The sequence below is a fragment of the Leptosomus discolor genome, chromosome 2 (genome assembly GCF_034619465.1).
Source record: "Leptosomus discolor isolate bLepDis1 chromosome 2, bLepDis1.hap2, whole genome shotgun sequence".
Taxonomy (NCBI): domain Eukaryota; kingdom Metazoa; phylum Chordata; class Aves; order Leptosomiformes; family Leptosomidae; genus Leptosomus; species Leptosomus discolor.
The window spans coordinates 10,229,098-10,516,401 of NC_141392.1; the positions used below are offsets into that span (position 1 = coordinate 10,229,098).

Consider the following 287,304-nt stretch of genomic DNA (forward strand, 5'->3'; position numbering starts at 1 on the left):
TGCCCAGAAGCAGTTCTTTCTCAGAGTACGCTGAAAACCTCTGTCACCGCAAGTCAGGCGCACCCTTGATACTTTTCATAAGGCTCCAGAGGAAATTAATGTTGGTTCTTCCAGGTTATAGCTTTTGTATGATAAACAATCCTACACCAGCTGTATCGTATGGAAAACAGAAAGAGATCAGAACAGAGACAGGTAACATAGTCCACATGCAACTGATAATTCAAGTACAGGTCTGATGTTCAGCATTTGACAGAATGATAGATGAGTCCAGGGTTTACCTCCTTAAAACATCCAATATCAGTGGGAGAAATAAAAGCAACACAAAAATGTGCAGCCTGATCGTGACTGAAGGTGAGCTGTAAAAAGGGAATAATTGTTATTGAAGGTGACCTTTGAGTCTGTAGTAAAGTCCCTAGTTATTTCAGTGTGTTTATGCCAGGACATATGTCACCAATCTGCAGGTATCAAGAAATTTTCTGTATACCACCAAGCTCTGAATGATTTGGCCCTGAAGATGTAGTGGATACACCACAGCAATGCACGCTCTACCCTTGTCAGAGTTGCCAGCCTCACGCACAGGATTGAAGGGCACCCAGTTAATAAGGTGACTGGATGCTTAGTAAATGCCTCAGTGAGACAGAGATAAAAATTTTGGAGGTTACTCCCATGGTGTTACATCAACATAAAACTGGAGTAATGCAGCTGTGAGTCAAACTGAGGACACACCAATCATATAACGTGAGGCCTCATTTCTTGACACACTGCACGTGAGACTGGTGAGAGCATCAAAGTGAACCCTGCAGACAGCATTTTGGGTGAATCATCCTTTCTACCTTTTAGTAACTCATTTGCAGAGCCTTTTTGTGGAATAAGGCAAGACAGAATATACATAGAGACAGACTGTGTTTATGGGAACGGAGGAGGTGTGTTGATAGTGAAAACCATCCTGTGCCCAAAATTCAGCACCAAGTTTTTCAGTAATTATCTGTACCAGTAGCTTGTAAATGCACCCCTTAGATCTTAACTCAAATGTTAAAAATATTCAAGCATAGCTGTAAAGAATTTGTCATTGTCCATACAAAAATTCCTCTTTAAGATCCATCATTTCCCCTGTATCCTAATTTGCTATTTTCACTATCTCTGTGTTTGTCTCATCAGATGAATTCCTCTTTTAACCTGGTTTCTTATCAAAGCACGTTCTATCTTCATTAACACACAATTTATCACAGAGAGAATGAAGAGTTACGACATCTTGTCTGCCCAAACCAGGAAATATTCTACTAATACAGCTCAGCATGTCTGCAACTGCAAAGTGTCTGTAACTGCAGTTACAGAGAAGGTCCCATACTTTGCCAAATCTATAAATCTCAGGAGTCTAATTTTTGCATGGCTGAACTAATTTGCCAATACAAAACAAAGGCCTTGAACCGGGGCTCCGCTATTTCAAACAAGAAATGAATTGTTGTTCTCAGCTACTACAGCAACAAGCATGGTGGATACACCTGGCTTGGTACATAGAAGTCAGGTAACAAAATTTAAACCCCCATTCTTTTGATTTTTGGCTGTTTACTGTCACCCAGTGCATTACAGCTTGAACCTTCTCACACACACATGATGCAAGTAACCCAGCTTGGCGATAAGGAGACCAGGGCAAACGGCATTTACCTTTCACAAGCTACCGAAGTGCCACGCAGACTGGTCCTTGGTGCCAAAGCAGAAATTTCCCATTCCCTTCTCTGCTGAGCACAGGAAAGGGAAGGGTAGAAACACTCACAAGGAAGACTAACATGTCATTGACTCCATCTTCCCTTTCTTTTCCTGACTAGCTGTGTCCTCCCATCACAGCCTGCGGGGTGGATGAGAGATCGGGTCTGTGGCAGGAGCTCCAGCATCGTATGGTGGGAACTCCAGGGAAGCTGTTCACCACCTGTTTTGCCAAAACTGGCATCGTCTGTGGAAATGAGTCCACTGAGTTAAAGGTGAAATAAAGCAATTTGAAGTGATCAAGGCTCTCTATATCCACATTTTTTTGAATGGGATCTTTAGACTTTTCATTCCTAATTATATTTTGAAAAAAATCTTGTACAAAGTGAAAAGATAAGAAAAATCTTCCCCCCCCTCAAATCCTAGAGGAGGACCTTTTGAACCTGCTGACAGCCTCAGAAACAGACTATTGATTCAGAGGAGTGACAAAGCAAGTCAGACTCCAGAATTCAAACTAAAACCAATTCATCAGATTTATGCCTGGCCTGATGCATGCTTTCCTAGCTCGTAAATGCATTACATGTGGCATCTAGGACTAAAGCGGTCAGCCTCAAAAAGGAAGAGGAAATACATACAAATGAAACCTTGTGTGGGAACAGCCAGTGCTGTTCTTCCCTGCTTAGCAGTCTGAAAATGCTGCTTCAGCGTCCGCTGCGTTTTCTCAACTTTAGCTGCACTATGACCTCAGATGACCCAGACTGCTACGAATCTGGCCACTGTACATTTGATCCAGAATACTAAACAACTGGTGTAATTTTCAGTCAGTGCTAAATCCAATCTGACTTAGATAGAAAAGCCCTTATATCCCATTGCTAATCCCTTCAGTTCCATCCAAGCAGCGAAGCCTGTAAGCAAACACAGCACACAGACTTTAAGAAAAGCAGGCAAACAAATTGAGTTTCACAGAAACCTGAAAACTCAGGCTTCAGATTGACCCAAGAAATACTAGTCTCCTTATTCTCTAGAAGCATTATTTCTCTGCTTTGCCCAAACACTTTCAGACCATTCTGTGACGGTAAATAGATTTTATCTTTCTTCAGTGTCTATCTCTCTAGGACCAGACCAGAGCAACAATGTATTCATTATAATTCATTCAAAAATTCATTAAGTTAGAAGAGGTGGTCTTGAACCTTGCAAGAAGTTTAAAAAAAAAAAAGTTACAATTTTAAAATATTTTGCTTCAACATGCCGGACATTCCATTTTGCATTTTTTCCCTTAAAATCATGATTCTCAGCCACAGCCACTTCATCAGTATAGAAATAACTGATTTTCCCACAGTCTCTCCAACAGTCAGACAACAAACCTGCACCAAGATGGTTCAATTTCATTGGAGTCAGCACCTACTGAGCAATGTGGTTTAGGTTTCTTTTAAGCATTCAAGAACGTTTTTCATAATAAAGCCAGACAGCCTTGCAATCAAAACCTTCACATTCAGCCCTTTACCTCCAAATTCGCTGCTGATCGCATATGGATTTGAATACACAATACAGAAGCTGTTTCAGATTTTCTCAAAAAAAATAAAACAAGTTACCTCTGTAGTGACAAATTTTCCAACTGCATTAACTGTTCTCTGGCTTCCACATACCATTCCAAATATTATGTGAAGAAAAGAGAAAGAGAGAAAAAAAAGAAAAATTCCTTGACTACCATCACAGAAGAAATTGTTCTTTAATTACAAACAGGACACCCTTAAGCTGAGAACTGAAGAGAAGGGCAATCTATACGACCTTTCCCCATCATCTTGCTTTGAAATACGGGGTAGGCAGAACCAATTGATGTGGATAGATTTAGTAACATAAACACCAGTGGCAAATTTTTATATTTAACAACACTAGGCCTTCTCCAGGACAAAGAATAGGAATGAGAATACTTGTTACATACTCTTACAAAATGTACCATGTATTTAAAAAGAAAATATTTGATTATCAGTTGTGGCTGTATAATGTCAAACATACGGTAGCTACATGATATTTTAACCTTACCCCCATGCTACAAGGAAATTGAGTAGGTAGCTAGTTTTCTAGTGTCTTTAAAGTAACTAAACATGAAAGGTCAGACTTAGTGAGAACAGTAGATAAGCTGCCCAACAAGGCTGGCAGAGCTGAGGAAACATTCTCATGTGCAATGGATATTCCACTGTTTGCTTAGAAACGTGTCATAAATGTAACATTTAGTGATGGTTTAAAGTACCCCACGGGAATAAGTAGTGGAATTTACACAGGAAAGAAAAGGATATGAAAGACTGATTCAGAGAGCAGAAAGGGCTGAGTTAACACTTTTAGACCAATTGTAATTAACTTTATGATATAGTACCATAGCTACTGGTCTTGTGGTCATGCATCGCAGTTAGTGTAATCATATATCCCATAGATGGTCTGCACTGAGACACACAGCCTCAGAACAACGTCCTGTACATATTTTAGTCACAGTGCATGAGCCCTTTGTGATGACAAAGTGATGAAATGGGGAAAATGTGCCTGGATCTGCCTGGGCTGGACCCAGTGTCCTCTGAAGTCAACTAAAATAAGTTTTCCAGAGACTTTGACATAAAACTCAAGAAGAAACATAAGCACAAGTTGAGGTGCTCGCTATTAGAATTTGATAAAACTTGTAATAACTGTTGGAGGGGAATTGTAAGTGTTGCAAATTTGTTTCATGCCAATACAGAATAGTTCAAAGTTTTGGAGAAAGAGACATAGGGCTTGTTCCTATACATAGGATTTAAAACTCCAGTATTCAGTGATGGTGCCCAACAGGTCTGGAAGGCAGGATGTCTCAGAGTAATGAGTCCTACCACAGTCACCCACCACCAATGCATAGGTAGGACGTTGCAGCGAAAAGGCACCATTCTTCAAGCAGGTGGGTATCTCACAACAGCAGAAATGTCAACAGTGTTGTCTAGTCATAACCTCTAGAAAATTTTTGTCTGTTCCAGTGGAGGTTTGGTAGGGTAGAATTCAAAAAGAATGTCTTCCCCTTATTAGATTTGGTTTAGTGCTGGATCCCATGCTGGAAATCACACAGCAGAGAGGTTGAAATATTTCCACTGAAAAAGGTAAATATTTGCTTTTTTTTTTTCTTTGCAAGTATATAGATATGTGGGGAAAGGCCTGTTAGAAAGTTTCCTTGCAGCTAATTACATAACTTTGTTTTTAATCCCATATTATCACTGACAGCTATACATTTGACTGCTTTGTTCTGAGACCAGCTGAAGCAGTAGTCACTAACAGTTTCAGAGTTTAGAAACTGGCAGCGGACAAGACAACTAACACTGCGATTCAAAATTTACAGCTTTCATTCAAACAAGCCACTCACAGATACTGCTGTTTTCTTTCTGTGGTTCATGGAATCAAAAAACACATCCCTCACCCAGCTACAGAAAACACTCCCCAAACAACACTGTTCATCAAATAAACTCAGCAGGACTGCATCCACAATTTCCAGGTCCCTCTGTAGCTGTGCTTCAGCAGCACAGGAGCTCGGCAGGACTGCAGGGCTACCACTCAGCAGTGAAGCAGTCCCTGTCCCCAGCCATGCTCCAAAGCTGTCCTGAGACCTCTCCCGTGTGCCATCTCAGTGGAGCAACGTTCATGGAGACACAGGAATGGGATTCATGGGACAGAAAAATCACGTGCTTCCTTCCACCATTTTCCTGAGCCAAAGTCTGTGCTATACTTCCAACAAACAATGGTGAATGGATCTTGGAAAATCACTGATTTAATGGAGGTGCAAGTGCCAATTTGAGCTCTGTTTAATCTGATATTCCCCCACTGCAGACTTGTGATACTGTACTTCGCCTTAATTTTTATGAAATTTTATTTAACTGAAATTTTGAGTGTTCCCCCTGACTTCCATAAGTTTGGGGTTTATGGTACACCAGTCAGTTCTCTCACATTCAGCATACAGTGCCCATAAATTTCAGGTTAATTAACTTACATCTGGATTTGCACAGGCAGAAACACCACGTTCTGCAGCCAACCACTATTACTAGCTAAAGTGCTTTGCACTCTCACTTGTCTGGGGATGAAACTAGTGCATCTTTGATTTTTAAATCTATATTCTTAAAGTCTGATGCCTTGTTAGAAGGCCAAGGGTTATTAATTTCAAAAACAGAAGGTAGAGTTTAATGACTAATGAATAGCAGCTGTTGGAAACAAATCTTTGTAGCCCTGGGACCATCCTTCCCTATGTTACAATTACACTTTGATTGACCTCAACAATAACTAACAAGCATGCCCAGCTGGATCATAAACCAAGTATATACTATGTCCAGATACGGTGTAAAATTTCACATCAATGAAACACTCACTGTCAGTCTAACTTTGTCCCATCATATGTCAATCAGACTTACAAATAAACTTATTAGAACTGGGACATGTGTTTTCCTAGGGAAAAATAGTTCTTCACTGGAAATGAAAACACAGTTTAGAAAAATCATGAGTACGTAGGGATGGCTCTACCTCTAAAGAAAAGCCTTTTGTCATGACAGACATGTGGGGTTTGTTCACTGTGTGAGTACGTAAGGGCTTTAAGCAAAGGCAGTTTTCCAGGCTGCCTAAACCAGCTATATCCCCACAGCTGGGAGGCTGAAAGCAGAAAAAGATTAAGTTTGGGATGGTCGAGTATCTGACGCATTTTCCCTATGAATGAATGTGCTGCACTGGGACGTGGTGCTTTTGGGGGTCTGTGGGTGGGAGGCTCATGGAGGTCACTGGGGGTTCAGTGCCTCTCCTGTGGGCAAACACATAGCGCAACACCTAAATTTGGGATCTGTCTAAACAAACCGGAACAAAAATGGAGGGACAAGCTGTTTATACACACAAAACCAGAAAAATCTGTCTTGTGCTCTTTGGTGGATGGATTACTCACGGTTTTACATCCTGTCTTATCAGATAGAAACTTTGGTCTATAGCCAAACAATATTAGGGATGAGCCACTGGTGAATAAAATACTCCAGCCTTGGGATTTATATATATTCTCAGCTTTCTAACGCCTTATCCTCCCTCTCCTGACAGTTCCAGGCGAAACACAGAGAAGCAACAGATCTTTCTCTCATCAAGTCATTGGACTTCTCCTAGCCTTAATATTTAAAACAGCTATGTATTAATTATTTGTATTATTATTTCTTCTGCTAAACATGACAAATTCACTCACCACCATTTCTTCCTGTTGATGGACTACGCTATTACAAACCCAAAAATATTTTTACAGGCACTTTCTTGAAGGGCACAGCACAGCCACACAAAATTATTTAGATGCCCAAACATCCCAGGTTAAGTTTTCCAGTTTTAATTTCCTTGATGTGTCATGTGAGACCACATCATGGCACCTCATACAATCTGCACTGAATAAGAGTCGTCTCAGCTTGCAAGTTGTGTGTTCAGCACCACACAACTGTAACTGCACATCCTACCTCTCTCCATCAGAAATCAAGGGCAAGCACATACCATCCTTTTGCAGCTTCCCCTCTTCTGCACCTCTTTGAATGAGCGGAGAATAAAACAGATTGCATGATGAACATCAACATGAATGTCACCTCCTCTTATACTACAGTTTGTCTTTGCTTTATTTTCTCCAGCTGACATTTCTGCTCTATAATGGCGTGTCACTGATCTCAGTCTTAAAGAGAAGTCCTGTTATCAGGTTTTCCCGATCTCATCTGTCTTTATGTAGAATTTCTTTATAGATTCTTATCTAATCTCAAAAGTTTTGCGGAGAGAATAAATACTAGTACCATGGAATGAGTTGTATACTCCCACCAATTTCAATGGAATAAGAAATGTAACTAATTAAAATGCAATTGGCTCCAGCCAAACGATTGCAGGTATAAACTGCAGCTACGGTATCATTTGAAAAACAGTATACTGTTCTTTCTAGCATAAAGAGAAAGGGAAAAAAAAAATAAAATCCACTCACTAGTAGGTAAAATGACACACCACCACCAACATAAAGCAAACCCCCAGTACCTCTACCAGGTCATCAGGCAGACAAGCTGTGCTTACAGCACACACCAACTTTTGACAGACCCCAGCCCAGGTGGATCAATTTGGGAAGCGAATTCCAAAACCAAGGTCAAGCATCTCTGGCTGATCCCAGTTACAAGCGCTGCGGTGCAGGAAGGGAAGCGGCCTCCTGGGGAACCATTTGAGGCTTTATAGGTTCAAACTAACACCTTGAATTCTGCCCAGGAACCTATTAACAATCAGCAGAGCCGATCTAAAGTGTTCTTGGCATGAAGCTCCGCATTGTACACCAGCTCCAGTTTCTCAGCACACAGCCCCGTACGGAGTGCATGGTGATAACACAATACAGCGTCAAGGTGTCAAAGGCATGGATAACTGTGACCAGGTTTCTCCACCGGATAGAAAAGGCCCATTTTTCTTAATAATAACATAGCGGGGGAAAACACATGGATATTTTGTCAAAGATTTTTCTCAAAGCGTTTTTATGCCCTGGACACCACTAATATTGAAGCCTTTAATAAAAGTTTAGTTATGGACCTGCTCTGTGCTTTGAGAATTTCCTGACCTCACCCTGACAAAATTAATAAAGTTACCTAGGTGTGAAAGCAGCGTGGGAGGTCACATCAGCCCAAAACTCCTCATGTATGAAGATCAGCTAGGATATACTGGAGAAATTTTAGTGGATAAACTGTCTGTCTTTGTTCTCCACAGAGCTTATTTCTGTCATGCCCCATCGAAGGTTTATGGAGATCAGTTAATTTATCCCCATTCTCAATTCAGGACTAAGCTGTATCAAGCAGTATTTTTTGGAAAACCTATTTGAAAATCATATATAGTTGAGTTTATTTTCTCCACATTTCTTTTGAGACTTCCTTTCTGACTGTAATTACATACACAATTCAAATTACTTTAGGACTGGAGAAGAACCTAAAGTAATACTTCACTTTGGTCTAACAGACTTACTGGACCAAAAGCAGAAACAAATACTGTACGTTCCTACATACATAAAGGCAACTTGAGTCTCAGATTGTCCAGGTACAAAAGTCCAGGACAAATTTGTGGACACAAGCTCCGGCACACACAGACTGACTGTGCTGCTGATGTATGAGCAATAATATGCAGTAGGAATGCAAATAATTCTAGACCGAACTAGCCAATGAACTAAAGTTACTAGATATGCAAAGCAAGGTATTATTTTAGTTTCTTGTCCAGTCTGGAAAATCATATGAATTTCCTCCATGATTGAAATGAACTATGTAAATAGGAGGCTACACGTTGAAGTATCAAGAATGCACCAACAGGTTTGCAGTTAAGTATCTTCTCAGTAAGTGAAGAGTCAACAACACAAGGCTCCTGGCCAAAGTAACAAAGCTGGCTAAAATACTAGACATCAAAAGACCACTTCAGTTAAAAAGCTTTCTAAGAGAAAGGGGTCACAGAAGCTATCTAGGGAGACAGAGTGACAGAGTGAGTGAGTGAAAGATTATGGAGTGGGAAAGCTTCCGCCTCCATATTACGAACATTAAGCATTAAGGAAAATTCAAAAAGGACTTGTTTCTGAAGCAAAAGAATTTTAAAGTAAACATATCTTCAAAAATGCATCTTTACTTTAAAATCCATTTACTCCACACTACTTAGCTAGAAGAGAACTTCAGGTCATTCTCCTCCTCTTGGAAGGAAGAAAAATGAAGGACCAGAGCTGGGAATCGTTCCCAGAGAAATGGTTGCACTTAGAGCTGGATACACATCAAGGAGACGATCTGAAAGTCAGAAAATCATGTGATTAGGGGCTTCTTCCATGTTTTTTCCCTTACCTGGGAAGTATACAAATTTGGAGTCCATCTTCAAGCCCTGGTTTCCTCTGAATTTTCAATCCAAAAGGAGAAATTCTAGAATACAGAGAACTGTGAAACGAGCATGTGCAATGCAAACCCTGAACGATACCAGTTGTTGCTATGCAAGGGCTCAAGAAAATGCCCACATGTTCATTCAGAACTGGTGATTTCAAACCTTATCCATCACATTCACAAGTTCTCATGGCCTCAACTCAGAGTCTGGTGGAACGAGAACAGGAACAGAGACCCTCCTACAAACCAGCATGATTCCAGATTTTAGCAATGGTTCGTGCTTTGTATGGTATAAACATGGCTGCAGGCAGCTTGCCTGCAGACAGAAGTTCCTCAAAAAGGTGAATGCTCAGGTTTTACTAAAGTGAGCTCCAACTACTCTGAAGATTATGGCTAAACCATTGAAGAATTTAACAGAGTCCACCCCTATCCACTCTCAAATACCCCTGCACAGAGGTGACCATTCCTTTAGGGCTTCACTCTAATAGAGACAAAACACTTTAGACATTATCTGAAGGCCCTGAGAATATAAAAAGGCAAAGTCTTTCTGACAGTGCTGTTCATCACCTGAGCAGAACAGCCACAGACATTAGGAAAGAAGAGGTGCCTACATACATCACAACCAAACCCTACAAAACACCCACGGAATTTACATGAAACATCTACAAATACGAACATCCCTACCTTAAGAGTTATCTCGCTCTTACTGTGACACGCAGGTACTTGGTCCTAAGTCTATTATTTAACAAAACCAAAAGTAGTTGATCTATACCTTCATCAACAAATGTTGAGACAATCCAAACATAAAACTGCTATACATCCTAGTGTGTCTTGTATGCTGTTATCAATTCTACCAGCACATACTCTACGTCCACTGCAGGAAGAAAACGTACAACTATTTGGATTGGATTTGGCAGAACTGAAAACAAACTGTAAAAATATTATGTAGATTAACCAGTCACAAAGCACTGGAATCCAGAAACAAACCAGACAAACAGAAAAGTTTCCATTTGGTGAAGAAGAATTCCCTGTATCAAAGCCTGTTGAGATTGCACCTTATAGATACAAGCACAGTAAAAATGCACATGATATTCATTTTGTAATTACAGCTCCACTTCAGAAGGACCCTGATTTTAATTGTGACTGACACAAGCCCAAAACAGCAAGGTGTGAGAAATACTTACCATAAAGCTGAAATCTTTCCTCTACTGACAGCAGCAAATATTTTCACACTAAGTCACCAGTTCAGATTTAGCTGACTGTTTGGGCACCAAACCAAAACAGAATCTTCTTTTGCTGAGACATTAAATAGCCTATCTTGAAAGTATCAGAAGACAACATACAGAATTTGAGGAAGGGTTTTTCCAGTATTCATGGACTTATCTAAGATAAGGTCTATTTACTCTGGTCATTAGGAAAAAAAAAAAAAAAAAACAAAACAACAACAACAAATAAATGCAGGAAATGCTACATTGTACTATAGAAGTATCTTGAAATTGTTCTTTAAAGAAAAAAAATAAATCACAAATTCCTACCAACTACCTCCACATTAAAAGAAAACAGGCAGATGTGAATCTAAAGAATAGCAAGTTAATAAAGTATCCTCCTCCGAGCTTCCAGGAGAAGAAAAACAGAAAGGGGTGTTAAATCTTTGAATAAATCTCCAGTAAAGACAGCCAGAAATTATGCTGCCTTTAGCCACATGAAAAAGAATAGAAGGATTTCTCTTTTAAAATTAGTCTTTATTGTCTGCTTCATAAATAGTGACCACATGTGGCATTCATTATAATGAAATTTTATTGTTACTATAGCCCTCTTGCTTGTATTTGGTACTTTCTGCTTTTTTAAAAAAGAAAAAAGTCCAGAATTCCTTCAGTTCTGTGACTGAAATGTTATGGCTATGCACATGGCAGAGGGTCATGGTGACAACCAAGGAGCCCACGTAAAACATAATATACGCATTTTTAAGTTCAGATTCAACACAGTAGAAAGGAGTCTAGGCCGTGTTATCCCATCTCTCCATTTCATCCTCACACAGACACCTTCTTATACACAGGATGGGAATTGAAGTCTAACGAGATTTTTCTGTGCCTGTGTAACTTCAGGGCTCACACTCCTGACTCTAAAGCCCACCAGAACCATCCCATTAGGCACAATTATTTAAGCCCTTCTACAACTGACCAACCCCTTTACAAACTTGCCAAACAAGCAAAGCCAATTCACAGATTGACACAAATTCACCTCCCCACTGAGGCCATGAATCACCACATATATAAAACTAAGGAGAGACACTGATATGACCGCGGATAAACACATTCCTTGCATTTTCTTTTCTAGTTGGAAATTGACCCACGTTTGGTTTGAATTAAAGATTCATCGCACTGAAACAAATAACTAAATGGAAAGATATGAGTCCCTTTGAAGAGCGTGCAAATCAAATTTGGGTGATAATTAGCAGCAGACAATTGAAACCCACTGTTTATTTGCACAGAACCTGATGTTTCTGAAACGCGGCTTGAATTCAGACACACTGAGAACTGAGTGACTGACTTTTCAGGAATTAATTTAACAGTTTAATATCTGAGGTACAAACAACCGTGCTTTTAACAAAATGAGACAGATGAACATGTGCTCAGACCCTTCATTCCAGCTACTGTCCCCTGCTGTATAGTCACTGTGCTTTCAAGACTTTATATGCCATAAATTTTTTTCCCCAGAACAGTCCCCTCTTGGGAAAGTGATGCACAGAGATGCCATAATTGGAAAGGAGAATAAGCTGCTCATAGTCGAGCTATAATGAAGTATTACCTCCTATAACGTCTGCCCAACTTAGTCCCTGTTTGTTTAACTTAGTTTGCCAGGGAGCATAAATACATGTGTCATCAGCTGCATGTTTGGCAAACCAAGCAGTTTTTTCTTGGGATGTGTTTGGCCTCAGCATAAGAGGAAGTACAGTTTTGCAGCCTAAGTGAAGATGAGAAAAATAGCTCTCCAGCACAGAGCAGGCTAGAGTAGCAACTCCCATAAGACAGATTTGGCCAGACCACTGAAGTGAAATTTTGGTATGTTTTTCACTTCACCACATGTTTTATAGATTACTTCTTTTCAGTCAGCCTGAGCCACCAGCAAATAAAAGAAGGCCTGATAAAGATTTTAAAAAGATTAGAAATGATAGCATCTTTGTGATGAAGGGGACTAACAATCAGGATAATGAATTACACAGGAAAAAAACTCCTCTATCAGGAGACTGGACCCAGTTTGAGCTACTAAACCATCCCTTCAAAAGAAGGCGGCAGCATTCATTTCACACTTGCTTTTATCTGCTGGAGTCCTGAACTACACCAATAAAATTTGATTCCTAAAGCTTGTTATTGCCTCATTTTACATCAATCGTGGATGATGACAGGGATGGCGTGACGGTCATTAGGGCAGTAGAGAAGGTAATACTTCTGCCAGCACGAGAAAGAGAGCAGCATCCCAGGTTGTGCGTGCCGGAGGCTGCTGGGCAGTTTGAAGAAGCACCGAGGGCACCTACTGAGAGGCATTGCTGGTGTTCCCAGCCCTGGGCATGGATCAGCAAGGAGCCAACAGGCTGGTCCTCACTCCAGCCCGACCCTGTAGGGAAGCACTCGGAGCTTTCTCTGCAGCTCCCCATTGGTTTTTGCTCTGAACCTGCTGTGGCAGAAGAATTTGAGGCAGTCCCTCCCCTTCTCACCCAGATAGAATACAGAGCAATGCTTTCAGGCAACTACTGTCCCGTCTTGCTAAATGTGACCTACCTCCCATGTAGGTATTGCCCAACTTGAGTCCTGTATCAATAACAAAATAGCAAAGCCATCATATTCTTTCAGGTCTCTGGAGGTAAGTTTTGCCTCTTCCGGGACAGATAACTCACATAATTTAGCAGAGCTCCAGCCATCAGGTACCTCCGGTCAGCATTCTTCAGGATAAATACTTTTTTCTTCAAGTACTTCGGAGGTTGTTCCCCTATATTTACCCCTCCACCCAGAGAAAGCTTATTACTCTTAAATTTCCATATTGCTGAAGCAGAATGATTTCTGTTAAAGCTAAGATTCTATTAATCATAACTATGGTCACCTGAATTTTAAGCTTCTAGAGAGGAATTGGGGCTGACTGATTTACCGCACTAACAGATTGCCACTATTAACTGAGACTTCAGTAATGAAACATATTCTTTTAACTGTCACAGAAGCTAGCAAAACTTGACTTCTGTAAACCTCTTTCGGTAAAATTTATGTTAACATTCTTTAGTTTGTCACAAGCTAACATACATAAAAGAGCAAGACCAAACCTCACCTGGAGTACAGATCACATATCGAAGGTGTTAGAAATTTCCAAGTCCTGCCTAAGGGCTAGATGAGTTGTTATCACAGGTGTATCAGTCAGAAACAAAAAGAAATTATGGCCCGAACTGGAGAAGCTTTACTGGAAGAAGTCCTCATGTATTTTGGCAAAAATAAATATTGCTGTTTATTTCCTTTAAGGGACTGGCACAAATAATACTAGTAAAGAAAAAAAAAAAAAGGGGGGGGGGGGGGGAAGAAAAAGAAAGCATCAACTGAACCAACCAACCATCTGCCCTTGCCCCCAGAAAATAAAACCTTTGGGACATCGTAGAATTTACACTGTACATTTAAGAACAGGTTCATGGACATTTTTCCTGATGGCAACACTGTTAGTCATGTCTGCACCTTCCTCATCTCCCACTACAACCCACAGATGCTTCATTTATGGCAACACAATGCTTGTGGGAAGACAGAAACAAGTGGCTCCCAGAAAACGTTTGGGCTAAAGGCAAGCAAAATGACCTTTTGTGTAAGCTCGTAACTGCAACCTTAAGACAATTCTGCTGAGAATGGTATAGGTACAGAGGATCGCGTATCGAGGATGAAATGGCTCCTCAAGACCCCTTTCCAATTTACTATTTCAGTCTTCAGTTCTACTCCTGTGTTCGCTTATTGTAAATCACCTTAATAACATCCCATTCCAGTGGCTTTTTATCTTGATACAATCAAGTTAGCCCTGTGCAACTCAGAAACAACCTCAGCACCACTGCAAACACACTTTAATGCCTTGAAAAGTAACTCACAGGATCTGCCATAAGATGACCAGCTAAAACAGAAGCAGTGTTGTGTCATGCATATGTGAGTATTAACAGAAATATTTTTTTTTAACTAACAGAAATTAACTCAATTGAATTTTAAAACTAACCAATATTTTCTATTTGGGGGTGACGTGTTTCATCACAGGCAAAAATAAAAATCAATCAGATGATAGGATTTAAGACAAGAAAAGGAAATTGCAAATTACATGGGGTTTGATTTTTAGGAGCTGCAAAGACTGAAAACACAGGGCTCTGAGACACACAAGCTTGGGGCTAATGGTGCAAGGGAAGTCCTTCCAAATCCTACCAGTCAACAGGAAACCTGAAACACTGTTCACAAAATCAGAGCCCTGAGCAGAAACCTAGTATAAATTACAATATTTTCACTACAGACTAGCTGTTATTTTTCCTACTTGTAAGTTACCCATAAAGAACACTGATTTGACAGTGAAATTGGCCTCCAGGAGTGAGCACTACTGCTGGCTGGAACAAAAGGAGGGGGCTGGAGCCCCGCAGCCCGGCGCACGCCGGAGCATGAGCGGCTTCCCCCACCTCGCGGGGAATCATGAAACTGATGTGCAAAGGCAGTCACCAGGAACTGATAAAACACAGAAGTTTCAAACTCAGAGAAATATCCCTTCCCCAGCCCAGAAAGCTCCAGCATTTTTGGGAATAGTTTCCTGCTCTACTCGATCTATCCTAAGTGGTTAAAAACCTTGGTTTGTTTTTTTAGTATAGAACATCATTAAATTTATGAGAGATTCAAAGAAGCAACTGCTGAGAAGGAATGGTCAGATCTTAAACTACCTTGAAAGTTGTAACTCTTGCAAATCGTTTTCTCATTAAAAAGTCCAGAGAGTCTCCTCAATCAGGGTGCGTTTGTTTCATCTCACTGAGCTCTAGGTTTCAAAACCTTGTACCAGTAAATACCATTGCTGTTATAACTACTACTCTGTCATTATTCTGGAACAGTTATATTCTTATTAAAATGTTTTGGACCTCACTTGATGCTTATCTTTGTTTCATTAGCTGTCCTGCTCTCCTGTATTTCAAGTTTACATGGAGGTATCTGACTCACCTTCTCTGCATCAGCCACTATTTCATCAGCTTCCCTTTTACTTGATACCTTTGTAAACCCACAAAAACATTTTTTAATTTCCTGTCTCTCAACTCTTTTTGCTGTGTTCTTTTTGACATAATAGAAATAAACACTTTATTCAAATTAATACTAATAGAATTGTAATATTAACAGCTTTCCTGGCTTATTCCTGCTTCCACAGCCTCAGATTTTGTTTGGTCTTTGACTACTCACTTATCTTAAAAGGATGTTTTGGTTGAAGTGTCCATATTGACACCCATCCCAACACAAAGTATGGTAGCACACAGCTGAACTAACCAAATGTATTAACTGGGTGTTAATTGCATAGCAAGCAGCAGTGAAATTAGGTTTTAAAATCAACACTCCATTAAGACAGCTGGGAGAAATTCACACTTTGCAGTTCTATTGTGTCCCTTTGAATCCATACACGTTATTTCTTTCTGAAAAGTAGTCAAAATGCAGACAAAATGGGTCTGCAGAGAAAATTTTAGCTTTTATCCAGATTCTGGTGTTGACCTGCCCCCAATTCCTTCTTCCTTCTCTTGTGAGAAATAGAAAAAAAAAATACCCATTCCTAAAAATTCGTTATCCTGAGGTACAAGTGATTTAAGCCTAAATCCACTCACCTGGCTGAGGGTAAAGGAGGCCAGACCCTTTCATCAGGCTCAGAGCAGTCAGGCATCCCAACAGCTAAGGCAGGCTCTAACATCTGCACCAGCTCGCACCGCACACCCCTGGTTTGTGAGGACCCTGACCCTGGAAGGTCTATATATTCCTACATGCAGCAGAGGAAACAGGAGTGCAGAGTCTTGAACACATTTTTTTGCAAGAATCCGTACCAAAACTTCACACAACTGCAAATAGCTGTTACCAATTATCAGGGCTTGCTAACGATTCCACTACCACCTTTACAGGCAGCAGTTCACTGATTGAGTTTGCCTTTTTCCCTGCTGTGGCTGTTAAGTGCCCAGCCAGCTGGATGGCAGATTGCTCTTTGGCTGGATCCATTACAGCACAATGGCACTAAATAAATAATAAATTTTTATCACAAAGACTGATTTCAAGGTGCAGAACAAGCACAGGCTCAAATATCTGAATAAAGACCTTTTAAGTTTGCCATCTGTGCTCAGAGAGCAGTTGCCAGCGCCGCTTCCACCATGGCCTGAAGGAAGAGATGAAGGGTGTTCTCAAGGGGGAAGCTGGCAGCTACTGCAGTAGTGGATAACAGGCTAGATAACAGAGAGAGACCGTGGATGAGGATGGACACTGAGTATTTTTAACAGTGAAAACAGGCAAGGCCTGTTAAAACGAAGAGCATTCACGCCATCCAGTGAACACTTTATGAATGACTGCCTGCAGTTACAAGCTATAGCACACAGCAGACTCCCCCACAGAGGATCAGTAGCTGTGGCATTCAGTAAACACTCAAGAGCCATCTCTGCTAAAGAGGACACCTACTTTACGGCCAGTTGCTATTGTGGCTTCACAGAGACTGGTACTGGGAGTACCCAGGCATCTGGGAGATCAGTGGTCTCGTCCCACCAGAGTCAATCAGAGGAGGAAACCTGGCTCTCAAATAAGGCTGAGGAAGTGCGAATTGAGGCCAAGCATTTTACTAGGGGACAGGCTCTTACTTAGGAAATGGAGATGCTGTTCAGACAGGGCTCTGGCCTCATTAGGCTTGGTGTAACTGTTACATAGCACACGGACAAGCCTTTAGACAGACCCAACTACAGTATGAGGGACCTGTACTGTCCTGTGCACTGAGACAGGCATCCTTGGAAGAAGAGCAGGCAGTCATGTAATCAAAAAGCTGTCTGACAGCCAAGGATAATTGCAGGTCCAAAAGGTCAGCGTGTGGTGAGTGTGTGTAACCACATGACTGCACTGTGTGACAGATGCACAGGGCAGTGCTAACGTGTTCTTAGTACTTAGTCTATGAGAGCATAAAGATTAAAGATATGCTCCCTTAAGCAGGATAAGCAGTCATACAGGCACCTGTAATTCTGTTTTTTCTAAGATACTATGCATTTGACTGGTAACAATCCTTTAACATGTTTCTAACAATACGCTCTCTTTCTAGGTCATGAAGAACTGAAAGCAATGTATTTTTCAATACACCCCATCACCTGTGTGACCCCAAAAATTTCAATTCAAAACTGCAGTCAGTGAAACTGCACACTTGAACGTTCTTCACAATTTTAGCTAAATATTATTGGCAAAGAATCACAGAATGGTTGAGGCTGAAAGGGACCATTGGAGTTCATCTTGTCCAATGCCCCTGTTCAAGCAGGGAGACCTAGAGCTGGTTTCCCACAACAACGTCCAGATGACACAGCACTACAAGATTCCTAAGGCAGTGTTCGACATCTACTTAGTCCACCACTGCATCAGACCTTTCTTAAATTGCCTTAGTTTCTCATCATAGGCCTGTAGTTTGTAGTTGATGCTTTTGGTGGAGGAAAGGCATGCAACCACTATTTCAATGCCCTCAGAGACTGTAGGCTGCATCACTACAGACAGAGGAGAAAATACCGTGCCTGTAAAGATTAAAAAGAAAATTACTGAGGTAGATAAAATATGCATGCAAAGGACCAACTGGCCCAACGTTGCATAAATGAAATAATATCTGGGGGAAAAAACGTACTTGCAATGAGATTTCGTTACATCTCCATAACTTTAAAACTTCCCCTTGTTACCCAAAACCCACCAGAACCATCCCATTAGGCACAATTATTTAAGCCCTTCTACAACTGACCAACCCCTTTACAAACTTGCCAAACAAGCAAAGCCAATTCACAGATTGACACAAATTCACCTCCCCACTGAGGCCATGAATCACCACATATATAAAACTAAGGAGAGACACTGATATGACCACGGATAAACACATTCCTTGCATTTTCTTTTCTAGTTGGAAATTGACCCACGTTTGGTTTGAATTAAAGATTCATCACACTGAAACAAATAACTAAATGGAAAGATATGAGTCCCTTTGAAGAGCGTGCAAATCAAATTTGGGTGATAATTAGCAGCAGACAATTGAAACCCACTGTTTATTTGCACAGAACCTGATGTTACTGAACTACCTCTGGAATGGACATACACACAGAGAGAGCAGAGCATTCTGCTTTCCACCCTCCCTTTTCTTTTTTTAAACCTTTTACAGAAGACATTAGCTCACCTATGCCAAAGCTCCTGCAGTCTTGTTAAGTCATGGAGGGGGAAGCAAGATGCAAGCAAAACTCATTTTTTGGCAGTGCTAAAAACAACAGACCTTTAACAATTTACTGCTACTCCTTCTCCTCTTCGGCTCCATACACACAACAAACTTGGATTTCAAGTCAAACACTGCCTTTGGATGGCAGTACACAGAAACAGATCTGTATTTGCCTGTAACATTTGGACGCTCCTCTGGTCTCACCATTCATGGCATGGTTAACTCCAACACTCAGTCTTGCATTCTTTCAATGCCTGGACCCTGATATCAGAGTTGTAGCCATAAAACTGCTATTAGCACCTTCAGGTCTGAAAGATCATGGCAGATCAAAAAACAAAAATTTAAATCGAATTCCCAGTTTTCACTGTCACTGAGTATCTTGCACTTATATGTATCTAGATCAGTATTTATTTCTACTAAGCTAACCAGGTAAGAAAGAAAATACTTTACCCTGCTTGGGGCAGATGCTAAACGCATCTGCGTGTAAACAGCAAAGGGGGTCTCTTAGCTAGAGTTCACAAATTGAAGACAAACTTAAAATTCCCCAAAACTTATTACAGCTCACTTAAGGAAAATGGGAGCACAGATAAACTGTGATTATTTGTATGATGCTGCTTGATCACAACGGCTCTGAAACAAACCAGGCAGCCTCTGACAGAACACTGCTGCAGGAACAGGTCAAAGTGACTGAAGGCTAGGACTATCTGAGAATGCTTATTTAGGGGCTTCAAACTGGATTGCCAAAGGATAAAACAACAACAAAAAATCAGAGCGGGGTAGCACCTCTCTTTTGGCTTTGAGAAATCAAACGTGGTGTAATTCAACTTTAAAAAAAGCAGGTCTTCAACTTCCTGGGAAATACGTTTCAACTCTCAGACTGGCTGTCACAGAATTAAAATTGCCCTCCTTCACAGATGAGAGCAACATAATGCATTCTCATAAATCAAATATAATTATTACAGGTGTCATAAGGTTGTATAGGGTTTCATTAAAAACTCATAATCTCCTATCAGGGGGGAAAAATTAACCTCAGAAAAACACAGTGTGGTTGCAACAGCGTGTGCAAGATTCCACACCTTTCTTACCTCTTGGTAAGGAATATGTTGCCAATGCTGCTTATTCAGGATCATGAAAACACTTCCCCAATTCCACGATATTTTGGAGTTTACTCACGATTTTTAGTAATGTTCTTGCTCAATTCAAAACCAGACCTTGCCCATTAGGTATGCTCTTTCACAACCAGCTTTCAAACACTGTGTTGAGCCCATCCTTGCAACAGTAAGACATACAAATGTATACCTGAATAGAATATTCACTATGTTAAATCCATTCTTCACCCAGTACCATCCAGGTATTTTCATAGAGGTCCAAGGGGAAAAAAACCCAGTATGGTTCATTCTTTAAAAATATGTTAATGACATGATCTAATACAGAAAAGGGCCCAATCCTGTATACCTTCCTGCATGTACAATACATCCTTGTGTTTTTAAAATCAAGTTTAGTGATTCAAATCTCAAAGGTCCCCACAAAATCCGTCCCACGCACGCCTACCTACCTTCCTGCTCCTCTCTCCCAAACCCTGGAGCCTAGTCTCCCTCAGCTTCATCTGAATTTCCTTCTTGGTACACCAAGGTTTCCGAGTCCCTGTTCCTGAGCACTCACTATCCAACCTTTCACAGACACAGCAGACTAGCCCGTTATTTGCCCTTGCTAATAGGGGCCTTGCAAATCCCTGATTAATTTTACCTTGAAAACAAGGTGAAATTGAACTGTTCAACCTCAGTAATATTAACCACATGCATTTTTATTGTTTGCCATTTGTCAGCCTCAGGCACATCTAGCAATATCAAGCTGTGCATTGAATTACATACAGCAGGTTTCCAGCAGTCTTATTCTCTGCTGCTGCTCACTCAAAGGATACACACCACGCAAGAGCCTAAAAGATCTATCAGGAAATTTAAAAACAAATACATAGTTCCTGTGTATTACTGCATTTTGGAATTAGACTCCAGAAGAAGTTTTCATCTGAAATGAAATCGACTTCAAATTGAACTGAGTTTTAAAAAATATTCAAATTTAGTGTAAATATGACTTCAAGTACTCTACAGCAAACAAAACAGACACTTATAGATGTCTTTTGCTGCTGCTGGCCCAGCAGCTGAATGCCACAATATAAGAAAAGCATCTACCCATACTTGTAATACCAGCCCCTTGGCTTCCAACAACAATCACTGAAGCCAGATGCGGACAAATTTTCTTTAACAGAGTTTTTCTGTATGCAAACAAGTACATGCTGCATACAGCTCTCTTGAAGCCTATTAGCTGCCCAATTCCTCAGCAAATAGAATTCACTCACAAAAATAATAGCGTAATTTGCAAGTACAACTTTAGAAGTTGATATATCAAGTTCAAAACACAAGCACCTTTTCCCAGTGTTGTTTATGTGCCATCTGCTAATTTCAGAGAGCTGTCAGTTTTGAGTATCTCTGACGTGATTCCTGAAGCTTGAAGTCTAGGAGATTTCAATTGCTGAGATGCAGCTCAGGAATGACATGTGTTATTTTAATGATTTCAACCTTGTACTTCTCCAATTAAACTTCACCATCCATAATCTCTGAATTTAATTCCAGCGGCTGAACTTTAGTTTTGATCACAATAATCCAGAGAGGATTTTAGCCTCATGTAACTATTTTAGCTTACCAATTCCAGCCACTGTACCACTTACTAACGTGAACTACTTCCAACAATTTCTCACCATGACTTTGCACAGTGTCACACTTCAGTATGAACATTCGCAGTCAAAGTTCACAGGACAGAGCAAAGCTTTGTACTTTCAGAACTGTGCAGTAATTATGAAAAGTGTACAATGTAATTATTAAAACTGCATAATGTTTAGAGAAAAAAAATAGCAGCCTGCTTATATGAAAACACTTTATTCAATCAGCACCCCAAATAACCCCATTAATGATACCATGGTACCTACCTAAGTGCTGAGATGGTCATCGCTGTAGAATCTGAGAATCCTTGCATCGCCTTCCACCCAAGGACATTATAGCAATTACATTTCATGCTTTTTTAGTTTTTATTTTTTAAAGGTAAGTATTGCCACCATAATCCTTAATTGAAAATCATCTTTCCGCTCATTCAAGAGACTGTGGATCAGGCCCTACATGCCAGGTGTCTAGAAAGGAATGTCAGACTTAGGTCTACGTTACTCCCTCCTCAGCGGCACACAGAGATGACGAAGCTCCACCACGATGAGCCTGGTTTGGTACGTTAATTAGAATGAAACACCCCTATCTTTACAAGTTGTAATAAAAGCGTAACAGTAAGGAACTTGTATAGCCAGGAGTTCAGGAGAATCTTGAAAACTTGGCCTCTGGTATGACTGCACTATGTAACAAAAAGCTACATAGACATAAAAGCTAACCGAAACATTAAAAGCTGTCTAGATGTACCAGCATGGACTAACTAACCTTGCTTCCCCTTCAAAGCCCTGAATTCTAAAATAGCTGTCATTTCATTAATATAGTTGCAACAATTTACCTCAAATGAGAACACCTCATTTGACTTGGCAGTGTTAGGCTAACGGTTGGACTCGATGATCTTAAGGGTCTTCGCCAACCTAAATGATTCTACGATTTCAAGAAAAACAAAAAAAAAATAATAAATTCCTTCAAAAAATCCTGCAGCAGAAAAGCAGCCGTGAAGACTGAGCACTGCATTCCAGAAGGCTAATAATCTGCAGAAACAATGGCACCCACCTAGACAGCTAGCGTATGAGGCCAAGCAAAGAGCATACTGCAGAAGAGCCTTAATCCTGATTCAGCTTGTTCCTCCATTTGTAAAACATTTTTCCCCACAAAACTGTATAATGTCAAGTCTAGAAGAAAAATAAACCAGGGTTTTACGCTCAGCACAGAACAGGGCAACTTTTAGAGGTTTTTGCTTTTACACCAAAAATACTGGTTCAGCCGGAGACTTTGTGTCCTTTCATCTTTTTCTTCCCTAGTACAGGAAGCTTCCTCAAACTTGCTTGGTATTTACCTATTGCAACTCTACCGGGGAGACATTTTCTTCCATTTCCACTACAATGACGACTTGCAAGACAAGGAGGACAGAAGACAAACGCCAATCCATAAATCATGAACAAATAATTCAGTATACCCACCACTACTGCAATTTGAAATCTGTGCACAGTGTATTGTATCTGTGCACCACAGCTGCTGCTGTTCAGATCTTCACTTATTTTCTGTGAACAAAGTGACTGCTGACCCCCAAGTCATGAAGACAGTTTCTTGCATTTCTTGAGGCTGACAAACACATCGTTGTGAAAACTCCAAGAAAAAGTGTGTACAGTTCTAAAGGAAAAATTCAAAGGCTTATAAAGAAAACACTTCCTGAAGTACCGAGGAATTTCTCTAAGGTTTAAAATTACTTACATACCTTTCCTTGTGTCATGCTTATTCCAGCTTTTTTTTTTTTTCTTTGTATGGATCCTCAAAATGGAAGATGTTCTGACTTTCTTAAATAAGCTACGTATTATCACGCATGCCTAAATCTTCAGAAACTCTGCCCCGAACGTTGGAATAAATGTAACAAACCCCACCATAAAAATGTCACTGAAAGACAATTAGAAAATACACCACATTCTTGTAATGAAAAGATATTCTAAAGCGAAGACAGCTGCACGGTAAACTGTATAACAAATATTCCCCGGCCCAGACAGTTTGCCTGGTAATTCTACAGGAATACGACAAAGAGAGGGAAAAAGAATTAAAAATATCCAAGACGCTTAGCCATCCTATCCCAAACAGAGCTTATAGTAACATGCAACTGATTTTATTCATTTTGTTACTGTCTGAATCCAAGTGGGAAGCATTCAAAAGCCATATTTATTTTGTCTCACTGACAAAATAATGAATACTAACCATAAAAGATTTCTACCTTTCAACACTGCAGGCCCTCCAAGCCGAGAGGCAGTGCACTTCACCAATCCTTCATTTTCATAGCCTCCAAAAATAAAGCGTTGACGTTCCCAAGCATAAGAGCTCTACTAGATCAGAATCTCAGCGTACTTTCTGAAAAAATCAATCACAGTAAGAAAAGGTTCATCACCCCTCTAAAAGCAGAAAGCAGCATAACATCACCAGCAACTGTAGTATCCTCTCACAGCCAAAAGGAAGGAACGGGAATCACTGCACACACAGGCACCTATAACCAAACAATCAGCACAGCTCCAATACCTGAGGCGTGGATGAGGTGACCAGCTGACTAACAAAACCTCTTTCATTTTCTTCTAGCTCCCTGAGGTATCAGGAAAACGATGCCTCTATCTTGTGAAAACATGCTGGGGAAGGACAGCGTGTCTCAGCACCCTCACCATGGCAAGATTTCGAATGACAACAGAGCAGGACCACTGGCAACCTTGTTATCTGGAGATCAACAGTACTGTATGTAGTTATAATGCCACGTGAACCAAAGCCTAACAGCATTATGTTCAGAAAGATTCATAAAGAGCTGCCCTATCGAGCATTTTGTAACAGGGCTGCATTATAAAAAGCACGGGAGTAAGAATATTTTTGCAACCATATTATTTGAAACTGAGAAGAACCCTCTTTTGGAAATGTAAATATTCAACTTGGTTAAATCAAGACAATCACAGATAGACAGTTTTTCCCAAATCTTTGGCTGTATTGCAATGGTTGTTTCAATTTGTAATCTCCAACTAAACATTTCCTATCCACGGATTAACAATATATTTACTGACTTGTGTCTTTTAACAGTATTTATCCAACATAACAAAATAAACTGCAATTTGTTATACTTTTTTTTTTACAAAACATTTTATAAATATTTTTACAAAATGTATACAAAGCAATTTCAAGTGAGACATACTTTACAAATGAAGGTATTTAAGCAAATAAAGTCCATACCACACTGACAATAAGTGACACATCCTCTTTTAAGTGAAGTCAGTCTGTAAGGCCTCCCTAATCTAACAGATAAATTATACTAAAATCTTCAAAATGAACATAGTTTCCTTAATTGCCAGTTTAAAATTTGTTTTAACATTAGGCAGTATTAAATAACATTGAAATCACAATGCTGATCCAGCAAAATAATGAAAACATGGTTAAAGTCATGCACATTCACAATACTTTGCTGGACTTGAGCCCATATGATTAATAAATGCATACTCTTTTTTTTTTTTTAAGCACAACAAAAATACAATTCTTTCATTTACTGCTTCACCACGTACCAGAATTCCTTTAGAATTGAATTCAAAGGAGTAAACAACAGAACGTTAACAATCTAAGATTAATCTTGCTAGGACTGTTCAACGGGTTCCTCTCAGAAGTAGTTCAGAGAAATGTGTCTGACCAAATCAACCACAATCACCTTTTGACATCTGTCATTTTTCATATGCCATTGTCCCCCATCCCCAAATGGGATCCAATAGAAGACACATAGCCTGATACTTCAATTATGTATTTGCTGTAGAGAGGCTGGCAACCCCATACGTATTTTGAGGCGGTACAAAAAGCAAGGGGATCAATGAATGTGCAACTTTACTTCTTTTTCCCTATAAAAGAAAAATGTAACTAGTTAACGTACAGCTGTGTAACTTACTGCTTTCCTTCCTCGATAGTTTAGAATGGTTACGTTTCCAAAATGATACAATAAAATATGCATCATGAGCATATTATTAAATCTAAAAAGGCAATAGGTGAAGACTATATTGTCAGTTTTGCCAACAAGAAAACAACTAATGGCCTGAGAGTCTATTCTATGGACACCTAACTAAAAATTTAAAACTGGCAATACTTATTATTATCTTGAATATTTTATACAACACTTGGGAATGTTGGGTTTTTACAAACACGTACTTTAAAATTGGCACAATTTTTTTAAATGGCAATTAGTAACATACAAAACCAGTATTTCTATTCATGTTGAAGGGGAAATGAATTTTAAGGAAGTTCATCTTTCTCACATTGCTTTCTACATTTGGTTTCCTTTAGCGGTCAGACAGCGGACTGCAGCTCAATACTGAGTTGCACTGTAATCTTCTACTATCACAAGGATCTAATTCTGCTTTCTCTTGTGCTATTCAGATGCACTGAATTACGTGACAGCAAAACCTTTTGTTTTCTTTCCTGGCAATCTGACTGACAACCACAGCTTGTCACAATGAGCCTCTACATCATGAAAACTGTAATCAGCAATTACAATTGGAAACTGGAAAATGGCTGGGAATTTTTCCAAGAAGTTGTGGAGAAGGTCTGGGGGAGAACATGAGCATACCTTAGAAACCACAAAAGCTATATCCTCCTGAGCAGACATATGTACTACACGCACATGACGAATGTCAGCGCACTTATGTGCACAAAAGCACTCATGACCAAAGTAAACTAGGAAAAAGCAGCATGGGCAGAAAAAAAAAAAAAAAAAAAAAGTCATAGATTAAAATAAATAAATAAAATAATAAGATACTATCTTAACAACATGACAGCAAGCCAAATACAAACCATGCAATGGTTTCACTTGGCTCTACAATATGAATTAATAATTACACACTTTTTGATATGTTTAAACAATGGGATTGCTGATCGACTTTGGTCTGTACATATCTTGATAATTATGACTGCTACGGTGGATGATTTAACATTCTCAAGACAGCAAAAAGCAAAAAAAAAAATCAAAAATAAACACTGGCCTTTAAATTTAATCAGAATAAGGCTAATGTCCTCTTAAAATATAAGCTACAAATATCATAACAGTTTCTGAATAAAAGTGCTTTTGACACTTGGTCTAAAAAAACCAAACAACAAAATAAAAACATTTATACCACTTCAGAAAGACTCAAGGCTGACTACATCCAATTATAAAATGCAAAATCTTTTCCTCAAGAGTTAACATATATATGTATTATATATATAAATTCATGGCTCTATCATGGCCTCATCCTGTACACTTTGCCTTTTACCGGCTTCCATTCTACCTTCCTTAGTCAAGCATTTATTACTTCATATCATGCCACTGTGACTAAGATCATATAATACCATCCCACAGACTAAAGTTACCCACTACAAATATATCATCAAGTACTAGTTTCTGCTCAGAAAGCAATAGAAAAGCACTTTAAGTTTAAATTATGAAGCCTTGTAAACACATCGATGATCTCCTTCCAACTTAAGAATCCTAGAACACAGATTCATTAACAAAGCATATAATCACTTCTGAATAGAGGTACAGTGGGTCTTCCAGAAAAACTAAAAATCTGATGATTTGTGGAAGAGAAGGGTAGGGGAGAATTGTTGCTTCCATTACTTTTTAAAAACATTTTCTTAATAAATATATCCTTTCAAATGACTGTGATTGTCAGTATATTACCGTATTACATAGGGCCTAACGACCTGCAACCTTGTTATGTTGCAGTACTGCACAATTATCAAAAGCACTATCGTAATAATACTTGAAAGAGTAAGGCCCTAACAGACTGCATTCTAACAAGGATTAACTTTACTTGGCTATCTCACTGTAACCACAATGAGTATTGCTCTCGAACACAGAACAGAATCTAGTTTAGAAAGGTTAACCTTAATGCATGTCAGGCTGTACTTGTGGTGTCATTCACATTTGCTTCTGCTAAGAGAAACAGAACTTGTCCATGGTACTGTAACTATTAACACTCTAAGATACTATTTACAGCTGCTTCTAAAATAGAGTCAGTTTCTACAACACCTTCACTGTGGTCTGGAATAAATTTTTCCAGGCAGTTTTCCTGTGAAGCAATAGGTGAAAAATTCGGAAATTCTAATTCAACCGAGCCGCTACTTGTCGCCTCGTTTTGTGGCTGTCTCCCAGCTTTTTTAAGTTCCAAGATGTTTTTAAATGTAGTTTCTAAACTCTTACTGAGCAGTAAGTCTTGCTGGGGTTCACCAGAGCCTTTCCTGTTATCAGGATGTAAAACCTCATTCTTTGGAGAGCTCCTCAGAGTTTTGTCTTGGAGGGAATTGTTACACGTTACTTTTGAGAAAGACTGACTTGTGTTCCTTGATATTTTATTGTGTGTTCCATGACCGCCTCTTGACACAGTTTTTGACAAGTCTTCAGAACTCAAAGAATTCTCAGTGGACTTGGCAAGATCTTTCCCAGCCATCTTTTCTTCAGAAAGGGCCGCATATTGGCTCTCAGAAGAACAATTAGCTTTTTCAAATTTTAAAGCTTTAGAGAGGCTCTCCGATTTTTTAGTAGAAGCTATTCCTTCTTGTGGTGTCAGAACGTTGTTAGGCACTAGAGGAAGTTTACTGTGATTTGTGGACTCTGCTGAGCTGGATTTTGGTCGGTCTCTGGCTTGGGTTTTGGTAGTCTGACTTCGAGAAGGTAATGTTTTGCTAGACTGATGGTCACTTTTGCTGGACTGTGCTTCTTCAGCTGCTTTATCAAATTGTTTGGCAGAACAACAAAAATCGGCCTGATAACCATCTGAAAATTAAGTAGCAACATTTTACTTAAATTATCTATACACTCCAACGTAGCTTCTGAGTAATAAAATCCGAACAACATCTGCAGCCTACAGATTCATGTCTTGAAGAGACGTACACGTGCTTAAGTGCTCTCCTGCATCCAGTCTAGGAGATTATTAATCAGCATACTACGCACGTGTGTGCACTGTAAAACGGGACTAAGGGCACTTGCCAGCATTCTAAATGTGCAAACACGGTATCTGGAAGACTAATACCTTCTTCAATACATCCTCTGAATATCTTTTAAAATATGCAGAATATGCAGAACATTTAAGCAAACAGCAACTGTTATCTTACATAAATAATGTGATTCTAGTTGCTATGTTCAACAACAGTCTGGTTAAAAATGCTGCCATTTCAGCGGCCGTGACATTCCAAAAGCAGTACTTCATGAAGATGAACAAGGGTATTCATGCTTCTTACCGCATACCTTCTGACTGGCAGCAAACTCACAGATTCTTCCCTGCTAGAACTGAGACTATGTCGGAGTCCTGACTATTGTCAAAAAACACTTCTCTGCTGAACAGGCCAAATATATTTTTTTCCCCAAATAACTGTCTTCAACCTTACTATGTCTCTAAATTGTTGAATTTGGGAGTTATTAAAATTTAACTTACAACTGCTTATTCAGTATTTTGACTACTGGAGTCCCTAGCAATCAGTGCTCACTGTGGCCACAACTATTCTTAAGCACACTGTACTTACGCTGCTTTTGTAAGATTCAGAAGTCAATCGTTACTTACCAGGATCCACAAGTGCAAGGCGCTTATCCCGGGTCAGAGATGCCCTTTCTTCCTGGTTAAACATCCTATCAATCATAACCATTTCTGCAGAGGGATTTATCCGCTGCAGGAAAAAGAAAAAAACAACCATCACTCATATGTTGGTACCAAATCAAAACATTTATCGTTTAGTTACTCTTCAGAGAAAAAGAATGTCTTTCATCAGGTATTTGCAGAGACTGTTCACAATTCCACAGCATCTTCAGCGATCTTAACTGTGACCACTACCGAAACTCAACCATAAAATATTATGTACATTTTATGGTACATTTTATTTGTTAATGATTTTTAAATGCGGAATTACTATTCCAGTTGTAAGAACTGTACCTTTTCAGGACTGAGTATGTTCACCACAATTTTTTACATCATACAGTATCTTTCTCTTTCAGAGAGAAAAACAGTAAAAATCTTGCAATGAGACCATCCTATCACGTTGTTTCTTCCCTGCACTTCTCTCCCATCCTTCTAACTAGTTGGTGCCGAGTTGCATTTTGCTGATGATGCCTTCAAGCCAGGTGGATTCATCCATCACAGAAGAAAGTTCACTGGCTACTAAGTTACAACATAGGCAACTAGTTCCAAACCTGAACACTACGCGAAATTACCTCTTCAAAATGACAGAATAGGATCTACCATACAACGTACCAGATATGCTAAACCAACAGATTTTAACATCCATCCCCTCTTCGCACCTGCAGTTACTTGCAAGTATTTAACGGTTAGTATCTTTTTTAATGGAACTGCTAGAATCTAAAACCGTATTAACTCTAACACTCATATTACATATTCCTGTCTCTAAAGCAGAGTGATTTCGATGTTATGACACTCAAATTCAGAACTTTTCCAGGCTTGAAAACTAGCATGTCTGAAGCCACAATGACATTTCCTGATCTTTGTAAAATACATTCTTAAACTAACTTTTACCTCATGCCTGGGATTGCAAAAGCACTTAAATCAGAAGCATTTCTGACAAAAACCTGAGGTCTCACCTAGCTTCTAAGGAGAAGCAATGATTTCCTAAATCATACTATGATGTGGCTCCAATTACACTATGGCTGGAGGCCTCTGAATTGAGATTTTCAACATTCTTTCAGGCTCTATCACCCACATAAATATACAGAAATCACCTGCCTGACTACCACAGCCTGTTCAGCGCAAGAGCAAAGTACAAGCAGAGAGCAGAAGTTCACGTGTCTTCAACGTCTATGGAACTCACACAGAACAGTACCCTTACTTAGGCATACGTGAAATACAAACTCAACCCATTTCACTGATTTTAAGATGTGTGCCTACACTTAAAAAAAGCAGGCTGGCCACTGAGATTGCTGGTGCAATAACAAGTATGCTGGTGATATAAATGTACCTCTAAAACAGTCACGTATATATTCATCACCTTCGTAAGGTGATAAATATTATCAACACAATTAATTGTAACGCTAGCTCTCGCCTTCCTGTAGCTGTACTTTTTTTTAAACAAACTGAATCACATCCTGTAAACACAAATGCACCCGGGTTATACACCTTACCATTGCATCTTCTATAAGCAAACATCTGTATTTGTTCAGCATAGCCTGTGTCCTCTTCAGAAGCTGTGTAGCTACAGATTCAAATTCACTGTCCACTAGAAAGACAAGAATATACTTTCAAATACTGTTCTTCAGTAACTTGCACAAATTTTAAAATGTTGCCTGCCTTATTGCTCCAATCTACACGAAGAATTCTCTCAATACATTGATTACAAACTTATTGTCAATTTTTTAAAAGAAAATCACCTTTTCTTAAGTCTTCCTCTGTTGGCAGTGAACCCTGGCACACATGGTATGAAAGGAGTCTCTGAACCGCATCATTTAATGATCTAAACCGACTTTTATCTGGTGTCACAGCATGAACCTGATCCTTCTGTAATTGCTGTAAAATGCTACAAGGAAAATTAATGATATGTAATTAACACAGAAGTTTATACATTGACAAAAACTAAAAAGAAACTAAGGTCAGAGGAAACATCTGCAACAAAATTACTGAAGAAGAATGACTTACAAAGCTCCTTTAGTTAACTGTTTAGCAGCAGGCCTTTTCTGTCCAACCAAATGACCATCCACCTGAATCCAAAGTAAAAGACAAATTACAATACATCCCCTCCTTTGCAAAGCCTAAGTCTCAGCATCTATTTCTGCCCATTAAGTATATCACCAATACCAAGCCTAACCACCACATAAGCATAGACACTTTCAACTATCTCCTATTTTCACAGGGCACTGTGTCAACAAAATAGAGAAGTCACTTCTCTTACATAAACCAAAGGTCTGAAACATTGTTTGCAGGCAAATTCCACTGTAGTGCATACAGATGCTTCACCAGAAAAAAGGCTGGTTATCAAATTTAGCAGGTGAAAAGAAGAAAAGGTACAACTACAAACTTTTCCAAAGAATCCTGCTCTCAAGAACTCTTTGTATTTCTCAGCTGATGTCAGCTTGCTTGATTTCAATGTATCACAGTATCTGCAGGAAAGCAGGCTAAGGTTGCATACTTAAATTCTCAACAGTCATGGTGGCTGGGTTGGGGCTGAAAGTGTTCCTAGGAATTTTGTTTCAATGTCAATGCCATAGAGATACCCATCAGGCAGATCTACATCATCATCTGCTTCCCTTAAACATTTATGAAGCCAAGGTTTTTCAAGGGAACACTGACCTAAGATGTGATGCTCCCTGAGTGGTAAAGGCTCATGTTCCTACTGTACAAAAGGCATTACTGCAATCCAAGTACTCTCCCAAAGAAGCCATTCTGGATCAAAGAGTCTTTGTTCAATCCGAAGTTGCTGGGGTCTTTTTAGCCAACTAGTCTTACTCATGAAACTGGCCACAGAGCAAAAGTTACTTATGATTTACAAAAAGATTGCACAAAAGCTGTTCTGAACTATACCATGGTATGAAGGAACAAAAAACCATGCGGTACGGAGCATCCTTCTTAGCAAAGTAGGAGCAGCATAAAGTGGGAACATTATAAGGGCACTTGCTGGCAAAAAAGCCTCTAGCTTCAGAGCACAAACAGTATTCACTACCACAGGAGAATGAACACCTGACCACAATTACAAAACCTGGCTGAACTCATTGAGCACTACTGTGAGTTATCTTCTGCTCCTCTTGTACATCAGTAAGATGGGGGAAAACACTCATGTCACACTAAACTGACAAATACATTTACAGTGAAGAACAAAAATTCTAAAACCCCTCACTTCTTGCCCTCAGCTACTCAGACCATGAATGAAATAAATGTCTCCTCCCTCCAGCAGTTCTTGTAGTCTCACTCCAAAAAAAGCTGGCCTACCCTTGCAGCCCCAAACCCTGGATGCAGTGTTACATTTTTGTACATAGTTGCCATACGTAGGAGAACTTTTGGTGGTTAAAAAAGACAACAATGCAGTACAGAATAAAATAGACTAAGAGCAGATGGAATTTTCCTACTAATTCTCACAAACCGTCCCCTCCCCATCAGCTAGAGAACAGCTGTTTGTAAGAAGTAATGAAGAGTATAGGTCTACCTCATGTCCAACTCAACGAAGAATTGCTATGTCACACAAAATTATCTTCAGGGATCAGTAGAGTCAGACGCCCCTAACTGCATCAAATCTCAAAGCAGCACTCAGAATACCAATATGCAAAATACTCAATGTATTATTATATCAAGATAGAATTTGACAAGCTTGAATGACTTCATATATGCTACAAAAACCTGCAAGAACTGCTAGATTACCAATATGGAGTTGAAACATCCCTAATTTCACTATAATTTTAAGGGAAAGGGAAACATATAAATAAAAGTATTCCCTACCTGTATACTCTGTTGAACTGATGATGATCCTATTACTTTCTCTTGTGGCTGTGCTGTTCCTAGAGACTGCTGTATGATTTTTCCTCCAGAGTCCTGTCCTATAAAAAAGTATGTTAAAAAGACTCTGTCACCCTAAGCAAGAACCGAGTAACTCCATGTACCTATCCTGATCATTTTACCTGAGTTTTTAGCTTTTAGGAGAAAGATACATATCTCATATGCTCAAAAGCATTAGTGCAACTACCCCGTGGAGAAACTGGCTCAAAAATGAAACAGAACTGATATTTTGTGCTGCAAACTACAAAAAAAAACCTCAGATATAATCTCCTACCATAGTACTGCAATGTAAGAAGAAATTGAAGTACCGTATGTACAGTGTCCCAACAACTGACTGAAAATCATACAGTACATTTTATCAAGCTTTTCAATACTAATACTCCCTTCAGCATATAAACCCATTTTTTTCTAGAGCTCCTGAAAGTATTTAGACAGCAGGCATCATAGGTTTTTTTCTACATTTCCTAGATGGACAGACTTCCTCGAATTGCCTCGCTCAGGAATTCAAACAGCACCATTTCAGCCATGCTACATCACAACAAATAAGAAATTACCTTTTTTTCCCCAAAAAAATCATACTGTGCTTATTGTAGAGAATTGCCTGGATCGCCTGTACATAACAGTGCACAAGAGGAAAAAAAAAGGGCAGGTAGATTATGGGACCTTATTCAAAAGGGTTACTTATGTACAAAGAGAACGTGAGGGTTACTGCATTTTTCTGTTTGCTTTGAATATACTGGTTTTGTTCTTTTAGTAGCATGGTGCTGCTTGAAAAGCCCCGTCTTTTGCCATGAACAATGCATTAACTATTCTAACTGGAAGTGACACATTCAGAAGCGAATCAAGTGACGACAGCTTGCACATAACCTTGTAATCGCGATTTTTCTTTCCTCTGTATCTAAAGCAGCCACCACAAGAGAGGGTCTAGAGCTTCCACAAAATTTTTACCAGATGTCCATATTTTGAAAATGACTGACTTCTACTTTCCTAAGCTGAAAAAACTAAGAAAAATGAAAGAATGTACAATTTTGGATGTTATAGAGGGGAGAAATAATTGCTTATTGTAGAGATTCAACTCTTCACTCTACAAAATGAAGTGCCGCAGTTGGCAAAATAAAAGCAAACATTCAACACTGAAAAATTTAGTTTGCCGCCTTCTAAAAACAGAATTCTGATGACCTTTAGGACCCTATCAGCATGACCCATCAATGCAAGTCTGACACATCAAAGCAATTTCTGTTGCCAGAGAAAATTAATAATATTATTTTAAAAAGACCTTAGTTGACCTGATAGTGTGTTGCTCAGAAGACTCGTTAGCTGAGGCTGTCTCAAACTATCCTGTGTCTTCGATGCAGAAACTGGTGATGTCTGGTTCATAGCTTTTTTCTGTGCCACACACATTTAAAAAAAAATTAGAAATACAGTCAATATTTACTGAAAGCTTTTTAAGAGGAAAAAAGTGAAAAGGCAACTAAAATTTTCTATGCATCCTTTTCCCACCTCAAACTCCTAAGTGGTGAAATTTCAGACATCTCAATTCCCCCTAAATTGAAGAATTTTATAAAGTAAATCAGAGAGGAATACAAATTACTCTACAAATACACACCAGTTAGATTCGAGAAGACCCATGACTTAACACTAAGTGGCCCTCAAAAAGCTCAGCTTTTAAGAGTCTCAAAACTGCAAGGTGACTAAATAAGCTGTCTCCACAACAACAAAAAATACACAGTGGAACAAAATGTGCAGTGTTTAGCAACTAAATGATACATGGTTTACAAATCAGTACAATATTTAAAATGCAAGTACAAGCAAACTAAAAAGATTCATGTAAACAGTAGAATTTGTTCTCTGTAGTTCTCATTTTCAGCTCTGAAATTTCAGCACAAAACCAAAATGGATCTTTTACAGCAGTAAGAAATATGCTTTTATAACTGCTGAAAGTCACTGACCCAGCACATACCCTACAAACAGGAAGACGTAAACACATGAAGAGAAAGTCAGGCAGGCCTCAAATTACCCATCTGCAAACAAAATGTTACAACCTGCACTAGTAGTTTTGGCAAAGACTAAAAATGTGGTTTTTCAACATGTTCATCCTTGTTTTCTAAACACACATTATTTTCTAAAGACATGTTATTTCATTGCCCATTTTGGCCTTGGTTGAAAAAAAATCCATTAGACCTTTGGGAAAAGAGAAAGATCTAAGACAATGAGTGCAAATGCATTCTAAGACAGTTATTATCAGTATTTTATAATGACCAAAGGGCGGGGGGGGAGAAAACAAGTACAAAAGTAGAATAATAGCTTGTTGCTAATCATGTGACAAGTCACTGAGCTAAATACTGGCAGAATTTGGAAGTTCACTTATGAAAACAGGTAACTTCAGTTGAATATATATTACAGCTGCATGAACTGGGCCAAAAAAAACCCCAAGAAACAACAGTTCTAACTTAAAAGCATACAAATTTTTTTTTATTTATTATTAGGTAGACCTGTTCTTAGAGAAAGTATTTTTTAAATGTTATGCTTTTACAACCTGATTTAAAAGCTATTTGCTTTTAAGGTTTCTAAGAAACACCTCTTGCCTTGTCTTTGTTTCAAATTTGAAAGCTTCTAACTGCTCCAGATACACAGAACTACAGTGAGCAAAATGACAGCATGCTAAGCAACAAAGAGAAAACCAAGAAACCTTTTCATCTCTAATTTGAATAGGTCAAACCTTGAAAACACATGCATAGTTTTTAGTGAGGTCAAAAGACTTGTAACTGCTAAGAATGTACCTGAGCCTTCACATCTAGCTCTACGGTAAGATTTTCAGGAGAGCTCCCAGTTGTATAATCTTACAACAGCCTTTCCTTTAAATGGGAGCAGAAATACATCAGTGCTAAGCACTTCTGAAAACGTTAAGTCACCAACAAAATCTTCTGAATTAATGAAAGTGACAGATTCATTCACTCAGTGACAGACTTTAGAAAATACTGAGTGAAATGATGCCTCTGAGTTACAGTAATTTTCAGCAGTTCCACAGTATTTGTAACAATACACACTACCAAAATTAACATCCTCTCTATTAACATCAGCTTTAATACTTTGTTAACCACGTTTCAGCACACCTTAGAAGCATTTCTTTCACTACATTCTCAAGCAGCTTTCTTACCTGACCAAAGGCAAACTGTTGTTGTGTTACTCCAACTGACGTGTGACTAAAGGTGCTGACAGATTTGGAAGAGGATGCTGGAAGACGATGGGATGCACTGACAGGAACTTGAGTTCTGTTCTGTGTGAGCTGATCTCCAGTGAAGTTTCCTCCCGATGCGACGGACTGAACCGATGGTCCCAAGCTAGCATGTACTGAACCAGAAGAACTTGCAACAGCAAATCGATTAGAAGCTGACATATTTGAGACTGTAGACTGCCCAGGTGACATTGTAGTAAAACTCGATCTACCTTGAGAAACATTAGCTTGACTGGGTGACAAATGCAACACCGTTGGTGACGCCTGCTGCAGTGGCACCTGTCCACCGACAATTTGTGAAGTTCCGTGATTTACTATAACTTGGTTTCCAGGAGCTGCGAAGGTCTGGCCAGAAACAAGCTGAACAGCTGTGTTCTGATTATTCAGCATCTGTCCTGAATATGACTGGTTGGCTCTTAGCATGTTCGTGGAGTTCCTGTTGAGCATTACGTGCTCAGCAGACACTTGGCTAGGAACGAGCTGGGAAGGCTGAGTCTGAAGAAGCTGCCCATTTATGGCCTGGACATGATGGACTGAATTAGAATTAACAGACAAACTTGTAGGTATGAGAAACTGGTTCTGAGGTGCATGAGGCTGTCCCATCGGAGAATGGATAACAATACTACCTCCAGCATTGCTAACTGTCTGAGGTGTAACTGATTTTCTTGTATTTTGTTGATTAACAATATTAACAGACATATGAGGACCAACTACTGAACTCTGAGGTGAGTTTGCAGAAGCAAAAGGAATCCCTTGCTGTACGTGATGCTGCTGTATTCCCAAGTTATTCACATTGTAAGCAGTCTGCTGACCCATCTGGATAGGCTTTGGTTGGATATTAATGGGAACTTTGTTGGAGTTTGGTGCCAAACCCCTTTGAATGATAATATTATGGACAGGCAATGACGTCTGAAAATTTGTGCTGTTAAATGGAACCGTTACGGGTTGTGCTACTGGACTTGAATTTGAGTTACCAAACAGTGAGTTACCATTTGGAGTTTGTCTATGAACCAAGAGGCCACTACTCATGTTTGCAGGTGTTTGTTGACCATTGCCTTTCAGTATTATCTGAGATCCATCAAGGTTATTAATGGTCATCATGGAAGGTTGATTACTAAATGAACCAATCAGCTGTATCTGCCCAGAACCACTGATCTGGCTGCTATTAGACAAATGCTGGCTGGGAACACTAATTCCGACATGTTGCATAAAGCCATGTTGCACACCGACTGTATTGCTTGCAAAAGATGCTCCAACAGGTTGCTGTACCACTTGAGTAACTCCTATAGGTTGCAACGTCTGACCTGAGTAATTAGAAACATTAGAAGCCTGAGTAAAGGATGCTGATGAAGAAGGATGAAGCTGAGCTTGTGCAAACTGTTGGCTAGAACCTACGCTGGCATCCAAATATGCCTCTTCTGCCAAAGTCTGTTCGGTAATATTGGCCTCCTGCAAGGACTTCTGAAGAATATCAAAAGGCTGATCCTCAGTAAGATCAGGTAAAGGAGAAGATACAAGTTCATCTTCAAGGAACTGAAGGCTACTGGACAGCTGCAGTCCATCACTAGGCCCCTCTCCAAGCTGACCACTTACACCTTTTACAGACGACTTAGGATCAGTGTTCTGAAATGCAAAACAAGAAATCAATCATGTTCAGAAATTCCAAGCTCCACCCTGTTTCCCCATTAAGCCTTTCATGCAAGCCAACTTTCTTTACAAAATCATATTCTTTGCATAGCACATACACTAGGTGACGTTCATCCCATACAGCGGGCCAGCATGAACATGTGTGTCACATCCCACTCGTCCCCTCATAACAGACTGCTGGAGACACTACTCTCACTTCAAAAACCTCCCGATTCTACAGCACTCAGCTCTGCAGCTGCATGTTCCAAGAGCATGTAACATGCTCTTGAAGTACCACTGTCCCTTTCTCAAGCTGAGCACCGTATGGACAAAAGGAAAAAGGAAGGAGGAGTGAAAAGATCTCCACTGTAACTCAATTTGGGGCAAGGTTTCAGCAGCAACAGTAGCAGCAGGGACAAGGCAGGAGAAAGCTGCTCTTTCACTGACTTCCTCCACAAAAAGAAATCCATCTCCAAAATCCCACCAATATTTCTATAGTCACACAGTACAAACTAGTGACCATTCCAGCAACTTAAGGAATTACACTAACTCTTTGTTTAGAGAAGTTTTAGAAACAAAGCAGTAAGAAAAACACCGCTACAGACTTCCATTGTTTATGCTCCTAAGAAGATTATGGAGAACTATAAACATTGAAACTACAGCAAATATTAAGCAGCATCTTGGATGAAAAAATCCTTCAAATCTACATCCATAAATGCTGTGATAAGGAAAATCAGAACCTACTTTCACTCCGGCCTACTGTCAACAAGGTTTTCTTAAAATGAAATCATGTCCAGAAACTCCAGAAAACACAAGTATCACATTTCTACACGTGGAATGATGAATCTAAATGCATACTAGCAAATTCCCAAATTGCAAAATCCTATCTCAAATATTCACAAACAACATCCAGCTTCTTTTTAGGGCAGGATAAATGCAAAATGTGGGTGTGAAATTATCAGTCACATTCGTACTCTGAGCCTTCACTCCTTGAAGGTCATAGACACTTGTTTTTACCTCATATAAACAGTGTGAAGATGCTGCAAGCCGTAATTATCACATGCAGTAATGTTCCCACCCTAATTTCAGTTCACCAAGCATATTTATTCAGAATTTTACCCCAATCAATTTCCGAATCAGCCTGTGTATGTTACAAAACTTAGGTCATGTTTTAAAATAGTGAAAGATTGTTCTCAGAATTCAGTAAAATATTTTCAAAATACAATTATAAAATTACAGTAAAATTTTTACATATGTTAACAGAAGGAATTAAACTAGTACTTAAATGTCTCAATGTTTGCACCTCATGAACACCTCCAATTACAAATCAGGTTCTCAACTGTACCTTGCGGTACCTGGCAGAGCAAAAAGGAGTCACTAACTACAGCATTATGAGGACTCACAACTGTCAGGTTCTTGTGGAGAATTCCCAACTACAGCTGTAATCTGTCTCCAGTGACAAGGACCAATCTGAAATCTTTCACAACTGTCTAACTTAGAAGGCTCCAGTTAATGCTATTCCAGTTAGTACTAACAATGCAACTATTACTACTAGTAATAATACAACAGTAATAATAAATACCGCATGCAGTCAAGATTAATAGCTTGAAACGCTCCCACTGGAATGAAGAATCCCTAGTTTCATTCCCTGCTCCCAAGACTGTTTAACATCCAATACCAATTTTATGTGCATAAACTGGGACCTTCGAAGTTAACATCCAAATTGCTGTGCAGACTCGGAACAGTCTCGCACAACACCGTGCTAATTTCAACACGAAATTAGTGCCTCTGCAACGTCACGAATCTGCTTACCAACAAGAGTCTTATTCTTGCTGGCTCCATGAATATTCTGCTCTCTTATACTGTTCTACTACACTGCAACAGGAAAGTGGAAGTAGTCATTGAGTACAACCCAGGTAATGGGGCTACAGTTAAGGAACTCTCATGAGGGTTCTAACAGAGACTGAGGTCCACCCAAGGAAAACAACCTGGAATCAGTAGAGGTGGTATGCAATCGTTCAACTCAGGATGGGGGGGTTGGGACGGGGGGAGAGAATGGACAGTGCTTTCTCATCCTTCAGTCAGCAGGAACTAAATCTTGTTTGTGTTAGGTGTTGGCTGAGCACGCTTACCAGCTGAGACACTGAACCCTTGACAATGAATTTGTAAATTCTGTCACTGAAAGGCATGAGATGGGCATCAAGACAGTCAATCCTACTTTACTGTAGCAATTCTGAATACATACAAAGACATAACTTTGAGTATCTGCAAAAATTTTAATGACAAAAAACTCAGAAGCCTTTAACTTTTCAGGTATCTTACATTATAAGCAGGGACTGCGAAACCACCTATTTATATTTTAGATAACCCTTTTCCTTCATAATGCACTGTAAGAATCTATCTTTGCAATCAAGTTATTCTTCACTTAGGTCAGCACAGGGGTCTCACACGAGGGAGGGAGAGAAGAGAAGATGGCATTGGTATTCATTATGAAGGTACAAAAGGATGTGAACAGAGGATGAGAAGAACAAATGCTGAAGAATGAAAATACAGTAAGCCATCCCAGGAACACAGACTAGAAATCCCTGTTCCTCTCATCACCTAACACCCCCACCCCCCCCAGCCCAAATATACCAGAAAGCTCTTTTGGCATTCACCAAATATTTTTGTCTCTTCCAACTGTTACTTCCTATGCAACAATCCCACCTTGCCCAGAATCTCCTACTCCCTCTCAAAATTACTTCACAAACTGACTTTCTGAAAATACACCATGAACACACCCCTACCTCCTGCCCACCTACTCATGCTTATCAGAAGACTCTCTACAAAGAACAACTAGGAAGTCTAGGCTATGACAAACAGATGTCATATGTCACACTTTGCCCCCCACCATAACCTCATTTTTCTTAGGATGAGTCCTCAAAACCCACCTCTGCCATGCTGCATACAGGAAGCTGCTGTCCAGTAATGGCTAGCCTGGTACCAAGTTGAAACTACTGTTCCAAATTATTCCTGAAAATTGGGCATACCCTATTACTGTTGGCAGCACACTCCCCCACCACTATCTCAACCAGCTTATCTGCATAAAGAACTGTCACGCAGCGTATGTTTCTTCTACAGAATTTAATAATGATATGAAAGGGGAAGGACAGGGCAAACGCTTCATATCACATTACTGTGGCTACAGAAAAGTCACTAGTTCTCTATGTACAGACAAACAGTTTTCGGGATTTGTTTATGCCAATTATTTAAGGTTCCTACACACCTGCAAGTATATCCACATATCTGTTAGGCCACGGGACAAACAGCCAGAGTCGAAATAACAGTACAACAGAAGAAGGAATTACCAAGGAAACCCTACTCTCTGTATCCAAGTAACTGAATTGCTGGATGAAGAATTCAGTCTTTTTAAAAAAATACACCAATGAAATTAAAGAAACATGGGTCAAAAAGGATCTCTGGAAGTCATCTAGTCCAACCTTCTACTCAAAGCAGGACTACTGTCAGCACTAGAGCAGATCAGCCTTGGCTTTATCTCCAAGGATGAAGACTCCACAACCTCATTGGGTAAAACTTCGTCCAGGGCTGCAACACATTCCTGGTGAAAAAAGAATACTGAAGACTACTTACAACACCTAATGAATTTAAAGTGACTTCCCTAACACTGAAGTTACAGGAAGGAAACATCCCAAGCTAGCTATTCAGTCTAAAGAATACAAAAACCCCATTCACTAATTTAAAAAAATTTCTAGCTCAGATTCTACCTAGAAATAAGAAAAAAAAACATCCTAACACATGCAGGAAAAGTATGAATGACTAACTTTTAAGCTCTACATTTGAGCACTACTACCTCCACAATCACTGAAATTACAAGTCCAGTTTACTGGAGAGAGTTACACCAGAACATATTTTCACTGCTCAGGAAGATGTTTTACGATTTACAAAACACGGCCCAGCAGTGCAGCATCTTCTGATTCATTCCCCATTGAAAACCCAAAGAAATACTTAAAATATTAACAGCATCAGGTAGGTTCTATGTTAGCATTCAGAATTTTCATATGAAAAAGGTGAAAACCCACATCTACTTATCTGGGTTTATAAAAGCCAAGTAAAGCCATAACAGAAGCATGAAATCTCAATATAAATATAATTTATCCCCTGACCACTTACATTGGAGTTGGCGAAAATTGAATTTGAGTTGGCTACAGAGTACTCTGCATTAGTCAAGTCTTCATTGCTCTGGTAAAAAAAAAAAAATCATGTTTAGAAATAACACAGGCAATGAAGTATATGTATGTCTAATACACAGGAATGCTACTTACAGATTTACTACTAGGTCCATGTAGAAAATAATTCAGTGCCTGCGGGTCCCTTAAGGAGGGGGGGAGAAGAAAAAAAAAAAATGTTACCACTTTTAGGAAGCTCTTTCTACTAACAAAGTTAATTGAACCACACCAGATACTGTATTCATATGAATCAGGTTTATAGTCAAAACACATTTCTTTCACTGACTCCAATGAAAAGCTGAAAGTTTATACCATCTGAGGATCTACGTTTCTGTATCAGCACAATTTCCAGATGTTGATCGTATTTGCTGTCACTGTACCAAGGGCATTTCAAGCAATAAACTATGTTCATCACAAACTTTTAGTTACATTCTACTTTACTTTCCTCTCTGAGGGTATTACACATATTCTTTTAAAACACACAGTATTTTACAACAGCACATAGTACAGTAAGGAAAACACTACCACCAAATAACAGGAGAACTAAACCAGGTACCATCTCTTCTACAGAGATTAACTATAGTGCCTGTTCAGCTAGTGTCTAAGTCAACAGGATATTTACAAACCTGAATCTTTAACATGTTTTCTGCCACCCTTAACGTAAGTTAACAAAAAATACCCTACTGACAAACCTGAATCTTTAACATGTTTTCTTAACAAAAACTTATGCTTCCCAGAGTAACAGTCCCTTCACTTGGAAAAAAAAAAGTAGCACCTCTTCCAAGTGAAATCAACCACAGAAATAACTGATTAAATATTATTAAATACAATTTCAGTGTATTTCAATAATTTAGCACTATCACTGAATAAAACTCAGATTAAAAATGTGGTCTGATAGAATGAGTGTTGGAAACTCAAATAAATAAAAAAAAAATCAATGTAACTGCACATTTAGACCAAGTAAAAAACACTAAAAGGTGGTATTACATGGAATTATTTTAATACAATTATACAGCATTTCCCAACACGTCCATTAGCATGCAGAGTAAAATGAATGGAGTTTTTGATTCTAAAACATCTTTATTGATTAACAAGTAATAATAAAACATTTTTGAGAAGCAGGAGACTCTCACATTAAAAAAAAAATTTAATTCAAAACATCTCTCCTTGTCTCTTGATCATCCTAGAAAATAAAGAGAGAACATGTTAAAAGATCTTTCAGGTTTACAACTACTCTTCTAAAAGCAGAAACGCAGCTCTATTCCTCTTTTTTTCATTTAAAAAACAAACTGTTCATATGTTAACAAAAGACGTGTTAGCCAGTACTTGGCAGGGACTTTGTGGTAAAATTATGCTTACAACATAGAAGTGGTTACATATATTTCCAAATGAAAATGTCATTTCCATAGATTACACTAAATTTCAAGAATTACGGAGAATAGAACTCATTCCCTCATATAGGACTCTATCATGCTTATGAGTTTTATCAATAAAATAACCAGGCTGTTTAATCCTAATGACACACACTGGCTTTAAATCATGAAAAATGCAATTAAAAATGAAGAACACTTCATGACCTTAAATATTGTCTTTAGTAAGGAAGGAATTTTAGAAAGCACTTACCAAAATCAAAGATCAGGTCAGGAAAAGAAAAAAAAAAAAAGCTGTTTTCCATTCTTCTAGATGCTTAAGACAGTAATTGCTGCCAGCAGCAGGAAGAACACTGTAGTTTTTCCACACAAACATTCATCTGTACAGAGCGCAATTCATTTTCTGGACCACCTGCGAACTTGTACCAGGATCCTCGTGACTCATGCTCATGACAGAGCACTTAATTGTCCCATGCAGTCAATTATCATCATTATGTTCCAAGCAGGATGTGTTTTCATAGAGCTACAATCAGTAATCTTGCACAGTATACGTCACAGAATGTAACTGTGAGCCCTTACGGGCAATGCTTTTGCTATATAGCACCCACAGAGTAACCTCTAGATCACAGCAGCCACTGGGGTGATACTTTGTTTTTTCTGAAGTCAAAGCTCTCACTGCTTCCTCTGGAAGCTTCAACTGAGTGTGTGAGAAAAGTAAAAGGTCCATTTATTTACTGCATTTAGGACAATAAAAAAAAAAAAAAGTCTTGTATGAAGCGGCGACAATCTTCTAGTACCTGCTACAATACTGATGTACCCATTTCTGGCAGAGTTTGAACAAGGTTATCATACGAAATGTTCCATTTTCTTCTTATGTTGTAAATGCATTATAGCGTATTATCTGTTCTAGAATATTGACATGAATGTCAGCCAAAGGAAGTAACTTGTCACATATACAAACCACAAAAATCTCTCATGCTTCAGCTGTCCTAATTATTTTTTTTAACTCCCATACGGAACTATAAACCTCCACATAAATCTGTTACGGAAATAAAGAAAAGAAAAAAAAAAAACCCAAAACCAGGACCATTTAAAATCCCCAATTTTATTGAAATCAAGTATCTGTGAGCAAAATACCAATAAATTCTTGTTTGTTGTGAACACTTAACTGTACTGGGTAGCAATTCTATTTTTCTAACATTTTTATGCAAATGCAAGTTATTAGTGGAAATTAAGTTTATAATTAAGAAAAGAACCATTTTAGTTTTCCCTTTTAAAAACAAGCACAGCGTTAACATTGGTTCCACTACCCAAAAAATTGAGATCTTTATTTTTTTTAATCCGGAAAAATAGTTCTTCACAATGAAGTTTGAAACAATATCCCTAGTAACATGCTTCAACACTGACCTGATATTACCACTAGCTGAGAAGAGAAATTCAACCTCTATGCACACTCATTCCTTAGCCTCTCTTGAGAAGAATGCCAGCAACTGGACTGTCAACTAGTACACATTGGGACTGAAGGCTCTGTGATATTCACAGCTCCACAAGGAGGAAGGGAAGCATAGCTACTCATTCATTTGCAAACCACCTAGTCTTGAGACAATACTGAGACAGAATCGCCTTCTAGGAGATTATTTTGCAAAATTGTTTTTCCCAACTTTTCTGAAAGAATTGCTTAAGGAAAACTTACCCAATAAGATCAAGGAGACAGGATTCATCATCGTCATCATCCATGACAACTAGAACAAAAGAAGAGAGGATGGTTATTTGACATGTATCAGAAAAAACATTGCTTTTAATAATTAAACCAATTTAGAATATCTTGGTATTTTTTATCAAACAATTTATGAAGTTGACAGATGTCTACTATTGGCAAAGCTCTAAAATAAACCTGCATCCTCTACAGAGGTCCATTGATTTATCTCAAAATCCAATACAGTCACACGTAATGATATACAAAAATCTCACACAATCTTCGACCAACCACTTAGAAGGGTTTTTTTAGAATTTTGAATTGGAGAAAGACAAATCATAAACCAAACTGATTAAACAGAACTTCAACGACTCTAAAAAAAGCAGTAAAACATAGCCACTGAATGCAATCTCAAGACTCCAATTAAAATGCTTCCATAGGAATGTACTCCCACCTAATCCTAGGGAGGGAATAACTGAACACTATGGAACCTACAAAGACTGTTACAAATCAGTAGATGTAATACTGACCAGCCAAAAAGGTAAACAAATCTAGGTTGGTATCCAACGGTGCTGTTAGAGGCTAGAGCCAAAACCACAGCCAAGACATTACGAAGCACTAAAAAGAACACTCCTTTCTCGCAGACCTTACTTAGCTGTTCTAGTGACTATATAGGCACTTTCAGTTTCTTCTCCTCAGCAACACTCAGAAGTGTACTTAAACTTGTGATTAATAGTACAGCGTTCTGACTATCCTTTTAACAATGGGTGGGGAATCCCTTTGCATTAGCCAAACTGAAGGTAAGCATCCATTCATGGGGTGCAGAGCATTTTTAACCTCACAGTATCATGACCACCAGCTCTATTGCACACTGCCTACTTGGTCAGGTGCTGCCTGTACCAAACACGTTCCATCACTCTCTGCTCCAATCGCTGTTCCTTCGACGCTTCTGTCCGCATATCCTGGTTCTCCTGTTCACCATAACTCTCAGAGTGTCATCTGAGACTCTACATTCTCCCTTTGCCCTGTCAGGAGTTCTCAGGACCACTTTATTCTCCCTTATTCTCTCTCTAAAGATCCCATCTAACCCACCAGTTCACTTATCAACTGATGCTAGCATTTCCTAAACCTTCTGGTACCCTGGCTTCCATTTAGTTATCCAATCTCATCTTCACAGCATCTTCTAATCACACCAAATTGATCACTGTGCATTCTATGCTTGGTTTTTTCTCAGCTTCCCTTGAGTCTATCATACTTATCACTCAAATTTATTAATGTAGTTCTGGGTTTAATTCATTTTACTCTCTCTCTTACTTCTTGCCAAATAGAAACTTAACTCTCCCTGTCCAGATCCACGTGAATCATTCTTCTGGCTCTCCCTCATACAGATGTCCATAATGACTGAGACAATGAAGGGACTGAAGCATCTGTTACAGAAGAGTCTGAGAGCACCACAACTGTTCCACGTGGGGAACAGAAGGCTACGAGAGGAATCTTACCCATGTGTACAAATACATGGTGGGAGGGTGTAAAGACAACTGAGCCAAACTCTGCTCAGTGGTATCCAGTGAATGAACAAGAGGTAAGGGGCACAAATACAAACAAACAAGATCTATTTAAACCTAAGAAAAAAATTTAAAAAAAAATAATTCTGAGGGTAGTCAAATACCAGCACAGGTTTTCCAGCAAGGTTACAGAGTCTCTGTCCTTGGAGATAACCAGAACCCAGTGAGCAGCCTGCTCTGGCTGAGCCTGCTGTGAGCAGGACGGTGGATGAGGCAATCTCCAGACACCCCACCTCAGCTGCACTGTCCTTCTGTAACCTCTTTCTTGAAATTTTTCTATACTCCACTGATTCTGAAACTTGTTTATACTTTAGACTAGCAGAGGGTACCCTACCCTGTCCTCTACAACGCATAGCCTCATTCAGATTTTTTTCTTCAATCTCCTGTGCTTTAGCTTACAGTGAGGGTGAAGCAGAATCAGAGCATATTTCACTATAAGGATCCCTCAGCATCACTTCTCTAGGAAAACAGAGAACCACCTCAAATGTCGACAAAAATCGGCATTCATGAGGTGATTATGCATCTTAAGAAAAATAATTTCTCCCATGATTCAATATTAGATCTGCTCACTGTTGCATACAGCCACAACATGAGCGCTGATCTCGCAATTTAATGCTAAGTAAATAACATAACATTTTATGTCACAAATTTAAATGAAGATGTGCATTAGTAAGAACAAATTAATAAGTGATTAGCATTCTGCTTTAACTGCACTGTTAGTACTACTTAGAGAAAATAACAGCTTTCTGTAAAAGCTAAACAGCATACCCACCTTTCAAGAGCAAGGTTTCAAAGACTTCTAACTAATCAAAAGTAAAAATCAGACCTATCAAAAGTCAACATGATCTTTGTTCTCACACTGCATGCCTACTTTTTAAAATCCCACCCCACGCATCTACGGCAATACTAACACGGTTATTTAAATAAAATAAAATGTCTTTGCTTTACCAAACCAAATGTTCTTTGTGATTATCTCACAATAAGGGTTCAACATTGTCAAAAGTGACCACACAGAACTTTGTCCAATCAGTACTCCTGTGGGTATTAAAACTGCTAACTCAAATTATACAAATTAAGTTCACTAAATTCTTGAAAACTTGCATATAATGATCAGAAGGAAAATAAATTGCATGAAAACACCAATGAGATGAAATCTTAATGGTAACACACTCTTCACTATTCAGCCCTTTACCTGAACATGCAGTTTGGCTTTATTACAAGAGTTTGTTGGTTTTCCCCAATTCACAAACATGATGCAAGAAAAACCTACCCAACACATTGTAAATTCCCACCAGTTCATGACAGACAATAAAACCCACAGAAAAAGGCTACATTTTTTATAAACACCAAGAATCACAACCAGTCCCCTCCAGAAATGCATCTACCTAACAAGCTTTAACAACATTCTCATCACTAGCAGAATTCCACGCACACATGAAAAAGTATTATTATGTCACCTGGTTTTTCTAATGCTGCTTTACCAAAGAGCTAATCTGTATAAAACCGTTACCAGGTTTTTATACAGCTTATCAATGTACCATCACAAAGCCACGAACACACCTACCATACACAGATCTCGGTACGTTCAAAACTTGTTGTGATCAGCATTTGCAGCCTAAGGGCCTACCTGCTCCCGCACCTTGAAACCTGCAAATAAACCACAGACAGATCGCTACCATCTCAGTACCCCCGCAAATGACTGCCAGGTAACACTACACTAACATGACGCTGCACAGCGGTGCTTTAAATACCACAGGACCAACACACAATTTAAATAGCACACAAGTGTTCTGTGAAAAAACAATCAAGATCACAACCAGGCCACAAACCTACCTATTTATGCTAAATTCTGTTCCTATTTCGCCACACATACCCTAGATCTACATAAAAAGATTTAAACCTGCAGTTACACGGTTAACAGATGCAGATTTTCAAAAAGGATTAGCGTCCTGTTAACTTCAGGACAGCAACAGAGGAGGTGCACAATCAGTCTGAGCCCTTGCACACCCACACGGACCTACTCGTTCAGTTTATCTAGAAAAGAGCGCAACTTTGTTGACACAGATGACCCTTTAAAAGTGTGTTAATAAAAGCAAGCCTCTCCTGTGAAATTTTCCTAACACATTTTCTACAGCACAAATGGTAGAAAAGTTTGCTGCTTCTTGCCAACTCTCTTTTCAGGTTTGCTATATAAGTTACACAAATTCTGTCCTCCTCGCTGTTTGTTAACATATAGTGGGCCACAATAATGACTGAAGTATGAAATGGATATAAACTATATCAAGCCAAGACAGTTTGAAAATAAAACTCGGCACAATGAGTGGAATTAAAGGATTAGAGTTATGTAGCCTAGACCAGTGGTCTCCAAAGTGTGGCGTGTGCAAGACAACCCACTGGGGTGCAGGAAGAAAATACCAGGACTTCAGCAGTACACACACATAATTTGTACTTAAATATACATATATTGGGGGTGCACACCCAAAACACTTTTACCAACAGGAGTGTGCAATCAAAACCATTTGGAGATCAGTGGCCTGTGGCCTAGACTCTTAAAGACTGACTCACTTCTGTATTTGCATGAGTTGACAGGGGCTTCAGCCTGCGGCCAAGGGGTGTGGGTAGAGGCTCCAGGTGACGCTTGTCTGGGCTGTCGAGGCCCATCAGCGCACCCAGGGCCCTGAGAAGAGCCCACACTAGAGACAGCTGGGGAAAATACACATTGGGGAAGATTCACACAACCTGCTGGAGAATTATCACAATGTAGCCTAACAAATACCTAGTTATCATCAATACTGTTCTATAGCGTCTTTTTTAAAGAAATTAACAAAAACACACACACCCCAAAAAAAAAAATCTGTTTATCATAGCATCATAGAAGGTATCGGGTTGGAAGGGACCTCTAAAGGTCATCTAGTCCAAGCCCCCTACAATAAGCAGGGACACCTCTAACTAGGTCAGGCTGCTCAGAGCCCCATCAAGCCTGACTTTGAATGTCTCCAGGGATGCGGCTTCCACTACCTCTCTGGGCAACCTGTTCCAGTGATCCACCATCCTCATATTAAAGAACTTTTTCCTCATGTCCAACCTAAATCTACACTTTTCTAGCTTAAAACCATTACCCCTCGTCCTATCGCTACAAACCCTTGTGAACAGCTCTTCCCCTGCCTTCTTATAGGCCCCTTTCAGGTATTGGAAGGTCACTATAAGGTCCCCCTAGAATGATAAAATCATTCAGGTTGGAAAAAACCTTTGAGATTATCAGAGTCCAACCATCAACCCTACTCTATCAAGTACACCCCTAAAACATACCTCCAAGCACCACATCTAAATGACCTTTCAATACATTAAGGGATGGTGATTCATCCACCTCCCTGGGCAGCCTATTCCAATGTCTGACAACCCTTTCAGTGAAAATTTTTTTCCCAATGTCAAACCTATACGTACCCTGGTGCAGCTTGAGTCCATTCCTTCTTGTTCTATCATTTATTACTGTGAGAAGAGACCAGCACCTACCTCTCTACAATGTCCGCTAAGGTAGTTGTAGAGAGCAGTAAGGTCTCCCCTCAGCCTCCTTTTCTTAAGACTAAATAGTCCCAGTTCCCTCAGCCGCTCCTCCTAAGACTTAATTCTCTAGGCCTTTCACCATCTTTGTTGCCCTTCTCTGCGCTCTCTCCAGAACCTCAATGTCTTTCTTGTATTGAGGTGCCCAGAACTGAATACAGCACTCGAGGTGTGGCCTCATCAATGCCAAGTACAGGAGGATGATCACCTCCCTACTCCTGCTGGCCACACTATTCCCAATACAAGCCAGGATGCCATGGGCTTTTTTGGCCACCTGGGCACACCACGGACTCATATTCAGACACTTATCAATCAGTCCTTTTCTGCCAGAGAGCTTTCCAGCCAAGCCTGTAGTGCTGCATGGGCTTGTTGTGACCCAAGTGCACAACCTGGCACTTGGCCTTGTTGAAGCTCATACAGCTGGCCTTGGCCCATTGATCCAGCCTGTCCAAGCCCCTCTGTAGACCCTCCCTACCCTCAAGCAGATCAACACTCACACCTAACTTGGTGTGGTCTGCAAAGTTACTAAGGGGGCATTCTATCCCTTCATCAAGATCACTGGTAAATGTGATTAACAGAAGTGGCCCAAGTACTGACCCCTGCAGAACATCACTTGTGACCGTCCGCCAGCTGGATTTAACTCCATTGATCACCACCACTCTCCAGGCCTGGCTGTCCAGCCAGTGTTTTACCCGGCAGAGCATATGCTCACCCATGCCACAAGCAGCCTGTTTCTTCACTAGAATTCCGTGGGAAACAGTGTTGAAGGCTTTACAGAGGTGTAAGTAAACAATATCCACAGCCTTTTCCTCATCCTTCAGGCCCATCATCTTGTCATACAAGAAGATCACGTTCATTAAGCAGGATCTGCCTTTCATAAACTCATGCTAACTGGGCCTGATCACCTGATTGTTCTGCAAATGACTCGTGATGGCACTCAAGATGATCCGCTCCATGATCTTCCCTGGCACCGAGGTCAGACTGACAGGTCTGTAGTTTCCCAGATCCTCCTTTTGGCCTTTCTTGTAGATGCGTGTCACATTTGCTATTCTCCAGTCCACTGAGACCTCCCCAGTTAGCCAGGACTTCTGGTAGATGATGCAAAGAGGCTTGGTGAGCACATTCATCAACTCTTTCAGTACTCTTGGATATAGCCCATCCGGCCCCACAGACTTGTGTGCATCTAAGTGGTGTAGCAGGTCACTGACTACTTCCTCTTTAATCGTGAAGGCCACATTCTGCCCCGTGCCGTGCTCCCTCACCCTCCCACCTTCCAGCTCAAGGGGCTGGTTGTCTAGGGAACAACTAGTTCTACTACTAAAAACTGAGGCAAAGAAGGCATTAAGCAACTCAGCCTTTTCCTCATCCTTTTGTCACTGTGTTTCCCCCTCTATCTAGTAAAGGAGGAAGATTGTTCCTAGCCCTCCTTTTGTTGTTGATGTATTTATAGAAACATTTTTTACTGGCCTTAACAGTTGTAGCTAGTTTAAGTTCTAATCGGGCTTTGATTCCCCTCATTTTCTCCCTCACTACTTCTCACTACAGTCCTCATGAGACCTGCCCCCTCGTCCAAAGGCCATAAACTCTCCTTTTGCTCCTAAGGTCATGACAAAGGTCCCTATTCAGCCAGGCTGGTCTTCTTCCCCACTGACTCGTTTCTTGGCACACGATGACAGCCTGCTCCTACGCCTTTAGGACTTCCTTCTTGAAGTACGTCCAGCCCTCCTGGGCACCTTTACCCTTCAGGGCTGCCTCCCAAGGGACTCTGTCCATCAGTCTCCTGAACAGGCCAAAGTCTGCCCTCTGGAAGTCCAAGATAGCAGTTTTGCTGACCCCCCTCCTTACTTCCCCAAGGATTGAAAACTCTATCATTCCATGATGACTATGCCCTAGACAGCCTCCAACCTTTACTTCCTCCATAAGATCCCATCTGTTCACAAGGAGCCTGGTTGGCTCCCTTACCAGTTGTGTCAGGAAGTTATCTTCCACACACTCCAGGAACCTCTTGGACTGTTCCCTCTCTGCTATATTGTATTTCCAGCAGATACCTGGAAAATTAAAGTCTCCCAAGAGAACAAGGGGGAGCTATCATGAACCTTCTCCCAACTGCTTGTAAAATATTCCATCCACCTCTTCATCCTGGTTGGCTGGTCTGTAACAGATTCCCACCACAGTATCAGCCTTGTTTGTCTTTCCTCTGATTCTTACCCATAGTGACTCGACTCTATCATCACTGTTATTAATTTGTGTGCATTCATGCGTCTCCTTAATATAGAGGGCGACCCCACAACCTCTTCTTTCTCACCTATCCCTTCTGAAAAGTTGGTAGCCATTGATTGCAGTGCTCCAGTTGTGTGGGAGTCATCCCACCAGGTTTCCATGACAGCAGCTATATCATAGTTTTCTTGCTGCAGAACAGTCTCCAACTCCTCCCGTTCACTGCCCATGCTGCCTGCATTAGTATAGTTGCACTTCAGCTGAGCTAATGATCCCGCCACCGTTTTGGGAGGAGAAGCTCCAACTCCTACCTGACCATTCTAAGTCTCTTCCACCGTTACTAAGTTATCAACAAGCCTAGCGTTTTTGCTGCTGCATGTGTCACCACCTCCCACCTCAACTGAGATGTCAAGACTGAAAGAACACACCAGCGCACTGACCCAGGAGCACCAATATGCCGCATCCAGTCTCCTCTCTGGCAAGCCTGGTTTCCCTGGAGCCTTCTCTTCTCCAGGCTGAACAACCCCAACTCTCTCAGCCTGTCCTCATAGGAGAGGTGCTCCAGCCCTCTGATCAATTTCGTGGCCTTCCTCTGAACATGTTCCAACAGGTCCACATCCTTCTTGTGTTGGGGGCTCCAGAGCTGGATGCAGCACGTCAGGTGAGGTCTCACCAGGGCAGAGTAGAGGGGCAGAATTACCTCTCTTGATCTGCTGGCCATATTTCTTTTGATGCAGCAGGCCAAACTCAGCCCTGCTGGTGCATCCAACTATTCTTAGAATTTACAAAGGGCAGTCCTTACTAGTTAGTCACAACCCAGCACAGATATTCCCTGTAACTTATTATTAGCAAAGCCTCTACTATTTTATTTCATAACCCTGCTACTGCACTGGTGAACTAGTATATACCTCAACTTGGGTCACATGTACTTGTGGAAGCAGCGCTGCCTATCCCTTTTGGGAAATAACCAGAATGCCCTTTATTGCACGCTCCCAAACAGAGTATGAGAAAAGGTGAAAGTAATAAAACTGACAAGGAAATCCCAGCTAAGCAGGCCAGTCCTCTGGGGGACTGTTATTACTTGGCCTTAAAGCCTCTGCCTCCCTTTCAACACTCTCACCTACTACAGAGCAAAGACCAACAAAAGAGGAAGAGAGCAGTCCTGCACCTCTCTCATCCACCTTCCCAGAGTCAGCTCAAGGCTTTGAACAGTCGTCTGGAACAGAAAATTGATCTGACAAAATACACTGATCTGTTCCAACTTGGATTAGCTTCTTGATTTGGTTCTGACTTGCCACAGGGCTACAAGAGTGCTAGTGCCAGCACAAGGGAGGGAATAGGAATGAAGGAGCTGGGTAGTTAAGCACAGAGAAAGGCAGCAGTGCTCCAGCCAGCTTAAAGCAATCGTCAGACTGCAGCCCCACATGTACAGTTACTACAGCCACCACTCTCACGGTAGCTGCAGTGCAGGCAGCAGGTTGATGGAAGCCATTATTCTGCTCCACTCTGCACTTGTGAGTTCCCATCTGAAATACTGTGTCCAGTTTTGCCACACGCACACACACAGCCACCCCCCTTTCTTTAAAAGAAATACGGCAAAACTTGAAAGAGTCCAGTAGAGTGCCAATCAAATCCTGCAGGCACATGATCCCAAGAAAGTTGGAGGGAACTGTACCTCTTCAGCCTCAACAACAGAACGTTAACCAGAGCTCTACCTGCAGTCTGCCACTAGCTAAAAGGGGTGCTAGGAGGAGCAGAGCCAGCCCCTTCCCATCAATGCACAGCAAAGACACGAGGCAACAGCCAAAGCAAAAACACATAAAACCCCAACTAGATATAAGGAAAAAAAGTTCACAAATAAGAACACTCAAGCAAGAGGGTGGAATCACCCTCTTTGGAAATTTTCAAATGGCCCTGACCAACCTGTCCTAACTTTAACGCTAGTTCTGCTTACAGAGGGGGTAGGGCCAGATAAGCTCTAGTGGTCCTTACTGGCCCGAGTTTTTAATCACCATGCTATATGATCACACAACACATGTAGGGTCTACAACCTGCAGAGTCATTAAAACTGGATTCGTCCAGAAACAGTCCAGCTATTCATACATGCTTCACATACTGCACATTATTTTTATAACTTAAAAAATGGCAGTATTCAAAACCCCTGTAAATACTGGATTTTAAATTCACTCGATTTATATTGAAGCTTGTCACAAGAGAATTATTTTCCTTTCTCAGTCATTTATAATTTCATACGACCTTAACATTACTTCAAAGACAAAGCTGTAAAGTATTATTTTACATTTTGTAAAAAACCTAAGAAAGTGGCTAGTTTAGAAAAGCAACATTTAGAGCAGTAATTCCCAAAAGTGTGATACGATCAACATCAAAACTTGGTAAGCCAGAAGTAAATAAATTTACCTGCAGAACTGTTGTAAAAATACAGACTCGTAATTTCGTGCAACTACATGTGATCAATTCCTGACTGGCAGCATGCTGGGCCATGGCTTCTGAGAGTGAACAGTGACCTTTGGAAAGCAATGCTTTAAAGCAAGGAAATGACTGCTGTAGTTACAGCTTTATAGGTGGAGATAATCAAACTTGCATACAGTAACATACGTAGCACCTGAAGCAGCTACTGTTTGAGTTACGAGATATGCCCGCTGATCCGCACAAGTTCCTAAGACTTTGTACACATCCAGTCAGCAGAAACTCTGACGACACCTCCATCATGCTTTATAATGTATCTGAGCCATTCTTCAGTCTTCTGTACTGTGGTGCTGCTCTACATCATTCTCCAGAATTTTAATCTACAATCCCAAAATTAACAGTAACTTCACCATGGAATATCTGAAGAAATGCATTGTCACTATAATCATCAGAACAACAAAAACAGAAGACATCAAAGTTACTGTAATAGTTACTGTAGAGAATGGTATTGTACTGAACTGAGTGTGCTACATCTAATTCATGACGTTTTTATCCTTCATATCCTTTTTGAATACAGATGTAAGATAACTCCATTAATCAAATACAAGCACCCAGCCCTTCTTAAACTACATCAAAGGATCACAGCAGCACTAAGTGATTCCACAGTGACTGCAAAGGCCAAACGCCTGGAGTTGAAGTCCTTCCCTCACACAAACTTCCACCGCGACTCCCATTAATTTTCACAGTGCTAGCGTTTTGCTCAGTGTGCTTCTGAACTGGGAGGGGGAGGGAAGATGCCATTTTACCACATATTAGGCGACAGGTACCATTGAAGCAGTACGCACTTCAGGTTGCTAAGGTGCCCTAACTACTGCCTGCCTTACACTGTCAGTTCTCTCTCAGGTTCCTAATGAACAGGCAGCCTTGGATTCGTTGAAGGAAACTAACCTAACTCACTCAGGGACAACCAGGCCTCATTTGCATTCTCTGCAACGCAGGAGTGCAAGAAAGGAGTATAAACTCAAACCCTTATTACCATGTCTTTTACTCTTAAAACTCCAAATCCATGCTACTTTTGAACAATCTAGTGTCTTGCAAACTGGACAAGTTGAGATGTTTGTAACTAACCAAGCATGTGTTTTATGATCAACTTAAGAGCCGCTCACCACATCAAGGCCTTCTTTTCAAGAAACTGATTTTTACACAGATGGAATACAAAAAATGAACATTAAGAGGTATTTCCACTCCCCCCCTTTACTGTAAAAAAACTATGTGCAGTGGAATAATGACACAATATTCAACGGAAAAGAAGTAAATATTGAAAAACATGACTGCAAATTAAAATCTCACTCTCAATTTTACTTAAAGAAAAATACAGAAGGCATAATTACCAAAAAGTTGTCATTTCAGGGCAACGGTAGTAAGGAAACAGAAATAATTTTGAAAAAGTACTTTGTAAGACACAAGGATTTAACTACTCATTTGTAAACTATGGTGTGCTTATATTCTACAGTATGTAATTACTCCTTAGGAATATTTTCTCTTCCAGAGTAAATCAACAAAAAGCAACTACTATACCATTGCAAAATCTACCAGGAATTGCGCTCTAAAAAAGAGCCACCAAAGTGAGAAATGTGGGATTCTAATCTAGCACCACAGTGCAACATGCAAGTGTGAACTTTAGATATATCTGAAAATATGTTCCCATTCCAAGATTCCGAGTGGTGCTTTTAACATGAACTTACAATGTTTGAAATTAGCTGTGGAACTGAATTTAATCATCAGTATTTCAAAGACATCTGTATGCAACGGAATATGAGAAGAAATTTGTAATTTTAAATATTCAGAAGAACGATGCAAAACCTCTCTACAAAAAACTACTCCAAAAAATGGCAACTATTCAGGAGTCAGAAAAATTGCAACAAGAAACGAAACATGAAAGTGCTACCTCTCGTGAATCGCCAGGTATGACTTCATGCATCTTCAGGGTTTCTAAGATCTGGCACTTACAAGGACAGGCAACATCTTTACACAGTTGTGAAGTAGCAGCTTCGCTTACAGAAGGGCAAATAAAACCCACACACTAAAGCACAGACAACCCACAATAGGTTGTTTATCCAACTCTTAAAATCTTATTTCCATTTAGTATACCACAAAAAAAACAATCTTGGTTTGATTTTGGCAAATGTAGTAACTTACCAAGTTTCCAAAAACTATAATGATATTTTAATATATTAAGAAAAGCATGGAAAAGTGCAGTTCAATTGTTAACAGTATGTATGATAGTAAAGGTTAATCCACAGTCAAGCACACCGAACACACACGTGACTCCGCAGTGCAGCTGCCTAAAACCTGGTTTCCCTCAGACACACATGTTCAGCATCGAATTTCTAATTTATTCAATACAATTTTTTCCTACTGCACCCAGAACTGCTCTTGGCAACACCAAAATCTTGATCAGGCTTTCATCTGGAAACAGATGTGTTTCAACCACACAGAGAAAACCCAGAGTGACTCGCAGCCTGGCAGTCAGGATGCTTGCCTATCCCACGGGATTCACCAGGTTGAGCACTCGGCTCAGCCCACTTCCCCAGCAATGACTACCCTCATCACTATGCTACGGCCTGTTGTGGGCTCTGTCTTCTAAGCTGCTCCATCACATACACAATTCTTCAGGAATCTCAATATTCATAAAGCATTTTGAACGGTCCTGGTTTCATCCCAAGAGGAAAAGAAGGAGGTGTAATCGCAGCAGTTCCTTAGGAAAGAAACGTTCACCTGCCCAAATGAAGTTAGATGCTCTTTAAGTATTTCTAGAAACTACTGCATGCAGTAACACAGGCCATACGTTATTTGTACAACATAGTACTTCAAGAAATGTCAACTCAGTTCTTCAGATGATTCTACCTTGTTTCTACTAGAGAATACCACTACTTCTGATTCTGTGCATATAATTTCCAGAGTCTGAAAAAATACTTATGCACTCACAGAATGTAACTTCCTTTACCACTGATCACTTCTCAATTACTTTATAAAGCAATGCTCAATTAATACCTTTTCATTGCCACTCTATTCCATACTAGTTTAAAAAAAAAAACCAAGCAACTGGTTATCTTGTCACAGGCATGGTTCGCACAAGCTAGCATCAGCTAACAACTGCCAATAATTAAAGCTGAGCGGAGATTTATACTCCTTTTTGTTATTATGTTTGGAAAATCAACTGAAATTTGAATGTGACGAATTGACAGATAGGTTACTAATTCAGCAGCGCAGTCCATACCAACACCCCCAAAACCAGATTGAAAATCCTTCACACCGCCAATCTTGTCCTTGTTGAAGCCAATGCCTTGCTGAAGCCAGTGGAGATTTTGCCAGCTATTTCAGTGGGGCTAAGATATTTTCTGTAGTTGACACATCTCAAATTCAAGCTTCAACACCAGAGCTTGAAATTCCTCACTCAGATCAAGTTCACAGTAAAACTACCGCAAGTTCCACCCGAGACAAGGCATAGGATCAGCTCTTACAAACGTGATCAGTCTCCTGCAATAAAGCTGAAACTTTCTCCCTGGACTCCCCTCTCTTCACTTTACCACCTTTTCTTAGTATTTTCAATGAAAGAAACGCTACTGTACTAAGTTTTGACAGCAATCTGCCTGCTTGCTGTCTTTTCATTTTGGTAAGCATTCCCTTACCCAAAGTCACATTGAAGTAGCTCTAGAACATTTTAAAACTAGTGCAAGAAAATAAAGGCAATTAAAAAACTTGGTAGTCTATTTGTGCTAGTTAATCATGTTAATTTTTATTTTGTCTAATACCTCAGCCATTCTCAAAGAAAAATAATACAGACACAGTAGTTGTTTTTTCAACAATGAAAGCAGGGACAAATGAATATTTGAAAATAAAGATACACATACTCATTTAACTATGTGATGATCTTCAAAAAACATCGGTTCAGGCCGGTGTTCATGCATTCATATTGGTGCAACAAGGGCTTTACCAATACTGCTTGTTCCCACTTTCAAACTAGAACAGTTGCAGGTCACAACGAACGTTAGAACAGTTTATTAATCTTGCCACTTTACTGTAAGAAAGCAAAACACGCTTGGTTTTGTGGACAATCCCCGTGTCTATGCTGGACCGGGCACGTCACCACAAAAAAACCTTTCAAGCACAGATGCAGTTTATTCCAGCAGAACAACCAGAAGAAATTATGCCAACTCTCTGAACACAATGAACTACATTATCAAAGAGACTCTTATGCCTGGTCTACATCTATTCTTAGCCAGGGATAACACTCACACAGCTACATCTACGCTACATAGTGCCAGCCATTAGACTTATCACAAGCCTAATGCAGCACGAAAAGCCATGATCACTGTCCATCAGAGCCACATTTCAAGACATAACTGCACACTTCTGCAGATAGAACTTTCCTGGAACCGACAGGAAGTATACCAGCAAAATGCTAGAGTACAATGAATGCCCGAGCAGCACAGCAATGCAGCCATGCCCGCAAAGCTCTTCAACTCTAGACTACGGACTTACCTCTGTTGCAAAACTTTATGGACATGGAAAAGTGTCCTTGGAGGACTAGAAAAGCAGCTTAGACTTTGGGGTTTTTCTCTCACTACAATTAAACTAAATATATCAACTCTACTAGAAAAGCACACACTGGGGGCAGAAAGCCCACCCATCTATAAGATGCCTAAATATTTAGCTACAGTAGAACCATCTCTGTCAAGGGCACAACTACGTAGCACTGACCTCACCTAAGGCCGCACATCTACTGAGGGTACTATCAACTCAACAATACAGGCATACATACAAGACATACAGGTATAGAAGGTATCATTTAGAAGCAAGTGCTCAATCTACAAACAAAGTAAGAACACACTTAAAATACGTGAGTATCATACCAGTGAACAAGCCAAGAAGCACCAGTGAAAGCACAACTGGGCTAGTGTTACCCACACAGTGAGCTTCCGCACTCCTCCATCAACGCGAACAAGCTATGCGAAGTAAAAAGCACCGCTTGCAACAACCACAGAAAGAAAAAACTTTTAAGCTCAGACAGAGGCAAAGAAATACATCTAAAAAGAAGACATCTAGTATATTTAAATACTATCCACCAAAGATCTCGAGACAAGAATACATTTTGCTTTAACACAAGCAGGTCAGAGCAGAGAATATATGCAGTCATTTGGCAAGTATTACACCCTGAGCGAATATAAACTGGGCAGGTTTACCCCATTTTTGCCATTTCTTCATTATTTTCACAAATGAATGAAAAAATCCACACACAATTTGCCAGACATTAATGCATAATAGAGAAATTTTATTGTATAAAAATATACTACCACTAAAAAAAAAAATCACCATCTTGATTCCAAGACTACTGTTAACAAAAATGCAAAGTAATCACTTCAAGAAAGTCTTTCATGTAATAGTAAAATTTCTGAAATATGTGAACAAACACTGTAGTCCACACTCAGCAGATTTTTAAACAACTAAAATTTTAGCAGGTGTATTGTTGAAAAAGCTGAAATGTTAACAAGGTTGTCCCCATGAAAGTCTAGAAAAAGTGTTTAGATCCAGACGATTTTTTTAGCATATTCCAAGCAATAAAAATGTGTATTTCACAAGAAATGTCATGCAAAACCCTTCAACACCATCAGGCAAAGAATTTAAACAGCCTTAAAATTAATCCTGAATTCTAAACAAAATCTCCTAGTTCCTTCAGGAGCCAGCAAGAGACAAGCATTAAAAAAGGCACAAAATGAAGAACTCAACAAGCATTCCACACTCCTTAGTTGGCGCAGCATGAGTTGGTCTGGCAGCACACTTGCTGTTCCTGAATACAGATGTTGCTGGTATTAAACTCAAACCTCATGAGCACTGATCAGATTACACAGAAATGTGGAAAAAGAAAAAAGTTTTGATTAAAAAATAGGAGATCATTTTCAACACTCTCTACAAAAAAAACAGCACCAAAATAAAGCTTAAAAAAGAATATTAAAGTGGAGCTGCCAAATTTGAATAATTTGGAAAAGGCACTGCTTCCTGTGAGACATAAAGGGGTGATAAAAACTTGGAAAGATGCTAGTTGTCCGTCCCTGTAACATCACACACACCCCCCCAAAAAAAAAAAAAAAAACACCAAAAAAAACAGGAGAGTAACAGCAACAAAATGAGTTACCTGCCCACCCACCAAAAAGTTACTTGCCCTTAAATTTTTGCAAGCACTTTTCAAGGTATGGAAGGCTCTTAATGACGATTACTTTGCCCTATGTGCTGCACTAGAGCGTTTTATAAAGTTGGATTTCTTTTATAATGACGTGTTGCATTTTTTGGTCGTGGTTCAACAGAAAAGGATGATGTTCTTCCAAAATCTTTGTCCCTTCTACACTCCGAATGCACCTCATGTCAAGAAAACGCCTGTGCTAGAGGCAGGCACACGAGCTCTGTAGGGACGTGCACAGGCTGTACGCTGGGGGCAGGGGCCCCTCCGAACCAAACCAGTCCAACACCCCACAGGACCGCAGCCCAGACCGCTCCGGAGATGGGGGAAGCCTGAGAAGGCGGCGATTCAGACCCACGACTGACACGGGCCTTCCCGAAAAGACCCGCGCCCCAACCAAGCCACCCTGCTGGCTCCCCTGCACACGCAGAGCCAAGAATCCTTCCCCTCTCTCCCCAAAGCACACACAGGAGAAACCCCTTACAGCGATTTATTAAAGAAGTAAAGAGATGGGGCGAAAAAGAACAAAAAAAAAAAAAAAAAGGCAAGCAGCTTCTGGGACTTCGCGGAGAAGATCTCAAGGCCCAAGACAGTAACGCTTCTGAGACAGAAAGAGAAACGGCCCGAGCACGGCGCGACGGCAACGCCCCACTCGGCGCGGCGACACAGCAGAAAGGACCTTAAAATGGCGCCCGTGGGGGAGGAGAGTCTGAGTGAAACTGCGCAACAAACGCTGGCAGGAAGCCAGGCAGCGCCATCTTCCCCGCGCTCTCCCACTCCCACTCGCCCCGAGAGCTGCACGGCAGAAGCTGGCCGCTGAGCCCCGGTACGGCCGGGGCCACCCCCGGAGGACCTCTGCTTCAAACCCGGCTTCGTTCCGTCCTGCCGAGCCCCGAGGAGCGAGGAGCGGGTGCGGGGACAAGCGAAGGCCTGCACATCTCTTTCCTTCCCCCAGTGATTATTTAGGAACAGCTCTAAGACAACATATACATCAATACATCGTTTAATTTTGCCCGGGTTTTAACATTACTACGTCTGCTTGCTGCCATAATCTATACGTGAATTTTGCAATTAAGAACAAAAACAAGTATAACCTAACTACTGAAACACACACCCTCCCCCCCATAACGCAATAAATGTGAACTGCGAGGATTTCAAAAGAAACCCTCCACAAACCAACTACTGTTTCAAGCCACAAGTAAAAACTATTTATAAAACATTGTTTCTTTTACGGAAAACAATCGCAGCAGCACAAAGGATCAGACTGACATCCACTACAGCAAAGCCAAACGGGTTACTCCAGAAAGAGACGGTTTATTGTTATGTTTTAAAAAGAGCCGTTACAGTTAAATACTCTCTCTTCAAAAGGGAAAAAAAAAAAATAGCAAAACACAGCGGCAAACTTGGTCCCGAAAAGGAGAAAAAAAGCGCATTAGCCCAAACCTACCGCCCGAGCATTTCGCGCACCCACAAAAAGCAGCACCGTCTCCATTCCTTGGTTAAAAGCAGGAGGCACAGAACAATTCAGAGGAAATTGCGAATAAAGAACCAAACAAATCAAATCAAATCTAGTGGCGACACCGAAAACGAGGAAACGAGTGAAAAATAAATCCCCAGAAGGCACAAATCTGAGACACAAACTCAAAGAAATGACCAGATTAGGGTGGTGGCGAGTGGACGGGGGAAAGGAAAAAATCAAGCCAGGAGTGAAAAAGGAAAAAAGAAAAGAAAAATCCTTCCCAGCTCCACAGCCAGGAGAGAGACGAAGTGTCTCCATTTTCCCGACGAGGAGGAAGAAAGAGTGTTTCACAGACCACAGAGCTTTAGAGAAAAGCAAAGAAACGAGGGGGGAAAAAAAAGAGGGAGGAGATTTGAAAAGATTATTTTTCTTTCTCCCTCACACACTCTCTCTATCCCCCTCTCTCCCTCTCACTCTCTCTCTCACACTCACACATACACACACACTCTCTCCCTCCTCTCCTCTTTCCATCCCTCTCTTGATGGCCATCAAGGGGGCGGAAAATAAAAAAAAAAAAAAAAGACAACAACAACAACTAATTTTAAACCGGCTCAATCAATGAGTCATTAAAAGAGATTTTTCTTCCCTCCTCTCCTGAATTTGCATGGCATCAGCAAGAAAAAAAAAAACCCACCCCAAACCTCTCCCCTCTCTGCAGCTATCAGCCTGGACCTGAAACCTTATCTCTCCCTTCTACACACATATCCCCCCCCCCCCCCCCCCCCCGCGCCTTTATTTTAAGAAACAACTTTTTTTTTTTTTTTTTTAAGTGCCCTCAGCAGCCACCACCACCAGCCTCGCGGAAAAAAAAAAAATATAGTTCATTTCCATGTGAATCCACATCTGCCCAAACAACAGCCACCCACAAAATATCCCTCTTCTTCCTCCTCGTCTCCCCTCTCGCTCGCTCTCTCTAGATATATATTTATATACATAGCCCCAGAGCCAATAGCTCTCTGGGCTGAAACCTAATATCCTGGTTTTGGCAACTCCTGGTTGTTAATTTGCTCCTCTTTCTTTTCTGTCTGTCTGGAGATAGATTTCCCCCCTCTCTTTTCCCTCCCCGAAGGAAGGGAGGAAGGAGGTTGTGTGTTTTTTTTTTCCTTGAAATTTTTATCACAAAATTATAATACACTCAAAGGGAAACTCACCGTCATGAAAAAGCAGTGCCTTGTCAACGGGGTTTCTTCGCCATCACATCAGGGGCTGGCAGTGTAAGAGAGAGAGAGGGAGAGCGAGAGAGCGAGGGAGGGAGGGGGGAGAGAGCGAGCGAGCGAGCGAGGGGGAAAGAGAAAGAGAGCGAGCGCGGAGCGGAGCGGCGCGGAGCTGGGCACCGCACCGCGCACCGCCGCGCCGCACCGCACCGCCGCGCCGCGCCGGCGGGGCCCGGCCGCGCAGCTCCGCCGGGAGACAATGCCGCAGCCCGGCGGCCGGGCACACGCACCGCCGCCCTGACATGATGAGTCCCCAGCTCCAACGCCATCCTTCGCCTCGCGTTTTTACAGTCAGTCCCTTTAAAAAGTTTAGCTGCCTTTTTTTTTTTTTTTTTTTTTTTTTTAATTTTGAGAAAGCCGTAGATGTGGCAACCTATACGTGCCTGAGCTGTTGACTTTCGGTTAAAAGTTGGAGGTGTGTTTCGGGTTACAGAAAAGTAAAAAAAAAAAAAACAAACAGGTTTTACCCACTGATTAATTTTAACAGCTCAGTTGATTTCCGTCATATTAAAGTTGTAAACCACTACACGCTCGGGGTGGGCGGGGGCGTCCCCAGAAAAGTAAGTGCAAGGTCACCTTGAAAAAGATAAGATTTGATCCTCTTACAAGTTGCAATATTTCGAGTATTTTTAGATACGCTACCATCCTTGGTGGAAACAAATGACATGAATTTCAGCTGCTTAAAAAAAAGTTTTGGGTAACCTAAAAATGCTAATTTGGAGCCAAAGCGTATAGCACTGAGAGTTCATTGATAAAATTCTACAGTTTAGTTCAGCTGAAAGCATTAATAACAATTTTGTTCAATGATTTTTGGTTCTACGAAATTAATTTGACTTCAAATATTAATTTTATTAATTAAAAATAGAATTTAAAAAATCTTCATTCAGATGATTTGAAAAAGCCTAGTAAAACAAAAACGTGCCTGAAAACAGATTCTTAGCATGTAGAGATATGTATGGTACTGCTTTTAAAACAAGGAATGTCTTTAAGACCCCTTTTCTGCTAGTAATTATAATTCCCAAGGACTTGCACACAGCAAGCCTTTCTGGTTTTTTCCTAATAAAAAGTAACTTTGTAAAAACCCCTTAGAGACAAAGATTTGAAGACTTCAGTAGCGCTGCCTTCTTTACTAGCTTTACAGCTCAAAAAAACACCTAAAGGGTTTTAGTTTTTAAATACAATTACATGAAAACAGTTATGGGCAGTGTCCTATGAGGACCTTCTCAAAGAAGTTGGACAGCTTTTTTAGGTTTTAAAAAAAAGGCAGCACCTCCGCATTGTTTTCATTGGTAATCAACCAATGCATATTATAATATGGGAAACAAAGGTTAAGCCTGATTCCAAACCTTTGCCACAGCCAAGACTCACCTGCAGTTCTTGTTTACATGCATGCCCACGGCAGAAAATTTAGGTGGAGTTTCCTAAATGGAAAGGTTGGGCCCTAGCAAACAGGCCTTAGCATGAATCCAACAGACCCTTTATGCAGTCCAGACACCCTGAACAGAAGCATGGCACTGTCTGGTCCATCAGCCAGTGCATTAACTTCACTTTTCACAAATGCAGCGTGGACCTGAATAGCCAACAATACGGACGTAAACACCACGTGTGAAAGAGCTCATCGTCCTAGTTGCTCTTACAGCAAATACTCCTGACACTAGCATTAGAAAATCGGAAAGGCCAAACTTCAAGGTCCGTAACTGCAGCAAATGCTTCAAGAGGCCAAACTCTGCCTGGAATTCATGCCTACTCAGCACCACTGGCTTTAGATAACATTGCTCAAGTAAGAACTTGTGAGCTGGAGCGACACCACAGGCGTTCTTCTGATTTCGTCAACAGGAAGGAACTCTGCTTCAGAGGTTATGAGGCAGAACGTCTGATCGGTATATTATTACTCTCCCAGTCCTACAGAAGCCACAAATAGGAAGTAGGCAATACCAAGAAGGAATAGGAGGAAGGCGGACAAATTTTTTTTAATAGATTTCCTTATCGTAGGAAGCCTACGTACATTGTCCACGATGGTACCATAATTCACGCTTACTTTCCCTGAAGGATGTTTCAAAGCAGCACTGGCAATAACCTTGCTAAGCAGGGACGGTACAAAAAGGGAAGGAGAGCCATACAGTGAAGCACCCTGAAGTAACTAGGTATCTCCAGATCTGCACAAGTCAGTGAGTTCAAGAATTAAAACCCTTTACATTGCCGCTGAGTGGACAATGCCAAACCAGAGCACGCTGTACCCTCTGCAGAAGTGAATTTGCATATACTTCTATATTTGCTATATCTGTTCAGAAAGAAAACTGGCTCAGGTAAAAACTAAAAAAATCAAGGGTTGGATGTGACTTCATAGGTCAGGTTGAAGAACACACTTAACATTACCTTCAATAGCAAGTCGTCTGAATGCAGCCTTCAGCTGTAGCGTTACCACCTTCTACAGAATTTTCCAGACTGTGTTTGTAAAGAAATACTGCTTTTTGCCGTGAGGTACTCATGCTTTTTTAAGAGGATCACATAGTGTTTCTGAACTGAGTGTCATTGCCCCGGGTTGTCCCTCTTCTCACTGCCTTACTGCATTAACACAAAGGACCCTAATATGTCAAAATTCTTCTACCCCAAGGTCAGCTGCCCAGAGTCGTTGTCCTCAACCCCAGGGTCCTATTCTCCAAATGACGTACAATGCACACTCAGTTGCTGTCTCTCCTTAGCTTCCTCAATCACATGCATTCATTTTCTCATTCGTTTTCCTGTGGCAGCTTCAGAAGGAGTAAGGGGAAATAAGCATGAGAAGAAAGGCAAGACCAGTGTCGAAAAGGAATAGGAGAAATCTTAGAAGACAGATGTTGGCGCAATAATTCTATAGTACAGCTACCGGGAACATCATGTGCGCCCATCACACCACATACTACTTAGCTATATTTTGACATCAGCTGTCAAACTGTGACCATGCTATTTAACAACTACCACTCTCATAGGTGCGCAAAGACACCAAATGACATTTGGAGTGAGCTGAGATACATAGCCCTGAAGTGACAGACTGTGCAGAAGTGAAAACTAGGCTTAGATATTGAAAGGGAGAAAATAAGGGGATATAAAACACCCTCCCCATTCATTCTGTCTCCAGGTTTCTCCTAGATCAAGTCTATTATTCAGCCTGTTTTTCCATGTCTGCACCACAAGCATTCCGGTTCTAGTAGAATCATAAATTAGTACCCCAAAAGAAGATTTGTAAGAAAGAATTTAAGGACTAAGCTATTTGCATTAGAGGAATGAATTCCACAGTCATCCCAAGATACCTGCATGAATAGTTGTCCTGTAACCTCAACTCACTACATCCTCTCTGAGGTACATTGGATGGAAAACGATGCGACTTACTCCAGCCTTGCTTCCTCAGACTGAGTGCTTCAGCTCTACTGATGACACTTCTTCCTCGCATGCTTCTGTATCTCTCCATCCCTTAACATGTTTCTCATGTCGGCTCACCACCAGACACACCATTTCTCCAACTACATACTGCTTTATCAATTACTAATTTAGATAAGAATAAATAACTCTAAGCTTGAAGGCACAGAAACAAATAGGTCATCATTAAAAGGTACAAGCAATAGAAAGGTAGAGGTCACAACACTTGAAAAGTAGGGCACTCAAGTACAGTGGCATGAAGGGAGACAAGGACTTTAACCTGGAATAGGAATGCAACATACCACATGAAAAATTCAGTTCGATCCGTAACAACCGCCACATTTTGAACAGTTGCCACCAATATTTTGATGACCCATCAGAAAAATTTCCTAAATGTAACAAGTTTCAGCTTGATACCATGCCTTACACAAAACAGTACATACAAAACCAGGGTCACAATTGCGTGATGTAACTTATAAAGCTGTATGACTCCAGGATCTGTCATCACACCAAACACAGGACTATCTAACCGGTATGTATCTTGAGGGGTAATTGGTTAGGACATAGGCAGTAAGAGGAGGCAACAGAGTGAACCTCAGAACAAGAGATTTAGACCGATACCAGAAGACAGGACAAGGTTTCTATGACTGGAGATTGTGTGAAGGCCAACAGGGCCGTCCTGGGATAAAGCCAAGAAACAGATTTTGGAGAACGGTGCTCCTCCAAGATGTGGATCTGACATACGGAACACAACGAAGTAAAACCAGAGAAAATGTGATGACTGGACCTCTCAATGAAACAAATGACAATGCAAAATTACTACTGGAGCAGATCAAGAATAACTATACCATGCTCTAGGTTATTTAAATAGAGTCTCACATTCTTCAGCTTAGAGTACCTTAAAAAGGAGAATTAGTTTGAAAGATTAATAGCTCTCACTTCCAATTTAGAATAATCTTAAGAAATTCAGCCACTGAAATATATTGGGAAAAACACCTCTGGAGGCAGAACTTTACTACAGTATCTGGAGAAAGAATCTTCAGCAACTACCACCACCAAAATTTACAGAAGAAATTTAAACTAAAAATGACGGCAGAAATTGGGAGAAGCTCCTATAACATTCACAGTTCATTTGGTTAGCATAGACGAATGGGAAAAAAAAGGATATAGAAATAGCCAAGAGTATGTTAATGAGTAGACGGTCACAAGGGTTTTTTTAAAAAAAAGTAGTAGTAATTAAAAACAGCAGCCAGGCAATGAAGGACCATTCCTAATACAGCTGAGGTGCTGTGGATGATTAAAAAAATAAATCAAATAAATATTAATAGAAGGAACCTAAGCAAAAAATGAAGGCCTAAAACATGAAACGAGGCGTTACAGGGATAACAGAAACACGGTGGAATAGTAAGTTATACCAGAAGCATTCATGTTCAGGAAAGAAACACAAACATGCTAAGCTATACTTGTATAAAGACAAGACAAAATGGAGGAACAGAAGGGACATTATGAATAAAGCACCCTCTAAGTCACAACTTTTGAGAAAAAATGGTTCTACCTGGGTATTTCTGGGACCCTACTAGAAACCATCTGCATAAGATTCAGAGATGAATAAAGATTTCTGTAAGATAAGTCTTAATGTTACCACTAGAAAGTGTATCAATATGAATGGAATTTATTCTCTCAGATTTAGACTGAAGAACAATTGCTAATCATAGAAGGAGGCAGTCCTCCTTCAAAATGACAGCTGACAGATTTTTTCCTAAGATGAATAACAGGCAAAAAGAACGCAAGTTTAGTCTTGTTAACTAATGAATATAGTAAAGGAGAGTTAACAGAAAATCAGTAAACGAGGACACAATGACCTCAGCTTAATTCTATTTAAATTATTCAGGACAAATACATGGAACATGTTTGCAATTAAGATTCACAATGCCAAAATGGAAAACTTTGATACCCTATTGAACCTAGGTGGTCCATTGAACTGGCCAGTCCAATAACCAAAAATAGTTTTCTGAAATGCCTTAAAATTAAAAAAAGTAGAAGCATCTTAAGTCCAAAGTAAGGCAGTGAAAAACATCTCTTAGGAACTCTAGAACTACTAGAAGAAGACTCTGCCTCTCAAAAAGAGAGTCCATGAGACAGCATCTGTAGCTTACATACTTGGTCTTTGGAATTTAACTAATGTCAATTAGCAAGTTAGAATTCTAAATACCAGTTAGCAGCTAGGCCTGGGCCAAACTTCAGTGCTCTTCTGCTCTTGAGCTTTTGGGTTTAGCATATTTAGGCCTTGCTTTGTTAATTTTGAAGTGCCTCTTGTCATAAAATGTTATGCTTTGAAGCCTGTCCCTGGTTTTGCAGGATGACTCACTTTCATAGAAATGAATTTGTTTCTCCACCTTTGGCACTGGGAATACCAGGTTCTCAGAAGGGACCAGCTCAGACTTGTTTCAAAACAAGTGCACCTTGACTGGTCAGCATATCATTAAGCGTTCCCAAGGATTACATTTCAAAGCTTTTCCATTACTCACAGCAATTAAGATGCACCAAGTAAGTTTTATAGTTTTAGTTCTAACTCTCTAATTGATGATTTAAAAACACACATATTTTATACTGTCTTGCCTTTCCATATGGCCAAATTTATAAAGCACAACATTTTAGTCCAAACAAAAGCTTTTTTAAAAACGATCAGTATGCCAAACGCAATGTTAAAGGAATTTCTTTTTTTCCAAAAGAACACAGAGATGCAGTGACTTGACAGTCACTTTTACTGAAGCCCCAGTCCACCGTGAAAAAAGTACAGTCTGCAGTATCTTAAATGAATCATAACATAGCTTAGATCTTTAATGCCTGATCACACTGCCGGAGGAGCTCAAAGGGTCCTTACTAAAACCAGCAGTAGACAACGATGGTGGCGCAAGCCACTGAAGTACCTACTTTGTAGCCAGAAGTAATTACGTTCATCTGCTAATCTCTTCTGGAGAAACTCACTCTAACAGGCGGAGATCACATCTATCAGATAAGAGCTCCGTGCAAGGCACAGGGGCTGCTGCTTTTCTTGAAAACACAGCTAAAAGACAAAATAGCATTTTTTGTGTGTGATGCTGCAACGCACATGCATTACACCCTTTGGAATAAGAAAATGTCTGTTGGGAATACATACTGATGATAAGGAATAACTGTGTTTACTTCCTTCCTTTGCTTGAGAGAGTGCAAACCTACATCTCGAGATCACACCACAACTGTGAGGTTCCTGACTTTCACGAGCTCAGGAACCTGAGGTTTAAGAATCCATCATTATGAGGCCAGACACCCAGTTGCCTCTTGCTTTTACTCCCCACTCTTCTTAAAATAATGGTGGAATGAGAGAGGATCTTGAACCTTCACCTGAAACGTGCAATACATCTCACTCCAAAAGGCTATGAGTTAATGCTGTTGACCTAGTTTAAATTAGTATAAAATATTTCAGGTAGATACCATTAAAAAGCGACAACCGTGGGATACAGATTTAAACCTGGAAGTATGCGTAACAGAGTTTCACAGCGCTAGATCCAAGCAAGCAGCCTGCAACTTCACATAAAACAAATGACAATGTACAGTCCAAGCAACGGCAAGAGGTCTTACTGAAATGACTACTATCTGCTTTCAAACCAAAGAAGAATTAAAGCACAGGAGTAGGAAAAAATTATAACACAGACAGAACTATATACCTTACTTTTACCTAATATCCTCAAACAGCTAAACTGCCTGTTGCAGCTTACCAAAATGAGTCCAAGCCTGAGCCAGGCGGCTTACATTTCATTCAGGTGGTTACTGTTCTGGAAATTGTAAATCTTCTGTTCTCTATGGCTTATAATGGAGCACACTAAGCAGCCCTAAAACATAAAAGTTGCTGCCAGCAGCATCGTGAAGAAAATTGTCAGTCCTAGTGTTACCACAAAAAATAAATATATATATACACCAATATCAATTATACCAAAACCGCAAATTGTAAGTGTGGAAAGTAATTTTAGAACATCAACATGATATAGTTGGAAGAATTTTACTGTTCCCTTTTTAATTTTTCATTATGGTCATACACTTCATCTTCTTGTAGCTGGGGTTATTTCGCTTCTAACCCAAAAATCATTTGTGTGCATTAGCAAGGTACAAAGATTCCGATCTCTCCCAGAAGCTCCTATTCACAAGTGTATTTGGTCCTCATTAATTTAAACCTCCACCTCTGAAAAAAACTATTTAGAATATCTAGCTTTCCAAGTGCCCAAATGTAATAAAAAGTAATCGTTACACTGCAGCGTGAAATACTTAACATTTATTTTGCGCTGTGTACACTAGTGTTTTCTTGCAATGTTTCCATATACAAAGTTGTTTTACCCACTGCAGTTCATCTGCTGGGTCACATCTGTGTAACAACACGGCAGCTGTACTCCAGTAACATTTGTACATACTGAAAAACAGCAGAAGCCTTTTTCTGTCAATATTCTCATGTATGGGATAAGCATTTACATGACTATTACCATCTGTATTACCTACACTCATGGGAGCATAAGGCAAAAAGGTCTGCTATCTAAAATGAAACTTAACACTTTTATGAAATAAGATGGAAGTAAGGATTTTTTTTTTTTTTTTTTTTTACAGTGAATTAATTGCACCATATTCCTGCCTAACATAAAATTACTACAGGAGTGGATTTGACTCTTTATTAGCAAAAATGCCTAAGACTCACTAAATGCATCACTTAAACACACTGGTAGGTAAAAAAAAAAAATCAAGCGAGACCACTTTAAGATAGCCTTCCTTTTTCATGACTGAGCATTCTCCCTTTCTACAAGGGTTTTAATTTTTAAGACTAAAAAACAAATTTTTCAGAATCAAAATTCTGGACACATTAACAGTGCAGTGTTGTGACAGTTAAGAGCTGTAATGCATTAACCATGATCTTACCCATCCTGCTGCCCCCCATCCAACCTGCTCAAAAGTACTACTGTTATACAACGATCCCCATATTTTATATTGTAACAACAATAAGGAAATAATATTCTTTCTTTTAGTGACAGTCCTTCAGGCATTACAAGGATTAGAGGCATCTCACTGCCTTTCTTCTGTCATTCTAACTGGGCTGACGTGATTAGACGTAAGGTCCAAGTACTCCCTACCCTCTAATGATCTTATATCACTTCTAAAACAGAAATTAAACCGTATTTCTCAGAAAACAATGCCTACTTCTTTCAAATGCTAACCTGAAGTAGCATAACAATCTACACTTCCAAACAGGAGTATTAGAAAAAAACCCTCACGCTATCACCAAACAGAGGACAGTAAATGCAGAATACCTACTTTGGGTTTACCACCTTTTGTTTCAATGGACAGTTTTAGATCCTATGTTAATTTATTATAGGCAACTTTGAGATGGCAAGGGAAGGGAGATGGTATTTGTAGAACTGGACAAGAGTTAAATTTATTTTTATATGTTTGCAAGAGTGTGCTTTGTGTTAACTTTCTTTGCAAAAATCAACATTCCATCAAACAGAAGAGCAGTTCCCAAAGGAATACCTCAGAATGATGGTCACTTTTCTACTTTGTAGCCAGGTGTACTTCACTTCTGGTTCCTGGGACAAATTTACCTAAAACGCACCTCCTAACTATACAACCAAAAAAAATACAGGAAGTCTTCCTTGCCACGTTTCCATATAGGCCTCTCTGGATTTCTCACAGAGACCTCCCTCTCGGGCACAGCAATCCACAGGCACTGCTCCCACCTTTTCCTTAAAGAACGGAACTCTCTTCTGGAACAAAACACTCAAGAAATCAAATAAGCAGCTAAGAAGAAAAACAGCCCATTTGGCAACACCTCTGCATTTACCTGCAAGCATTAACAGCCTTTTTCCACAACTACTTCACCGCAGAATAGGAAGCAGAAGGGAAGGTTTACTGAAACACCGCATTTACGCAGCCTCCCGAAGGCAGCGGCCCTGCGCAGCAGCCAGCCGGCCCCAGGCCCACCTGGGCCCGGGGAACGCCGCCACAGGCACCACGCTCGGCCCTGGGGTAGCCCGACGGCTGCCAGAGCCGCACCGCCAGCTCGGACAAGAGCCGAGCAGCCAGCGCGGCCTGACTTCGCTCTTAACGGCAGGCGGACGGGAGCTGCCGCCGCCGCCGCCGCCCGCGGCCCTCAGCCGCCCTCCCCGCCGCGCCCGGGCCCGGGCCCCGCCACGGAGCCACCCGCCCCCGAGCCCCGCGGCGGGGAGCGGCCGGCCCCGGCCCCGCTCTGGCTCTGCCGCCCGCAGAAAGGGCGGCGGGTGGGGGGCGCCGGCAGCAGGAGCCGCCCCCGCGCCGAGGGCCGCCAGCCCAACGGCCGCCGCGACCGGGGAGGGGGAAGGGGAGGGGGAGGGAGGGAGGGAGAAGCGGGGACTTACGCGCGCATAGGGGGATGGGCAGGGGAGGGCGGGGGTTATTTATAGCCCGGCTGCTAATTTGGGAAGCGGGATAACGCGCCCCACGGAGCGCGGCACCTGCCGCCAGGACTCACCCCATCCCGCAGAGAGGCGCCGGCCCCTTTAAAACCACGGGAGACCCCACCCTCCGGCCCTCCTCCCCTCCCGCCGGGAGCCCCCAGCCCGCCAATCGGCGGCGGCGACGCAACCGGGACTGCCGACAGCCAATCGCTGGGCCGTTTAGTGACCGGAGGGGAGGCGAGGAGGCAAGATGGAGGCAGCGGGAGAGGCGGTGGTTCCCGCCGAGGAGTTGAGGGCGCCGGCCGCCTTCGTGGCTCCCCTGCAGCCTGACATGGCCGCCGGCGCCGTGGTGCTGCCGGAGCGGCTGCAGCGGCGGGAAGCGGAGCGGCAGCAGGGCGTGGAGCGGCACCGGCAGAAGAAGGAGGCGCAGGTGGTGAAGGAGGAACAGAGCGAGTTCTTCGTCGCCGCCTTCGCTCGGGAGCGAGAGGCCGTGGAGGCGCTTCTGGCGGCGGGGCCCCTGGAGGAGGCGGCCGCCCGCCTGCAAGGGCTGCAGAAGCTGCTGACCGAGAGCGTGCGGTTCCTGGCGCCCTACGAGGTGCGGCAGGGGCAGGAGGCCGTGGCGCGGCTGCAGGGGGACCTGGCGGCCCGGCGCCAGCAGCTGCAGCCCAAGAAGAAATTCGCCTTCAGGACCCTCAAGAAAGAAGCGGCTCCGGGCAGCGGGCCGCGCCCCGCGGAGCCCGCCCGGCCTGCAGCCGCCGCGCCGGCCCCCGGCCACGCTGCCGCCGAAGGGGAGCCGGGAGGGCCGCCGCTGTGCGGGTTCAGCGGCGCCGAGGACGAGGAGCTGGAGCTCGGCCCCGCTGAGCTGCTGCAGCGCGACGTGGTGCTGTCCGAGCTGCGCGGCTGCCGGGTGCGGCTCCGCGGCAACGCCAACACACTGCGGGTGCGGGACTGCCGGGGCTGCACCGTGCTCTGCGGGCCCGTTTCCACCTCCGTGCTGGTGGATGGCTGCAGCGATTGTCTCCTGGTGCTGGCCTGCCAGCAGCTCCGCACCCACCGCACCCGCGACAGCCGGTTCTACGTGCAGGTGACCAGCCGAGCCGTAATCGAGGACTGCACTAAGGTCTCCTTTGCCCCTTACGCCTGGAGCTACCCTGGTATCGAGGGAGACTTTGAGTCTTCTGGGCTGGACAGAAACAGAAACAACTGGAACCTGGTGGATGACTTCAACTGGCTGGTGACAGACAAGCCTTCGCCCAACTGGAGCCTGATCCCCGAGCAGGAAAGAATCAGCTGCTGGGACTGACTGACTGCAGAGGCAGCTCGGTGCTGAGCAAAAAAATCCTGGTGTAAATGCATGATTCATAAACTGTGGGACTTCATCCCCGATATGCCATTAAATGATTTCATTCGGTATTTAAATTGTGAATTTCAATGTATGACTGGATTTTTTTAAATTGAAGAATACCAGTCAAATATAGTTTACTACTCTTACACAAGTTGCTGCTACAATCTTTATGTATCACTGTGGAATTTGCCAACTACTGCAGTACCTTATTGCTGAGTTTTTCTAATTAAGGTGGGGCAAGGGGCACTGGTACACAAACAACAGTGATGCTCTGTAGAGCTGTTGTGCTGTGTTCGCTCACCCAGGGAGAATCTGAATTAGCTGCAAGAAGTACAAAGCTCAACCAAATTTTTCATATTTTAGTGCTTGTCAAGTTGCAGATGACAGTACACTGTATCTTGTGGGGACTATGGGAGAGGACTTCTGTGAGGTAATGGGTTCAAAAGCTTGATTTAAAGAAGTTTGTAACTGGAGAGTGCAGCAGACTGAGATGAATCCTAGGCTATGATATAATCATGAACCACGTTCTGTTGATGCGGGTGAAATCTGCAGTTGTCATTATTTAGGCTTTTATTTCTAGTAAGATAAGTCAAAAGGAAGAAAGTATCTTTTTTACATATTTTTCACAACTTTCAGTTTTGTTTACTTCTGTTAATGTATACTTTGACTGAATTGAATTTTGCATTTCACATATGTTTGTTTTGAATTGTTTTAGTTGTGCTTCTATTAATGATTCTTTGCATTAACAGCATCATAAAATGATTTAAAGAAAACACCCTTAGTCGTGCTTTAATATACATAATTTAGTATCTGTTGTTACAGGGATGTGATCAGATGAGGCTTTCAAGTATCTTAATTTTAACACATCCATCTCAGTACAAAACCTGATTTTGTAGTTAATCTTTCCTTGCCACAGATCCTGGTCATGACAGATCAATGCCCTCAGCATCCTCTAGTCCTGGGACTGCAAACTGTTCAGCCTGTCAGAACCACAGAAATGCCTTTGTTCTGCTGTAAACGTTTATGGTGACTTACTGTGTTGGTGGGCGCTGGGAAATCTAGAAATGGAGAGACTGTTGCTAGGCTGAGGCAGGTATTGGAGATGGGTGCTGCTTGATGCGCTTCAAACCAGTGTGTGAGTGCAGTCATGTGTTAGCTGTTGGTCCACAGCGTGCAGTAGTGCCTGAATAAGCAGAGCACAAGTCAAAACGAGGAAACTGAGCCTTCAATTTCAGTCTGAAAATGCTTCCTTAGTGATGTTTTTCAGAGGTCAGTTATGGACATCCCGGTTCCTAATGTTTTCTTTCCTCCAAGTACTGAACTTTTGTCAAATCAAAATCATTAGGTGATACTCTTCAGGAGCATGACTTCAAAGGAGGCTGCTAAAGATGATCCGGACAATTACTTTCCCTTAAAGATTTATCATTACCTTTGTAATACAAAACGGGTAACTGTATCTTGGTCTCCAGCATGAAAATTCAATTTGAGACCAGCAAGTCTGAAAAAGTTTGGTCAGGCAAATACTTCCATGTGATTTATAGTTCTAAATATGTCCCTTCACATACATATATACACACAGAGTTGCACATGTTACCCTGCAGCTTTTTTAAATGTTAATTTCCTAATGTAGAATCATTCTAGGAGAAATTAAAAACTATTTTGAAACAGAAGTATGTTAATAGTGAACACAAGTTATGCACTAGAAAAGGTTTGCTAGCCTATTCATAGGCTCTGTCAGTATAGAAATTGAAACTTTTTCAGGTCTGGAAGAAAAAACCTAAGCATGTCTATCTAGTTATTTTTACAACACTTTTTTTTTTTTTTTTAATTAAAAATACATATGGGAAAGGAAGTCACAATTGGTATAAGCACTAGCAGGCTGTTATCTGTGTGTCCCAGAACACTTCCCCCTGACACCACCAGTGCAGGCAGCTTGTGTGTTACTCACCTGTGCTATAACCCCCAGCATTCTGCAAGCCTTTGTAGGTGGGGAAAAAAGTAAAACACCATGTGAGTGAGAGAATATTAGCAGATATCCCAAAAGTACAGTTACTCATTTGAGAATCCATTTTCCAGTCAAACCTCGTGGAAAGTGATAACTTAGGTGTATTGAATATTACATACTCATTAAATTTTTACAAAAGTATTTAAAAGCATGGAAGGAGTATGTGTATATATAGGTATATAAATGTTTTACAGGATAGTTAGGTGTATATAATCTGTATTTAAAATTCCTTAGCTGTTTCTTAAACTAATGTCTTAGCATGTATTTTCTTAGATGGAAAAAGATTTTTATGTTGACACGAAGTAATGTTTTGGAAATAAGATGTTGGGGATACTTCAGCAGTCTAGACTATAGAGTTGTCTAGATTATTTCATTGGAACTACTTACAGAGTGAATGCTAAACATGGAAAGACTAAAAGTCTAGTCCATGCTATTTGTAGCTTCATCATAACTTCTTTACCTCTTGCCTCAACTGACCAGGCACCAGAAAAATTGCTTCCTGTCCGCAGGTGAGCCTTGAGCTGTTTGTTCAAGAGGTCAAAAGCGTATCTTAAATATGGAGCAATGAAACAGTTCTACTGAGAGTGTCTGGTTTCGACAAGTGAGGACCTTTGTGCCATCTTGTCTCTCGATGACTTGATGGAGCGTCTCGTACATCACCCTGAAGCAAACCTCCTTCAAAGAGAGTAAGGAGTGTGTCACAACGTGCCCTGAGCTGCCAGCGGCAAGTGGCCGGGCTCCTGAATGCCCCCTCCGAAGCCTGTGGCTAAGAAACATTCAGAGGGGAGGTTGGGCCGAGCTTGCGCAGCGGCTGGTTTGAGGAGCTGTGCCGGGCTGTCTCCGCTCTCCTGGGTCAAGGAGACTTGCAAGGCCAGCCTGGTCAGAGCCGCGTGGCCTCTCTGCTAGTCGCAGCTTGGAGAAAGGAGGGTGGCACATGCTTGGTTTCCTCCCTCGGAGCAACAGGCAATGCTGACAGGAAAACGCCTGGCAGCCGCTTCCAGGCCAGGAGCCAGGATTGCTTTGTGTCTAACCTGCTGGGGAGAGCTTGCAAAAATCCCCTTCCCCCAGACGGGGGAAGAGGTACGTTGTTCAGGAGGCTTTGTGCAAGGCTGTGTGCCGAGCGGGTTCCATGGCTGCGTGGGTACCACGGAACATCAGCTCACAGTTGGGCTACAGGAGGGCAGAAGCAGCAACAGTCAGAACTGCTGTGAAAACAAGCTGGTTTCTAGCTACCTTCCCTAGTAGCAAGATGGAGGACTGAAAACATGACGCAAGAGAGAAAACTATTCAAAGGAGCCCGTTGAATGAGCGCGTTCAGGGACAGTAATTCCCCAAGCAGTTCAGAGCACCACCAGCACCACTTTGCCTCCATCTGCAGCAGTTTGTCGGTGTGACCCGCATGGTGGCTAGAGTCATGTAACCTGCATAACGCAAGACTGAAGCAAAGTCTCCTCAAGCGCTCTAGCTCTGGTTTGCATCTCATTGCCACCAGAGTAACTTCTTTAAAAAACACATACCCTAAAGAAATTAATTCATCCTAGGCATCAGAAGGGGCTGAAAACCAAATGCCTGCCAGGGACGTAGTTGTGAAGACATTATGAGGCTAACAGAAACATCAGCACCATAACCTACGTGCAAATTGGCTCCAAATAGAGGGCTAACTGGCAGAAAGTTTATAAAAACAGTGCAGGTCACTGAGGTGTGGAACGGTTTTCCACAGTGAGTCAGGAGAGCGAGTGAACTCTTGGTTTAAACTCTTTTGAAAGACAGCCTGGTTGGACAACCCTCCTCCAGCTGACAGCCTTACTGAAATCTTTAAAGCCAGGGAAACGTTCTTAGTTCACCACAGCGCTGTTACTCAACTTTTTTAAGGCTCATATGTGTCTGTGAATGAATGGGAGAAAATAGTTCTATGCAAAAATGCACAACAAAAAACCCATAGAAGAAAAGAGACCATTCTTCAGCACCACACCGAGCTTTGAGTGTTAGCATGTGAGAGGTAGCACGGACCAAAGCTTGCCTCCCAAGAAGCAGCTGAGAGCTTTGCTGCTGCTTCCGGGAAGGTCACCATCTCCCTTGGAGGTCCATCCCGAAAGGGGCCTACCCCCTCCGTTCCCACTGGAGTCCAGGCACTTCCCTCTGTCTGCACCTGCTTCACTGAATACCAGGAATAAAAATGGAGTTGTTTGCATTCTTCTCTCTTCATCCAGCCCTCTCTCGTTTAAATAGATTCTGGTGTGGGCTCTAGCAAAATTGTTGTGTGAAAAACAGGTGGGAAATACATGCATAAGACAATTTCTAACACATTTTCATGCTTTATATTTTTGACAGCTTGGATTTTTTTTTAATTGTTTGTTTTGTTTTGTTTCTAAAGTTTCTTGCTATTTAAGCAATAGCTGTGTGTCAACAAGGGTCGAATCTTAGTGGCTTTACCTAGAATTGCTTCAGGGGTTACAAAATACTTAGAAATTCTTTAGTGGAAGGAGTTTTTGTGAATACATACAATCCTTCCCCTATTACCCACCCTTCATACACATCCTACTTCTTTCCGAGTGGATTTCTCCCAGCATGTAAGAGTGGTACCTGAGGGCAGACTTGTTTTGGATTTGAGAACTGTATGCAGACAAATATATTTCTTTACCTCCTTTATGCATCATCCTTTTGCTGCTCAGCTCTGCACCCTTAGCTCCTACTTTCCGTCAGGCACCCGCTACCTCTTGTGACTGTGGCCTTTTTTCTATGCAGCTTTCCTCTTGCTGCCATCAGATCTGCACAAGAGAGCTTGTAGCCTGTACAGTACTAAAAAGTCAATTTCTCATCACATACAAGGAAAGATATGACTAGCAAGAAAACGTATCTGTGCAACTTGTGGAATTTCAGCATTTCCATTCACATTGTGATCTGATTTATCTGACTCGATTGAGGATCCATCTGTTGTTCTGAGATGTTTTCCAGCAGTAATGACTACTGTGAGCCTTTTTAAAGCTTCTTTCAGTTCCCGACATATTTCTTTCCTGTTTCTGCAAGTACAAACATTGATTTATAACTCTTATTCTTTCAGCAGTGAACTACACCCTAGGCACCACAGTAATACAAATAAATAGTCATAAGGAGCATCTCTGGTGCCAAAGAAAAACTGTTTTCTGAACATGTTACCCACATTGTGGATAAGGATGGCTGAAATACTGGGAACTACCCAGAGGAAACCATGCGGAAATCCCCACAGCGTGCCCTGGCATAATTTAGGAGCCACAGGATCCAGCAGGTTGAATCACCTTTCCCAGGGTGTACAACAGCCCCAGCAGTGAATTTAGCAATTTGCAAAATCGCTATTTGCCTCTATTTTCAGCCTCAGGACCTGCAGGCACCTCACATGCCACAAAAATAGCAGCCTACAGAGTTACTTGTGTGCATAGGAGGGGAAAAAAAAAAAAAAGTCATAAATCAGACTTTTCTCTACCTGTTAATCATACAATGTGGTACAGCCATTTCATCACATTGTTCCTCAGGAGTCTCCCCTATACACACCACGCTGTTACAAATGCAAGCCAAACCATTAACAAACCACTGATCTCTACACAATAACTTCCTATCATAGGTAAAACCAGACATCTTCATCCTTTCAACGAAACCTAACCACTTCTAAGGAAAGGAAAGAGAAAAGAGCCCAACAAAGCCACGTATTTCATATCACAGAGCAGCATGAAAGAAAGATTGGGCCAGGAAATTTTTTATTTTTTATTTTTTTTACCAACTAAGAGCATTTTCATAGTTTAAGCACATAGGATATACCTATATAAAAGAAATTTGCCTCTTATATCTCATATTCCTGAAGATGGAAGGAGCATGGTTGGTCCAGGACTGGGCAGCAGACTGTGTAGCAAATACCAGATTGAACTGTTTGCATTAAACCCAACTTTTTCCTAGCCCCTAGCATTAACTGGTAAGTTTGTGGCTTGTATGTAGGTTAGCAGGCATAGCTTTTTGCAAAGGTGTCTATTGTATTGTTGTCTGTAGAAATTATAATTTTTAACATATTTTTGATTTGAACACATTCATGCTGAGTTCTAGTAGATCAATAATTTTTTTAATATTTTATTCTATCATTTTTTTCCTCCAGAATGGCATATGAATTATATATTTGAGTTAATATGCAATGTCTGAGGAGAACATTAAACATCCTGGCCGCAATTAGCTTTTATCTGCTATGGATCTGTTTCAGTATTTTCTATTTGAAGCAGAAAGCGGTAGTAAGTCTGCCCAATTAAAGATGAATCCCAGCCAAGATAAAAATTTGTAAGAAAAGCAGATGCCAGGCAAAACCAGTGTTCTTTTTCATGCTGTCCGCACCCCAAAACATTTCTCAACGATACCCCATAACCTTCCTCTTTCTTTGGCAACTCTGCTCGAGACAGCCCTCAGCCGATCAGTTTGTGCTGCAGCTTGCACAGGGCTCATCAGCAACGTGCCTGGGATAAGCTGGAAGCCTTAACTCCTCACTTCCAAAAGTGTTAACTTCATTATTTGAAGGAAGCCTCAGAGCATGGCATGTGATTTGACGTCACCAATCCCTTTTGAAGTTTCCAAGCATGGTGAGTTGACTTGATAGGTGGGTAGTTTTTGCCACTGTGAGTGCCCATCTGGTAGTGAACTATTGAAACTATTTAAATAAACACAGCAAATTTCTGGATCTGGGTTGGTTTGGTTGTGTTGATTGCCCTCTGTGACGACTTTAAAGGTATTACCTGAAGTCTTGATGGTCTAATTCGTACCTAAGTGTCCCTTCCTGAGCATCAGGTGAATCACTGATCATGTCCCAGAGAGCATAAAGTATTTAGGAATGGTTTATTAGGACCCAGCCTGTTGCCTTCATTTAAGGAGAGGAGTGGATCAGTGAGCCCTGAAGCATATGCTGCATGTTCCATTTCACTATTTTTATTCCCGATTTAACAGGAAACACCCTAGTGTGTACAATGACATTGTTTTGCTGCATCAGATTTATTGCAGACATCTGAATGTTAATTAAGGTAATGGGTACTCAGACCTGTACTCATGAATATAAGCTTCCCAATATCCAGGGCAGCATCAGGCTTACCTCTGCTGTGGGCAGGTTTACTATTTCTTGTCCTAGTAATTGCAGAATGTATTTTGCTGTATACCCTTGTGATCCACAGACATGATAGAAAATCCTTTTTCTCTTTAACTAGAGTTTTGCTCTGTCGTCACTGACAAGAAAGGAAATAGTTTCAGGTTCATTTGTCTAGAATTAACTACAGGCTGTCAGATAAATACGCCCTCCAAACTATCTTGCATTCGCTGGCTGAGCCTTGGAGGAGTCAGTAAAATGCAGTAATGTGGGCTGTGTGGTTACAGGATATTTTGCCAAGAAGCCAGGAGTGCTTCAGTGGTTTCAGTGCTGTGGCTTATTGCACAGAAATATTTAATAGGCTTTTCTAAGAAACAGCACTTTTCATCCACTTCATAGCAAGCAGAGAGAATAGCCCCTGATGAGTCATTGCCTTCCTCCTTTCCTCTTACATACTCACCCTTCACCTGCAAGAGCAGCAGCAGTGTGAACAACCGGGACTGCTTTAGGAAAATCTCAGTTACCAGCTGCTCTCCAGGTCACTGTGACAGTGCCCAGATGAGCTAGGAATGGTCCGTTGCAAAAACCTTCTTTTAACAGAGGAAAAAGTAGCAGCTTGATAGCCTTTGTCCTTGCTGAAGGGACCTCCAGCATCCCAGGATCTCAAACAGTAACTGAGCAGCATCCATGGTACCACACAGCAGCAGACTATCAAAGTGCTATTTTTCAGCACCTTTTTAAAAATTATTATTATTTTTTTCACACTTGCCTTCCTCTTGGGCAGGTCCCTCTGCCTTTCCCTTGGGGTTGGCGCACCATGCTGCTGGCAGCCGCTAGAGGATGCCCCCTGGGCACTCAGGGAGCAGCAGCAGCTCACGTTGGCTTGAATCAGGGCAGCACCTCCCAGTCCCTCTCCTGGGGCTGTTCCTTTCTCCCCAGTGGTGTTAGCACCCACGCCCTCACACACCTGCAGGCTAACTTTGCATTGCTGGAGGTTGCCTGAGGTTAATTTTGTGTTGCTGCAGTGGAAGGGCGGGGGGGGTGAGCCAGCGCAGGACTTGCCGCAATAGCTCTGAACCTCTGTGGGCCAAGAGGGGAGCAAGAGGTGATACTTCAAGATGAGTAAAACTCCTAAAGCCCTGGAAAGAGCAAAAGCCCAGCGTCCATGCTTGCCTGCCACAGCTGTGTGGCACAAGGAGGAAGGAAGGCCATCACCGAAGGAGGGGGTTGCATCCCTCCTTTTCTGACTGCTACAGTACGAGCGCAGAGCCAGGCTGCAGGTCCATCAGCAGGCCCCGAGGACCCCAGGGGTACCTCCCTTGCACTGGCTAGTGACAATGGCCTGAGGGTCCCTCCCCAGCGGCTGGGTCAAATTCCTCCCTGGTGTAAGCTCCCAGGTCTCCTAGGGCAGCCCTGCTCCCCTCCCTGGCCCAGTGATTATCCAGTAAGCTGCTCACGTCAGCTCACTTTTCATAAAAGCATCTCTAGATTTCAGCTGGGGGGTTATTTATTGAGTTTCTCTGAACTTTTCCTTTCTCCTTCCCTCGTGCCAAGGCCCAGAGATGGTACAAGCCCTAGAAGTAAATAGAAAATGCCAAGCTTAGGTTTTTTAGGTCACTGTAAACTACACGCTTATCTGCTTCCAGAACACATAAGCCACAGGATGTCATCTTGGGTCAACACAGAAGGATAAGGACTAGAAAGGTGGTTTTGGCTGTAGATATGAATAAATCATGATCACATAGGGGAAGTACATTTTTGTATTCAAGCAACCTTTTTTAATCTCTGTTCCCTCTTCTTTTTTCCTCAAGGGATCCATATTCTTCTTTTTATGTCTTTGGGTTTTCATATTCTGCCCAGCAGCCTATCATAGGAAAGCACAAATCTACTAAACAGTAAAATGAGGGATTATTTCCACTCATCTGTTGACAGACATTTCTCCAAATTGGATCAAATGATTAAAGGTATTAGAATGACGTCTTGCAGATCCAGATCAAACCATTTGAAACCTTGAGACCGTTTCTCCTTTGCTTGGAAGGAACCACCAGAAATAGTTCTAGGTGCTAATTGCCCATTATTCTCACTAATGTGAGATTCTTAATTGGGATCTTTGAATATTTTACTTGCTTGAATCCTAACCGGGGAAGCTCAAGATGGAAGGACCGCGCAGTGGCTCGCTTCCCACCATGCCGTTTGGGGTCTCTTCCAATGCCTGAATGGTTCTTCCTCGAGTTGCTTACGCCAAGAAGAGGGGTCCAGGCGGCGAAACCTTCCAACATCTCACATTACGAAGATGGCACTGCTGAAAGTCAAATTCAATCAGAAGAAACGAGTAAAACTAGCGCAGGGACTATGGCTCATGAACTGGTTTTCGGTGTTTGCTGGAATCCTTGTTTTTAGCATGGGATTGTTCCTCAAAATTGAACTCCGGAAGCGAAGCGAAGTGATGGACAATTCTGAAAGCCACTTTGTGCCCAATTCTTTGATATTGATGGGTATATTATCCTGCGCCTTCAATGGTTTTGCTGGCAAAATTTGTTACGATTCTCTGGATCCCGCTAAATTTGCCAAGTGGAAGCCTTTGCTGAAACCTTACCTGGCACTATGTTTCTTCTTTAACATACTCCTTTTCTTCGTTGCTCTGATTTGCTTTCTCATGCGGGGCTCTCTGGAGAGCACGCTGGCCCAGGGGCTCAAGAACGGCATGAAGTTCTACCGGGACACAGACACTCCTGGAAGATGCTTCATGAAGAAGACCATCGACATGCTCCAAATTGAGTTCAAATGCTGTGGGAACAGTGGCTTCAAAGATTGGTTTGAAATTCAGTGGATCAGCAACAGATATCTGGACTTCAGCTCCAAAGAAGTGAAAGAGTAAGTGACTTAGTGGGGTTTGTACCATGTAGTATCATTATTTGATCAGTATAGTACTAAAGAAATGTACGTCCCAACAGGTACTGACTGGAGGGGGATTTGTATAAAATGTGGTTTTTTCTCTGCTCTTGCTTAATAAGCATCCCAAATGATCAGCCAGATTGCTTCCTCCCCTGGCAAATTCCTCTAGTGGTATCCAGAACATGAGATATAAAGCACCAAAATGCAATTCTCACTCTTACTCAGTGCGGTGTAAACAGACTTAAAATAATATTTTTTACTGTCTTTTACCTCTTTATAAAACCATTATGTTGAGCCACACACACCTATTCCCAAAATTGACAGGAAAAGTATGAAAACTTCACTACTAAAGCAGATTTCAATGCAACTTTTCAAGTTCCAAAAAAAAGACTTTCCTGGATGTATACTGTTGATACCACTTTTAAAACTCCACTTTAGATACTGGCAATTAATCAGTCTCATGGAAACAAATAGAAACAGTAACAATTTTCATGTGTTTTAAATCCTTAAGATTTAGAATTTTATTTTTATATTCACTCAACGGATTGCTTCAGCATGGTGACAATAGTGAGCATCAACACCCGTTGACGTTCCTAGCTTTACACAGTGTCCCTTGTAGCCAAACGCATTTTAAGTTCTCTCCTGTATAAAAACATGTTCAATATATACACTTGTGCCTAATTCTTTTAAGCCTCACCTGCAAACAGCACTAGTGTTGTGCAAACGTCTATGCAAACCGGAACAGACTGTTGACCAGAAACACCTTAATGGCTCTGATGTCAGTGCCCAAAGAGGCAGTAATCTCAAAATCAGGTTAGGTGCAGTAAGCGCAAGTGGAACATAAACATGAGAACAAATGAACTCCTGAAGTTAAAAAAAAGGCATTGAGCACAGATACCCGCAACCTTTTTAAAAATTAAGTATTGGGGAAGAGATCTTTATTCAGAGTTCTTTGGGAACCTCATTTATTAACATTCATATTCTGTGGTTGCACAAAGGGTCTTGTAAACTGGAAGAAATCTGCCTTTTAAATATACTGCCTATATTAAAAATGTCTGAAGTAATTTTGAAAAAAGCTTTGTGTGTCTCTTGGGTTCCCTGCCTGACTGTGTAAATGGTATTTCACCTGTGTGTCTCTCTGCATATTGTTTTGACTTACTGGGTGGTCTGGTTGCTTTTGCAATTCTGGACTAGCACGTTGTAGTGAAAACTGTTACAGGCTTAACCTATTGCACTGCAGGGTTATCACAAATACATTCGCTATTTAATGAGGGAGTGTTTGCGTTGCAAAGGTATGCCCATGGGTATAAATAACGTCCTGAAAACATAATAAGTTCACCTTGCCAGCATTATATGGAGATTTGAGAGCTGTAACTTAATCCAGCAGCAGTGGAAGCGCAAAGCACAGAGGGAAAACAAGGTTATATCGTCCTTAATAAGTGATGTCTTCTTTGGGACTGAGACACAGGGCAATTTCTTTGTACGACTGAGGCAGGAAACAGGGCATTAAAAATCCACAAATGGATGTTAATGAGTGAATTCATGGTTTGAACTACATGTGGTGGTGCACAATCTCTGCTCACATTCCTGGTAGGATATTCTGGTCCCTTTGAAGTCAATAGCAAAGTTCTCCTTAATTCCAGGGAAGGTGGGAGTCCGTCCCCCGCAATGTGATTTTTATATTATTTATAGAGCAAAGGCCTGACCCAATCTCTCCAAGACTGGTGGGGCTTGTACACATCAATGAGAATTAGACCCAACTCAGAGCACACTTTACAGCTAGAGATAAAACCTCAATTGCAGTTCGTGCTTAAATATATTTAGGTCATGGCTGCAAAGTGGAATTTTGCTTCACCAGGCTGTTGCAACGATCGCTTTCTCTATGACACAACTTTAAAATATGCATATAGAAAGCTACAAGCGACTCTCAAGATTTTTTTCACCTGTCTAGATCACTGGTGCTCTCCATTCTGTCATTTTCTTAGCAAAATGGCATTTGTTAGAGTTGCAGTCCTCATATTACAGTCTTTTGTTGCAGTGCCAGTGGAACTATTTTGCCCTCATTTAAACATCTCATAAGGCACCAGACCAAATGGCTGTTTAGGGAGAGCAACCTCAGTCTCAAATGAACTGGGGAGCTCCTGCAAGAACTTCAGAGATTTTTCAACATCCTGTTGTTGAAGCACATTTCGTGTTTTGGATACTGACTACCTTCCCAAGCCAAGAACAAATGCGTAACAGCTTCCTGGAGCTATTATCATCAAAGAGATGCTGTTAGGTTTGCTGGATCAATGATCTACCTGGATATGGTGGATCTTAAGGTTGTTGTGGGTCCTTTCCCAAGCTCAGGTCACCTCCAGCATCTCCCTTCTACCCCAGCTATGCTGCAATCAGTCTTTTCTGACTACCCTTCCTGAAATTTCTCTCTGCTATTTAATTTTCTTAAAAATTAATTTATTTGAAAAAGCAACCCGAGAGGGCGTGTTTCCATCATGAAGAGTTGATTAGACTCAGTGTAGCCTTGACATAAAAAAGGGTTTCAGAGGGGAAAAACACCCAGGACAAATGCCACTATATGAACAGGGGATGCAGAGAAATAGCATGGTAAGGCGGCACAGTGGAAAATCTGTGTTGCCTTTGCTTTCCTTTCTTGGTCAAGTTCACTCCGGTGTATCTTTACGTGTGTCTGTGTGTGTATTCACGCTTCCTTCTGCCCTTGCCCGTAGTCGGATCAAAAGCAATGTGGACGGAAGGTATTTGGTGGACGGTGTCCCTTTCAGCTGCTGCAACCCCAGCTCCCCGAGACCCTGCATCCAGTACCAGGTCACCAACAACTCGGCTCACTACAGCTACGACTACCAAACGGAGGAGCTCAACCTCTGGCGCCGTGGCTGCCGGGAAGCCCTCCTGCACTACTACAGCAGCATGATGAGCTCCATGGGTGCCGTTGTCCTCCTCGTCTGGCTTTTTGAGGTAACCCTCTCCCCTCAGCCCCACTTTGCTGAAGCACCAGCTCCAGAAGGGCAGAGTGTTTTCCAATGTGGGCTTTCGAGTTAAAGATCAGATCTGTTTAAAATAAATTGTCTGTCACTGTTCTTTGGCTGAGGAAACATCTAATAGTGAACACCTGCGTAAGGCCTGAAAGGTCCCAGGTTGGAGACACAGCTGGGAAGCATGGGGAGGGGGTTAGATTACAGACATCCCCCTTTTCAGAGCAAGGGGCCAGAGCCTCGAGTGTCCCACAGCAAGAGGGGGAAAAAGGGACCGATTTTTCTGCCAAATACAGGATGCTGAGCAGAAAAGAGCATGCAAGGGCTCAGCTGTCCAGATGCATTAATTTTATGTGTGTCACCATTAGTGGGGAATGAAAAGCACACAAAGCAGCGCGTCAGGAAGAGATGGCAGCAATTTGTGGGACAGAAAGTGCAATTAAGAGGTTTAAGTGCTTATGAAAATGAAACCTAGAGCCATACGCAGTGTCCAGCTCCAAGGCAGCATTTGGTTTAAGGTCCTTCATCAGCTCCATCAATGTTTTTGGTCACAAGAAGTGGTTTAGGTGAAGCAGATGAATTAATTTTATTTTATTCTGCTTCCCAAAAGCACTGTGCATATGCAAACAGGTGCCAATAGTGCCAAAACTGCAGAAGTTTGTGGGCACCATAACCTGAAGTGAAGTTTTGCTGCCAAAGTACTGTTCGATTGATGTGAGGGAAACACGTCCTCCTGCCTCTGGGAGATGGCCAGTTTTCTAGCCAGGGTGTTTAATCAATACTAATACGCGGGGAGCGTGGGCAGGCAGTGGCACGAGGGCTGGCGCGTGAGGTACGGGATGTGGAGGTGGGGCAGGACCGGGTGGCAAACGGGGAGGGTGCAGCTCACTGTGCAACACAGAGCGCCGCAGACCCTTCCCAGCCCTTGAAATGGCTGCTGCGAGTGGCATTGCCTATTTTAAATGATTCGGCCATCTTTTTAAAAATTTAGATAAATGCAAATTAAAAAAAGATGCATTCTATTTTGATACAAGCACTGACCTACACCCTGCCAGGAATTAACATTTTTTTTATAAAATAAACACCTACCCAATTAATCTGTGAACTGAAAAAAAAAATGGTAAAGTTACTTCATGTTGTGGTATTTTAAACAAAACCTACTCAGCACGGCTGAGAAATGTACTACCTCCTTGTAGCACTGTTATTCCGGTAAGAAAAGAAAGAGAGGCTCGTGTCTCAGCCTAGATTCAAATGAAGAGTTCTTGAACAGGGGAATTTCAGCTATATATGAAAATCAGAAGGTAATTCAAAAACTTGGGGGAAAAATGTACAGAAATACTAATGCCAGCTGCAAAAAATCATGACTAGGAATGTGTAACATACCTCTGCTAACTTGTAGGAGATTAATGACAGTGATGCATTAACATTAATAGCAGTGATAAAAATGCAATATTTTATTTCTAACTCTTCAAAGTACACCCGGGTATTTTTTTCAACCTGTGGCTTAACGAGAATCACAATCTTATCTTTTTTTTTCTTTGTCCTTTTCAAAATATGAGATTTGTTTCAGGCAATCAGAAGACTCTCGGGCAAAGCTTTAAAGAAGTATCACAAACTGGGTTATATTAATAGGCCCTCCTGAATATTTATGACTTGCCTGATAATCTGCCATAACGGGTCCAAATTAGGGTCTCAAACTTCCTCAGCTTTTAAGGCAAACTTTGAAGGGAGGAAGCAAAGCGGGAAGCAGACATTAATTTAGTCCCCCTTGGGATAGAACCACTTCCTTTGAATTCCAGTCAGGGTAGGAAACAATTTTATACTGAGCAGGAGTGCAGCAGCGTCCCGACTCCTGGCCAAGGTAAGATGTCAGTCTGAGCCGGGTGCAACTCAGCAGGCAGTTAACGTGCTGGCTCTGTGCTTATTTTCTCATTGACTGGCTTGCCGAGAAGTTACAGAAAAGTGCAAAAGCGAAGGAGCATCCCGGTTTGCTTTGCACCCGGAGCCACTGTGAACTCAAGCCAGGCAGCACGGCCACAGCACCTTCCCAGCAAAGCCGTTCTGGGGGCTGGCGGAGGACTCCTCCAGCTGGGTTGGTGGTATCAAGGTGTGGGAAGGGGGACAGAGCACAGAACGAAACACTAGTTGCAGCCTTTACTTCGAGCCGTAGGAAAATGTAACGTACCAAACCGATGCAGGGACTCAGGGAGTGCTACTGAGCTTTAACATTTCTATATTAGGTGCAAGGAAGGATGAACCTATTTTGAAGTATCAAAATTTCTATTTGAAAAAAAATTGTAGCATATCATATTTTCTGGAAATATATTATTATCCACGTGCTGCTCTTACTAGCAAAAGCTGTAGGCTTCCCATAAGTGATAACCGGTCATGAGGGTGACAAAAAAAGATCACGCCCTGCTCTAGCTAAGCCGCCTCAGGCTAAACCCTAGCAAACAGATGGGCTGTGCTGCAGAAGGTCAAGCAGAGCAAGCCTTCTTGACCTGCCTCAGCCAGCAAAGAGGAAATGGGGTGTTCAAGGGTGCCCCAAATAGAGCATTTCAAAAGGAGGGGAGGGCAGTAGCTGGTTCCTGAAATGCTCCAGGTCCTTCACCTGTATAAACATGTGGTGCTCGGTAGGTCACAGCTACTGAAATTGCTGAGGCCCTGAGATTTGTCTCACATGTGGTGCCAGAGAGGGAGCTCAGCACTGAGCTGCAGGAGCTGGGAAGCTGGGAAAGCGATGAGACATGAGCGGGAGGTGCATTGCACATTGTGTCCTGGAGAGTAAACTCTCTGATGCGTTGAACACTAGGAGTAAACTCCTGGTAATCTTCAAAACCAGCCTGCAGGCAGCAGGGACCCTCCAGAAGGACTCAGTTTGCTTTGCGGGCACAGATCAAGGGGCTGAGCGTGCTGTGGTGCAGGGGGATTCACCAGCCCAGCCTGCCCATACCTATCCCTGGAGAAACACTGCGGCCTTGTGGTGTGGCCTTCCTGCCACTTCAAAGTTGCTGTAAAATGACAGGGGGTTTCATGGCAGTTTGTCTATGGGCAAGGGGAAACCATTGCTCAGCGAGACTGGGCTGGCTTTGGGACTCTGATGGCCAGCCCTTCTCTACTGGGTTGTGATTAAGAACAGGTCTACAACTCAGAGCTGCAGAAGATTGAAGGGGCTCTGAAGGTCATCTTGGCCACAAATCCCTGCTCAAGCAGGGCCACCTGGAGCCAGTTGCTCAGGACCATGTCTAGACGGCTTTTGAACATCTCCAAGGAGGAAGACTCTGGCAATTCTCTGGGCAACATGTGCCAGTTACTCCATCACACTCACAGTGAAAAGTGTTTCCTGACGTTCAAACAGAAGCTCCTGCATTTCAGTTTGCACCCATGGCCTCTTGTCCTGCCACTGGGCACCACTGAAAAGAGCCTGGCTCCATCTTGTTTGCACCCTCCCTTCAGGCATTTGTACACATTGATGAGATCCCTCCTGAACCTTCTCTTCCCCAGGCTCAACGTTCCCAGCTGTCTCAGCCTTTTCACACGGGAGAGGTGCTCCAGTCTCTTCATCATCTCAGTGGCCCTTTGTTGGACTCCCTCCAGCATGGCCACATCTCTCTTGTAGTGAGGAGCCCAGAGCTGGACACAGCACTCCAGCTGTGGCCTCTCTGGTGCTGAGTAGGGGGGAAGGATCACCCCCCTCAACCTGCTGACAATACTTTGTCTTACACAGCCCAGGACACCATTCGCTGCCTTTGCCACAAGGGCACATTGCTGGCTCATGTTCAACTTGGTGTCCACCAGGACCCCAAGGGCCTTTATTACCAAGCTGCTTTCAGCCAGTCATCCCCAGCATATACTGGTGCGTGGGGTTTTTCCTTCCCTGGTGCAGGACTTCAGCAAAACTGATGGTCCAAGGCTCTATGCTATCATATAGGAGACAGACTATTTCACCAGATATAGTTGTCTTCAGCTTCCTGGACTTCCTTCTCAGCCGGCAGAGAAGGCAGGCTCGGGTCAGTGGAGGTGACAAGCGCCCAACCATTTTGCACTGCTTTTAGGAATTCTCAGCCCCAGGCACCCAAAATCTTTCTGAGGAAGATTTTAAAGAAAATGAAGTCTTAAACTGAGAGAAAATATCACAGAACTTCATCCGAGGGCAGGTCAGCTGCTCCCTTCTGCACAAGCACCTTCCCTTTTTAAAGCATGACCATATTTAGTGACTTAGATGCATCCAGGAAGCCTGCAAATACAGCTAATTTTGCTGTCAAATAGTGGGACTTAGCAAGTCAATCACAAAAAAAGCTCCTGCTGTCATGTAGTGAGGTAGCATAAGTATAGAGCAATGTGGAGGCCATCTTTTGCATGCAGCCCTATTAATCTTTACTTGCAACAGCCACCAATATGAAAGAGATTAGTCCTATGATGGACAGCAGCAAAACTGGGGCTCAGATTGAAAGGAAGTTGTCAAAGGCTTTAAATCCCAAGACTAGTGTGATGTGATTGGTCACTTCTTGTGACTTTTATAGAACTGTTTCAACTGATTTAAGTCATCATAGTAGTGGGTAGATCAACAACAAAATGAGACTATTTCCAGATTCAGGGCCAGAAGAAACTTCTTTGAAGACCAAGGTGTTGCGAGTCATACATTCCTATGTTAAACAGGATGAAAGTTTGCCTTTGGGCATGGAAGTATTTGATGAAGCTTGTTTGACCAATATTTTTCCCTTTCTGGTCTTGAGTGAAGGCAGAGAAACATGAACAGCTGAAAATTTCTAGAGTAACCAATGGTAACTTAAGTCTTCCAAGAGACACTGGTCATACACAAGCAGGATGACCGGGGTAGATAGGCTAATGAATGGTCCACAGAAGCACACGCTTGAGCAGTCCCATGAGTCCAAAACCCAGATGTGAATTTTGCCATTGGCCACACCATGTGGCTGGATCTCAACCTCAAATCTGCCCAGCTACCTGATGCTGTAATCCTGCATGACAGTTTGCAAGCTTCCTCCATCTCTACTTCAAAAGCCTCAACAGAGAGCAGCACCTTGCAGGTCCAGGGCAGCTCTCTGAGGGCCTCAGCTCTGCCACCAGGTAAGCAACCACAGGGATGCCGGCCTCTTTAGCCATTAGGGTTTAGGAGGACCTGATGTAATTACTTCCTTGGGAGTCTGGATAGGACAACAGAGGCATTGTACTTCCCTTACAGAACAAATCCTATGAGGTTGTTAACAACAAGTGGTCTCAGCTTCACGTAGCTCACAAAAGACTAAACTAATCTTGCTGCTGCCCCACCCTGACCACCTCCTCTACCACCTCCTCAAGATGGCTCTTCTGGGCATTGCCTTTTCTTTCTTCCTCTACCTCACAGATCAATCACTTTTCTTAAGCACCAAAACGGTGGAATTCCAGTCAGAATGTTCTAAATGAACGGAAGGAGGCAGGAGACTGTCTGAAAACATTCTTTCTCTCTGGAGGCAGGTTTGGGGTGTTGCCAGCATCAGGGGTGTGACACCAGCATAATACAGTAGAAAAAGTCTCAGTCAGGGCTGCTGGGACTGGTAAATATTTTACCAGAAATAGAAATTGTTTCAGATGGAACCAGTGAGAGATACAGATCACCTGCTGCCTTGGTTTCCTTATTTGCACATACGTATGTAAAAACAAAACCAGAATCTGAAGTAGACAAGCTGATGGCTCAAATCCTAATGCTGCTCTGTTCTGCCCAGATGCTTATTCATGAATGTTTCCTTGATCAGTTTAATATACTTGCCAAACATATTAAGGTCAACATGAAGTAAAAGTATTCAGAGTTAAAATTCAGTGGATGGTGGCAGAGGATGTTGTTGCACATATAAACAGCTTTATGGACACCTAGTGCACAGGAGCAGAGGATTCGTTAAAATCTCCTGGGAAGCACCGACCCTGTGACAGGGTATGTGGAAAGGCCCCTTGCGCACACGTTCTGCAGCAGCCAGCACGTACTTCCTTCGTAAGTTGATGCATACACTCACTGCTTACCGGCTGTCACACTTTCCATGGCGCTCACTAATTTCAGACCTTCACCCTCTCCTTTCCTTCTTGTGAAGGGACATTCTCCTCCTGCCAGCTCCCCTTCACCCCTCCTGGTTATCCAAGGGGGGAAGGCTGCTCAAGATCTCCTCTCGTGTGGAGGATTCCCGCAGCCCTTAAGCTGTACCTGTTTGGTGCCTTTGGCATTTTGCTCATGCCACCAGCCTGGGCTGCTGGTAGTGGAGGATGGTGAAGATGCGGACAGGGGTATAAAAGTTTGCCTGACGCTCCCTGTCTTTTCCATTGCATGGCACAGATGTCCGTGATGGTTGGCTTGCGTCTTCTGCACACCTCTCTGGAAAGCATTGCAAATCCAGAAGACCCCGAATGTGAAAGCGAAGGGTGGATCTTGGAGAACAGCCTGAAGGACACTTTGAAGTCCGTGCTGGAGAGTTTGAAAAAGATGGGTAAGTTCAATCAGGTGGAAGCAGGCGCCGAAGCGGCTGAAGGAGAGGAAGGTGGGAAGACGCCAGCCATCACAACGGTCAGTTGAGCTCCTAATCGATGTGGACTTTTTATCAGAGGGGAATAAAAAAACTGAGAATTGTGAATATCTACATTTTAAAAGCTATGTATCAGCCATCAGAACACTCATTTCTACGTATGTTTTTTTTGTATATGGGAGTATACAACATAGTGCACCTTGGGATAATACACTTATCCACAATGTGAGTACACCATATTCATACCTTCTCGGGGAAATGACCCCCCCTAGGACTTGCAATATTCACATGTTCCCTTATTAGGGACAGTTAGTCAAAAAAAAAATAATTAAAAAAATTACTGGCATCACATGATGATCCATTCCATCTTATTTTGAAATTAAAAGTGGAATTTGAAACTTAACATTTTTTGCTCAAGTTGCTTTATCAGCGTATTTTATGTACGTCAACATTTAAAGACAAACAGATTGGTTTTCTGGGGAGTAACATGTTAGAAGTCAAAGGAAGAAAGATTTCCAGAATTGTATATAACTTAGTATACAGGTATTTTGTCAAACCTCTCATATAATGTGATTTTTGTTCATGTGCTAAGCAATGGTATTTTCTGCTGTATTCTTAAGATGTACATAGAACAAAATGCAAACTTATGCTGAGAATTTATGTTCTACGCAAAAATTGTAATTTAATGAAACAGCACAAGTATCATGAAAACAACATTAAGGTAAGATTTATGGTGGTCGTTTTTTTCTCAGGGTTTTTTCAGCCTGCATATCTTGAATGAGTGTGTTGTAGACTTACACTTCATCTTGTATTTAAACAAGCAGAAGCTTAGAAGATTCCTCTTGTAGTGGGTGGAATCAATGCTCTGAGCATGTGCCAGTCACCATTGTTCTGGGCATTTTAAAAAGTATGTAATCTCATAGCTTACCCCAGAATATTAAACCCCAACTATTTTTAAAACATGAGGAAAAACCAACAAACAAACAAAACACCAAAAAGGCTACTTAGAACTAACATTTCCAGGGTCCTAGCAAAGGAACACCATTCATCTGCAAGTATGTCAAGCCTCAAACTTTGAAGCCAGGGAAAAATAAGTTTAAATCAGTCCCCAGTGTGCAAGTTTTACAAGTTTTATTTACCAGTGATAGGGTACCCTTCATTATATCTTTTAAGTCAAATGGAAGGCACATTTTGCATATGCTACATCTCTCCAAACACACAGTCACAGCTGCAGGACCCTGTTCTCATGTATAAAGTTGGAATAAGACATGGAAAGAGTTTGCTGCGGAGCATGGCCTCTAGTAAGGGAACAGAGCATCATCTTACCAAATCATTTCAGCTAAAGGGAAAGAAACCCAAGAGGGCAAGCCCCAACTTTCTGCGCAAACAATTGCAGACATCTCAGTCCCTCAGATACAAGCTAGGTACCACACTCATTTTTACCCTGGCTGTGCAAGACCTCCACTTCTCTGCAGTGTACCTGGGAGAGTTTTCCCAGCGGGTCCCTTCCACCCGGCTGGTGGCCGGTCTTCAGCCGAAGCCATGTTTGCCGCTGCCTAATCATTGCACAGCCCGTTAGTTTTCATTCTTAAGCCCTTGTGCACTTGCCCCAGCAGCACTCAGCTCCTCCGGCTTTTGTTCACACTCCTTCTGGGATGGACAGACCAGTTCACAGCAGGACACGTAGGGACGCGTCCATACATCAAGCCATAGTCTACATCTCGGTGGCCAGGCTGTTTCAGGCCATCTGCAGGCAAGGTTTGATTTTGACAGGTAGTTGTGGCATCCTTCCACTTGTTCAAAGCTGGTCAAAGCTTTTAACTTCAGTTACAATAATGAATTAAAAAGTCAACTCTGTAAGACTGACTGGAACAAGGGCACTAACGTAAAAGCCAACTTACTACTCACCACAGCCTTTCGACTATTGCTTTGCTGAGGGACTCTCTGCGTGGCAGAACTGTACAAACCAGACCAACTCCTTCCTTCTCAGTAAGGCACCGCTACAGCCGACTTCTCCCTCTCAGCTGGTCCGTTAAAGAACAGGAGTGTGGATGGCGCGTGATGTGGCCACATATACCAGAGAAGAGCTTTTCAGAGGAGTCACATATGGATAGGAGCCGCATTACAAGGATTAAATAGAGTTTTTCCTTGTGAGGCTTCAGTGTGCTGTGACCTATGCTAGTTACTTGACTAGACATCTGATTTTTCAAAGAGATCTAGATTTATTGCTGCCCTAGAAATCTGGTTTAGACCAGGACTCTCCAATTATTTGTGGTCTCTATTTTTTTTTCTACAGTCTATTGCTAGAGCGACATAACAAATTGTCAAATTATTCTTTCAACGGCCCATTGGAGAGGCCAGTTCCCAGAGGCAAGGGTCTCATGGTTTTAGGTTGGTAGAGTGACTATCTGAGACAGGTTTATGAAGAATAGCACTGGAATCACGGTTTCATACAAATAAGAACAAATAGTGTATATGCTAATGCTGTTTAAAATAAAGCCTCCTGGTTAATGAAGATCTTTGTAACATCTTATGACTACTAAAAGATTGTAATATGACTGCTTTGTAAAATATTACATGTAAAATATCATTCGTCCAATCTTACATATACTTTCTTGTGACAACGCAAATGCTGTTCTAGATAAAGATATCTCTGCTGCCTGCAAATGTAAATTTAGGTATTTAAAATTATATTGCAAGTAAAGACCTCTTTAAAGAAAATATATACAATTTAATACAGATTTCTTTAATTTCCATTACTGCTGACTTCTGGCTTCTGAATTAATTTTTTGGACCCGTTTTATGCATTCCTATAGATGGGAAGCTTTTCTCCTCCTTTCTCTGAGAGAAAGCAAACCTTCCTCCTCTCATGTGCCCAGCTAAGTTCAGGATGTGAAAACAGACCCCTAAATCATTTGCCTCTTACTAGAAACAGAATTTGCTGGACCACTGTAGTAGTGTCCTCCTGTAGTACATGGGAATTAAAACATCTTCACAGGCCTTAACTTCTAGACGTGCTCAACAAGTGAAACCACTGGCATCCTCAGGATCTTTGATAATCAGCTACACTGGGTTTATAACCTCTTTTTTTTCCCATTTAAATCTAACTTGCAGCAGACCTTCAAAAGAAAGCATTGTTGTTATTTTAAATTTAAGTCTAAAGCTGAACACAGTCAAATCTGCCTGCAGCAATCCAACAACTCCCAGAGCCGTGCCCTGATTTTCAAACTAATAAACTTCAGAAGGATGTGAGCTTAATTCATACAAACCAGGCCACTTCTTTTTAGGTACTTCCATATGGATTATCGGCTTAAATCCAAGTACACAGATCTGAGAGCCAGCCCAAGGCCTTGAAGTGTCAACTTTAAAGAAATATGTATTTCTTTTTTAAAGAAATGACAAAAAGGGCACTATTTTACTGGTGACATTTATTTGAAGGGACACGGAACATTCGCTAAAGTGCTTTAAAGGAGGAAATATAAACAGCTTCCTTAAAGCTATTATTTCCTAAGTAGCCTTAATACAATTGATAAGATTAGCCTCCATGCATTACAAGAGCTTGGACATTTTATAATACCAGACAAATGCATGTGTGCAGCTTAGCAAAGAGCATGGGAATGCTATATTGGGCGCGTAGGCACCGCGCACTTCCCAGCTAATGGTCAGGGAAGATTTCCAAGGCTGATGGACAGAAAAAGAGATCCCAGCAAAACAGTTACTTGTTTGCACCCAACTTGCTTGTTTTGTAAAAAACCCAAACACCGCTCTTACCATAATCAACGTAAAATGGGGACAGATCACAAATGCTTATTCAAAAAAAAAAACCAACAACCCCATAAAGAGCATTATTAGAGATTAGTTAATTAAGAGATAAGGCCAGAAAAATAGAATGGTGCCATGTGATAACAGCCCCCTGCAGGGAGATGAAGCTTAGGCAAATGTATTTTTGGTAACAGCAATGCAGCAATCTGAAATCTGAAGTAATATGCAAACTTTTTTCTTTTTTTTCTTTTTCTTTTTTTTTTTTTTTAAATTATATCAGACCTATAGTGTTGTGTGACTGACTGAAACACTGATGTGGTAAAACACCTCTCTCAAAGTACCTGCATTTGCTGATCCCCTGTCATTTCGCAGGAATTAGTGAATTTTGATCCAAAGCACACTTGTGAGGCAGGAAAGCTGGAGGAAACCCTGGCCTGGAGCTCAGATTTGTGGGCTCTTCATCATGGGCACAACCTTTGCAGCACCCGTTTGGCAGCCTCCCCCTCACACACAGCCCCTCAGGGGCTGAGCAGGGCTCCCACCTCCCATCCCACCAGCCCCTTCCAAAGCAACACCCAGAGAACAAGTCTCGCCTGATCACCCTGGTTCTACTAAAAAGAAGGATCCTCCATAAACATGAGTCAACCGCTAAGTTCATTGTGAGGTGCATTTCCATAGTTTGTTCTCAAAGCCAATTTTCCCAGAGCAAAGGGCGGTGTGGGAATCAGAGGTACCAGGCAAGCTCAGCAAAACAAAGGGCAGGTCTGCAGCCTCTCGTCCGACTGAAGGCAGGCACGCCGCTTCACCAGGCAGCCAAGCCTTCACGCATTTTACATCACGTCCCCAGGTAAGACAGGGTCAAGCACCGCAATCAGAAATGGAGACGCTGGGGCATGTGAAACTCGGTATGGCACGACTGCAGCAGTGAAAGGGGGGGACCAAAGCAGAAAGTCCGAGGTGCACAATTCCCCAGACTGACAGCCTTGTTAAGAGGGTGAAAATGAAGCTCGATTCTCAAAAAAACCCCATAGAATTCACTTTGAAATAGGCTACAATACAGAATTTAAGAGCAGCATCAAAGAACCGCCGTCCCTCCCAGCTGTGCACCCCTCCCAGCTGGAGGCACACCAAGCCCACCCTCCAGACAGGCAGCAACGTCAGTGTACGCAACTGGGAGGAGACGGCTCGCCGTGTTCACCTGTTCCAAGACACACATCATACCCAAACGTAAAGCTTCCCTTTCAGGAATCGGGGTTTTTGCCTTCCCAGCTGCCCAAGTAACCTGGTCAGAGGGTAGCACAGCTCTGCCTTAGACAAATGCTTTTTCAAATGGGTATGAGTGTTCCCATTTACAGATGTGTTTTCTCTGACACAAATAACAGACTAAGGTTCAAGATGAAAAAAACACAGGTGGAAAACACAAACAAGGACAACCTGAGTTCACAAGTTCATACGAATGAATCTTTCACTAATTATATAAATTAATCAAGAGCAGAACTAATGTAAAAAATGTTGATTCTATCATGTTGCTGTGGGCATATTTTAAGTAAATTATGACAGCATTTTTTGTTTTCACCCTAGAATTTTAAATGTAATTAGGACCTAAAATTTAAATTTATTCTCTACTTGTCTAATTCTTTAAAAAAATTTTAGAATACTTCAGATTATTCTTGAGATGAGGTAAAATTAAAAATGGATTAAATCCATTTTAGGAAGCATTTTGTTCAGGGAAAGACTCCCAATGGTATCTCTAGGCTTTGAATAATAACTACCATAGCATGTCCCCTACTTTAGTGGGACAAAACGACTTTCTGTCCCCTCTCTCTTTGCAAGCTGGTGCTCAAGCAGGAGTGCTGCTCATGCAGGCACACATTCCCAGCGCTACATACCCTCCTCAAATATTTCACAGCTAGGTCTCTCTGCCTAGTGAAGACTTACGAGTGGATCCTGAAGCTCCAAGAGCAGGAAAGAAGCCCATCCTCCTTTCACCACAATCACTGCTACTGCAGCCCTGGGGAACCATGAACACCTCGTTAGCCATGCCTGGAGCAGGGTTTCCCACCCTCAGCACGTGTTACACTCCAGTGCAATGAAGCAACCACGTCGATTCTTGGGTTTGCTGTCTTAGATGAATGGGACACCTTTCAACACCTGCACAACTTTTACTCCACATCTGCACAGCCATTTGAGATGCTGAAAGTTTTACTTCAAATCTCACGTACATTAACAGCAGTTACCCACTAGCCTCCCAGCTGAACACTGTGTGCTTCTGCATGCTCCAAGTGCCACACATGTTGCCATCACATAGCGTTTACATCTCCATTAAAAGGAAAAATACCCACACTCAAAATTCCTTATTTTCAGTTCCATCCTGTTCAAGCTGACAGTAGAGGGGAGTTTAAAGCCTACATTGTGAAGCAGTACAGAGAAAAAGAAAATATAACATGAAGAACTTTGTTTCAGAGTTCACGCCACGTTCTGAACGTTCAGCTGCTACAGCACCTTATGAATTACCAAAGCTTGACACGGAAAGATTTATAATACACAGATGAGGTGCCCAACTAATTCAACAGAATTAAATAGATACCCAACAATTACTGCATTTTTTTTTTGTTTTTCTAGTGTACTTTGCGCTGAATTGCACACTCATTCCAAAAGACTCTGATACAACCACTGCAAGGAAATGTAGGGTCCTTGGAGCTGTCTTTATGGGGAGCAAACAATACCTTTCTAAAGCAGGCATCTCTGGTTAGAGGACACCAGTGAATTTTATCAGTGAACATACTGCTGATCTCCTTGCCCTCATTATTTTCATATAACCTTTTCTCCAATTCATTAACATGCTTTAGCACCCTATATGTTTAGAGTACTGCAAATACAGAAATATATTCCACGCATTATTCCTCAACTTCATGGTTGATTTCAAATCAACACCTCGGTTTTATAAGTCACTAAAACACCCCACCGTGGTCCACAGATGCTATCACTAACCTGAGCTCAGCTGTCCCACCCTGCCTGGGGCTGACTAGCCAGTCTGGCTTTCCTTCCAGGATCCTATGCAAAGGACAAGCTGGAAAACTTACCACCTCCAAGCTCATGCTGTCTGGAAAGAGACTGTGAAAATATATATCCACAAACTGACGAAAAAGTAACATTTAATCATTGCTGTCATGGAGACGAAGATCAGTACTTGCCATTTCTTAGCTCCTACACCTGGCGCACTGTGAAACTCCTCATACTCTCCCCTCTTCTCTTTCCTCCAAGAGAAGAGCATTTGACAAATCTCTCCATCAAGACACAAAGATGTAAGATTCGGGCATCCAATGTTTGCATGCCATCAGAGGGGGAAAGGTGGCAGAAAAGCAGGAAAAAAGAGAGGACAGCCTCAAGGTAAGAATATGCAAAGATAAAAAACATGCAACAGCCTCAAGATAAGAATATACAAAGCAGTTTTTATACTTGGTACAAGGATTCATAGAAGGAATGTTAAAACTGCCATGAATGAAGTATGAATTAAAATGTAGGTCTATGAAACAGCAGAAGAAATAATTGAGCAAGCCTTTAGATCAGCATATATAGATAAACAGGGATGTGACTGACAGCAAGAAAGTGGGTAGATGCTGAAAAATGTGTTGTTTACAGGCAGCCCAGGAAGCCTGAGCTCCAAATCGCCACCGTATAGTTGACTTCTCACAAGCAGACCTGCACTTTGGTAACAAGAGGGAGAAAGTGAAGTTATAGTGTGTTGTGTGTGACATTTCTCTCCACGTTATTGTATCCTAGCCAAGGCACCCCAAAACAAGATAAGACAATGGGCAGCCTTGCTTAAGAATGATGAAGGGTGAAGCAGGATAGTGAGGCAATGGCACCACAGTTACTGCTGAATCCCAATGGATATAAAACACCTTTCCAAAAGCCAGCTTGCCATCACCAACCAAGTGGTACGTAGGGTGGACTCAGCAGTTGTTGCTCCTGTCCTCTGTAGGACACAGGGCTGGCCAGACCACGTGGACACACACGTCTCGGTGCCTGTGGGCGTAGGTGTGTGGGTGGATACAGGGAACTTAAAAAGTTAAATAAGATAAAATCACCATGCCCTTCCACAGGGTCTCAAGTGGAAGGGAGAGGATGTTTTAGTACGAAGCTTCAACCTGTCACCGTAAATACTCAGCTACTTCAGGGCCAGGTGGTGGTAAGGTGTACTAAACAGCATGGAAACACTCCCTACACGATCAGAGGGCTACAACAAACATTCAGTGTGTGGTAGTCACAGGGCCCTGCTTTGTAAACGTCTAAACTATTTTACTGTAGCTTATGTTCCTGCATCAGCCTGTAACATGTTTAACAAAATATATATCAATATAAGGTAAAAATAATATTATTGACAAAATTAGCTCAATACAGTTGCATAAAAGTCACACCTGAATTAGTCATCAGACACTGAGCTGACTCTCCCAGAACAGAACTAGGAATTTCTATTTCTCCTGACCATCGTTAGCCTCAAAATAAAATAAATAATGAAGCCCCTTCTCCTTCTTACTGAAAAGAACTGCCTAATGGTCTGAAGAGCAGCTCTGTGAGGCTTTCAGTCAGGCCTCAGAGGGTTTTCCAGCAGATGAACTCCGAGTTTGATCTGGAGGCAAGCACAGGCTGGTCAAGAGCCTCAGTCAAGCCCGGGATCCCCAGCCACCCACCTGAGGTAAGTGGAGCTCCTCACTGTCCCTTAGCCATCGGTTCAAACTTCCATGACAGCGAACCCCCAGACTGCATGGGCACTGCTGGCTGGCAGCAAGGAGAGGGAGAGAGGCTCCAGCTCCTTCTGGGCACGTCTCCATGCTCTAGAGCTGCCCGAGGTGTGTGCTCTCGCTGCAGTCCCAGCAGCCAACTCTACTTAGTTATCCCAGGCTGACAGTAACGCCCTTCCATCAGTCACTGCTGGTTCCCCAAACCAGCAAATGACACTCCAACAAGGTGAAGCTGCTTACTGGTAACTTGAAGTTATCAGCAACTGGGGACTGAGATGTGCTATCCACACATACGACTTTCATCAGGCACTAAATGATGGAGAGTGTTTGGCCTCAGCAATACCTGTTTGCAGTGTTCTTACTCTGGGACTCTTCCCACCTTTGCTTGAACACAGGCCAAACGGAGAAGCCAACTCTACTCCTTCCCATTCTTCTAAACATTCAAATGCCATTAAAAAAGAAAAAAAAAAAAAAAAAAAAAAAAAAAAAGGAATTCATGGTAAGGAGAGACGTTTCCCTAAAGACAACTTGTCTGTAAAATTTCCCATCATTGGCAAGCAGCATTTCTGTGTGCCTGTCCCTGAGGATACGTTGAAGCACTACCATGCAACCTGAACCAGTTACCCAGAGAAAGGGGACACATGGTGACGCGTTAGCTACGTACACAGAGGTGTGGTTGGCAGGCTCCCTGGCTGTCGTCACCCCTTGAGCACCTGGAAGCATTCCTGCAGAAGGATAAGCTTTGATAACAACCAAACCCAGTGTTCCCATGAAGTCTCCAACCTTCTCCAGGCAGGGTCAAGTAGGACTCTGGGACACTCACCATAAGGAGCTGAGGAACAGCTAATGGCAGAGAAGTGGATGCCTCCCTAAGAAGGTTTTCCTTTAATTCCAGTTAAGAGATGAAGAGCGCCATCCCGCTCCCACTAAGATGGAGGATTGGCCTGGGAATGGTCCTGGCTCACCAAAAGCAGAGCAGATTGCAATACGAAAATAGAAAGATCAGAAACCCCATAGAAGCCTCACAAAGATCAACCCAATCTCTCTTGCCGTAATCAGAGATAGCCTCCCTATCCTGGCCTCACACAAAATCATTCAGCTGTTGGGTTAGTTTAAAGGCCTGTTCCTCTTTCGCCTCTGTGATTTTCAGTGTGATTTCAATGTGATTTCAATGTGATTTCAGACAACATCCTCATAACCAGCTGGGGAGACGCAGACTAGACAGACCGCACGGCGGACAGAAACCTGGCTGGATTTTCAGGCTCAGAGGGCAGCAGTGAACAGCTGGAAACCAGCCAGTTACAAGCAGCATCCCCCAGGGGCTCATATTCAGGCCAAAACTGTTTAATACTGTCGTATTTGACTTATATAATCAATAACCTCAACAGTGTAATGGAAATACAGAGCCACTACTTCTTGCCAAAGGCAATTGCTAGAAAGGAGCAGAGGAGAGTCCAGGGCAGAAGGGAGGCAGAATGCATACGCAGTTGATCAGGACAGGACTGAATTGTGAATAGATTTGAGATGCAACTCCCCTTGTGCCATTTAATCTTCCAGAAAGGAAAACAAATGGGATCTTGTGCCGAAGGTACTCGCACGGCAGGTTGAGCACCCAGCTTCTCCTCTACACAGCCAGGTCGTAAAGAACGTTATCACAACGACAGAGCTTCTGAACAAAAGGCCAAGTCATTTAGAGCAAAAGAAAAATGTGCTTAAAATGAGCTGCCAGGGCTGGAGCGCGAGAGCTGCCAGGGCTTTGTGCCAAACCTAAAAGGACAGAAAGGGATCTGTGCGGCTGGATGTGCCACGTCCCCTGTCCCCGTTACAGAAATGAACTGCATAGGGCAGCAACGCGCTGAGCCCTTCAGTCCGGGTGGGTCCCAGCGCTAGAGCAGGAGCTGAGGCCCGAATTGTACTTGCTTAGGCATCAGCTTGAAGACTTGTTTGAGGGAGACAGAAGCAAGCTGTAGGGAATGGGGGAGAGCCAAAGATAGAAGTGGGCTGAGAATCCACAAGCACTCCACCTCAGCCAACAAATTCCCAGTAATGTTACCGATGAAGTAGTTCGAGGGCTGTGGGGAGCACTGGCTCCGGCACAAGTCACAAGGCATCAGGTGTTAATTATGTACTTCCACCGGTAAGAAAGAGCCTCCTACGGCAGCCTGTGGGAAGTACAAAGTGCTATCTTGAAGTATGAACCGAGTAAAAAACCATCACTGATGTGAACCTCAACCTCATCCCTTTACAAAGAGCAATTTACAATCCTTTAAAAAGATGATTAGACTTTTTGGTAGAGGTCAAGAAAGGTTTAGCTGACTGAAGCAAGTGACACTAATAATATAATCATCTTACAGTTATAGCTGGGGAATTGCAGATGTTGCACATCCAGGTATTGCTGTTAGCTTGTGATTAACTAGGTGACACACTTGAAGGAACACGGTCAGCAAAATTCTAAAAACAATGTTTAAAATGTACTTATTGAATGTCAACACCAAAAGCATTTACTTGATGGTTTCAGTTTTGGTTTGTATTCTGTTATCATAGTTTCAGGTTTGGGCATTTTTTATTTTATTTTTGTTGTTGGGTTTTTTTCCTCCCCGAAACACATAATATGTTCTAGATTGTACACATAATCCATAAATTAAAGTTATAGCCAATTTATTACAGATATTATTTCCCTGAACTGAAACAATGTTATATATAAATATTTCTCCACTGATATAAATACATGCAAAACAAATCAGAAAATAGAAGTCTTGAATGACTAAATTGAAAAAAAGATAAATTGTGTACTTTGCAATGATTTGTGGTCGTAATTTCACCAACCTATTCCACCTCGCAGTCTCCAACTCTGATCTCAGAGGAAGAGAATCCTTCTTGCTGTCAACATTTTGCTTTGCACAGAGAAATCTGTCAGTATCATCAATTATCTTTTTAATATTATGCTTACAGGGAAAAAGTAGGTTTTTTCAATGCAGTTACACATTATTTGAAACTGTGGCACACAGCTTAAGAAGCAAGACTCTCTGCAAAGGAGTGGTAACATCACCAAAAAAAGTGTGATTTCTATGTACCATGCACAGAAAACTGTTGATATCAACCAGCTTAAGTAGGGGAAGGCAGAGATGAAGCATTAATGTCATTTTTTTTCTTGCAACTTCTGCATGTCTCTGTAAAAAAGTGACAGCAGTACATAAATGATTCAACCTACAACAGGTAGTAGAGACAAGAGCAGTCTGTACTGGTTTTAAGAAAAAGAAATCAACATTGGCCAAGTTTCTTTATTTCATACTTCACATCTTCACTCAATACTGTTACTGAATGTTTGAAAAATTGTCCTGTACACCATGAATATACAAAATTTATCTGAAGCATTAAATCTGTAAAAATAGAAACAATTCAGTCAGTCCAAGTGTAACTGAAGACATGGCAGACAGTAAAGGGATTGCTTATCTGGGCTGAAGACGTAGTCAGAAAGCAAGACTTAACTAAAAGAACCACAGGTTATTAAGGAAACAGAATTATGTAAATCGAGATTTTACTAATTTGTCAGAAGAGAGGAGAGATAAAGGTAATGGATTTTATTTTAAATCAGTGAGCATAGTATGTCACTTTTTAGAGACACCTTGGTGGTCTAATTACATACAACTAGAAAACTCACTGCCTTCAGGCACCCTCATATCAAGTGCAAATCTGCGCAGTTATAGAATATATTTATAAAATATACTATATGCAAACATCTTTACAGAGCTTTAAATCAAGCCAAAAAGTAAATATACTTGATGGGACAACAGAAAGAAGAAATGAATCGATGCAAAAATGTGGGTAGTGTGATTGTGGCCCTTCAGAGCCAGAGGAAACCATTCCATTTGTCTGCAACAAAAAGGAGGTGGAATTTACACCGTAAAAGTTGACCATTAACAAAAGTGAAGAAAATATCCTCTGTGCTTCTGCAAATTAACACAAAATTAGCTTTCATGACATTTTGCGTATTGTCATGATCTTAAAATATCTCCTGAAGCACAATGTCAACCCTTGAATACCAATAACCAATCACGTAACTGAAAGTGAAAGGATTTTCCAGCTAAATTCAAATTACTAACTACATAATTCTAAGGAGTGCAATGCTCTGGAAAAAGCTTTAAATTAAATTATTTTACTTGTAAAGCTAGTGTTAGGGGATTTTTTTTTTTTTTAGTTAAAAAACAATTGGAAGCAAGAAAGCTGCAAGAGTACAAATGACAAAATCCTTTTAGATACACCAAGTGAAAGAGTGAATTATCCACTGATGCAGACAGAAACATCCATTTGCTACATTATTTGCTTCCTTACTTCATTCCATTGCATGTACACACAGCTTAAGTCTTAAAATGCAGAATAATAAATAAAACGGCTCAGATTACTAGCAAGGGGCAAAACACAATCCGTAATTGTGCTCTATCTAGTTTCTGTTTCAGCAGTCTTTTTTTCTTGCAGTTTATAAGAAAAGTCACAGACTTCCAAAAAGAGTCATTCTTTTTTTTATCAGAAACTCAAGTTCATTTGCCCAGGTTTATAACCCAAGACATTTCTGTGAAGGAAGCACAGTGCAAATTATATGACTAATAAAACTTGCTTACATAGAAAGAAGTTTACTTGATTAATGTTAACTGGTATCTTTATGAAATACATTGTAAAACAAAGATTAAATAATAGGACTGGGTTTGGGGTTGGTTTTTTTTCCTCAGACTGTTTTTCCTAATCCCTCCTTTGAAAAGCTTACTGAGTTACAAAAATCTTAATAAAGTTCCAGTCTTCAGCAGATAACCATTATAAATGCTGCCAATCAATGCCAACAAGCGTTTGATTTGCTTCTTGTGCATGTCCAATTTCCTCTGTGATACTGTGCTGCTGCCAGAGTTTTTGAATCTTTTTAAATCGTTCTTTGCACAGATGTAAGGGATTCCCACGTCTGAAAAGGAGATAATACTTATCAGGAATGATAAAACACTGCAACTAAGCACAAACACTCAGGTGTGACATTAAATACTAGATAACCCTTTAAAATCCCAAAATATTTACATAACACTTTAACATTATTCTCTTGTCAGAACAAATCAAGAGATATTTGGGCTCGTAAACTGGAGTGCTGCCTTGTCTGGTCCCCCACCCTTACTGCTCAGTGGTTCCCTCCAGCCTTTGGGAATCCCATGTACAGCCCACAGAAGTCTGAACACAGGTTTTCAGCAATCTTTCCGTGCTGAACCAGCTCCTATGCTAAGATTTTGACCAGTTTCAGAAGTAGCAAGCATTAATATCAAGTCCTCAAAGTATTCTCATAGGAAGCAGAGATAGGAGTTAAGACAAAGAACTACCACAGTAAGTAAAATAATCTCATGTATTTTCACTAAGTATTAAATTAACACAGATTATACAAATTCACTACATACAAATAAAATTTTCAGCCCTAGTTTCTAGGGCTTCACAAGTGCTAAAAAGATTTAAGTTTTCACACCTCAAGATAACCTGTGAAAGATCTTCCATTAACTACTTTTAACCTAAAAAACACATATTAGCATTAAAATGTTTGAAGATACTACACGCAGCAGCAATGTCAAAATATAACATTACCTATATAGTTAAAATAAAAAGGTAACATAGAAAGTGTATTTTACAAACCAGACAGTTTTAGAATTTCTGTCTTTAAAAGACGTATTTTTTAAATATTCACCTGAGTCCCTGGTCTGTCTCTCCATAGTCATCGAGATAAGGAGGAGGATAAAAGCAGCCTTTTGTTTTTCCAGCTAAAAATAGCACCTGACATTCTCGTACTCTACAGAGAAACACAGAGAAGGTTTTAGGCATTGATTTTTAGGTGAATAGTTTCTCACATTTTCATAGACACTGCTTTTCCAATTCTCACCCACTTCCATTCTGTATAGTCTGCACCCATAAGTTTTTAAAGTTTGTGGGTTGTTTTTTTTTTTTTTTTTTTTGGGGGGGGGTGTTGTTGTTTTGTTTTGTTTTGTTTTTTTTTTAAAAAAAAAAAACGTAAAGAACTTATTCTCTTCCTGTTGTAACTCCTCAGTAGCAGTTGCAGGGGGGAATCTCCTCCCTCAACCTGCTGGCCACACTTCTTTTGATGCAGCCCAGGATGCCGTTGGCTTTCTGGGCTGCAAGCGCACATTGCTGACTCATGCCCAGCTTTTCATCCACCAGCACCCCCAAGTCCTTCTCCTCAGGGCTGCTCTCGATCCACTCATCCCCCAGCCTGTGTTTGTGCTCAGGATTGCCCTGACCCAGGTGCAGGACCTTGCACTTGGCCTTGTTGAACGTAAGAAATTCAGTTTAAAATAAAATTAAAGTTTTCTATAATACTTTTATCTTTAAAGAAACAACCTCTGAACCTTATACCAAAGTATAAGGAAGATGAATACAGTCTACAGGCAACCCTGTTATTAAAAAACCACTCCCTTTACAAACCACCCCTGCAATCATGTTTATAGAACTATTCATTTCATGTCTACACACACCATCTAACTTAGCAATGTAAGCAGAGGTGTTCAGCTCCTTACCTAAGGAATATGCCCACTCCAGAACCACAAGTGTACGTATGTGCAGTACAGGCTCCAACGTCCTCTCCTTCCAATTCAGTCTGACAACAGTAACTCTGAGAACACAGCATGGTCCCACACACAAGGCACAATGTTGGGGCTCTGCTTTTATCACCGCCTGATTTCGGACACCTTTTGTAAAGCAAAAAAAAAAAAAATATAATCCATCATATGTATTAACTCTAGATGGTAAAAACAAACCATAGGTGCCATTAACTTTATGATTCTATAAACAAATTCCTGAGGCTTTCAGGTTAGAGGTTTCCCAGGTCATCAAAAGGAGCAGAAGACTTTAGGGGTCCTCACTATAACTGCATGCAACTTACGAGAAATTGGATGCTTGGTTAATGAGGCAGCTGTAGTCGTCCGGAAGGTCTATCAATTTGTTGGATTCTCGTGCATAGCTAGAATAAAGCAATCAAATGAACCACTCACATTTCAATGCATAATACACAGTGATTTCAGACTCATGCATGTTTTGCTGATTCATCTAAACTGCATCTGCGCATCATGAAACTCTTAAAGTTTTCCTCTTCTCCGCCACTCATGGAGTAAAATGGTAGCACGTACAAAAGGGACCCACAACATCTCTCGGCTAGGCCACCTCCAGTTGTCTTAGTCATATTTTTCATGAATTTGAGAAAACGTACAGGCAGAAAGTCAGAAAAATACCTGTCTCATATATGCTTTCAGCAAAACCTCGTGATGAGGTCACTACGGGTTTACCTGAATATTTATTCTGCTGCCTTACCAGTTTGCTTTATACTTTCCTTTTGTCACTAATATTGAATGGAAAATAGTCTGACTCTCAAGTTCAGAGAACTTGTGTCCTGAAGAAAATGAAATATTCATGCAATGAAAAGGACCTATTTAATACCAAATGTTTACATCTTTAGAAATAACAGTCGAAAGGTTTTTGGTTTTGTTGTTTTGTTTGTTTGTGGGTTTTTTTGCAGATGCCATACAGTAAATTTTAATAATCTTCAACTCTAGGAATAATACAAATTAGACTGTGAAATGTAAGTAGAGGTTTGTAACAGAAGCGATGTACAAGAACATGCTGAGAGGGGTAAAAAAAAAATCCCTGTCAAATTAGATGTAATCTTGGGAAGAACATTTAATCAGCAAAAGGAACACATGGAAAAAAATCCCAGCAATCACACGTAACAGGAAATCAATTACGCAATCACAGTATTCTTACTGTGTAAGAAGTTCTATTAATAGCCTGGTATTTAACAGATGAAGTGATTAATTTTCATTTTTGTCACTTAGCCTTATCGTATGCACAATGTTGAAAGACTGACTTTAGGTGTTTAGCACAGGAGATTAAAATGCAGGGGTATGTTAATGACAGCACTGTGACCTCATTCATTTATAATTATTCGGATAACCGATAACCACTATTTTTACCCAGCCTTCATAAAGAGAAATACCCCAAATGCTTTTCTATATCCACTAAGTATTAAATGTGTTCTGAATTCAAAATAATTGCTTAGCAAGTAGAAATGTATGAAAAGCAAATTTTCTTTTTAGCAACTGAATCGACATTGATTTCACTGAAGAATTCAGATTCTTTAAAGAGATAATTTAAAAAGCTCTTCAATGCCTGGTATTTTTAAATAAAGGTTATATACATCTTTTAGCAACAGGATATATTTTGAATCAGAAGGTACAAATCTACTATAAGAAACATGAAAACAAATGCTATGGCCTCTGATTAATGCAGATCAGTTTAAGCAAAACTGTAACATTTAACTTTACCTTTAAAAATCTACTAATTTAAGCAACATTTCACTTTTCTTACAAAATTCCAAAAATCTCTTTGCTTATCCCCTAATATCTTTGTCATTCAATAAAGCAGAACTGACGCTATGTTATTATAAACACCCTTCAGGAAAAAATATTTGGAGAAAACTGCAACATTAAAGTTTCTCCCCTGTCTGTGCTTAAACATTCTCCATGTTTACCTGATAGCATGTCTCTTGCCTTCCAGGTATCTTTTTACTTCATTGTTACTGCACCAACTACAAGAAAGAAAAGAATCAGCTTTTGACTTCAATGGATGATACTTTCCACAAACAAATAAGCAAAAAATCCACAGTACATCTATTCGATAATCTCTACAACCAAAATGATTCCTTTCAAAACACTTCCTTCACAAATGCTTTTCAAAGTTTAAGATACACATCCGTATACGCACTCCCAGGATAATACTTATATTAGTATCTTGTGCAGGATTCTTTATTGTATTTAAACTAAGCATAAAACACAACTTACCTTTCTATTAATGTGTTCAGAATCTCACTATTTTCTTGAAAAAGGCAAGTGAGGTTGTTTGGCAAGGAAAGATAGCTACATAGGTGTTCAAACTGGTTTGTTCCATTTACTGTAAGAAAGAAAACATCTATGTCTCACAATTACATTTTTTTAAATGACATTATCTATAATAAATGAAAAATCAGCTCTAAATAATGGCACAGCTATCTTTTTTTTTTTTTAAACTGTATCCCCCCACACCCAAAATGCGGTATGAAGTATGAAAGTGCTAGTAAAGGCACCAGACAGCTATGTTGGAAAACTACCAGTAATGAAAACCAACTTTCCTCAAACTTCCCCCAAGCATGTTTCAAGCCTAGTCACATAAGAATCACAAAAGAGAGTTCAGTGGCCTTTACAACTCAGTACGTCTTTGTTTAATGTCATCCATTAAATGGCTGCTTTGTGCTCCCTGGAGTCCAACACACAACCGAGGCAGGTGGTCAGTGACAAGCAGTATACCACAGCCTCAGAACTACACAAATTCCAAAAGCCTGCAATGTCAAACTCTACTAAAATATGCAGGACACAACTGCCAGATTGCAGTATTCATACAATCACAGAACAGTTTCGGTTGGAAGAGACCTTCAAGATCATCGAGTCCAACCTTTGTCCTAGCTCTACCACCACCACTAAACCATGTCCCTCAGTACAACATCTACCCGTCTCTTAAACACCTCCAGGGATGGTGACTCCACCACCTCCCTGGGCAGCCTGTTCCAATGCCTGACAACCCTTTCAGTGAAGAAATCCTTCCTAATGTCCAGACTGAACCTCCCCTGGTGCAGCTTAAGGCCATTTCCCCTTGTTCTGTCTCTTGTTACTAGGGAGAACTGACCAACCCTCACCTCGACACAACCTCCTTTCAGGTGGTTGTAGAGAGCGATAAGGTCTCCCCTCAGCCTTCTCTTCTCCAGGCTAAACACCCCCAGATCCCTCAGCCGTTCCTCATACAAGACACGCTCCAAACCCTTCACTAGCTTGGCAGCCCGCCTCTGGGCCCTCTGCAGCACCTCAGTGTCCTTCTTGCAGAGAGGGGCCCACAACTGGACACAGCACTCGAGGTGCGGCCTCACCAAAGCCAAGTACAGGTGAATGGTCCTGCTGGCAGCACTGTTCCTGATCCAGGCCAGGATGCCGTTGGCCTTTTGGCCACCTGAGCACGCTGCTGGCTCATGATCAGCCGGCTGTCACGAGTGAAAACTGCTGTTCTTGTGTCAGCTCAGCACCAACCATCAGACTTTGCTTTAAACATGGGAATCCTGAAGCAGTGCGAACCTACTTATTAACAACATCTTCAGATTTACATTCTATCCCTACATACACCATATATGGAAGACAGTAAATTGTGTCACTAACATCGATTACTTGGGGTATAATCTAACAGTGTATTTATAGAGTGATACGAATTATCAGTGAATGCTGATTGAAATGAAATCAATGCAAGCAAAAGCAGGTCTCATTTGAAAACAGTAATCAATAGAAGATTTGAAATAATCAAAATTTCATTTTTTAACAGAACAGCATCGATTTCCATTTTAAGTAATCTAGAATTGGCATTCACTTCTATATTAAAAATAGATTTTTAAAAAGGAAACTTTTTTTTTGCCTTTTTCATTCTGCAGATGAGATTCTGCACTGGTAGGAAGCCTGCATTCATTCAATCAGCTTCTTCAGAAAAGAGAGTTTAAATGTAATTTCTTTTGTCCACAAATGTTTATGACTTGAAAAGCTGACTTAATACAAAACAATACCTTGAACTTCTGAGGGTGCTGGGACTCCATTTAAGTAATGGAAAAACAAAGCAGAACATCTGAGGAAAGGCATGATCCCAGCTTTTAGATTCCTCCACAGGTGCCAGCCTGAGGAAATTTCTTTCAAGGCACTTAAGAGAACAAAATACAAAAAGTTTGTTTTTATTTAATCATTTCAGTTTGAGAGCTATATTCAGTAAGTCTTCAGTCATTATTTCATGTTAAAGTACCAACTTCAGTGGAAACAAGCATTATGCAAAGTGTTTGTTTCAAAGCTAACACCCAGAAAAACAATGAAATACAGATTCATAAAAATGTAACCAACTGGGACAGTACATTAAGGAAAATTTTGCATGGACATCTCAGATCCTAACAAGTTTTCTGTACTCAGACACTGCCAATTCCAGATTCTACACATCTGCAAACTGCCTAAAAACATTGTTCCAGAGCATAATCTTCATGAGCAGGTATCTTCATGAGCACAGAGGAATTTATAGGAATAGTTACTTGAAAAGTGAATCTAGAAGTAGCAGATAAGAAACAAGATGCAGGAGTTCCCAAGTTAAAAGTCTCATCTTTGACAGCATTAGTATACAGAATTCAGTCAGTTAATACTGAGTCCAGGAGGGAAACAGTATTATAATTTTTTAGCAGAAGATCACACTTTTACCTTCCTGTACACTGGCAAAGAAATTTATACAGCACAAGCACAGCTACTTCCTCTTCACTGTTAGTGTTTTCTTGATCCATGCCATTCTCTTCTGAAAATAATAAGCAAGTTACTTCATATACATACATAATTACACAGCAAGAATGTAATTTTTCAAGTTTTGAGAAAAAGGCCAAAGCTAAGCAAAACCCTCCACTGTACTACCATATGACGTACTGGGAAAGTGTTTTTTGCTGCATATCTTACACGGTAAGTTTACACTATTGTCAGCTCCAGTGAGTGTTGGTTTACTTGTTCAGTTGGCTGGGTTTCTTAATATACTTGCTCAGAGTTCTTTGCTTTTGGCATACTACACCTTATCCAGCTCCTCTTGCCAGAAGATACATTGATTCCTTTACTAACTGCAACTTATTCATCATGCAATGCCTAAGCCAAGTCTCTGCAACAAACACTTCCAGGCAGTGCTGCACTAGCTGGAAAGCTAGGATCTATGACCAGCGATGCTCCACAAAACCTCCAGTGTTAAGCAATAAAGATAAAAGACTGAACTTTTATGGGTACAATTTATCAATACCTCCTATGGGCTGAAAGAGAGAGCACCAACAATTTTATTTTGCAACTGTAAACTGCATACATTTACCAACAGCACCTGAGTGTTTTCCAAGTACAGATTTGAGGAATCATTTCAACAAAAGTATGAAGTGGCATTACCTGTTGACGAGGTAAGTAAAATTTGTATTATGTGTGCCATAGTGACAAGATGAAACAGGTGAAGATCTCCAGTGCCAAGACTAACCCCTGAAAAATCCTGACAATGTATGGCAGGGAAAGAGAGCACCAAGCTTACCTGTAAAAGAAAACAAGAGAGCTGGTATATTCCTTTGTTTTTTTGGATCTTCCCATTTTCTCTGCTCACGCTGCAACTCTACCCTTTGAAGGCAGCATACTTCATAAAGTGAATGTTGAAGCGAGTTAGCCAGCCATTACTTAAGGGAACAATGACTAATTGTCAGGTTTTTGTGTTGGTTTTTGATTTGTTCGTTTGGTTTTTTTTTTTTTTCTGATTGTTGTTGGGTTTTTTTTAGTATTATTTGGTTTTGGCAGGGGGGGTGGGGGGTGGCTTGGTTTTGGGTTTTTTTGGTTCAGTTTGGTTTATTTAACATCCAAAGAATACACATTCTACTTCATTTTATCCCTTTTTTACTCATAGATAAGCATACTTTAAAGGAAAAAGTCTTTAACTTGTATTAAGTAGTGAAAAAATACTACAAATCCAAACATTTGGAAAGGTTCCTAACCCGAAGTAAAGAGAAAGTTTCCAATTCAGTTTTTACATAGTGGCTACTGGATCAAAACATTATTAATATATATTATGGAATACTTACCAATAAATGAAACATGTCAATATCAAGTATGCAAGGAAGATTTCCATGTTTTTCATTAGGCACCAGTGCTGATTATTTTGGAGAGAAAAATAAATTTATTAATTGAACATTTATATATTAAAAGATATTAGTGTACTTCAGTTACGAAAGGAGAGCCATCTTCTTGGTTTATACACTTAAAGTACTTAAAATACAAGTATACCTGTTTTGGCCAGAAAGGTGAGAGTTTGAGAGTTGCTGAACATTATCGGAAAAGACTCTGGCCTACCTGACTACACTGTACTGAAACGAAACAAACCCAAAGTCACTACAACAAAGTAAGTGTTGCCATTCACTACTCCCGTAGAGACTCTCCTTCACTGCCTAGGTTTCCAGGGGAGACAAAATGAGACAGCATCTCAATCTCTGACCCAGAAATAAGCTCAAACACCAGTGACTGAACGGAAACACTAGTGCTTGTCGCTGGACAGCTGTTCAAAGGCAACTTTTGCCATTTGCTGAACTAAATTTGCCTCACGTAACTCATTTGTCTTATGGACTAAAAATACATTGCTAAAGACTCTCAAATTTGTTATTGTGTCTCTAATTTAGAAAGAGCTAGGGAGTGGTCTCTCCATCTCTGTAGTATTCACATTCATAGTAACCACAAAGTATTAACCAAAGCACTCCAGCTGACAAGAAAAATTCATACACATAATAAATTCCAAGTACCTCCGCCTAAAAGCAAACATAAAGAGTCTTGAAGATGTTGCAACACATTTAAAATAACAATCAAGGAACAGTTGCAAACTTCTTTACTCCAAGCAGTAAAATCTGATATACAATAAAAGTTTCAACTGCAGCTATGAGAATATTTTTGCAATGTAGCAATAAGCATTAAGTTGCCACGTTTAAAAACACTACTACAGTAAAAAATAGTCATACCATAACAACTTAAAAATGCTTTAGCTGAAGACTGCTGCCTTGATGGCCAAAAAATTAACAGCTGAATCTGTGTCATATTTGGAAGCTATTTCTATGGGCAAACATTTCACCACCACTCAGATTTCAAATGCTTCTACTTTTGTAAGCACACAGCCACAGAACTCAACCCAAAAGTGTGAAAAATGCTTCTACCAAACACGTTACCAGAGCAAGGGACTTCCAAAACCAAACTTTTATTCACTAAGTTATCTTCATGTCTAGTTCACAGAATACTGACAGATCAAAGGCTAGTAATTTTCCTTATTCCTAGCCTTGAAAAATAAAATGGCAAACACCTCCTTCATAAAAATAAAAGCAGTACAGTTGCTTCTGTCAGCGGGAAGGAAGAATAATTTTGAAGAAACATTGATTCAAGCTTTCACGAAATCTCAAACCATGCAGAACACCATATACTACAAAGTACCTGTCACACAGCTAGCAGCATTGTCTCTTCTGCTTCACGTAGCAAATGGCTCAATCATTACTGCTACAAACCGATGTCAATTAAGTTCTTCCCCATAAAACTGCCAACTGTTTGATGAAGTAGGTGCTATCAATTCTAGCAATTTCAGTATATGAATGCATTTTAAAAGTTCCCCTGCTCTACTGACTGTAAATATTAAAGTTATCCCTGGTTAATAATTTAATTTTCATAATACCCTTTCAGAGTAGTCCTCTCATGGATAATTACTGCATTAGGCTGAACTTCAGGCTTTTCACCTGGGTCTACAAAGGCTTCAAGCTTGGAACATTTAGGCTGTTCTTATTAAAATTCTCGACTAATATATGCCATTACATAGTAAGTCCTGTCTTACCACAGATCTTACTTTTCAAAGACAGAGAAGTTTGCAGATATATTACAGACCTCTGCAAATATCATATTTCCTTTCAATACTACATTAATTTCCTCCTCTTTAAAGTCCCAGCTTATAACTTTTGTGAAGGATCATGCTTCCTTCTCTTTCACTCTAGGTATCTTTCTGAAAGCAGCAACATAAATGCTTGAAAAAAAATCAGCAGAACTCCTTCACAGCAAAATATCCATGCTTTTTCTTGAAACATATCTTGGAACTGCAGACCAAAAGAAATGTCTTTTTTTCCACAGAGTGACGAAAGATGTATAGGTACAGATGTGAACATACTGGCTCTTGGTCTATTACTTAAAACCACTACATAAAACAAATTTCCTGCAATCAAGGCTAATGATCATTCTGCAAGCATTTTTCTATATCTGTATCTTTGTAAAAAACAGCATAAGGTGGTAAACTTACATGCTAAGAGAGTACAAAAGTGACCCTGTACTGCTGAAAGAGATGAAACTGTCCAGTGAGCTGCTGCAAATCTTGTTAATGATGTAAGGCAGTCATCCTTTAAAAACAAAAAACAGACACTGCCACAGTTAACGAAGTTCCTCATTATGAAAAGGTCTTTTGACTTACAGCATTCTTTTCAGACCCCTCAACTGTACTTTATGGGAGCAGTCTGAGTGTACATGACAGATATCCAGGTTTATGCAAATATACAAGTTCCCTTCAGTATTTTTATTTTGACTGTTGCCAGGAGAAACCCCGGCCTTGCTAAACTCTTCATTTATAGAAAAAAAAACACAATATTTTTGCTAGATTGTATTTTTAAATAGATTAATAATCAGATACGGATTGAATAAACAGTGAGATCCAACAAATAAAACTATCAAATAACTACAACTTAAAATTTAGATATTCTGCATTAAAGAAGCACAATTACCTCTTTTTCCACTTATTAAGAAAGGAATTGCTACTTGATCCTTACCTGTCGACAAGGTAAATGACCAAATAACGGTTTATCTTCATCAGCTAAAATTCGTTCTGTAAAAAAAAAAACCAAACCCCAAAATATTTCAACACTGTGAATTTAACTAAATTCTGAAACTCACATATAAAGGAACAAAATGAATGCATTAGTACCTATCGTCTGTATCGTGTAAGCACAGCTTCCCCAGCACATTATAGGTACACGTGGATCTTCTTCATTTGGATGAACCTTCAAGCCTACTTTGTATGTTGCCGTACCAAAAGTTGTCAACATCTCTTTTATGCTCTCAGAATAAGGATTCCTGAAATAAAAATAAAACCCCCCAATATTACTAATTCACAGTATTTTCTCCACTGGCAGGACAGTACTTTTAACGATGAGCATTGAACACCTGGATTTTTAAATTTTAAGGGAGAACTCCAGTATCCTTTGCACATGGTATTCTGAAATCTCTTTTCCGTGACAGATACGCTCCCAGTTATTTTTTGATTATTTGGTTGGAACCAATCTCATTTTTTAGTGTTAAAAATATCCAGTTGTCAAAGATAATATAGTTAAGTTTTAATTTAAAGAATTGTGAGTGCCTGATAGTAAAACCTGTCATCAGCCGGGGTAGGTGTCTTGTGGCTTTGTGTGCAGCTGGCAACAAATGTCTGTACCATGCAATGAATTTTATTACTTTCTCAAGTGAAGAAAGGGTAGACTCAAATACAAATGCACCATAATAGCTGAAATTACATATTAACATACTCTCCATTTCATAGTCTTTCTTCTTGTTTTACTTTTAGTGTTGAGCTATAACAATGAACCCTTAATCCAGTTACAAGTAATAGGAAAGTAAAGTTTAATCCTGGTGTTGAAATTTATATAACTGCAGCATCTTCTCTGCACATCCACTTACCACTTCCATCTCTGAAATTCTACTGCATTATTTACTACTTGGGCGTTAGACTTCAACACCATCATAACAATAGGATCAACTTTTCTAATTAAAGCAAAATTCACGTATTTGCCTTAATTATTGAGACCTTATAGCACAGAAGTCACATTCTATTTTCATGTTACCATTTCATGATGAATTTTTCATCATTTATCAAGATGTAAATACATACTTCGGTTTGAAATCTGGTCTAAATCCTTCAGGTAATTGCAGCTGATCCATTTTTTCTGAATTACCAGAATTTCCTGTACAACAAGAAGTAATAAAACATTGATTATTCACCTATACATAATTTTTACTTTATAAAAAGGTGCACGAGCACACCACTAGAAACCAAAACTCCAAGCTATTCTCGCCACTTTTGCCACCATCTGTTAACTCCACTGTGGCCGAACCAAAATACTCTGTCTTTTCCATGAATATTATAACATTATCACACGAACAGACACATTTCTTCAGACTTACTTGCACCATCCTCATCTCGAAGTAAATACAGTGCTTTTATTTGCTGGGATATTGTTTTGATCCACTGAGTTAGGTTTGGTTGGCCTGAAAAGTCTAACCTGTCCAAAAACATACATAAACAGAAGACATACATCAGTTAAACACAAACTATATACAGAATTAGTATTTCATTGGCATTCCATGTTCTTCTGTTTCTCAACAGGCTCTTTCTCTGCTGTCCACACACTTCTCTATGCTCGGTTCCTTTCCTGCAGGTCCTACACCTTACTGTCCTTTCATACTCTAAATTCTGTACTACACAACAACCAAGGAAGGCTCATGAACCAAAATACCCAGGCAGACAATCCATTTGAGATTATCAAAACGGAAGATAAACATTTTGAAAGCGGTTCTTGTGGTGTGGCCTGTTTGGGATTTGGGTTTTTACATTTATTGAGGACATTTATAAAGCAAACAGACCTGTTAAACAAAACTCTTGGTGGAGGAAGCAGAGGAATAACAGTGTTGCTTAAGCATTCACAAAGTGGACAAAGGAATTCGCCATTTTCTACATCATAACTTGTGTGTACTCGTAATCTTTGTTGTCTCCGTTGCTCTTTTGCTTGGACAGCATCAAAATACCTTTAGAAAACAGAAAGATATTAGTGACAAATTATTAAAACTTTAACACATAAATTAATGAATTCTTACATAGAACTGTTTTGCCTTTTCCCAGATATACATAAAGAGTCATCTGAAGGAAAAATCTCTGCCCTCTGACTGCAGTATTACTAACTGCAGGCTATCCCCAGTTTTTGACAGCCAAAATCCCCTGAAGTGCTGAAGTACATTGGGCTGTTAAAAAACATTTAAGTCTGAATTTCAGCAATTTCCATTCAGGAAAAAGGGGTATGAGAGAAAACTGAAGGATCAAAAAAAAATTCTTGAGTTCTACATTAAATTTTAAGGGAGCAGCCATGAGCATTATCCATGTGTATATTCCATTACAGGTCACAAAGAGCAGTAACTGGAAAAACTGGTGGCTGATCTCCAAATCCTATATGAAAAGGAACTCAATTCACTGCTTTGCTAAACGTAACTGCTACCTCAGAAGCCTCTGAGATAGTTTAGAGTGTACCTGACGATGACCCAAAAATGGTCTGAACACAGGCAACTAAGCGCATTTCCGGGAGTTAACGGCAACCACACAGGACTGTACACGAGCTCCACAGGAAGATGCAGAACACCTCTTCAGTAAGCAGTGATACCAAAGACAGCAAATGAAACCTGACAGGTTACGGCCACAGAATCTCTGGGAGATCCTAACTATCTTCACACACACGGCAGAATTTGAAATCAGGCACTTCAGAAGCCGTGCCAAGGACCAAAGCAAGGGCCAGACAGAAGTCAGAGGCTTGAATGGTTTGCATTTGCCACATGGCATTGGCACCATGTAGCACTAAGCCTATCCCCCTCCAAAAATCGAAGAATAAAAGTAACTGAAAAAGGTTTTATAGAAAAAACTAAGAACAAAAGACAAAATTGAATTTATGTTGAAGATGAACTTGAACTAGGTTGCAAATGTTTCTACTTCAAATTAAACATGATGGAAGAATAAAGAGTGCGAGGGATGCACCATCATTTAAAACTTCAGTAGAGACCACGAGAAACAGCAGGAACATGTCTATTACTGAATTGCAAAAAAAAAAAACCCAAAATCTGAGCTTCCATGTTCAGATATACGCGCACCACAGGGGACTATGCGCAGGGATAAACAATCCAAGGGAATGAAAGCTGCCATGTGTGGCTTTGGATTCTCCTTCACCAAGTCAACCAATAGTAAATGAAAATTATTTTGAACATGTTTACAGTACTTATTATAATGATTTCTACTTTCCCCCCCCCCCCCCAACAGAAAGCTGTTTGAATTGCTTCATGAAATTCCTTTTTAAGTTTAGTACATGGTAGTAATTTTGTCATTAAAACTAGTGCCGTTAGGCAAACTGATGGCATGCCGTGCTATTTGGATGGAAAACTTAAATACAGCTTTTTACCTTTGCCAACAATGAGCATGCATAATATGTCCACAGCTACCCGTGTGTGTTCCACACGACAGATCTGGGTGCATGAATAATGGGTCATACTTTTCTGTATTTAAAATAAAACAAAACAACTTTGAACTAAGCATTTATCAAAAGACTTAACTGCAGATAAATGTTACCACATTTGTGTTATTATTAAACTTTATCACAGAATTATAACTCATTTGATGAAGCATAAAACGTATTACTGAACCACAATAACTGAAACTGTTTAGATAATTCACAAGTACCACGTCACTTTGTTTTGAACGCATGTACTGTACCTAGACTTCAAACCAAGCTGTCGGAGGTGCTGGGCCCTGGTAACAGTCCCCAAGATCTACCTGCCGTTTTGGTGGCTCAGTGCCATTAAACAATGTGTCTAAGAATATGAATCTTCAGAGCGAGCGTGAAAAATGATTCAGAGCAGACATTTTCTATGTGTTTATGTATACAGAATCCAGAGAAACCTTTGTAACAATGTCACTGATCATTCCAATCTGTTTCACAAAGTTAGCTAAATCCAAGCATTTTTTATCATCACTAAGAGGCATTTCAGATCATGTAACTGAGAGGAAGGAAATTTAGATCTTATGCTTTTACAGCACCACATCAACACCTCCTCTCTCTCTATAATGTTACGGGTGTAGTTTAAGAACAGCACTTCTGATTTCACAGGGTTTATTAACAGTTACAAATAATGTGTCATAAATTGCTGGCAGAACATTTAGATAATGCTTTGCAGTGATTGTACATTACTTGGAACACACACTTCTACCTCACTAAAAGTGTGGAAGTTTTGCCACTGATTACAATGAAGTCATTCACAATTATACAGTTAACACAAGAAGGCGATGCCACTGTCTCAAAAGAAAGCATGTGGTTGTTACAGTGACTCCAACATTCACTATTATCAAGGACAACCATGAACACTACTTACCAGGGTCTGGAGTAATTTTGTTTCTATTTTTAGACAACACAGTTGATCGCTGAATAAACGCTGCCAAGACCATAGCCCTGCTGTCCACTTTAACTTCTTGTTCCTCCTGACACAATATACACATAACAACCTGTCTGTGTTCAGCTACTCTAGTTTGCTCTGGTCCCAAGGCCGTGAGTTTTGCATCTGAAATTACAGGGCTAGAATATGCAAAGAACACTAGTGAGCAAATTATTCAAAAAACGTTACAAATCAGATCATGATTTAAGTGTGATTAGTGAGCTTTCTAGCTCTATGATAAATGGTCTCTGGCAAAAAATAGTTTTGGCTTTTATACAACAATTCCTATGTCCCCAGAAATAGAACGTATTTTCCAGAAAAAATTCATACCCTCCCAATAGTATTACCCACTCCAGTTTAACACAGGAACTGTATCTGTGACCTTCCATCATCACCATCCCTTAAGTGCCTGACATAAATCCTGAAAACACTCTCCACTTCTCCACAAAACCATTAGCATGCTTCAATTCATATTTCCAGCCACAAGCAGATTTCCTTCCAGATCCTCAACAGACATATAATCAGCTATTTCCAATTTACTATGTTTAATAGCAAAGTCTCTTCAGTATTATTAACAATTTACCAGATTATTTTACACAAAAAAATTATTTGCCTGTTTATGTTGAGCACTGTGAGGATGGGACAAGGGAGGAATCAATATTTATCTCACCATCTTGACAGAAAAGGGGAGGAAAGTATTTACTGCTGCTGTTTTGGTCTCAAAAACTTATGAATAGTTTTCCATCAAGACTAAAAAAGTCACTTTTTTAAGTAGTAACAATAGGACAATCTGATGTAAAAGGTAAACAAAAAAAAAAATTAAACGGCATGCCTTTACCTATTTTCATGTACTCCAGAGGTTGAAGTATCCAGCTCCTCCAAAGTTTGCTGAAAAAGTTCTTTGTTCTCATTAATGAAGTGCCGTTGCATTTCAGACATCTGGGCCATGATCTTTTCCCTGCGCAATCTGGCAATCTCAGCTTTTCGCTTCCTTTCAGCTTTGTCTTTATCACGTGAACTCTGAAATTGTATTGTTCACTCAGTCATTTTTAAAATCTTGTTGCAACATACAATTTATTTTAGCTACTCCTGTATTTAACTTGTACCAACCTCCAAACAATGAAAATCTCCAAGACAACACAAGAAAAGTCTACCAAAAAGCTACTTTATGCCCTCTTTTCTTTAGCTCATGTTCAGTGCCACATAGAACCACAGATCCAGAAGGGTACCTCTCCCCCTCAACCTTTAACTATATTTTGTATTTCTCTTCCCTTTGAGCATTCACAAGATAATAAGGTAAGTGACAGGTCTCATCTCTAGTGCTGCTCTTCCTCCGTACTAGCTGTATGCTTAAATGCACTAGTGTCCCAGGGTCTTTGTGTAGGACCTAGAACAGCATGTCGAGCTAAAGGAATTGGCAGAGCTTACGTGGAATGACCTGCATGGTAAAAATACACAGATACCATTTCTTTTAACAACTTTCCAAGGAGTCTGAAATTATGGGAAGAGCAGAACCACTAAGTGCTGTGATCAGTACTACAAACAGTTCCAAGGAGTAAACTCGCAAAAGATTTGGAGACTACAATATAAAAAGCAAAGAAAAATAGTCCAAGGACTCTCCCAATAGGTCTTTCAAACGCATGGGTTTGATCTATAAGCTGTGAGACTGAATTTCAGAAATCGCTGTTGTTTCCCATCTTTGAGTTAAGAGCTGTAATTAGAAATATAGACCTTTGCCAGTCACAACCCAGACCTGTTCCAGATCAGCTAACTGTTATGGCTTGCTTTTACCTCTTCCATAATATTTCCTTCTGTCTCAGCCACAGGACTTGTCGAGGAGCTTTCTCTTAGTTTCTTAATAGTATTAAAAGTCTGTAAGAAAAAAAACAACACTTCGTTTATTTGTGACACAGGAATATAACTGTGTATACTATAATGCTGGCCAGATAATGCATAGTGTTGGATTCCAGAAAAGGAAAGAAGTAGGTACAACAAATCAACATGGGAAACAAGGAAATCATCACAATAAAATTAGGAAAGTTTCAAAAAAAAAACCCCCTTATTTCCATGATTTTCAGCAGTTATATAAAATACATTTACCTTCAATATCCATCTGATCATGTCCTTGTGCACTTCCAGATGAGGTGCGTTTTGCAGTGTTTCTAGCATAGCTAGTATACTAGGGGAATTATTTGGTGCCTCTCCCGGTCCTGAGAAAAAATTATGATGACAATTGATTATACTGTTACCTGACAAACTAATCATTCACTAACATTAAAAATCAACAAAACCCCAAAACACCACTTGCATACGTTCAGCAGCTGAAGAATTCCTTCAACAAATAGGCACAATATGTAACTTTCCCCCCTCCACAACCATTTTCATGAATACCCTCTAAATCCTGAAAAGTTAGAGGAAATAGTCTTAAAAATCTTGCTCACTGACTATATTTTCTTACAAGACAAATGCACTGTATGTGCTCCCTGGCTGTTTTCACCTTGGGAGCTGCCATGTAGAACTTCCAATATTTTATTTCCCAGCTATTTTAAATGGAAGTGTCTTAGCAACTTTCATGTCTTAGCAAAACTAGAGGCACTAGTCAGAAGACACAAAGTAGAGTCAAGATTAAAAGACCATTTAAGAATGCAACTACAGTTTTTGCGATTGTAGCATCTGATCATGTACAGCAATCTTTGTTGAGACTCTACTTAAAAGATATTAAGAATCAGATTTACTGGGAATTACTCAACTTTTGGATTTCTCCTCTAGAAAAAGCTTTCGCTATTGCTACTATCATAGAATCTACACATATGTAAGGTACATATGTATAGTCAACTTGGTAAAATCTTGATGGATGAACAAATATACTCTTCTGGTAAATACTGTTTCAGAAGAATAAAATATGAGATACTGGCATTTTCAGTTATTTAAAATTTGCTATACATTTGAAAAGAAAGGCATACTTGATATTTTCTGAGTGAAGGTAAATGTTACAACATTCTCCTCACTGAGATTCTCCAGATGTTGTTTTTCTTCCTGTAGTGCCATCCCAAGCAAATGCAAAACCTAGGTAAAAATTATAAATTTTAGTTCTTTTCTTAAGTAATTCACATGTCTTTCCATAGTTCGGGTAAGTCATTAAGCGACACAGAAGTCATACAATAAAATTATATAGTAAGAATATATTTGAAGTTATTTCTATACACGTAATTCCAAAGCTACATTACACAGGAGTAACAGTGTTTGTTTACAAATCCTTGAAACTTTGCCAGATAAGAAACACATTATACCACTTGTATCTTCCTGTCTGCTGTCCTGTCTGCTGAGTGAGAAGTCAGTGCTGCTTAGCTATCTCCCTAGCAATCGCATGTTGTTATTGCAAGTCTCAGCACAGAAGCATGATGCATACTTTAAATCCTTTTTACATACAAAATTTAACTGTCAAAAAGTTAAAATTATTACATCTATTCTAACACTCTAGAAACACATTTAGAAATAATGTTAACACTTAGGTCAGTAAAAAGCTGTAATCTCCTTTAATTTAGAAACTGAAATTACCCTATTTGACACGAAAATAGTCTGAATGGCATTTTAAAGCTGAAACACTTCAATCCTGGTGGTGAACTCTGTCATGCTCAACCACTTTTTCCACTCCATACAAATTGGCAGGATGCTCTAGACAAAAAGCATTACTGATTGCCTGGAATCAACACTGAAACCCATGTAAGGAAAGGATAATCACCAGAAAATCTGTAGCAGAACTGGAATGCAACAGTTTCAGTATCTACAGAAAAAGGGGTAAAACCTGATTTGAGTTGTGAAGTTTCCTTTTATTTGTTTTAATAAGTAACAGTCCATCACATCTATCTAACAAGGTCTCATCAGATACAGACCACCTCTTCCAGGTGTCTCATATCAACCTTTGCATGGTGCTTCCAAGACAAGAGTGGGTGACTTGGGAAAGATGCAGTCCAGCTGCGTGGCACCGGTCAATATAAAGCGCCATGAGTTTTTGAGCAAGTGACAGGTCCCTAATGAATCACACATCCTGGAGAACAGAGAGGTACTCAAACGGCTGAGTATGGTTTTGTTCGGTTTCAGAAAAATAAAAATGAAGTCTTATTCTGCTCAAACAGTTACTCCAAAGCCTAGCATTCTCACGTTACCTAAATGTAACCACATTCTTCAATTTTTGTTGGGATTTATAATCCTGATATATTGTTCCATTTTCAACTTTTTTATGTTATACAGAATTCCTTATGTTAATTAAACTATCTATAAAAGGTAAGACATGCAATAAGACTGAATGTCAAAAAAATTAATACTCAGTTTCAAAGCTGGGGTTTCATCTCAAAACGTTATTTAAAACTCCATCAATATTTTTGAAAAGTTTGGGTTTGGTTACTAAACCAACAACCCTGACCAATACGAATAGCCCTTTGACGGCAGTTCACCACTTATCTCTGCACACCCCAGAAAATGACCATCACGGACAACAAAGTCTACAGTAACCCTCTAGATTTCCAAAGGTCATTATAAATAGTGAGGAACAAACAGCTCAGTTGAGTTTCCAAAAGCTGATATCTTTTCAAGTTAGAAAATTATTTTCTGTACTTTTACTTTTTTTTCTAAAGTGATTTAGCCTAAACTGAAAATAAGCAAAGGAACGTCAAGAAGTCAATGTGCTTTACTTAATATTCAACAACTCAGGTAAACTGTTTCTCTATCACAATAAACAGATTCAAGCAGAATTCTTCCTTCTCGTGTGCATCCCATTAGAAATTTACCTCGCTCTTCCATTCATTTTAAAAAATAAATTGCATCGGAGGCAGAGGGGTTTTCCTAGTCTTGTATATCAGAAAAAAAAAAATTATTTCTCATTCAGAGTATTCTGGATACATTAGATATCAAGTAAACAAACCCAAATCTATAAACCCATGTTAAAATGCTAAAATACATAGTATAAGCATAATTTTAAATAAGGACACATACCCTTTGCAGCATGGACTCTGACCAGGCATAGCCATTGTGTTCTACTGCCCATTGCAGTATAGTTCCCATAATGCACAGCATGACATCAGACTGCAGAATATTAACCAGACTTGCAAAAAGTGGGCAGAAAGGAGGAAGAGCTGGTGGTGGAAGTGCTGAAAGGGAAATTTGTCTGTTTGACACTTTAGCATCCTTAAAACTTGCAACACCTGTATAAAATGTCTGACTTTCAAACAGCTTAACAGCTTAACCCAAGACAGTATACAGCTGCTTGACAAACAGAATTACAGATAACAGGCTGCAACATTCCACCTGGCTTGCATGTAACAGGAAAGCCAAAAGAATAAGCTGTTCAGAAGGCTGGACCCAAAACAGATCTGATTCCTGTCCATAACCAGGGAGCCATAAGGGAAATTGTTACATTTTCAACCAATTTCTGGCTAGCCCAAGAACAGGATGTCTGTCTAAGGGTCAGGGCAATACACAGTTTGATAGGTGCTTCCCTCTCTTTCCATCTTCTCCCAAAGATAAATACCTGTATCTTCTCTGTTCTGCCTTTTCAGCTTTCTTTGTGCTTCCTCTGCCTGAAATAGAAGAATAATGCCAATATCATTCAAAACCCATCCAAATATAAAACCAATAAAAAAGCATTCATGCTTTATTACCTTGTTATTGTTTTTCCCCCTTTTTCCCAGCCTTAAATAAAATAAGAAAGCTTCCATGTCTTTTCAGTTTGTCTTACATTCTACTTGTAAAGTGGGGCATGCACCTTCAAAATTAATCTTTCATCTGGATTCTTTTTCTAGTATAAATTTCTAAGACAAGTCTGAGATAAAATGGTAATTTCCATAAAGCTACGCAAAAATACAGACTGTTTAAATACTTTTGGTAAAATAAGACATAAGAGAACCCACAGACAAGCTCCTGAAGGCCCACTGATTTCAGCAGCTCTGCATAGGGTACAGGATCCAGTGGTACAGAAATCACTGCAAAATCTTAGGCAAATTTTGGTAACATTCTCAAAGAAGTTAACTTTTAAAAGTTAACTTTTAACCAGCTGATAATACTTCACAGAATTAAGCTTTGGGAAAAAAAAGCAAACAAAAAGAGACACAAAATAAAAACCAGAAAGTTAAATTACTAGTTACCTTTGATTGCTCTGCCTTTGAAAAGTGATAGAAATACAGATTGAAGTTCCTGGCACATTCTGGTTTTAATTCATACAGTCCTCTGCCTGTTAATCCAGGTTTCCTACATTAAAAAAAAAACCACAAACAAACAAGATATGTAAAACCTTATGTTCATTGGTTAACGTCTGAGCATAAATGGTTAACCAGAACAGCTAAAACCCACTGCTCAACAGGCATTATAGAAACCAAGTAAGTAACAGTATTAAGAATGTTGCATATGAGTAAAGTCATAGGAAAACACCACGACTCAGCCCCCTTTCTTCTATTCTCTCATTTTCACTAACATAGAGAACCCATTTTTTAAAGTTGAAATATCAGAATAAAGGGAAACATACTTGAAACATGCCACTTCTTCAATCACACTTTCCATTCCAGTCTCTCTGTTCTCCTATATTGAGTGAAAAGGCAAGACAGTGTGTTACTGTAGTTCGCGGATTAGGCACATTCAGGTAACACAACACAAGATAAACATGCAAAACGAATGTGGTATGAAGCCATTTTACTGGAAAATGTGCTAAAGCATGTAACGTGAAAAAGAAAGCGCTAAAGCATGTAACGTGAAAATACATTCAAGAATACCATCTCTGCAAAAAGTATTTTTAAAAAAATCACGTCATTTTAAGTGCTTCACTTTTACTGGGTTTCCCTGTCATAATAAACTTGGATGTAACAGTAACGGAAGAGAAGTCCAAGTTGGCTTACTCAGTGGATCTTAGGAATATATACTCAGTATTTTTAGGCCTTTAAAATGAAACAAATATAGGGAAGCTAAAAAGACAATTCACTGAAAAATGGTAAAACCACCACAAAAGGCAGCAGGAAAAATCAGCTCAAATATGTAACTACTTCATACACAAATTATCCTTTAATATTCCCATCCCCTTCCTGCAATGCATATTCACAGCAGTTAACAGGTCAGGGAAAAAGTATTTAAGACTGACAATACAATTTATAACTCTAGTTTAAATCCCAGTTTGCTCTTTCATCCAACCTTATATTATTTAAAAAAAAAAAAAAAACCCACAACACTACCCTAAAATTCAACTTTTCAAATTGTTTAAGTTTAAAATATTTAGAACGATGAAAATATTTCAGAACTTATCATTAAAAGTACTACCAGTATAGTAAAAGATTTAATTTTAAAATTTTGACTGCCTTCATAAATCATGTTTAAAAGATTATTTCTAAAAAAGGAAAAAGCTTTGCTATGCTACAAAATCACTCATACCACATTTCAGATAAATGCTTCTGTCCATGCGAATGAAGCATTTATGTTACACAAGTCGTTATACCATGGCTGATTCCATGTCCTTTCAATTAGTGTTAGGTTTTAAAATATAACAGCCTGTATTTCTGGATAGCTCCAGCAACCCACTTCAGGGTTTACAAGCAGACTGCAGAGGCTGCCAGCCAGATGGCCTGATAAGAAACAGTATTAAAAAGAGAAAAGAGCTGAAGAAGCTCTCGGGCTCCTGCCTCACTCACATGTTGTCTCTTCTTCCGTAGCTTCTTCCTACCTTCTCCATGACAACTATTAATCTGTACTCACCCTAACCTTGCTCTTAGCATAATTATGCTGCTCCTATTCCACATTAAGTGACATAAACTTGCATAAGAAAAATTTTCAGCAATCAGCCTTATAAAGCTGAAGTTGCTTCCCAACCCTACGTTACTTACATCTTCAGGTAATGCCTTTACCAATTCACTGTGAGCCATTGGCCTGATGCTCAGCTGATGGATGATCTCTCGTTTGATTTCATCTGTTGCATTTACCTGTCCTATTCCAGGACTGAATCTTTCACCTATAAAAATAAAATACAACATTTTTTATGGATTTTAAACATTTATTTCTGTTCTTTTGCGACTTCGAGGAAAAGACTAGAAGATAAGTCTCTTCTGTGAAACCTTGTGTTCACCCAACAGTGTTCAAAAACTCATTACATTAATCCAAGCTAGTTTCAGGGCTCTTCTAGGAAAGAAGTCCGAACTACGGGAAGTTCAAAATAGATCTGAACTTGAGATGACAATGAAGAATGTTTAATCCAGTCCATTAAAGAGACTACATTTTAAAAATTAATCAAATGCATTCTGAACTTACCAACAATCATTATAATGAGGTATAGCATCTCTTCTATAAGAGTGTTATTTTGTTGAACAACATCCTGAATTAAAACAAAAAGAAAGAATTTACATTTTTCGATTAAGGGTAAAAGTATCATCCCACATGATGAAAATATTTTTTCAGTGCTTCAAAACATTGCCCATTTTCACCCTTAGCACTGCCAAATTAAGCTATGCTGAAATGCAATCACTGCCTTAAAGTTCTTGAACAACGCAAAAATTATGCATCAGTTTGACATGTAAAAATATTTCAAACTGGTCAAAATTAAAATAGAATAGGTTTTGCTTTTTTAATCAAGATATTGCACAGTCTTAGTACAACAGCATCTGATACACTTTTGAAAACAAAACTGCAGATTTTCTATTGCAGTAGTACATGAAATACCTTGTTAGTATTTTCTGTGCTAAATCTTTTGCCATAGTCTGGAGTACTAAATATCTGATAAAGTTCAAAGCGACTCAGCATTATCATCAAGAAGTGATTTGGATCCATCATAGACACACCTGTCTATTAAAGAAAAAAAACTATTATAAACAGAAAATAGACGGAGTGTTATTGTAGCATGTTTGTATATTTATATACAATGTTCACAGTATATTCTTTATGAAATCTATTTCTCTATCCTGAGCATGGAGATTTAATTACTTAAGTTTACTCTCTTAGGACTCAAATATCACAAGTGACAGCACAATTGACAAGCAGGATCCTATGCTTTATCAATAACTTCTGATGCCATTTTAGGTGTAAAACATTCAGGGTTATTCCTTCTATCTCAAATTCTCTAAATAAAATACAATGACAGATTTTTGGTAGGTTCCTGCTGGCTGAAACTTTAGAATCACTTAGTATATAGCACAAAAAGATTTTAAAAACAAATTCCAATCTTCAAAACAAAGGCTGAAGACTTTAAAAAGACTTCCCCAACTTTCCTGGAAAGAAGAATACTAATGTTTCAATGTAGCCAAACATTTACTTCTGTTTCTGAAAACTTGTGGCTAAAGTTTTTTCTGTTTATTAAATGACGTATCTAAGTTAGGCAATTATAGATATTTGTTGTTAGTTTACTATTGCTAATGTGACCATCTTTAAGGCAGAATAATTTCCAACAAAATTGAAGGGTAGCTACCCAAATGGGCAGCTGCAGATCATCATTAAAAATCAGGGTCACATCAAGCCTCAGAGAAGTATGTCTGAAAGCAGAAGTAACTGGGGACACGTGTATCATAATGTGTATTGTTAACTCTAGGTAAGATCTGAGGGCCTTCCTGAGAAAGGATTTGCTGTCTATGTGAACTACGCACCCTGAGCTGCATATTTTAGCTTTTGTCAATGCCAATGTACAAGTAATGCACTGGACCTTTCTGTGTCAGAGCTAAGTAGATGGGCAGATTTGTAAAACCTTCTGAAGGGGAAAAAAAATGAAAATCAAACTACTATATGGGGTTCCACTTTCTATCCAGCATTTCAGATGCCAGCGTTGAAGGGAGGGGGAAGAGGCAACACATACATTGAGTATATAATCCCAAAGACCTGCAGACTCACACAACTGCCAGTACAGCATGACCCACCAGTTAAAATGACATTTTTGAAGATGTAGCATTACATACACGTCATACAGAAAATTCTGCACTTTCCACAGTATTTAAAAAACGAGGATTACAACAACAGTATTTCCTGTACAAATTATTTCATAAAGACACAGATAATATAAAAAAATAGAAGCCCTTCCACAAAAATTCACTTTTTGCCTTGTCATTAAAAGCTTCTGATGGAGCTAAAAACAAATGCACACATATCCTGAAAATGCTTGATAAAAATGCAAACTGGTACATGTGGTTACCTGAAGCATTACTATATCCTTGTCAAACATCTCCCTCCTGCACTTCACATTATGATAGTAATAAATCTGAAACAAAAAACCCACCAAAAAATAAGAATTAACAAGTATCATTTTTAATCTCCACTTATTTTCATTCTGGAAAAACAAACTTTGTTATACAGTATTAGTAAGAAAATAAAAAAGAATCTGTGATTTGAAAAAAAAAATTATACAAATATATTTGTATGCAAAAAGCATTTTTATATAGCACAAAACAAGCATAGTTCCTGGGTGGGTTGTATTGATCTAATGTCCAGACTGCATCCACTTAGAAGAAAAAAATCTTGTGGACCTCTTTGGGCTATGTTTTAATATATCTACTTGTTTAGCAATTAACTGTTTGAAATTCACAGGAGAGAAAGCCCTTGCGGTTGGAGAAATGTTCCTTCTTTGCTCCATGAACTGCTCTTTCATTATTTGAGATACAATCTGTCAGGAATTGCCAATTTCAGCAAAATGTTAATATTTTGATAGAACCATACTTAACCCAAAACATCCTGGGAGTGAACTCAACAGTAGTGCACCAAGCAGCAGCAACACCACAATCACTGCATGGCACTGAAATGCGGGAAAGGTTGATTCTACCACAACTAAGAAAAATAAAGAGGGCTGTCAAGTTTCTACCTGGGACTGGGAACAACCTTCAGCATGCTAAACTTTCCTCTAGAGACACACCATTTCTCACCAGAACTACATGGAAGACAGCTAGGCATGCCTTCCCTCTCTTCCCCACGCTAATAATCCACATATTCCTATCTTCTGGGAAAACATCCAAAAGAAGTTGGCTGAACATGAGCTCTCCATAGCCAAAGGAAAAAGAAAGTACTTCCAGACTGTAGCAACCATATTACCCCAATTAAACCAGGCTCTTCACTTCAAGATGCTGACAACCAGGGAAAGTTAACACAGAGACTTAATTCTCCCTCAAAAGTTATGCTGAAATTTCAGATTTGACGTGCCTATAGTGATATGGGTGCTGCTGTAACTGTACATAACTACAGTTCCATTTCTTTTAATAGTTGCAATAAAGGACATCACCTTATTAAGATCCTTTAGGTGAAGAAGCAAGAAGTGTCAGAATGTAACATGTCTGAGCAGCTTAATTCAGGCTCCTACTACACACGCATTGCAATTACCTAGTGAAGATGGGGGCTTGTGGGAGGGAAAGAAGTTTCTTGCAAATAAATCAAATTAACACCTTGCAGAACTAAATCCTGTTTCTGCTGTAATCTGTGTCTTGCTGAGAAAGTCACTTTAGACAATCAGCCTGGTGGGTGGCAGTGACATTACAGTACTCATTTTACAGCTTTTATGCTCGAAACACCTAAAACCTAATTCATATAAACACAGAGAACTAAGTTTAGAGATGGATGGAGCTAGTCTCCAGAAGTATGAAAGAAGTATGAGAGAGAAAAGCCAAGAAGCAGTCAGTTCTACACTTGTTCCAATGCCTCTGTGTGGTCTTTGGATTTCAATTATTTTATAAACAAAAATAGTACTAATATCTTGATGGTGCATATTTTCATATTTGAGACACTTTTATGTGAAGGGGATAAATGCATTACTGCAGATGCACAGATCTAATTCTGCACTTCATGCTGCTGCTGCACAGTACATAGTAAAAAGGCTAGGAGCCGTTAAATGCATTAAACAAAAACTCCTTCAGGCACAGAGCACTAAGGTCACTGAGCACTGTAGCAGTCCTGACACAAAAAAGCAACTTCTAACTAAGAAAATAAAGACCAGTTTAAAAGCATAAATATTCAAGTGATGTGAGTGCTGATATAAACGCCTACCTCGCATTGCCTTCCTTAAGATTTACACAAGCGAAATTTGAAATCAATACAGAAAGTGGAGGTTTTGAGGTCCAATATTATCTTGGAAGAGTTACTAGAAAACAGTGATTCTACAGCTACTGTGTACTTACCTGATTAACAAGAGAGAATCCATTTCTTCTCCACATCCCTGCATGCACTTGGGCACATAGGACTAAGCATCGTAGAGGATGTTCTATTAACATAGGTGGGCTAAGTTCACTCTGCATTAAGAAAATGCAATATTTTGATATATAGAGAGAAAATAAAAGAATACAGGACTGAAATAAAGGAGCATGATATTTATGATCATTAAAATATTTTGGCAAGACAAACAGAAGCAAATCCAACACAAAGTTTGATAGCCTATTCACAATCCATCCAATCACTGTTTACCACCCTCACCTTCTGTCTTTGCTCTACAGAAGTACTCAACAAGGGCTTTAGTTTATTCTTAAAGACAGTAGGTTTTGTATTTTAAAACATCAACACTATCAATTTAATGACACTGTCAATTGCTTTCTTTCATTCAAAGGTTAATACTTCTTTGAAGAGACACGGAGATTTCTTCTCCCAGTTATGTTTTCTCTTCTTTTAATTTACCTTACCCTTTTTAACTTCCCCTTAAAGAAACAGCGTATCAACAAGAACACGCAGGAAGTAAGAATGAGCTGGGGAAGAAAATTAGAAGCTAGGCCAAGGGGAAGAAAATTAGAAGCTAGGCCAAGGGGAAGAAAATTAGAAGCTAGGCCAAGGGGAAGAAAATTAGAAGCTAGGCCAAGGGGAAGAAATCAGATCCTTCCAGGAGTTCCCAAAACCAGTTTCTACTACAGAAAGAGGGTAATTCATGAAGAACTGGATACAAACGTTAAACCTGAGTCTTAAGTTATTTAAGAGAGAAACACTGACTGCTTATGCTCCAGTCATGAATATCTAGATATCAATCTTTTAAATGATAATTTTATCTACTAAAGATAATCTCTCTGAACAGAATTCATCGTAAAAGGGTCCTTTGTTTTATTTAATAACATCCTACACTTACATGACCAATTTCACTTTCAGCATTAATTACATTTAATGAACATGCTACATTTTATTACATACCAGGGGTAGGAGCTCTGGAAACTTATATGCCACTTCAGTTTTACTCAGCAAAACATGTAAGCCTACATAAATACACGAAACAAATACATACATAATATTACATGCAATATTTATATAATTCAAATAGGACCAAAAAGGTCACCTAATTTACTATCGGACCATTTTCTGGACGCAGCTACAACTAAATCTGCAGATTTATAACCCTGGAGCTACTTAGTTATTTCCTGAAGAGACATATTACAAAGTATCCATCTTAGGAGAATTACAGTTTTTGCATTCCATCTGGATAAAACTTGCAGTACAAGTGAGATTTTTGCCTTTCTTTTAACTGTGTCATGTCCCCTCAGCGACAGTCAAGAGTCCTTGCTCTATCAGGACACATTATCAACAACATCTCACCTTTTCTATCAGTCCTTAGTGATTTACAAAATACCCCAGAAACTATAATGAAGCCCCTACAAAATACACAAGGCTTTTCTGGTTTGCTTTGTTTTAAAGCTACAAGGGTTTTGCTTAAAGATTCAAACATTCAAAGCTATTTGATGCTGAGCTGCATAGTATTTTACCTAAAAATTACCTTTTTCACTTCATTATTTTTATCATATGATTTTCTGATTCTGTAAACTAAAATTTCTCAACCTCTTTTCAAACACACCTGCTGAACAAGATAGGCACAATACAAGAAGATACAGCTTAATTATCTGGTGACACACTTGTTTGATAAATCTGTTCTCTAACAGAATGTTGATTAGCCTATTCAATCTGACAGCTAAACGTATTTCAAAACGGCCAACTACAGTCCATGCTTTGTTGCATTTCTTTTGCATCACTTACGTGGCAAAAGCAGCAGTAACTGCCTACAACACACCCCACTGACAAATCCAGAGACATAAGACAATCTCCCCCAAGCTTGAAATGATAGCAACTATCCCAATGCTTGGGAACATATTGCCTAGAGGCTATCAAACAGCTAGAAAATGGCCAAAATGCATCCTATTCAGGCTCTAAACAACTGTTGTGTAGTTCCTTATGTACAAACAAATACAAATCACATTTATACAACATTTTTCATTTCCCAAAACATTTTTAACCTACTTCATACCTGCAAGTAAGCGAGAAACTGGGAGATGAATGCTAACTTTTTCCTGAGAAACACAGTATCTGATGGTCTCAACTGAATGACCACACATACTGAGAACAATAGGCTGTTCTCCATCAGTAAAACCACTATGACACTGCATCAACACAGTCAGGCATTTCTTGTAAGCTTCAATTAACACTTTTTCCTAAAAGAAAGATTGCAAAATTAAGATAAGGAATCCAACAAAAGGAGCTGAATTAAGGAGGGCACAGATTGCAAAACTCATACTGGTATATCTGATTAGAAAAACACCCACTAGTGTTATTTTTTTTTAAACTGATACTATGGGAACTTTCTGAGCAACGATCATGCTAGGTTAGTGAAACCTGCACATTAACTAACAGTGACAGATTAAAGCCAGCTTGAATGTTCAAATATTCTAGGATCACTTGTTCCTCAGCCATATTTTACCATGCTGAAGTTCTATAGTCTTAAAACATGAAACACTTATGGAGTAGAAACCTGATTTATAATCAGGCAGCATTTGGTAGATCCAGGACCTACTCTATTCCCTCTTCTCCCAAAATTATAACCTGATAGTGTTGTGATGGTCATGACTGTCAGATGTGCGACAGAACTCTCTGCAATATTTTTTAGAAGGCTTAACCACGTTCTTATGAATTGGTCAGTTCAAGCCATAAAAAAGATGTGTTTAAATACAGAAAAGATCTGCACTTGCTCAGAGAAGCTGATCTTGGCTCATGGTGCAGTTACGTGTTCAGCTCAATCGTTACACAAATTAATGTTTAGGTTTTTCCCCCTTTCACATATTCACATGGAAAAACAGTTCAGAAGGAACTTACATCCAATGCACACCAGTCCTGCATCATTGAAATAACAAGTGTTAATTTCATCTGCAATGTAAATGCTGCCTCCCATTCCGGTTCCATTTCTATGTGTTGGCCTACTTGACGAGTTATTGGATCCATACCCTAGAGCAAAAAGAATTATGCATTTCAACAACAGTCACTGAAATATGTTGCTAACGTTAGCATAAACGTGATACCGTGGCCACCTGTCCTTATAAAATATTGTTGCTACAACAGGGAAAAAGAAGCTTGGGTCCATCTGAACAGGAATTATACATATTGAAATAATAAAAAGAAAATGAAACAGAAATTGGAAGAGAAGAATACTGGGACAACAAAGGTTCTGGATTCAAGCTCCATTTATTATTAACATTTGTGGAGATTTCAGTATTATGAGCAATACAACAACGTTTGCATACATACATTATCTTACATTTTGGTTTTTAAATATATTTTCTAGGGATGTGCTATTAAATGCAGTTAAGTACTAACTAAAGACTGGGTACTACAGTACCTAATCAGCTCTTGGCATAAGAAGGAAAAAAACCCAGCATGATCTGAGGATTACAACATATTCAAGAGAACATGGTAAACAGACTACTGAAAGCTAAGTGCTGAGAAAGGTGTGCTACTGAAGTTCTGAAAAGTGGGAGTGATTCTGACATATACCTTACGGATCACACAGTCAATTTGCCCTTGTAAAAGCTACACTGCTTTTAGAATAGTCCTCTTAAGGTAACACAACACATGAAAGGGCTGGGGAAAAAAACAAAACAGTGAAGAGATCTATTTGTATGTCAGGAACTACATATTCCTCAATACAAGGAGCAACTCTGCTGACACTTAAGGAGTAACTGGAGCTCTCGCTATCAGGGAAAGTTGGTTAAGATGGACCAAGATTTCGGTCACACAATTAATTGTCTTGTCTGACTCTACGACTGCAAAATATGCCCAAAATGACAATTTTCTTTTTGAACCGCCCTTCCTTTTTATTGCCCTCTACAACAAACTAAATTTTAAAAAGTTAGGTGAGGCGTTATGTTTCAGGAAAACATGACAAGTCCAAAAGTTATACTGCACTGAAGTTACAAAATGAACAGTACATTAATTTTCTTCCATTTTTATACCATGATAGCTAACTTCCTGCTTTAATTTTGCAAAATTTTGTAATTCACAGATTTACATACCTGCATACATTTGAGTAATTCTAAGAAGGCATCAAAACCCTCTAGGAACTTGTGCCTCAAGTCATCTGACCACTCAGTTGGCTTACTTATCAACACATACCTGGGTACATTAGAAAGATGCAAGTGTTAAGTTTATTTCATTTTCTTCCTCCTCAACTGATCAAATCAGCACATATTTGATATACTTACTTGAGATCCAAAATAAGGCTCTGAACACGCCTGAATTTGAAAGCCTGCAGAGCAGTGTAACGTTCAAACTGAAACCTGCCTTGGATGTCACGGTGCCTTAAGTGGTCCATGAAAGTTCTGATGATAGTGGTCATGAGATTTTCTTCTGTAATTAGCATTCGAGCCTATGCCAAAGTACATTGAAATTTGCTGTAACTAACAGACACAGCTAACAAGAGTTTCACACTGCACCGTGAAGTTCATGAAATACATGAATTTTTATCAAAAATAGTTACATCAATAATGGAAAGAACATATTGAAAGCAAATCTTCCAGACATTCACAGAAGAAAAAAGTAATCTAGGCAGAAATTATCAAAATCCAGATCTCTTTCTTCAGATCCCTTCCATACAGAAGTTGGACTGTGGTTAGGCTCCTGCTAACGTGTATAATTATGACACAAGATCTATGTTGTTAAGGGTCTTATAATTAACCTACACCTCCCTTTAAGTACGTGTTGTCTCCTCTCATATAATTTACGTATGAGCCCTTTAGGGGAGCGACAGCTCTTCCGTCTTCTGCTTACAAACTGTCAAGCGCTGTGGTGAACAGAGTGTCTTCTGAACTGCTAAGCAACTGTATAGTGCAATTTCCACATGGAAATTAAGTGATTTATGATTGCCCTCAAGGGCTACAGCATCTATCCACATGTTGTAGGAAACAAACCAACAGGCATCGCAAAGCCTGACAGTCTTCCACACCCAACCTAACCTAACCCAACCCCACAACAGAGTAGGAGGCACCAAGAAGTTACTGACATCTCCTACTTATGAGCTCTTCCACAGCCCCCCCATTCTGCTGGTTCTCCAAGGTAAATGGGATCAATCTTGCAGTTCTCAAACCCCATGAGGATTTTATTACATGGCTGGTAGATTCAAGAAGACTGCCCACTCTGATCTACTTCAACAACCCTGTGGTTGTTGACTAGAGCTTCTGGGTTCTACAGCTGCTAACAAAACTCTAAATTAGAGTTTCTAAAATGCTGCTGCAAGGGAAAAATAATAAAAATCTAATGGTTCACATTTTCCCCTCAAAATCACCATCAACACAACCAACTATCCTCCCTCAAACAAAAAAACCTCAGTTGCTTGAAAGCTCAAACTCTTAAACTACTAAGATCAGTTTGAAAATGTTACTGGGAGGTGGTGGGGCGGTTTTACCTTCTTCAACTTATTCAGTGAAGAATGAATGGCTTTAAATATATAAAAAAATAATTCTTAATTCATATGGTAGGAGCTTATGATTGCTTTCATGTCATCCGTCTGTTCCATCCTTCTACAAAACAAGTCAAAACCAATTTGCTTTACTTTTTTTGCATGCTTTTGAAATAGAAAACATGTAAGAGGGACACTGCAATTATTCTCCCCTAAATAAATTTTTGAAATTACTTTTTTAAAAAATTATGTATTAATACACATATTCTATCACCCCATATGCCAAAGGGAAAAATAACACCATAACCATTTGAATAATACTGGTCAGTTAAGGCTAACTGTAAGCCTGAATATTGGCAACATTCTTATTGACAGTACCAAAATTAAAAGAGGTAACACAATATTGCCCTGAACCATGGAAACAAAATCCTGAGGTCCTGTGGAATTCCCATGAATAATATCCACCCCTAGGAAACTGAAACGCAACTTTTCTCAGTATCATAACTGCCATGCTACTATTGAATTTTAGAGCTCAAATAAGCTGATTAAATTTGGAAGGATTCAGAAACATTCATTTTTTTAAACAATTCTGGCTATGAAAGTCACAACTTTCATTTCCAGTACAGCTCCAAAGTTTAATTTGTCTAGTTCACCATACAAGCAAAGACAGACTTATTTGAAAACTGGACCAAAAAAGAGACATTTCCCAAACAGCAGTGAAAGACCAGCAGTTAGTGAGCTGGGAGAATTAACAGTGTGCGAAGAACTGTAACAAAAAATAACTGGAAACTTAAAAGAAAACATCATCTGAGTCTAGAAGTACCAAAGGAAGTAGGGAGCGTCATGAGACAGCTCCTGCTTGCACTTGTGTTGATGGGAAAATTAACAAAGTGGATCATCTATAAAACTGCACCAGAACAGCACGCTCCGAAACTGTGACAGGCAAACCATAATGTAGATTTTCTACAGTCAGTAACTGTGGCTCAGCATGATGAGGAATTTAAATGTTATATGTGTGTGTGTCTAAATCAATGTTTAAGTACCTTTCTAAAAAAGCAAAAGAAAAATGTAAAAAGAAAAACCAAAAATACCCAGCCCCACTCTGGGAAGTCAGACTCAAACTTTGCAAAGCTGAACCCTTTAACTCATAGCAATGTACGTAACCAGTCTGACTGCTGTGCAGCAGCAGTGCCCTGCACTTCCACAGTAATGTTAGACATCTGCAGTCTTGATTCAAGAACCTTGAGTGGCTTTTAACAAATAAAGATTTCCTTTGTTGGTCTTTTAGTACTTACAAGAGAAGGCACTGTGAATATCTGTATCGAGAGGTCAGCAATTGAGAACTCTCTGTCGTGGTCATCTTTCATAAAATCACTCTGCAATCGCTCATAGTTCTATTAAGAAGGAGGCAAAAAAAGGCAAGGAGTGCCAACTATCAGTTTTTAAAAGAAAGACAGGCACTACTCACCAGAGTAGGTACAGTGAAGAGTTGGACAGACAGAGCAGCCACCGATACTGCCCGTTCGTGATCATCCTCCATATAATCTCTCTGCAACTGCCGGTAATTCTAAACAACAAGGGGAAATTCACCTCTAATCCACACTGACCTGATTTTTTAATTTAAATGTCTGCTCTGGGAAACTTTAATGCCACGACAAAGAGAAGAGTAGCTCTTACGGATAATTATATAGGCATTTTGTACAAAGAACATGACAACTTAATCTGCTCACACGTGAGATCTACTCACTCTCATTTTCACAATAAAGGCTAGTATTTTATTTTCTACTCAAAAAAGTTATTTGTCTTCAGCAGGGTGAGCAGAATTTTGCAGTGCTGATTTGAAGCATTTCAAATACTCGTAACTGCAAAAATACTACTCAGCATAACTGAATTTCAGCACTATTTCTGAGTACTGCTGTAACAGCTTACACCTCAACAATGAGAAGCGATTAGCTCTTAAGAAGTGATAGCCTGCATAGTTGACAGTGAAGACAAAAACATCTGAACTGCTTTAGCTCTGGGGAGTCTGGAAAGCCCATTTTCTTCCCAAGAGATGAGACGCCACTATAACTAATATTTTGAAGACAGAAATAAGGTAGTCAGCATTTCATTTCAACTTTTCACTTCCAAAAAAAGGGAAAAAATTCTGGATAACAGTTCATTTGAAGCACTGTATACTAACTAAACTCTCTTCACTAGACAGTTTTAGCATTTAATAGCTCTTTGTAAGAAAGATACTTACTCTTGCAAAGCGGATAGCGAAAAGTTTCTTGTATTTCAAATCCATAAGTAGACTGCTCATGAATAACTGGTGATACACATTTCTAGCTCCTGTCAAGAAAAATGAATGAAATACTGTGTGTCACTATTTTCTATCAACATATTATGGAAACATTTAGAAAATAAAACTTTTACAGAATGAGGTAAGTGTGCATTTCAGAGCAGAAGCTCCTTTGATTAAGGCTGTCAGGTGGTAGCAAAGAACGAAGAGGAATACATAAAACAAAATTCTTCAAGTGGCATTATTTATTACCACTGCATAAGACACCACTCAGCTGTTGAATGGGAACATAAACCTTCAAATATAGGGCAAGTCTGGCAAACAAGACCAGAACTCTATTCCTCCTCAGGATAAACAGAGGATTTGCATGGCCCAGGGAAAAAAAAAAAGAGCAGCACACTATTACAAGAAGTCCTGGGAACTGCAGTAAACTCGGCTAGTTGTGAAGCAATCTGCAAAATAATCAGCTTAGCTATCTCTGAATTTCTAGTCTGCCTGAGCAGCATCCCAGAAAATATCATCAACAGAAATAAGAACTGACTATACGTAGGTGGAAACACATGCACGTATGTACCATTTCTTTCTGTAGGTCACTTCTAAGTCAAAAGTCATTAGACTATTTCCTTAACGCAGAGTAACTATGGAATACGTGAAAAAGTAGAGAAATATTGATGTTGAAATAGAAATTGAAAAGTTACTCCTTGCCTACATCCACTTTTCATCTTACTTGTTTTATTGCTGCTCCAAGAAGTACCTCAGAACAAAAGATACCGGGCGGTGGGTAGCAATCTTCAAAATACTATATTCATGTTCAAATAAGGGATATCTATACATATCTATACATCTCATCATTCTTTGCATTTCTCTTTCTCACATCTAACCTTACATGCCCTCTCAGGATATGAAATCAGATACAGAATCCATGAGGGAAAAGAAATTAACCACCTCCACTTCCTCAAAATTACTTTTTAGCTATTCCCATTATACCAATCAGGCTTTTAAAATGTTAAGGGCTCTAAAATAACAGAACAGTAGTTTTCACTGAATGTTCTCGAAACACTTAAGAATACCTCATGAACACAAACACAAGTCAAAGCAGAAAACCTCTGCCCCATCCTCTAAAGAGAGACATTTCGGTAGATATGATATAGATGCTGAGACCCTAGAAAGCAAACAAAGCCCAAATCACTCTGTTTACTTAATTCCCCTTAACTATCACTGTCATCCGCGTATTCAAGTGAGCCTTAATTTCAGACTACTTTGAAAAATTAGATCTAAAACCAACCCCACCTCCAAATAGTCTCCTTACATTCTTGTCTCCAACAAATTTGGAATGCATCATGAAGGGACAGATTATAATAAATCAGGCAATACTATCTATAATACACCACAGGAAAAATGATCAAACATTAGCAGCTACGGTAAAGGGAAAACTTTCATGTGCAGCATTCTTTTGTATTTTGCAGAAGTTTGAGAAAACTCACCTTTCCACAGTTTAGAATCATACAGCATCAACTTATCCACAAGAGAAGAATTTTCACCATCTGGCCCCTCCTGTAAACCAACCTGACACAATATTCGACGAAGGCCATCTTAATGAAGAGAAATGTTAAGTTAGTTACAACTTAAACACAAACATGTACATTATTCTGACATACTAGAATTTTCCTAAGACACAGTAGAAGCCATAGGGCCCTCTTGACAACTGATTAACACTGCTCATATTTTGCTGGTAGAAACACAAATATTTTACACCTTACAAGTTTCACACTAACCTTACAGAACATCAGGAACCGCGTGAAAACTGCCAAACACAACGATTTGTTTCGAAGTTATGAGATAAAAACGTGCTTTCTTAAAAGTGCTGCTGGCTTACTAACGTAAGAAAAAATTATACAGCAGGCTAATTTTCGAGGATGTATTTTTTCTGTTCAGAGTCATCTCAAAAGGAAAATATAATTCATACGTGAAACAACTTATAACTTATCCATGAGGTTTTTCTGTTTACACTTACTAGCTGCTATTATTTTAAAGCTTCTCTACATATCCTTTTCTAATGGAAAGCAGTAATAATTGTTATTATATGAACCTGTAAGTTGTTATATGCTTGCAGACAAGCCTGCATCTGCAACAGAACACAACACAGACATGCTCACATTAACAGTGTTCAACCTAGCTGTGCACTGCAGGTAATGCCTATTCCCTAACACATATACACGACTTACAGGCATCAGCCCTTATTTCTGCAGGCTGCTCAGCCATCTCGGCTTCTGAGGTAGAGCTGGAAGGGGCTTAGTGCCATGTATACCATAACCTGCACTGCATGGTGCCATTCCATACAGCTTGTGAACCCCTATAGCAGTTGGGGCGGGGGGCAGGGGTTTGCCTGGCAGAGCTCAACTCCAACTACTGTTACGAAGGGTAACAAACTAATGGAAACTACTGCATTGTTCAGCAAACGGCAAACAGATGCTTATTCCTGAAGAACTGACTTTGGCTAGAAAGGACGTGGTAATGAAGCTTGTGACAAAGTTCCACAGTAAGGTTTCTCCCTTATTCACTGACAAGAGTTGGAGGCTCATTTCACAGCAATTACCCAACCTAACTTTGTGGCACAGCAGAAGACGCCAATCACCCTTTGGTCAGGGACATTTAAGTGTAACCACCCAAGCAGTGCAACTCTATCAGCCCATGTTCTAGACGAACGGTAACAAGCTGTTTAAAAGATTGAGCAGAATCTGGATGTTTGGGTGTGTTTGTTAAAAAGCTAAGGCAAACCAGCTTTTTCAAAAGTGAATTTCACAAAACCATACTCCAGAGTGCATTGCAAGGCTGCACCTCGAGATGCATAAGGCATTTCAAGCAGCTGAGCACGTAGATCACAGACAAAACGTACGCATGCTGCTTACCACCAAGCATTATTTTGGCACTTCTGAATCATAAAGGACACTGCATTTAATGAAGCAAACTCTGCAGAATTTCAGAAACACCATACACACAAACTGAAATATAAATTCGGTGCTTTCATCTGTGATTTGATACCCCATTAACATAACATATTCAAGTTACTTTCTCGCAACTGTAATTTAGTGCTGAAAATTAATGACTTTGGCATCCGGCACAAATGATGTGGCACAAAACTGGGCTTAAAGACAATGTGAAAGACTGTGCCTGCCTACACTGAAAGGAATATTTATCCCAGAAATTAAGTATTTTCATGTCTCTCCTTTCTATTAATACCTATTATTTGCCAGCAACACTGGCAAATACTTGAACAAACTGCTATCATAACTTTTCAAAAGTTTGATTTACATATCTTCAAAATCTAACTTACACAAACATAAACTACTGTCTATCACAAAAGAAACATGATAGAGAGATCCTGTGTCTGAAATCTTGGCTAGTTTTTCAACTAGCAGTCTAATAAAACATATAATCTCTGAAGAAATCTTGCACCTATGCACAACATACATGCCATATTACAGCTGAGTATGCTTTGCTAATAATTCTTGTTAACATTTACAGATGCATAGAACAGAAAAGTGCATTGTGGACTGTATCTACATTTCTCCCTATCGGCAGTTTGACAGGTTTTCCTTTTATTTCCTCTCATGCTCCACATCTTCACAACCTTGTGATTCATCAGGACAAAGGAGAAACCAAGTCAAAACAAACAGAGTCTTCCCATAAAAATGATACTGTGCATCCTGATTCCTTTGAAGAAACTTTTTTCTGAGTATATGATTAATACGTCATTGGCTTCTATACTCACCCAAAAACCTCCACACATCCTTGAATTTCCTCTGGTCTTCTACTTAGCAAAAAATCTGAAGCAATCACTTTCATCATCATTCATCGAATTATTCCTCAATAATTTTGTTTTATCTAATCAGACAGGTTATTTTCAGCTTACTGCACTCATTTAAAAAGAACTAGGGACTGAAAAATATCTTGTTGGCATACAGCATTTGACAGTGATTCTCAGCTTCTGTTCAACAGCAACTAAACAGAAAACAGTATCTGAGAAGATTAAAACTGGTAGTACTTTCATATGGAAGTTAGATCTCAGAACAGTACTTCAATAAGAGAAAATAGAATGAAGTCTGACAAGTTATTAATAGCTTTGCCTTACAGATCTGAAATAAGTAGACAAAATTGCTTCAGGAATTCAGTTTGCCTCATGAATATTCTCTCACTTGTCTCAAAAAAGTTGAAGTTTGCCCACCTGAATATCCAATAACACTGCCAAGCCAAGTTAGGAGCTTCAGACCAAAGCTCTGATGGGCAACAATAGATGAATGCATAACTTGTACTTTCAATGGCTTTGTCTGACGACTGGTATTTCTCTTAAAAAGAAAAGGAAAGAGGAGGTAATGCATATTTAGGTGGAGACTAGCATATATTTCTGTACAGAAACACAGCATTCCTACGATCAATTGCAGTAATTTATAATATTAATACATATTCTAATTACACCTACATAGGGAAGAAACAAAACCAAAAATATCGGAACTTTGTTTACCCTATTAATATTTGAAGTACCTTGTTATGCAACATCAACATATTTAGGCCAACCCGTGTTCCACTCTTGGCCACTTATCAATGTACACACTGATCTGCTGCATTTCACCGATAAACCGTCCCACACACAACCTAAGACAGCCATGCACATTTGTTCCTCACAACATGACATGCAAGTCACACAGCAGCCCACCAAGGGAAGAAACTGACTGTCCATATACTGTTTTCAAAAATGCAAATGAAACACACAGAGTTAAAACAAGACTATTTCCCCTCGTCTCCATGTTAGAAACCTTAATAGTTAGACCTTACATATAAAAGTAATTTGTTCTTTGACTGCATAGGTGGCAAGTTAAAAGTATTGCACAACTTTATCTTTAAAGATATGTTAATGTTTTCAAAATACCTTAAACAGTTGAAGGCCAGTAACTCTAGTTGCGGTATTTGTTTTTCAGTGGTAGTATTATACATGAACCATTTATTTCATGTGATTAAGTACTGCACTGCAGCAGTTAAAGAAAAATTAAGTAGAAAGTATCATTCCCATGTACTTAGAAGGAATAACCTTGTATACACATACAAACACACATATGCAAAATCAACAAATATTTGTAGTTTCATACGTTGATTCAATCACTAACAGTTTCCATATTTGCGGCTGTGAAAGACACAAACAACTTCATACTACAGGAGAAAAACTAAAATAGTTTAATTTCACTGATCTGACTAACATGCAATTCTAAAAGTTTACATTTGAGGCTCCTGATCAAACTATTTTCTGATAGGAAAAATTGTCTAGGAACTTCTTTTTAGGAAATTATTTCGAGTGCAAGGTAGACCATAGTAGAAAAAAAAAAAAACACAAAAAGAAAAATGAAGCATAAACCTGTATTTTGATACCTCTACTGTGCATATTGTAAACTGTCTCTCCAACATTTTGTATTATTAAAATATAAAGAGTCATTATGGTAATAACATCACAAGGCTCCACGTAGCAAAGCCTCTTTTTGATTGAGATGAGACAAAAAAGTAGATAATATTACTTACCACTATTACTGATTTTGCTTGATCACAGTACTGGAAGTCTCCATATCGCACAGACCTACGCCCCTTTAAATTTGTAAAGTAGTTAACATTACCATCAGCTTCTAAACAAGAAGTTCAATTGCTGTGTATTACATTAGTATAAAATATATAGTAAAGCTTTCAGATGCACTCTTTCTTTCATGCTGTTTTCATTTTTTAAAGTACCATATATAGCTACATAGCTGGATTTTCAAAATGCACCCTGTACTTTTTGAAAGAATATTAAATTGTATCATATATGTGGTCACCTGTTATACTAAATTTTCTGTGTATAATATTGCTTTTAAGATGTAACTATCACACTTCTTTTAAATAAAATACTGAAAACTTATCTTTAGTACTAATGCATCAACCATTAGTTTTGGTAGAATTTAAAGCTATTTCAGACATTCTAACGCCTTTTAAAAAGTAGATACTAAAGCTAATTGGTCTTTTAAACATACAACTGAAGTACTCTGTTTATTTCAAAACTGGAAGGTTTCCAGTCTTTCTATACTGTTAATACACAGATAGTTGATTCTATTTATAGTGCATTATACACAGGATAGCTTGCTGAGATTTTAGATCTGGTCTGATGCCAAATCATTGTTTCTGGCATAATCTTCTCATTTTTTACATACACACACACACATGCACATGTACATATGCATTCATGTATGTATTTAAAGTTAGAAAAGGGATTAACAGTAGGGAAAAAATCTCCAAAGTGCATCCTTCAATACACAGCATGTGCTCAAGTCAGCACATATTCAGGGATCAGAAGGGAGTCTTTTGGTTACTAATGTCACAAAAATAGAGTATTGACAATACCAAATAAAAATCTAGCTCACTGTTAAGTAATACAAAGCGGTGATACTTCCTTTTCTACTGACCTTCTTGAAGTACTTTAACAACCTAAAATGACACACTCCTTGCCATTTTGGAAGAGAATTCCTCCCCACACCACCCTCCAAAAAACTGCATGAGCCAACAAAACCATATAAAAGGACACTCATTTTCACAGCAACTGCTTACAGGGCACAAATAATAAGATGCAGTTGTCCCTAGAAAGTGTCCTTTTCTTAAAAAAAAAAAATGCACACAAACCAACATACAAACACAGCTGACAGAGTGCTTCCGAGACGGACATATTGGTTAAAATTATATTCAGCATGTAGTGATTCTGAACTCATTGTTCTTTCTAAATGCAGTATGAAATGCTTTACCTTTTCCTGCTATTGTGATCCGACAGTTACGAAAAAGAAAATTAAATTAAAACAAACCAACACACTAATAGTTCCATGAGCACCAGAACTAAAGTAGCCAACTATGGATTTTATCCTTCACAGTTGACTGGTGTTATTCTGAGAAGCATTTCGCATGCTTGGAGCACATATAGGGACCCTTTCAACGTCACCTCCCTGGCATACAGTAAGGGATGAGCTACAGCTTGCTGCCTATCCTCGACAGAGAAGTGACAGCCTGCTATCTACACTCACTGGACTTACTGGAACACAGTTACACTGAAACATATATTCAATATTATTGGACTGGCCAATGAGTTAAGACAATTTAGGGTGTCCTGACACACAGGGCTCAATCACATTAAGCACGCTCTTTGGGAAAACAAACTAAAGTAAATGTAGACAAACAAAATAAACATCAGGGTAAGTATAATTAAAAGTTTTAGCAATTAATTTACTTACATCTCTATCCACTGTTGTTGCAAAGCCAATAGCTTCCTTCTGTGTGCAGTTGACAGCCTTCTGAAGAGTATAAATAACTTGTTCATAGGTATGGACTTCATCATTAAAGAGCATGCAGTAGTAAGTGTCACTCTTCTCACTTCAAAGCAAGGATTGAATTTATATAATTCAAAGTAATGTAATTTAAACAAATCAACTTCTAGTTTAACAAAGTTTTCCACTAAGCAGACAACTCAAGCCTGGACTTTCTTTGCTATACTGGAATGTATCTCAACAATTTATTTGAAAAGGACTGACCACCCCTAACTTCTATAGGAATGTGCAACTTCCCGGAATAATTAAGTCCAAAATGAGCAAAATCTTAAGACAATACTTAAGTCTGAGTATTATTTTTGAACATTTGTTGATTTATGAATTTATGAATGTTTCCTACCAAGGAAAACTCACTTCCTTCCAGTGCAGCTGTGCTCAACACATTCCCCCATAGTTTCTTTAGATTTCACCCATCTTGGCATTGTTTTGCCACACCCAGTTCCCCAATATTGCATAAAGATCTATTAGACAACAAAAACTTATCAGTCTCTTAAAAAACCCAAACTCCATAATTGTCAAAACCACAACTTATTAAGCTTACATAGATTCAGTGAAATCTTTTGATTCCCATCATTTATTTACACAGCATTCCTACTCCCACAACACAAAGTAAAAGAAACTAACAAGATGTCACAGATGAATCCATGATAACTATGATACTACAATACACTTAAACATTCTGTAAGGCTTCAAAACCTGCCATAAGTGGATCACCAAAAGTACAAATACTTATGCTACCAGAATTTCAGTAACTTTGCTCATAAGAAATTAACCCACCACTTGTTTTAGGATACTGTATTTTACTAACACTTCTTTCAATATTAAGAAAATGAAGGTATCACAAAGATACTGCTTCATCATTGCTATGGAGTATATTGTATTGTATAATCACAAAAGTAAAATATATGAGAAAAATCTATTAAACTTATTTTAGTCCCCTATCTACAAAATATTCCTGATAGTTTTAGGAAAGGCAGAAAACATAGTTAAAATCCGAATTTGCATTTTCTATTACAAATATCTGCAAGCCTTTAAAAGGCAGAACACAAATACCATACTTACATCATTTCGAGGCCAGGCAATTCATTTTCCTTTTCCCATGTTAATATATCTACTGCATATTTAAATGTGATGGCAAAAATATTATACGCTCTTGCTACCATATCTTCTGGTAAGTGCACGAGAGGATCCTGGAAAATAAATATAAATAGAAATTGAGAAACTGAACAACATTCAAAACCAAAATTGGCACATTTGCACCTCTCTTTGTCAAAGATCATGTAAGAATCTTTAATGATGCCTTTAAATTACTTTACATTTGAAAGGAATAGAGTCAATAATCATCCTATTTTCTTTTCTTCACTAACAATTACCAAAGCAGTAATCTAACGTTCAATACCTAAACAGTAACTTGCCTCTGATCACCCACTTAAATTTTCACATTTTTCTCCATTTTCACTTTCATTGTCACTACTTCCGCACACCTTCTCAGATAGTTCTTCTGAAGAACTTTTACCCTCAGCTGTATTAAAGTCTGCTTTTTCCACAACCCCTTCAAAAACATAATTTGAAATCACTGTAGCTTTTGTTCCACAACATTAGCAAACTGCAGAATACAAACAACTATGCATCTTGTTTTATATGTAGCACACATTTAGAGGCAGAAGTCTTACCTATCCAAGCTTATACAACATCCAGCACGCTGGGATCATCATTTATGATGCACATCTCTTACATGCCGTGGTATACAAATAACTAAATGCAACTAGGTATTTCATAATGATCTGCCCATGTCTCAGTCTTGTTCACAGACAGCTGTTCCCCTTTTGTACATGGACCATGTACCTGCTGGTGCCCATTCTGCACTCCCCAGGGTGCTCTCTATTTGATGTCCGCAGCAGCCACTACAAACTCATCTTCCCCTCTCTGCCAGACCAGAGTGGCTGCTGCTGCAGGTGGGGAAAGGGAAATGAGGAGCGGGGAGGGAGAGGAGTGCTGCCTCAGTCTGCAAAGTCAAAGGGACTACTTTCTGGAGCAGCAAATGAGAACCACTGCCAACTCTGAATCAGGTAGTACAGGTACCACTGCCATTTCCTCCCAATCCATCTCAAGGGATTTGTGTGTGAATACAAAACATTAAAAACCTCTTCTCAAAGGATACTTTTACTATTTCAAATTTTTGATGTTCAGAACAACTAGTTTCTCCTTTACAAAGCTGGAAAAGGAACACTACACACCCTGCAGGTCACCTGGACATATATACTATACATTGGGTCACTGACACAATTCATCATTTGGTATTTTGAAGTATGTGGAATTGTTAGCCAATTAAAATATTTAACAGTAGCCCAATTGCTGTTTTAGGATTAAATAATACCAAATTCTGTGTTTCACTACAGTTTATGCTGTGTAAAAAATTTCAGCCATGAAATAACCTTTTCAGAACTTAAGTCTGCATTATCTACAGAAGGACCTTGACAGTCAATAATTCACCTGTACTAGTAAAGTTTATCCACCCCACCCCCCTTCCAAGATTCTTTAGGAATATTTGGAAGCTTTACAGGAATGTTAACAACTGCCATTTCTCTTTCTTTTGGTTCATTTGAAACTTATTTTGGGTATGGAGAACTACCAGTCACCAAAATCAAAGGCAAACCTTAAGCAGCAGCACTGCTTCCATTCCCTGAACTTTCAACAAAGACACATATCTGGGCAAGGCAGAAAACGGACTCCAATAATGCTCGACAAATGATCCTTGATCTACTTTGAACACAACGTTGCGTAACACAAGAGATCTCAGTTCCCATCACTCACGGACAAGAAACACAAAGCCTGCCCAGTACCTCAGTTCTTCTGTCAGTCACAGGCACTGTGTGAGCATCTCTGGACACAGAAGTAGCAGTGCACCCAAGATTTCAGAACAAGAGTTTCCTAAGGCTGACAACTAATGTCAGCTGGCACGTAGACCAAGTGGTGAGTCCATGCAGCACTGCTAGAGTCTTAGGGTTGAAATAGTGAGAACAGATTTTAGAAGGGCCACTGTCGCTACAAATACAGTTACAGTTGCTTCACTTAAACCACCAGATCAGCAAAATTACTACAAAAATTTGCCTTATATTTTCCCTTCAAAGAAATCTCACAGAAATGGTATTACATAAGAAGAGACATGAGTGGCTAGACCAGAAGCCAAACTAGCTACTCTCACTACTGAGATTTAATAACAGATACTAAGGGAAGAGCATAAGAAAAGGACAGAATGCTCCTCTGGTCTCCAGCAATTTAAGACACTAACAGTTCCCACACCAAAGATAGTATCTACAATTTTAAATGGCCATCGATCATTTTTTCCCTCCACAAACATGTTAAATTTCCTTCTGAACATACAAAAACTTTTAACAACAATGGTGTTTTGTAACAGTTAGACCAACAGCTTGAATTCATACCGCAAGTAGCAGCATGAGTTTTTGCATTTAGTATGTCCAAGTTGTTATGCTATCAGAAATAGTGAAGATATGTTCTCTACTTACCTTCTCCATACCAAACAAGCTTTTATAAGACCCCTATCTTACACCTCCATTATGGCTTTCCTGTAACAGCAAGCTGTTTTGATTTAAAAAGTCTGTGCACTTCACTTTGCTAAGAGTCAGAACATATGTTGCACAGACAGCTTAATTTGGCTTCTTCAGGCACATGATTACATACAGATTTTTTTGTTGTTTTTCCCCACGTGGCAGACTACCTTCACCTTTCAGAATAAGACAGAAGAACAAAGAAATAGAACTGAAGCTGCAGAGGTGACCACGAACATACAAAGTGAACCCTTCAAGTAGAAAATGTCATTCTAACTAACTCCTCTAGTTGGACAAGGCATTAGTTTTGTCTAACACAGTGTGGTTCAAATATTACCATGAAATTTCCTACCATCTCTCATGCATGGTATACAAGACTAAGCATAACCTCATATGAATGATTTACATATATACACACCTATATACACAGTTAACAATGTTTTGAAACCTGATGCCTCATTCGTTATTACCTCTTCTTCTGCAGTCTCTGAAGTGTTAAGTTCGTGCTTTTGACAGTAAGGACCTTCTTTCCAAGCTTCCGTATCGCCACAGTCACAGAAACCTCCTCCACCTGATGTTGTCATCTAAAATTATTTAAAAAAAAAAGTTCATGTGAATATGCACACATACACACACATTAAGAAATTAGTAATTATAGCTAAACTACAAAAGCACAACCATGACACCTGATAACTTTAGCCAGTACCCTGTTAAAATAGCAGTGAACCATGTCTGCTTCTACAAGGGCTGAAAGCTTATCTACTTCATCAGTCTGCCTATGCCAAAGGAAACTGAAGAGAAAAAAAAAAAATTCAAACACCCTCATTCTGCCCCACCTGAAGGGTTTTTCCTGGTTTTCAGTCTTTCTGAATCTATTACTTGCAAGGCCATCTGTACTATTTCAGATTCTTATATTTTTAATCTGAACAAAGCTAAATTGTTTCATATAGCACTATTACACAGTGAGTAAAAGATGTGCTGTTTACAGTAAAAGGAGTTTACAGGCAAGACAAATTTTTCACATAAGTCTTAGGAAGCACAGAAAAAAGTATCTGAAAAACATAATGATATATTTACACTGTTTCAGTAAAACTTATTTTAAAGCTAAGACCACCTCAAATGACTGAAGTGTAACAATATTCTTTTTGAACCACAACTATTAACTGACTGCAAAAAGAATTCTTCTTTCATGTATTTTTGAAATACAGGTACATTCTGTACGTAGAGGTACATCCTACAGCATCAACAAAATTACACAGACATTTGAAAAAACATTTGCTTACACTTTTGGATGTCACCTAGACTTGCCAATTCACTAAGCTTGCAAACTAAAAACCTACATACAAGGAGCATGCTGATACAGCAAGCTGGGTTGGGTTTCTTGAGGCAAGTTGTTGTGTTTGGGTTTTTTTTCCCTAAATCCTAGTGCTCAGTGTAACCATGCAATGATAGGATTTACATTAACAGCAGTGCAGTATTGTCAAAAAAAGATTTACAGAAAGACTGCACTAGTAGTTTTCACTTAGTTTCTTAGTTTAAAAAACACACCAAGTCTGCCTTGGTTTTGTTTGTACATTTTTTTTAACTAATCAGTTCTGCTAATAGCAGTATATTACTAAAACAGCACCTACAATTTTAGTTTTCTGGTTTAACTTTATGTTTAAAAACAAACAAAATCCTGCTATTGTACAGAATTTGACAACAATTCAGATGTTTAAAGGAAATGAATGTGGTTTCTCAATAAAGGTTTTTCAATACCTTTTACAAATAGCCAAATGTCAACATCAAAGCAAGTAAAAAACTACTCTAATGCCATGAAATTCACTAAACATCACATGTTAAAATAACGTACTCTCATTTGTAAGCTTAACTATTGTGCATAAAATGTAATGGCTTGATATTTTTAAGTATTAACTTTCAGAATTTACACTCAGATCAAAATACTCAAGTTTTTAAGGTTATTGCAGACATAATTCCAAACTTTGTGTTCATCCAACATTTTGCAATTACGTATGCATTCTTAAACTTTAAACAAGGCATTTCATACACATACAAAATTATTAACGACTACATCACATATTCCAGCAGAATTACTAACCCTGTATCGGTGCTCTCTATGAATACTTCCGAGAAAGCACTCCATGCATAACACACAAGTTGGGTCAACTGCACAGTCCCTGGCAACAGCAACAACAAAAAAAGAAAGAATCCGTAAACAAATGTTTTTACCTTTAATTACATATTTTACAACAGGTAATTTTTAAGTATCACTAACACAAACCTTCTGATTAATGTATATATGATTCTAAACAAGGAAAGGGACGGCTTCCAAGGAGGGGGAAATGAAGGAGGGGAAAAAAAAAAAAAAATCTGTTCTCATAACAGAAGAGACTTTAAAATATTGTCTGGGTAGCGTGTATATTTAGGCAATATAGTCTTTGCCTTCAAGAGGTGAGACAAGTATAAAAGCAAGTAAACATATGAATGACAGAACACCAGACAGGCAGGTAAACAGTATAAACCCAAGCAAGTTCTCTCAACTACAGAGTATAAGCATTAACAACCTCCAGCAATCAGAAGACATTCTTTCACTGAACACTGGAAAGAAAGATAGCACACAACAGATTAGATCAAACCTCTGCTTCTAAGTTTAGTCTTGCAAGCTCACTGAAGAGGCCTGAAAATGCAATTTCCTCAACCAGGAGATCAGAGGCCACAATAAGGTCCTGTCTAGAAGCACTGCTATATTAGATAGAAGTAATCTTTCTAGCAAAAGAGGTTAAACAAATGAATGAGACCATTATGCACTATATTTAACTGTCTCCCTAAAAAACACTGAAAATATATGACCCTATACAATGCAACTGACTTAAGGCACCTCAAGATTAAGGGAGGCAGGTTTTGCAATGTAAAAGTAACTATCAAGAAAATTAATATCTTATGATGGCTATTATTAAAATAAGAATTCAGAGAAACAACTTATTTTGTTCAAAAGAAAACATCAGAGAGCCTATGAAATGTTATTATCAAGAATTATCTTAATTCCATTTCACAAATAAACTAAACCAGGTAACCACTGAAAGATAATCAGGCAACCATGACTTACTATGCAAAAAGTACCGTTTTCACATTTGTTTTCTCCAAAGGAGCCACTAAAAGCAAAAATGTCAAAGAAAAATTATACGAAGCTCTTCTGGTTTCGAGTAATTTATGTTCACGCATTTCTTTTTTTTTTAATTTTAAAAAATCAAAAACACTTATTGAAGCAATATACCTACAGGATTGGGTAGATCAGTTCTACAATACTGAGTATCAATTCTTCAAAGCCATGAACCTGTGGCAATATAGCTACAAACTCAGTACCACTTGCAAAGAAATTTCTCAAACAAATAAGGGTGCTTACACCTAAAGCAGAGGCAGACCTGTAAGCTTCACAACTGGACAGAAAAGCCACTGCTTTTAATGTAAAATTATTTTAATGTAAAATTATTTTCTGCATCCCACGGAAGTCTAAATCAAACTCTCGTTGCTCTTCATTACCAGCTATAAGTCAAAGAAAATTACTATTGCACAACAGGAAACATTAACAGTGTTACACCTATGTTCAGTACTTAATCAAAAGATGAAACTCCATCTTGATAGCAGCAACAGCAAAAATATTCTATATTCTCTGCTGACTCCGACTTGAGCAGAAGACTCGACAAACAGCCTACCAAGACACCCTTTTTAACCTGAATGGCATTATGATTCTATTGCTGTTTCAGTAGGAAAATTATTTAAAGACCATGAATATGAACAGCACGTTCACTCGTTCTCTAAATCCTCCACCAATGGATTGCATTATTCTATCTTTTCATCATACCTGACAGCATTCTCAAGAACACACTTTACATATTGAGTTGTTGGTCTTGAAAAAGCAAGTGTTTAGAAGAAATTAACAGAACTCTCAGTTTTCATTAGTCCATATGAAGAGTATTAGGTCACTAACATATTACTTCTAGGCTGCAATGCAATTTGACTTGCATTAAAACACTAGTTCTGAGGTTTGGTTTTTTAGTTCTTTGAGACCAGATTTCATGAAAAGGTACTGAACAAATGCTAAAAATTCTTTTTATAGATTTTGATAGTCCTCAGCCTCCCTACCCAGATCTCTTCATTTTTTCACAGGTGTGAAGGAAGAACATCCGAGATGAGCCTGAGTGGTCTTAGTGGTTGAAAGTATCTCAAGTACCCACCAATTTAATCTCATCTATCTCAAGATATGGGGTCTCAAAATATTTCCAAAACAACCTATTCTAACCGATCCTTGAAACAGAAAGGCAGAAGAGGCAGCTTGCTGATTTAAGTATATCAAGTCCACCCTGAATCAGAACTTCAGCAAGTAAGGCAAATAAGGTATCATGTTTCTAGAAGAGGAGAGCACTAGAGAGTAAAATTCTTCTACAGTCATTCTCTCCTTGTAAATGAAGGGGATGGAAAGCCAGAAAAATAAACCCTCAAAATAAGACATATATTCCCTTCCACCATCACCCCACCAAGTGTTCAAATGTCCAATACAGTGGTAGAAATCACGCAAAGCAAGAAGAATCTGTGACAGAGAGGGTACAAACTCAACTTAAACTACAAATTGTTCAGGAAAGATGACAAGATAAAGAATATATAGCTAGTTATACACGGCTTAAAACTGAAGACTTTTAAAATACTTGTAATTGGTTAGTAATTTCCTGTCCTCTTTCAAGTAAAATGGTATTTTTAGACAGATCTAGAGATAGAGGCACGAAAGGAACAAGAAGCTGGTACACCTGTTTTAGCATCCCATAGATTGGTTTAACAGGTCATCAAAAGAGGTTTAAAATACAGGATCAACACTAACAGCTGATATTAAACACCTGAATTACATGCACATATACCTGCCCACTTCTGATTAATGCCCTTAAATCACATTGACAGTTCACCCCAACCACTTTCTTAATCTTCCATTTCTTTTGTACAGAAAACACTCTACATTATATTAATTGGTATTTTTCCATTTACAAATCTGTAGTGTGTTAATTTTCCCCTGGTCCCACTGGTCGTGAAACACTGTAAGGTTACTTTAAAAACACATTTGAGGTATTAACTTTTCAGTAGGACAGTACATTCTTATCAAAAAATGTCCCATGACTTCACAGATTATAAATACTTGACAATGCTAAGTTGAACTACCTGCAAGAATACGTAGGCTCTCCCACTTTAAAAACACGGCCACAGAGATGGGAAGGTTTGTTCGCTTGCTCAAGCTTTGGAAAACCAAACGCAGGATCTTCACCACAAAGATACCATTCCATTGGTCCCAGCAAAACGTGTTGTGCCAGCATGTCTTCTCTTTGTGGGGCAGGGTTAGGACCCCTGCAGTAAATTTTTGGTACATAATAGGCCAGATGCTGGTATACTTCTTTCTGAAGGTCATTTGCTTGCAGCCATTTCTTTTAAAAGGAATGACAACAAAAATTGTTCATTAATAAAAATACCAAACATAGTTCTATCCATCAAGATGACTTTTTTATTTCTAAATCAAAAATCTAAAATGGCATTGCAAAACTACAAAGCCCTGCTTCCTTCTAAGTGTTAAATCTTGATGATCACAGAAGACAGACATTAGGAAAGGAATAATTTGTTTCCCTGCTTGCACATTTTATCCTTTTGACATACAAAATTCTTTTAAAAAACACAAGATTTAAGAGACCAAATTCTTAAAAATTTTCCCCTGGGATACATGACAAGTAAAATGTCCCAACATGAGCAGTGACTTTTAGGCTAAGGCCTAGACTATGCTGTTTGCATTTCTGCGGAGTGCAGACTGATGCTGCCAGCTGGGGACACAGAGCAGCGGAAGCCTGGAGTTGGCAAGGAACAGGCAAACACAAAAAGTACAACGAGAATGGCAAACACAGCATTAGGTAACAGTCCCTCTCATTTAACTTCAACAAATTACCGACAAAAATGAGGGGGGTTTAGTTTCTCCTACCATCAAAATAACTTATCTGAAGTACTGTTTCAAGTGTGATGTCAGATCCATGAATTCTTGTATAGGGTTTGCATGGCAAGGTTTTGGTAGCAGGGCAGAGGGCTACAGGGGTGTCTGCTGTGAGAAGCTGCTAGAAGCCTCCCCTACATCCGATAGAGCCAATGCCACCAGCTCCAAGACAGACCCACCACTGGTCAAGGCTGAGCCCATCAGCTATGGTGACTGCACCCCTGGGATAACATATTTAAGGCAGGGGGAGGGGAAGGAACCAACTGAGCAATTGCAGCCAGGAGAGAGTGACAATACATGAGCAGAAGAACCCTGCAGACACCCAGGTCAGTGAAGGAGGAGGGGGAGGAGATGCTCCAGGCGCCAGAGCAGCAATTCCCCTGCAACCTGTGGTGTAGACCATGGTGAGGCAGGCTGTGCCCCTGCAGCCCATGGAGGTCCACAGTGGAGCAGATGTCTGCCTGCACTCCACAGAGGACCCCACATCAGAGCAGGTAGATGCCTGAAGGAAGATGTGACCCCATGGGAAGCCTGTGCTGGAGCAGGCTCCTGGCAGGACCTGTGGACCCATGGAGACAGAGAAGCTCACACTGGAGCAGGTTTGCTGGCAGGACTTGTGACCCCACGGGGGACCCACGCTGGAGCAGTTCATGAAGAACTGCAGCCTGTGGAAAGGACTCACATTGGAGAAGTCTCTCGTGGCACAGATCCCACACTGGAGCAGGGGAAGAGTGTGAGGAGCCCTCCTCACGAAGAAGGAGTGGCAGAAATTATGTGTGATGAACTGACCACAACACCCATTCCCCGTACTGTGGGGGAGGAGGTAGAGAAATCAGGAGTAAAATTGAGCTCTGGAAGAAGAGAAACAGGGACTGGGGGGGTGGGGTGTGTTTTAGGATTTGGATTTATTTCTCATCACCCTGCTCTGATTCGATTGGTAATAAACTAAATTAATTGCCCTGAGTCAAGTCTGTTTTGCCCGTGACAGTAATCGCCAAGTGATCTCCCTGTCCTTATCTTGACCCACGGGTGTTCTGTTATTTTCTCTCCCCTGGCCAGCTGAGGAGGGGAGTGAGAGCAGATTTGGTGGGCACCTGGCATCCAGCCAGGCTCAACACACCTCAATTGCCTTATTTAATCAATTGTAAAATGCAATGTTGACAGAGTTTTTAAAAGCCATCAAACTACTGTACCTATAAGCCACTGAAAAACTTGCAGCTCTATAGGTGCGTTTTCCCTCGTATACACACACAGAGTAAAGAAAAAATCCTCTAGGACAACACTTGTTTTATTTCTGCCTTATGGATTACAATTTTATAAAGGTTTAAACTGTAAATTAAGGCTGCAAGGTTTTTATAACAAACAAACAGGAGCAAGCACATACTGCAAGCGTGCACTGATTAAATCCTGTGTTACATAAACAGCCTTAGCATGCCATTTCTCATTGTAAATATGACAACCAGACACCCCCTGGCAACTTCAGAAAAAGAATTCAGAACCAACATAGAATCGCACATGAAAACCAAGAATTAATTATACAAAAATAAATGGGTTAGTAATCAAATGTTATAGCTTGATTTACTCAGAATTATTTATGAGTCTACTCTAAAGAACTTATGTTTGAGACAGCACAATTGTAGTAAGTTCTTCAGGGTACAGACATACAGAGTCAGCAGAGCATTTGTGCCATTTAACAATGGCTGCATTTTCGCCTTTCTTTAAAAACATATTGTATTTTTATTTACTAGACTATGTTTTCTAAAGTAGAACTTCATATTAAAAAAACCTTATTTGTCAGTTCAACTCTTAGTAGAATAACATGCTTCCTCACTTCTCTTTCCCTAAGTCTGACTTCTTAAAATTATAATCAATCTACTAAATCTTTCTGTATTGATCTAGCTTTGATGGTCAAAGCCCAGATTTTTTCCAAGGAAGTCCATGGGAAAAGGTTGCCAAAAAGCCATATCCAACAACCTAGAAGTTTACAGATAATCTCACCATTCCCACCAGGATTCAGAGAATACCAGACAAAAATGAGAAAAGTTTTCATTACTAAGAATTTGAGGGGTTTTTCCTAGCTCATTGCTCTTTTCCTCTCCTTTCATCATTTGTGCCAAATACCTACTACAGCCAGGAACTGACCCAACCACAGTGAAACTGACTTAGTCTCTTCCACGATTTCCATTTAACAAGATCACTTTTAGATTATTTTCTAGGGTATATGTTAGTTACTACATCTGCATTTTTCTCAGCAAAATACCTTTGATTTCAGCCTTATAATACAGCAGTACATTACTAACTTCTATCTAGAAAATACACAGTGCATATTAGCTACACTACAAGCTCAGACAAATACCTAGCCAGAGAAAATTCTTGTTCCTCGAGTAAACAGCTTTCCCATCCCAAAAATTCTGGGAGTAGTTGCCCAAAAGTTAGGTGTGGCAACACTGAACGTCATCACACCTAAGTCTCTTTGTGGAGCCAGTTCCACACACATATTAACTGTGCATATAGTTTTGAAAATCGGATCCTGGCTAGAAGAATATCAGAAGGAAGTAGAGACTCCTAGGACAAGGAAACAGATGTCACTCCAAGAGCCACCAGGAAGGCAACTCAAAGTACTGTTGTGCATGTAAAATTGTTACTAGAAATATATATATAGAGATATATATATATGCATACGTAAGTTGCACTGCTTTTCTAAATCGCTACTTGGGAGGTACTGAACTCCAGCAAAACTACTCAAAACTTTTGAATTCATTCTTTAACAGAAGCACTTTGGTTTTAGGCAAGTTTTCAATTAGTATTTGTCTATCTTCTAACCTGAAGTCGCATGTAAGAAAAGCTAACGTTCTACTCTCCCAAGAGAAGTTTTTAATAAAAAGGGAAGTGTATTCCTCTTCACTTCCTCCCCCCTCAAACTTACTCTCCTGCAGCAATTTTTAACTGCCCTGACCAAAAAAAAAACCCAAAAACATTAATCAAATAATATTTTATATAAGTAAGCCTAATAGGCCATCAAGGTTTCTAGCAAATGCACTTCTAAGAGGTATCAGAACAGAACATGCAATACAAATAAGCCTTAAAACAACTCAGTTTGCTGCTTCAAAAGCTAAAAGGTATAATTTGTTTTTCTTAGCTATACAAATAAGTATTTCCAATGTAGGCTCATGTTTGGTTACAGATAATTTATTCTTTTGATCGTTGTTCTTTGGAAGTTTATCATTAAGTTGTTGCAATGAGAAACTGAAGCTTAAAGTGCTACAACTATTGCTCTGGGCTGGCATTTGTTTTGTTAATACCGGGCTATCAGCAAAGTAGTGTTATCAGCATAGGAGGGAGAAAAACACTGCTAAAACCCAAGTACGTTGTTTACATATACAATCAGGCAGTGCCAGCAGCATTTGGATGCTAGCACATCGTCATGTAAGAGTGACAGATCTCAGAATTAGTAGCTCGTGCTGGTGACGCCAGAGAATAAAAATGAGAAAGAACTGACTAAATTTAAGTTGGCACTTGTACATATAGTGAATTCCTAAATGTGTTCCACTTGGTGCACATCTGCCTTGGGTTTATCTACAGTGTGACCCAAAAAAACCCCATCTGCTACTCACACAGACAAGGCAGTTTGGGCTACTTTATGAAGTATTCAATGGAATTACTGGGTTTGCTGTTGAGAGGAAGGAATCCTAATCCTGGAAGTAAACTAGCTAGGATATAGCTAACTATGCACATTTGCTCATCTAATCATACCTTTGTGTGCACTGTAGATACACCAATATAATCTGAGGATAATCTGAATTATAACACTGTCTTTTATTTTCTTTTGGAAAGCAGACAATGTAATTTCAATTGAAATACACACAGACAGCTCTTCAAGGTCCTATCCTACAGACAAGTACATGAGCAGTCCCAATATTTTAACATACATATATATATATCTCCAGTTCCTCAAATGCCTAAGTGTCTACATAAGGCCCGGCCAGAAACAAAAGTTTCTCTAAGATCTTTACCCTCAAGACTTCACTTCTCTTCCCTTTCAACTACTCTTCACAAAATCAGGAAAAACGTCTAGACAAAAGTAGATTATTTCAAATAGGACATTGATTTTACTAATATTTCCTCTACAAGGGTCCCATTCTAATAGTCCTAAGCTTAACTAGCACAAGCTTTTGCCAGAACTGCATTTTAAATACTGTTGAGGAAAGAAGAATCCAGTGATGAAACTTTAACACTGCAAAGCATATTTGGGGTCAGACATCCACCTAAATTAACGGGGGGAAGGGGATCTTCTCACGTCGCGACACAATAGCCGGAAGAGAGACGAGAAAAGGCAGCGAACCAGGCAGGAGAACTAAACTCCTCTGCTGTTTGGTGAAGGAACGAGACACCGAGAAGCGGCCCCACTCCCACCCCCGGCGTTTGGGCCCACCAAGCCGCACTAGCGGCGGGTCATGGCGGCCGCCCTCGGCCCGGGGTGACCGCGTCTGGGCGGCGTGCTGGGGAGCCACCTGCGCCAGCCAGAACAACAGGAAAAGCCGGCTGCTCCCTGCGATCGATTTCGGCTGCTGCAATAGCGACGCTGGCGACAACAGCAGGCGCAGGCCAGACAGAGAGGCCGCTGCCAGCCCGGGGTGCCCTCATAACCAGCCCCGACAGCGACACCCCCTCACCGGGGGCCTGCTCGCCCCCCGCCCCGGGCACGGCCTCACCCCGGCCCCAGGAACGGCCCCCGGCCCTCACGGCCCCACCGCCGGCCTCGCCAGCCCCCGCTCCTTCTCCGCCCCAAGCACGTCTCGCCCTTCCGCCCTGGGCCCGCTGCCTCACCACGGCGATCTCCTCGGCGGAGCACTCCAGCAGGCTCTTGTCAATGGCCTCCGCCTCCAAGTCCGCCGCCATCTTCTCCTCCCCCCACCCGCCGCCGCCGCTGCCAAGGCAGGGACACCCGGAACCGGGCCCAGCCGGCCGCTCTGCCCGGGGAACCCACTTCCGCCCCGCCTCCGCCCGGCACAGCCCCGCCCTCCCCGCCGCGCCGCCCGCGCGGCATTCTGGGAGTTGTAGTCTTCCCCCGGCACCTCCACCTCCGCCGCCGAGTCTCCGAGGCCACGGCGCCCATTGCCTGGGGCCGGCGTGGGACCCTGTGGGACCCCAGCCCGCTGCCGGATCGGGCCGGCGGCTCGGCCCCCCCCCGCCCCGCCCCACCCCGGCCGCCCTCACGCGGTTGTCTGCCCTTCTCGCCTCCTCCAACGCGAAGCGCTGCCCGGGCCGGGGGGCACCTTCGGTCTCGCCGGCAAAGCCGGGTGGCCCCCGCGGCCGAAGCCCGCTCGTCCTCACGGGCCCGGCCTGTCAGCGTGAACCGCCGGGGAGGCAGAGGCGAGGGCTTTCCGGGAGGGCCCCCGGCACCCCGCGTGGGTGAAAAGATAAGAAAATAAATCACTAAATTACGTGAATCTGGCAATTACGGCTTTAAAACAAATGTTACTGAATTGCAGAAGCTATAAATCCTGCTGCTGAGGTGGCCTCCCTCCGTGGCTCCCACAGGGCAGAGGCCACGCACTGCCTGGGCAGCAGCATGGTAGCTCAGCCGTGCTCATTCAGGCAGAGCTCCAGGTTTGCAACTTGAAATTAAAAAGTCACCACCAAGAAAACCAGCAAACAATCATCCTCTGTAAAACTCTGTTTCGTTTGACCTGGACAGGCTGGAGAGCTGGGCAGAGGGGAACCTGATGAGCTTCGATAAGGGCAAGTGTAGGGTCCTGCACCTGGGGAGGAGTAACCCCATGCACCAGTACAGGCTGGGGGTTGACCTGCTGGAGAGCAGCTCTGCAGAGAAGGACCTGGGAGTTCTGGTGGACGGCAAGTTGACCATGAGTCGGCAATGTGCTCTTGTGGCCAAGAAGGCCAATGGTATCCTGGGGGGCATTAAGGAGAGTGTGGCCAGCAGGTCGAGGGAGGTCATCCTCCCCCTCTACTCTGCCCTGGTGAGACCACACTGTGTCCAGTTCTGGGCCCCCCAGTTCAAGAAGGACAGGGAACTACTGGAGAGAGTCCAGCGGAGAGCTACTGACATGATCAGGGGACTGGAACATCTCTGCCATGAGGAAAGACTGAGAGACCTGAGGCTCTTTAGCCTGGGAGGAGAGGAGAGGGAGAGAGAGAGAGGGAGAGGGAGAGAGAGAGGGAGAGGGAGAGAGAGAGGGAGAGGGAGAGGGAGAGGGGACCCAAGTGGCTGCACGAGCCATGCTTAGGGCTTTGCACCACACCTTCCGTTGCTTGCTGGGGAGTTCTGTGTGGACCTAGGCATCATCCTCAAAGTAAATATTATTTCCACCTCGCACCCCCTGTCAGCCTTCACAGAGATAAGGACTCACTCTGCAGGAGTTTACTCCAGCAAATCCTGCTGAGGAAGTCTCTGCTCCGGGCAATTTAGTCTCCCAAATCCAGACGATGCTTGGGAGGGGAATAAACAAGCAGGAAAGACAAACTGAGTTCTAATTGCCTGAAGTGCTAGCTAAAGGCGGCCATAAATGTTACCTTTGCCAAACAGTACTAACGTAGAACGTAACTGCATTAAAAGTGAGTTCGAGTTCACAGCTTATATTCCTTAAAAATTTTTGAACATTCCCATAGTGGCTATGCATAGTTGTTTTTTCCATTTTTTGTCTCATTTCTTTCTTCTTCCTTCTCCTCATTCTCCCCTCAACTAATAATTTAGATATTAAGTTAGCCAAGGGAGAGACATTATCTTATATCTGTCCAAGCAGTATCAAATGCATCTATGGCCATATATTAATACACGAAGGAAGTGGGCTTCGTGCCATTGCCTGGCTACGCTTGAAGAGATTTGACGTTCCCTGCATCAGGGGGCAGCAGCACACGCTCGCATATTAGTCATACTGTATAAGCACTTGTTTCTGAAACCTCAAGGGTTTATAAATCATCACATTTACTTACATACTGTGTTTGGGAGTTCTGGGGAATTTTGAGATGAAGGGAACATACACGTCTGGAAAGACTGATTGCAAGAACTGAAAAAGATCGGTTTAGCCAGTGCTATGAGGGAATCATAGAATGGTAAAAGGATGGCCTTTAGAACATTAATTTCACCTCCTAATATTCTAAGAATAAGCATAATTTCCTTTTGTCTGATTGTACCCTTACTATATGCAGGATATACCTTTTTACTGTATTTATTTTTATATCATTTGCCACTTTTTGAGTAACCATACTTAGAACAGAGAAAATAATTATATATTCCTTAGAAGATCAGTAAAGCCCACGCTGTTTCTCATTCATGCGCTGTTGATGCCTAAGGAATACAGAACATGATGCTTCCTTGGAAGAAGGCAGAGGGTGAAAGAAAGCTGTATGATTTAATTGTCTCTGCTTCTGAGCTGCATGAAGAAAATGTTAGAAAAATCCTGGGGTTTAGTAATATGAGAGGCATCTTATTTTACCTAGAAAGGTGGGAGACCCAAACAGAAACTAGACTGCAAAGCCATGATTTCAATATGAGCATAACAACTTCCTGGGTATCATTTTTTCTACCTTTGGATAGAATTTTCCATATCTTTTAGCCTGTGCCATTAACTTCATAAGCAAAGTTATTATTCAAATTCAGGAACAATAATTAAGGTTGAGGAGACTGCCTTTATCTTCTGCCAAAAAGCTTAACTCTTCCCAGGTCTATTATCAGATAGAAACTGAAGAAAAGAAATGTAAAGAATTTAATGTTTCAACAGGGTTAATAGTAAACCTCCATAGCATTTCCCCACTCTAGCTGATACATTTCTGGGTCTCATATTGCTGTCAACACAGAGATAGCCCACAGAATGCTACAGACCACTGTTGTGAAAGACACAGACATCATCTGCATCTCTTTCACCTCCTGACCTGTCCGTTTACGCACTGCTTCCCTCTGCCATTGAAAAGAAAAAAGAAAAAAATGAAGAAACCGAAAACTAAATGGTACTTCGACTGGGGGTCAATTAGCTTGATTAGGTTCCAGTATTTTTAACAAATGCTGTATCCATTAAAAACACAATGTAAATAGGCATAATTGAGCAAATATTCATTATGACAGTGGAAACTGATGGTTCCTTTCTAAAAACTAGTTTGGAAACTACTAATGAAACAGGATCTTCCACAATAGAAGACTGCCCCTTGATGAAACTCCAACAGCAGTCCCCAGCAGCAGCCAGGCTGAAGCCCAGCTATTTTGAAAGGGAAAGGGCCTCCAGTAGAGCATGCTCCAATAGAGGTGCTCTGCTTACAGAATTTATTGTCATCTGGGCTGAGTATTGCTTCAATGTGATCCTCTTCAGGGCCTGTTGCATTTGCAAGTAGGAACGGATGAAAACATAAGGTAAAGGGATGCTGGAGGGAAATTTTAAGTGTCTGGTTTGCTGGTGTGTTCACTGTGCCTTAAATGCAGTCAGTTTAATATCACTATATTAATTTGAATGTAAATAGAAAAATATTGCATATCTAGACTGCAGCAGTGACTTCTTTATAGACTGAGAAAAATAAAATGCTATTTAATTTTCCCCACATTGATAGAGTTTTCTGACAATCATTATGAAAGTCAACTCTCGTGAGAAGGATTCAGAAATGTGTTCTATTGTCTGCGAAAGGTTTGTTTCCTGGTACAATTAAAAACATTTAAAAGCATTTATTTCCTTGTCTGTTCTCTAAAACAATGCTGCAGTTGTAACTTAATTTCAAAGTTTAACTATTAAAGCAAATTACCAGGATTTTGCTGCATTAAGTTGATGTTATGTACCTATATCTCAGGTCATCACCTTGAAAAGCCTTTTTTATCTCTTTAATCTTCCCTAAGTTAGCAACCCTTTCCACCAAACAAAGCATATGTCTAAGTGTAGGATTCAACTTATATTTTCAATAGCAGTAATTCTGATAAAACAGTTTGCTTAGCAGATACTGAATGACTAAAGGAGTGATTTTTACATTGCAGATGCAATTTTTTAAGCCATTATCATTTACATGGTTTCCCTCTCTTCCTCTTTAGTGCTGGATGAGTTAGGTTTGTAGTCACCATTTCCTACATTGTCTTCACATAAATTCAGATGGTAATTCTTTTATTTCTGTACTGCCAATTCCAATGACAAATTATGCTGACCAAAATAGAATTTTGCCCGTGATAATGTTAATTAAAAGATGAATTGTGAATGAGGTGAACAATGACACCCAGTACTTGGTGGATTGATAAGACATAGTTCACCAAGCAAGACATTATTCAGAACAAAAGAGCACACGGTAATCTGCAAACATAGGTTATTTTTGGAATTTGGTCCAGAATTAGAGCATTAAAAATACTATCTGACAAAGGGTAGGCGATTCTTTGTTCCTTGGAGGCACTAGTGCTATAATATCAGCCCTTTTAGCAACAAATCAGAGTAAGCTTATTTCTTTTTCCTGCTTTGTCTTTGCATGATCTTAGATTATAGGTGTATAATATTCTAAACTCGATGTCAGGAAAAATGATTAAAGAAAGATACTAAAAGCAGAGCATATTGCATAAGAACAGTGAACATAGGAGACATAATGGAAAGCATCGAGATACTGTGGCTGTCTTCCCGTCTGGTGAATGCTCTCTGCAAGTCTAGCAAAGGCAGTTACATAACTGATTTTTATTGCATTAGGCAACAGCAATATTGCTAAGCAAACCAATGTGCAGAATTAGAAAGCTTCTTCCACAGTGGAAATTAAGAAGAAAGACGGAGGAAGGGTTCTCACTTAGCATCCCGTAAGAGGGCAGGGCAAGTGGGTGTGCATCTTCATTAGTGGATCATGTCAGGGTGACAACATGATTTATTCTCATCACGCAGTGTCTTGGAAAAAATACAGTGCAGATAATTTTGCTGCTTTCTGCAGTGTAACATGTCAATAGTCTAGAGCTCAAGCTGGTAAGTTAAAATGCCAACCTCTACAAGAAATTTAATGGGAACTAAGGTAATAGTCAGTAATGAGTCGTATGGAAGGGAGGGGAAATTAACATGGGAGCAAAGGAACAAAATACACACGCAAAAATGTGCCTGATCTTATTTGTTTTCACTGTAAATTCAGAATGCTGCTAGTGTATATTTAGACATAGCAGTTAATACAAAGAGGTCTGTGAGCTGGTACCAAGAAAGTCTACATTTGTGGTGCACGGGTGGTCAGCTTTGACACCTAGGAAGGTGCAAGCAGCACTTGAAATTTTTGCTGTAGCTAATGCCCTTCCCCCCACTTATTCACTGATGCTGATGAACATACAGGCTTACGCTGCAACCTTCCCCTTAGCAGGCCTTTCTTTTGTGTGGCTGGCTATTTTTCCAGCTTGAACAAACTTAATTATCCTTAAGACTTCTGCCACTCGTGCTTGTGTGGCAAACAAAGCAATAGGAAGGAGGGTACACAGACAGCCACCCATAGGAAGTGTAATTACGTATGCAACGTTGCCGTAGGGCTAGACTTGAAAACCCTGCGCTAAGGAAGAGCAGTCATAGTATTTAGCATCAACTGCAGCGCAAGAAAGTGCATTGTCAAAGTTCAGAGACCTAAACCTGTTGTAATGGGCGTGGGACATGGTGAAGTAGACAGGCTGAGCAGTGCTGCTAGGACAGAGAACCTTCTGAGTCATGACCACTTTGATGGCTGTCCTGCAGGAGTCTCGGTCTTGAGCAGGAAGGAAAATCTTGCTTTTCCGTATTTGCAGCACTAGGTGGCAATACGCTGCACAGGCATGGCAGTGCAGAAGTCCTCTTCTGCTGCTTCCACTCGAACCCCTCGCCAGCTCCCACTCGCTCCAGTCTGCAACCGGAAGGGTGTGGGCGGTGGGACTGGAGGAACCATCCGACTTCAGATCTTTTTTCTCTCAAATCAGGCTTTAACTGCTTACTGACTGGTACTTAGGAAAAGTCAAGACTTTTTTGGAATGAGTCAGGTGTTAGAAGATGAGAAACGTGCTGTGAAATGCCTGGGGGCCATGAATAGGGCCTTGGGTGGTAGGACAGGCCGGAGAGGGAGAGAAGCAAGAGTGGCCAAGCAGTTGCCCGCAGAGGCAGAGGGCAGAACGAGCACAGCTGCAGTCATCCTTTGGCAGAAGAAACTGGAGCAACCTCCTCTAGCAAGGCCCCTGCCTACAGCACCACAGAGGAGCTCCTGGGTGGACAGCTGGACACCACGATGGGGATGCTCAATGAAATTGCTTGTTCTCGGCTAACAGAGACGAGAACCGATACCGAACTGCTGGAGGAAGAGTTCTTGGCTCTGTCTGAAACCACGTTTATGTGCAGTTATGCAGAGGACGCAGAGGAAATGGGAACGTGCAGCACACAAGCAAAGGCAGGGGGGATGAAAGATTTATCTGGGAATATGAAATGCTTTGAACAAGTGAACTAACTCTTCTTCTTTTCCCCTTCATTTGCACAATGGGCAATTTTAAATTAGAACAGGTTGTAACAGATTTAATTTAGATCACCATGGTGCCTAGTGTAATGCTACAGCATTTTCTAGTTTATCTTTTTCCCTGATTTTAAAGGTCTAAACAGGTTTTAAATTGTGAATTTGTTATAGAATGTATGGCTGCTAGACAGTCCTAACCAATTAGAATTTTTTGTACTGCACCATGATTAATTTTGTTAGATAAAACTACTGAAATACAACTGAAGGTAGAAATAAAAAGCATGTAAGTGCTGTACAGCCATGATTTACTCTTCAGAGATGCATTTAACGCTGTCTCCAGCAGAACAGCTTCATCCATTTTCTAAACATTCATTTGTTTATTTCAAGATTAGTCTCAGTTATAAACAGACATTAAATCACCTCCAGGCCCTAATACATTGTAATGAAGTATTGTAAACCATGTAGCATGTTGGTTTAAACAATGTAATCAGAAAGCAACAAAACCATTTTCTCCTGGTTCTTGCTGGCTCCCTGACTTCTTCTGTCTGTTCAAAGAAAAGTTCTTTTTAGTCTGCAAATGTCAAGGTCAATCAGAGGTCAAGTTTGTGCTTTTGAGCTGTGGTTCCTTTCAGGTTATTGGCTTTGTTTTATTACTGAAAGGAACCATCCATTTTGGCATATAGAGCAAAGAAGTCATGTAATCCTATTAAGTACAAAACCAACATGTACAAATAATGGTGAGGGTTTGACAATTGCACAAAAGCCCCCTTTTTCTGCCCACGGTTAAGCCTGTGCTGAGTAATTAATGGTCCTTCTATGAGCCTGTCTACACTGGGAAAACTGCCTAACTAGTTTTCAAAACACTCACTTGAAAACTGGTTACAATCACAGCCGAGAACCCCTTTTAGGCAAGCTGGCGTCTTTCTACTGCAGTCCTCAGGAATGGGAGGGGACTACCTGTCACCTTCCATCTCAGAGCAGGAAATAGCACTGAAGGAGACAGGCACAATCCTAGGCAGAGGATCCTTGGAAGCAGAGACACTTGAATTAACAAGGAAGAAGGAGGGAAGCATCTGTAGAGAGTTAAGGATAAAAGGAGGTACTTTAAGTTATTAGAAAATAAACTTGCTTTGTTGGCAGTGGAGAGAAGAAGTGGAAAGTCGCGGCTGTAACCCGGCGAGCAAGTTGAGATGTAACTGGATCATTATGTACTGGGCACAAAATCTAAGACACAAAAAATTAACTACAAATATCTCACTGATTTCCTCACAAAGAACATTCATGCTTAGTGCAAGATCAGTAGAAGAAAAAAATAGGGAGAGGAAACAAGGTATAATCAGAGGTTAAAATGGAGCAAAGAAAGTGTAGGATAATTTAAAGAAAATTGTCCTCACAGTGGTGTCTACGCAGAGGTAACTGAGGGAAAATGCTGAGGATTTTCATGTTCAATTAGTTGTGATCAGAAGTAAACTATGGGCTTGCAACGCTGTCAGTTCTACTTGTCACTTCGTTGAGGTGTCAACTACAGTACGTGAAAACTACTGAAGCTGTGCAAAACCCAGTTTTCATAAACAACATTCATAACATTATTTTCACATCCCTCAGACAAGCATATAGGTTATCACAACCTCAAAATCTCTGCTGGCAAGACAAGACATTACCATCCTGGAGCATATGCAAGCATAGGAACTGACTTGATCTATTACTAATAAAAAGAGATGAGCTGATTGAGAGTGCAGATAGCAATTGCAGATAAGATGAAGAACTGCATGAAACATAGGCAGGAGCTGCAGAAATGAACACCAAACCAGACATACAATTGAATATAATAAACATTACAGAAGTGGAAATGGGAAGCCGAGAAATCTGCATTACCCAGATTGTGAAACAAGCCTCACAAAAAAGCCAGACAGCAGAAGTTTCCAGCCTATCGTATTGCAAGGTCAGATAGACAACAAAGATGCTTGGAGCTTAAGTGTGGAACAGGTCCAAGATCTTCAGATAGCCTTGTCATAGAAAGGGAAAAACACTGGCACATCTCTAGGGATGGACCTCCACACAGGACTGCTCCTTAAACACAGACTCAAGAGGTTTTTGGCAGACGCTTCAGTGAGAATGGCCGCTAATGGTGCAGTCTTAAAACAAGTCTGGAAGAAGCCTCACTCAACCCTGGGTTTGCTCTCCGGGTTGAGCACATTTTAAGAAGGCCACAGGTTCAGTATGAATAATTAGAGCTGAATTTATTTTTTTGTCCTCCTTTGTTCCCAGAGCATCACTGAAGTAGTGCAAAGAACGCAAAATACACCCACAACTCCTCATCTGGGGATTTCCTCAACTGATAGACAATCAATGTATAATTAGCTCATTTGCCTCTCTCTGGGGTGCAGAGGAATTATCAGTGTCTTGATCTTCAGCTATCACTAGCTACTAGATTAGTCAGCTGGTGTGGAACTCAAAACAAAAAGCCATGGAGCTGTACCTGTCCTCTGAAGAGGAGTTTAGAGGAGATGCTTGCATGATAAGAGAATATATAAGCTGTAAAATATATACCCAGAGAAACACAAATGCATACCTTGTCATTGTTAGAATTTCTGAATAAAGTGAAATGGATTCTGCAGACCAACACATTAACTAAAGCAAATGTCGATTTGAGAAACTTCTTTTCCCTCCCTAGATGTGACTGCCCACATTTCTTCAAGCTTTTCTAGCAAGCTGGCAATGGGTACTGCAGTGGGTACTGCAGACTAAGAGATGAGCTGTCTGGTCCCTAGGTTATCCAGTCATCACTGCCACCCAGGAAGCTCTCAGATAATGGGAGGACAAGTTGGTACCACACATGGCTAGAAGAAATCTTTGGAGACTTTTATAGGAAATTTCCACACTTTGGTGACGCGGAAGAGAGTCTTTTTCTTTTTTTTTTTTTTCCCTCGGAAAAATTGTCATTCCCAATTTGTACCGTTAGCTCTCTTCTCAACAGAACAGACTCAAAATTCTGAGACCTTTAGTCTCATAGACCTAAGCTTGCATCTGGAACACTACATGGAGATTGTTTTGAGGACCCTCTGTTTAATTTCTCAACTCCCATATTTGTTTGGAGTCTCATAGGCCATTTGAATGGGATGGAGGCAGTTTCTTCATCTCTAGAAGCAAAATTTGGCCATCCGAAAGCATACCATAAGACTTCACGTATTTACATATCCCTGGATTTACTTGTCATCTGCTGCCTTTCAGCTGCTCTTGGCAAAACTGGCTCAGCTATAGAGCAAATTTGTTTTCCTCTACTATTAATTTTGTTAACCTGCTTTATTGGGGTCCCCTGCAGTTCCCTGTCTCACTGCAGCTACACAGCAACTCCATCACAGTTTCTGCTTTCTGTTTTTCAGTGCAGCTCTTGCCTCCGCCAGTGTGTTGGGGCCACCAAACTAAAACACTGACACAGAAATGTAAATGTGCTTGTCTTCTACTGTAAGTGCATTTCCATCACTATAAAAATGTGAAATGATACAGCTTATTTCAATTTGATGACGTAAAGTGCCTTACATCACTATAAACAGAATATATCGTATAAATATTGGATATACGAGTCTAGCCATACTAGTTAGTAGTATTTTTAAAATCATAACAGCTGTATCCTTACAGTGTAAATGCATATCTGCCTGCTGTCACATACGTAAGAAACAAATAAGGAAGACGCAGTGAGACCTAGACGTGACCGGTATATATGACTACAAAAGACTTGTATAAAAATTCAGGTTACAGTTCTGAATAGGAAAGTTCAGAGCAGAAGATGTGAATTGTTGGGGTTTTTTTAGACTCCTTCAACAAACCCTACACAGAGTACACTCAACTCTGTATGAAATCAGCACAATCATTTGCTTCTGTGCTGAGGAATATGAAATAGAAAACTGAGAAACTGCTAAAAGGGTAATAGGGTGACTGGGATAGTTCTGATCAGAGATGGCTGCCCGAGCTCTTTCCATACAATATACAGTGTGCTATTGCCAATATTGTATGGACTTCCAGCGGACAAAATCCTGAAAAAATAACACTGCTGCCATTGCATTGAAATTCACTACATACACTGGAAAACTTTAATCTTGATTTCAGTTGTCAGTGTGGACTTGGACGTGTTGCACATTGTGGTAGGGAACCACACTGACTTTATCATATCTGTGTTTAGATATCTTCCTTCTGTTACAGAAAAAGATTAACTGCAACTTAAAATTAAGATGCCAGGCTTCCTTCTACTCTCATCACACATCTTTTCCGTAACTGTTTACCTTTTATCTTCAGAAAATTTTTGCATACAGTTAGCTTCATTTTTCCTTCCCGTACTCAAAAACATGATTTCTCTTGTTCAGCAAACACCTTAGAAATTAGTACAGCTCTGTGTAACAAGCCACCCTAAACAAGCCATCTTTTTGTGTATGTCAACTTTACCACATAACAGATTTTTAAAGCCACAAGAAAACAATTCACAAAGATTGGCAGGGGCAATCAACAGAAGTCATAGGAGACACCACCTTAAATGTGTCCCTGTATTTCACTGGATTTCAAGTTGATGGTGTCCCTGTAAAGGCAGTTTCCATTGAATACTGTAATTTACTTGAGTCTTTGTCTGCAAACAGGACTGTGTATTTCTTTCCGGTAGTACAACAGCAGGGCATTTAGAATAAGGTGTGTTTCTTCATACAGCAGTTTTCAGCTATTACCACCTGGAGTGCATGCAAAGCCAGTAGGATAAAACTTCTTGCATGTCAGTCAAAGCTCCAAATATTTTGAGTTGAGCATAAGACTTGAAAAATACTGGCCTGTCTTTAAGATATAACAAAATGCAAAGACTTAGGAGACTTGGTTTCATATCTTACCTCTGCAGCAACTTTCCTGGATGACGTTGGACCACCTCTGTTCCCTAGTTTACCCATCTGTAAAATGGGGACAGTGTTACTGTAAGACCCTCTCAGATCTACTTATACAAAAAGCTGTAACAGAGCAAGCGGTTTTAAATTTTAGAATAGCTCAAACCACGCCACCAACTTAAAATCTGGAAATTATTCAAAAAATAAAAAGATGAGATTTTCACTTACGTTAGTTTTATAAAGATACATGAGTTTTATATGTTTATGCATTCATAATTTACAAATGTATGTCATATAATTTATATAATATGTATATATTATATGCATTTGTAAATTTAGAAATACATATGTCAGTGTGTTTTACAAAACATTTCCTCTTCTCCAGCATATGCAAAAGCCACACAAACTGGAGATTTGCTCACTAGGACGTGATCCCGCAAGATGGTCCATGTCACTGTATCTCTTATGAGCACGTGCACAGGCTCACAGATTATTCCTGACAGCATGATAGTGTAAGCGACTCATCCAAGAGGAATGGGAACTGACACAAACCAAATGAAGCAATAATGTCCCCTTCGGAACTCCCAGTGTCTCTAGCTCTTTTTCGTCTCTAGGGCTTGCACACGGTTGCAAAACAGTAATAGTGTCATTGAAAAAAAATCTCTGAGTCGTCACTATTTCTAACTTGCCTATCTGTAAGTTCTTTACCAAAACATTCCTAAGCACTTTACAGGCTTTAATTCGTTTCAGAGCATCCGTGTGAAGTGGCGTCATATCTCCCATGCCCCCAGCTGCAGGGAGACGCAGGAAGATCAAGGCCAGGTCCTGCCGAGAGCCCCCATCCAGCAGCACCCAGCTCCCACAGGCTGCGCCGGAGGAGCAGCTCAGCTACTGACTCATAGACAGGCTTTGTGAAAAAGTTCCCGGGGTTCAAGTTGAGAGAAAAATAGTGCTTGTGGACTTCCAGAGCTGACCACGGTGCAAACAGCCGTGCGGGTTCACTTTTCCTTTTTTTTTTTTTTTGTGGTCCACTGCATGGACTGACCTTCTTAGAGTGTCTTATCAGCTAGATGAGATAGCAGCCATGGCTTCATGACAATTAAAGGCAATTTAAGCTGGTGTGGCTACAAATCCCGCTTTTGGGCACACAACCCTGCCTCTTTTTCTGCTACTTGTCTGGCTGACACAGCGAAGCAATTCAGGGGAAGTATTACACAGGGTTTCTGCCCACGCTGCGAGGTGATCTGGCTCACCGGGGAAGTGCTGAGTGTCAGTGTTGGGTGCAAATAGGGGGCAAAACGATGCAGCTGGAGGCAGTAACTTGCAGAGGGGACAGCAGGGCTTGAGCCATAGCAATTTACTTTGGTTTTAGCTTTCATGGAAAGAGACCCAGCGGGCAGGGCTTTCACCATCAGTCTGAGTGACAGCAGCACGCTTTCATACTCATCTCTCCTCGGCACATTTTCTGCACCATCCCTTATGCCGCACAATCAGCAAACTGATCTGGCTGAAAGTGAATAATAATAACTAAAACAAAGTCTTACTTCCAATATTAGTTTTCGAACGGTGGCGGCACAGTCTCAGATCAGATTAGGCTGCCAGCGAAATCTGTGACTTCACCTCGTGTCTGGGATCAGAGCAGCTGCTTCGCTGGACAAGAGGCAACTGGGACCAGCAAGGCTGAGATGCTGCTTGTCTGCCACAGGCCTGCTCCTGTGGAGGGGGGGCCTGTGAGGGCCAAAGAGAAGTACGTGGTAGTTTGCAGTAGCTGGGGTCCTGATGCATTTCTACTAAAAATTACTCAGCTCCATTTCAACCTTGGCCTTTTTTCCTAACAACTTGCAACAGATGTGGTAAGAAGTGACACCAAAGAGCACAAGCTGTTTTATCCCGGAAGCTCTGAATGTCCTGAGCTTCCCAGGGAGAGGACCAAAGAGGGAGAAACACCGTATTTGAACGTACACAAAGGCAAGGAGCACTGAGGTGAGAGCAGGGTTGTTAACATTACCTTCAAACAGAGCAGAGATACGGTTTCTTGAGCACAGGGATACCTGGAATGATATACCTGCTGATCTCCGAGCAAGCCCATCGCCAAGTGTCATTTATTTTTCACGTGTTCAGGTATGTGTGATGCTCTGGCTACTTCACTTATGATGCACGGGGAATGTGATCACAGAAAACACGCGTTTGGCTTTTTAAACTATTCTGACCCTACTAGTGTCACTCCTGTAAGGCCTCGTGTTTCTTATTTTTCTAACAGGAAACAGAAAAAGGTAAATGACTTACTAAATCCAAGGGATTCAGATGATACCAGACTAATTTAGAATGGAAAGAACCAGCAATGTCATGCTGGAAAACTCACAAATTGACATGAAAAAACAAGTTAAAACATTTAACCAGGAGGCGATCAGTAATTACACCAGAACAACGGGTAGCAGAGGGCATATTTGCCATTTCTTGAAATCTCCATAATGACTTTTCTTTTTTTCCTGGAAAATAAATTTCTACTAAGCAGGTTATAATCTCAATTACAAATATTATGGTCCACATTATGTAGGATGTCAGATTTTGAGACTGAACTTGCTTCTAATCCTAAATCCGCTATCAGTACACTATATGGCTCAAAAGCTCCATACGGACAAAAAAGATCTGATTATTATTTTTTTTAAGGTAACATCCATCATTCAAAATTCAATCTGGAAACAGGCATCCAAAACTGAGAAACTGGATGGACATCTGTATTTTGGCTGCTGTGACTTTGACTATGAAGATACTTGCATAAATGTGATGCTTTAAGGAGTTTTAAGGGGTTTTAACGACTCCCGCTGTTGAACAAAGGTATGTTGTCTTCTACCACAGTCACACTACATTTTCTTCAGCATTGTCTTTCTTGGGAAGCCCACAAATTCAAGGCAAAGCCTCCTAATAAAAACTAAGGCGTTTGGGAAGATAACGACACAGCAATCCTGTGTCAAAACCAAATGAACCAGGTGGATGATCAGAGACCTCTGTCACTTCCAAACTTCTCGAATTCTTTCATTTCTAAACCAGCCCCGCTTAGAAAAAAATTAAAATTCATTAATCTCTAACAAAAATCTGACAGCACGATGGCAGTTACCATAAGACATTTACTGCTTGTCTGTTGTTTTCAAGTGGTGGGAGGTTTCAGGAGGCAGCAGAGCCACCCTGCCAGCTTGCTGCTGCTGCAAGCAGCGGTTCCCCAGGCCCCCCCGCCCCCGTCCCCTTGTGCTGCCCCTGGCACCCAGCTGACCTCCCAGGGAGCTCACCAAAATGGCAGGAAATGAACCCAGACAGAGAGGGAATAGTCTTCTGGCTTGGTGAGCCGAGCCAGCTCGGCGGGGCAAGCCAGGGGGCAGCGAAGGGAGAGCAAGGTCTCCCTCTTCTGACAGCAGCAAGCGGGCGGCTCGTCCAGCCAGGACCTCACCCCGGCGCCAGGGCTCCCAGAGCTCCCCGACTTGCCAGTTGTCATCGCCAAAACGTTGTTAAACGTCATCACGACAAGCCCGTAGAATTATTCTGAGGTTTAACACTGTAAATAGTAATATGATTTGTTATTCAAAACCGGGAAGCTTGATACTCAAATCCTTGAAGATTAGAAGGAGGATCAGGAAAACTGAGAACATAAATTAAGGCTTTGTGCTTTTGATGGAGACCAATTCATAAACTGCAGGACAAGTACAAAGGACGCAGTCTGGCTATGGCCAGCCTCCACAGATTTCTTGAAATGTTGTCCAAAGCTAATAAGCTAGTTTACTCCATTCAGAAGAGTTTTGCATAGCTAAACTTGTTACGGCGGAGTAAGACGGCTCCAGTTTATAGTATGTCAGAAGGCTGCTTGATAATGATTCTTTGTTCAAATTTACATTTTTTGCTTCTATTTTCAGAGTTATAGCACAAACCTGTGCGTTTCAGGTAAATCAAGTAACACCTAGCCAATTCAATATAATTTGTTTGTATTGATTAGTCAGACGAGTCAAGACACCGACACAAACCTAGAAAGACTGTGTTAAATTCCATTGCTTACTTTCTAAGGTCATTTTGGAAATCACAAGTAATATGGGCTATTCTGGGTTTCAGACTAGACACAAAAAACAAACAGAGGCAAGGCACATGTTGAGTTGTGGTTTTAATTCTATTTTCGACGTAGTTTGTATGACTTAGGACTCTAGCAAGCAAACAAGCCAACCATTGAATCCAAAACTCAGCATAGATTTTGCTTTGCTCAGCATGGAGAAGTTACAATATCTGAATGGTATTTTTTGCTTAAGTAAAAATAAAATTAGAAAACGACTAGCAGGCTGGGGAAAAAAAAAGAACCTTTCTCTCAACATTTTAAACAACTGAGACCTTTGCGTATAGTACAAAGGAGTTTAATAGCCAATGGGTGATATCATACTTTTTCACTCTTGCTCTAATCTACACTGTAAATCAAAACAATCTCATAAAAGGTTAAATTATTAAGAACAGTGGCCCAATGCAAGTGTCATGCAACCAGGAAACCAGGATGACCATAAAAAGAAAATGAGGCTGCTGGTAACCATTGTAATGTAAGGCTGAATCACAAACGCTAACACCAAAGAGCTTTTTCTGTTCCAGTTATAACCCTTGAGAGTTTTGTCTGTTGCTTTCTTTTTTTCCCCCTCACCGAAGGCAGAAGTAGGCCCTATAACCACCCCCGTTTCAGCTTCTCTCTTCCCAGCTATGGTTTCTTACAGTAACTTGTCCGTCATTGTCCATGAGCTTAAACAGAGCACTGCATAAGCTGTACGCATCACGTATCTGTCCCCAAGACGCAAAATCCTTCCCTGCAAGGGAACATTTTGGTGCAATCTAATGCAAATTCTGAGCTCAAGGGAGGCAGGACCGATTAGGTGTTTCACCGAAACATTTCTGTAGAATCCAAAAAAAAAAATACATAAAATGATAATTTAAGACTACCGGTGGCAAAGATCAGTGACCACAGGAGCAAGTTCCTACAAAGCTCGCTGTATTAGAGAATTAACTTCCAAATTAACCCAAAGCGCAGGAGCCTCCCTGGAGCCGGCGGCAGCCCCGGCAGGCGCGGCAGCCCTTCCCCGCACCGGGCAGGAGACCTCCCCGGTGAGAGCGAACGCCTTCACCGCGGCGACTTTCCCCCTCCGCCGCCCCGGGGCTGGGGGGGGGGGAAGGGGGGGCCCGGCCGCAGCCCCCGCGACCCCCGGCCTCGATCGCCCCCCGCCGCGACGCGGCTCCCGCAGGACGGCATGACACCCCCATGGCGCCAGGGGAGACACCCCCCCGCCCCCTCAGCTCCACGGCGGCGGGACCCCCCCTAGCCCCAGGGCTGGCGCGGTGTCGGCCCGCGGCGCCGCCGTCACCCCCCCCCGGCGCCGCCGCCCGGGCAGGAGCGGGAGCGGGAGCCGGAGCCGGCCCCTCCACCCTGCGGCATGCGGCGGCGGCGGCGGCGCCGGGAGCCCGCGGCACCCCCTCGCCCGCCTCCCGCCGCCCCGGCCGCGCCGCGCCGTGCCGGTGGCGGCGGGAGCCGCTGACAGGTCGCCGCCGGTGGCCCCGGCACCTGCGCTGCGCTCGCCGCCCTGAGAGGAGGGGCTGCCGGCGGGACCGCGGCGGGAGAGGCAGGCGGGAGGCGGCGGCGGCGCACGGCTGGCGGCGGGCCCCGGGGGGCGGCGGGCGCCCCTCGCCCTCGCCCCACCGCGGGGCCGGGCGGCCACGGCCGCGGCGCCGCCGACACCTTACTTCCTGCTTCGCTACCCAGGGCCAGACCCATCGCGGCGGAGGGATCCCGCCGCCTCCCGCAGCCTCCTCCCCCTTCTGCTTCTGCTTTTCTCGCCCCCCCCCCCCCCCCCCCTTTCCCTCTCCCCTCTCTCTTCTGCAAGAAAATAATTTGACAGCGATTTGCTGACACAGGGATTTTTTTCCTTTTTTTTTTTTTTTTTTTTTTTTTTTTTTGCATCACGGGCTCGGCAAAGGCAGCGCGGCGGGAGGGGGAGGCCGTGCCGGAGGTAAGTGCCGGTGCCCGGAGCCTCCCCCGGCGTAGGGCTGGTGGAGGGGTGGGGGTGGTGCGGCTGGCCCCCGCCCCGCACCATGTGCCGCCGCCGGGGTGGGTGCCTGGCAGCGGGGCCGGGGCCGGGCCGGGGGGAGTATGTTTCCTGGCGGAGCGATATTTGTTTACAGGATGAGCGCCGTACTGTAAGTGAAGTAGGACCGAGCCCGGGCAGCTCTGTAATAAATTAATATCGCAATAGCTCCCTCCTCGCCGACACGAGCCCCACGCCCGGCCCCGCCGCTCCCCGCGCCCGGCCCCCGCGCCTGCACTTGTTGCAGACTTCACGCCAGGTAGGCGAACGCTTCGCAAGTTTCATTTTTGCACGAGCCGGGGCTGCGCTGGAAGGGGGGGGCAAAAAAAAAAAAAAAAGAAAAAAGGGGAAAAAAAAAGTTTGCAGTTTGCAGTTCACTTTCGGTCTGCAGCGCTGAGTAGGCGAGGCCCTGCCGCCTCCTCCTCCTCCTCCTCCTCACCCTCACCGACCGCCGCTCCCCGCCGGCCGGCCGGGGGCAGGGCGGGAGGGGGGCGCCCGGGGCGGCGGGAGCGGGCGCGGCGGCGGGGCGCTGCCCCGTACCTGCCCGGCCCCGGTGAGTGAGTGGGTGGGTGGGTGGGCGGGCGCGGGGGGCGGCGGGCCGGTCCCGGGGCGCCCCGCCGCGGCGCCACTGCCGGGTCCCGTGCGCCGCGCCGCGCCGGGGAGGGGAGGGGAGGGGAGGCGAGGCGAGGCAAGGCGGGGAGGGCCGGCTCGGCGGGGCTTTGCCGCGGAAGTTGCCCGAGCGGCGGCCCCGCGGTACACGGCGCGGCCCCGACACGCGTGGCTGACCCACGCGCGCCCCCCCACCCCCTGCCCCGGCGCGGTCTCGGTGTCAATCGGTGCTAGCAACGAGGCGGTCCCGGGCTCGGCTTTGGAGCCCTTCCCGGCGGCCGGGTGGCACCGCTGGGTGCGAACTTCTTTTGGAGAAACGTGGATTTCTCCTCCTTTTCCGCGGGAGAGGGAGGTACGGGCGCTGGGCGCTGTCGGGGCGCAGGAGAGCTTCGTTTTTTCGGGGCCGTCAAAATATGGAGGGTAACGAACAAAAACTCCTAGCCAGATGTTTAAATACCAGAGAGGTGATTTGCAAGTAAAATTAATTGGCAGTTAACCGGTTAATAAATGGATAATGCCTACTCATCCTTCTGCTGACTTTACAAAGCGGTTTTCACGTCTGCCAGTCAACCAGCTAGGTTTGACTACTCGAGGTGTAAACTTAGCGGGGTTAGTACCTTCCTCCAGTAAAGTCTGACCTGTACTTGCTGTCCCACTGGTCATGATTCAGGTAGTTACTGATGAGGTTCATGGATTTTTACAGATAGATACAATAGCAGCAAAATAGATACATTGACCCATAACTAAACTATTTAAGCGTTTTGCAACGTGTTCCATAACTATGTGATTAATATTTTAAGCAGGTAATCACTGGGGGTGAAGTTTTATGTCTTCACCAGCTATAATTTAGTTTCCTGTGAGTATGGGAAGAGGGGAGAGTTCACCTGGCAAGCTCAGGCCTGGCCTGCCGGCCTGTTCGGCGGGGCACTGGGCTGCCTGTACCCATCCTGCCTGGGGTACTGGCCCACAGGGCCTCCCTGGGGACCTGCCCCCTGCCCTGCTCGGGTACAGTGTCACGATGGAGTGACACGTCTTTATAATGTTTTTGTACGCAGTTCTGCATGCGATACGTGCAGCTGTTTGCTGTGGTCACTTATCTGCTTGGTGGTCTGAATTGGATGTTAAATTGGATGAGAACGGAGCCATTTCCATAATAATACGCATCTATCTAGAAATAACCCGTATCGCTTTGTTACCCACTGAAGTGATGGGGCATGATGTGCCCTGGTGGGTATATCACCTTTTTTCCTAAGGCTTCTCCAAGGCACATACTTAGTAACAAAAGTGCTGCTTCATCAATGCTCTGTGCATGTGTATGCGGCATGGAAGTTAAGCTATGTGACTTTGCTTAAAACAGATATATTTGTTTAGAATTTAGATAAGTGATTTTTCATATTGAAGAAAATGTATTGTATGCATTTTTCTTCTATAACTGATAGTCTGATATACTTTGGAAAAAAATTAAGGCTTAAATATACCCTACTCAAAAGTGTTGGCACAAATAAATGCTCTCATGATCTATTCCCCTACCATTGATAAGCAGCTTGTGTTGATGAAGTCGGGAGACTCCAATGAGGAACTGAGTAGCATTGTCAGCATGGTAGTCAAATCAGCATGTCTTGAAAAGCCAAAGAAGTTCAAATACAAGTAATGCCAAAAAAGTTCAAATACAAGTAATGCCCTTCACCGTGGAAGTTGGCCTGAGTGAAGAGTGGAGAATCAGCCCCTCAGTGAAAGAAGGCCAGAGCCTAATCACACTGCTATCAACGTATGTCCTGCTGTTGGCGTCCCTCCCTGGGGGAGAGGGATGAAGGGGGGGGGGGGTAGCTAGGTAGTCATCCTGCCTGCACTGTTTACATCACTCTTGCATAGGCCAATATGAGCATAAATAAACCACAGCATGACTAACCTCTCTACCTAACATTGACTCAAGTTGTACTTGGCTAGACTGAAAAATTCGCCGTGTCTTATCCATTTAATTTTCTCGGCCTTTGTGTTACTGCTGATGGCCTGTCTCTGAGAATACTTCAGTATGCACTTAAGACCATAAAGCGAGTCCTCATTTCAGGGGTTTTGGGTTTTTTTTTTTTTTTTTGCTTTTTTGCTTTTGGGCAGTGTTCAACCAGCCTAGGTAGGAAAAAGGAATTCCTAGATTTTAAACTCAAAACTCTGTTACTTCTCTTCTTCTGGCCGTTTTAATTCTCTCAGTGATATAGTGAGGCTTGCCATTATAAATTGAGTTTGTAACTTGGCATCTGGTAGGGAGTATGAGAAAAGTGTAAGAGCAGCAGTCCTGTAATGTACTGTTTTAGGTTTCCTAAAGCATTAAGATAATATTTTAGTCTTATTTTATTTTTTGTTTATTCTAATCAAGTGGGGAATATGTCACTTAAAAACTTACTCCAAGTGTTTGGGAAGGCTTTTCTCTCCCAATACTGTAATGGGACAGCAGTCAACTAAAGAAGGGCTCTGGAATCTGTAACGTCATCCTGAGATTCTGGTGCTGGAAGGTTGTGTCTCCTTATGTGTGTCATAATAACTTGTGAGATAAGGCAGCGTCATTTCAGCTTCCTTAGAAATACACTTTCGTTAAAAAAAGCAAGCGGTGTTTGATAGATACAAAATAATTGTTGATATGGAAACAATTTGTTTCCTCCCCTTGCGTTTTTTTTGGAGGCTGCAGAGCTTCCAATGAGAAATTATAATCAGAATTATAATTTTTTCTGTCCCTGAAATGAGTGAGTCCTTTTGCCTCTCTTCCACCTGTAAGACATAGACAGAAGCATCTTTAAGTGCACTTACGAATTCTGCCTGGCACAGCTGCCACACACTTGATTATTTACGTAAGGGGAGCAGCAGAAGTGGTTGCACTGACTTCCATGGCACTGCTTAGAAGAGTAGAGGTACTGCACGGGTGAGTATTGGTAAGGCGGGGAGTGAGTGGGCTGCACGTCAAACTAAAAAAAAACTAAAAAAGGAAGGCAGCAAATTCCATGTATTTTGCTGCATATGAAGGTATAAAACCTCTTCTTAACTTGTCCAGCTCTGAGAAGCCTATTATTGTAATCAATTGTGGGCCTGTGAGGGGAAATCAGGCCTTCTAAGAGAAAGACAAAAATAGCGCATTCAAATGTATTTTAAGAAAGGCTGCTCTTCCTTCAAAGAGTAGGTCTGAGCATGGTTCAAAGAAATGTAGCAACAATATTATCAGTTTTGGTTTGTTCTTTAACTCTTTGCTTGAAACCAAACAGGTTTAAGAGATCCATTGAATTTGTTTTTGAGCAGCACACATTTATGCACGAAGTTCTCTTGTAGAGCTTGGGGGACTATCTCCCCTTAGATCTAGAGGTGCCAAGAACGGGCTTTTGCACCATCATCTCCTTGTTGTTGCCATTGCACATGTGTCTCTAGGTACTGTGAGGTCCGGCCCGGCTGGGAGGACGAAGTGGGTAATGCAGGCAGTCGTCGAGTTGTATCAACACTAGTTCTTGTTGGATATTGATTTCTGTGGGCAGAAGTGGTTTATTTTCTCTCTTTCTGGTTGGCTGTGTCGCTCCGTGGTGGTGGGGGTGCGGGCTCACCTGGCCCTGCTTGAAACACCAGCAGAAAGAAAAAAAGACATTGATTTGCGTGGGGAAAAACTGGAAAATGTGCTCAGGTTACAACCTGCTACCGCAGAAACTAGTAGGCGAATACATCATTTATGTAACTTTCTTCTTGAGAGGATAATGGTTTGGGGAACCCAGGGCATGCTTTTAATGTATGCCCTATTGCCCTATAATAGGGATTTTTAAAAAAAGTTCAGACTCTCCATATTAGAGTGGGGATGTTGCAGGGTTTTGGAGGAGTTGTGTAGCGTTGGGTGTATTTTGAGGTTCTGAGTGAAATGAGTCTTGTGGTTTCAGCTTACACTAACAAAGAGTAATGTGTCTCACACAAACAGCCCACCTAAGTTTTCATAGTTGACTGATGATTTGCTCTGGAAAGACCCAAAACGCTGATATGATGCAGACTCAAAAGGTAGTTGATTTTTTTTTTCTTTTTTGAAGACTTTCTTTTTGGTTTGTCTTACTCCAATTTACAGTTCAAATTTTGGTAGAATTTCACATGAATCGCTGATCTTCAGCTTCCCATCCACTGGTCAGCTGGGCTGGTGTAGGTCACTTTCCAGGCATGTGGCCACCCATTCCTTACACACCAATTTGACCTTTCTAAAGCAGGCATCCTGGGCTTTATCACAAAATTTCTCCTGTCTTTTTAGTTCAGCAAGAAAATGGTTGCTGTCTTTCCCCTCCCTCCCCTCATCAACTGCTTGTAGTAAGATTTTTGATAGAGCCTGCATTGTGATATGTCCTTGAAGTGCAGTGCTGCAAGGTTTTGTTTTGCTTTGCCTTTTTTTTTTTTTTTTTTCCTCTTCACGTTTGGAGTTCTTTGCATCTATAGCACAGTAAGATTGTTGTAGATGGTCTTTTGATATTTGGGTCGTGTGGTTTGTTGTTTTTTTTTTTTTTCTTTTGTCCAAAATCTCATGTTCAGTAATGAGGAAAAGCTCTGACTCGGGTACTAAAACCTCCAGCTAACCTGGGACTGTAAAGACTGCAAACACATGGATTGGGGAAGGATTGCCCCAGCAAAACAGGTATAAGTTAAATGTTAAATTTTAAGCTTCTCTTTTTTTAAAAGGTCCCTCCTGATGGTGAGAGGTTTTTGTTCACGCTGTCTGGCTAGAAGAAGGCTTATCAGGGCTTTTAAATGACAGGGTCCATTTGAGGTGCAGAATTTGTATCGTGTGCTTTTCTTTAAGTGAGTATCAAATCCTAAAGAACTCAGCATTGGACTGTGGGGAAAAAAAGTACCCAACCCTGTGAAGCAAGTGGCTATTAAGTTTAAAATTTGATAATGGCTGAAGTTCTCTGTCTTTAAAAAATTAAAAAAAAAAAAAAAAAAAAAAATTTGATCTTAGTTGGCCATAAAAAGATGCTGTACAGACCCCTTTTTGTCTTTGTTCTCCAATCCCCCCCATACACTATTTTTATTGATGGGGAAGTTTCATTTCCTTTATTTATATATTTTTAGTGTATGTGTGTTTGGGAGGGTGGGGGAGGATAGGAGGGAAGTCTGTGTTCTAGTTTTTATATTTAAAAGAGAAAAAAAAAAGCTAATACTGGTGTGTTTAGAAGGGTCCTTAAATACACTCTCCCCTTTAAACCAAAAATTCTGCTGGTAAAATAGGGCATATTAGGGGATGGAGGGGTTTTGCAACACTTCTGTGTGGGTAAGAGTCCCGTCTGAGTTCCAGTTGTATTAGCAGAAAAGTGTTTTTCCCAGTATTGTCGTGTTTTGTATGCCAAGCCAGAACTAGAAATGCCTTTTCCTAGAAGGATCTCTATTTACTTGGAGGTTATGCCAATTACAGCTATATTAGTAAGGCTTTTTTCTTTTCTTCTTCTTTTTTAAAAAAAAATTTTACACTTGACCTAAATGGTAGCTTCTTTCATTTTCTTAACAGCACACACTCTACGATCCTGGCATGTAGTTTTGGACTGGTCAGTAGGGTAAACCCTGCTGTCCTGTGGCACAAATGCATGTGAGTGCTCTTGCAAGAGAGCTCGTGGAGCTTTGCATGAGTTGAAATAGCCCTCCGCTCTGCATGCGGAATTGAATACAGTTTACTGGTGAGCAGGAAATAAGTTATGAAGTATGTTATTCATGTGTTGGAATATTTTTTCCTCAAAGAGATCCCGTGTACTTTAATTTTGTATACATATTTTAAATCCCGCCGATTAGAAAATACTGCATTATAAATTTGTGAAAGTTTGGGGGCATAAGATAAGATGCTATTAATACAGACTTTGATCAGAGACTGAAGCTTATTTACTCCTTTGGACAGTGTAGGAGTACATGAAGAAGGTGCAGGTAAATAGGGCTTCTTTGACAAGAGTCTGTAGCTGTTGGGTGTTCGAGTAGGGCTGCTGCTGGCAGTGCTGCCTGCTGGACTTGTTCCACCCGTGCTTCATCTGTACTGCTACCCCGCTGTCTCTGCTGGTGGAGAAGATGTCCTGGTGGAAGATCCTGTTTGTACCAGAAAAAAACCCCTGACTAGTAAATAGTGTCATTGTTATTTCATGAGCAAATTTGCTAGTTATTTGCTCTTTTTATGATGTTAAGATTTGCATTGTTAGCAACAATAGCAGTGTAATAAATAAAAAATGGATGCTGACCAGTCTTTAAATGGTTCACATCTGCCACAAGTATGAATACTTAGGAGACCCTACGTAGCTTAACTGAGCTTTCTTTTCCCCAAAATGTAAGCTGCCAAAGCCCTGAAATATTTAGGATATTGACTTAGAGTACCTTCAATATCTTTCCAGTTGCTTCTTTTTGGCCTCCCTCTCTTAAGTTTTGTTTTGTCCTGAGCACTTTGCAGAGGGGTGATGGTCTTTGAGTTGACCACTTTCAGCAGGGAGAGGGCTGGGTGTTGCGCTCTCTCTGGAGGCATCACCTTTGCAATGGCTCCTAGGTTGCAGTGAAACTTTAAATAACCGTGAGCTCTGTGGCTATTACCAAAGTTGTGTCGGCTAAACACAAGAGGCTGTAGTCACCTGAACTGCAAGTTTACGTCACGTGTAGCTCAGTGTTGAGCACAGCAGTTTTGTTGCTGCTTCTGCCCCTAATATATTGGGGAGGAGAATGGGCAGAAGCAGTTCAGGTGCTAACTCACTGTCTCACCTTTTGGGGTTGTTTTTTGGTTACATTTCAAAAGCTTATATGTTCAGTGTTGCAAAGAAATCCCTATGTATTTTGATAAAATAAACGGTTAGTGTTAAGCTATATTGAATGGCGCAGCTTTACAGGAGCGCCGATACTCCGGCTGTCTCTTTGGCCTGACATGCAATTCGAATTCAAGCGAAGGTCTCCCACGTGGTTATTTGCATGTGTCTTCCTATCTCTGTTTTGTATCTGCAATTTCAGTATGTGCTTCCAGAATTATTTTTGTTCATTTCCAATCATTCTTCAAAGATAACTGGCAAAAACCAACAGGCTGGTTGTGATTTTACAGCAGCAGAAGGCAGACAACTTTGATCTTCTTGTTAAATTAATTTTCTTCATGTGTGGGCTGGGCGTGTAGCGTGTTGATTTAGTTTTTATTGATCAGTGTAAAAACGTGAATTCAGCATCACAGCAATGATAATAAACAAGTACTTGCAGTGATACTCTAATGAGTTCCTGGCAAAAACAGGGCAGAAAACCATCTCGGAGACTGATGTGCTTTAGTGGTGAGATGCTCAACCAGGATACTTTTATATAAAAGGACTGAGTAAAGCTGTTTGAAGTTCTAACTTTCTTTGGCAGCACAATTGCTGCGAGCAGTAGCATGCCAAGCAGGGCAGGATGGAGTCTTTTCTGTAGGCATTTGAGTGGCACTCTTGCCTCTGTCCGGAAGGGCTTTCACCCTCCTGATCATGCCAAGATAAGACAGATTGTAGGAATCAGGTATCTGCTTTGTTAGAGGATGTCTCTGAACACAAGCAGTGAAGCGCTAATTACCTTTCAGTCCCCATCTGCAGGAATGCCCTGTGAACCATCCCCTGTGTTTCAGTGAGCCTGCATGGCAAAGCGTCAGGTACAGAGCCCGGGGGGAGTGGAGGGAGGTTTCTAAATTAGCAGACAATTTATGTCTGGAAAAGTGACGTTCATATTCATAACTACGTTAAACCCATATTTCTGAGTATGGTAATCTCCATTTAAGGTGGCAATAATTCCTCTAAGCCAAAATGTTTGCAAAAGCATGGCCTCTTTTTTTCCACTGATGCTGTGTGTTTTCCAAGACTGGAAGAGGCTTCTCAGTCGTGGTGATGAACAGTAATTCTCTATATTTTTCATCAGAAAAGATTGTTTTATGCTGTCAAAGTTCAGTAAATTGGTATCTGAGCTGCATGGATCATGATGAAAAAGTATTGCTGCTGCCTGCATGTGTTTGATAAAAGCAGAAAATGAGAACTAAAATTTTTCTGAAGTGAGGAAAAGTGGGTTTTTAGGACTATGAAATTTTGAAAGAGCTGGTTCATTATGAACTTTAATACTTTTTAAAAGTTGCTGCTATTATAATGAAAAAGCATGAATAAGAGAATATGCCTTGCAGGTAAAACGAAAAAAGGCTTCACCATTTATGTGCTTGAAAACCAAAGATGCATTGCAGAGGATGAATTTTACCCTTCATTTTGCTTGTAGTAAAAAAATTAGTCTTTGAAGTTAACAGCTTTAGATTTAAAGAAATAATATGCCTGAAAAGGGAGGTGCACAGAAAAAAGACATTGGGTTAAGTGCTGTTTTCTTAATGAAGAGAACGTAAGTTAAGCCAAGTGTGGCTGCCTGCATGATAAGGTACTGCTTAACATGAGCGGGGATGATAAAATAAGGTCCTAGCAGACTTTTATTTCAACAATTTCCAACTTTCAGAAGAACTTTTAATCTGGATGTTGAATGCACATATATAAATGATAGACTTATGCCATAGAATTGTGATAATTTATGAAAGGAGCGGTATGTTCATGCTGGAGGTCTGTCAGCATACGATCCCTAAGCTAACTACTTGATTGTTAGTTAAAGTAGGGGTTCATTAAAATAACATGGACTCATCTGGTTTTAAAGACTAGCTCTCAGCCAGCAGGCGATGATCCAAAACTAATAAGGTTGCAGCGCAGACGTTGTGGCAATGGCACATAGATTAGTATGTAAAGCTGGTTGATGGAAAGGCTTCTGTTGGATTGTGTTCGGTATTGGGCCAAATTTTTCAATTTTTAGTCATCTGTAGCAACGCCTGCTCATGTTGCAGTCAGTTGAACGACCTGTGTGACTGTTTGGAAGAAGGTGCAAGGTCGGGTCTGTATGTGAATGCAGCTCTTTGCTGTAATTATTTTACTGTGTAATAATTGTATTCTTCTAGTTGAAGAATCCTAATTACAAAGTGGATGATAGGCTTCAGTTATGTAAAGAAAATCCTTACATTTAAGCCCCACACTATCCTTGGCACAAACAGGTTTGGTTTTTTTTCAGGTAGAACTTTTACTTTCGGGTTATTTCTGGAAAATCCGTACTGCTAATTATGTAAATTGCAAGAAACGAAAAAAGAGAACAAAAGAGCGGGGCATCTTATTTTAGGCTTCAGCAAATGCAAAGTCATATGTAGCCATTCCAGCTATCTATAGCATGCGCCTGTGTTGTTCTGCTACTGCTTTTAACCAGTAAACCAGTTCGTTTGGGCTGGGCATTTCTCGCAGGCTTTGTACAATCAGATTGCCGAATGTGGGAGCTGGGAAGTTTTTCCAGTAGCAGGGTCAGTTTATTCCCCCTAGAGAGTCCCTTCCTGCGGGGCTCCTTCCTTGCGTACACGGAAGTTTCTCGCTGAAAAAAAAGTGGGGCTTTTTTTTTTCTGGCCTGTCTGTTTGTTTTTATGCTGCTGTGTAGGCAAGTCCATGGTTTTTAGGTCAATCCTGTACCAATAGCAGTAAGTTTTTGTACCTGCACCTATTGCCTATTAAGGCAGTAAAAAGCTCTCCTTGAATGAAGGGAAGGCAGATTTCAGATCTGCCTGCAGATCAGAGAGGGAGGAGAATGGAAGAAGCAGCGTTCGAGTGAATGAACGAACTTTCAGGCTGACTCAGTGATACACATACAGTATACGCTGTAAAGATTAGTCACCACTTACTGTAAATCTTTCTTTATGGTGCTTGGTGGGCATGTACCTCTATCAACTTCAGTTAGCGAGCTTTGTAGACTGGGAATGCAGGTAAACGTTATTTCCACAGTATTTTCCCATTGAACAACAACAAAACCCAATGAAACCTGAAGACTTGTAAATTACTGAGCTAAAGGCAAAAGAAAGCTTTTTGTTATCTCACGGTGCTGCTATCTTAATCTGTGAAACTAGTAGGAAAGTGAATAAATTATGCAACAACTTTTTTTTTATTATTTAGAAACCTGTGCTTACATGTTATTAGTGCTGTTCTGCCCTGTCCTGTGCAAGTCGGTTTGATTTTTGAGTTGTTGTGGGTTTTGTTTTTTGTTTTTTTTTTTTTTTTTATTAGGTAGGTTTCAAGCTGCATTTGTGTAAAACACCAATTTACATGATGGTAACAGAATAACAATTACAGGGAAGGATATTCATCTGTTGAAAACACTATTTTCATTTGCCAAGAAGAAACTTCAGGAAAATTACCCTCCAGGTTGAATTTTCTCATAAATGTTCTCAAGTTCTAAAATTATTTACTGGCATAATAGGTATGCATAGCACTTAAAGCAAAGTTTGTATTAAGGAGTTACTTTTGGGAGAAAATAGTGTGTGTTTAGGTTTTTTTCAATTAAAAAAAAAAAGCACTAGTATTTTGTAAAAAATGGTAAAAATATTCTGCAACCTCTTCTGAGTTACCCAAATTCAGTAAGTTTACTTTTTTTCGTACTTTCAGGCTTTTCTTTCAAAAAGAAAATCTTTCTTCTCTGTTTGGTTGGAGCTTATTTTTTTGTTAATTTAGCTGGGCATCTTTTGTAATTCTTAGATGACCTCTCTCATCTTCACCTGTTTTGCTTGGCTTATTTAATCTGTCCTTAGAGAATTGTTAATTTCAGCCATAATCGTACCAAAAATCCTTTAGAGTTGTTACAGCAAGATTTTTTTTTTTTTGATAGTTTGTTTAAAATTACTTCCTCCAAAATAAAAAAAAAAAAACCCTAAACATCTTGTTGAAGAGTGAGAACCAGACTCCCCTGGCACTGCTGGGTGGGACGGCGCTGAAGCTGCGTGCCTGTACAAGTGGTTTGGCTCACTGCTCTCCCAGTGATCTGATCCTGTCGTAGGCTTCGAGTCCTCTGAAGAGCCGGAATGAAGGCTGAAAGCATTATTAAGTTTTTGGGTTATCTCACACTGTTTATTTGAAATGGAGGCCAAGCAATTTACATATCTCTCTATCTTGGATCTGAAAAAAAGATATTTTTTTTTTCACTAGCCTTTGTGTGGAAATGACATCACAGCTTATGTCAGCCATACTAAATTCAGAGGTTTTTCTCCTCCCTGTTGAGTTATTAACTATTAGCTCTTTACTGTGGGTCTTTGCTTCCTGACTGTGACACATTGATAGCTTCATTGTAAATGCTCTAAATTTTGTGTGATGAAGAGAAATAAAGACCTGGTCTAAAGCCTTTTGAAGCTGGTGGGAATGTAAATTATTTCATCGCTGTGCCTGCGACCAGGGTGACCCACTAACGCCGTGTTGTTCCCGGGATCGCTGATGCGGGTTAACCAAGCAAGGGATGGTGCGTTGCCTTTTGGCAGATCTGGTGACCAGGTCTGGAGTTCACGGCGGCACGTTGTTGCATGGATATGTCCCCTCAGCCCAGCAGGTTAAAACCACCCACCCTTGTGAGATTGAGTAGGTTCATGAACTTGGTTGTGCCTGAATGTCCCACGTGCAGAGCTGAGCTCCGTGGCAAAGGCTTAGAAAGTGCCTTATCTGTACCAGAAGCACCAAGGTTTTGGGGCTGCCTTTATGAGGTTGATGCTAGGGCTGCAGCTGTGGCAAAGTGTGAAATGGAGGCATGGGGGTTTCCTGTGAGAGCCTGAGGAGCTAGGAGGAGGGAAACAGAAATCAAATTAAAGTTGACATTTTGAAAAGTTGATTGCTGCCTTTTTTAATCATAAAGCAATTTTTAAAGTAAGTCACTTCCCAGAGGAGAAATAAATACATTAAGAACAGAAAAGGGAGAAATGTGGTGTTGGTTTTATCCATTTGAACATAGCAGACTTGGTACTGTGATGGTGGTGGTACCAAATGTGGATGCAGACAAAGCAAAAGGATGACAGTCATACTGACTCCAGCCATAGTGTCCTATATGTAGAATGTTTTTTATTTATCCTTACTATTTTTGGAAGGTCTGAGGCAGTGGGGAAGGGACTGATCCCAATTACTTTAAAAAAAATACAGTGGAACAACCCCACCCATTGCCGCAATGGACATGGAGAGATTTCACTTCTTCTCCTGCCTCTTGATGGCCGCACTCCACCCTGGGAGGAAGGTGAGGAGGCCTCCGGGCTCCTTCAGCAGGAGGGCTTGCAGGAACAACATTGAATCAGGTCTTAGCATGCAAAAGCTATGGATATCCATTCACACATTTTGTATTTTTTTTTTTCTTTTTTAGTGTTTCTTCTGGCCCAGCTCTTCTTCTGTAGCAGTTGAGGAGAAGGGGATGGAGGGGGCAGAGCTGAGGGATGCCCTGGGAGGGCATATGTTGGTGTTACGCCGTGTGCGTTTGTTTGAATGGTAGGTGCTTGCACACATCATTGAGGTGACTCATGGGAAAACTCTGGTGAAGTTATTTGTCCCTTTTAGAGCTTGTGAGGAGCACTTCATCGCTGTAGTTATTTGTATAGACATATGCTATCCTTTTTTCATATGTATGTTCTCTGATAATTGTCAGTAGCAGGTGCCTGCAAGCCGAGGTGGAGCGGTATTTAAAAATCGGACTCTTAATTGTGTGAGTTTAGTGCCAGCAAAAAGGCCAGGTTGAAACTGTTGACCTCAGGAGGTGGTGTTCCTTGCAGAGCAACAGCATGGTTGGTAGCAGTGCTGGTCCTTCAGCTCCACAGTTCAGCTGCAGAGATGTCACCTTCGAGGAGGTCTCATTTTGGGTCTGTATATCTAGAGGTTTGACTGAATCAAGGAAAAAGCACTGTCCCTTCTGATGTGCACACCAGCCCACAGGAACTGTATGGGACATGTGTTGCACCCCTGCTTGGTGGCTTAGGTGGTGTGGGCTGGTGGGAGATGTGACATGAAATCTCTAGTTTGGTTTCTCACGCTCTTTGACTCCACCTTTCCCTGTATGTTTGTCAAGCATCCTGAGCTGCTCTGGTTCTATTACTGGTTGCCACTGCATTGCATGCGTGTGTATTAGGTCCCCATTCGTTACTACTGTGATAATAATTGTTGATCTTGCATCTCCTTCCTTCATCTGAAGAACAGCTGCCAAGAGGAAGATGTGAGGAGACTTGTAGTTGCTCTGGACTTGAAATGATGCAGTTGTGTCCACTGAAAATCATTCTGGGGCATTGCATGGCCAGAATCCCCCGATATCCCTCATACTGCTGTCACATCATCTTCACGTCCCTACAAATAGCTCTCTTGAGTTGCCATTCCTTCTGCGTATCAGTTGGGTGAACTTATAGCCAGGTGTAACAGGTTTCTAGGAGACCAGCAAATCAGAAGTGTCTTATATTTCAAAGTGTCAGGAAATGCATAATGCCCCTAACATTCTTTGGGGGGCAGGGGGGGATTGCTGTGGGTTTTTTTGTGGGTTTGGGGTTTTTTTAATTTTTTTTTTCTTAATTTCTGATAGAGAACTATTAAAATATAGAGCACATATGGAAATGGCAGATGTTGTTGTTGGGTTTTTGAAATTTTTTTATTGTCCTTATTTCTAAAATTAAGCACACAGGAGTTTACAAGACCCTGCAAAGAACTCAAATGATATTGCAGTGTCGTGTGTTCAAGGAATCTTTTTAATCTGGTCACATACATAGTGAACAGATCCAGATTAAAAAAAAATACATTGCAGTAAGGAGAGACAAACCAAATAGGATAAAGACAGAATACTGCTAAGTATCTATGATTGTACTTGCGAAGTTTAGGTTTTGCTGCCGGCATTCTGTTCTGTTTGCTTTTTTTTTTTTGATTGTCCTTCATGTTCTTCCATGTAAGAAAGTAACCTGTGGTATCAGCTGTTCTCATTATCCCTTGCAAAATGTTGGTAAATGAAAATTAGATCACACGACCCAGGTAGGTCCCTCTCTGCGTCAGAAAACTAACAGTGTCTTTTTCATGTGGATGGGTTATAAGTCCATTACACTTGCATCCATGCACATGGATAGTAAGTTTTTTATTCTGCCTCTGTATTTTTCAGAGCTGGGTTGCAGCAGGAGTAGTGATCTCACAACTTGACCACAAATGCACTTGGTGATGTTGACACAGGCAGAGCTGGTTACAGAATTTGGGTCAGTGGCACAGTATCCTGAGGAGCTGTCTGGCACAGGACCCTGTAAGACTGGCTAACTGTATTAACTTAGGCTAGCTCTTGCTATGTATACCATAAAAAAACTTCCTTGAATGTTTTTGCTTCTGCATCTCCAGAACATAGACCTTGAACTACCACGAAACTCTTTGAGATAATTTTGATATAGTGGCATGTCCTATACCACTTCAGAACAAGTGCTACTCAAGTCAGACAGTGAAGTCAAGTTTGTGCTTTGTAACTGAAAAAGATGTACAGCACATGATATGACTGTATGTGATACTTTTAATTGTTTCTGACAGTAAACTTAATAAAGAGGTCTTGAGATATATGTATATATTCACACACACGCATGCAGAGTGCCGGTCTGAAAACCGATGAACAGAGGCATATATGCATTATATTGCAATTGTTTTCCCTTAGGGGATTTTGTTATTGTTGTCCCTTTCACAAATTGTGAACCTGTAATTTTTCATGTACTGTTCTTCAGCCCTCTCTGCCAGAGAGGCTCAATCTATCATGTTAAAAAAAAAATCAATAAAAAGTCTAGAGGTTTATTTATAAAGTAGAGCATGGAAAGAAGGTGCAAAAATTCCATTAAAATGGCAATTCAGCGCTAGCTGCATCTCTTTGGGACTAAGCTCCAATATTTTAAACTATTAAAATTGTTACAAGAGTGCTTTTAAAGTACCACAAATCACAGTAAAGCTTTCTAGTTGAAACTTGCCTTTATATAGTGCACTGGAATTCAGCTTATATATGTTTTTGGAGTGTCTGATGCTGCCCTCAAACACCATTTTAGCATCCATTTTAGAGCTTTATTATAGTTAATAATCTTACGTGTTTATGCTCAAGTGAAAATATGTGGATGTAAGCAGTCAGAATTTCTTTTCCTTCAGAAGCATAAGTGTATGTATGTCTTTGTGCAGATGCAGCTTTGAGCAAATTAAATATTTCTGAGAAGTCTATAGGCTTCTACTGTAATTCATCAGGATTGCCTGGCTTGGCACATGCTACTTCGTTAGACGTAAATTCAGGGTTATTTTATGACATAGTAGTTTTCACCAGTGATGTGATGGTCATCTACTCCAAGTTTCCTAGCCAAAGAAATAAATGTGTCTCTGCTCATAAATGTGATGTGGAAGAGTTTATGGGATAGTATCTGTTTTAAACCTCTCAAATATCAGAAGCAGTGTGTCTGAAGTATAATCTTCGCCTCCCCCTGGCATCGTTCTGACTTGTTTTACTAGCTGAAGAAGATTGATCTTGAAACTGTTGAGTTTTAAATACAAATGGCATTCTATGGTTTTGTGTTGTATCATCTTTTATCTGGGATGACGAGAGTTGTTCGTAGTGGAAATGCCCTTTATTTACTTCCAAAAATGCCTGGAAAAAAAATGGTGAGCTCTTATTTGGGCCAAAAGCAGGCTTTTCCATCTCCAGGAGACAGTGCAGACTGTTGGAGAGCATGGCTTTTGGTAGGAGCTGTGGGAACAGACTACATAAATGAACATGACATTTATGAGAAACTCCATGAACATGACAAAAGAGAAACTCCAACTCAACAAACATGGGTGTGGTATAAATATGTGCCGTGTCTCACAGTCATATCCATGCATGCAACTCAATAACCCAATCCGTCATTCCTGTATTATTCATCCATCAATTTTTCCTTTTCTTATTAAGCCACAGCCTAGTTTTAGCTTATTTCTTGCTGTTGTTGCTTGTGTACATTTTCCTCTTTCCTGACTGTATGAAGCTGGAGTAAAGTAATGATCCCAGCAAGCTTAAAAAAAGCAAAGGTATTAACATGGCCCTTGCACTGTTAATTAACATCTGAAGTTTCAAGAGAAAGGGATCTAGCCTGTTTAATTACCATGTGATTAAAAATCTGTGGAAAATTCATACTGGTGCTTGGAAAGTGGTGATGCTAAAGGAAGACCATTAAAGCTTGGGGGAAAAAAAAGTATTTTTCTAAGCAAAGACAACTAAAATCTATTCTGTAAGGTGCTTCTCAGTCAAAAAGGAAAGATTTCAGTTGTGTCATACAGCTCTGAGCAGAAATGATAGGTAGCTTGCCTGCTTTTGAAAAAATAAGTAAGTGATGTTAATGAGGATAAAGAAAAGCATCGTTCTGGAAGAGAGTTTCCTGTGAAGCCCTTACAGTCCGGAGTCACCAGCCCACGAGATACTGGGGTTGCAGGTGGGTTAATTGGGTTTGGCCAAATTGTGGTTGCTGCCAGCTGAGGTTGGCTTCCCAGCTTAGCTCTTCGGCATGGGGCCCATCCTTCTAAGGCTGCTCATTCCTCTTCCTCCTGGGCTTGCTCTTGGTTGGGGAGGGAGCCCTCCCTTACCTCTTGGTGGAGGCAATGCTGTTGTGCCCAGACCCATGCAAAATACCACATGGTAGGGAGGGGAGGCTGATGTGAGGTGCGGGAAGAGCCAAATGAGAAGGTTAAAGCGTTAGGCCTCAGCCTTTGGAAGGTGTCTGTTAGGTCAGGGTGCTGCAGTGGTATGGAGGTTGCCTGAGATCATGTAGCTTCCTAGGTGATGCCCTTGAAGAGAAATGAGGGTCTTCTCTCCACTCTAGCCATTCTGTAGCTCTCAGAGCTGTTGTGGAAGTTACTCCCTAACTATGTCATTGTTGGCAGAGCAGCTGTGCACCAAGCTTTTAACACCTTGAGATTCAGTCCTCTGGTTTCCATTTCTCCCTGTCCTCTTGGTGGTGAGCGTGTTCTCAGTCTAGCAGGAGGCCTTTCTGAACAGTTTTCCCTCAGCTTCCTAGGGGATCCCGTCCTCTTGGTGGTGAGCATGTTCTCGGTCTAGCAGGAGGCCTTTCTGAACAGTTTTCCCTCAGCTTCCTGGGGGATCTTTTTGTTCCTTTGTCGTCCTGTGTGAGTGATGTGGAAGTGTGTGTCCTCTCTCAGTAAGAGCTGCTCCTTTGCTCAGCTCCTAGTCTTTCAGCAGGCAGGGCTGGATCCTGTGTTGCTAACACTCCTCCTTTTCCTTCTGTGCTTGTGTTGGTAGCATCTCTGCTCTTGCTGATGGGACATGTATTGGAGGATGTGGTGCCTGTTGGCTGCAGAGAGTCTTGACAGCCTTTGAGGCCCAGAACCCCACCATCTGTAAGGTATGATCATCTTGGAAAGCTGGACAGGTCTGGCAGGGTACTAGGGCAAGTAAAGTGGCCTCTGGAGGAAAACCTGATGCATGTCTCCTTGCCTGCGACAATTGCAGGCAGCAGTAAAACTATTTTTGTTGTTGTTGTTGAGCATTTACCAGTTTTGGCACTGTCCTTGACAATAGTGGACTTCTAAGGTGTGCTGAGCTGGTACTGTGAACAGCCGGCGTGTACTTTGTGTGACAGGTAGAATCTGTTGGATTAGAGCTGAACAGCTCTGACTTAGCTCTGGGTCGTCCCCAAAATAAAGCCGATCAGGTTTATCGAAGGGGTAGTTGCTGATTGCTTTAGCTTTGAAATGTATTTGGGAAGAGCGCTGCCTGTTGCTGGTTGCCTGCAGGGGGGAGTCTGGTCAGACATGTATCGCTGCATAGTTTTTGTGCTGGGGTTGGGGCACGGCCCAGCTTCGAAAGAAACTGCCTCTTCCACCTACCGAGTTTTTCTTATTACAGTGATTTAGGGCATGGTGATATTCCCCTTTTTGCGAGGCGGGGGAGAAAGAAGCCTTTTTTGTGGGTTTGCCATAGGGAGGAGGTGATGTGTTTTAGGTGATTCTGAGCTTTTTATGGCTGTGGATGTTCTGATGACCTTCCTGAGCCAAACAGGTACCACGTAGCTGCTGGTGGCTGGAAAGAACTGTCCTTCTGGAGGTCCGATTCCTTACAGGTCTGTGGTCTTATTTTTGTAACAACTGCTCTCCAAGACACTTAGAGAAATCACCATTCAACCAAACTGGTGAAACCATGTGGTTTTGGCTTTCAGAAATTTTCCCTCCAAATCTGTTGGTCTTGCCCCTTCTCCAGATTGTGCATGAACGCCAGCATTGGCCCTCTCCTGCACCTGGGATCCAGCCTACAGTGAGTGAGGAAGGACTCTCTTGCCTCTTCTAATTTTTTTTGGTGGAAGGGAGGAAGTGGTAGATGCTAATCTTCCTCTCTCGCACATCCTTCCATGTGCATCTTGCTGGTGGCCACCCAAACTGTCCCCTAGAGATGCTATTCTACCATGACTAATTTCCTGGCTTTTATTTTGAAAATGCAGTTATCAAAGTTGTGCAGATCATCTGGGGTAAGTTCCAGCTTCTTTTGTATATGAAAACCTAGAAAGCGTACTTCTGGAAAGAGGTGTTGGATATGGGTTGGGTTTTGTTGTTGTTGGGTTTTTTTTTTGTGATTTGAAGAAAGGGAGGGCAGTAAAGAATGTTGAAGACTTTAATAATTTAATTGGTGTGCCTTGATTTCAAAATGAAGATTGAGTGCATTGGAAGTAGTAGATGCAGACTCTGCTGGGTATGAAGACTAACCAAGGCTGTAATTGTTAGAAATTTATGCTGTTAATTGTAGTGCCATAAAAGCTCTGATTGGCAAGATGATCCACCTATGTAATAAACATTGCCATGTCTTTCCTCTGGTGTTTCTACAAATATTTTTGTAGGTGGTATTTTGAGGACAGCACTACTGACTGTGTGTGTTAGGCGTAACTCTGGTTAAACTTCCTTGAAGAAATATTTTAACTAATAGATGTACAAGCCTGTGAATTTAGCCAATTCTTTATGCATTGTTTTCCCAGCTATACAAATGTTCCAGTTAGGGAAAATATGAACTTTTCTTAGCAAGTAAATACTACTCTAGGGAGAAGATTTCATGCTTTCTTATGTTGTGTGGGTTTTTTTCTCTGGGATGTGTGTGTTATAAAGCAGAATGCTAACTAAATAAAAATCCTTGTTTGAAGTATTGATGATTTGGTAATGTAAGGTCAGATATTTATATTACTTATATTTATAGTGTGTCAGTTGTTTAAAACCAAACAAATTCTAATACGCATTTCATGTACAAATACAGATGTAAAATACAAAGCACAGAGTAGAACAACAAAAGTGAGCTCTAATTATAGCAGATGCACTGAATTAACTGAGGTGCCTGGGGAGGCAAATTTAGAAAGACAGGAATCAAGACAGTTCTCTCCTTTAACTGAGCAATTCAAAAGTCAGAAATGAGCTAGAAGTAAATTTTTAAGGCTAGTGCAGTTTCAATATCTGAAAACCATTTTTACCAGATTTTGCAATTATTGGCAGAGCTATAAATAAATGCAGAATAATTTTACTGAGCTCCATGGAGTTTCTGGAGATTGGCATCAGCCCAAAGGCTCTTGGAGTCTGGCCTTTCTTCTTCCTTGCCTGGAAAAGCCAACCCAGGTCTTAAAAACTGGAGGATCTGGCTGGGCATTAATCTTAGATAACGGGGTTCTTGGTTGGCTTAATAATAATTAAAAAAAAAAAAAGCCTTTTTCAGATAGATTGTTTCCTAGGAATGCTGGGAGAAATGGGTTAACAAGGAGTTTCCCGTTACCAGTCTTAGTCCCAGCGCTGGACTCCAAAATCCAGACGACGCCAGCCTCTCGGGAGCCCACCAGAGCCCTGCAGAAAGCCTCCGCTCTCCTGTGCCACCCCAGCCTCAGCACCCCGAGGGGAGGCTGCAGCACAGAAGCTTAGCAGTTTGGTAAATGAAGGCAGGGTGCTGGCTCTTTAGGAGTTGGCTGATACAATTTGATCTCGGGGAAAAGTGTGTCAGTCTGTTGTTAAAGCCTTGCCCCAGTGTAAAATACTTGAAGTTTAAAAAAAGCCCCAACAAGCCACATTTTTTCTTTTTCTTCCTTCTTTAAAATAGTCTCAAAGATCTGACAGCAAGCTGTGAAATGGTTGTGACACTCAGTATCTTGACTGAAGCCCACTTAAGACTGTATCAAGACTCCACTCCAGGGAGTGCAACCATGTGACAAGCAGACTAGTCAAACACGTCTTAGTTACTGCATACTCGATTTAGATGCTTTCTGGGGCCTTCCTCTGGCGGGGTTTTGCAGGATCGGGGCCATGAATTAGCTTTGCCATGCGCTGCTGGTGACCCTTGGCTGAACAGGGTAAAGAGAAAAATAGAGTGCATGCTTGTAGAGGCAGAGCAAATAAGAGGGCAGTTCACCTTTTATTTTAACCCCTGGCAGTGCAAGTTTTATTGAATTTCTGGTAAAAAGGGCTTGATGAGATGTAAACTGGACTTGTCCCAGCTGCCTCCTGTGATCCCAGCGCTGCAGTGCTGCGGTGCCAGTCCTGTGTTTCTTGGGTTAAGAAAAGTAAAGCGGGACAGCAGGAAGCGAGGATGTAAACTGTGCTTACTTCTCAGAAGCAGCAGGAAAGTAATGACATCACTGGGTTTTAAAACTTTGAGCAATCTTAAATTTATGTAGCCATTTTCATCATATCTATTTCATGAAGAAAAATGTATATATTCCTTAGTGCTTGATGTGGTTGTATTCTTAACTTTTTACAGTGGTGGTTTTTACAGATATAGTAACTGCTTTGAAATGGTGTTTGTTTTATTACAGACCTGATTAGTTGGGAGGGAATGGGAATTAAAAATTTTAATAACAAGTACTGGCAGTATCTTTTTCTTTTCCCCTATCATTTAAATATCTTCTCCTTTCTTTTATTTCTTTTTACGTGAAGTCTGTGCATGTTATCCACTGAAATTGTAGTATATGAGACAGTTGTAATTCAGCATTTTGTGTAGTAATCCATTTCAGCAAAAAAAGCTGTGAAAGTTCTAAGAAGTTTAAAAAAAAAAGTTTTAAAAGTTCTGGCTCTGGAATCCCACTTTTTCTTCTGAAATTTTTACTTGTTAGTGTAATTCTTTTCGAGATGTTCTGCTGCTTTTAGAAAAAAGTGATGCTCAATGAATATCATGGGATAATACAGAAGCCTTTGTAGGATGTGCACTGACCTACCTAAGAAACCCAAGAGGGATAATTACAACTTTTCTTAGTCAACATGTAAATGCACTTTGAAAATGTTTTTCTGTGAACCAGTTACATTTTGGACTCTATACCTATACGAAAAATGGACTGTAAAGAGATGCTTATTTAAGGCAATATTTGACGAATTCCAGATTAAAAAAAAATACAGCATATTAAATTATTAGGCATCTTTACTAGAGTGTAAGGAAGATTTATGCTGTAATGAAATATTGCTGCAACCTAATTTAGAACTTGACAAATCCAGTTTTATAGGGCTGAATTATAAGGGGTACCTCATTATTTGAGGGAAAAACTTTTGTTATTGTTATTTTTGGCACCCTAGTCTCCTCTTTGGTTGGGCTGTGCTCTGTAGGAGCTGCTTTGGGCAAGATGTCTCAGCTGGTCCTTTTTCAAGGGAGCTGTGCAGGATGAAGTCATAATTAAGGATCACATCCTGGCAAGCCTTTTCTTACCACATGTGGTCACTGATTTCAAGTTAAATGCTTGCAGTCCTTATTACTCCTCTGGGTCAGAAATGTAGGTCTTCTTAGAAGCACAGTCTTCTACTTTACTGTCAGATATTCCTTACTGTGATAGTGTATATCAGATACTGTATGTACAGTATCAGTAGCTATACAAAATTTAGCTACAACAAAATTACATGTATACTGCTTGCTTTGTTTTTGTTTTGTTTTGTTTTTTAAAAAGGCCTCTATTCCTTCTTTCTGCATATGGAGCTCTTGATTGCCTCTCACTTTATACTCAAAGCATGCTTTTGTGCAATGTATTCAGAATATGACCTGGCATTATGGCTTGCAGCAGACAATAGGGAACATCACCAAAAAAACTCCTATCGTTTGTTCAACTCAGGAAGTTCACCCAAAATTTCGGGTAGCAAACACCTCTTTGACTGTCTTTTTAGACTAATTGTGGTATTCTTATGTTGCTGTTCACAGATTCTCAGTTGAGAAACAAAATTGGAAACAAACTAAGTTTGTGCATTTGACTGAACCGAAGAGCAAATTTTACCTGGAAGAAGTATTTCTTCATTGTGTAATGACTTTCTTGTGTGCAGAATTTCTGTTTCTCCTGCTGCTCTGGTATGCAAGGGGATTGATCTTAAGCAAATTACATACACTTGTAACTACAACCATATATATGCACATACAGGAGCATGTGACAAAGGAAATCAAAAGCGCAGGGTTTGAGCTCAGCTGGTAAATCTTTTGGGAACCTTTTTTCCTTGTTCCTGGGAGAGAGAAGTCTCGACTTCTCCCAATGCCGTCTGTGTGTTACCTGGCCCCATGTCTCCACAACCGCTCCTTCCGATGTGTTGTGCCTACCACTGCAGTGGAGTAAGGCATTGCTGGATGGTTTATGTGACCAGGTATAAGTAACAGATGGAGTGTTTACATTTAGGAGAATCTTATATTGAGTACTTAAAATGACTTACTGGTAAGCACAGCTTTAAAACTTTAAGAGGAGTTCCAGTTTGGTGTGTGTTGAATGTGCACTATGTTATGTGCTTAGCTTCAGCTATAAACCGTTTGCTGAGTTCTAGTGACTCTGATGTTTAGTCTTTGCCCCCTGTGTTTAGACATCAGTAGCCAAGTGTTTTGCCTCTGTATGTAGCCTCATGTTGCATTTTTTTTCTGATGTAGTCATCAGATCAAATTATTTATAAAATGAGGACATCCTTTTGGACTTCATGTGTAAACAGTCTTAAATATGTGCACAGGCAGAGTGATTCTTGTCTGTTTATCCACAGTTGGAGCCCAAATATTAATAAATACTAACATTAAATAGTGGGGTTTTCCCCCCCCTCAATCTTAATTTAAGTTTTCACTTTAAGGCTCAGATTTCTTCCTTAGATTACCTGGAGAAAAACTTTCACCTTGCCCTTGATCAAATTACTAGTTGCAGTATGTCTCTGCTACTGTGATTTGTCATGAGTTTGGGTAAGCAAGTGAACTCTTTCGGAGTGGTTCCTACTGGGCAGGTATTAGCGTAATTGAAACCATGGCGGCAATTGCTGGTGTGTGTGTTTGAGTATAGGATCTGCCGTCTGCAGGCGATAGGATGACTCCGGGTCTGTTGATTTTGGAATTAATGGTGAGAGCTGAAAGGTGGCTGCCAGCCCACTAAGGTGCCATTTAAATTTTCCTTGGAGCCAAGCTGGTGTTGGACTTTGCTGGACATCTCAGCAGGCAACAAAGTGCTCCTCTTGTAGTAGGGATTTGGGGGTGATGGGGAGGGACTCGAGATCAGAGGTGGCTGGTGTTGCTTCAGGCCCCTGCAGCAGGGAGACAGTCTTTTTGCTCTCTCTGCATCGTTTTGCATGTGATGTGCTGGAGACCTGGGAGGTGCCAATAGGAGCACCTGCCTTCAGCTGGAAGGGGAGATGGGAAAACAAGAAGCAAGATGCTGTGAAACAGGGTCTGAGAAAGGTGCATATTACAAAGATTTTAAAGATACTGACTGCTGCCAGGGCAACTTCATTTGTGTGTTTGTTTTAGCTTTCTGGCATCTTTTTTTGGCTTTTTTAACAAAACTTGAAACATCCTCTTAGCCAATGACAGCAAGGTTTGCATAGGAAAGCCAAATCTGAGCATAGCACTACACTTGAGTGAGCTGTGCTAATCTAAGATGAGCTTCTGTTTCCTGCTTAGAGCTTCTCCCCCGTGCTCTCGTTTGGCGCATGTACAGTGCTGCATGCTGACAGACACCTTTGAGACACAAATCAGTTAAAGTGTGTGTGGTGGCAAATGCTCCAAGTTCAGTATTTCATGTGCTTATTGGCTACCTACTCATGGTTAGGAAGTAGGTGTTTGGCATCTTGTAGGCTAGAGAGGAGTCCTACGTTTGTGAATTAACATCCATAACAGAGTGGTCCTGGGTCCTTTTTGTGTCTTCCTGTGATCAGGCAAAAATGTAATCCCCATAAGAAGTCATACAGTGCAAGCAGTGTGTGAGCAGAATGTTTTAGGGAGCAAATATGTTGAACTTAGACAATCCTGAGTAGTCCAGGTCTTCAGTTTGCATAAAAGCAGCCCCTTAAAGACCCTGTGGTCTCATCTTCCATCAGCAACTTGGTGACTGACTTTCACTTTCCTTACAGTAAGAGAATTGATAGAGAAAAGAATTTGCCATCAGTTCTCTCTCTTTACATTTTTCCAGACAGTTTGGCCTCCACAAATTGTACAGCCTCCCTTTTCTCTGCGTGGGAGAGTACAGACTGCTGCTGGAGGCAAGGAGGAGAGATTAACATTCATCTGTTCTCGCTCTCTTTTCCATCCTGTGGGCATGGGAGACTTGTGAATGTGCCGCTCCTTTGGGGAGCATTTCTACTCATTGCCCTGATGAGAAGACCACAGAGACACCAGTGAGGTTGTGCGAGTTTCACGTTGCTGATGAAAATAGGCACATGAAAAAGCTGAGTGCAGTGGCTCCCTAGAAGAGGTCAGAGAGGAAGATGGAAGGATGGGCATAAGCCTTAGGTCACTCACTTGCTAAGAGATCTCCTTTTCCAGAGTCCATGCACATTGAGGGCTTAATGTGAAGTCAGCCTCCTCATTTGAGTCTTCCATGAGAAGTGGTATGAGTTTATTTTGCAAGAGCTCTGTTTTGAGCAGAGGTATTTACTTATTTGATTTTTATTCTGTGTTTTAATGTTGTTTATATAGCCAGGGAATCTGATGGGGAACGTGGGGAAACAAATGGGGTTTTTTTAAAAGAAAAAGTCTTTGCTGATATGAAAGCTAGAGCTGATACTGTACATGCATGTACAATCAGCAGTGGTTGATAACAAACACAGGATCAGGAGACTTACTTTCACTTTGTGGCGTTGGCAGGGACAGGAAAGGTCTTGCAAACACGTTTCTGAATCACCTTGCTGCAAGGGGAGCTCTCAGCCAGCGTTGCCCTTCAGCCTCCATTTACCCTGCACAGGAGGCAGGTACCGAGGTGGGTGCGCACCATGAGGGTGTGATGTATCTGCTTGTGTCCACTTCCTTCTGTGTGAGCACCAGCCTCAGGCTGCCTCTGCAGAAACACCAATTGCCTTGTTGTCCTGAGCATCTCCTGCCACTACCAAATTAGAGGATCTCTCTCAATTAACAGCCAGGCATTCTTTCTCCCTACTGCTCCCCATCCTAATGGGGAGTGGTTAATAGTTAGCATTTACTAATTTAGGACTGTGGAAGGTTTGTTCTCAATGAACTGCAATCAGGAGGTCTCGCTCCTCCTTCAGTTGGTAGCTCCTGCAGGAAAGAGGGCAGTGGGTCTCTTCTTTCCAGTGCTAGCCACTGCCTAGTGGGATGGGATGAGCCAAGTGCTACCACCAAGGTGGCCTGGAGGTGATGGAGTTGCTGGTGTGGATGGTGGTTGCAAGAATCGCAGAATCTGGGAAATCTTATGAGCGCATGACCAACATCTTGCATGAGGCAGTGGAAGAGAACAAATGCTGTATTTTCAGAAAGACATGGTGAGGATTTTCCCAGGATAGCATGCATATTGCTGACAGTGGCAGGGAATTTCTGTGGAGCTGCTTGCTGAACTTCTGGAAAGATGTTGCTAACAGGCACAAAATGTGGTGAGGTCAGTACAAGAGGGGAAAAAAACCCAACTCAATTCAGATAAAAGCAGGGGAAGAGAAACACTGCCACATATGGGACTGGTTCAGGTTAAGTTGCCATGTGCACTAGTTGCTGTAGCTCTTCAGAAACTTACTATGGGGTTGAGTTTCCCAGCTCAGACAGGTCTACGTTCATGTTCCAGTCGGGCTTTGGGGAAGCAGGAACAGTACCATCTGTGTCCCACTTCATTTGAAAAAGAAAATTAAAAAAAAACTTGAATGCCAGCCATCTGCTGGTACTGCAGCCAAACTCTGTCCCCAGATCTGGGGGCAGAGGAGAGAGCTGGTTTCTGTGGGGAGAGGTGCTGTTCAGGGTGGAAGAGCTGCCTTCACTTGGGGGTGCTGCTGGATCCAGAACCCACCGGAGGAGCATGTGCAGGATGGCTTGGTGTCTCTGTCCAGCTGCTTTCTGTAGTATCAAAACAGTCCCGCCCAGAGAGAGGGAATCTGAGTCCCATCCTGCTGACGGAGTCCACAACACTTGGTTTATGGATCATTAGGAGGAGATTTGAGGGTTTCTGTGAAGTGGGTGCAGACTGATGAGGTGGTTAGGAGCCCACCGTATTGATGTCTGAGGCAAAAAGATAATCGTTGCTTTTTCCTTGTAGCCTGGTCATTGGGCGTAATGTTGTTTTGGAAACAGATTAGATTGTGGTTTTCTACAAGTTGGCTATTAAAACAGGCCCCCTATCTTGATGGGAACTAGCACAAGCCCTCAGTCGAACACAGGAAATGAGCAGAATGGTTTTTCTGTAATTGTTTTCATCCCAGATCTCCCCCAGCAAATGCCCAGTGAGTTTTGATTTGCTTATGAAGGTGCTTTTTCTGAAGTCAATGTGTCATTTTTCTATGTTATGTTTCTCTTTTCATCTCTATTATATAAGTTGAGTGGTGCTTCTGTCCTCATGCCTCTGTGTGAATGTGAACACAAATAAGGCAGTAGAGAGTTAAAAAAAAATCCATTAATTAAAATATTTACATTGGAAACTGCAAAACATTTACTCTTTGAGTAAAACAAACTTCTTCATTGTTCTTGTATGATTGCTGCAGTTTCTCTGAAAATAGCCAGGAAGAGGTTGTGCTCTGAGGAATTTTACTGGATTGGCAGGGAATAGGAGGGTAGGGATACTCAAGTGGGCTCTTGGTCAGTGGCTCTCTCTTGTTCAAATCTTTGTCACATGGACAAAAGATCTCTTTTTTCATCGGAAAACGAAACTAATCCAAAAAAACCCAACAGTGGTGGAAGTACGTTGTCATATTATTCTGATAATGCCAAACAATAAATGGTCATCAGTGGAAGATGAGAAAATGGTATTCACTGGCTGAAAGGTTTATTTTTAGCACTTGGAAGTGAACACGAATGTACACTTGAAGAAAGGGGAAGAAGAGAAACATCCCAGAGCAGGCAGTTTGCACCCTGGCTCCCAGGCAGCCCTCCTGCCAGGGGACCCGTGTGCCATTGTCCCCCTTTTGCTGTCCGAGAAATGGCAGTGCGGCGTAGAGGAGGATGTCACCTGTCACAGGCACTGAGCACCTGTGGTTCTCGCTGGGTCCGTTTGCTTCATGGCTGCTCGGTGTCCAAGGAAAACAAAGCAAAGGTGCGAATCGGGGACAGCAGACCACTAAAACAATGTCTTCTCTGCATCTAATTTTGTAGTTTAGGCACAGGGTACTCTTAGTAGCATCACTACAGGAAGAGCAGGCAAATATGAAAACTACTTGCTTCAAATCCTTCCCTATGTCCCCCCAGATAACTGGATTGAAAAATCGAGGGTTGGCTGTGGGGTTTTTTAAATAGTATTCTCTCATACAGTGTGCCATTTCACTTTTACACATCTCTGGCTGTTTCCAGCCTGGCACTGGACTAACAGGCTTATAGGGCTTGTGGGCAGGGTACTGAAAAGGCTAAAAGGGTGTGTGGAGGGGTTGGTTTGTTTGGTTTTATAGATCCTTGATTCACATTTCTCACTCTAGGCAGACTCTTAATGCTTTTCAAAGTTGCCAGATGGGAGGTCTCTCTTCTGCCCTAGTAACTCACAGACTGGCTGGATTGCAGGTCGTGTCTCCTTTTCTTAACAGTGCCACAGAAAAGTGTTTTTTCAAGCCTGAGTCTACCATGACTGTAAATTTTATTGACAATTCCAAGGTTGCAGTTTTATTGGTTAGGTGAGCAGTACTCTTTCTTCTGATCCCAGGTATGCCAGACGGCATCATGTTTACGTATGTTATAAAAATATCTTTGTTGCATTGAAAGCTTGGTTTGTAAAGGTGTTAAGGAATTAAATGTACTACAGGGTAGGTGTCATTTGAACTACTGCATGAGAGCTTTGTTCCATCCATTTCTTGCATGCTTTACTGTATTTAAGAAAGGCTGCATACTGACAGCTTCTTGGCCTGGAGATGCCCAGGTTTGATACACTGATGGAAAATTGTCTCCACGATGTATAACACCGCTGTGATTATTTCTAGCCATTACCACTGGTCTTATTTTACAACCATTCACATTATGTAATTTGATGCTCATTTAATTTAATGAGAGGATGCTGCAGACTTATTTATGACTCTGCAGGGCAACCTGTATGCTTTGGCCACCTCTGTTATCGTTGCTGAAGGAGGAAAAGTATGTTTCTTACAGAACATGTTACAACATCTTTAATACCTTTATATCCAGATTTCCCAGATTGCTGCAGACAGGAGGGCGACTTGCCTGGGGTGTAGATTATACTGGAGTGGCAGCAGAAGTTTAACTTTTTTTTTCCCTTGAACTGCTTATTAGCCTTTTGTTGTAAGGTTGTCAGGAGGTATTAATGGACTTTTCCTTTTGTTACAGATGGAATTTTATGACTTGCTGGATTCTGAATAGGACGAGGAGATGTGTCTGATAAGGTAAGAGAGGGTAAGATAAACATGTTCCTACACAAAACAGTCTCACTGGTTTGTTGTTTTGGTTGAAGACAACTGTTTCTTTCCTGGCAGAACCCTGCAAATGAGATATTTATTTTTAAGTTAAATCTTCCTCTGACTCTCTGAGCAGAGATCGTCTCTGTTCTGTACAGCTTCTGTCCCAGTCCTTTCTTCTGGCAAAGTGATCTACGAAGTCTTGAAGACAAAAATATATGCCTTTCCAGGCAAGATAGGTCATACTTATCCTACTATTATAGAGCTATAAAGTAACAGATGAGGTAGAAGAGCTTTTGTTTGGTTTTGAGATACTGCCCCCCACCTTGGACATTTGAAAGAGAAAAAGATCTTCAAGCTGTTCTAACTTCTGTGCTTTAAAACTTGTTTTTCCTGTTGCAGTGTTTTTTAATTTGAACTGTTTTTATTAGGACAGAGTGCATGTAAGTAGAAAACCTCCAGGTTTCAGTTTGAAATGAGTATTTGCTGGCACTAATGTGCAGAAGGAAGCTGTAGATTTGCTGATTTTGATTTTTTTTTTTTTTTTTTAATAGCAGTGTTTTTGAAAGGCAATGTTTAGATAGATACTTTTTTTTTTCTTTCAGTTTCTGGTTCAGAGGCTTCCACTAGCAGAGAAGAGTAGATGTCTTTAAAACTCAGCTGTTGGGATAACCATATACAAACAACAGAGAGCCAAACACAGTAGTAGTATTACATAGAGATTGTCACTGACTTCCAGCCTATGACCCACCCTGTGACTATCCAGCTTTATCACTTGTGTTTCATTTTGTCTCCGTTGTCTTCTTGAGCTCTGTGCCATTTACAGGCCTCAAAAATCCCTGTTGTTCTTTTTGGCTGTTGGTTGGAAAATGTAGTGAAGACAGCTAAATGCATGATGGCATTGTACGAGGACCAGGACTAAACGACTTCTTTGGATTCAGAGATTTAGCTCTTGCAGACGCTCTTGAGGCTTTTGTTTTTTTTTCCCCCGCCATTTAAATTTTTACTAAGTAGAGTTAACCTTTGGAGGGTGGCTGCTCAAGCAAGAACCAAAACCCTTGAATGAGTCTTGATGCTATGTGGATAGGCCAGAATCAGACTTGCTTGCTTGAGGTGTTTTTTGTAAGTGTTAGGCATTTCGTCCATTCAAACTACCCTCTTATATGCCACTCTTGAATCGTGTTATGAATCTTTTATTTAATGGCTTACTCTCTACCCGAAGGTGGTCTTGTGTGTGTATACCTGGTAAAATACAGCTCTTCAGGTGAGAGGTCTCGCAGTCTGCAGCGCTATTACACAAAGCACCTCGCACACATACCTCGTTTGTTATGTAAATGAGCTTCTTCACTCGTGTTGGAACCGGTCTACCTATGCTCCCAAGAATGGGTAATTAAAATCACTTTCAGGAGCGTGTTCAGCCCGATGTGCGCCAGCACCCCTCTGCACGCGGGTGGTTCAGCTGCCATCCCTTCGCATCCCAGCCACTGGCATTGCTGCGGCTGGAGACTGCGCGGTGCCCACCGCAGCACGCGTATACTCTCGTTGAAAAGCAGCATGGCCAGGATGGGGTAGGCAGAATGCTTGTGTTCAGGCTGGTTTGTTCTAGCAGGTTCAGTTGATCAAGAAGTGTATTTGTCTGGTGTCAGTGTGATGCTTTGGACTTCTTTGGCGTGCACATGAGACAGCACTTTAGTCGTACTCATTCGTCTGCTGCTGTTTTCCTAAGATGTTGCTCCTCATGTCTTACACATAAACAATATATATACACTATGTAATATAAGTACTGTTCTGCAGAGTGGATATTGATAAATCTGTGTGCTGTAGCGTGGGCAGCTCTAGTGCCACTGCAGCTGGTTGCTGTTGTACTGTCTGTCCCAGGGTGAGCTCGCTCTCCCCTTTCCTCATGAAACAACCACTGAAGAGGCTCTGTTTCTAGCAAGTTCTGCAGCTTGAGGCCACACCACCTTCTTTCCCCACGGTTTTATTGCCATCCCCAAGCACGTCCAAATTGTGAGCCAGATCCCTAGCCATCGCAGGACTAATTTTAAGATGAAATTCTGAGAGGAAGAAGTAGCACTTTTCACTAGGTCTCGTCTTTTGCCTCTAGAAGAAAACATTCCATTCTTGGTTTGTATGATACTTTCTCAGGATGAAATTAATCCTGAGCTATGGATGTGTGTATCTCATTCTCCTTTCTTTGAGAGCGCTTTGTTTATCCCTTCCCCAGCAGCCTGGGCTGGAGAAATGCCACCGGCTCACTCCTGGTCCTCCTCCTGTGTTGCAAGAAGTGGCTGTCCTGGTCGTGCTCCTTCACAATGCCGCTGTTGTCGGGTGTCCTTCGTTCTTTCAACTATCCCTGACTACTATGGCATCAGTGTTATTTTGTTTATTCTGTTTTTTTAACCTTATGCTCCCTTTCTGCATTCCTGCTCCCCATTTACATTTGGGTTTCCATCCTTGCAGGCGGGCATCTGGATCCTGCCCCAAACATGCCCTCAAGTCCTGTCTGTGCCTCCTGTCCATGTTTTGCCTTGGTTGCTTACAGTTTTCATGGATATTTCCTGGCCTATTCCCTGCTGTTTCTTCTGGGGCAGTATTTCTGAAGCACTCATGTGTTTCTTGCTGCGTTGCAGTTAAAGGGGTTGCTATCTTTTAGTCCCATTTCAAGCAGCGAGAGATGGTCCAGTCTGTGCAGGGAGTAATCTTGTTTTAATCCTCGCCACGGTGACTTCCTTGTAATGGCTGGCTTTTGGCATCCATCCTATTGATTACGTGATGGGGTCGAATATAAAAAAATGAATAATAGCTCTTTTAATATGCCTGAAGCCTAATGATGAAATTATGAGACTTGGCGAGCTTGCAGCAATGTTGATAGGTGCCAGACCTCTCACCCAATATTTTCTTTTCCTTCCCCCATATTTCCCTGTGCCTTTATCTTGCTTCCTTTCAAGGAACACGAGGCCCTTGTGAACTGCAAGTCAAGTTTCACATGAGGTCTGCCTGATACCTTGGATCATAAATATAAAATCATTCTGTAAGGCCTAATCTATTTTCAGAGGTACGTTTATGAGAGAAAAATTACTTTGATCACTGAAAAGGCATTGTGTCATTTTTGGAAGGAAATGACAAGGAAGTAACTGTTATCAGGCCTATTTTCACCCGCCGTTAGCTTAGACCTGACGAATTGCAGCTCCAAGGTCACTTGCCTTAACAGTTCCAAATCAGATTGCCAATTAATATTGATTATCTGAGAAGCAGTAGGGTGATGTACATTCTATTATTAATAGCTGTTAATGCACTTGGTAATAGCAATCTGTTTTGAAAATATTTTCTGGTTGTTCTTTTTTTAATGAGTCTTGACAGTGAAAACCCCAGTTTAACACATGCAGAATTACAGTAACTCGTTGAAATCTTTGTGGCTTTTTGCAATTTGGGTGTGTTTTTGTTGTTTTTTAGTGGGAGTAACACAATTTTTATAAGACCAAATTGAGGCAAAGTACAGGAATGATTTCTGTCGAAACTGGTGCACTATGGATTCTTCTTGTGTTAGTGCACATCAGTGCAAAACTCTTGTATCGCTGCTAGATGAGTTTTAATAACTTCTTTGACATTGTGTATGAATATTTTTGTCTCCACAGAAGCCATCTTAGGAAAAACTTTCAAAGTAAGAAAGCTAATTTGAATAAAACAGTAACAGGTCATTTGAATTCCTTTTCTTGTGTTATTTAGCTGTTTTGTCACAATATGTGGAAAGTACCTGGAAAGCACAGGGAGAAAAATAGGAAATCGCTCATGCATAAGGAAAAGCCTCTAGATAACAAAGTTTGGAGGGAGAGAAAATATCTACGTAAATGTAGACATCAAGGTAAATGCTTTTTGGTTTGCTTTTCTTTCTTTCTTTTTTTTTTTTTCCCAGAAAATTTGAATATTTGCACAATCTGATGTTGCAAGTTGTAAATGCTTAATACTTCTAAAAGAATAAATTACTTCAGTGCCTGAATGTGCAGATAACTGTCAGCTTCAAAGGATCAAGTGAGTTGGAAGAAATGGAGAACGCGATATAGGCAGGTACCAGGCAGAATATAGAAAGCAGGGAAATACATTCAACTAATATACCAGAGGCCTAGATGTAAGTTTAAATTTAAATTAAGAGTAGTCATTTTACAGAAAGTGAATTTCTGTGGTTCTGCTTTTAATATAGATGTGGAATACTCACTTCCGTCTCCCCATCTCTGTCACACTGGGTTTCCCAAGCTGCTTGTTGTAAGAATATGCTGCTTCTATAAAAATTGGGATGGAAAAATGTAATACTTTCGAAACTACCCTTACAAAAAAGGCCACCTTTTGCTGTAGAATATCTTTGTTGTGAGCTGGCTGGTTCTGTAAGATGTAACTTTGCACCCTTGACCACGCAATTAAGAGAAACTGAAATCAATTCTGTAAAATGCACATTAAAGCTATAGGGTTGTGATGGAAAGAGCCATTTCAGCTTTTGCTTGAGAAAAGTGAACTGGTCTGATGTTCCCCTCGGAATACGTAAAGCACAGACAGGATGGGGTGTAGTTCAGCGCTGCAGTCTCCGGGATGCATGTTGCTTCTCTTTCAGCCCACTCAGTGAGCCAATGCAGGGTACTAAACCTGACAAAACTGCTAGCTGTGACTTCTCCTTAGGGTTACTTTTCTGACCCAAGTTCTCTGGACTCCAGTGGACATGCAGCTGCAAGGGGAGTGTCAGGGCAGGCCCTGGGGGTTGCAGCTGCCCCTTCGGGGTGGGGGTGATGTGGGCATCGCTGCTGCTGCTCGTCACTGAGCCCACCACCCTGGCTGGACACACCCTTCTTTCTTCTGTCTCTGGTGGTGTGACTGAAGCTCGGAGGCATGCTATGGGGAGCAGGTGACTCTCTCCCTGGTGAGCCCACAGGGTACCAGCTCTGTGGCTGTGGGGTGGCCGCCGACTTCAGTGCTTGAAAATAGCACTGGTAGCCAGGAACTTCTAACTGCAGCTCTGCTAATGACTAGTGTTGTGGTTTTGGGCAACTCCCTTGGTTGCCTTTGAGTCAGCTCCCCTATCAGTAAAAAGGGGATGATACTCCTTTGTAACTTACTGTTGAAATGATTAATTCTTGTGCTTCAGATGTCAAGGTCCTGCCTGTATTGTTACCATTGGTATGGAGAGGCCTCTCAGCTTTTGTTAAGAAACACTGGCTCTAAGAACACAACAGGTTGCGGGGACTGTTTTGGGGTTTTTTTCCTGTTAACTTACAGAACAGATTGGATTAACTCTCGGTACCAAAGTACTAACCACCACTACTGACCATTTGAATCTTGGTCCCCTTTCCTCCCCTTTTCCTTGCTCTCTGCAGCGCCCTTCTTGACTGTTCACTCTTCATATCAAACCTTTCCTAAATGAATTAAAGACAGGGTGCCAGATGGAGTTCAAGGGGAAGCTTTAGTTTAGGCTGAAGCTGAAATTCTAGCGGTGAGGCTAAGGGTTTTCCACTGGTGTAGTGAGATGGGGAAATGTTCTGCTTTTTTTTCTGAGACCCATTCCATGTGGAGGCTGTGCAGTTTCCAGTCTCTGGCTTGGCTGCCAACCTGAGACATGCCAGTAACTTATTGTTTGGGGTTGGTTTTGGTTTTGGTTTTGTGTGTGGTTGGTTTGTTTTTTTTTAAAAAGGGTCTGAAAATAATGTTGGGGGGAGTGAAAAGTTGCAAAATTCCCATATGAGATTAAACTTAACTTAAAACCCCTAGACATTTAAATGAAAGGAAAATATTAGCTGAGACAGAGCTCGGAGAACAGCAGAAGCTTGTTTGCTGTTAATCTCTCTAAAAAAAAAAAAAAAAAAAAGTTCTCTTGGTTCATGATTGACCCCCAGCCGCAGGTGGTAACTTCCTGCTCCTGTTGGAAGTGCTGATGTGTTCAGGAGCTGAGGGGCTCTCCCTAGTCCACCCGTTTGGGTGGTGGGGTTGTACGAGGCAGGCAGCTGTTGATGTTCCTGCTGGGTGGGTGCCTGTCTGCAGCCCAAGAAGCAAAGCCAGCTGTGACTCTTGTTGCCCTCTTGATGCTCAGCCGGTGTGCCTTGAAATTACAGGGGCTACTCGTGACTTGTGGACTTCATAAACTACAAAGAATGGGCTTTGGTTTTAGAAAATGTATTCTGTGAAATACGTTCATAGAATTCTGTCCCCAGAATGAGCCTCTGGTATCTGTTCATCCTGTTTTACTAGCACAGATCATGAACTCTTACTTGGTAATCTCTACAGTGAGTCCATAACTTCTGTTGTTACTTTAGAGATGCCCACGCCAGACTATAAATGACAGAAGGAGATGTGTCCCAGTTGTAAAGGGCAGTAATTTTCCTCCGGAAGAATTTTAGGCAGTTGTATTTTGTGCTATAGAAATTCTTACGTGTTTTGTTCACAATTGTAGTAGTAGTATGGCAAATTTTGTCTCTCTGTCTGTGGAGGATTGTAATATACAATATTGTCCAGGTATTCTTGTTTAATGCAAGTGACTAAGTGTTAAAAAGTGGAGAGAGGAAGATCTGGATATTGTAAGCTTTGGTGCTCAGATCTACCATGAGTGATTCTACTTGGAAATCACTTTGCGTTACTTGTTTAGCCACACAAAAATTCGAGTCTCCAGCACCAATTAACGTTAGCTAGAACAACAGAACAGTGGCTTGCAGTCTGTGCTGCAGCTCTCGGAAGAGCCTTGAATACCGTGAATTGAGGCTGTGGAGCACTTTGAAGACAAATGAGCTTTCACTTTAATATTCTGATGGTGCATAGGGAGCAGCTGGTGCTTCTGAAGAGATGTGCTCCAAGGGCCAGACTAGTTGGAGTTACCTAAATGCAGAGGTCTGTATTTCTGACTGGATAGCATTGCTGCAAAGTGGGGAAGATTAAAATGCCAGACAAATTGTATGGCGTTTTAGTCAGCTGGATAAGATAGAAAGCGGTTCTTGTGGATACTGTGTTTTACAAGCTTGCTGTCAGTGAGTTTCTGAGCATACTACACATCATATCAATCAACTGTAATTATGTACAGACAGGCAGAGGAGATTAATTGTGAACTCCTCAAAACTTTTTGCTCTGTCCGGCAGCATCGTTTGGGGGCCTAGTTTTGGCTAATGTATTCCTTATCTTCTGAGTAAATTTTGGTGGAGACATTTAGCCATTTTGTTGGTAAGTCACCGATAACCATTATCCTCTTCGATAAGCCAAATATGCAGACTTTTAAAACTCTCGATATAAGATGTATTTTCTGAATCTATAGCTGTTCTTGTGGTATTTTCTTTTCTGAGGTGAAACGCATGTTGACCTTGCTGTTATTGTTCTTCAGATAATACTTTCCCTCCCTGCCTTGCCTTATACAAAGTCATGTTCTTATCCATCCAGAGGCTACGTTTCCTTGCTTAGCTGCAGATTTGTGCAGGAAGTGCATCTAGACTGTGTCTGCTGCGACCCCCAGTCTTCTTTACAGGATCGTTGTCTTCCCGTACGCAGTTCCCCAAGGATTACTGCCATGGTCTTTTATTCGTAGGAGTTTGTGACTCTGTGTTACTGCTGTATTAAAACGAGCTGTTGTTCAGATAAACTATACCTAGCAAAAAATATACTTTACTGGAATGTAACCTGATTCGTGTTTTGCTTACCATTGCTCCGGGTTTCACATTCTGTGCAGATGACAAGAAATGATTTCATATTTTCTTTCAGATCCCTGGTAATGGCAGTGGACAGCATCCCATCAGGCCCCCAAAATAACAACAGAAAAATATGAGAGGAAGTGGGGTACACAGTGCCATTAGAGATAACACTTACAGATTTTTGAGTATCTAAATTGAACTTCTTGTACTTTGCAGTTTAGGTTTGTGTGAACATAATTACAGCTTTGCATTCTTTTAAATTTTGCACGTATGTGGGGGAGTAGTCGTTTTGTTTTTGCTAAGTAGCATTTTTCTAGAGAATTGTATTCATACCAGTTGTGTTCTTTTTTGAAGGTAAAATTTAATGTTGATACTTTTTTTTGGTCTAGTTCTTATATGAGATGGAATACCAGACAGTTGCACATTTACCATCAACTAATAGTCAAAAGGTACAGTCTCGCAAAGACTTGGCTAAAACTAAATGAATAGCTCTCAATTTCCTGTGGGTGTTTTTTTTTGTGTGTGCGTGTGCACTGCTTACCAATAAGGAATAGAGCAATTTTCCTCTTCTGAGATAGCTATGTTGCCAACTTTTATACTGTTGCAGTAATTTTGTTAAACAGGAGGAAGAAAAAAGTTCATAAATTGTTGAAAGGAATTTGTCTACAAAGTGTGCCAACAGGGTTGGGTCTGTTTTTCCTCCTCCATTTTATCAGGAGGGAAAAAAAGCTTGTTGTTTTAGTACTTCATTCAACTTTTGCTTTCAAATGCTGAGCCTTAACAGTGCACTGCTTTCATGATTTATTGTAACGGTTGTCTGTAAGGATAGTATTTGAACACGCCTCTTAGAGATTGAAAAGGTCAAGACCTTTACTTCTGTAGGGATGCTGTACACAGCTTCTGTTTATGCATCTCACTGACCATTTCTGAAGTGACTCGAGTAATCTGTTTAGGGCAGCGTGGGAAGCCTGTGGGAACTGGAGTAATGGTACCCTCCCACCAAAGCCATATTCTGATGGTCAGGGAATACTCTGGTCTGTCTGTTGTAGGCTCAGATGAATTTTACCTCTAATCAATACTAGTTGTACTTTGATCTTGTGCATTGGTAGTTTGAAAACCTATTCTAAAGATTGCATACTTTTTCTTATACAAAGGAAAAGTGTGCGCTCTCTGGCCCTTATCCTGGTCTGTGCTGTTAAAAACAGACAGGTGAACGAGTAGACTTGGCTGTGTCCCACTTAAACTTCCTCTAGATTTCTTGAATAGACATCTTGGAAGAGCAAATTATCTCCTGTCCTTTTCCTCTCTGCTTTCTTCTGCTGGCTTGTAGCTTAAAATATCATCCCCTTTTGTAGCCTTAAGCGGGGGTGATGATGAAGTCTTCAGCAGAAATGTTCTCTGAAGCTGGACTACTTACACCATCAATCCCACTAACAAAACTCAATTGAAGTAGAGCTTTTTGACACAATGCTAACATGCTATCCAGCAAGCTTTTACTGATTGAAAAATGGGCTTGGGATGTGCCTGTGCAGTTTGCTGTGTAACTTTTTCCTCAACTTTTTCCTTTGTTGATCTTTTGGATGGACCATCCTGCATAGAAAACTTCCCTCTTCTACCAAGAGAGGCTGTTGGAGAGCCATAAAGGGGTGCCTGCATTATCTCTCTAGCAATTGATAAATGCATACTGCATGTGTCACTCAGAGAGACCAGCTGTTCCTCTGTTCTGGTTTGAGGGCTGGAGCCAATGAGGATGTGTTCTTGTTTCTCTTGTTTCCAGGCATGGTGCAAGGGAACGAAAGGGATGAGAGGGCATGTTCTGAATGCCTTGGTGAAGAGTGGAGTCTTGAGATGTTTTGTGGTTCTGACTACCTGAGACATAAAAAGGAGGTGAAAACTGTTGTTTAATTTAGATTTCAGGAGGTGCTTAAGGGTCAAATAGGATAATCTGAAGTTCTGTTCTTGGTTTCTGGTGAGACCTGTTACTGCATGAGGTTTGAGTAAAAGTAGCAATGGCCACTGCTCAGGAAAACTGTAGCTCACAGTGGTTAATGACAAGGTATTCTCTTGCATTATTAAAATACTTGTATTAAGAAAGAGGGCTGTGTGTCCAGATTGATGAATCCTGGTGCAAGAATCAAAACAAGTAATGCTCTTCAAGCACTAGTGAGTCATGTACAGTTAGAAGCTCCTGTGGTGTCTTTCATGCAAGACAAGTTCACGTTTACTTAGCCTGCCTCCTTTTCATGCGTGATTTTGGTTTTTGCTACTGATTAAATTTGAAATTATATCTTTATGTTTTCAGATATTGCTGTAATACTGAAGTGTTGATCCTTTTCTGGTTGCTTGTCCTCTTTCATATATATTTATATTTACTTCTTATTAAAGAAATACTATTATACAGTTACATAAAAGCCTATCTGAAGAATAGTTGAAGGAGAGAGAGAGAGATTGACCTTCTATGGTCTTTTTCTCACATTTAGAACAAATTGAGACTTATGTGATATTTTAAAAGCAGTCTCTCACTTATCTAGGGAAATTATTTTTAAAGACCAGACCCTGAGAGTATTGTTTTCATTTGGAAGGGGTTAACATGAGCTTTTCATGTTCAGGCAATGTGGCTGGTATCTGGGATGTAGAACCACAGCAATACAGGTTGCTGTTGGTGAGAATGTTGTTTGTATAAGTAGTTTCCTTAGCAGGTGATGAACTTCCTTAATGATTTAATTACTTAATCTCAGGAAATCCTTGGGAAAAAAACTGTCTGGGAAGTTCTGCCAGAGACTTACATAGGTGCAGTAATAGAGGAGGGAAGGGGCACCTGTTTCTGAAGTTAGATGTGGGGCAGGAAGTGCTGGAGCAAGCATTGGCCAGAAATGCTGAAATGCAGAATGAATTTGGGGAGGCAGGACACAAGTTCTTCTGGTGGTTAGCCCAGCAGCAAGTCACTTTAGCCTGAGCGTGCCTCAGAAGTACTGTGAAGGTGCTAAATTAATGCTTTCACTGGAAGATCACAGGATGCTTTGAATAAAGCTTTATAAAGTGCACAGTGTTCTTACTATTAATACCAGATAGTTTGTGTGTAGCTCTTAAATGACAAGGAAAATGAAATGTGCCAGATTTGTGAAGCTGGAGAAATGTTTGCTCGTTATTTTAAAGAGCTGGAAGTGCAGATGGAGAAGGGAGGATTGAAATCTATGCATGGAGGAAAAAAATCCCATGGATTGTCATCGTGGATATGGCTTTGAAATCCTTCATCTTGTTGCCTTGTGTAAATTGGCTTTGTAGGTGTCTGAGCATTTCTGAGCAGGGTGAGAGGGAAGAGAGTGTTCACCAATGCAGAGTAATGCACGGCAGAGGAAGCTGCTGCTCAGACTCTTTATTTGAAGAAAATGTGACAAACCAGGAACTACTATAGTCCTTTTCTTAAATAGGAAATACACGCAACCACAAGAGACAAGCACAGAGCAAAGTGACTGGCTGGAGCCTGTATTAGAAATCTGAAGTTACAAGCAACGGTCTCTCGGCCTACTTTGCCATTTGGATCATACTTCAGAAGCTGAAAAAAAAGACGAATGTGCAACCTGCCAGCAGAATAACAATTAGTGGCGTTTAAGCTGCATGTCCACGGTAGGGTTGTCCTTTCAAGTGATGCCTTTATCTTCTCTGCTCGGTGTTGCTGAGATGCAGGCAGTCTTCATAGTTGGGGGCAACAGATCTTTGCTGTCTTGTCCGAGCTATTCCCAGCTTCAGCGTCTCTGTCTGCCTTGCCTAGGCTCTGCTTCTCCACCCTAGGCTTGATGTGGGCTCACAAAAATCACTTGGTTTACTTGAAGCCGGCTCAAAGAATGGGAAAGATTTACTTTGTCTCGGATGACTGGAGCTTCTTGCTGTATTTCAGATATTTTAGTTGCTAACCGTGAGATGTGAACTTCCTGTGAGCAGGTGAGAAGTGAAAGCCCTGCCTCTCCCTTGCTTGGGATACTAGCACACTCAGAAATGAGGAAACTGCTACCCTTTAACTTTGTGATGGAGGTCAGAACACAAAAAAACCCCAAACCCCTCTTATTCAGAGAAGCGAGTCCTCTTGGCTATTTGGGAACAGCTACGTGATGATCGGGATGTTCTTCTGATGGGCAAGTTGACCATCCTTTGTTAGTTCTGACCAATGAAACATTTTATTTTGAGATGAGCTATGCTAGATAGGTTCTTAGCTAATCAGTTAAATATCCTGGGGACGGCTTTGTGGCTAGGAATTAATTTTGCTGTTGAACTAAGGTTCAACAATTGGCTGCGCTGGTTTTACTTAAAGCAATGCTGACCTGAGGAGATGTGTTGAAACTTCTTTGACCTTTATTAGAAAGTTAGAGCTCTATTAAACTTTAGCCCAGGAAAAGAACACCTTTAGGCCTACCTGATGGTGTTTCCATCCCCTAAATAAATCCACATGGGCAAAGCAGCACTGGGTACCTGGGTCTGGTATCTAGACCCCTGCTTTTCAAGGGAATCTTTTCATACAGGCTGTAACATCAACTGACATCCAGCTCTGTTGTAATGGTGGGTTCAGACTCTTCTGACCCTGCTCCTCTTCATGCATACTACTTTTCCAGCACACCAGTGCAATACTGGTGCCATTTGTTGAAAAGATAAAGTTCTCTTACTCTAGAAAAGCAATAGTACTACAACTAAATTGGTACTTTTGTCTATAAATATTACTGCTGTTTAATAATGATAGGAATCTCCTTTTTGAGCTGGAAGGACACAAAGCACTATGTTCTGACAAGTTGTTCTGACTCAATTTCAACCATAGTTTTTTTTAATAGTCATTACATGCTTTATTGTATATAGGAAACAACAACATTTTTATATTGGAAGAATGAGTATCTGATATGACAGCATAGAGCAAAAGTTTATTATGCATATACAGTTGAAATAAGTTAACTTGTTTAAACTGTATTGTAGACACAGTGCTTCTGCATCTGAAAAAGTTTCATGACTCCGTATAACCATATCAACATGTTTCCATAGTTAATTTCCAGCTTACAATTGTATTATCCTTTGTCTAATGGAACATCATCATATTAAGTAAACTAATAACCATAATGTTAATGTTGCTGATGCTTTATTAGATACTACATTAAAAAAGAACACCAAAACAACCACCGAACAACAAACTGCAATCCTGCATTCACTTAACTAGGATATGATTTAACTCATGAAGTTTTTCTGTGAGGGGAAAGTGAAGGTTACATTTAAAAATACTGTATCCAGTGCTCAGAATGGACCAGTATACAACAGTATGCCATAGTGTTGCTTGTGAGGACATCAAATATACACCCAGTGCTCTTCAGCACTTTTCTGCAGGGAGGAACACGTTCTATGCCAGTACTTCTGTCACATTTATGTATGCCTATGTGCATGAAGCAAACAGAGAAATAATGACAGTATAAATGGGTGATGAGGCAGTGTGGTTATTTGGAAAGGGAAGGAAGAAGTAACTACAAGCCTTTAGTTGGTACAACTGAGATAATTTTATTTCAAGATCACTGATAATTATACTGAACACAGTTACTATTCTTAAATTTGAAAATGCCACCAAAAATCAGGGGTATGGCAGATAATGACACGTCCTTTGTCATCTGGGGGATTAATTTCCTTTTGGCATGGATTTATTTGAGCAGTATGAATGTTAGCACAGACCAGTCCATCTCTGTACATTACGCAGAGGTAAAAACCTGCTACATTCCAGAGGGCCGTTTACATTGGAAGGGAGCTGGGGGTGATGATAAAAAGCTAACAAAATACAGCATCCTTACAGGGCTACTGAAAGAATGGATACGGTCTTTGGGTGCAAAAGCCAAACATGTCCTCTAGGCATATATAGTATTTCACCGGCGTATGATAGCACCAGGATCGTTGCTGGAACAGGAAGTCCAGTTCTTACGTGCCTGCTCTGTGGGGGTGGGGGGAGGCTTTAAAAAAAAAAAAAAAAAGGCAAAAAAGAAAAAAAAAAAAAGGCTTTAGAGAGCTGAGAGATCGATTACAGTTGGAAAACCTGTTTTACTGTTAGTTGTTGGGGTTTTTTTTGTTTTTTTTTTTTTTTTTAAATGAAAGGCCTAGCTTGCTTACTTTAAGTGAAGTGGCTGAGCTGTATTTTGCAAATATCTATAGAGGAAAGAAAGTACAAAGCTCTTCAGTTTAGGAGGAGGAGGTGTAATGAGATTGAATAGCTGAAAGTTGAAACCAGATGAATCTGGGCTAGTTGTAGCACACAAATTATTAAATAGGATAAATTAGTCGCTGAAAAAACTCCCTTTGGATGTGATGGGTTCTTGATCACTTGCTTGTGAGTTAGAACTACATGTTTTTAGCAAGGGAGAGTATTGCTGACGTACATGTGTTCTGGACTTTTAACAGCTGATGTATCTGCAGGTAGGTCTGTGGCACACCTTGGGTGGAAGGTCAGACAGGTGATCGCAATGGTCTGTTTTTCTGCTCTCTGGCTCTGTGGGAGATAGACAGAGACCACCTGATGCTGTGAAATGATGTACCAGCCAAGTCTGGCGTTCGTGCTTGTATTTAGTCCCAGTAACATCTCTAGTAGGCTGGTGAGGTTTTCTGTTTTGTTGTTTCTTTTGTCACTTTGACGAATCTGCTGGGTTTTGATTCATGACTCAAAAGGGAGAAAACGGAATTTAAGTCCTGCCTACCCATCCATGTGGAGAGGGGCATCTTTAGTTAGAGCAGGGAGAGTTCTGATGGGCTTTTGTTTGGGTGGTTTTCAGTAGTTGGGAGTTGGTGTGGTGTGTGGGATTTTTTTTGGTTTTTTTTTTCTTTGCTTGTTTTTTCATTTGTCTGACTCATCTTCCTAAAGTTTTGCATTCATGCAGGTATCCTGCTGGAGTAGAGAATGGTACAAGTAGAATAGAGAGGAAAATGAACTTAGGATCAAGGGCTTTATGCAATTTTTGCTTGATCTTTTGGGAAATAGGTGAGTTTGCACAGGTTATAGAAAATGAAAAGCTAATGCACTAGGGACCCTCCACTGTTAGGTAGGTTTTCCAGATTCATTTCATATCAGTAGCAACTGGACTTTTTTGTCTTCTGGTGGCTGTTTGTTTACCCATATAAAATAAAGTTTGTCTTAATCTAATTTCAAATTGAGGTATGTTTCCATTGCTATGTCAAACTTCTGGCACAGTTTTTGCAGTAACTGTTGCCCTGTGTTTCCACAGAGAGACAGAGGCCACACTGGTTGAGTTTCTTCCCTGCCTCTGGATGTGCCTCTCTGGGCTGGAGCAGAGGACACGAGGTAGAGCTGTGCAACACTGCTGCACCTGGGCAGTGGACCCAAGTTGGCAATTTGATGTTATTTACAGGGGTGAAAATACAGTTCATATGTGCAATTTAATATCTTAAAAACAAATGAATTGCGCTTCTTGTCCTCACAGTGGCAATGCTTGTGCAGAAGTCTCAATGTAAATTGTGTTAGTGGGGAGGCCTTTTGTGGTGAATGAAGCGTTGTAATGAAAATTCAGTGTACTTGTGTTGGCGATGTTATGGCAGAGCTGTGTTTCACTGAGTATGGGGAGCTCCATCAGGATGGCAGAGAAAATGCTACTGCCTTCACTTCTGGCACTTACTGAGCGTTAATTATTTATGGTACTTCATTGCAAATGGAGTGTTCTGTAGTGTATTTGTAAATAATGAATTCTTTATGACAGAACATCTGTGTCTGTGGATCCTGTGTCACAGAACTGGTTTTCTAAATACACTTTATGATAAGATATCTATCCCTTTTCCCAGGCTGCCCTGTAATAAAGTACTTTTGTATTCCTGCTATATTTGTTATCCGTTTTGACTCTGACTCATAAATGATGTATAGATAGATAAATATGTAAAAGTTTGTGCTGTTTTTTTGTGAGTTGATAGGCTGTTAGGTTCATTTTATAATAAGTAAGTATCTTTATATGTAAGCATTCAGATTTTTGTGCTGTGTAAAATCAGATTAGTGGAAGGCTTATCTGCCGTATATATTGAGTTTGCTTCTCCTAACTTTCCTGAAAAGTATGTAATTTTGTAAGACAGTACTTACTCTTTAGTTAATAAGAACTAGTTTCTGGTTACACCACTGGTTTGTGGAGGTAATGAAAATACTAAGTGAGTGGTGCAATTCAGAATGGTCATAGAAGAAATGGGGAATGATTGCCTGTTTGGCATAGTATGTGACTTTGGGGCTAACCTCTTCCCTTGCTTGTCTGTGCAGTTTGAGTAGGACCCTCCTACAGTGCATTCCCTAACAGGACACTGGCTCTTTAGGATAGTCAGTGGCAACACTGAGTGTAAACTGTGTACCCTCTGCAAAATGTTAATACCGCCCTTTAAGCGTCCTGCCTAGTTACTTCTGTCATGGGTTGTGGAAGAGGTTGCTTTACCTGCTCCTGCCTGCCATCTCCCACTTTCGGTGGTGCAGGAGAAGCTGCCACCTTGGGGGACTGCAGGTTCATGGCCCACTAGCGGGTGGCTCAAGGGGTAGACCTTGCCTGTGCTGACTGACCCACTGGCGTGGCTGTCTGGTGAACCAAGACACCAAAAAGATCCAAGTTTGTCACCCAACCTGTTTCAGTAACCTGCGTTACTGCGTGGTCCACGCTGGATCCTGCTAGCTCAGCGAGGGGGCGGTTGGCTGGGGTCAAGGCTGGGAGCTCTGTGGGGTAGGTTGGCAGCAAAGCTGTGGGCAAGGTGGGAAACTGGCTGACTTGGTCCGGAGGCATGTCTGGAGCGACTGCGGAGGGAGCAGCACTGTTAACCACCTTAGCCACGTTCGCTGAGGCAACGCGATACACGGGTTACAGTGCCACATGGCTGAGAACTGTGCCAAGAGGGAAAAATGCTTTAGGTTTGGTGTGCTAAAAAAAGCAAAGAAATGCTGTATTTTCCTTTTGCAAAGAGGATGGGGGCGTCTTCCATTAAATTTCCTCCTGCATACCCTTTCCTCGTGGGTGCATGATGCCCAGGCAACAGCGTGCCAGCCTGGTCCCCTGGCATCCTCCCCTCTCCCCCTCCATCACTTCTCTTCCCCTTTTTCCCCCCCTTATAATTAGTCTCAGGAACTTAGTACCAGTTACTAGTTTTGCAGCTAATGTACTAGTAAGCCTTTTTCTTTCCCCCCAAAAGCGAAAGAAGTTAATGCTGGATGTCCGCCTGCCCCTGCGTGGCTGCTGCAGTTGCCTAGCAGCCGGCGGGAGGCACCGGGAGGAGGGGCTCACCCCTCCTTGAATCATCTGCCAAGTGAAATGAGAAGACAGTTATTACTGGTTGGGTTCGTTAACATCTTTTTTTCCTCTGTTTCCCCTGCACATGCGCGTGCGTACACACACACACTTACCTGCCTCTGCTCAGCAGTTTCTCACGGGCTGTGAAATGGAGTCCCCTGCATTCAAGCGACTCTCGCTGCTCGCAGGCTCATGTGAAATAAAGCAGTAACCGTCGTGGATAACCGTCGTGGATGGCTGTGAGGTCTTTAGTCTGCAAGTCTATGTACTTCATAAATGTTTTGCCATCTCTTGAAAGAGTGGGGTTGGTTAGACACTTCAGCTGACAAGGTCGTGGTTTTGCACATTGGCCTCTTACTTAAGTTTTCCATTTTTAGTTGCAGGGTGCTTGGTACTTCTCACCGCTTTTCCTCTCTGTCTCTGATAGAGTTGCTCTGCTCAATCTTCCTGCGGTAGCTGGAGATGTCTCCAGCTTTCAGCCAAAAGTTGTAGCCTATTCTGTTACTAGGACTGCTAGAGAAGGATGCCTGCCCCTGCCTTGGCCACGCTGGTGGAGAGAACTTGGATGGAGAGTAGGCTGTGACCAGGGAGGGTGAGATGTGTTGGGTTACTCTAAGGCTGCCCCAGGAACCAAAAACACCCTGAAAACACAGAGAGTGGCCAAGGATGATGGTCTCTTTTAAACTGCTAGAGCAGTTTAGGTGCGTATGAGGGATGGAGGTGTGGATCTGCGAAGTTGTACCGAGTTGTCATTTGTAGAACTTCAGCTTTGTTCCAGAGGGGTTTCTGTAAACTTGAGCTGGAGAAGAAAGGATTAAGAGTGCCTCTAACCTCTGGTATATCCAGTTAACTAGCTCTTGCTTATCTCGTGGTTGTAAGTGCCGGTATAATGTACTGTTTTGGAGCGGGGACTGTCCTTAAAGGGATGTACCTGGGAAGTGTCCAGTGCGGTGGGATCTTTCCTTGCTTCTGTCTCATGTAAGGATGTTTCTTTCTGATGGGCACCTCTGATTTCTGTGGGAGTGAATGATGCAAACAGAGAAGCAGCTGGCTGTAACAGTCGCACATCAGCCAGTTTCGTATGTTGTTATAGTCTCATTTTAATCCAGATTCCTAGATAGCCCTGAACCTAGAGTCGGAGGAACGAGCACATGATTTATATGAAGAAATACAGTGGGTAGTGTTTGGATTTCCTTTTTTAAAAGGCTAATTGTGTTAATTTGCTTGAGACACAATTATCTCAATGGGATTGATTTGTTTAATTAACTTGGGATGCCTGCAGGTTAAATAGTGAGTATAAATAGAAGGACAGTGGGGAATGCATCACTAATGTTTGTATTGCAGAAGGATTGACTCATATGTAAATGAAGTGCTGCAAGCCTGCCAGGCTAACCTAGTTCTGGGGTGGTTTCTAGATAGAAAAAAATCTCCCATGCTATCATGCATAACACGGGGCTCGTACACTCAGGAATAAGTTGGTGAAGAGTGTACACTGTAGTATTAATGGCAAAAATGCCTTTCTCCTGTTGTAAATACCTTGTGTGTGAGCACTTCTGTGAACACTGCAAAGGGATGCTGTCTGAAAAGATGTGGTTAGTGCTGGACCACTGCAGTGACACTGCCATGATGCAACCCAGGAGCTTCTTCAGTGTGTCAGCCCTTTAGTGAGAAATCAGTGCGGTTTCTTGTTCCAAATGTTGCAAAGAGCATTTCTGAACAGAGAGCACAACTACACCTAGGCTGAAGCCTCGTAACAAGGCTTTGTACGTTCCCTTGCTCCCAGCTTCCTCTGCCTGTCTGTGTGGACATACCACTCCACACTTCTGCAGAGGATTAGGTATCTTAATGGACCAGTTCTGCAACCTCTGTGTGTGTCCTTTACCTACTGTTTGCAAGGCCTATACCTGACAGTTTAACGTGTCCTTTGTCCTAAGGTGGGCAGTTACATTCAAGTCCCACAGGGGAAATTCTGAGCCTTTTCTGTTAGTTTATCCTGTACCGTGAAAATAGTACATCCTGCAAATATGGAGAGGACAGGAGGGTGTTTCTGATCTTTCCCCTAGCTAAAGTAAATTACTTGTTGTCACGAGCTATATAAAAGTGTCTTTCTCTGAATCTTTCCGAGGTCTTTGTCATAGCTTGTGGCAAAATACTGTGTAAACTGAGCACTGAATTAAAATGAAAGAACAACAAAGCACTGCCACATAACCAAACCAACTAAACAAACACACATTTCCTTTTAGCAGCTTTAAGTGTATTGCTGTTTCAAAGATGCCCTTGCTTCTACATGAGGAGAGCCTATAGGAGCACTGTAGTCTAGTCTGTGTGGGGTTTTTTTTGTATCCTTGATAATTTATCCATCTCCTGTTGGTGTGGTTGCTTCAAACTTCTCTGTCTCATTCTGTACAGAAATCTGTCTTTGTCTGGAATTATTCTTGTCCCCATTTTCTGAACCTTTTACTACATCTGCTATCTCAAGAAGAGATCAGATGATAAGAGCTAAACACAGCACTCTGGAGAACGTGTTTCTGATTTATGCTGTGGCATAACAGTGTTGTCGGTTTATCCTTTAGATAATCATGTGAATGCTTTCGTCTTTAAAATGGAAAAAGAAATATTTCTGAGTTGTATCTTTGCATATCTAGCAGTGTTTTTAATTTATTTGCTGGAGACTTGATTCAAATATTGAGTTACTCCAGAACTGTTAAACCCAACAATCAGTTTTGAGTGCTTCACATTTTTCATTTAAATGCACTTTGCTTTTTATTGATCTGCAGTGGATTTAATTTGCCCCTTGGCCTGGCCTTGCATGGTTCATCTGGAATTTTTTCCAGTCTTCTCTGGTTTAGATTGACTGTAAATAATTTTGTCATCTGTGTATTTTAGCAGGTTTTTTGGGGGAAGGGGAGAGGAGGTTTCTGGTTCACTCAGGACTATATGAAACATTGCTATCCCAGTACAGAGTTGAGGGCATCCCTCCCTTGATTTTTTTCTTTTTCCATCTTGAAAACGGTTTCTTTTGTTCTCGTGTATTTTCTGTGTCTCTCTGCTGCCTTCTAATCTGCATAAATGCTCTCCCTAATAAACCTCAATTTTCATAGTAGCGTAAAAGGATTTTGTCAAATGTTGTTTGCAAGTCCAATTCCCAGCCTTTTTAAATCCATGCTTATGTTGACAAACCAAAAATACTCATGAACTGCAAAAAGAAAACTATGGAAGTGTGTATCTGTTGGAGAAACTAGGCTTGGAAAATTATGTCCTGTTGGAAATACATGAATTATGTGCACCAAGTCTGTAGCTCTTCCACCTTCAGGACACTGGTGCTTCAGCCTTTGTTTGCATTGCTTGTTGTTATGTCTTAATCCTTCGTATAGGATCAGTCCACTTTGAATGCAGAGAACTGGTTTTCTGTCTTTCAAACCATTTCCAGTGACAGTAGTTGGCCTGCTTTATTATTTGATTACCTGAAGGAGAGTTGTGGGTTGGGATTATTGAGGAGGTTTTGGGTCTTGCAGCAGGTCCCTCGTCTTTTCCACCCCTGCCTTCTGCTGAAAAGATTCCTTTTCCGTACATGTCACTTGAAGCCAGGATATCTACATGTGTTTTAGACCACTTAAAAAATATTGGAGCCCTCGAATAAATGTCGTACTTCTTCCATCTTGCCATCAGCCCACTGAGTACTGTTACTCTATTGTCAAGAGAGAGACTTCAACCCTTCTGGTGTTTAACAAAGATGCTGTTTTGCCCTCGCTTCTAAAGGTATGTTTCTCTCCTGGCTGTAAAGCGTGGTTTACCTGGCTTTTGACTAGAACTGAGTTTACTGAGTAATGCTGGTTTATCTTTTTTAAGTAAATACTACAAAGGCACATGGTAGGGAGCCTTTTGTAACTTGCATCGGTGATCTCCCAGCATCTGTGGTTGTTAGGAGGGGTTTGATTCCCTCCCCTTCGCCTGTTCTGTTCAGGTTTGTGCAAAACAGCAATATCTGAGGATGATTTGAGATCTGTTGAAGGACACATTAAAAAGAAACTTTCTCAAAGTTTATTTGAAGCTCAGGAGTTAAGGAATAGCAACTTCTCTTCCCAGGACATAATTTCTGACCCAGTTCTGTAGATTTCACTTAGAGGGCTTCATTGATGTAAACCAATTTTGGTTCTGCCTTAAAACCACTGTGGGAAAAGGTCTTTGTACAAGGTTTGTTCTTGTTTGTTTTCTTTAATCTGTTACAGTATTGAAGTATTAAATAACTTAATACTGTAAGAGCTTATTTTTTCCAGTCCATGGCTTTCCCTGAGAAAAAATGAGTACGCCGCTTCAGAGGCACTTTGAAAACGATGCTACACAGACATGCAGGGATGCACTCACACACCCGAACAGCAGTGTGAGTTCAGCTTTGAAAGCCTGGGGTGGTGAGGGGGGTAAGATTGTGGAGGAGACATACTAAGTTGGTCTGACTGGAGACTGTCTAAGATGGTGAATTCAACTTCAGAAATTGAAGTACCATGCTTTTGTAATGTTCTTATGTATTCAAAAGCATACTCAGACAGATTCAACATATATTTTTCCCGTACATGTTATTTCTAAATGACAAATCCCTCATGCAGAACAGATGCAGCATGCTTTTCTACAAAATTACAAGAAAGTTTCTTCCAAACCCTGCAGGATAGTTAACTAGAAAAATTCTAGGCATTTTGTTCCCGTATGTTATCTTGAATCAGGAAAACATATTGCTGTGATTAGTGCATTTAATGGCCTCGCAGATTTCTTGAAGGTGGGTTCAGAAATTTGTACAACAGATTATAATAGATTAGCATAGGCCAGATAAGGAAAACATGAAAGACATGTTAGGCACTTCAGAGGAAGTTAAATTAAAGTAGAAATCGTTATTACTCTTGGAGTGGACCCTTACAGGAGTGCAAACTGAGTAATGCAGCTGGATGGAGAAGCAGGTTGCATGTGCTGCAGGGACTGCTTGGGAGGAGGCAGTACAGGTATGACAAATAGCAAAGGCACCTGGAGATGGGCTAAGGAGTACGTTGATTTGAATTCTGTGTTTATTTTTGAAAAGTCCTCCAGGATGATGTCGTGAAACTGTCAAGAACCATCAGGAATGTGAAAGAAAAACTAAGAGGTATTAGGTAGATAAAACCTGTTAGAGAACAAGGATGGTCTGGAAAAGGTTCAAGCAAAATGCTTTTGGTTTTCAGTATAACAAAGGCTCTATGTTGCTGCTGTAGAAGTAAGCCATGCAAAGCCCCAACTGTCTTTTTACTGCAGAAATGTCTTTTTTTCTCTGTTAGAAAGTCACATCTTCAAGTAAAATTGAATTTCACTTGCTTTTGTCTTTGTATTGTTGGCATTGAGTTACCTGCTTATTGGATACATGCTTGTCATGCAGGCCATCCAAGATGCCACTGAGGGATGGTATCCTTGAAGGATAATTTTCCATGTGGTCCTAAAAATAATACGTTCTGGAAAGGAAAATGCATTTCTCCATGTTATTTTATAAGATTTAATTTTTTTTTTTTCCCCATTGCCCTCGCTGAAGTGCAGAAAATAGGTTGACTGAAAGGCTGACTATCAAATTAAATTTGTGCATGTTTTAAATAACTTTTCACATTGAATCTCTTGAGATTTTTATCCCTATATCTGCAGAAATGTCAGTGAAATTTATCGTAGTTCAAGATTTTACCAGGACGAAATCTCAAAAATGTATGCATTCATTCCCTTCACCCTCTTGTTTCCGGTTCTATGCCAAGTTGTATGTCTTCTCCCTTCCCTTGGGTGTCCTTTCCTAGTGCTGCTCGCCCAGATGAGTTTAGGCTTGGGATACACAGGCACATCTGCTTCCATCAGCCAGCTGTTATGCTCCTATGTGTGTGTATGGATTTCTGTTTGCCATAAACCAACTTGTTTGTCATGGCTGGTTTGTAGAGACTGGAGGAGCTTCTTAGCACTACATAATATTCTGTGCGAGGGGAGGTGGTTACAGTTAGGAATAACTAGTTCATAAAGTAGGACGAAGCTGTTTTTGCAGGAAAACTTGCTCTATTTTGCATCTGTTTCTTTTGAGTGATGAGTGGAAAAAAAAATCATGATTTTTGCTCTTAATTCTGTGAATTCCTGTAATGTTCAGAAAAAATGTGAATAGAATTTACAAGATTATTGCAAGATTATGCAATGGTCCCATATCTGTGAGCAGTTCAAGGGGAAAAAAGTCACTGCTACTTGTACTGTCACTTAAATATGATATGAGAGAGAGACACTTCCCTCCCCTGCTTCCTGCCTCCTTTTATGTTCTTTGCAACGTGAATATACTAACATCTATTTGAAAGTTATTTTTGTCACCTAGGCCTTCTCCTTCACATCTACCTCAGAAGCAATGCCTGCATCTCAGTAGCATGTGTTTGTTTAATCTAAGGAAGAGCAAAACTTGTTCAGGTGACCGCAAAAGCAGGAACAATTGTTTTCCTGAGAAGATGGTGGTGTACATTTGTTTATCTCACCTTTTAAGGTGGTTTGTAATCACTTTTTCCCAGATCCAGAAGATAATTTCCTAGGAGATAATAGATGAAAATACTGTGTGAATTATACTCACATCAGGCACCTTGTGCAACAACAAGGGAAGAGAAAGAGAATGAATAGTGGTCCTTGTTCTGCACTGTGAGGGCCCTTCACTTGCTCTGAGGGAAATAACCAAACTGGATAGATACAATAGAGTAGAAATTAATTTTTTTTTTTCCCCTCCCTCAGCCTCTCACCGCTTCTGGTTTTGCATAGATGTGATGGAACTGTTGTTTTTGAGTGTTAAATAATATACATACTTATATAAGAACAAGCTCTATCCCTTTTTTGTGGGAGTGGTACTGTGTGTTAGGATTAATTTTTTTTTTTTTTCAGACACACGACAGCAGCTTTAAGGGCTGCTGAGATTCTCACAAAGTATCTTCCTTACGGTGCCGCTCACTGGAAAAGGCCGGCTGCTCGGTGGCTGGTGTGTGGTGCGGGAGGTGCAGCTTGGGCATTTGCCATGTGCCATTCGGCTTTTGCTACCACGGTGGTCTAATAGCACACGCAGCGCTTTGGTATGTTCAGCGGTCGTTCTGATTTAGGTGGTTCTTGGGGGCGGTTTGCTGTGGGTGGGCAGCGCTCCATGTTTGGGGGGGTTTCAGCTGGGTGGGTGGGTTTGGTGTGCTTTAGCGTTTAAATGCGATTCCAGAGGTGGCTCTCGTGGTTCTCCAGCGTAACAGCAGAGACCTATTGGATCTTTGATGTTTGCCTTGCAGAAAGTTTTTCCTCTTCTGTGTTTTGTACCTGCCTCATCGCAGCCTGCTTTCTTGTAGCCGTGTCTTTGTTAGCAATGTGTTGTAGCCTGTCTACAAACCAAGTGACGGCTGGTCCCGAGAAAGCTGATACTGTTTAGTTATCAAAAAGGTTTAACGGAACTTATTGCTCTTGCAGGTTATGATATAAATTGCAAAAGACAGCAGTATCAATAACGGGATGTTCTGAGTTGTCCTAAGTTTAGGCTTCTGACCAGATCAGCTAAATTCATTAGGCTCCTGACTTCGAGGCCCTTTTGCAATCAGTAGAGACCAGAGGCTTTTTTCTGTAGTGCAGCTCAGCAGGAACTGAATTTCAGTGCTCTAGGTCACCTTCCTTTCTGTGAATTTTTTTTTTTCCTCCTTTTTTTTAAATTGGCTGTATAGGAAACCTGGAGAGATGAGCCAGGCAAGTTGGTGGTGGTATCAGTAGCACGGTTGCACCTACAGTTGTCAAGTAGGACATCTTTGGAGGGCGATAACGAAGGTGTTGATTTGAAGTCCTGTTTAAATAGTTTGCCCAGTGCAAAATACTTTTTTACAGCCTTGAAGGAATGCTTATATCTTAAAGAAATACATATACCAGCATTCCTTGCTTTTCTAAATGCAGTAGGCCTTTGTGAATTGATAGATATACAAGTTCAGCTCCTGAACCTCTTCACCGTTAACAGCAAAATACAAATTGAAACTACCCATAGTCAAATGGGTTGCAGAAAGTAACACGCATCACTTACTCCTTTCAGTGAAGTGCTTGCTAGTATATGGGCATCTGTATACAGACAGATCCCTCTTGTGCTACTAACAGCTGTTGATAGGCATTTTCTATTATATTAGAAACGGCTTCAAAACGTTCTGCCGAACTGAAGCCCAAAATATTCTTGTACATATTTCTTTCCTAAGTGAACTGACAAGCCAGAGGGGAGGAGAGACTTGCGAGAGCGTGCGAGTGTTTGACACAACCTTGTGAGTTTGAAAAGATGCAAAATTTTGTGTCTGGCATGATTTGGAAAAGTGCTGTTGAAACAGACAAAATTTATTTTGTTTCCATTTTAAAAAATGAAGTGAAAAATTGCTGTAGAATTTTTTCCCCTGTGATGTTACATTTTTGAGTAAAAGTCTAACAAGTTGGATAGGGCCAGTAGCTGGCTGATGGAAGCTTAGTCTGTACAAGGCCGTCCTTGTAGGGAAAGGTTGGGAGAAGTAATGTGGTGTGAGTCTGTGTGACCACTTTTATTGAACAAGCAGGTCTGCTGTTTATTGCTGGAGTTGGTCGATGATGGCCGTAAAGTATAAAGAGAGGGGGAGAAGGACATGGGTGGTGTAACTCCAGCCTCTGCTGTTGTCATCTGAGGAGTGTGTGGTGCTCTGTGCAGGGGGCTGCGACTTAACCTCATCACCAGACTGAATTTGGTGGCAAATTTGAGGGGTTCGCTGCTCGAATATGCAAGGCCAGTCCTTTGTGAACCTGCCCTGGTTTCAGGGGGACATTTCAGCCATTGTTGGGAGACCTTAATTGCATGTTGCCTGCTTGTGTACACTAGTTTCTCCTGCACATGCAATTTTCCATTTGTCTTCTCCACTCCTCTTGTTCACCTCCCGTATGCTGTTGTAGCTGCAGGTAGTGCGAAAGGGGCGGCCTGGGCAGACGTCAGCATTGCCTTTTAGGGCTCTTCTTCATGATGTCTGAAATCAGTAAATGTGGACTTGCTGAGCAAAACAGACAGATTTCTATCTGTAGTGGTCACTTCTTGGTTTTGAGGTTGGAGAGAGTGCGTTTAACTTTATATTTTGATGGAATGTATATTTAAATTAATATTAAAATGATATCTTAGGAAAATATTTATGTATTTCTGGAAAAAAAGAGCTATTTTAGTTCTTTGAGGTAAATGTATTTGTCAAAGAATTTATTACTTGAGTCGTGGTCTTTCTGAATGCGTTTGACATGATCGTTATTCACTTGTGCCATTTGTTTCCTGTCTCATTATATGTTAGCAAACCACTCTAGGGTTACCTTACTTTTATTTGCATTAGAAATTGCACCATGAAAAATGTTCTCGTTGGGTTGCCTGCCGCCAAGCCAAGAGCTGTAAATAAAGTGGTTTCTAATTGAAATACAGGAGAACCACAGAATCATTATAATTAATGTACCCTCTGGTTTTTCTTTCTTTTTTTTTTTTTTTTGATATTACCACATTTTTTTTTTCATAAAGTGAAACAAGTTTCTCTTCCTCCTAGTTACAGTTAACTTGAAATAGTCACTTTTTGCTGAACCAAGTGCTCCAGTTCTCTGTTTGACATTCATAGCCTTCTGCAGGTGTGCCTACTTCTGATGCTGTTAGTGGTTCTGTATGCTTTTCTAGGTAAGTGAACGGTGATAGAAAGAATACCTGAGGCTGCTGTTGTACCTTTTTTTTTTTTTTAATTAGAGAATTGACTTATGGAGGAGAATACTTTTTAGATAGGAGTAAGGAATTGTCCTTTGTGGGAAAGCATCCGTGTGAGCATCTTGTGATCTGCAGGCAGATGTTATTGAGAAGTGGTTTGCTGCTTTTGACTGGGAGGGTGGGCATTTGTTTTAATGGAATACTCCATCTGCCGTCTAGCCAAATCTCTTTCTGAACACGAAAGCTTTGTGCCAAATGTAACATCAAATCAAGAGAAAAGAGGTGGAGTGTTTTCTTCAGTACTCCGTAAATGTTAAAACCCAATGTGTCTGAGAGGGTGGGCAAATCCAGATCTTCTTGTGTATCTGGTTCTTTACTTATTTTAAAACAGCAAATATATGTAACTTCAGTTGGTTTAATTTGGAAATGCATAGGCAAGTATTCTTTTTATCTGTAAATGTCTGTTTTGTTGGGGTTTTTTTTAGTTAACTAATTTGATATTATCTGCTTTATTCATAGAGTTCTCATCACAGGCTATCTAATGTGTTGTATTCCTGCCTCTTGCGATGAATGTTATTTTTACCCTTTTTGCAAAGGCTGGTGCTATGCCACTAAATAGATTTAAAATTTTTTTTTCCCTCTGGGGATGCAGGGAGTATGTCATCCATTCTTAAGATTCAGAATTCATAATACTCATGTGCTTTGCTCTAATCATCTGCAGTTATAATTTTTAATTTTCTGATTGTGTTTATTGACATGGTACTTTTTTGTTCAGATGTGACAGTCATGAATCATTCTGCAAGTTTATTTGATTCACATGGATGATTTTTCTTTCTTTTTTTTTTTTTTTTTTTTAAGCACCCGGAGGGGAGGGGGAGAACTCTTTTTCTTACTACCTCGCCAAGATTTAGGAGTAGGAGCTATGAGGATCTTTCCCCCTGCTTATTAGAAGCAAAGCAGATGCTAACAGCCCTGTGAGGCCAAAACTGGCCATCTGTGGTGGTCCTTTAGGCATGTGAATGGAGTCAAAAGCCTGAATTGTGTCACGATTTTCCATCTTATCTAAAGTCTTTCAGTGTAGGACTTCCCAGTGGGTTCATGTCTTTTGGAAATGGTGACATTCTCAAGTCCAGAGCAAGGTCCTTCTGATAATTAACCTGATACTCAGGAGCCAGTTTGTCTGTTGGAGGATGTGGCTAAAATGAAAACAGAAATGAGCCTACTGTCTTGCTAAAGATTTTATTTTTATTGAGCATCATCTTGTTGTTAAGAGCATATAAGAAGCTGAGAAATAGAAGTGAGATCTGGAAGAAGGAGGTGATGGTGATTTAAAGTATCTGAAAATATTCAGGTAATGTTAACCAGAAATCTCTTGCTGACTCAGTGTCCTGTGTTTGGAGTCATATAAAATGTGCCAGTCTCTTGCTTCTGTGAAAGATCTATAGCTTGGGCAGCAGACCAATGAAGTAATGTACAGAGTTATGATATTTTTTTTTAATTTAATTTTATTTCCCCCCCCCCGGGTTAAATGGACCTTGTAACCCTCTGAAGAAGGAAAAATAGTCGTCAACCAGAGATTGTAGAGTGGAGAAGTTGTACAGGCTGCACTTGCAATTCTTTGTGCTTTTAAAAGGATGAAGACCTATAAGTATTCCCAGATCTCATCTTCCTCAGCAAACTCATCAAAAGCCTCAAATTAGAGAGGTCTAAGGTCTATCTGTCTCAGGTTTTCATGTCTTAAGTAGTCCTATGTTGTCCAGAGAAAATTTGCTAGTAATGTATATTTTACTATAAGAAATACGTTTCAGTTCAGGACTTAATTGTTCAGACTAGTGAATAAATCATCAAAATCTCGTCTTCAGGTTCTCCTGACAGGAACAGGCATATCTATTGGAAATAAGGATATAATAATTTGTAAGTTGGATCTCTGGGACCATGGTCTCTAATTATACATAGAGAGGCATCACCAGCTGCCTCAGCGCTGCTTGCATTTAGTTGTGCACAAAGAGTACCAGAGATGTTTTTCCTCTCATACAAACACAGAAAGATTGTCTCCATTCATCATCAGCTCCTGTATTTGTGGTCACATCTGGAAGGAGAGCGCTCCAAAAGGCATCTGAATGGAAGAGCAGCCTCTGGGTTGTGGCTTCTGCTGGTACGCCAGGGACAAAAAGAGAAGGCTGGAGCTGGCTGGAAGTAAGGCACACCAAACTGGCATGCCTCTGTTTTCACCAGTTGTTTGCATTGTGCAAAACCACTGTAACAGTATTTGGGAAAAGACTGTTACCTTAGCTGTGTGTCAGTGGGCTGGCTCAAGAGAAAGTCACTGGGCAGTGATGGCTCAGACTTGCAGGGCTTCAGAAATTTTCAGAAAGTTTGATAATTCAATCGTAGGTCTCCCTGTGAAGGAAGATGACTTTGTTATCCCTCTTTCTGGCAAGGGCAGGAGATCTCAAAGGAACGGGGGCATTATGGATAGTCCATTCAGACCGTTTTGGCCTTGCAGAACTCGGTGCCTGGAGTTAATGAGATCAGAAGTGAAAATTTCAGTGTGCAAAGGAATTTCAGTCCACTGTTGAATCTAGACTGGGGTAAAACCAATACACAGAAGATGAAAAGAGAGATGCAGCTTTGGAGATAGATAGGGATTGCTGGAAAATGTGCTAGCATGACAGTATGGGACCAAATAGACTTACCAGAGTCCTGCGTAACCAGAAACATTAGTGCAGAGGAAGATAAGGTAAGGAATGCCTTAAGGTTTTCCTGTAAGATGGGCTTACTCCAGGCCAATGCCCTGTAGGAAAACTAAAATGGAAATAAAATCTGTAGCAGGGATCTCAATATTTAAAAAATAAAATTAAAAAAATCTAGGCTCATAGCAACTCTTCACTCTAAGGTAATCTTTAGACATTCATGTTGTTGTATTATCTGGTACACAGTCTTTTTTCTGTAGCTGAATTTGTAGTCCAGGAATGCTAAGAACATGGCAGAAAATGGTACTCTCTCAATTATCTTTTGGCTTATGCAGTTACTTGTTGTCCAGAAGGCTTGTCTCTGAATACTCCATAGGGACAATTTGATTTTAAAAAAAATAATTTTTTTAAATTTTTTTTTAGGTAGGACCATTGCTTGTTCAAAAAGAAAGCATTGTTTTGCACAAGCCAAAATCACATTACTGGTGTTCTGGTCTGATTCTTGGCATCTGAAGGAAGACAAATGTCTGTACATTAGTTATTCGGAGGCAACTTTTAATTGTATATGCAGTACCTTCGTTATATGTTATCTGTCCTTCTTTTCGTCTTTTAACGGAAGCATGGTAATAAGAATTCTCCATTGCAAGATAAAGGAACAAGGTTGTAAGGTTGTACATACATTGCAGAAAACCCTGCAATAACATTGTAGCCCTCCCCATGAGGTCTCAGCTATAGAGCTTTGTCAGATGAGGCTGCTAATTGAACACATACCTTACGGTCGTGCAGGCTGATGCTTTCCTCCTTTGGCTGTGGTCTTGGGGGAAGGCTGGTTTGGAACACCCCAGCGCTGTGCTGGGTTCAGTCACCGTGTGCCTGCTGTCGGCCTTGGTGTTGGTGAGGGTGAGTCCTGACTCCCAGGTAGAGCAGTGTGGTACCTGTGACCTGTATGCTTTTTAAAGAGAATTCTTTTATTTTTCTTTTCAGTAATATTATATCGGTTCTTGAGAAAAGAAACATTATATCAAATTTCAAGATCAATATTCAATAACAACTATTGAAATAATTCATAAAAGATGCCTTTCTTGTGCTACTGTGACTTACATCAATGCTAAAAAAAACCCCAACCAAACCCTAACCAATCAATCCCGCCCCTGCCATCAACCCCACCACTATAATGAGAAAGTTTTGCAGGCTGCACCTCAGTTAAGGACCATGAGATTTGACCAAGAGGAGTAATGGTGTTTCCTTAACGTGAATGCTAGTGTTGTGCCGTCGGAGAGCTGAGTGCAGGGAAGCAAGGGCAAGGCTTAGCATCTCTTCAAGCACTTCAGGCCACACAGTGGTAACAGCAGCCTTCACTCTGGAAGTGTGTCACCGTGCTTTCTGAGTGGGAGTATTTTTCATCATGGGCGGGTTTCTTGGAGACTTGTGCCCCTGCTCTCCCTTCCCTTGTGGCTGGCTTCAACACAGCCAGTGTTGAAGCTTTGGGGTGATCTTTAGCTGCTCAGGTTTGGCTGATATCGTATGAGCTGCTCTTTCTTCTGACTTGCTCAGCATGTTTGCAGTGTCTCTCACCTTTAATTTCTGATGCAGTTGTTTTTACCTCCTGTTTTAATTGTGGTTTTTACATCAACTCTGAATCCCTTCTCATTCCCCTTCTACAGCCCCAAGTTATGTTTGCTGCTATTTGCAGTGATGAGGGTTGTTAGAAATGGCATTAGCGGTTGCATGTTTCAGTCATTAAGAAGTCCACAGTTGGAACTAAAAATACATGAGGTTTGTGGCATTACTCTTCAATCCTCTGGTCATGTTGCTTGTAGCCACTGTTCCTTGGGCAGTTCCCAAGGATGTATCAATGGGAAGGTTAGTACCCATCCTGCTCAGAGTTACAAATTACTTTACCAGTCAGATCTCTCGAGTAGATACTCCAGAGAGGCTTGAATCTGCTGTGAGTGAAAAATGAACAGAAGGGAAACCATGAGTGTGTCAGCACCACCATCTTCTTTTAAATCAGATAACACTGTTCTGAGAATTGCTTGCTTAGTAATTATTGAAAAAACATTACCTTTTCTTTGTGTCTGTAATTAGCATTTCAGCTTGAGTCTAGGGCTTGATGAAAAATGAGCTTTGTATGCCATAGGCTCGGTAAATGATGAAAAACTGAAGTCCGCGTTTGCTGCTTCTCTTTCTTCATAAAACAAAACTGAGCTGATCTGTAAGTAGAAATGGTGACAGAAATTGTGGTCTAGAGGAGGAGGTTGTTTTTGTTTCTCCATGTCCTCATCGGGTGGCTCACAGTACATGTAAACAATGCAATAAATAAATACTCTGAAGTCCAACCTTAGCTAAGATAACCATGGAAAACCCTTTTATGTGATTCTAAATCAGAGGATAAAAATGCATCTCCTACAAACTGGTAGGAGAATTATAGAGTAAGTCTTTAAAAGCATGATCTGGAGCAGCCTAGATTTCCAGATAGCACACTCTGAAACTTAATATCCACATATAACAATTGATGAAAAATGTTGATGTAAAAATACTCTGTATCCATTTAAGATAATAGTCTTTTAGAAAGAGAGGGAGCAGACAGAAAAGCTAAGGCAAGCTCTATGAAGTGCTACTGAAGTTCTGTCTGCTGTTCGGGCTTGTGGAGTTCAAGACTCAGAACGTGATATGTGGGTATCTGAACAACACCGTGTCTGAATGCAAGGCTTAAACTGACAGAATTTATGCTGGGCGTCGTGTTATCTAGTTTGTTTAAAGATAATGAGCTTGTTCTGAAGATGTTGCAGGTCTCTTGAAGACTGTTTGGAGAGGTAATTCATACAGGCTTCTCTATATGACAGCAGATGGGAAGTCACAGATTTTAGCAAAAGTTTGATGTCTCAAAAAGAGAAAGAGAAACTGGTGAGCACACTGTGGAACGTTATTCCAGAGGGGAACCTCAACAGCTCAAGTAAACAGAACATTAGAATATGTTCGCTGCTACCTCCTAGCAACCAAAACTTTTATGAGGTTCAGTTGGCGCAGATCCACTAGCTTGGAGGGCGATTATTCGTAATTCATGCTAGATTCAGGTCACTGTGACCTCAGACGAAATTGGGACTTGACATGAGAGATGATCCTTGGACTCCCTGTTGCAGAGCCCCACCCAGTTCCTTCACTTTCGTGCAGAGCACTGTGCCAGGACGCCAGTTGGGTCATGGGGAAACGTGCGCAAAGCCTTTCGGTTCTTGAATTGTCTGGGATGAGAATTCAAGCTCTTATCTGTGACAGAGCTGAAAATGGTGTGAAATGGTCAGGCAGACGTCACTTTCAGTTGGAAGTGTGACGCTTTGTAACATTCCAGTAATTCTGAAGGATGACTAGGTCTACTGGTATGTAAGGTAGAGCCATAGATGACAAGCAAGTTTCTCACCTTCTTCAAAGCATTTCCTACTTATAAGTCATTCCCAGGAGAAGATTCTATGGTATTGTACTGTGCCTGCTACAGAGAAGGCTTCCTCCCCAGTACTTTAGGTGCTCTCTGGGAACTCCTTCCTATTGTCCTGCTAAGAAACAAGCTGGCAATTTTGTCAGAAATAAAGCTTTAGCCATTAATTTATCTGAAAGGCCCTTTCCTTAAGGTGCTGTTTTGCTCCTTTTTTTTTTTTTTTTCCCCTTCAGTTGTCCACAAAATTAAAAAAAATAACAAACCAAAACCAACCAGCCAAAAAAAAACACCACCCCAAAACCAACCAAACTGGGGGGGTGGGAATTCTCCTTAACCTACCTACAAAGGGGACACATTACCCTAATCTGTGTTTCTCTGTTTATATTTCTCACATAAGTGTTAAGCAGGATGAACTTGCTCTTTGCAGAATGATACGTGTTTACTTTGTCACTTCTGTATCAATAAGGTGCTTTTGGTAAAGTGCCCTGTGTGCTTTGTCACAAGTTGGCAAAATCGGAGAGAACGTTGTGCTGCTGAACTTGTGTTTGGTGTGGGCAATACCTTTAAAGCGAAGTTAGAGGGGCTGGGAACATGTGTGCTCCAAAATTTAGGCGGTCTTCTAAGAGAAATTGTAGAAGCCAGTTCTCAAAGCTTCAGAAGCTGCGTGTCTGTACCTGTAGGGTAATTGGGCATAGCTTAGCTAAGAGACCTTCTGGGAGAATTGTTGTTTTTGCAAGTATTAAATGCAAAATCTGAATTTGTTACAAATAAGTTGTGCTTTGCCATTCTCCCTTGCCTGCAAGCTGAAGGCACCATGGTATTAAAAAGCATGGGCCTTCCCCTTTTCTGTGCTACTTCTGGTTACATGGAATACTAGGAAAGGAAGCTGATGATCGGCAAATCTACCTACTCTGCTGAAAAGTCTGTACGAGGGAAAAGATTTCTATAGGGATGGCAAGGGCTTTTAATGTAATGAAGAAGAAAATACTCAGTGGAGCTAATACTTGTGGGGAATAAATTCTTCATAGAAAGCTGAGAAAGCTGCTGAGTGTCAATGTTCCTCTGAAATGGTAAAAGTAATTGTAAAAGCTGAATGGTGTGGCATTTAATTATGTAAGGAACCAAAGGGGCTAAAAAAATAATAACCTGATATATCAGAAAGCAATTTAAAATATAAGCTAGGGAAAATGGAATATTTCTGTCACAATAAGATGAATTCCACCACTGGCTGCATTGATTTCATGTCTCAAGTTTTGTTCCAAACAGATCTGTAAGTATAGAGGGGAGGGGGAAAAGAAACGGCATACTTTTGTTCCCTCGACCTCCCAAGCCAACTCGTTCCCCTTCTCAGCAAGAATGGTGAGAAAGATTTGGATAAATATACAAACAGGACGTAAGTATTTAATTAGCTCTGTTGGTCGTTCAATCTCCAGTTGTCTGATTTAATTGTCCCTTTCAAAGGGATCATTTGAAGCAGAGCTCCATATGCTCTGTGAATGTCAGTAAACTAAGCTTGTTAGCGTACAGTGCGAAGGCCAAAGCTGAATTCTTGTGGGTATTCACAGCCTTTAATAAATAGCATGGTGGTGCCGAGGAGGAATCATTCCTTACGCCCACTCGCCCTTAAGATGTTTCCCTTCAATTCAGAAATGAATATTCAGTTGAAAAGTTATTATACATCTTGTGTCTTTCAGAATACTCTTGGCACTGCATAGGAGTCTGTCTGCAGAGGGGTGGCATGCGTGGGGATTTTTTGTTGTGTTGGTTTTTTGTTGGGGTTTTTTTTTTTCTTCTCTCCCCCCTCCCACCTTCTGTGCGGATGATCTGCAGCAAAGCAGTAGCTGTTAGACTTTTAGGTTTGTCTGCTTATTTGTTTGGGGGTGGTTGTTTGGGTTTTTTTTTTTTTTGGCCTGGCAGTGCTGTTTCCTGAGCTGTGGAGCTCCTGCTCGGTCTTCTTGGGGCTGGGATGGTGTGTTAGCATGGCAGGAGAGAGCCAAGTGTTAGCTTGTTGGGCTCTTGACAGAAGACCTTGCTGTGAAGTGTTCTCAACTCTGCTGAACTGGAACAATTAGGGCTAAAGCTCGTTACAGGGAGTGTCCGCTTGAAGATTTTTTTAATTGATTTTTTTTTTTTTTAAGTGATTGGGGAATTTCATTTAGGAGAGTGGCTGTTTTCCAGTAATTTTGCAAAGGGAAAGAATAGTTTGAGGGTTTTTCAAGGAACCAGGGTTGTTTATTGATGTCTTTTTTGGTGATGATTTTGTTTGAACAGTTTGTCACCTCATAGTTTAAAGTAAGGAACTGAAATTTTGAGCGTGTAGGCTTAGGGTAATAAGAATAACGAAAAGAAAGGCTGGCTGAAATGCATTGCAGGAGAACTGCTTGTACTGAATGATTGGATGATAAAATGCCAGAGGAAATTGCTTGTAGATAAATGAAAGCAATGTGTGGAGGAGGTAGAGGGGGGTCACGATGCGGCGTATGCCCTGATGAATGCTGCACCAGGTGTTACAGCTCTGGAAGGAGACTTTGTGGTTGCCCTGTAAAAATGGGAGAGTAATCATTGGTAAAACGAGTGTCAGTACTCATTAGTGAAGGAACAGAAAACAAAACAGAAAGCATAAACATACCACTGTGTAAATGTGTGGTGCTCCCCTGTCTTCAATACCATGTACAGCTCTGGTCTTTCATGTCTTCCATCTCCCCTTCCCCAGTCCACAGAATGTTGTAAAGAAGAAGAAAAATCCAAAGTATGGGGTGACAAAGAGCCACCAGGAGTCCTCAGTCTGGAAAGTACTTGACATGGAAGAGACCTGCAAAAATTATGAATGCCATGAAGAAGGGGATGGGGAGTGAGTGTCCACTGTCCTGACTGACTAGGTACCGGAGGAGTACTGTTGGTAAATACCTCCCCAGCTTGGATGAGTGTCCTCTTCGCATGCCTTCGCCTGGAGGTTAACAGCCTGTCACTGCTGTAATTTTACTTATTCAACTTGACTGGTCTGCATAGACGGTGTATTAGACTGATGGAAGAACCATTCAGGCTTTTAGACAATACAGTGTAATGAAATATTCTTTTTAAATGACACCACACAGATAAGATATTAAGCCAACCCCTTTCAGATTAGTTGCCAGAATGAAGATATGTTTTTATAACTTCATTTTAACCTTGTTCCTTGTTTTGCATAAGTGCACTTCATGAGAAAACTGTAAACTGCAATTTTTTTCTTCCCCCCTCCAACAAAACCTCCTGTCCAGCTTGGTGCATATGATGGATTTGCTGTGAAGATAAATTAAACTCCTGTAGAGGGAGGCTGTGTTGGATCCCCAGCTCATTTGCTGCGGTTGTTGGAAGTTATGTAGCGAAAAATGGAAGGAATTGCAAGAAAGAGTATTTTCTCCTGGATGGGTTAAGCTGAGCCCTGCCCAAGGCAACTGGATCGTATTCTGGCCAGTACCACAGAGCAGCCACTTGATGCAGTTGCTCAAGGCAGGCATCTCCAGGGTAGTCACAAGTTAGGCCTGTGGCGCTTTCTTCTAGCGTGAGCACCCATTTGCTTTGTGTGACTGGTAGGCATCTGACCAGTAGCTCAAGTCAAATCAGCTTTAAACATAATCTGGTGTTGTACAGTATCTGTTATCAGAAGTGTTGGACCCTACATCTGAAAAACTGACAGATTTTGGAATCTGTAATCTGTCTGTGCCATAGCATCTCACCTGTAAAATGTGCCATTTGTGTAAGATTTCGTCTGGAAATACATGTCATGTAATATTACTGAAGCATTAAAAAGATGTAGAAATGAGCACAAAAAATCATTTTGCGTGCATGAAGAATCCTGTCCTTAGAAGAGAATTTGAATTCCTAGAGTTTTTCTAGGAAAGTACAACCAGAAAGCTGAACATGGACCAGTGATGGGCATCAAAATCATGAAGTTGATGGCTAAAAGAGGGCTTCCAGCATGCGGGGAGAGACTGTGCTTTGATGTAGTTGTGTTAAGTGAACCAAAGTAATGGTACATGATTGATGATGATAGTTCTGGTACTGTCAACTTTTTTGTTGCTGGTTTTGCAAGTTGATATTACAGTCTTCGTTGGTGTTGCTTGTTTAATACGTGTACTCTATTATTCTTGCATTTCTTATCTTAAGGTGGCTTACTTTCCCCTTTTCTGCTTCAAAAATAATTACTGTTTAATCATGACCAATTTAGATAACAGGATGCTTGGTCACCCTTGTTGTAGCAGAAATAATGACAAATACAGTGGTGAAAACTCTTGCATTTTATTGATTTAAAGTAAGTGAGTTTTATTCATTTCATGGGAAGGTTATTAGCTGATGTTTGTGTATGAGTAGGTAGACAGGTGGCCATTGGGCAGGAGAAGAGAAATTCCTAATGACCTTTTTTTTTTCTTCCACATTTTGGATGCTCTGATGATGAGCTATAGGAGGTCTGAGTTCCCAATTTTAACACTTCAGTTAAGTTCTTTATGTCAAATGATAGAAAAATCCATCCTGTTAAAGTAAATATAGCTGTTTTAGAAGGGTATATGTCCAGCATTTCACTTTACTTCAGTAGAGGGTATGCGTATCCTCATCTCTGATCTGTATTGTTCTTTTAATATCTAAAATTGGCTGTGCACCTGTAGCATTGTCCTTGTAAGCGTGTGGCCTGTGCCAGGCACACTTGACCAGCCCATGGAGTCACATGGGTGGCCTTCTTTGCTGTCACTGCTCTTCATGGTAGTTGGAGTGGGGCATCTTCATCAGCCAGACAAAGTTTCTCCTCATCCTAACTTGCTGTTAGGCCTCAGAGCAGTAGCAGAAGTTCAGGAAGGGGATCAGCATCTTGGAGCATGATGTAGTCACAGTGGAGGCTGGAAGACCTCTCAGAAGTGACTCTTTATGGAGTCATTAGGTTGGAAGAGACCTCTAAGATCGTTGACTCCAACCCTCAACCTAACACTACCATGCCCACTAAACCGTGTCCTGCAGTGCCTACATCAACATGTTTTTTGAACACCTCCCAGGGATAAGGACTCCACCACTTCCCGGGGCAGCCTGTTCCAGTGTTTGACCACTCTTTCAGTAGAGAAATTTTTCCTAATACTGAGTCTAAACCTCCCCTGGTGCAACTTGAGGCCATTTCCTCTTGTCTTGTTACTTGGGAGAAGAGACCGATTCCCACCCTGCTACAACCTCCTCTCAGGTAGTTAATAGAGAGCAATAAGGTCTCCCCTCAGCCTCCACCAGACTAAACAGCCCCAGTTCCCTCAGCTGCTCCTTGTAAGACCTGTTCTCCAGACCCTTCACCCACTTCATTGCCCTTCTCCGGACACGCTCCAGCACCTCAATGTCTTGTAGTGAGGGGCCCAAAACCGCACACAGTATTTGAGATGCAGCCTCACCAGTACCAAGTACAGGGGCACGATCACCTCCCTACTCCTGCTGGCCACCCTGTTTCTGACACAGGCCAGGATGCTGTTGGCCTTCTTGGCCACCTGGGCACACTGCCGGCTCATGTTCAGCCACTGTCGACCAGCACCCCCAGGTCCTTTTCCGCCAGGCAGCTTTCCAGCCACTCATCCCCAAGCCTGTAGCGCTGCATGGAGTTGCTGTGACCCAAGTGCAGGACCCGGCACTTGGCCTTGTCGAACCTCATACAGTTGGACCCAGCCCATCAATCCAGCCTGTCCAGATCCCTCTGCAGAGCCTTCCTACCCTGAAGCAAATCAACACTCCCACCCAATTTAGTGTCATCTGCAAACTTACTGAGGGAGCACTCAATCCCCTCATCCAGGTCATTGATAAAGACATTTAACAATGGCGACTTGCGGCTGAAGTATTGCAACAAAAATGCCGCCTCCAAGCTGCTGCTGTAGCCTCATGCCGCGGGTAGCGTAACCGGTACTGGTGTTTGTGCCACCGTGCCTAGAGCAGTACTGCGTCATTCTGCTACTGTTTAAATCTGCTCTGTGAAGGCTCCTGCAGGACTAATTCAGTCTTCATCTAGCAATATTCCTCTGATGTGTTGCAGTAACTTGCAGGCAGGTGGAAACTTTGAGTTTGTGAACTGTAACATGGCTAGAGAAAATCCCCATTCTTTGGTGTATTGCCTGGTGTTTTGCTGCCATCCTCCATTTTATCCCTGGAAAAATACCTAGTTTAACTTTCAATGTGAAGCTTTGCTGATCAATATGTTACAAGCATAGTAAAGTTCAAGAAATTGCCTCCATTACTATCTTGAGATGAGAAATTGATTTAGCTGCATTCTCTCTCTGCTAATTCAACTGTGCTTTACGTTCCCATAAAAGGTATTATTTGCTCCTTATTTTCCAGCAGTGTCATCAATCCTAATGGAGAGAAGAACGAAAATTTATGTTGTGTGTATGGGATAGCTGATCTCTGACTTAGCTCTTAATTTGTAAATGTTGCTGTAGGCTTCACTTCTCAGCTTCTCCTTACTGTGCTTCGGTTATATGCAAAATCTAGGGGCTGGGATGGGAGCAAACCCAAAGAATACAGCAAAGAAGTATAAAGTTAGGTTGCATTTTAATCTAAACGTTAAAAAATGAGATGCTGATTAAAATTTAATTAAAGGAATTAAAACCTCATTGGTGAATTTTTAGTAATTTTGCACTGTTTTGGTACTGCATTGATTACATTGGGACTAGTTTCAGTATTTATCAGCCATCAGCTCACTACCTCTGGCTCTAAATTGCCCAAAGTTTTATTCTTAAACTATTACATATGAGAGTTTTGCACGTATCTGCTAATTTAAATACAACTGCGTATGGGTGGTTTTGTAGCTGTGATGATGAAGGTGCTACAGTGGGAAAAGCAGCCAAAACAAATAAGAAAACCAGGAAGTTTTCCTGTTGTTGCTTTTCCCAGTGCCCCTTGGCCTGACCTCTGTAGGAAGCTGCCAGGGACAGTTTGTCTGCAGAATACTTTGTCATTTTTAGGTTTAATACTAGCTTTCGTTGCTCCAGAGCAAATGAAAAAGAAAGCAGAACTATATATTGTGACTTTGGTCACTGCTCATGATATAGCAGTTATTTCTTTAATGAAATTTAAATGTCTTGGCAGGTTTTAAACAGCTGTGTTAAACTGGGAGCCGGGGGGGGGGAGTTTTCTTTTTTGCTTTTTTGGCACGACTAATGTTAACCTTGCGTTTTCCCTGTGTCTCTGAATATTTCCTGTTACAAACACAGAGCAATGATATACACCTCTCAGTCATCTAGAAGATTCCATATGCCTGTTACAGACCTAAATGTGTTAAATACCAGTATAAAACCCTAGTTAGATAAAGCATCAGGTACACATGAGTTTATTAAAATCTGTCTTATTTCAATGAAGAGGCAAATTCATGGGATTTCTTAACAAAAGCTGTCAGCGGGTAAGATACAAGCAGGTTATGAACAGCTTGGGTTTTGGGCCATTTGTAGCATTTCAGCTCACATTTGTAGCAAGACGTGGATGCGCACAGGTTTTAGTTACTGGGACTCAATGCAGTACTATTTTAAGCAAAAACTCACTTGGATCCAAGAAAATCTGTGTGTCCCTGTGTGATGCTACCAGCATTTACCATCAGCTGAGGTGTTCTGTTGGAGAAAGACCGTTTGGGCAGGTCAGGCTTCGTAAGGAGCTCCGCTGTCTCCCTGGTGCATGTTTTGAGGGAGGGGATTGGTGTCTGGGTTGTGCTGTGGACCTGTGTTTCCTGTGGGCTTGGGAGAAGGTGAAGGGGGAAGCAGAGGCTGGCATTGGGCAGGGCAAGGGAGCTGCTTGGGTTCGTCTCTCCCACCTTGCTGGTGGGCTAAGGGAGGGCACTTGTTCTGTGCAAGGAACGGCTGCACTTGAGGGATGACTTCTTGCTGCATTTAGTAGTGTCATGGTGCTTGGGACCTGTTATCAGGGATTTTTAAAGAGTGATTTAAACAAGTGAATCTAGTGTGAAGGTGAGAGGAGGAAAATGCTGATCAAGGTCAGTGAGGTTATCTGTGCCCTTCTTGCACAAGCAGTTGTTTATACAGTTTCTTCTTCAGCCTGGAATGACTTTCCAAAACCTGGCAGGGCTCGAGCAAATGAAGAGTTTCCCAGTGAGCTGTGTATCACACCCTAAGCTTCTAGGCTTGTTTCATAGGATAACAGACTGCCAGTTGGAAGGGACCTCAAGGATCATCTGGTCTAATGTTTCCTGGCAAAAGCGTGGTCTAGGCAAGATGGCCCAGCACTCTGTCTAGTCAAATCTTAAAAGCATCCAATGTTGGGGAATCGACCACTTCCCTGGGTAGATTATTCCAATGGCTGATTGTTCTCATTGTGAAAAGATTTCTTCTTGTGTCTAACTGGAATCTCCCCAGGACCAATTTGTACCCCTTACCCCTCATCTTTTCCCTGTGACTCCTTGTAAAAGGGAGTCTGCATCTTCTTTGTAGCCACCCTTTAAATACTGGAACACAGTGACAAGATCTCCCCATAGCCTTCTTTTCTCAAGGCTGAACAAAGCCAGTTCTCTCACACAGCAGGCTTCCCAGGCCTTTGGTCATCTTTGTGGCCCTTCTCTGGACCCTCTCCAACCTGTCCACATCTCTTCTCTATAGTAGGGACCAAAACTGAACACAGTATTCCAGATGCGGCCTGACTAGCGCGGAGTAGAGTGGCATAATGACTGCTTTACCTTTGGTGATGCCCTTGATGCAACCTGGCCTCCTGTTGGCTTTCTTTACCGCAGCAGCACTCTGTCCATTCGTGTTGAGCTTGCCCACCAGGAACCCCAAGTCCCTTTCCACAGAGCCACTCCCCAGCCAGGTAGATCCCGGTCTGTGCTGCACTCCTGAATTATATCTTCCCAGGTGCAAGACCTTACATTTGTCTTCTTAGCCAGGTCTTCCAGCCTACCTAGGTCTTCCTGCAGGGTGGCTCTCCCTTCCAAAGTGTCTGCTTCTCCACTCAGTTTGGTATCATCAGCAAACTTCATCAGGGTACACTGGATCCCATCATCCAGGTCACTTATCTTCGTATTAAACAGCGTTGGGCCCAATGTCGATCCCCGTGGGACCCCACCTTGTGACAGGTTGCCAATTTGAAAAAGAGCTATTTACCACTACCCTCTGGGTGCAGCCTGTCAGCCAGTTCCCCACCCACCACACGAACCTCTTGTCTAGACTGTAACGCATCAGTTTTTCTAGGAGGAGGCTGTGGGGAACCGTATCAAAAGCCTTGGAGAAATCCAGGTAGATGATGTCCACCGCTCACCCCACATCAACCGAGCAGGTTACTCTGTTGTAGAAGGCAATTAAGTTTGTCAGGCATGATTTGCCCTTGGTGAATCCATGCTGGCTTTTCACAATCGCATGCTTCATTTGACTTGTGATAGCCCCCAGGGGGATTAGTTCCATAACCTTCCTGGGGATGGAAGTGAGACTGATGGGCCTATAATTTCCTGGATCCTCCTTTAAGTCCTCCTTGTAGATGGGGGTGATGTTAGCCTCCAGTCTTCTGGGATGTCCCTCCGTCTCCATGACTTCTCAGAGGTTGTGGAGAGCGGCCTCACAATGACATCAGCCAGCTCTCTTGTTCAGGACCTTCCCTAAAAGCTGTCTTGGCAGCGGCACCTACAAAAACAAATATGTTGTTTTCATTTAAATAATTTAAGATGCCTTGTCTAGATATCTCTTGTGTACTGCGTGATAATCTGATTGTATCTCCTGCACCTTTGACTTTCATTAATCCCTCCCTTCCTGATTGCTATACCTTCCCTTGTTTGTGTAATGCTTGTCATGTAGGTTGCAAGCTCTGGGCTAGCAAATCTCTTCTCCGTGAGAGCATCTAGCCTGTCTTTGGGTTCTGTCAAAGCAGCGTAAGATGCTGTGAAATCTTCATGGTGTCTGCAGTAGAGACACAGTCTTGGCTTTATTGCATCAACATAACACAGTCCACATTTTGCCATAGGCACCAAGCTGAGTAAGAAAAAAAGATGCATTTACTCATATTTCAGTCTGTAGTTTGAAGGACCCTGGATGTATCAATCCCAGAGACTTGATAATGAAGCAGTCTCTCACTAATGATACTTGGAAAGAGGTTCTTGGCTGTTCTTTAAGGGAGTTACAGTGCTGGTAGATGTCCTCTGCAGTAGTGGCTTGCCAACAGTAGCATGGAGATACTATGTTGAAAAGAAGTTAGTATTTGGTTGTGTTACAATAGCGGGCTCATTCCTGCAGGTCTGCGCATGGTTTGGGGCAAGCTGGTGATATTTTATAAGACGATCACGTGGGGGGAAAAATTCATTTCTGTTCTTTTATTTTATGTTTAGATACATCACTTGGAGATCACAGAATGAAAGCAGCATGAAATGTTATGGCAAAGACAGCACAGCAAGATACAGGAGTCTCACAAATCCTCAAAAATCAGGTAATGTTGCAGCATCATATGTCTACTTTCTATGAGGCTGGCTTGTTTAATGAGGCTCGATGCTTTTTGACTGTTTTCCAGAATTTGGGCTTCTGAGACTCTGGCTTTATTGACTACTTGTGTGTTGGCTTTCTGTCCTTTAAAACATTGTTTTATGTACCACAGTATATATGACACAGAAGATCCACACACATTTAAAACTTTCTTAAAGGAATGCCTTGGCTGTATTGTCTGGTACAAGAAAAATGGACATTACCTTCACTAAAAAAAAACAGCTATGGTGGTCGGTTCTCATAGCTATTGGATTTCACTTGGCTCCATTGCTAGGTACCAACATGCTGTATTTATAGGGATTGACTTTTCAGAGGGTCCTGCAGCTGCATTTCTGAAAACTGTCTCCTTTGGGGGAGACACTGGGCTCAAAATAGCTGTTCCCTCCCTACTGAAAGCTTAGCCATATGCTATTTTCCACATACTACTACTTCTGCTTGTTTTTTTTTTTTTTTTAATTGTTTATCTGTCTCAGGATGTTTCCTTCTTGCCTGTTTTTGCAAATCCTAGCATATGTTCTCTGACTGTTTCACAGCATTTGCGGTTACAGAAAAAGGCAATCGCATTACAAGCTTCAGAGTGTAAACACTGTAGAGGTCAGGAAGAAACTGGTTAAGGGCGTTACAAGGATGCTCACCTTATACTAGAATCGTATGTTTATCATGGCTGTGGTCACAGCAATAGCCGATGGATTGGTGTTTGAGTGGAAAGGCATAAAAATTTCCCCTCTTCCCCCAAATCGACAGCAGTGACCAGAGGTTGTAATGTAGCCACATACGATAAGTGGGCAAGGTCTAACCAATCTGGCCCAAGATCTTCATGCTGGGGTCTTGTCATGTTTGCAGAACTAGAATCTTGCTGGGGAAAAACAAGTCGTTGAGTTCAGTAATAGAAGTAAACTAAAATAGGAAATGGAGGGCAATTTTGATAATAGGACACATTTATTTTCCGGGAAGCAGAAGGCACTACAATTTATTTCATCTAAGCAGTCAGTGAACCCAGATTGGCTGAAGAGATTTCAAATCAAGTTTCATAGACAGCTTCAGCCTTGATCAAATACATAGTAATGTATTGGTGAATATTAAAAAAAGGTTGTGCTTATCACAGGTGATCAGCCCCTTTAGTTAATGCTGTCTTCTGTACGCTTTTTAGTCGCTTAGTCATGGAGTATGCAACTCAAGTCCCCTTCTGGCCCTAGTCAAGGTTTGTAGTTTATTTTTAATCAGTATTGTGAGGAGATCACGTCATTTTGGTTTTGCCATTTCTATGAAGTAATGTGATACCTGCTTCAGTTGCAGTTCTCCAGACCCTTCAAAGTACCTCGAAACTGTAACTCCAATTCACAGACAGCAAAGATAATCCAATTTGTTGAACCAACCTTCTTCGTTTCTTCAGGACTCATGGAACTGTATCTCCCTTAAAGTAAATTGAGTTAATGGCTTTATTTAGAACTCAGTCTCCTCGTCTTGAATAACCAGAATTCTGTTAGTTTGGGGAAAAAAAGTTTTCATTAAATTACCAGTGCCTCAGAATGTGTTTTCTACTTAAAACTTAGATCAAAAGGAGAGGAAAATGTTTCTGCTTGTTTGTCTTCCTTTCTCCTCCCCTTTTCTAGAGACTTTCCTGAGATGATCAACTGTTGGTTTTGCTGTTGTTTTTTTTTTTGTTGCCTTTTTTAACAAAAAAAAAAAAAAGTCATTGAAGTAGAGAAATTGCTTGGTTCCCCTCCCAGTGCCGTTGTTGCTCTCCCCTCCCCCAAGTCCAATGTGTTCTTTATTAAACTGAATTAGGACATTCTAGTCTCTCTTAAGAGTGGAAATGGGAACAGCTTAAATGAGCAGCCACATGAGACTCAGCAGCCTTTCCAACTGCACTGCAGAAGGAGCTCAGCTGCAAAGGGAATGATAATTTTTGAAGGATTTGTGCAACTGTTGAAGAATTACCAGCATTAATATTAAAAAGCAGCTAATCTGTTTTTCCCCTTCGTTTTAAGAGCGTATAGCTTTCATACTATGCTTGCTATAGAATCACTGTGCTAAATACTTTACTTCCTTTCCGTCCTCTTTTCACTTCTGCAATTATTTTATTTGCTTATGTTCTCATATACTGAAGTGGGTTTTTTGTTGTTGGTTTTGCCTAACGCCACCAACCTTGGGGTTTGTATACAGATAAGGGCATGCATTTGAGACCTCTGCCATTCAAAGAAAGCCAAAATTGAAGTGTGGTGGAAAACATACGAGCAGTTGTATCCAGGATTGGGGTGAAGAGGTTTTCAGCCCTGTAAGCATTTGTCCTTGGGGTATAAAATATCCTATATAAAATCACTGTTGGTACTTGAAATCCATATTGCTATTTTGGTGTCTGTTCTAACTGAAATAACCCTGATCTTGATACCTTTTCACCCTTGTTTTTGATCTCTGCCTCTCTTTATTGCCATATCAGATGTCTTCAGGGTTTCTCTAGATAATTTTTTTAAAAAAGGTAAATCTTTGAGTTGTTATTTTCTCACCTCTCTGGAAAGACCTTCTGTCTCTGCTAGTTCACCTAACTACCTTGCTTGGTGTTAGAAATTAGTCTGTTTCAGTACTGCGTTGCTTTTTTTTTCACCTGCTTATTTCCTGTGCCAAAAAAACTGGAGCTGGGGCTTGAACTGTGGCTACACAATGGGTTACAGAAGCAAACCTGGTGCCTGAACAGCCTGCAAGAGCATGGGGGGGGTTTCTGAAACACGCCGCTCTCTCTCCCAGCACTGTGCTGCTCAACCATCCAGCGTTACCACAGTCATCACGTCTGAAGATATATAGGGGTAGTGCCAGCTTTGCATCTGAGAGCTGGGTTTGAGTGATGCAGGTGTGTCTGGTTTTAGGTTTTTAAAGCCGCTCTTCTCAGCGGGTTCTTAGCGGTGGTTGTACGTTGGTAGTGCCCAGCTGAAAGTCATGCCTGTCTGTGCTGTCGCTTAAAGGCTGGATTATAGTCAGCCCGTGTGGCAGGGGCTGCTGGTAGCATCAGTGTCAGCAGAACGGAGCCTATCAGGGAAGGAACTGCTCTATATTCGTGTGTCTGTCCTAAAGGAGATCAGAGAGCAAGATTATGGGAATGATGTCTGTCTTGATTTGAGAATAGCTTAGCAGAAGATCTCAAACTTCTGAATAACAAAACAGGCCAGTAAAAACATACTCGATTTTTAGCCTTTTTTATGAGAAAGTCAGTCCTGTTGTGTTTCTGTTGAAGCTAAGTGGAGGGGCGGGGGGGGCGGGAATTGAAAGGAAGGAAAGGAGCAGAGAACTTCTGGTTTTGGATTTCACCTTACCCGTGGTTAAAAATGGAGCTTATGTTCTAATAGCAAAAAGACAGACACTTGAGAAAGCCCTGTCTCAGCCTGTGGCGACTGAAGGGTAGTAAGGCATGATTAAAACCTATGTCCAGTGTTGGGAGAACATGTAGCAATGACACATTTTCTGTAAGCAAGCATGCCTTAAACTAAGTGTGACAAAAAACTGTTTAGGCTGTGAAGAGTGGTGGTTAAACTTGCTTTAATTTACTGTCCCGAAGAGAGGGGCATGCAGGGGGATGGTGCCCCAGCAAGTAAGCATCTATGATATCGCTGCTTATGAGTAGCTGCAGGTGCTCTGTCCTGCAGAAGCTGGTTGAACATTGGAGTCTTTTTTGCATCTGCCATCTTATCCAGTCTTCTTTTTTTCAGGCTAACTAGTAATTAATCTACAAAAGCATGTAGATATTTGCTTAAAGTGGCAGCTGGAAAACTTGAATTAAGTTGGGCAAACCATAGGATCCAATTCCCTTTTGATACACAGCCATGCAACCTACTGAGACAGCTTAGATCAGTGCTATAACAACTTTATGGCCCTTTAATGAGTCTGCTTCCTTCAGCAACTGCTCTCCTACAGTCTTTTGTCATGCCTCTCCATTAACTCAGTTCTGAAGCTGGCACTGGCTGGCATTCAGTCCTGGTTTTGCAGCCCACACCCAGCCTGGCTTTCATGCACCGACTTATTGGGAGTGGATGTCTTGCTCTGAAATTTGTGTGGATTCAGGCAGTTCAATAATGTGACTATGGCTTGATCTGTTGTTTACTACAGTTGAAAAATTCTCCAGGTTTCAGCTTCTGTGGTGTGTGATGAAGCGGAAAGTGGTTGGGTTTTTTTAACGTTATAACTACCATCTCCTTGATATTTCACTGCCTCTCATCTTCTCTAAGTTCTTCTGACGCTCCAGTGATACAGTATATGAAGAGGAAAATCAGCTCACCTTTCTTGAAGATGGATAATGTTGAAATATTCTTCTGTTTCATGTTTGTCAGAAATAAGTTATGGCATGCTTCCAGAGGAGACTACTACTTGTATTGCCTTACAGTTGCTTGTGTTTGAAGAGGGAGCTAGTTGGAGTATGTAAAGGCATTTCAGCCAGCCTGGTATGTCCCTGGCTTTCAGTCTGGAGAAGGGGTCTGTGCAAGTTGCAGGGGACCATGCTGAAATGATGAGAAAAGAGTTGGAGTGAAACCTTCTCTCTGTTGAAATCAATTGAACTCGTATTAGTTTGAGTCTGGATTCTATCCGTAAACTTAAATAGGATATTTCTCTGTCTAGGCAGTCTACATAAATGTTTCTGTCCTTTTGCATTTGTTTTTGTAGTGGTTGTGTAATTGGGATATATCTGTAATGTCAGAAATTTAATAGGTTAAGTAGCATAACTGACTGTTGGGAAGAGAAGAAACAGAGAACTGCAGAACCATTGTTGCTTTAAAACTCCTGCTGCTTTTAGTTGTTCGATTTAACCATTTTGTAGTTAGTTGTTGTTGTGTTAAATTGCAGTGATGGGTGTTTAGGCATGAGTGCTGAGCAAAAAGGAGAAAACCCACCCTTTTCTTCTTGTCATTGAAAGAAATATAAATCGTTCAGTAAGCTGCCAATGGCTTCTCAGTTGGCCAGAGACTAACTTTGGGCCCCTAAAGCCTTAACGATGTCGTGTGCAGCACTGAAATACTCTGTTAATCTGACAAGAAATGTATAACCATTAGCATTTTGTTAAAGCTCAGCATATACAGCATGAAACCTGTTCAAGTACTGAAAAAAAATCTGGTATCTAAGGGACTGGTTTATTACTGATTATGCTTTTAACAATGTGCCTATCTGTGTTTTGATTTTTTTTCTTATGTTACCTGAAGGTAGAATAGCAATGCTTTTTAAACATTTGCACTTTTCTCCCTCCAGATCAGTGGTGCTTTTGAAAGGAATGTTTTCATCTCTCTTTTTTTCTTTTTCCTTTGGCAGAGGGGAGGAAGCGGAATGGGTGTTTGAAAACAATGCAGATTTTTTCAAATGTGATTCTCATAGTGACTGAACTTTCCAGTCCTTTTGTGACTTGAGTATTTTAATACAGTGTTTCAGTATAGGTTTTTTGCGATTTTTACAAATGTTTCTGTGTAACTATGATGATAACGGTGTAGTCCACCTACAGCAGTATGTCCCAGCTCCCAAACTGGAGGTGGGTTGAGGATGCTGCAGCTGCTGCAGAGGAAATTTCTATGAGCTCCCCACTCCCCTCCTCCCCCCCCCCCGCCCCTTCTGAGAAAGGGGAAGAGAGAGATTTGGGCTAGTATCTCAGATATAAAACCTTCTTGATTGTTTTCCCGTGCCCCAAGAACTGTGACAGGTAACCCCCAGGTGAAATGGTGCAGTAAGTGGAATTTGGTGCATGCCCAAAGGTCAACATTTTCTCTGGTGACCACAAAACTACCTGTGGCCACTGGTACAGCTGGTAGCATATGCCACTGGTGCTCTTGCCTGTGGGAAGAGTAAAGGGTCAGGGGCCTGGCTAGCCGGACACTTCATTCATACCAAAATAATGTTGTTTGCTGCCTTAAGAATAAGTGCTCTACTGTCATAACTCCTGAAATTCTTGTGGTCTTTTAATTGTACCCTGGAGACGTTTATTCTCTCTCACTGTGTTGTATCACTATTATTTCTTGTCCTTTAACTAATACTTGTCACTTCAAACTTTAAAAAGAAGGGCCAAACCCAAGGACCTTTGTGTGAACACTATTAATAGGTGAAATGGGACATACCTCCTATACAAAAGGTGTATCAACAGATCCAAGAGTGCCCTGTTTTCTTGGGAAGATGTGTTCAGAGCATCTTGGCTGAGCTTTCTTAACTTGGCAGGCATAAGAGGAGGTGCATATTCCTGTGTAGAATCTCTCTCTTCCTCTGAAAGTCGATGGCCTTTCAGTGTGAAATACCACACAGTGTTTATTTTTATGCCCTTTGAATGTTTTGTGGAGGCTTTGTTTAGTTTTCCTTCATAATTTTTAATAGGAAGTCTTTGAAGTTGGGTTGTGGCTGAAAAATCCTGTTGGCAGCCTGACCATTCATTGTTGACTCCTATCTTTTTTTTTTTTAATTGTGCATCTATAAAAATCTGGAAGGGTCTGTGTTCAGAGAAACTATGAAGCAATGTATATTTCTGGAAAGGAGAAATAAACTTGCAATTATTCTCAGCCGTTATTTGTCACGTGGAAATGTTAACATGCTAATGGCTGCAGATGGTTTACACAAAAACTGTGTACACGCTGAAAGCCATCTTCATTGGGAGCTATGGTTTTCTGTCATACATTATGCTAGGACAGAAAAGGCTTTTTTCTGCCTGCAGCTATGTATTACCCTTATTTGCTGTTGCTAGTACAGACCTTGTTAATATGCATCTGGCAATGGTTAAAACTTTCTCCCGCCAGTGACTTCACATTTATCCGTCTAGATCAAGGATTCTCCTAAGTTTAAAAAGGTAAGGACATCAGTAGGCAGGAGTCTTTGGAAAGCATTGCGTTTAGAAAGGCAGATGTGAAGGAGACAGAGTTACGGTTGTGGTCTAGTATTTTTGTGCTCTTGATAAAGTTCAGAATCAACTTTTATGTTAAAACGTATTTATGTATGCATATGTGTATTGTACCTCTGTGCATGTGTGTGACTGTAGACACAGTGATTGCTTCATACTGTGGAACAGTAAAACAGCCCTATAATGTGCCTATGTATTTTGTTTTATTCATCGAAAACAGTACAGCAATCTGTAAAGTGTTACTTTGAATTACAGTTTATACAGTATAAATGATAAAAGGTTGCATTTGGTGTAAATTAATCTGCTAACATAATGTAAAGCAAAGAAGGGAGGGTGAGAGGGTAGAACAGAAGTTGGAGTTCAGCACTCCCAATGTAAGGTGAGTGGTCAGCAAAGATTTCCATGGACTGGTTTGGGCTGAGCATTATCAGATGCCACATAGATGTAGCAAACAAATCTGCATGCGCAGATGCAGTTGGGTAATTATGCTTGTGATTATTTTTTTTTTTTGTCACAGCAATGAGCGTTAGTGTTGGATCTTAATTATTCAGTCGCATTCTTTTTTCATACCTCCAGTGGACACCTCCCGTAGATAGCCTGGAAGCTGTGGAAGGCTCTGTGCAAATCCCAGATTGCAATTAACTTTTCTGCATGCGCTTTTAGATGCTGATATCTGAGTACAATCAGCTTTGTTCAAAGCCACGGTTTTCTTTTACCGGCCTTTTCAGGCCTTTGTGGAGGCACCCATGGTGTCCACAGTACTTGATTTTGGGTTATAAAATGGGCATGTAGCTTGTGACAAGAAGGCTGTAAGGCTGGGAAGGTGACTTGGCTTGATAGTCAACTGTCTGGCTAAGACTAGTCGTGAGAAAACAGTATGTGGCCAGGTAAAACTGCTTGGATGTTCGTATACTTTAGGGGAAAAAACAATTTTGATGAATAAGCCTTTATTAGTTTGGCAGAATGATTTTATCAGAGCGCTAGAGAAGTGGCAGGATAATGGGGATGAGATGAAGTAATCTAACTGCTCTGGGATAGCCCAGCTGCTACAATTTTGCATCTGATTATGTATTTCAAACTAGGAGATTTTACCGTTTCCTTTGAGGCAATAACAATAACAATTTATGCAGAGAGCCAGCACTTACCTTGTCTTTCTTACTCCGCAGGTGCCTGGCACACTGAACCTGTTGATCTGTGTAGGATTTGTGCTGTGGTCCATTTATTGAAGATGTGAAGCCACATTGAGTCTGAGATTGGAATTACTGACAGACTGGAGGAAATCTTAGTCCTTGTGATGCACGTGGACGTGCTGAATTATAAGTAGTTCTAGCTTCTTCTCCCCTCCCCTCCCTTCCCCTCACTCAGCTATCTCAGGGTTCATAGAGATTTCAATGGTTCGCGTGCCTGTAAGTTTGGAACAGAAGTGACCAAAAATGGGGGACCAGCAATTGTATAAAACTAACCATACTGCCAACAGCAATGAGAACTTGTACTATCAACAACACCAAATGAACTCCCTTCCATCTCTAAATCATAGCTATGGGACATCTGTTATGGATGCTCCCCAGGTGTCCCCTCTCTCCCCCCAGTTTTCCCAAGATTCGAGAGACAGTATAGCTTTGCCTATAAGTTCAAAAAGTCTTGGGTCAATGGATACATCTAGACAAACCAGTTGGACACATTCTGGCTCAGGAAACCATGTCCCAGTGAGGAACAATTTGAATAATCAAAGCGCAATGTGGAGCCCCCTCGGGCAGGGGGAGTCCCACGACGGATACCAATATTCTTACTCTCAACCCAGTGAAAACCGATCGCAAAAAATTACCAGTGGGGTCCTGCATAAATTGGACTCCTTTACGCAAGTATTTGCTAACCAAAATCTGAGAATTCAAGTCAACAACATGGCTCAGGTTTTGCACACCGAGTCTTCGATGGCGGATAATTCCGGAGACAGTGCGCTCAGGCAGCTGCTGTCCCAGAAGCCAGCGGTTGAGCAACAGCCTGTAACTTCCAGTGTACAAAGATACCAACCACTGCCGCAGCAAACACACCAGAATTTTGCAAGCACACAGCAAAAGCAACAAATGCAAGTCATGCAGCACCAACAGTTGTACTATGACTACCAGCAGCATTTATCACAAATGCAGATGCATTCTGCGTTTCAGCAAGGACAGACGCATGTTCAACAAATGCAGTCCCAGCAGCTCTTACCGCAACAGATGCAGCACTTGCAGCAGACTCCATACTACGCCCAGCCGCAGCAGGGACATCAGCGGCTCTCGATACAGGAGATCCAGCAGCAGCAGCCAACTCGGCAGCAGCAGCAGCGGCAGTGCCCAATGCAAATAGCTCAGTATTACCAAACGCAACCTGTCATGCAGCAGTTACAGCAGCAGCAGCCACAGATGCAATTGCCGCTTCCTCCGTATCACAGGGAACCTGATCCAAAGACTATGCATGAACCACACCAGTACTCCCAGGATTCAAGTCATCCTGTGCAGCTTATCCAGTTGGGAGCGGTGCCTCAGTATTGCTACCAAGATCCCCATGAACAGTACAGGCACTTGTACCCGCAGAGTTTACTGCAGCAGCAAGATCAGCAGAAGCAATACTCGAGTGAGAGCAGAGCGCCGTCTCTGAACTCCCACGTTGGCCTCACTCCACCAGAGACCACGGAGGATCCTGCACGGCAGGAGATGAGTTCTGTAGGTAATGCTGTCCCTCATCGAACTCTTTTACCACCCTCGGGAGTTCATCTCAACAACAAAAGCTCTCAGCAGGACTCTCCCAGCACCGCGTGGCCTCAGGTAGGTAATGTTTTAGACCCGTGCTCAGCCAAACTTGTTTTGCAGAAGAGTAGCCAGGTGTGGAAATTAAACAGTGGCAGGAGAGCCGGAAGGTTAGGATGTGAGCCATGGGCGTCGCTGGGATGTTTTGGGGAACTGTGTTAACAGACTTCTCCTGTCTACATCACTGGGTTGGCTTCAGGCCAGGCTGGCGGCAGCACAGAGCTGTTGCTGCTGCGGGGCTGCTGCTGCCCTCGCGAGAGCCTTTGGGAAGTTCTGCCTCCGTTTCTGGGCAGGAGGGACCCAGTTACAACAGAATGCTCTTGCTGATTTTTGAACTCCTGAGGGCTCGATTGTTCAGGAAGAGTTAGTCAACTCCGTGTTTCCAAAAGTAGTACTTCTGGGTCAGAGCAAAGGCTTCAAACAGCAGGTGAGCCTAAGAAAACTTGCACTAGCCATGCTCAAGGGGCGCTGGTTTGGTAGAGACATGTAAGGCTCTCAACTCAGAGGCTTTGAATATTAGAAAAATCGTATGCAAAATGCAAACATAATGCTGTAAGGACTTTCATTTATGCATTAGTATTTCCTGAAAAATTCTTTTCTCTTTTTTTCCCCGCTTTTTCCCTCTCCTCCTTTGATAGCAGGCACAACTGTCAGACGGCAGACTGCAGCCGCTGTCCCCAGAACAAAGGTATTTTTAAAAGAATTTTTTTTTGGTCTTTTTAATTTAAATATGAGAAATACAAAGGAGTGCTGCAGTTTGGAGGGAGGGGAATGCACTCTGAGTAGGTAATAGTCGTTGCTGTTCTAGAAACATCTTTAGTTTTGTGCTTAGTGAATTTAAGGTTGTGTCATTTCCACCATCCCCCCCAGCAATAAAATCAAATAAATGCTCTGTCTTTCAAACAAAGAAAGGAGAGGGAAAAAAAAATAGAGGAACCAAAGAAAAAGCAAAAGCAAGGGAGCAGTTTGCCCTCAGTGTTGCATTTGTAAGAGAAGGGACAACGTGTGGTTTGGATTTGTATCTTTGGCAGCAGGGATCTATGTGTTTCTTAAGGTCTCACCTCTGAAGAGCTGAGGTGTCTTCCAGCACAGTTGTCGGTCATAAGCAGAGGCATTGCGCCAAAGTACTTGTTAACTGCTGTTGTGAGTGGGGAAATATAGGTCTTATGATACATCTTGTGGGTTCTCAGACTTTTACATACCAAGGGCCATGTTTGGATAACAGTGTCCTGCTCAAAACTTTCCTTCTCTCTATCTTGGGAGCAGCTGATAAAGATTATTGCCCACGTATTCCACAGCACTCACTCTGTGCTTACTTGTGGCTTCGTAACCATCTAGCTGTAAAATTTTATTGACTTCCTTGACTAAAAAGCTTCCTCTGCAACAAAGGGAACATGCCAAACTAATGTCTCTTCTTCTATTCCATGCTAAAAAAATGAAAATAAAAATAGTGGCCAGAACAGAGAAACACTTCCTGAGAGAGCTGATGCGAAGAACAAGCTAATGTGTTCAATATGCTTGAAGGAGTTTAAGAGTTTGCCTGCTCTGAATGGTCACATGAGGTCACACGGAGGAGTAAGAGCATCTCCTAACTTCAAACAGGTAGCAGTTCATTTTACTTCAGTATTTGGTGCTCTTCTTTCCATGTTGATGTTTGCTTGCTTTGCCGTGCTTTGCTTTGCTGTCGAAACTTGTTCTTTTCAGCACTGTTTTGTTGTGTCATACCCTGCATAGGTAGAAATGCACATAATTCTCCTAGTTTGTAAGCCAAGGTCTTGTTTTAGAGTCAAAGGCAGTGGTGCAGGACAGAACAGCGTTTGTCCCTCTCTGTTCTGTGCACGTTACAAAAACACCCAACAAAGTCGTGTCAGGAGCATCTAAATTTTTTTCACCTCATGTTTGTTTATTATATGAGAAATATCAGGAACATCAAGTCTTCCTTATTTTCGTTCGGACTGCTTGGATGACTAAGGGATGTTTATTGGAAGCCTTCCCAGGCTTTAATTGAAGGAGCAGGACAGGATTGTTGAATCTTTGACAGCTTTCTTCCCAAGTGTTTTAGTTCTATAGGTATCAACAAATACCAAACCAAAAATATGGGTTTGAATTATTCTGCATAAAAATAACTTGCCCTGTCAGTCAGTCTGTCTCTGTCCTGATATTTTAGAAATTCTGTCCTAACGGGGCATACCGTAGGAAGGCAAAGAGCTACCAGAGTTACACCATCTGTGTCTTTGTTTTTAGGTGGGTGATGGAGAATTCTGCCTTTATAGTGATGAAAAGAGCACACGTTTATCTCCCCTCCTCAAGTTATCTTGTAAAGATACTTGGTGTGGTAATTTATCAAGGAGGCTGAATCCTATGTAGGAGTCCTAAGTACTCTGCCAACTTTGTTCAAGGCAAATAGAGTCCAAGAAGCAACACTGTCGTGTGTTTTGTAACCCTGGCCACTTCTTTTCAGCCACGGCGCATACATTGCGTAGTGTATCGATCCAGAAGTAGCCCTCCCTCACTGGGGCTGAAAGCCTTTAATTGTCTGTACAGGATGAAGGAGAGAAACCACCACAGCAGCCGCTGCCTAAAGAGGTGGATAGCCTCGCGCCCATCGTCATGCCAGTGTCTGTCCCTGTAAAGCTTCTGTCACCCGAGCCCAGCACACAGCCCTCTGCCAGCACTGCCACAGTCAAAGACAAGCCTGCCAGCTCTGTGTCAGATGATGAGATGCCCGTTCTCGTGAAGATGACTTACTCTCCACCGTGCAGTCCAAAAGTGGCCAACCCCTGCTCATCCTCTGTGAGTGCTGCGTTTCTTGCCACTAACTGTGCTGTGCTTCTTAAATCCCTTTGCTTACAGTGCTGCTACTTTCTAAAACCCTGTATTTCAGAAAATTTTCTGGAATCTTAACGATGCCTAATAAACAAAAAAGATCTTGTAGCATCGTAGTATTTCTTCTTCAGTCATTCAAAAATAATAATTTTTCCTTTGCTGGGGAGCCAAGACCTTAGCTGAAAATAAGTAATTTGAAATTGGAATATGATATTCTTTTATCCCATGAGAACAAAGGGATTTAGTATCTTTTTACTGTTTTTATTTTTTCCTTTTCAGGCTGCTTTGTTTTTATGTTATTGCTTAAATTCAGCAGTTTTATTTCTTCCTGTTTTTTAAAGTCAGATATATGTGCTGCTTATTTCAGCCAAAGGTAAGAGGGCACTGTGCAGGGCTTACACTGTGTGCTCTAAGCCAGTATGAAGCTTGCCAGCACAGAGTTCTGCGATGAAGTATTTTTTCCCTTTCTCTCTGCATGCATCACATCTAAGGGTTAATCACTGGGAATTCTGAAGTAGGAAAAATAGCTGTGCGTAGTGCTTTCATTTCGCTCATAAAACTGAAATTGTCAGGCAGCACGAAGAATTGATGAGTACTTGAATGAGATGTGAGAATGCTCTTTATTGTTTTCCTGAAAGAGTCCTGGAGCAAGCAGAAATTATTTCACATTCCAGTGTAGGAAAAGATGCTGCTGCTTCTTTCAAATCCATGCTTGCAGACTACGCCATGATAAGAGATTACTGGAGAGTTAAGTACTGTATGGTATGATCAGTATAATGCAGAGAAATATGATTTTTTTTTTTCCCTTCTCCTCATGAGGCTGATGGCCAAACAAGGGGACAGGATATACCATCATGGGTGACTCCTTATGATGCTCATGTATTTGCATCACTCCCCTCCTGACCTTTCACTCCGACATATGCACTAATTTTAAATACATGTAAAATCTTTTACTCTCTTCCTTTCGGAGGTTTTACACATAAACTTCCACTTTACTGTGGAATACTCGCAATACTTAGCTTGTAACTCAGCAGTACAATTTTCCTTTTCTATTTCTAGTTTCTGGAGAAAAAAGGGACAGTCTTTTCTGAATCCTTGAGGTCTGAGTGGGAGATCTTCTCTAGAGACATCAGAGTAGGTGGCTTGGGCTTGTGTATTTCTGCAATGTATGTAAAGTGACTGTGATTAAATCTGCCAGTGTTTGGCTAAACGCGCATTCATTCATGCAAAATTGTGCTTGCAGTCTTCGTTATTGCCCAAGCAAACTAAACCCGTCATGCAGTTTCCTCTCTGGATCCTATCTTTTATGTAAGCAGTAGCATTGGAAACATTGAAAGATCAAAAGATCTACAGTTCTCTCTTTTTCTGTAAAGAGATCGTGCCATGGGAGACCTTTTTTTTTAATACCAAAGAACTGGAGCTGTGTTGCATTTATTTATACTGTGCTTTGAGCTGTCCAGAAAAGCTCCCACAAAGCTCATGGAGTCAGTAAAATCAAACAGCAGAAAGAATCTAAATATTCAGCAGGGCTACAGGACGGTGAGCTGGAGCTAGCAGTCAAATGAGGTCCACCAGGATCTGCCCAGAGCAAATCTGTCGAGGTGCCGCAGCAGGGCCCATGAGGATACATTCAGTCTTGGATAATGGGAATCAGTTCCTGGAGCTTCAGAAAAGTACTGGGGTGATTCTGCATTGAGAGCCCATGGACATCGTGGTCTCCTTCAATATTCAGTGTGATCTTTTTTGAAACTAATGTTGGCATAACCACCTGAGGCTAAGGTACGCTGTAGGTGAAGCAGTGTAGCAGCTGGAGGTGTATACGACTTCTAAGATGTTGTCTTGGTTGGTTAGTTTACTCTACACTAGTGAGAAAGGAATACCAGCTCTTTCACATTTAAAGAGCAGGACAAAATAAGCCCTTAATCAAAGACTTGGATCTGGGGGTGGTTTTAGATTTTGGGTTGTTTTGGGTTTTTTCCTTGAGTTTAGAGGTTTTTCACCTTTCCCCTTTTTGAACAGTAAATGTTCACCATCATGATGGACTGTGTCTGTGGTTACAGGTAACCCTCACCCTTCTACTGTTCTGAATGTCCATTATCAACAAAATTCTCTGTAAAGCTGCGTTTTTCATGCAAAGGGAAAACTCTTCCAAAACTTAATTTTTTTGGAAAGAAAAAATGTCAACAGCTGTTGGAGAGGATACAGCCATGATCTAACAGAGAGGACAGGACCTTTGTAATCAAAAACATTTCCACAAGCTGGAACATATTAACATAAGGGATAAAGGGTGACAGTGCTAATGCTTCTTTAACATGATTTTTATTGGGTGAATGTGATTCTCAAGAACCACCCATGGTGTAAAGATGTGTGTTGTCTAAACATACATTGTTGTAATTTAATTTATGTAGTAGTAGAATTTACCAGATGATGCAGACATTCTGGAGTAACCCTATCTGTCAAAAGTTTTCTTCCACTTTCCAAGTTTATCCTAAAGAAGATCTACAATCTGAACACCTGAAAGCAGTGTATTTGATATACTGCGTTCATCTACCAGCTTCTGTGTGTTCTTGAAGCACAACCTGAGAACCTGTTCCTTCCTGCCTCGCCCCCACCCCCCCAGAAGTCCAGATTCCAGGTTTGCACAAATTCTGTGCTTTCTGCTTCAGTGGACTCTAGGAATTTATTGTTAAATTATTTTTAACATTCAAATCCTAGAATTTTAGGCATGTTGTAGTATGTGAATTTCCCAAATGGTCGTCTACTACCCTTTTTTCTCCAAGGAAAGAGGAGAGTTAAGTTCAAGATTTGTTGCAGCTGGACTGTACTCAAGCTGATGGGAATGCAGTGATAAGAGGCAAAGAATTTGAATTTATTACATTTTTCTTCCTTTCCTGCTGCTGAGTACTGCAGTAATTTCACTGAGCTCATGTGTCCTTCCTAGTCAAACAAAATAAATGCATTGGAAAACATCTTATATAAAGTTTCTAATAAACTGTGTGTGACAAAGTAACTTCCAACAGCCTGTGTGTGTTCAGTGCCAGTAGAGGTGCCCAGGGTGTTAGGGTGAAGCTGAAGAAGGTTGTGGAAGAGTCATGGCCTGGGAGAGCCGTTCCCTGCATCTTTAAAAGCTGGCAGCAGCCTCTCCATGTCTGTGGCTCAGCCCTACCCTGACCCAGAGGGTTGCTGAGGGAGGTGAGGGTAATTTGTCCTGGTTTTTCCTCACTCCCCTGAGGTTTCTGTGTAACACCAGGTACTGTTCTGACCAGGCTTATTATCGTGGTACCTGAACAACCTGGTGGTAACAGCTTTTCTGTGGCTTTTGCCCTAAGCTCTAGGGGATTGTGTGCCAACCACATTTAAGCATGCCTAAATACTAAAGTTCTGTGTGTTTTCATTTAGGAAATTAGCAAAAAAACTCATCAAAGTGCTGTAAAATTGGAAGAAAACTTCAAGCCATTGCAGGACAAGAAGAAGTATCGGCACAGACCCGAACCTCTCTTCATACCTCCTCCTTCCTTCAACTTCAGCATGTCCCACTCTGGTGCCACCCTGTACCAAAGTCAGCTTCGCTCTCCCCGTGTCCTCGGAGATCATCTGTTAGACCGGACGCATGAACTCCCCCCCTACACTCCGCCACCAATGCTTAGTCCAGTTCGGCAAGGGTCTGGTCTCTTCAGCAGCGTTATCACATCGTCTCATAGCACCTCGCATACTCAGCTGCCACTTACTCCGCTGACGCCTACTCCACGGGTGCTCCTGTGTCGGTCTAGTAAGTATTACATTCACAGAGTAGCAGTACGTAGTAAATACCACTGTCCTCTCTTTTGGTGTTACCATGTTGATGATTTTCACATGTGCTCACACACGTGGCTGTTCTGCCACTTCACAGGGAAAGTCCATCTTTGTTGGGTTTTTTGCCTTGGATTTTGTAGAGGTGGTGTTAAAGCGTAAAGTGAATAGAGGAGCCTAACCAGCGAGTAAGGCCGTGATCTTTCAGTGTGGTCTGCCTCAAGAAAGGACCACCGTGTCTCCTGTTACATGTAGGCCTTCTGAAGTGGAGGGAAAAGACCTCCTTTGAGACATGATATTCAAGTATTTGTTGTTCAGGGCTCCACAAGGAAAGGTGTCTAATCATACATGATCAGGGCAGTAGAAACCTCTGCAAGTTAGGACAGTCCTGTTACCTGTAACAATTTAGACTTTCTAAAGTCTAAATACTGATAAAGGATAATTTTTGCTTAATAGGCTGGAGTAATGTTGATGCTGATAGGGAGGTAGCAATGCAGCCCAGGAGGTGGAGCATCAGCAGCGATACAGTTGTTACCAAAATACCCTTTTAAACTCAAGCTCTAATCTCTATTTCAGATAGTATTGATGGAAGTGTCATTCCGGTGACGCCTGGGCCTGGAGAACAGACTGTTGAACCGTAAGAAAAACAGTGTTGGTTTTGTCCCTGCTTTTATAGACTAGCTCCAGCCTAGAGCGTGTGGCCTGAAGTGTTTTGAACTGGGCAGGTAGTGTTCAACTGCCTGAAATCATGTTGGGCTGGATGCGTTGTTCTGGATGGTGGCTGAGGACATTGGGAGCAAAGCAGCTGTGAGAAATGTAGATGTCGTGGCTCAAAAATGCTAGGAGGGGCTTGGTGGGAGCCCCTGAAGGTGAAACAAGGTTAATGACGGCTGGGAAGAGGGCTGTGAGGAAAACATACGCTGATCCAGTGCTCTTGCTTTTACGTACGTACTAACCCTGGAGCTTCAGTGAGGTGTTAACCTGGTAGGTTCCCCAGGGCAGGCTGCAAAGAGGGTTGTCCCTCAGCAGTAATGTCTCTTTCCACGCTCTGCTGAAGAGGGCCATTCTCTGTGGAACAGAAAGTTCTTGTTCCCAGCATCTAGCCTCTCTGCTAGTCAGCACGCATGTAGGCTAGCTTGGGGCGTCCGTGAGGTATGATGTCTCAGTATAGTTTAAATCGTTTATTGACATTTTTGTTTCCCCACACAAGAGATTGGTTCTCTCTTATATTCAAAATACTTATTCCACTGAGAGTAAAGCATTGCATAAAGCCATCTGACACAATTTCCTGCCACTCCAGTGTAATAAAAGTTTTGTTGGAAACAAAGTGAACACTAAGGTGACTTCTGTTTTTTTTGCATGTTGAGTAGTTGAATGCTTACACATTTATTTGTCTTCATAGACGAATCAATATTGGGTCCAGGTTCCAGGCTGATATTCCTGAGCTGCAGGACAGATTGCTAATGGAGAAGGATGTGCACAAGGCTACTTTGGTTTGGAAACCATGGCCAGAACTGGAGAACAAAGTCTTCCAACAAAGAGGTACAATGACTTGCTGTTTTAGAAGTTCATATGTCACCCAGTGCCTGTTGAAGAAACTCCCATTGATTTCTCCTGTATATACTGTACTAAATGTTCAAGAGAGTATTAATTACTGAGAATGCAGAGCAAGAGAGCAGAACTGCATGTTACAGGTTCAGAGTAACAACATTATATAGTGGCACTTAAAGTGAAGTCTGGATGAACTGCTTTCTGGTAGCCAAGGGGGAAAGATCAGTGCTGGAAAGTGGGTTGGTTTTGGGTGGTTTTTGGTACTGAACTGCCCTGATAGGGTCAAAGACCACAGCTGAGAGGCAGCTGATGGCTCACAGGCCTGTCCTGTGACCGTAACTGAGAGGAAATGTGACAGGCTCAGTGGCTTCTACCAGTCCTGCTTCCAGCACGGTTCATTTCTATTTCTCTACCCTGGCTGGAGCCTTCTTGGCACAACAACATTGCCGGCCTGTGCAAGCCACTGCCTCACAGCCAGATCTCTGCCTCTGGCTCTGCAGTAGCCTGTCCCATCCCAAGGATGCACTCTGCAAATCACAGCACATCACTCCTTGATGAGTGATCCTAAAACCAGGAGATGAGGTGCTGGGGAGAGGGAGTATGAAAGCTGCTGCCCTGAAGTACATTGTCTTTGAGTGGCATTACAGAATCCTCGGCTCTGGATGTTTGACTGACAGGCTACTGTATTAGCAGTAAAATGTTGACTTGTTTCTGACAGTGGAAGACCTTTTAAATATGAGCTGTTCCAGTGTGTTACCTGGCGGAGGAACTAACTCAGAATACGCTTTGCACTCTCTCTTTGAAGCGAAAGGAGATATTATGGTAAGATAAGCTGAAAGGGGAGATACAATCCTCTTCTGCAGATAAATTAGCATGCTTTATTAAATGGATTTAGATATGGTTATATAAAAAAGATATTTCTGATTGATTCGCAGTGATGCTTTAAACATCCTGTAACATTTTTGGGGAATGACTTTTCCCTTTCATTCTTTAATAAATTCAAATTTCAAAGCAGTGCCTCTCTGAAGGCTTACTGTATATTTCATATAGATAAGATTACTTAGTTTATAGCCTTGGGGCTTTAAATGTCTCCCAGTGCTTGCTCCAGCCCTGATATTTCACAAGCTTTATATTTGGTCACAGAGAGCTTAGTCCTCTTCTAGCCCTTATAAAAAACCTTTTTTTGTAGCAGCAGTCACATCTACTTATTTGTTCAGAACTGTAAGGTAATTGCACACAGTTCTCATATAAATAATGCATTTCAAATATTTGCATTAGCTTAATGATGGGAATGTTATTAACTAGGGCAAAACATCCATTTTGCCCAGTGTAGGGAAAGACAAGGCCCTTCACCAGTTCCTAGAAAGCCAATTTAAAACAAATTGCAACGGAACACAGGGCTGGAATGAACCTCACAGGATTGTCTAACACAGTGGGTTTTAGCTTGTGTCCCAGTTGCTTTAGGCTGCACCTGAGAGGTCTGAGACAGGTGACTGAACTTACTGTTAGGACGTGAAATTTGCCATACAAGGTGTTCTGCATTGTCAGGGGAAAAATTTTAGGGATCCACAAATCATCTGTCTCCCTAATCCAAAGGAGGATTATCTATACTTGCTGTCGTTCCTGACAGGTGTTGACCTAAACAGATACTCTAAAAGGCTTCATGCTATAAATATTAATGCTATCAAACCAACCATTAAATATTAGTATTAATTAACACTATCAAATCAAACACTGTAAACATATTTGTACGTGGCAAGCAGAAGGGAGGGAAGAGCTGGAAGTTGCTATGTAATAGCCGCATTTGTGCTAATTAAGGCAAGACAGGTGTGCATTAGGTGCTCTTCTGTGAGGTACAGTGTTAATGGGCCTTGAAATAATTTGATGTGATTTCGTATGACAAGGAAGAAAATAAGAGAGAAAATTAATTCATATCCTCGTACCAAATAGTATTCTAAATGCAGCAGCTGACTGCATTTGCTAATTCTCTTTTTCCCTACTTTTTCATTTAGGTTGCTCTTGAGAAGCTGCTGTTGAGGAAGCCCGTGAGATTGAAGTGTCACCCTCTGGCAAATTACCACTACGCCGGTAGGTTTCCTTGCGATCTCTGTATCTGCTGGTACATAGACTCCACGGCTGGTGTCCCAGGCTGGAGCATGGGATCACGCTGCACTCTCTGCTGTCTGCTGCAGGGATGGCAGCATCTAACGGAGATGTGACGTGGACAGTGCCGAGCGGTACTTCCAGAGCCTTTTGTTACAAGTTTGGCAGTTTTTTACTTGACAGATGATGTGCAGAAACTTTGCATCTGTGTTCCTATGTAGGGTTCCACAGATTTAAAACTGCCTTGAGTAATGTTTTTCCTCTCTTAAACTAAAATTTAATTTGTTGATCTTTTAAAACTGTTGCTGTTTGTAGATTATGATTTACTAGCAGTAAGGTCTTTGTTTCTGGTATGCAAGTGTCTGCCGTCATGCCTTCCTTTTCTGAGCTGATGGTGCGTGATAAATGAATGTGATAATCATGAGCATCCTCCCAAAGAGGAAGTACTGTAACTTTCACTGGTGTCTTATTACTGAATACAGAGCCTTTCTTTGCGTGGATCTAGCCAAAAATAAACAGGTCTGGAATGGTGATTTCTTTACCAAACACCGCAAGAACCGACTTCTGGCGATGAAGCAGAAGTGCCCTGTGAAATACACAAGGTGGTGTTAAGCCATTGGACCTAAGTTATGTCACGTAAGCATAGGTGGCAGATGTCTCTCCTCTGCAGCCCTCCATTGTATCACTTAATGCTTCGTAGTGGCTAACACCTGCTTGGACCACAGAATAGAGTTTTACGTAAGAGATTTAAGACTTTATCTCCAGTTCAGGCTTGACAGGAAATAAGTCAAGAATCTTCTGGTGGTCAGTCAGTCACGATGTCCAGGGTCATAGACCCATTTCCAGTTACAGTCCTTGTGTGACATAAATACAGAAGCAAGCTACTTCCTGGCTGTAGCAGCTCACTGGAAAGACTCCCGAGTAACAAGGACTCTTTTGTAAAGCAACTCCTTAACCTCTTGGCCTGAGAATGAGAACAGAAACATGTTTGATGTCGGCTGATAACAAGAGTGAATAAATATGAAGATCAGGTCCTGTGTCTTGTCTGGCGGAGATGCCTAGTGCCTTTGATAACAGCTCTGTTGCAGTCCAAAGGGTGGACATGGGAGTGGATAGAGAAGGAGGACATCAGCTGGGAACTTTGACCAGGGTGTCTTGTTTGAAAAGATAACACCAAATCATATGTGTGAGGCTGTCCAGGGCATAAGAGCAGGAAGACGAGGAGATACTCCAGCAGCTTCATCCTCAGTGAGCGATCTAATTAGCAGGGGAGATGAGAAATTTCTGCCTGTGTGGCAGAGGAGGAACAACAGTCTTCACGGAAGCAACTTCACAGTCACTTCAGAAAGTGTTTTCTTGTGATGCAGGCAGGAGCCAGGAGAGACTGTTTTGTTTAATCTTTCACATGAGATGACGCTAATCCTTGTTAACTAGGACTGAGACCAGTGGACATCAGTGTATCCCTATTTCTGAAGCAGGAAAGGAAGTTTGATTCTGCTTATCACAGCATGAAACAAAATCTCACCAGTCTGGATTTAAGTACCATAAAATAACAAGTCACAGCATTACTTACTAATACTCTTGAATGCAACATGTGATTGCAACTTACATGGACAGCCACGCTCTAACACCATGCAGCAGCTCTTGAATAATAGTTTATTTGTGGTTGATAATCAGCCACTTGAGGCATATGGGAATTTGTCACAATCTAGTGCATGAATAGCTTAATATAACTTCAAGTGGCATTTGTTTGGGTTAACTCTTTGGACTTTCTGCTCCATACTCGGAAATCACAGCGCTCAGGCATTGCCACCTTTAAAGGTGGACTAGACCAAAACAGAGCATGGCACTGACTCATGAGTATTAACTGATACCACAAACAACAAATATCCAAAATCATCCTTAGTATTGCCCTTCAGTGAGGGTACAAGCGAATAGTTCACCTTTGAAACCCGTTGGCTTGTGAGGGGAGCAAGTTGTAAAACTTGAGGCTTTTCTGTTGTATGCCAAGGGAGCTGGGCATGCTGACCCGGGGCTGCTTGGAAGAACACCCTAATCTCTGTGTCCTAATGCTTTGCCATCTGTTGGGATGGTGTTTTTGGGAAGAGAGAGGGAACACGCATCTAATACAAGAGGAGTGCTGTTGCAAGCACTTAATTGTTTTCATTTGAACAGTGGAATTTCTCAGGTTTGAAGCTCTCCTGCAGTGAGAATTGCAGGAGAGATGGTCTGTGAAATAAGGGGCTTCAGGCAGTCTGGAAACTTCTGGTACATACTGTGATAGGGCGTGAATCGGACCCAGAATATGCGGTATGTAACGGGTTTGAGTCGCCTCTCAGGGGCGCTCCCTGGGTGTAGGTGTAAGCCCCCTTGCAACCCACAGGTTGGGCCAAAAGCCCCCAGATTTGTAGATCTTTGTTGTCAGTTAATCAGCGCAAAACCAATATGGCAGGTAAAACAAAATGTAGAATAAATGTCTGAACATAAAGATCAGCTTTAAAATTTTTATCTGTATTCCAAAGTCCAAAATTCTTTCTTGCTGCATTGCAGATCTCTCTCTATACACGTTCTCTATATCTCCCTCAAGCTAACAAGAGCAAAAGCGGTTTCCCAGCAACCAGAGTTAAAAACAGCTTTTCTTCTGTTTCTTTTTCTACACTGGATTTATTCTATTAATTAGGTTACTGCCAATTAACCCGCTTAATCTTATAAGGGTCTCTGCTAATACCACAGCTATTGGGGAGACTGTAGGGCCTGAATCCTCCATAGGTGTACAAAAAAATCAGTTCATGGAATTGATTCTTTTTTTTTTTTTTTTTTTTGCGGGAGGGTGGGGTAGAGACAGGAGAGCATGACTAGAGAGGTTTGCCAAAATCTAAAATCTCTCCTTTGGTGTTGTCGTGCTCTTTAAAGTTACATTTTGGCATAGTAGAGCAGGCCCCTGGACTAAATCAGTGCATTTACCCATGCCGAAAGGGAGGGTAAATGCAAATGACTGGCAAGTTGTGTAAGAAGGGAATGACGCTGGTTCAGGGTGGGAGAGACGGCAAGGCAGTGTCAGCAAAAAGATCTTTGGGTGATAATAGAATAAATAAAGCTTGTGGCTTGAAGCCAGTGCCTTTCTCTGATGCTTAAGAGAGCTTTAGTGTAAATCTCTGTGGAAATAACTACTGCGTGCTTATATCCAGTGCTGGAAAAGCCTGCAGAAAACAGGTTGCAGAAAAGTTAATTTTGTAGTTTTCAGCATATGAAGGATTGGTGAGATACCCGCTCTAGGCTTGTGAGCCTGGGACTTGACACTGAAAAGCAAAACATCTGCAGTTAATTAAAAACAAAACAAAACAAACAAAACTATACCTTTTTTATAGACTTAAGTAACCTGTAGAGTTCAATACCATGCCATGGTGCCAAGCCCAACTTAACTGAATTCAGTGCAGAGACAAGCATCTCTATGGAGAGTGGTAACATTGACAGGAATATTAGGGATTTCTTTTGATAAAAGTTTTAGATGTTTCAGAAACTCTCAGACAGACTGAAGTTGAGTTTTCTCATAGCGTTAAGTAATTTCAAAGGCATCTGCTGTATGGCTTCTTGCACATCCTTCCTTTAATGTATGTAGTGCTGCCCACTCTTACAAACAGGACACTGCTTTGATGCAGTAGAGCAATCCTGTGTTCCTTCTGTTTGACTAATACTGAGGAAGCACAGATTCATTTCAATTTAAGTGTTGATTTCACATTTTCATGGGCAGTTAGGCTGGTGAAGCGAATAAAGAATAACAATATTTGAAAATTTTATATACAGCTTCCGTTAAATGATCAGAAAGCACTTTATGAGTATTGCACGTTGCTGCATTCTCTATCTACTTGTGACCTCTGTCACAGAGGATTTAACTATCTTACCTCAAGCCATGCAAGTGAAGAGCTGGAAAAGGACCTTGTAAGAGTTATTGGCTGGAGAACTAAATGATAGATGGACTTCTGTGTAGTTGAATGCAAAGTGGGGTGTATGGGAATAAGCAATACAAGCTTTACATTTAAAATACTATGAACTCTGTGGTGATACTTCTCAATTAGAATGAGACTTTGGGTTTATAATGCTAGCTCTATGAAAGCATCAGCTTTGTATTTTGCAACAAGTCAAATGCTAAGAGGATAGAGAACACGGTGATGCTACTGTACAAGTCTATGGATTGCTTATATGTTGACTGTTACGTGCCTTTATGGTCCCTTCATCTCTGTAGGAATGTTTTAGTACTGGAAAAGGTTCAGCGAGGGACAGCAGTAATGGCCAAAGGTGTGGGAGTGACAGAAAGAACATGCAGTCCTGAATAGCATGGAGGTGATGGTTGAGATTGGGTTCACTTTCTCTTCCATTTGAAGAACAAAGGGTCATCCAGTGAAGCTACTGGGAGCCAGGAAACAAAGAAAAGGAGGTGGTTCTTCATGTGGAAGGTCTACTACTGATCTGTGAAACTCTTCCGCGAAGGATGTTTTGGGTGCAAGAAGTTTAACTGGTTGAAAGGAAGAGTGGGTCAGCACTTACAAGGATAGTTACTAAATAAGCAAATTGCAACAGACTCGGGAAATCCTGTGTGCCAAAAGTGGTCCGAGGAGCGCCCTGATCTTACTGTTTCCTAGGCAACTGCCTGTGAGTGACCGCTGCTGGAGACAGAACACTGGCTAGATGGACTCAAGGTCTGAGTCAGTACAGCCGTACTTGCATTTGGGTAGCAGCAGTCACTAGTGTGTGCTTGAGGTTTCCCAGTTTTTGTTTCAGATACTACATGAACATAATGGTGGTGGGGTTTTATCGTTTGTAATGAATCCACTCTTATTGTTAAGGCTCTGACAAATGGACGCATCAAGAAAGGAGGCTGTTCAAAGAGGCATTGTCCACCTACAGCAAAGATTTCATATTTGTACAGAAAATGGTAAGGTTATTTCTATTCTGTCAATTCTTTTTCCATTTGTAGTATTCTGTTCCCCTTCATTTTGCCTCCAGTGCCAGAACAGCTTATTGCAGGCATAGAGCCAGCAGCGGTTACAGGAATGACGGTCAGTGGTATATTCCCTTTGGTGTACCTATGCGTGCAACTGCAGCACCAGTAAAAAACAGTTAAAAACAAATAAAATACGTTCCTCATGTTTGTATGTAAAAGTTTTCACAGCTGGAATCCAAGTCATGGCATTCCACATGTGGGACAAGTGTGGTACTCCGCTGTCTGCTCGGTTTGTTTGTATCTGGCAGTTTGTTAAAAGGTACCTGAGTCACTGGCATCGAGCATTGCGCCAGGGAGGGTGGAAACCTGTTAATAAAGAGAGAACGTGTTTGGGCTTAATTTTCATGTTCTGCCACAAAGCAGAAAGGACAAGGTGTATACATCTCAGGGCAGAATACCTCACTGGTTAGCTCAAATGTTGAAAAACATCTGGGTTTATGGGAACCAAGTCCTAATTCCTAGATTTCTCGGCGGTGTTGAGCTACAAGAGTGTATTTTCAGTCATTTTCTGACTAGAGTCTAGAGAATCCCAGAGAAATGTACTGAAGCTGAAATAGTCAACACAAATTCAACTGAAAAACAATAACCGAAAAAAATTTTTCTACAGGAGTATTCCTGTTGTCTTTTTTTTTTTTTCCATTTGAACGTTTGAGAAATAAAGCCTGCCTCTTGGAGGATATTAAAATTGTGTTGAATGAAAGCAAAAAAATTGAGATTGGACTATTTCTGCAATTACTTAACTACAGGTGAAGTCTAAGACGGTTGCACAATGTGTGGAATACTACTATACCTGGAAGAAAATCTTGCGTTTGGGTCGGAAACACAGAACACGTTTAGAGAAAAAAAGAGAGGAATGCCTGGTAAGTCTAAAAGAATAGGAGAAAGTTTAACACTTGATAATTTTTATGTTCGGCCTGTGTTGAGGAGGAGTTAAGCTAGATGACATAGGTCTCTTCCAACTGAAATTATTCCGTAATTCTAAATTATGTTCTGTATGAGCATTCTGTGACATCAGCTACACCAAGATTTTGTGTTCCTGGACTGTAATGGGATAAAAGTGGTTTTGACGAGTGCATTACCTAACTCTAGTCCAGCAACTATGGTTTTTGCTGCTGCTGAAGCAAGAAAAGGTCTGTGAATTGTTCTTGTGCCCGGGTGTGCTCCTGAAGGCTGCTCTAATACTCTAGTACAAATACCATTTACACAGACTGGCAGTGCAGTTCTTGGTGTGCAAGGTCTGTTTACTGGTAGTCTGAGTAGTCGTAAAAGATGTGGGTTTTTTTTAAAAAAGTCTTTTGACTGTGAAGATAGCATACATCCCACAGCTTGGGGAGAGTACTACACCTTGGCATTTGTAGATTCTTGCAGCCGTACCTCTGTAAATACATATGGACGGTGTTTTGAGCACTGCAGTGAAGCTTCATGAGCTGTAGCTTGTCCGTTAAGGGGTTGTAGTTCCAGCAAAACCAGAAGTTCATTCAGGATGGGAAAAAATACTGAAACCTGGAAGCAGGCTTGACTAAGCAGCATGCTGTTCCAGTGCTATGTCCTACTATCCCATACTGTCTGTCTTTGACTGTATTTCTAGTATCTTGTAAATGCACTGTCTATTTCAGACAAGTGGAGAAGAGGAAGTATTAGAGGAAGATGAGGAGATTGAAGAAGACAGAAAGGAAGAAAGGGAAATGCAGAAGTCTCCTGACCCACCAGCTATCCCTCTTGTTGGACCTATAGATCTGCCTGCCCTTCAGAGCCTTTCACTTTCTTCGTCCTCCTTCATCTGTGAAATGCCAAACTGTGGCGCTGTACGTGTGTTTGGTATCTTTAATAGGAGGGGGGTTGTATACTAGTGAATTGTGATTTTGGAAATTGGGACTTTAGACTATTCCTGGCTCGTAGTATCTCCTGAATATCTTTGGACAAATCATTTTGCCTGCTTTTAATTGCCACCTCACAACATACAGGCAATATGCTGATCTGTACATGAAATTGAATCCTGGGATGTTGTATCAGTTAGAAATACTATATGCTAACAGCTCTGATTACCATTTTGTTATACAACAGTAGTAATTGGGTAGCTCACTGGTTTGTTTTGTTATGAGTAAGTTTCTTTAACTCTAGTGGGTTATAGCTGAGAGCAAGCAACATGTGACCAAGGAGATTGTGCCTATTAGCCATGTACAGTTGTTCTATTGTCATATACATTCAGCATACTTCTTTCTGAAGTTCCTGTTCCAGTGCAGTATTTCGTGGTTTTTATTTCTTCCCTCCACCCTGCTCCCCATCAGGTGTTCAGTTCCCGACAAGCGCTAAATGGCCATGCTCGCATTCATGGAGGTACGAATCAGGTGACAAAAACACGATGCACCATTCCAGGCACTAAGCAGAAATCTGGTACGCAGAGCGGATACTGCTCCATCAAGAGTTCACCTGCCCACAGCACAACAAGCGGTGAGACTGACCCAACAACAATTTTTCCTTGCAAGGAGTGTGGCAAGTAAGTGAATATCTCTGTCTGCAGTATTGCATCGCATTTGCCTATTTATATTCCAGCTGAATAGTGTTGTGACAAACTCTTTTCTTTTGCCCTGATGGTCTCAAAGCCATCGTGGGCCACGAAGATTATCAGGGGGCTGGAGCACCTCCCCTGCGAGGACAGGCTGAGAGAGTTGGGGTCGTTCAGCCTGGAGAAGGGAAGGCTCCAGGGAGACTGGAAGCGGCCATCCAGTACCTAAAGGGGGCCCACAGGAAAGGTGGGGAGGGACTCTTGATTCAGGGAGTGTGGTGATAGGATGAGGGGCAATGGTTTCAAACTGAAAGAGGGGAGATTTAGATCAGGTATTAGGAAGAAATGTGAGGGTGGTGAGGCACTGGCACAGGTTGCCCAGAGAAGCCGTGGCTGCCCCCTCCCTGGCAGTGTTCAAGGCCAGGTTGGATGGGGCTTGGAGCAACCTGGTCTAGTGGAAGGTGTCCCTGTCATGGCAGGGGGTTGGAACTGGATGATCTTTAAGGCCCCTTCCAACCCAAACCATTCTGTGTTTCTACGAAAAGACCAGTTTCCCCTTAAATGACATGTCCTCTTCCCAAAACCTTCACAGATTGGTTTGCATGATGTTTTGGATGCTTCCCCTGCAGCATTTACTCCAATTTTCCTGAATCCATGTACCTACTAGAATTTCTACATCTAACAGTCCACCTTACTGCTTCATCACATGCTTGCATGTGACAGTGGACAACTTTCTCTGTGTTTTTGTGCTTGAGTTTGTCCATCCTAATGTGGGATCCATTCACTTTTTCCCTGTGGTGCAAAATTGTAGTGAAACTAAGTACAGGGAGAATTAGGATGTACGGATGTTGAAGCAATTGTGGGAGCTACAAAATACCTCCGGCAGAGTTGGAGTAGGCCATTTTGATACTGTCAGGGTGTATAAATCTGGTAGTCTGTCCCTGAAATTCTCACCATGGCATTGCAGACTTCACTGACTTCTATTTCGGGACAAGGAAGCAAATGTACTGATAGGTTGTTGAGTCTTTTTTGGCTCGCTTCATAAAAAGCAATGCATTTTTATCTCTGATTTTTTTTTCCCTTTAAAATTTAGGGTGTTTTTCAAAATCAAAAGCCGCAATGCTCATATGAAGACTCACAGACAACAAGAAGAACAGCAAAGGCAGAAGGCTCAGAAAGCTGCTGTGGCAGCAGAAATGGCAGCCACTATTGCGAGAACTACTGGGCCAGTTGGGCATAGTTTGATCCCTCTGGATCATATGAGTTTGGTTAAACAAGTTGAAAATGTGGGTGACATTGACGACGATGTTGTTCAGGAGCTAGGTGATGTCATGGAGGAGAATGAAGTCATGGAGGCTGACCTTTTATTGGATGATGAAGATGCAGATCTACTGCAGGATGATGCTGAGTTGTAAATAACATTGTTTGATAAAGACAGCTACTGAGCACACCCTGAATGGATCAATCAGGAAACCTGGACTGCTTGTTTATTCCCCACTGATTGTAAACTACCTGTTGAAAATGGTAATTCTTTTATTCAGGTCTAGAAAAAAAAGAAATCTGCTTTTTCCCTTTTTTTTATTAATTTGTGTTTTGGGGGAAAAAATAAATAATTGGTACAAATATTCTTACAAGGTGTTTCTATCTGAGCTCATTTTGCTGATAACTTCCAAGGTACCAGTTACAGAGGTTCGTGGTTCTGCTATCACTGCCCTCCAGATGATCCCGGTAGGATCTTTAGTCTTTAACTCTTCCAAGTTTCATTTTAGCCCAGTTACAAGAATGATCTTCACACACTTCTGATGGAACATTTTCATATTTTTTTTGCCTGTACTGGATCACTTCCAGCATCTTCTAGAGACTGAATGTCATATCAGTGAAGGAGATGATTACATTCTTTGTCTTTGTGCTGTCATTTAAGAGAGGTGGAGGGGGAAAAAAAAGTCTGATTTAACTGTGAAATAATTACAGGAATGACTATCATCTGTAGTATCGCAGTACTTTTTCAGTTCTGTCTTGCCTTAATGCATACATGTTAGGCAGTTGGTAAAAGCATTGGTTACACTGTACGTTTTAGAGCTTCCATTTTACCAAGGTTTTGATGTGCTGATTTTAAAATGACCTAATTCAAGGATTGAAGAAAGATGATGATTGTACTGCGGTTCACATCATCTGATAGGAACACTGAATCAGGAACACCGCCTTGGTAATCGGATTGCACTGGAAATATATTTTGCTGCGACAATAAATCACACTGTTGAATAGCCATCTCGGTGGTTTTAGGAGAGTGTATGCTCGAGCAGTGCAGGAGCTTGCTCTCTCACCGGGCAAATACAGGGAGACATTCTTGCCTGTGGAATGGAGGTTGATGGAGTACATGCCTTCAGCATGTCTTAGTTATTACTTGTAGGCATGAAATGTTATTCTTGTGCTGTTTTCAGTCCTCCTCATTACATCGAATTCAAATGTTTACTTAGTAAAACATACTCCAAAGGTGAGTTGACATTGCTGTTTAATTACTCTTTCTGCTCCCTGAGGTTCAGATCTACATGCTGGATGTCTAACACCATTTATATAAATTTAGATTTGGTTCTCTAAGTAAACAGGATCTCAAAAGAATTGTATCTTGTGCAATTAAAGCGTTGAGGAAGAACTGGAGTTAGGTTGAGTGGACCTTTAAATATGGAATATGAATACTGATTTTTAGAGCTTTCACAGGTAGCAGCACTGATTTTCTTGTGAATTTTGCACAGTTGAAGAGTATTGCTAACTTTATAAAAATATTTTATAAGACTGATTTCAGATCTTCCAGATTTCAGGGTTGTTTGGGTTTTTTTATGGTTGAGTTTTGTGTTATTGGGGTTTTTTTGCCACATTCATAACATCTTAAGCAGAATCTGAGCGATAGTGGATCTTATTTTCTACTGTCTTTCTTCCTTGTATAACTATGCAAAATGAGGGTAAATAACGGCACTTTTATATCGGACTACCGGACCACACAAGTTCAAAACCAGTGGAACTCATTGGCAGAGAGGTGGTGCCTTCTCTGTCCAAGCCAAATACATGAAGCCAAATGACCTGAAGTTTCTACTTAAGGTTGAATGTTCTGATGCTGAAGAACAACCCTTCAGAATGGAAATCACTTCTCAGTTTACGGTTAGTGAAGTTCCTGTGTATGTGTTTTTAGTGGGTTTGGGGGTTGTCCTAGAGGTTTTTTCAGTTGGTTTTGACCAGCAAGTGGAACTTCACTCCCTCTGCTACATAAGGGATGATGTTCTCAATACTGTACCTGTGAGTATCAGGAGATCAGGCAGCAGCCTACTTTTCTTTCCCAAACTGCCAGGCAGCACACTCCCCAGCAGTTCCTGTCCGTGCTGTGACGTGTTACTTTTCCAGGGGCCATGCAACCCAGGTTCAGCAGGCTGGGTGTTCAGCTGTATGCTGCCAGCTAGATGCACTGATAATAAATTTTGTAGATTGTGCAAGTCTTACTGGTTTGCAAAGTGGACGCTTTTGTGAGAGGTAACTTGTGTTGGCTTTTACAAGCCAACTCTTCCTCTACCGAACTTGTATAATTTTGAACTTTTGAGGATCTTTCTGAAAAAGGCTGCTGCACTGGAAAATGGAAAGATGTTTTCAGATTGCCATGTTAATGGTGGGGAAAAGCTGAGTGTTTAAGCAAAGTGATAATTGAAGTCAGAGTTCTGCTTGAAGGAACAGTGAAATATAGTAGAAACTGGTGGGCTTGATTCTCAAGAGCAGCTCTGTATTAAAGAATCGACAGTGGAACTTTTCTAGCAACAATTGGACAGGTATCTGTGCTAAACATAGTATAGATAAATATATATACATATATATGCCTGGTTCTGTAACGTTAATCGGGTGCTGTTTTGTCGTACAGCCAAGAAGATAATGGAACAACGATAACCAAAGAAGTTACTCATAAAGGAAAAAAAGAAATGCACATTTCTTAAGCAGTACTCGATATAGGCCTCAAACATTGACTTCGTTATTATTAAGTGTTGCATTGGCTGATGTTAAACAGATGCTGTTCTGCCTATTTGTACGTAAGTCAGACACAGTTTTATTTCAGAAAAGTTGTTTTCTTGCTGATGGTTGATGATGGAAAACTGTTCACTATTGAACTCAGTCCTCTTTGATAAAACCTGTACATATAGAAGACATATTTTATGAGAAAAATCTTATTTTCAGTATTTAACTGTTATTTTATTAGAAGATGGTTGTAAATATTTTAGGTGCTTTAGTGTAAAAAGCAAGACTGTAATTTTAGGTGGCAGAGGAAGTAACAAAATAAAAAAATATACATTTGATATAGCTTGTGATCTATGCTGGTTTCAGGTTCCTGCTCTTAGCATTTGATTTGCACACAGCTTAATTTAAAGTTGCTACCTACCGGGATGTGTGTGTTAGGATGGCTTAGTGGCATGAATTAGTACTTGGTTATGCCCCCCCCCCCCCCCCCCCCCCCCCCCAGTATTCAGTGCTGATCAGAAGCTGTGTTGTAATATTAACTGCTGTTTATATGTGTAAAAAGAAAGGGGGTTATATGATACTTCCAGTCATTTCTATACTTGGGTAAAATATAGTTGGTTGGGTTTTGCCAACAGGCTCGTATACCTTTTTAAGTATTGTTAGGAGGGGGAGACGGTTGAAAGCTTAAGTTCATGTTTGACAAAAGGATTCCTGCATCGTCCCAGGCAAAACAAACCAAAAAACTCATCTATTCACCTCTATACAGTTGGGTGGACATGAGTATTTTCTTGGTAAGAACGAGTTGCGGTAAAAAGCGTTCCCAGAAAAGATGGGGGGAGGCGACGACGGACGGAACTGAAGAAACCTCCTTTCCCTCTCACCTTCAGGGAGAGGAGAAAAACAATAAAACAAAACAAAAAAAAAAACCCCCACAACCCCCTGCCTTGCCTGCGGATCGGAAAGAAGAACGATTCCTGCTTGCTCTTCCCTCCGTCAGTGGGTATTGTCACCTGGAAAAGGGGACGGAGAACGTACGTGAGGG

General features: G+C 41.2%; 5 protein-coding genes across 14 annotated transcripts; 3 read left to right on the forward strand and 2 right to left on the reverse strand.

The window, feature by feature from the left end:
- Positions 1–24,698: 24,698 nt before the first annotated feature.
- Positions 24,699–74,048, reverse strand: BICRAL (BICRA like chromatin remodeling complex associated protein). Of its 2 annotated transcripts, none has more exons than XM_086461864.1 (12): positions 74,036–74,048; positions 45,370–45,418; positions 42,403–42,451; positions 42,251–42,319; positions 36,377–38,077; positions 34,506–34,605; positions 33,163–33,260; positions 31,372–31,433; positions 31,107–31,252; positions 30,861–30,955; positions 29,296–29,398; positions 24,699–28,511 (listed from the first exon to the last, which is right to left on the reverse strand). In XM_086461864.1, the coding sequence occupies exons 2-12, from the start codon at positions 45,411–45,413 to the stop codon at positions 27,709–27,711; spliced, it is 3,270 nt and encodes a 1,089-aa protein (XP_086317990.1). In that variant the 5' UTR covers positions 45,414–45,418; positions 74,036–74,048; the 3' UTR covers positions 24,699–27,708. The 2 variants fall into 2 exon arrangements, with proteins under 2 accessions (XP_086317990.1, XP_009959174.1); XM_009960872.2 differs by lacking the exon at positions 74,036–74,048 and adding an exon at positions 64,051–64,083.
- A 163-nt stretch (positions 74,049–74,211) lies between these two features.
- On the forward strand, positions 74,212–76,079 carry TBCC (tubulin folding cofactor C). Its single transcript, XM_086460585.1, has one exon. It carries the CDS (start codon positions 74,212–74,214, stop codon positions 75,262–75,264), a length of 1,053 nt encoding a protein of 350 aa, XP_086316711.1. The 3' UTR covers positions 75,265–76,079.
- An 8,611-nt stretch (positions 76,080–84,690) lies between these two features.
- Positions 84,691–94,841, forward strand: PRPH2 (peripherin 2). Its single transcript, XM_009951052.2, has 3 exons — positions 84,691–85,271; positions 88,019–88,265; positions 94,605–94,841. The coding sequence occupies exons 1-3, from the start codon at positions 84,691–84,693 to the stop codon at positions 94,839–94,841; spliced, it is 1,065 nt and encodes a 354-aa protein (XP_009949354.2).
- An 11,724-nt stretch (positions 94,842–106,565) lies between these two features.
- Positions 106,566–165,024, reverse strand: UBR2 (ubiquitin protein ligase E3 component n-recognin 2). 6 transcript variants are annotated; one of them, XM_086461865.1, is made up of 48 exons: positions 164,937–165,024; positions 159,299–159,558; positions 156,192–156,270; positions 154,564–154,677; positions 151,587–151,714; positions 150,432–150,570; positions 148,708–148,770; positions 147,365–147,485; positions 144,624–144,731; positions 143,101–143,189; positions 142,327–142,425; positions 142,154–142,252; positions 139,666–139,829; positions 139,477–139,576; positions 138,284–138,412; positions 137,442–137,625; positions 136,340–136,401; positions 135,349–135,459; positions 133,383–133,448; positions 131,927–132,049; positions 131,519–131,582; positions 131,098–131,222; positions 129,756–129,808; positions 129,379–129,481; positions 128,766–128,814; positions 128,231–128,385; positions 126,202–126,304; positions 125,339–125,448; positions 125,030–125,110; positions 124,077–124,258; positions 123,179–123,378; positions 122,212–122,305; positions 120,638–120,799; positions 120,179–120,276; positions 119,886–119,958; positions 118,926–119,074; positions 118,771–118,826; positions 118,251–118,347; positions 116,017–116,084; positions 115,343–115,478; positions 114,632–114,722; positions 113,962–114,092; positions 112,169–112,277; positions 111,859–111,915; positions 110,218–110,295; positions 109,853–110,023; positions 109,009–109,110; positions 106,566–108,249 (listed from the first exon to the last, which is right to left on the reverse strand). In XM_086461865.1, the coding sequence occupies exons 1-48, from the start codon at positions 165,006–165,008 to the stop codon at positions 108,108–108,110; spliced, it is 5,349 nt and encodes a 1,782-aa protein (XP_086317991.1). In that variant the 5' UTR covers positions 165,009–165,024; the 3' UTR covers positions 106,566–108,107. The 6 variants fall into 6 exon arrangements, with proteins under 6 accessions (XP_086317991.1, XP_086317994.1, XP_086317995.1 ...); XM_086461868.1 differs by lacking the exon at positions 142,327–142,425; XM_086461869.1 differs by lacking the exon at positions 142,154–142,252.
- Positions 165,025–263,103: 98,079 nt separating this feature from the next.
- TRERF1 (transcriptional regulating factor 1) lies at positions 263,104–283,897 on the forward strand. Of its 4 annotated transcripts, none has more exons than XM_086460586.1 (14): positions 263,104–264,510; positions 265,131–265,180; positions 265,944–266,094; positions 267,037–267,285; positions 270,718–271,087; positions 271,684–271,744; positions 272,510–272,649; positions 273,377–273,480; positions 274,671–274,746; positions 279,606–279,694; positions 280,510–280,623; positions 281,380–281,568; positions 282,052–282,260; positions 283,363–283,897. In XM_086460586.1, exons 1-14 carry the CDS (start codon positions 263,137–263,139, stop codon positions 283,682–283,684), a joined length of 3,498 nt encoding a protein of 1,165 aa, XP_086316712.1. In that variant the 5' UTR covers positions 263,104–263,136; the 3' UTR covers positions 283,685–283,897. The 4 variants fall into 4 exon arrangements, with proteins under 4 accessions (XP_086316712.1, XP_086316714.1, XP_086316715.1 ...); XM_086460588.1 differs by having other exon boundaries at positions 265,134–265,180; XM_086460589.1 differs by lacking the exon at positions 267,037–267,285 and having other exon boundaries at positions 265,134–265,180; positions 282,007–282,260.
- The last annotated feature ends 3,407 nt before the right edge of the window (positions 283,898–287,304 follow it).

Excerpts from the sequence above, each read along its gene's own strand:
- TRERF1 (XM_086460586.1), top strand. The coding sequence starts at position 263,137 with ATGGGGGACCAGCAATTGTATAAAACTAACCATACTGCCAACAGCAAT. Across the intron at positions 281,569-282,051 it reads AAATGCCAAACTGTGGCGCT|GTGTTCAGTTCCCGACAAGC; the intron begins GTACGTGTGTTT and ends GCTCCCCATCAG. Across the intron at positions 282,261-283,362 it reads CCTTGCAAGGAGTGTGGCAA|GGTGTTTTTCAAAATCAAAA; the intron begins GTAAGTGAATAT and ends TTTAAAATTTAG.
- PRPH2 (XM_009951052.2), top strand. The coding sequence starts at position 84,691 with ATGGCACTGCTGAAAGTCAAATTCAATCAGAAGAAACGAGTAAAACTA. Across the intron at positions 85,272-88,018 it reads AGCTCCAAAGAAGTGAAAGA|TCGGATCAAAAGCAATGTGG; the intron begins GTAAGTGACTTA and ends CCTTGCCCGTAG. Across the intron at positions 88,266-94,604 it reads TCCTCGTCTGGCTTTTTGAG|ATGTCCGTGATGGTTGGCTT; the intron begins GTAACCCTCTCC and ends TGCATGGCACAG.
- UBR2 (XM_086461865.1), bottom strand. The coding sequence starts at position 165,008 with ATGGCGGCGGACTTGGAGGCGGAGGCCATTGACAAGAGCCTGCTGGAG. Across the intron at positions 154,678-156,191 it reads ATAGAGAGCACCGATACAGG|ATGACAACATCAGGTGGAGG; the intron begins GTTAGTAATTCT and ends AAATAATTTTAG. Across the intron at positions 136,402-137,441 it reads AGTTTCTCGCTTACTTGCAG|GCTTACATGTTTTGCTGAGT; the intron begins GTATGAAGTAGG and ends GTATTTATGTAG.
- TBCC (XM_086460585.1), top strand. The coding sequence starts at position 74,212 with ATGGAGGCAGCGGGAGAGGCGGTGGTTCCCGCCGAGGAGTTGAGGGCG.
- BICRAL (XM_086461864.1), bottom strand. The coding sequence starts at position 45,413 with ATGGATGATGACGATGATGAATCCTGTCTCCTTGATCTTATTGG. Across the intron at positions 42,452-45,369 it reads TGTCTCCTTGATCTTATTGG|GGACCCGCAGGCACTGAATT; the intron begins GTAAGTTTTCCT and ends CCCCTCCTTAAG. Across the intron at positions 29,399-30,860 it reads TGCTTATAGAAGATGCAATG|CGGATAAATCCCTCTGCAGA; the intron begins GTAAGGTGTATA and ends TTTTTCCTGCAG.